Here is a 214,210-nt window from a genome sequence, read left to right on the forward strand (position 1 = left end):
ATTATAAAAAAAAATACTATGGAAGTCAATGGCTACCGTCAACTGTTTGATCACTAACATTCTTCAAAATATCTTCTTTTGTGTTAAACGGCTGAAAAAACTCATACAGGTTTGGAACAACTTGAGGGTGAGTAAATGACAATTTTCATTTTTTGAGTAAACTATTATTTTTAAATGAAATTTGACATTATATGACAAGTTAAAGAGATTATTCAATTACTGAAACAGAGCAAAACATATTCAGTTGCTACACTGCTGAAAGTACAAAATTGTTTTTAGAATGGGATTTTCTTTTTTTGTTGTTGTTGTTGTTGTTGTTGTTGTTGTTGTTTAGAACAAAAACATATATAGTAAAGTGCAATTTATGACATTAAATTAATAATACCAACCCCTATCATTCCTAAATTGTTTGGCAAAAAAAAAAAAGTGTTTGGCAAATTTTACATGGTGATTTTTAATAAAATGTGACACTGGACCACAAAACCAGTCATACGGGTCAATTTTTAGAAATTGAAATTTATACATAATCTGAAAGCTGAATAAATAAGCTTTCCATTGATGCATGATTTATTAGTACAATAATTGGCCAAGATACAACTATTTGAAAATCTGGAATCTGAGGGTGCAAAATATCTAAATAATTTTCAAAATGCCTCCATGGAACATGATCTTTACTTAATATCCTAATGATTTTTTGTGATAAAAGAAAAATCGATCATTTTAACCCATACAATGTTATATATATGAAAAGTATAAATATGCAAAATATATCTGACTTAAATCTGAATTAACAGATTAACAGTATTTGGCTTGCTGTATTTTACAAAAGCACAAATGTTCTGTTTTGCTACTGTGAGCGTGCAAAAATAAAATTAAACACTTTACGGTTTCAAATTATGTCCAACACTTATCTGTATGACCAAAAATATATTATGTATTATGAGAATTTGTTTCAGCTATTCAATTGCACTGGCGCCTCACATGCACACACCACATATTCTAGCAATTCAAACTTGACATCTGAGTCTTTACATTATCAAAATAAAATACAGTTAACCAAACGTGTAAAATGTAACTCTGGTCAATTGAAATAGTTCGTAGCCTAGTATAATCGGTCCACTCTGCTGTTATGACGAGCAAATTTTTGCTAAATTTTTTTTTTCTCCATTGATATACGACCGTGAAGTACAAAGGCTAGTCTACATGATTATAAATAATAGTTTATTATTCAAATACATTGCGAATATGGAAACGTTTGGATTTGTGCCAAATTACATGTGAGCTCAACACCTGGAACTTTCAGTTTTGCTTTGTTTGGGTTTATTAGGTTTCTATATGTATATGTTCTGTTCTGAGTAACGTTACATTTAAATTATTTGTTTTGGAGTCAGGGGAACTAGCATAGCTATGTTTATAGTGTTTATAATGTTTATACAATATTTTGCTTGATTTATTGTAAAAAGCACTGTATAAATAATCTAATCTTGACTTGGCGCACTAATATTTTGCGAGCAGTGCTCGTTTGGAGAGAGTGGGTTAAGCAGTAAGCACCAATTAATGAGAGCGATTTTGAACCTAAAAAAGCTGATTGGTCAAAATTATGTTGAGGACCAATACATATCCTCCAAATCCATCTACATAGACCTGCACCTGCTCTGTCTTGTATGCATGCATGCACGCACTTTCACAATCTAGTGCACTTGTTAATGGTGGATCTTTAAAAACAAATACCGGAAGGCAAACATTTCAAATCAGACCTCAGAAAAGGATCCGGCTCAAATTAAGCACTGCCCATGCTACTTATAACTGGTTTTGCCCTCCAGGGTCACAATTAATCAAGAAACTTAATTGTTTACTATCAATCATGTCCATTCTCACCCTACTAGAAAGATTGTAATATAACACATATCCCATATTTGATATGACAACAATTATTTACACCCAGAACGATTAGATTAGATTTCTTAGCTGTTATAAATAACAGGTTTATAGTGTCTATGTGCTCTGTGAGGTCTGATCCCAGGTCAGTTCCAATTCTAGCTCAATGAAAGGAACTGCTCTAGATGGCTCCTCCTGATCTATGTAACGATTGGGTCTCCGTATGCACAGTGGTGCTCGATGGCAATATTGTACCAGTTTCCTTTTCCTCCCTTATATGCACTGGTGACAATTCTGGCCCAGCCTGACTCCCCCTGTAAGAGATAAAACACAAGATAAACAGTGCAATCACAGCCATACTGACACACTTATTGCATGTTCAAAAAAAGTTTTGGTATAACATGAATGAAGCATTTATATAGCGCTTTTATTGTGTATTGCCATACACCAAAACCACTTTGCAATAATATGTAAAGCACATGAAAATTTAATTTCACATTACTTAGTGATGCATTTGCATTTATGTATTTAGAAGTTTTTATCCAAAGTATTTGCAATAGAGGAGCATTAGCAATTCTACCAGAGAGGAACAGAGAGTGTGAAGGCTTTGGAAAGTTGAAACGCATCAAATAAGGGTGAGAAAATGAGAGAATTTTAACTTTTGAGAGAAAATATTTCTACAATGCGTTTAATTAGATTTTTTTCTTAAAGAGGTCATCGGATGGCCATTTTCCAAAATTTTTTATAATTCTTTAGGGTCTTAATGAAAAGTCTATAATATACTTTGGTAAAAAATTCTCATTAGTTGTGTAAAAAAAACACCCTTTTACCTTGTCAAAATCAACTCTGCAAAATATCAACTCATTTTATTGCATGGTCCCTTTAAATGCAAATGAGCTCTGCTCGCCCCGCCCCTCTCTGATGTGGGATTATGAGCCGTAATGTTTACATTAGCAGCATTTAGCCGTGTTTAATAATGTGGCAACGAGCACATTATTAAGAAAGGCCATTTGCAAAGGAACGATTCGCATGAACTAGACGCATATGTAGATCGGAATCGGCGTTTTCCTTTTTAAAAATGAAAGTAACATTAATCATCTGCTTCTTCAGCGGCTCAGATGTCGGGAGTAAATAACGACTGCTATGTTCATTATTACATCCAACAACAGAACACTTCAGTCGCTTGTCTGCACCTGAGTCACACAATGGCTATCAGAGTCGGACTGTTTCAGCTATTGTGGGAGTGGCCTCTGTCTGTGTGCCGTCACAATGACAAGAAGCTGAGAATGACCTGATTTTAAAAAGGGGATATTACTTTTAAAGATTTAAAAAAAAAACTACTGGGTGGATTTTTATCATTGTAGGGTGGTTGTGTACACAAACTGCCAAGACATTAAAGGGAAACTTTCGCCAAAGTGCAATCTGGGGTGTTTTTAGGATTGTAAACGAGTCAAACTTTCATCTAATAGCATAATTACGACGAAAGAGCCACTTTTAAGATTGACCGTGATTGACCGTGATTTCTTTTTCTGCTCAATGGCCGGTGAATGGGAGTGCTAGGGGCATTACTTTGAGCGCATCAAAATCGATATCTTCACAACACTAAGAAGGCTCGACACAACATGAAACTTTGCTTGAAGTATCGCCTGGGTCTTTACACGTGAACTCGAGCATTGAGAACATTGTTTGTGTACACAGAGTTTACTAAAAAGAAAGGTTTTGAACAACTCACTTTCACTGTTTGGGTTTCCGCTCGCAGCCGTCTTGCCAGTCAAGAAGTGTCGATCTCCGAATGTGAATGAATGGACTCCATAGGACGAAATGTCATGAAGTTTTAAGTCCAATAAAAAAAAGCATGATCACTTTTATTATTATATATAGATATTGCTAAGTAATAATACAAAACAACGGGTTTCATTCAATACACCAGTCTAAATAGTAATCGTAGCTGTTTCTCAATCTATGACGTAACTCGCGTGAAACTTGTCGCCAGAAATCCCCCTTGGTTCGAATGCAGGAGCTTTGCTAAGGGATCATGCTTTTTTCATTGGAAATAAAACTTCATGACATTTCGTCCTATGGAGTCCATTCATTCGCATTCATAGATCGACACTTCTTGACTGGCAAGATGGCTGCGAGCGGAAACTCAAACAGTGTAAGTGAGTTGTTCAAAAACTTTCTTTTTAGTAAACTCTGTGTACAGTCGTGGCCAAAAGTTTTAATAATTACATAAATATTGGAAATTGGAAAAGTTGCTGCTTATGTTTTTATAATAGCAATTTGCATATACTCCAGAATGTTATGAAGAGTGATCAGATGAATTGCATAGTCCTCCTTTGCCATGGAAATTAACTTAATCCCGAAAAAAACTTTCCACTGCATTGTTAAGAAGGCTTCAGGGCGTCCAAGAAAGTCCAGCAAGTGCCAGGATGGTCTCCTAAAGAGGATTGAGCTGCGGGATCGGAGTGCCACCAGTGCAGAGCTTGCTCAGGAATGGCAGCAGGCAGGTGTGAGCGCATCTGACGCACAGTGAGGCCAAGACTTTTGGAAGATGGCCTGGTGTCAAGAAGGGCAGCAAAGAAGCCACTTCTCTCCAAAAAAAAAAAACATCAGGGACAGATTGATCTTCTGCAAAAAGTCTGGCGAATGGACTGCTGAGGACTGGGGCAAAGTCATATTCTCTGATGAAGCCTCTTTCCGATTGTTTGGGGCATCTGGACAAAGGCTTTTCCGGAGAAGAAAAGGTGAGCGCTACCATCAGTCCTGTGTCATGCCAACAGTAAAGCATCCTGAGACCATTCATGTGTGGGGTTGCTTCTCATCCAAGGGAGTGGGCTCACTCACAATTTTGCCCAAAAACACAGCCATGAATAAAGAATGGTACCAAAACACCCTCCAACAGCAACTTCTTCCAACAATCCAACAACAGTTTGGTGAAGAACAATGCATTTTCCAGCACGATGGAGCACCGTGCCATAAGGCAAAAGTGATAACTAAGTGGCTCGGGGACCAAAACGTTGATATTTTGGGTCCATGGCCTGGAAACTCCCCAGATCTTAATCCCAATGAGAACTTGTGGTCAATCCTCAAGAGGTGGGTGGGCAAACAAAAACCCACTAATTCTGACAAACTCCAAGAAGTGATTATGAAAGAATGGGTTGCTATCAGTCAGGATTTGGCCCAGAAGTTGATTGAGAGCATGCCCAGTCCAATTGCAGAGGTCCTGAAAAAGAAGGGCCAACACTGCAAATACTGACTCTTTGCATAAATGTCATGTAATTGTCGATAAAAGCCTTTGAAACGTATGAAGTGCTTGTAATTATATTTCAGTACATCACAGAAACAACTGAAACAAAGATCTAAAAGCAGTTTAGCAGCAAACTTTGTGAAAACTAATATTTGTGTCATTCTCAAAACTTTTGGCCACGACTGTACACAATGTTCTCAATGCTCGAGTTCACGTGTAGAGACCCAGGCGATACTTTGAGCAAAGTTTCATGGTGTGTCGAGTCTTCTTAGTGTTGTAAAAATATCCATTTTGATGCGCTCAAACTAGTGCCCCTAGCACTCATTCACCGGCCATTTGACCAGAAAACGAAATCACAGTCAATCTTAAAAGTGGCACTTAAGTCGTAATTATGCTTTTAGATGAAAGTTTGACTCGTTTACAATCCAAAAAACACCCCAGATTGCATTTTGCCGAAAGTTTCCCTTTAATGTTCAAACAACATGTAAAAGTGAGTTTTGCATCCAATGACCCCTTTAAATCCACAGATCTTCTGTGATTATTGTAAAGCTGAACAGGTAAAACCAGAGCTTTTTGAAGGCCACTGTAAATGTGCTAACCCAGAACTCGCCCCAGGAGTTTCTGACGATCCAGTATTCAGTCCCGTCCTCTGAGACGCCCCATCCTGCCACTGAGATGATGTGATTCGGCATAGACAGAATGTGAAATTCAGCAAAAACGCCTCCATCATACGCCTCCAGGCCTTTAGTGGCCATTATTGCACAGCTACAACACAGAGAAATAGAGAAACTGTTTTGATAATGGCAAAGTTCATCTGTATAGACAAAATCAAGCCAGAATTTGAAAATAAATATTTTCCCTCCAGGTCTAATAATAAAACTGATCTATGTTTATCCCTGTCCTGATGACATTAGTGGATCCTGTTCTCTGCTTGTGACCTTTCATTCTAGCTGATATCATGTTTGTTATTCCTTAAAGGCTTTAGACCTCTTTTGTTTGACCAGCTCTATGTTTTTCCTTTTCACAGGGAAGATGTCTTCTCCTGTTTCAGGTCAAATAAATGTGCTATTAGCTGAAAAGATGCATCACACAGAATTTAAAACAATATTGCTCAAAAGTTTGGGATCAGTAAGACTTCTAATGTTTTTTTAAAGAAGTCTCTTATGCTTATCAGGGCTGCTTTTATTTGATAAAAATACAGAAAAAAAAATGTAATAGTGCAAAATGTTATTACAATATAAAATATAATTTATACCTGTGATGCAAAGCTGAATTTTCATCAGCTGTTACTCCAGTCTTAAGTGTCACTTGATCCTTCAGAAATCATTCTGAAGGATATATAATAAACAAAATTCTAAATTCAGAAATTTCTAAATTATAGTTTTTATTAATATTTTGGATTAGTTTTTATTTTCAAATTTTCTGTTTTCATTTTAATTTTAATGTTCTAGTAATTTTGTTGTGTGTTTTTGTCATTTTTATTAAAATATGTCCATTTAGTTTATTACTTTTTTCAGTTTAAGGTATACTTTTTTTAATTATTAAAATTAAATTATTAAACTAAATAAGATTAACACTGCCTTAGCAACTTACTAAAAAAAATAAATGAGATTTTTATAGTTATTTAAAGCAATGTTTTTTATTATTTAAAATTTAGTTAACTATTATAGCCCTGTTGTAAACAGCCTACTGTTAATGAACTACAGCCGAATGCTTTTATCATTTGCATAATACAGGTTTTGCTGCCATTTAAGGCCCAACAGTATGAGAGTTGTAGCTTAGTAGTTTAATTTATGTCTAACTCAAAATATGTGGTGTAGAACCTGCCTGATTGGCCCATTTTTGTAGATCTCAGCCTTCATCCGATCTCGTCCTGAGACATCTCCATAGTCTCCAACTTTCCACACAGTGTAGTTTTTAATTATAGAGCAGGAACCGAAAAATGAGCATGTGCCACATTGATTAAATGAGTCACATTCTGCAAAAAAGAACACAAATAATTATATTTAATATTTAAATCCACCACAAATTGCAATGAACTTCACTGTAACAGTATAATTACTAATATACATGAGTAATTAGTTGATTAGTTCAAATTAGTGGCAAGTTGCATTAATATGACATTTGCATTTTTAAAAGATAAAAAATGCATATGCAACTCATAAAATCTCTCAATACCTTTTTTTTTTTTAGATAAAAACTCAAGTTTAAATTCTGTTTATCTTGTAATTCAGTTTAAATCTCCCTTTTTTGTATCTGTTTTACATATACTTTATATCTTGCAATTCTGATTTTATGTCTCCCAATTCAAACTTTGTATCTTGTATTTTGAATTTTTTTCCTCATAATTTTGAATTTATATCTCAGATTTCTGACTTTAAAAAAGTTTATATCTCACAATTCTAAAAATGTCTTGGATTTCTGATCTTTTTCTTAGAATTTCAAGTTAATATCTTGCAATTCTGATTTATATTTCACAATTCTTACTCCATATCTTGCATTTTTGACATTTTTCTTAGAAATGTAGGTTTATATCTCACATTTGTGTTTTTTGTCTCAGAACTGCAAATTTGTATCTCACAATAGAGGGTTGCATTGGGATTGGGACCCAACGCAAATCTCGCGGGAGCAGGCGTTTTGAACTTTGCTGCGGGCGGGAATGGGCGGCTAAAAAAAACACTGCGGGATCGGGAGGTAAGCTAGAGAATACCTGTGACATCTGGCTTTGGTTAATAAATGCAAAACTGCTGTTTTCATGTTTATCATATTTTTTTTTTTTTTTTTTTTGCAAAGCACTCTATTTTTATGTGCCGTTTGATGGTGCAATGTTTTTGATAAAAACTAAATCATATTCGAATGTAATGTGTGTTTTGTCTTTCTGTGTTCTCATAGGCTAGCTGTTTTCAGACATGCTTTCTGCACATTTACACCAGGACCAATCAAGCCCACGGATTACTTCAATAGCCAAAATCAAAGTACTTAAAGTCTAAAGAAATGTGCGGTAGCCTAAGCGTTTTAGATGTCCCCGATAGCCCAGGCTACTATTCATCTTCCCTACCAGTGCGTCAGAATACATGCAGGCCAGGGAAAGAAACAAACATGAATCTCCTTAATAATAGCAATACAAATACGTTTTTTTTTTTGTTTTTTTTTCCTGCGGGACGGGAGAAGACACAAAATCTTGCAATTCTGATTTTATGTCTGTCTAATTCTAACTTTGTATATTGCATTTTTTATTTTTTTCTCAGAATTTTGATTTATATCTCAGATTTCTGACTTTAAAAAAATGCAAGTTTATATCTCACAATTCTAACAATGTCTAGGATTTCTGACCTTTTTTTTTTAGAATTGCAAGTTTACATCTTGCAATTCTGATTTTATATCTCACAATTCTTACTTGATATCTTGCATTTCTGAATTTTTTTCTTAGAATTGTTAGTTTATATCTCGCATTTCTGTTTTTTGTCTTAAAATTGCAAAGTTTGTATCTCACAATTTTAACTTTGTCTCGCATTCTGATGTTTTTTCTTAGAATTGCAAGAAAAAGTCATTATCGAGAGATTACCTCATGGCGGGAACAGGCTTCCATACAGTTTCGTAGCTTCTCATGTCATTGCAGAGTTTACTTACTTTGATTTCTGGCCTGATAATTATTGCAGGTCTCATCAGGAATGCCGTGTTTATGTGCATACGCATATACGCCCATGTGATCTCCACCGTAGCATGAGCCCGCCCCGCCACAGTCAATCACATTCTGCACCGACAGGTAAGCAGAAGGCCACGCCCCTTTCCTCTTGATGTTGATTCGATCTGAATTTGAGACAGAAAAACATGTTTAACCTGAATCTTCTGTACTCTGTTATACTGTACTCTACTGTAGTGTCCTGAATCTGACCTGCGAGTGCGCTGGTGGAACCCATGGCCCAGCAGGAGCCGCAGTATTGTGGGATGTGTTGGTTGCGTGTGACGCTCACATAGTTTTTGCCATCAATGTTGCGCCAGTCCCAGGAGGCGGGGAGATCAGAGACGTTTAAATATTCATGAGGCCGGGGGTATGTCCTGAAACATGCATGAAATATTACGGTATTATTAAAGAACAAGTATCATTATCAGTTTAGTAAATGACAGCAGGAAAAGACATTGTAATCATCAGGTTTAAATACAATTTGATATAACACCTTATAACAAATCATTACCTTCCTAATTGCCCTGCTTCTTACCTTCATGTAAAAGGCGAAAGTACCAGGGTACTGGAAAAAAAAAAACTTTTAATAAATTGACTTGAGAATGAAAAATTTGCAAGTTTACAATTAAAACAACAAGCAAAACCTCAAAAAAAACTTTATTTTCTTACCCTGTTGTCCCCCGGTTTTCTTATGTTTTAAACACATAAACCCAACATTTTGATACAATTGTTAGGAAACAAAACTTAATCTTGTAATTTAGCGTTTTAAGTAAATGTATCTTGATTTAAAAATGTGTAAATATTAATATACTGCATTTTTATCTTGTTTTCCAGCACAAATATCTAAGCATTTATAAAGATACATTTACTTGAGTACATTTACTTAAGTTTGTGCAGAAAACATGAAAAAATAAATAAAAACAACTGCCAATGGGGTCAGAACAACTTTTCAAATTCAAAGGGAATACAAGATTTTTTTTCTTTCCCTACTGACAGATTTTATTTTGTGTTTGACAGAAATTCACTTAATTTTGTTATTTTTTTCATAAATCAAGACTCAAGTAAATGTATCTCAATTTAGAAATGTGTAGATATTTGTGTTGAATGAACTGCAGAAAGAAAGTCATTTTCTTTCTAAGCATTTTTAACTTGTTTTCCAGTACAAATGTCTAAGCAATCATAAATAAATATACATTTACTTGAGAAGTAAAATGACTTATTTTCCGAAAAGTACAAAAACTGAAGATTGTGCATAAAACATGAAAAATAAATAAAAACAACTGCCAATAGGGTCAGAACAACTTTTCAAATTCAAAGGGAAAACAAGATTTTTTTTTTCTTTCCCTACTGACAGATTTTATTTTGTGTTTTAGACAGAAATTCACTTTTTTTTTTCATAAATCAAGACTCAAGTAAATGTATCTCAATTTAGAAATGTGTAGATATTTGTGTTGAATGAACTGCAGAAAGAAAGTCATTTTCTTTCTAAGCATTTTTATCTTGTTTTCCAGTACAGATATCTAAGCATTCATAAAGATACATCTACTTGAGAAATAAAATGACTTATTTTCTGAAAAGTACAAAAACTGAAGTTTGTGCACAAAACATGAAAAAATAAATAAAAACAACTGCCAATGGGGTCAGAACAACTCTTCAAATTCAAAGGGAATACAAGATTATTTTTCTTTCCCTACTGACAGATTTTATTTTGTGTTTTAGATAGAAATTCACTTAAGTTTGATATTTTTTTCCAGAAATCAAGACTCAAGTAAATGTATCTCGATTTAGAAATGTGAAGATATTTGTGTTGAATGAACTGCAGAAAGAAAGTCATTTTCTTTCTAAGCATTTTTATCTTGTTTTCCAGTACAAATGTCTAAGCAATCATACGTAAGATACATTTACTTCAGAAGTAAAATGACTTATTTTTCGAAAAATGTACAAAAACTAAAAAATATAAATAAAAACAACTGCCAAAGGGGTAAGAAAAACTAATTGAATTTAAAGGGAATACAAGATTTTTTTTTCTTTCCCTACTGACAGATTTTATTTTGTGTTTCAGACAGAAATTCACTTAAGTTTGATATTTTTTTCAGAAATCAAGACTCAAGTAAATGTATCTTAATTAAAGAATGTTTAGATATTTGTACTTTGTAAGAAACTTGTTCTTATTTCTTTCATTGGGATTATTCATATATAACAGAGTACTGTATATGGCTCCAGTGTACTATTATACCACACGCAAATAAATAATAAAAAAGGCCAAATAACATGGCATTACGGTATATGTACTAAAATACTGGATATTGCTATCGTACTTGTCCAAAACTCCCATCCATAGTGTATGAAGATTTCGTTTACTTTGTTTACATACTTTATAAATGATGGTCTGTGGTCCTTCATTGGTTTGTAGCATGAATCTGAAAGTTGCTGAACTTCAGTAAATCCTCTTGTGTGCAAAAAGAGATTGAGGAAAAATAAAAAGCAAAACATAGCAGACGCCATGATGAAGTTTGTTTACATCTAAGTTTGACGCATTAGAAAGAGTTTTAGCGCCCTCTACAGCACTGGAGAGAAACCCCATATAACCCAATCTGTTGGACATACAGTAGCAAATCCATAGGTTCCATGTGACGTCACTGTAGTTTATCGCCGCCATTTTTGTGTCCGCGCTACCTGTTTCAGTCTATGGTCACAGCAGCCGCAACTACCAGAGGAAGATCAACAAAACTCCCAGACTGTTCACAACAAGTATACAATATGCCCGGGATATGTTGTTCAGTTAGCTGTAAAAACAGTCATCAGAAAAAAAAAAACTAACAACAGTTTTATTAGATCTCAGCAGTGCTCGAAGTGTCGGTATGCATATAGCGTACCGGTGTCATTCACGCAGGTGCTTTCCAAAGCAGGGGTTTTTTTTTCGGCACAATAAGAGTACTGGAATAATAATTAAATATTGACTAAGATTGTGAATCAGTACATTATAACGAAAATAATGCCTTAAAATGAAAAGAAACATTTTTTTGCGATTACATCATTTTGAACCGATCAACTCGTAAGTCCAAAGATTTAGTAAACAAGAAAGCATTCAAAGAGCAAGTTCAAAACAGTGCTAATGCAGAGAATAGTGACTTACAGTACATCCAGATGCCGTAAATTATTTGTTTTCATTTGGCTTAAGAGCAAGAGTGTTTTATAGTTGAAGGTGTTTTAGATTATGCGGTGTTTAGTGAATTATGAAAATTAAATAATAAACGCTAAACTATTGTACTACATAGCGTTCGTCATTGCAACGCCTGCAGTAAAGTATATACATGTAAAAGGGTTCTCAAAAATAATCATATTTGTTTTGCTAAAACTATTTATGTACAATTACTCTAAAAATGATTTGTCATACAAAAATGGCACACAAGTTACACACAAACCATCGTCCCAAGTAAATGGTACCATTGTGAATTGTGACTGGCTGCACAAGTGGTGTAATAAACTAAATTAAACTAAAATGTTATTGCAGCCATATAGCTTGAATGAATAAAAATGCATATTTTAAATAAAGAAATCTCATGCTTTTGGTGCTTGAATTTGTGCTTCAATAATGAGATCCAGTTTTAGGAATACACAAGACGTGAAAGACGTCTTCCCTCAGGTATATTTTATGTTTTCTTGGCTTGCTGGATGTTGCGCTTATGCTCAATAATCTCATTTTTTTGCATTCGCCAAAACTAATTTGCCGACATCTAAGCGCGGACTGTGGGAATTATGCTGCCTTCATGTGATATGGAAAAGATGATGCTTTCCACTTGTGAAGTGGAAATTACCAGTGTGTCGTATTCAGGTGCTTTTGTTGTCGTAGTGAAGAGAAACATGGCGAACTCGGAATTTGTCCTCACATGCTACTTAGGTAAAAGTTTTAAAACGGTTATAAACTCCCTAATGCATCTGCTACAGAATGCATCAAAATGCAAACGGTAAATTATAGGCTGTATCTTATTGATCATGAATAGTAGAGTTGTTTTAAAGACAATACTAACTAATGGTTATTTTAGCTAGCCTATATACGTTTTTATATAAGCCTGTATATAGTATATATATAGCCTATATACGTTTTTTTTTTTTTTTTTTTTTTTACATCATGCAATGTTTACCATTCATTATAGTTTCGTTGCTGTCCGCCATGTGGAAAGGTCAAAGTTTATCCCATCTCGGCAACTCGGGTATCATAAAAATTTTCGAGCTTTCCAGTGGAAATTACAACGTGAGTGGGTGTTCATGTGCAATTTTGATGTCGGATTTTGGTATTTACCATAATTACGATAGCACATGAAGGCAGCATTAGTGCCGTCAGCGCGAGTCCCGTTCGCTGTGAAGTAAGTTAGTGACCAGCCGGCAGAGGATTCTTCAAGGTCTTAAAGCCTTCATCGAGCGACTACGTTCACAACAATTTACACTTTTTGTCCTAAACATACAATCAAGTCAAATACACAGTGTGGGAAGTAGTAGTAAAAAGTAATTTCTTATTTCAATTTATTATTAAATCTCATTGAGATGCGCTGTGTCTGTTGTCATATCGGACACAAACATGGCGGCGAGCATAGCGGAAGTGACGTCTTTGGTACCCATGAATACATATTTGTCACTGCATTATTTTCATTAATTTAAAAAGTTAAAATAGTTAAAATGCAATAGTTATAAAAAACCGACAGTGAATGCATCTTTCTAAACCTACAGCTGTAAAAGTGCACCCATACTTCACAGTACAGTACTAAAAGTAAAACTGAAAGTTGCACATCAGTCTTACAGTGTTTCACAATCCATCTGCAATGCGGCTAATGAGTACATTTGTCGTTTAAGGTGTTAAAAAGTGTTTCAGATACATGCATTTTACATGCATTTTCATTCTGAGTTAATTAAAACCATTTGAGAATGAGCTGTTGTTTATTTAATGGTACTGAAATGCTGTAAAACACAACTTATTTATATCCAGAGTCACTGTTTGTTCCCCTGTTTGGTTTAGTTTGTGTTTTACAGTAGAACTGCACTTGTATTGATTCATTTTTACCAGCAGGTGGCACTAAAATTCTTTGAAATACGTTTTTAGTATATCAAGTTTTTTATATCCTTTGTATTGTAGTGTATGTGGCAGCCTAATATTTAAGATTAGGCTTAATTTTATTTTACATATGTGTATTTTTGGGGTGAGTTGTATAATCTAAAGTATACATTTTAAATTTATATTAACATATATTTTATTTAAATATGAAATATTCATTTCTAAATTTTTTTTTTTTTTTTTACCAAATGATTAAATGTATTTTAAATACATTTTCACAAGACATGTATGATAAGAATGCCCAAATAAGGTTTACAGAAGTTAAGTGTGAATACAGTTTTAAAAGAAAAATGTTTACAAAATATTAAAATCAAATTCTAAAAAGAAATAATAAGACTTTTCATGAAATCCTGTCAAAATTAGTTTTATAGAATCAGCATACATTTAAATTATATAAATTATAAAGAAAACGTTTATTAACAGTTATTTCAAATAATTAATGAAACCTTTAAAATTATTAAATAAGTTATACATTTAAAAATAAAAATTTAATTGAAAATTAAAAATATTTAATTCAATAAAAAATATAATATAATTAAAAATCATTGCATTATCTGCATTTTCAATTAAACAAGACAGTAAATATGCAGTAAGATAATGTCAAATAGGTTTCTATAATTTAATACTTTAAATAAAAATTGTGTAAAAATTTATTATAAAAAATAATGAAATTTAAAAATAAAACAGCTATATGAAAAATAAAATACTGAATTAAAAACTACATTAAAATACAATATAATTGTAACATTATTACATTATATGTATTTTCAATTAAAGAAGTCTGTAAATGTGCAGTAAGAATGTCAGTTAAAGAAAACTTTTATTTACAGTTAATAAAATTAATTCATAAAACATTTAAAATTATTAAATAATTCATACATTTAAAAATAAAATAATTAAATTGAAAATTAAAAATATTTAATTAAATAAAAAATATATAATTACAAATCATTACATTATTTGCATTTTCAATTAAACAAGACAGTAAATGTGCAGTAGGATAATGTCAAATAGGTTTATATAATTTAATACTATAAATATAAATTATGTAAGTTATAAGAAAAAAAAATTAAATTAAAAAATAATAATTATATAAAATATAAAATATTTAATTAAATAAAAAATAAATTAAAATACAATTTAATTTGAAAATTATTACATTATATGCATTTTCAATTAAACAAGACAGGAAATATGCAGTAAGATCATGTCAAATAGGTTTATATAATATAAAACTATTAATATAAATTATGTAAGTTATAAAAAAAATTAATTATAAAAAAGTAATTAAATTTAAGAAATAATGATTATAAAAAAAAAAAATATTTACTTAAATTAAAAATAAATTAAAATACAATTTAATTTTTAAACGACTTTATATGCATTTTTAACTAAAGAATAATGTCAAACAGGTTTATATAATTTAATACTATCAATATAAATTATGTAAGTTATAAAAAATTAATTATAAAAAATAATTAAATTTAAAAATAAAATAATTTTCTTGCACACAAGAAAATATTTAATTAAATAAAAAATTAATTAAAATACAATATTTTAAAATTATTACATTATATGCATTTTTAGTATGAATTTAAATCATATAAATTATAAAAAACCATTTGTTAACAGTTATTAAAAATAATTCCATTTAAAATTATTAAATAAGTTCTACATTTTGAATTCAGCATCAGATTTCAATTCAATTCAGGAGAGTACATGTATGTATAGATAATGTCAGCAAAATACAAAAATACAGCAAAACTATATTTTCTCTTTTTTTAAAAGACATACTTAAAATACTTAGTAAATGGTCCAAATAGTCCACCACAAACAAGGTTAGGCTGTAATAATTTGTAATTAAATCAAGCTCAAAATAATCTGTCTAAATGTTTTGACCAAATTCTTCCAAAACCATCTTCACAAAGTGATAAACGTTAAAAGGTTTGCATTTGACTTAATGGTTTAATTAAGAAGCAAGTCAGTGAGAGGTTGATCATGACACGTGTTTGGAGTTTCTTAACAGGAAGTTTGCATCTGTTGTTTGTTGATCTAACTTTTGGGTAACGAAGTTATGGTCAGTGATCATAAGTGTGGGAAGTTGTTTAATGATCAGAGTTTGTCCACTCAGCAGACGGTGTGGACTCAGATTGCCATGTGATTCAATTTGACGTTGTTCTCTCGCTTCCACCTGCACTTCATCATATCCTTTAGGTTCAGATCATGTGTATCTCCTGACTCTATCAACGAGATGAGAGCTTTTCCACTGTCTCGTGTACTTTTATGATGACCTGAATGTAAATTGACAAGATTAAGGACGTGATTGTGGACTTTCAGAAGGAAATACAGCCTCCATTAAGATCAGCGAGACCCCTGCGGTTAATGTTAAAGACTTTGTTTACAATGCTTTACTAACTTTGAGTTTTTTTGCATTATGCAGCATGTGTAGCATGCATAATATGTGCATTTTCTCAAGTCAGAATAACCATGTTTATTTCTGAGATGATATAAATGTGTAAAAGATATTCAAAAATCCAAAATAAATGATATAATTAAAATAAATTCAATGAATTTTTAATTTAAAATGGTGAGATAATGTCAAATTTAGTTTGACAAAAGTATAAATATACTTACATCTTTAAATGTTAAAATCTGCTAAATTAAAATTAAAAAGTAAAATAATGAAATTGAAAATTACATTAAACGTAAAAATATATATAATTTAAAAAATATTGAAAATTGGTTTATATAAGTTAATAGTATAAATATAATTTGTTATATTTTTATTAAAAATTTAAATAATAAAAAATTAATAAAAAAATAATCTCCTTAAAATAAATTCTCAATTTTCACTCCTGCAAAATTAGCTTTATAGAAGGTATTAGTATAAATATACATTATATAAATTATTTTTTATAAATATAAAAAAGTACAAATTAAAAGTAAAATATTATTAAAAAAAACATATCCATAAACCTTCTATAAACCTCAATTAGGTTTATAGAAGTTAATACTGTAAATGTAAATTATGTAAGTTATACAAAATTAAATGCTTAAAAGTAATTACTTGTAAAAATAAAATAATTATATAAAAATTTAAAATATTAAAATAAAAAATATATATAATTTGACAATTATATTATATGCATTTTCAATTAAAGAAGACAGTAAATGTGCAGTAAGAATGTCAGTTAGGTTGTAAAAGTTAATTGTATAAATATAAATTGTGTAAGTTATAAAATAATTAAATGATAAAAACTTATTACATTTAAAATATAATAATAATTAAATTGAAAATTACAAATATTTAGTTAAATTAAAAATAAAATATAATTTAAAAATTAAATGATAAAAAATAAAAAATTAAATAAATTTTAAAATATTTAATTAAATAAAAAATATAATATAATTAAAAATCATTACATTATATGCATTTTCAATTAAACAAGACAGTAAATGTGCAGTAAGATAATTTCAATTAGGTTTATAGAAGTTAATAATATAAATATAAATTATGTAAGTTATAAAAAATAAAAAAATGAAAATTACAAATATTTAATTAAATAAAAATATAATATAATTTAGAAATTATTGCGTTATATGCATTTTCAATTAAAAAAGACAGTAAATGTGCAGTAAGAATGTCAGTTAGGTTTATAGAAGTTAATAGTATACATATTAATTGTAAGTTATAAAAAATTTAAATGACAAAAAATACATTTAAAATAAAATAATTTTAAAAATATTAAATTAAATTAAAAATATAATAATTAAAAAATTACATTATATGCATTTTCAATTAAACATAAATAAAAAAGACTAATAAATTGACAGATAATGTCAATTAGGTTTATAGAAGTTAATATAAATATAAATTATGTAAGTTATAAAAAAATTTATAAATTACATTTAAAAATATATTAATAATTAAATTGAAAATTACAAATATTTAATTACATTAAAAATACAATATAATATAATTTAGAAATTATTGCATTATATGCATTTTCAATTAAAAAAGACAGTAAATGTGCAGTAAGAATGTCAGGTTTATATAAGTTAATAGTATAAATATAAATTAATTTAAATGATAAAAAATCAACTTAAAAATAAAATACAAAAATATTACATTATATGCATTTTCAATTAAACAAGACAATAATAAATTGACAGATAATGTCAGTTAGGTTTATATAAGTTAATAGTATAAATATAAATTATATACATCATAACAATATTTTTAAATGATAAAAAAATAATTAAGAAAATTGAGTAAATTATATTAATTTTCACTCCAACAAAACATGTCAAAATTAGCTGTATAGAAATTAAAAGTAAGAGTTACCTAAATGTATGCATGCACTTTTACATTTAAGTTAGTATTTAAGTTTGTTTAGTTAGTTATTTAATTTAGTGAGTGCAGTTATGAGTCCCAATACTTCCAGAACATATTTACTTATTTTCGTCAAGTCATGTGTTTTTCTATTTTTGTATTATGATGTTAAAGCAGATTTTAGTAGTTCAGGTATGCTGCTATATTAACATAACATTAATTACGTATACAGTTATGAATCCTAAAGGCACTAACCACTGAACCTGCCTGAAATCTTGTGACCATTCTTTTTAGCAGTGATTTTTCTGACAACCACGTCATATAATTTTGTGAATAATTTCTTTGTACTTTGGATATTTCTCAATGCATTATCTAAAATGTGTGTATAAATCTGTCTCTTATTCACAGTAATTTTACTGTATCTCATAGATATAAACATCTGTCTGTCTTTTCTATTGGGCACATGACGGACAAACTTTGGAAACTAAAAGCATCAGTCGGCTCTCAAACGCTAATTCTAATTGTATAGATGGCTAAAGAGTCGTTAATAATGCAGAGCTTTAAAGGTAGATGGTGGTTGGTGGTTAAGAGGTTATCATCAATGTTTTAGGGCTCTAATGAGGATGAGGATGAGGATGCTCTGAAGAAAGTGATACCTGGAACACCACGCCTAATGTAAAGCTGTGCGATTACATTAAGAGCACTGGTCACGTGACATCTCTGCTGCAGAGAACGTGCTGTGATTGGCCGATCACGCGCTCATTCCAGCACAGAGGAATCCATTAGTTAAATTCCCAGTTGTGCTTTTTTTTACCAGCTCATCATCTTTAACATGAAGTGTGTAAATCTTGCTGTCATGATGCTAGAATGTCATATGTTCCGGGTAAGTGTTGTTTAAGTGTTGTTGAGATGCTTCAATAATACACTACCAGGCAAAAGCTTTTGAACACTAGGATTTTTTATGTTTTTCTTTAAAGAATTCTCTTCTGCTTACCATTTATTTGATCCAAAGTACAGCAAAAACAGTAGATTTTTAAAATATTTTTACTATTTAAAATAACTGTTTTCTATTTGAATGTATTTTAAAATGTAATATATTTATGTGATCAAAGATACATTTATAGAAATCTGTTTTGACTTAGATTCTGATTTGCTGCTCAAGAAACATTTTTATTATTATCAATATTTAAAACAGTTGAGTGCATTTTTTTCAGGATTCTTTGATTAAGTAGAGTCAGTATTATTATTCTTATTATTATTAATACTTTTATTTAGCAAGAGTGCTTTAAATTGATAAAGTGCACAAAAGACAACATAATAATAATTAAAAATATTTATATATTAGAATGATTTGTGATGGATCATGCGACTAATAATGATGCTAAAAATTCAGATTAGAAATCAAAGAAAAAAATTGCATTTCAAAATGTATTAGAATAGAAAACATTTGTTTTAATGGTAAAATTCTTTCAAAATGTTACTGTTTTGCTTTACTTGTGTAAATGCAGGCTTGGTGAGTGGAAGAGACTTTAAAAAAAACATTAAAAAATGTTTGACTGGTAGTGTGTTTATTAATATTTTGAATGATTTATTTTTATATTTCTCATTTTTGTTTTAGTCATCTTGTTTTTTATATGTCTGTATAGTGATTAATTTTAAATTACTTCCCCTGAGCCTTATTTTTCAGAAATATAACATATCTTATAAGTGATTTTTGACTTTTCAATACGCAGATCAGTGTTGTTCTATCGCTTTATTTCTTCAAGTAAAAACTTTTTTTTTCAGTTGTGGTTAATTATAATAGCACTGTTCTTATGTGGTTATTATGTTTGTTTCTATGGCATGTAAAGGCCCAAATGAAAAAAAAAAAAACTCTTCCTTAGTGTCTCTGAGACTTTGCCTTAGCAAACATTACAGTCATGACTTGTTTGTTGATATCTAACTGTAATTTCATTTCAGATTCATCTAGTTCTAAATCAGCTGTGATTCAGGCAAACTTGTTAAGCTTCTATAAATGGCTCTTAATGGATGTCGTAAGTCAGATGCTGTGCATGTGGCTCTATGCCAGTCACAAATACTGCAGTTTTATTATATATTCCTGTGACTGTAGAAAATTAGTTTACGGTCGATGCTAAGCAAAAGAGCGCAACATCCCCTGGCGTCGCTTTACGATCAAAACATCAATCAGCATGCAGTTTGGTTTTCTGATGGACAATCAAACAAACGTTTGCTGGGCATTAAACAAGATCTTTGTAATCAATCACGTTTATGTTTATGCATAATTGAAATGTCGGTGGATATTGGAGATGATCTCCACCCATGTTCTGGGCTGGGCGAGCATCAGAACAGATATTTCTTTTGGATTAACTTGTTCTCGCTGATGAATTATGGATAGAAAGTGAATGTTTCCTGACATCTGTTCGTCATGGAGTCTTCCTCCTCAAAGAACAATCGTAAAAACTATAGATATTGATCAATCGCTTCCTTTCGCTCTGTATTGATTAGTTGTGTGCCACTTAGGCTGTGATTGTTGTTGCTTTGCTTTACTGAAAAGACTTTGAAGGAAGAGAGACGTTTGTCAAATTGGTTTGTTGAGTGAAATTGTCTGGAGATCAAAATGTCTATTTAGTGTTTAGTATGTCAATACATTATCATTACATAGATCGATAAAGCTTTGATTTGTGCACGCTACATTTTTTAAAAGAATGAATACTTTTATTTAGCAAGAATGCATTAAAGTGATCAAAAGTGACCGTTAAGACATTGTGTTACAATGTTCTTTTGAACTTTCTATTCATCAAAGAAATCATTAAAGCAGTTTCCACGGAAATATGAAAAAGCACAGCCATTTTCAATATTTATATTAATCAGAAATGTTTCTTGAGCAGCAAACCAGCATATTAGAATGATCTCTGAAGGATCATGTGACACTGAAGACTGGAGTAATGATGCTGAAAATTCAGCTTTGCATCACAGGAATAAATGACATTTTACAATACATTTAACAGAAAACAGGTATTTTAAATTAAGATAATATTTTACCATATTACTGTATTTTACTGTATTTTTATTTGTATTTAAAAAAAATCTTGACCCCAAACTTTCAAACAATAGAATATATTCACGTTTGAATATAAATGGATTTTGCACTATGACAAAAAAAGTAAAGAAAATGTTTCTTTTATGATTTTAGTATTGAAATATAATAACCGTTAGACATCTTAGATACATTTCAGTCTTGTTTCAAATATTTGCATAACACTGAATCTGTATTAACCTACTAATGATATTTTACTTTCCATGGATTCAGGTTCACATGTCGTCTTGTTATGAATTCTCAGTGCCATGTTCATCACAAGTGACCCTAATATTCTCCTCAGTCATTTAGAAAGCATGGTTGGCATCCAGAGGACTGCCTTCTAGTGGTTTTGCTCTATAAAAAGGATGTTTTCTATAAATTTAGGTAACTTTTTCTCTACTTCAGCTCAATTACGGTGCGGGGTCCCCCAAGGCTCAGTCTTAGGACCATTTTTATTTTATTTTATTTATATAAATGGACCCTTATGACTGCTTTTGTGGCCCAGGGTCGCATATTGTTACATAATATAGATTAACCTTTTTTGGAAGATTAATAAAGCTTTGATTTATGCACACTTTTTAAAGAAATTAATACTTTTATTTAGCAAGGTTGAATTAAATTGACCAAAAGTGATAGTAAAGTTGCCATTTTAAATAAATGCTGTTCTTTTAAACTTTCCACTCATCAAAGAATCCTGACAAATAATTTTCTACAAACATTTGAAGCATATTAGAATAATTTCCGAAGGATCGTGTGACACTGAAGACTAACGATGCTCAAAATTCAGCTTTGTGTGACAGAAATAAATTACATTTTACAATATATTTAAGTAGAAAACAGGTATTTTAAATTAGAATAATATTTTACGATATTACTGTATTTTACTGTATTTTTTATTAAATAAATGCAGCCTCTGTGAGCAAAAGAGACCTCCTCCAAAAACATTTAAAATATCTAATTGACCTCAAACTTTCAAACAATAAGAAATATTAATATTTTAATATAAATAAGTGTACCAAAGGATTTTTACCCCATTTAAAAAACAAAAAAACAAATATAACATGAAGAGCAACATACTGCAATACAAGAACAGCTAAAAGTTAATCAAAAGTTGTTGAATACCATTTAAGTACTGCGTATTAATAGTTAGTGGTTACTGTAAGTAGTTGGTCCTAAACGAAAATGTTTCTCTCTATTAAAGAACTTTTGATATTTTAATGAGTTCTGCAATGTTTGTCAGTGGATTTTGTATAAAAAGTGATTGTAGAGTTAAGCACGATGAGTTTCCTAAACACTGTCTGTGAGGATTTTCCACAGAAAACATGTTTAAACCTATAAGCAGCTCATTGATATTTGATTCATCGTCTTGTGCTTCAACCTGAAGGTACTTGTGTTTTAAATATTTATGCTTAATATTTCATCTCTAATTGTCTGCATCTGTGTGTATATGTGAGGGCTAATAAATGTGCATGCAGACCACTAAGTATATGGATTATAGACATTATTCTATTATTAGCTGCTTATGAGAGCCAAGGAATTAAACATCCAGGAAGTTTGATCCGGTGTAAGTGCTTTGTGTTAAAATTTTGATGCCATCCTGAGGTCCAGAGTTGATGTGCAGTTTCTAAAGAGCATAGGAGACCTGCTCTCAGATCTCCTATAATCAACACCATTAATGAACAAACACCATGTCAGACAAATGGATTATTGATGTCGCACCTGCAGCATTAGATCACGTATCCATTGCTAACCTGCATGTGCGGGGAACAGCAGGGCTTTAATAGTTGCTGAAGATCTCTGGCGGAATTAGACATCAGGAAACCAAACTAGATGGATACAAAAGCTTCTATGCTAGATCTTTGGTTAAAAAACTAAATGGATGGTTAGTACAGTGCTACAAAATAGTTTTAAGAGAGGAGCAACCAACAGAAATGATAGTTATTTTAAAACACCCTGCCTGATGTGATTATGATTGATGCAGTTCATTTATAATTTATAAATAGTTTTAGCAAATGTTTGTTGGTTTTAAACACTTTTATTAACATATAAATGTCCAAAAGAGAGATTTTTAGTTCTTTTAGTCCCATTTTGTGCTTTTTCTTATTTTCTACTGAACAGGTTTGCACCCTTACTGTCTTTATAATATCTGAAAGTCCATGTTAATAAGGTTAAATAAGCTCTTAATTTTACTTATTCACGTATTTGACCCTGGACCACAAAACCTGTCTGAAGTAGCACAGGTATATTTGTAGCAATAGCCAAAAATACAATGTATGGGTCAAAATGATTGATTTTTCTTTTATGCCAAAAATCATTTGGATATTAAGTAAAGATCATGTTCCATGAAGATATTTTGTAAATTTCCTACCTTAATTAAATCAACTTAATTTATTGTTAGTAATACACATTGCTAAGAACTTCATTTGGACAACGTTAAAGGCGATTTTCTCAATATTTAGATTTTTTTGCACCCTCAGATTCCAGATTTTCAAATAGTTGTATCTAGCCAAATATCATCCTATCCTAACAAACCATACATCGATGAAAAGCTTATTTTTTTTTTCAAATAAATCTATCTTTCTCTCTCTTTGTGATCAAAATTCAAATTCATTTAGTCAATGTGTTATTTCTAAAAAAAAATAAAAATAAATAAATACTTTTAATTTTCTGCTTCTTTCCAGATTAAAATGAGAACGTCTTGATTTTACTGTTTTTTAAGCTAAGTGGCACAAATCTATTTGTTTATTTGACATTCAATATATATTAGTTGAACAACTGTGTTCTGATTTATTGCAGTTTTTCAGTATGATATATTGAATATATGAATATATGATTGTTCGGTTTTTAAGGAACTCTAATCTTATGAATATTACTGATATTCAGGCATCACAAGCCCATCTGCTGAAACTACTTAACTTCTGTAAATTGACATCAACACAGAGAATGCATTTGAAAAATGTAAAATTATTTTCACCATAACAATACACTGTTTTCTTTTGTCTATGTGGAGAGATATTTGTGTGGTGTTTCAGATCAGTCAGTTATGAGGTTTTATAACAATTTGGACGCTGAATATGTAGACAACAAGGCAGTTCACTAGGCAGTAGATTTTGTAACACTCATGTCATAAAATCGAATATTGTGTGCAAACTCTTCTCATTTTCTCCACTTTTTAATACACTACATACGTCTGGTTAATTCAGTCACACCAAGCAAGATTTCTGACAATCGGTTTCTCTTACTTTTTTAACTGCATAAAGCATTGTATTATATATTTACCTATTTAATATGGTGTATTCTGATCAGTTTTAAAAAAGCTTTTTTTCATATGTACTCTACCATTAAATAATTTGGGGTTGGTAAGATTTTTCAAAACGTTTTTTTAAAAGAAGTCTCTTCTGCGCACCAAGGCTGCATTTATTTGATCAAAAATACAGTAAAAACAGTATTGTGAAATATTATTAAACATTTTAAAATAGCTGTTTTCTGTACTTTAAAATGTAATTTATTTCTGTGATGCAAATCTGAATTTTTAACATTGTTACTCCAGTCTTCAGTGTCACATGAATTTTCAGAAATCACTCTTAATATGCTGATTTGCTGCTCAAGAAATATTTATGATTATTATCAATGTTAAAAACAGTTGTGCTGCACAATATCTTTGTTTCATTTCTCATGATTCACAAATGAATATAATGTTAAAAAGAACAGAATTTATTTGAAATAGAAATCTTTTGTAACATAAATGTCTTTACAGTCACTTTTGATCACTTTAATGCATCTTTGCTGCTTAAAAGTTTTCATTTCTTTAAAGAAAAACAAAACATGCCGCATCATTTGGAAGAGTGTTGTACAGTGGGATCTGAGAAAAACTTTTGTTTCTAATTTCTTTGTTAACCTTTTGTTCCTCAAGTTCAGTAAAAAAATCCTGTTTCATTCTCTCTTTAACCTTTTACCCTTTTGGGGTGAATAATATGTGTCCAAATTAATATATATGTGACTATCAATCCATTTATTCGACTGGCTCATATTATTTCCCCAGTCAGCTGGGGAAAAAAAGTGCATGACTGTGATAAAATCTGTTCTAGAAGCCCCGTTGTAATGATGATGAGTTCCTAGTAAAACAGCAGTCAAATGGAGCGTCCCTCGGGGTTCGCAGGCCCCGCCCCCCGCGGCCTCTGATTGGACCCGCGCTCCATCACTCACGAACGGGCGTTTGTCATTGACCGGAATGCCTGTGGCTTTCAGAGCAGCTGTGTGGAGATGGAAGTGAGGAAGTCATCAAGCCAACCTTCTACATGAGTGACTTTAGGTGACTAAGGAATGGTTTATTTAGCCTAAAAGAACTTGAATTAGTTTAATTCACTCCGGTGCCACAGGATACGAAGTGATTTTGATATTTTTCCAGGATTCTCGCGTTTTTTCGGACGCGTCCCGCGCGCGCTCTGGCGCAGACGCGCCGCTGGAGAGCTTGATGCGCGCTAGGCGCCCCGAGCGCAGGAGAAAACCAGGACTTTGCGCAAACGAACACCACATCTCTGTATCATCATGAGTTAGATTAATCACTCTCACCAACTCGAGACAAACGTAAAGCACTTTTTAGACAAAAGGAGTTTTTAACTGGAAGTTTTCATGCAGGACGCATGGAGGATCCGGTGTGAAGGTGCTCGGAGGATGCCGTCCCGTTCCGGGTCCAGGACATCTGGCTGCTGGATGCTGCAGTTTGTCCTTTACATTTGAGAGCGATGGCTTCTGAAGTGGTGTGTGGTCTGATCTTCAGAGTGCTGTTGCCAGTGTGTCTGGCGGCAGGTAAGCGTTTCCATCAACTCTTGTTTTCACTGTTTGATTGCGTTCAGGGTTTCGGAGGGTTTTGCGTTAGTGCGCAATGTGGAGATGCGCAGTTTCTGCGTTACGCGGCAGGTGCGGGTGATCGTGCAGCTCTTGATCTGTCAAATACAGTTTGGTTTAAGTTAAATGTAAATAAAAAATGTTATACAAAGACACACGTTCACAGAAATGGACGTTTTAGTAGGAATATAGAAGTTAGCATGTGTAGAAGGGCGCACTACCAATCATCACTGAAGTTTGTCATTTCGTAATTTTCCCGTATCGCCCCATTAAAAAAAAAAAATTGATCTTTAAACTTTAAAAAAAATTTTTGTAGTACTGCTCTATTACAAATACATACTCATACTAACAAAGCGTTAAAAAGTATACTGTTATGTCCATGTACAAGAAAAGTGTAAGAAAAGCACATACAATTAAAAAAAAATAATTAAACCAGAAATTACTAATACATTTAAATAAATAAACAAGAAATAACATTGTTAATTAAAACAAGTTTTAAATGTACTCCAGTAGTCTTATTAAGAACTTCAAAATATATTTTTATTTTCTTTTGCAGTGTAAGGTAAACCGGGGCTAGTTGTCACACTTCAAATTCTGTTGTGTATCTCTATAGAAAAGTCCCTTAATTAAACAATAGATTTTAAAAGTACAGATGTGTTGTTAAAATATATTTTTGTCATTTCTAGTGTAGTTTTTCATTATATATATATATATATATATATATATATATATATATATATATGAAAAAAAATACACAAAAACATGTTATATTTTACAGAAAAGCCCTCAACATGTCTTGTTTTGATATAGAAATGAGTATTATATCAAAACAAGACATTATGAAGGTTTTTCTGTAGAATATAACCTGTAAACTGATTATGATAAACAAAATAATTCATAAAGCAAGGTTTGAAAGGTATTGAGGTATTGTTTTGGTTCAGAAATTGTAATCAATTTGATCAAATTGCCCTTTCAGAGGATAATATAAAAAAATCTCTTAATTTGTGAAACCAATATACTTTACAAAACCACTGCTACTATAAAAGCACTTGTATAATTGGACTTTTGACTCAAAAACTAAAATATACATCTTGTAAGAACTAACCTTGTACGGTGTGCATTTCATTTTCCGCTATATTATTTTATTTACCTTATTTCATTTATATGAAATTTTGGCTTTGAGTAAAGAGAAATGACAAAATACAACATTTTACATATGTCACAATAATAGCTGATGTTTTAATGTTTAATAGCATGCATCCAGCATGATTTAAGTCTGTAATGCCATTTTTATGAAACAGCTTTATGAATAGACTTTGTTTTAATATCAGCTTAAGTAAAATATGCAAGATAAATGATAATTAATCACCGTTTGTCTTAATCTATATTTTCCTGTGGTTTTACTCGGCAGGAGTGATTGTGGCTGGTTAATTGTTCTGCGGGGTGTATCTGATAACGAGTGTTTGATCGCGGGGGATGAGTTGATGTCATTGATTATTGACAGAGTAATCCATGAATCCCCTCTGAGTGTTTTAAATAGACATTTGACACCAGCAACTTCTGCATGAAACATATGGACTGATTTTATGTTTATTTATTCGTATTTATTTATTTAAAAAAATCTGAATTATTCCATTCAGACCCAACCATTTATAGTAATAATTATTTACACATTTTTTAAAATTTTCTCTTGCTGTTTTTCATTATTAGACACATCTGTATATTCTTGACAGCTGGGACTTATGCATAGATTGCGTTATTGTAAATTGCAATTTTAATAAACAGTTGACTCTTTAATAAGGAAAAATATCAGTAGTAATAAAAAACAATGCATGAAGTGTGTAGAGCAGGTTTAGTCATTTTAGTATGTCAAGTTAACTTAAAATGAAAATAAGAAATGTTGTGTAAAATAGCTGAAATAAACAATTTTCAGTCTATTTTATTAAAATATTAAAGTATTTTATTTTTTGTTTCAAGTAATTTTTTTATGGTTTTATTTAGTGTAACCTAGAGGCATTTGGTTATTTTTGCTATTTATTTAAATTTGTTTTATTATTATTATTATTATTTTAGTTTTAGATATTTTAAAACATCAAGTTACAAGTTGCCTTGTCTTTGTTACTGTTTTAGTTAACTATAATAATTAATATTAAAGTATTTTATTTTTTGTTTCAAGTAATATTTTTTATGGTTTTATTTAGTGTAACCTAGAGGCATTTGGTTATTTTTGCTATTCATTTTATTATTATTATTTTAGTTTTAGATATTTAAAAACATCAAGTTAAATGAAAATTAAAATAAGAAGTGTTGCCTTGTCTTTGTTATTGTTTTAGTTAACTATGTCTATAGTGTGTGCATTTTTATTTCAGTTTTAGTTATTTTGGTACATAAAGTTAAATTAAAGCTGAAATAAAATATTTCTTATTTTTATGTATTTATTTTTGATTGTAGTTAATTTTTAAAACGCAGTTATAATCTGTCTCTGGGACATTTTGTTGTGTGTAGAGCCATCTGTACAATAGAGTACCAGGTTTAGTTTTTTGACAGTTTTAGATGTTTACGGTCCTTTTACACTGAGCGACAATTTTTTAAAGCCTTTCTCCAATACTTTTTAAGTATTTACTGTTGCTTTTACCATGAAATGAGTCTAGAAGCTTTACAGACTGTGTTTAAGGCTCTTTATCGGATCTGTGGTTGCCCACAATTAATCCATATTCGCAATTCCTCTTATTTTCTATATAATTAACCCTCAGAAATTCACACACACACAGCCAGTCTAGGATTCCTCCTATAGGTAGATAAGATCCACTCTATAAGATGGTAATGTATCTCTTGACAGCCTAAGTCCTTTCGTTCTTTTTTCCTCCAAACGCAATTGCCAAGCCGTGGAGCATCTCCATTAATCGGTGGAAAGTCGTTTTAACCGCATGAATTAATAATGTGGCATCAGAGGAGAGAAGAATCGGCTGGCCATTATCGTAAACACACCTTTAATATTTGATGATTTTATTTTTTGGGTTGAAGTAGTACTGAGCAAAGGTCATCCGCTGAGGACGGACAGGAGCGCTGAATGTTCATGTTGGGACGTGAGCGGGTCTTGAGAGTCTGCGTTATAGTGCTATTGGACTCAGTCGGCGTCTGACGGATGTCTGTCCGTATCAAAGAGTAATCACAAAGGACGGCTCTTTAATGTCTCAGATGTTTCTCCTAGAGAGCAGCAAGATTAAATGGAGAGCAGATTGAGTCTCAGTTGCTTGTTTTTCTTGATTGGAAGTGTTTGAGAAATCAAATTCTACCAAGAGTGTTAAAACTTTCCAATTTATCTGTATGGGAATGTTATTTCAGTTGCAAATGAATGAATGGATGAACTAATTATTGTAGAAATGCTTTTAAAAACTGTGTATTTTAATGTTTATAATACCCAGCCCTTTAGACTTTTTTATTTTGATATTATTATAGTAAATACACGCAAACTGACGGATGAATTAGTGTAAATTTTGTATAATTGCAATACTATTATAGTTTTTTATTAATATTTTGTTAACTATGTTATTGTTTTTTATATTTTTTATTTTAAGTTTTAGTTATTTTAGTTCAGCAAGTTAAAAAAAAAAAAAAAATGCTGCCTTGGCTGAAAAAGGAAATAAATAAATTAATTTAATATATTATTTCAGTTGGTGTATTGTATTTTAAGTAATGAAAGTTAATAATAATAGTAATTAAAATATTAATAATTATTATTTTAGTTGAGTATAATAACCCTGGAACATCTTATTTATTTTTAATATGCCTATACAGTTTTATTAATTTTTATGTCAGGTTTGGGTATTTTGGTACAAGTTAAATTAAAATGAGAAATAATGTATTTATTTAACTATAATAACCCTGGGGCATTTAATATTTTTTGTATTTAATTTTGTGTTTTTGTAATTGTATTAGGGGTTTTTTATATGTCAAAATAATGTTTTATTAATTTGTATTTTGGTTTTAGTTATTTTAGTACATCGGGTTAAATTAAAACAATAACAAATGTTGAAAGTAAAAAATAAAATGTCCAATTTTAAATATTTTATTTTGGTTTATTTTATTTGAATGAATGAATTTTATTGTAGTGAAAGTTTTATTTTATATGATTTTAGTTAACAATAACAAATGTTGAAAATTAAATATGAAATATGTGTATTTTATAAAATATTTAAATTTAATTAAAGTTTATTAAATTTTAAGTACAAGTTAACTATAATAACCCTGGGGGCTTTATTAATATTATTGTGTGTTTTTGTAATTTCATTAGAGTTTTTTTTTATATGTTAATATAATTTTTTTATTCATTTTTATTTCAGTTTTAGTTATTTTAGTACAAATTAAAACAAATGTTGAAAAAAAAAATTAAATGTGTATTTTATAAAATATTTAAATGTAATTAAAGTTTATTAAATTTTAAGTACAAGTTAACTATAATAACCCTGGGGGCTTTATTAATATTATTGTGTGTTTTTGTAATTTCATTAGAGTTTTTTTTTTTTTATATGTTAATATATATAATTTTTTTTATTCATTTTTATTTCAGTTTTAGTTATTTTAGTACAAATTAAAACAAATGTTGAAAAAAAATTTAAATGTGTATTTTATAAAATATTTAAATTTAATTAAAGTTTATTAAATTTTAAGTACAAGTTAACTATAATAACCCTGGGGGCTTTATTAATATTATTGTGTGTTTTTGTAATTTCATTAGGTTTTTTTTTATATGTTAATATATATAATTTTTTTTTATTCACTTTTATTTCAGTTTTAGTTATTTTAGTACAAATTAAAACAAATGTTGAAAATTAAATATGAAATATGTGTATTTTTTAAAATATTTAAATTTAATTAAAGTTTATTAAATTTTAAGTACAAGTTAACTATAATAACCCTGGGGGCTTTATTAATATTATTGTGTGTTTTTGTAATTTCATTAGAGTTTTTTTTTAATATGTTAATATATATATAATTTTTTTTATTCATTTTTATTTCAGTTTTAGTTATTTTAGTACAAATTAAAACAAATGTTGAAAAAATATATGAAATATGTGTATTTTATAAAATATTTAAATTTAATTAAAGTTTATTCAATTTTAAGTACAAGTTAACTATAATAACCCTGGGGGCATTAATAATTTTATTGTGTGTTTTTGTAATTTTATTAGAGTATTTTTTATTTTTTATTTTTTTTTAATATGTCAATATATTTTGTTTTATTAATTTGTAATTCAGCTTTAGTTATTTTAGTACAAATTAAAACAAATGTTGAAAAATAAAATTTTAAATATGTGTCCTTTTAAGTAAGTAAAGTTTATTTTTTTTTTAAATAATAATTTTTCATGGTTTTAGTTAACTATAATAACCCTGGGGGCTTTTGTCATTTTAATTTTTTTTTTTTTTTATTAATTAGTATTTCAGTTTCAGTTATTTTAGTACATCAAGTTAAATTAAAACAATGACAAATGTTGAAAGTAAAATATAATTTTAAATATTTTATTTGAATGAATGAATTTTAATGAAAGTTTTATTTTAGATAATTTTAGTTAACTACACTTACCTTTTATTTGCCATATATAATAACCCTGGCCCGAGTTAAATTTATTTCTGTTGTTCCTCCAGAAGCGTCTGTGGTTTAAATGTGAAAATGTAAAGTGTTTTTCACCTGCTGTCAGTCTGAGCTCCTCTGAAAAGGCTTTCAGTTCCCCAGAAACATCAATTATTCGTGAGCTGATGATGGTTTGAGCGCGGTCAGTGTGGTTTCGTTTCTGTCTCTGAAGGAAAGACGTGTCTAAAGCTTTGTGAAGGAATTAAGCTGTGATTGAGATGCAGCCGCATTTTTATTATCATCTCAAGTTAACCATGCATGTCAGAAGCATCATGTTAAAAGGGAAATGCAATGCAGTGTTGTATGTGATGAATTAGTGCAGAAAATGACCCATAAATGTTTTTAAAAATACAAAAATGTATATAATATAGTTTTTTTTGGGGGGGTGTGTTTCAATTTCAACTTTTGGCCTGAGGCTGGCAGATTAAAGTGGTGTGTTTTGCTCTTCTCTGTGCTGCTGGTTTTATGAACAGGCTGAATGTCTGTGCTGTAATCTGTGAGACTGAGTTTAATGGCCTCCATCGCTGTGTTTAGTGCTCCTACACTTATCTCTCTCTCACACCGGTGTGCTGCTGTCCAACTCCACCAGTGCCACAGTTGTTTTTCTGTCAAAGGCTTCTGTTTAACACACTTAAAAATTATTTGAACCCTGTTGCACACAGTGGATTAATCTAATGCATGACTCTGCATGCCATCAATTTTTAGGATGCATTATATCCTATAAAATAATAAAAAGTGTAGAGATGTATTTCAAAAATAAAAATGGCAAAAATGCGTTTTATTGCAAAAAATATTACACTGCCATTCAAACGTTTGGGATCAGTAACACTGCATTTATTTAATCAAAAACACAGGAAAAAACTATAATACTGCAAAATGTTATTGCAATATAAAACAATGCTTATTTTATATATACATTAAAACATTTTTTTTTCTTGATGCAAAGCTGAATTTTCATCAGCCATTACTCCAGTCTTCAGTGTCACATGATCCTTCAGAAATCATTTTAATATGTTTATTTATTATTAGAATCATCTATGTTGGCAACAGTTGTGCTACAAAATATTTTTTTGAAACCTGTGATCAGTGTTGGGAAAAGTTACTTTTAAAAGTAATGCATTACAATATTGAGTTACTCCCTAAAAAAGTAACTAATTACGTTACTTAGTTACTTTTTATGGAAAGTAATGCGTTACATTTACTTTTGCCTTACTTTTCAAATCTGGGCAGGGCTTGCTTGTTTGTTTTTAATATAAAAAGTTCTATTTTTTGGCAAATGTAAAAGGCTTTTCACACCAAAAGCCTCGAGCTTAGAGAAAAGTCAATTGACGTCTGTACAGTAGACCGCAGAAGAAAAAATGTCAACTCTTCAGCAATAAAAAAAAAGGAAAACAAATGTTAGATTGGTTTGAGTAATTTTTGCTTATTAGTATGGATGAATTGGATCATAGAAGGTCGGCAGCAAAGACATCGGTTCATAAAATGGGATTAAATACATAAAGGATATTTGTATTATTTAACATTTAATTATTGCAGGTTTTCGTCATATTCTGACTTGAATTTCACTGTTTTTGTTCATTTTGAGGAATACTGTATCTGTTTTTTTAGTGAGTGAGATGAGTTAATGCATGTTCACATTTATTCTACAATTAAAGTAACATCTTAACATGGGGACAGGGGAGCTTTTAATCAATAAATGGGGGGAAAATTTGAAAAAGTAACTCAGATATTTTCTTGTCAATTCTTTGCTAGTTACTTGGAAAAAGTAATATTATTACGTAACTTGCGCTACCCCCAACACTGCCTGTGATACTTTTGTTAGGTTAAAAAGAACAGCATTTATTTAAAATATAAATCTTTTCTAACAATATAAGTCTTTGCTATCACTTTTTTTATCAGTTTAACACATCCTTGCTGAATAAAAGTATTAATTTCTTAAAAAAAAAAAGAAAGACTAAAAATTTACTGACCTCAGACTTTTGAACATGTGTATTGTTAGAAAAGATTTTTTATTTAAAATAAATGCTGTTTTTATTTTTTATTCATCAAATAATCCTGTAAAAAATATCACAGGTTCCAAAAAATATTAAGCAAGACTTAAGATTGAAGCATTGATAATAAATCATATTAGAATGATTTCTGAAGGATAATGTGACACTGAATACTGTGGTAATGATGCTTAAAAATTCAGCTTTGATCACAGAAATATATTTGATTTTTAATGTATATTAAAATAGAAGAATGCTATTTTACGTTGTAATAATATTTCACAACATTAAACTTTTTTCTGTATTTTTTGATCAAATAAACACAGCCTTGATGAGCATTAGAAACCTATTTAAAATATATTAAAATCGTACTGATCCTAAACTTTTGACCGGCAGTGTCTTTAACAAGAATTAAAATGAAAACAGAAAATATAGAAATTTAATTAAAAAATGTTAATAAAAAATATGTCAGTGATACTAAAATTACACTGACTCATCCCTCAGTTCATAAAATAATTTAATTATTATTTATTTAGTAATACAGTTGAGGTCAAAAGTTTACATCCCCCTTTCAGAATCTGCAAAATGTTAATTATTTGACCAAAATAAGAGCTATCATACAAAATGCATGTTATTGTTTATTTAGTACTGACCTGAATAAGATATTTCACATAAAAGATGTTTACATATAATCCACAAGAGAAAATAATAGTTGAATTTATAAAAATAACACTGTTTGAACATGAAGATCAGGGTAAATTTAAATTATTTTGTCTTCTGGAAACCATGTAACTATCTTCTGTAGCCTCTGAAGTGCAGTGCTAAATGAAAAAATATGACATTTAGGCAAAATAAGAAAAATGTACACACCTCCATTTTGTTTAAAAGTTTTCACCCCCGGCTTTTAATGCCTCTTTCTCATTCTGGAGCATCAGTGAGTGTTTGAAACTTCTGTAATAGTTGCATATGAGTCCCTCAGTTGTCCTCAGTGTGAAAAGATGGATCTCAAAATCATACAGTCATTGTTGGAAAGGGTTCAAATACACAAAAATGCTGGAAAATCAAAGAATTTATGGGACCTGAAGGATTTTTCTAAAGAACAGCAGGCAGTTTAACTGTTCAGGACAAACAAGGGACTCATGAACAACTACCACTGAAAAAAACACAGTTGTGGATCATTCAGGTAACAACACAGTATTAAGAATCAAGTGTATGTAAACTTTTGAACGGGGTCAATTTTTATAAATTCAACTATTATTTTCTCTTGTGGACTATATGTAAACATCTTTTATGTGAAATATCTTATTCAGGTCAGTACTAAATAAACAAAAACATGCATTTTGTATGATCCCTCTTATTTTGATAAAATAATTAACATTTAGCAGATTCTGTAAACTTTTGACATCAACTGTACATATGAAATATATGGAACAGATAAATCAGATTTTTTAAAAATTAATTCAATTGTTTGTTTTTACAACAGAGTTGCTATACTTTGGTCAACATTAAAAAAGTTTCCATAATACTTCCATAATTATTCAAATAAAAAAATGTTGTATTTATTTTTAATTATCTAATTTTGTGTCTATTTATTTATCCAAGCCAAGAATTGATTTTTTTTTTTTTTTTTTTTTGCTATTCAGGATTGTTTACTGCAGGCAAAAACAGTTTTTTTCATGCACCTGTCAAGTTTGAGATTTTGGGCTTTTTGGTTTTTTAATAAAGTGTTTTGTCAGACTAGTGGAAAGAAAACACCCAAAAGACACTGTTAAGTGTTTCTTTTATAGCACTTTATCTATTTTTGTCAATAGGTTTCAATTACAATACATATTTTTAAAGGGCCGTTTTCTCAAAATGAGTTTTTTCTCCTACACTGAGCCATAAATCTCCACTTCAGTAGTACTTGCGCACACCAAACTTTACATTTTTATTCTTATAGTCTATATCCTGAAGGTTTTTTACAGAGGGATTTTTTCATATACAGTCGTGGCCAAAAGTTTTGAGAATTACATAAATATTGGAAATTGGAAAAGTTGCTGCTTAAGTTTTTATAATAGCAATTTGCATATACTCCAGAATGTTATGAAGAGTGATCAGATGAATTGCATAGTCCTTCTTTGCCATGAAAATTAACTTAATCCCGAAAAAAACTTTCCACTGCATTGATAAGAAGGCTTCAGGGCGTCCAAGAAAGTCCAGCAAGTGCCAGGATCATCTCCTAAAGAGGATTGAGCTGCGGGATCGGAGTGCCACCAGTGCAGAGCTTGCTCAGGAATGGCAGCAGGCAGGTGTGAGCGCATCTGACGCACAGTGAGGCCACGACTTTTGGAAGATGGCCTGGTGTCAAGAAGGGCAGCAAAGAAGCCACTTCTCTCCAAAAAAACATCAGGGACAGATTGATCTTCTGCAAAAAGTCTGGCGAATGGACTGCTGAGGACTGGGGCAAAGTCATATTCTCCAATGAAGCCTCTTTCCGATTGTTTGGGGCATCTGGAGAAGAAAAGGTGAGCGCTACCATCAGTCCTGTGTCATGCCAACAGTAAAGCATCCTGAGACCATTCATGTGTGGGGTTGCTTCTCATCCAAGGGAGTGGGCTCACTCACAATTTTGCCCAAAATCACAGCCATGAATAAAGAATGGTACCAAAACACCCTCCAACAGCAACTTCTTCCAACAATCCAACAACAGTTTGGTGAAGAACAATGCATTTTCCAGCACGATGGAGCACTGTGCCATAAGGCAAAAGTGATAACTAAGTGGCTCGGGGACCAAAACGTTGACATTTTGGGTCCATGGCCTGGAAACTCCCCAGATCTTAAAACTTGTGGTCAATCCTCAAGAGGCGGGTGGACAAACAATAACCCACTAATTCTGACAAACTCCAAGAAGTGATTATGAAAGAATGGGTTGCTATCAGTCAGGATTTGGCCCAGAAGTTGATTGAGAGCATGCCCAGTCGAATTGCAGAGGTCCTGAAAAAGAAGGGCCAACACTGCAAATACTGACTCTTTGCATAAATGTCATGTAATTGTCGATAAAAGCCTTTGAAACGTATGAAGTGCTTGTAATTATATTTCAGTACATCACAGAAACAACTGAAACAAAGATCTAAAAGCAGTTGAGCAGCAAACTTTGTGAAAACTAATATTTGTGTCATTCTCAAAACTTTTGGCCACGACTGTACAATTAGCTTGATTTTATACAACGTTTTATCCCCCCAAAATGCTAAAAAAAAAACATGTGACAAAATAAGATGCCCAAAATTCCGTCTGTAAAATCATCTGACTCTAATATGTAAAAAAAAATTGAATAAGAATTTTGAAACTGACTTCATCCAGTGTTTAGATTTTTGTACTAGAAATGTATGCAAATTAGCGCATATTTCACTAAATAATGCCTCATTTGCATAATTAAACCTAACATTTTAGAAAACGTGTAATACAAAAAATGTTTGCAATTTTCAATGTAATCAATCAACTGGGTAAGTACGGTGATAACTATTAGTTATTTTTTTACCCTATTCACCTGCAGTGTCTCGCCTTAACATTTATGTATTTATATAATTTATATACATCTTTTTTCAGCTAATAGATACTTTTTATTACATTTATTACATTATTGGTTTTTCAAAATAGTCTCTAAATATGTACAAATTTGTTTTGATTTTTTGTTTTTTTTTGTTTTAATGTCTGCTCACTTTTCTATTTACATGTGCTTTTATCACAAATAACTTGCATTGCATTCTATTCATACAGTTCATCTACTAAATTGTATTTAATTCAGTGTAAATGTTATTTTACATACAGTATTTTGTTTGTGTTTCTGTTTGCAGTAAACGCAAACAATAGGTTCCCAGACGTATTGCATAAAATAGTTTGGATGAAGCATGTGGTGCTTCCTCAGAAGTACTAAAACACTCGTTAATGGAATCATTAAGGCTCTGGAATCGTTAACTGGATCAGAATCAGAGCCAGAATCATTAAATTCCTTACGATTCCCATTTATATTCAACACTAACTGGAGCACGTCTCCTCTGAGCCTTATTTTAATGTGAACATATTGAGATCACGATAAAATTATGCTTCATAATGTCCATCTGGGTTTGTTCTGGTTTTTAATATCACCTTTCCATATTGTGCTCACGTTTGCCAGCGTTATTCAATATTTAAGACTCTAGTTTTTGTTAATTGCAGTGGAAAGTCTCTTAAGAAAGCAAATACTGATCTACTACTTAAGCTTTTTATTATTATTCTTCTTGGACTAAATGTCTGAATGCTACTCCTTCTTTTAAAGCTAGAACCACCAAACTCAGCCCAGCTCTTCAGACTGATCTCACTTAGTGTGGTGTATATTTTCAGACTGATCCGACTTGTAGTTTTCGTAAAATTGAAGATTAAAAATCATCAAAATCCCATAGACTTACATTGACTGAATGTTCAAATGAGCCAACACTATTCAAACTCCAACTGTCAAAATACAAATTTAAACTCCCAGAATCCCTTGAGACTAAATGAAGCTTCCCTTCTATCAACTATCTCTAATCCATTCAAACTTCCATTCTATTGAATATTTCTAATCTATTTAACTATCTAGCCTAGCCTAGCAACTAAAATCATGCTAGTAACTTGCTAATCATGCTAGAAACATGCTAGTAGCTTGTCAGTCATGCTATAGCCTTGCTAGTAACGTGCTAATCATTGGAAACATGCTAGCAACTTGTTAATCATTGGAAACATGCTAGCAACTTACTAATCATGATAGAAACATGCTAGCAACTTGCTAATCATGTTAGGAACATAATAATGACATGCTAGTAACTTGCTAATCATGCTAGAAACATGCTAGTAGCTTGTCAGCCATGGTAATGACGTAAATAATGTGCTAATCATGCTAAAAACATGCTAGTAGCTTGTCAGTCATGCTATAGCCATGTTAGTAACGTGTTAATCATTGGAAACATGTTAGCAAACTTACTAATCATGATAGAAACATGTTAGCAACTTGCTAATCATGTTAGGAACATGCTAATGACATGCTAGTAACTTGCTAATAACGTGTTAATTATGCTAGTAACTTGTCAGTCATGCTAATTACATGTAAATAACGTGCTAATCATGTTAGCAACTTGTTAATCATGCTAGAAACATGTTAGAAATGTGTTAACTTGCTAGTCAGCCTAGAAACATGCTAGCAACTTGCTAATCATTGGAAACATGCTAGCAACTTACTAATCATAGAAACATGCTAGCAACTTGCTAATCATGTTAGGAACATACTAATGACATGCTAGTAACTTGCTAATCATGCTAGAAACATGCTAGTAGCTTGTCAGCCATGGTAATGACGTAAATAATGTGCTAATCATGCTAAAAACATGCTAGTAGCTTGTCAGTCATGCTATAAACATGCTAGCAACTTACTAATCATGATAGAAACATGCTAGCAACTTGCTAATCATGTTAGGAACATGCTAATGACATGCTAGTAACTTGCTAATAACGTGTTAATTATGCTAGTAACTTGTCAGTCATGCTAATTACATGTAAATAACGTGCTAATCATGTTAGCAACTTGTTAATCATGCTAGAAACATGTTAGAAATGTGTTAACTTGCTAGTCAGCCTAGAAACATGCTAGCAACTTGCTAATCATTGGAAACATGCTAGCAACTTACTAATCATGATAGAAACATGTTAGTAACTGGCTAAAAATTCTAGAAACATGCTAGCAACTTGCTAATCATGATAGAAACATGTTAGTAACTTGTTAAAAATTCTAGAAACATGTTAGTCACTTGCTATTCATGTTAGGAACATGCTAATGACATGCTAGTAACTTGCTAATCATGCTAAAAACATGTTGCTAATGACATTAATAATGCAAGTAACATGTTAATTATGCTAAAGACATGCTAGCAACATGCTAACAACTTGCTAATCATGCTAGAAACATGTTAGCAACTTGCTAATCATGTTAGGAACATGCTAATGACATGCTAGTAACTTGCTAATCATGCTAGAAACATGCTAGTAGCTTGTCAGTCATGGTAATGATGTAAATAATGTGCTAATCATGCTAAAAACATGCTAGTAGCTTGTCAGTCATGCTATAGCCATGCTAGTAACGTGCTAATTATTGGAAACATACTAGCAACTTGTTAATCATTGGAAACATGCTAGCAACTTACTAATCATGATAGAAACATGCTGGCAACTTTCTAATCATGTTAGGAACATGCTAATGACATGCTAGTAACTTGCTAATCAAGCTAGAAACGTGCTAATAATGTGCTAATTATGCTAGTAACTTGTCAGCCATGTTAATGACATGCAAATAACATGCTAATCATGCCAGGAACATGCTAGCAACTTGCTAATCATGCTAGAAACATGTTAGAAATGTGTTAACTTGCTAGTCAGCCTAGAAACATGCTAGCAACTTGCTAATCGTTGGAAACATGCTAGCAACTTGCTAATCATGATAGAAACGTGCTAGTAACTTGTTAAAAATTCTAGAAACATGCTAGCAACTTGCTAATCATTTTAGGAACATGCTAATGACATGCTAGTAACTTGCTAATCATGCTAAAAACATGTTAGCAACTTGCTAATGACGTTAATAATGCAAGTAGCATGTTAATTATGCTAAAAACATGCTAGCAACATGCTAACAACTTGTTAATCATGCTAGAAACATACTAAACATGCTAGAACTATGTTAGAATAATGTTAACTACATTCTAATCATGTTAGCAACATGCTATTCATCTAATCTATCTATATAAAGTTTAAACTTTAAGCTTTTTACAGCTGCTTTAAACCTAAAGTTTGTCTTGACCGACTTTTTTTTATCTAGTTGTCATTCTCGCTTTTTCTGTCAGAAGTTGTTTGTATAGCGGGGAAGAAAGATATATTGGCTGTTTAACAATCTCAAACAGTTTAATTGGTATTTTGTCAGTTTGGAGATGCTGATGGAATCATGTTTTTGTCACGTTTGGCGTTTTCTGGGGGTTTTCTTTTGACATTTTCAGAGTATAGGGTGTAATTGCTGTCTGGTTGAGATGAGGTCTTCTGCTGAGCTCCATGTTTGGTAGTGAAGTAAGTGTTTGAGATATTCACAGCATCAGCTCATAAAATGGCAAACGTGCGAGATTAACAACAAGATTTGCAGAAGCTGTTACTTTAGTCTAATTGTTAAACTCTGTGTCACGACAGTTTTACACGACACAGTGCTTTATTTAGTCTTCTCAGCGTCTTTCTGTCCAGTGAGGAATAAAGTTGATGGAAAGAGAATGAGGGCAGATAGACTGGAAACTCTGGGAAACTCTCCACACGTGTGTGTGGCACTAAATGGTTTGTCAGATGCGCAGACGGAGACTAAAGGTCTGTGAGGACATTCATTTGAAGACTGTAGACGAGATCCTGTGAATTTGACCTGATTCGACTTGAATGGGTTCTCACAGATTTGTTTGTTTATATTAAACCATGATGAAATGGTAATAATATATATAGTAATAGCAAATAGTGTTGTCACGATACTGGAATTTCTAACTTCGATACGATACCTTGAAAAATATCGATTTTCGATACCACAGAGGAAAAAAACTGCCACAATATTAAAGAAGTAAATTTCTTTTTTAATTTGTGACCCTGGACCACAAAACCAGTCATAAGGTTAAATTTGACCAAACTGAGATGTATACATCATATGAAAGCTCCATAAACAAGCTTTCTTTTGATGTATGGTTTGTTAGGATAGGACAATATTTGGCCGAGATACATCTATTTGAAAATCTGGAATCTGAGGGTGCAAAAAAATTAAAATACTGAGAAAATCACATTTAACGTTGTCCAAATTAAGTTCTTAACAATGCATTTTACTAATCAAAAATTACATTTTGATATATTTACAGTAGGAATTTTACAAAAGATCTTCATGCATCATGATCTTTACTTAATTTCCTAATGATTTTTGGCATAAAAGAAAAATCAATAATTTTGACCCATACAATATTTGGCTATTGCTACAAATATACCCCAGCGACTTAAGACTGGTTTTGTGGTCCAGGGTCACATATATTCACTGCTACAGCCCTGTTCAGCTTCTTAGCTTCATTTGAGTTTGTTTCATACTTTATTTGCTGTTCAAATACAAATACAGCTGGTAGTGTAGGTTGTGAGTGTGTTGTTTTTGTTGTTTAACAAACTTTTTTCTTTTCTTTTTAGACCACACTTTTAAAATGAACTGAACATAATCTTAGAACTTAAGTTAATGGTAATAGATATTTGTTAACATTAGTTAACATGAATAAACAATGAAAAATACTTCCAAAAAATGTATTAATCTTAGTCAACGCGCCTTTGGAGAGAAGTGAAAGTGACAGCTCGGCTAGTATCGATACTTTGGGAAAGTAGTATTGGTACCGTTCAGATATTTCAGTATCGATATTTATCGAAGTATCGATATTTTTGACAACACTAATAGCAAATCCAAAGTTCATGCAATCCTGAAGTTATTTTTGCAAAACCAACCTGAAAACAAGCCAGAAACCCCACTCACTTTTTGTCTGTATATCTGACTATCTGTTTGTTTATTCTGTAATTTAATATTTATTTATTTATTTACAAATAATATAACCAATATAATGTAAACATTTATTTTTGCATTCACTCATTTATTTATAATGTAATTTTGTTTTACATTTAATGCAAACATTCATTCATTCATTCATTCATTCATTTACAAATAATGTCCATTTTTATTCATTTATTCACTTATAAATATAATATAGTGTACATATTTTTTTCAAGTAATGTAATATAACAATGTAAAAAATGTTTATTTATTTATATTTGTTTGTTCATTCATTTATTTCCATGTAATATAATATAAATAATATTGTTCATTAATTTACATAGTATACATAGTGCAATTCTAAATATTTATTTCTATATTAATTAATTCAGTCATTCATAAATAATATTCATTTATTACATTTTTCATTCATTCATTCATTTATTCATTTATAAATAATATAATATAAATATTTATTCATTAATTTACATGATATACATATGTTGTAAATATTTATTTCTATATTTATAAATGAATAATTCATTACTTTATGTATAAACAATATAATGTAAATAATATTCATTTATAAATTTACAATATGTTGAAAATATTTATTCATTCATTTATTTTCAAATAATATAATATAAATATTTATTAATTAATTTGCATAGTATACTTAATATATTGTAAATATTTATTTCTATATTAATTTATTCATTCATACAGTCATTTAGCCATTTACTGTTTTTTATTTTATTTTTACAGGCTTATTTCTACATGAATTATTTATTAAAACAAAATGTTTATATTCATTTATTTATTTATTCTTTCATTCATTATTTCCAAATAATATAATTTAAATGTTTATTCATTAATTTACCTATTATACATAATATATTGTAAATATGTATTTGTTTATTTATTTATTTCTGTATTGATTAATTTATTTATTCATTCATTCAGTCATTTACTGTTTAATTTAATTTAATTTTTACAGGCTTCTATATTAATTAACTAATTATTTCATTCATTCATTCATTCATATATGAACAGCATAATGCAAAATGATTGTTTATTAATTATTTCATTCATTCATTCATTTCCAAATAATATAATATAAATTTGTATTAATTAATTTACATATTATACATAATTTATTGTATTTATTTATTTCTATATTATATTATTAATTAATTAATTCATGAGTTAGTCATTTATTAACTGTATTTTATTTTATTTTATTTTACAAAGTGTCATATTATGGTTTACCATATATAATTAATTTACCATATTTTCATCTGTGTGCGCAATATTTTAGACTTCTTTTCCCGTGTTTTTTAAAAATGTGATGCAGTACAACATCCTGTTGCTGGATGACTCTAACGTGTTGATGTATTCTCTCCGCAGCATGTCTGTTCAGGTACAATGGACTGTCCTTCATCTACCTCCTCTACCTCCTCCTCATCCCGCTGTTCCCCGAACCCTCCAGCATAACCATGCAAGGTGAGAATCATCACTGCAGCTGCACTAACTCTTCCCCAAGTGTCACAAATCCAATGCAGGAAGCGCATCTGTCTCCTCCTGAAACTGGCTTTAGTGCCTCATGCAGAAAATCCAATGAAACAGAAGTGTTAACAAAACATTAATTGAAGCAACTACAGTCAGGAGAGCCTATAGATCGTAGGAAAAAATTACTCATGCGATTAGAAGAAGATCAAGATTTAGGATGCAGTGAAGGTGTGCTGATCATGCTAAATAATTGATGAGAACATTAAGGTAAATCTGCGTTAATCCGCCGAGACGAGGGAGATTTAAGCGTTAGAGAATCTGATCAGTGTGATTTTAATTCCCATAATAGATTGAGCTGTTGAGCTTGTTGAGCCCAACATTTAAATATGATGTCAAAGCATTATTTAAATGTCACAGAATAATGTGCTTAATGTGAATTAATTATTGCATAAATTGTTAAAATTTGGGGTCGGTAAGATTTTTTAAATGATTTTGAAAGAGGCCTTTTGTGTTCATCAAGGATGCATTTATTTGATTAAAAATGCAGTAAAAACTGAAAAATTTAAAATAACTGTTTTCTATCAGAATATATTGTAAAATGTAATTTGTTCCTGTGATTTGAAGCTGATTTTTCAGCATCATTACTCACATGATCCTTCAGAAATCATTCTGATGTGCTGATTTGTTAAAATGTGTGATGCATTTTTTTTTTCAGGATTCTTTGATGAATAGAAAATTCAAAACAATTTTCTTGTAACATTATAAACGTCTTTACTGTCACTTTTGCTTAATTTAATGCATCCTTGCATTATATTTTTTGTACTTATCAGTTTTTGGGGATAAAATTAATAATTATAGCCATTCAGCATTATAGTTTTAATACTAAAAATGCACAAACAGTTACAGAACATTAAAAATATAACTTTAATTTAGGTCGGTAAGATTTTTGAAATTATTTTGAAAGAAGACTTTTGTGCTCACCGACGCTGCATTTATTTGATAAAAAATGCAGTAAAAACAGAACAATTCTGAAATATTTTTACAATTAAAAATAACTGTTTTCTATCAGAATATTTTTTTAAAATGTAATTTATTCCTGTGATTTAAAGATGAATTTTCAGTATCATTACTCCAGTCTTCAGTGTCACATGATCCTTCAGGAATCATTCTAATGTGCTGATTTGTTAAAATGCATGATGCATTTTTTTTTCAGGATTCTTTGATGAATAGAAAATTCAAAACAATTTTCTTGTAACATTATAAACGTCTTTACTATCACTTTTGCTTAATTTAATGCATCCTTGCATTATATTTTTTGTACTTATCAGTTTTTGGGGATAAAATTGATAATTATAGCCATTCAGCATTATAGTTTTAATACTAAAAATGCACAAACAGTTACAGAGCATTACAAATATAACTTTAATTTAGGTCGGTAAGATTTTTGGAATTATTTTGAAAGAAGTCTTTTGTGCTCACCGAGGCTGCATTTATTTGATAAAAAATGCAGTAAAAACAGAAAAATTCTGAAATATTTTTACAATTAAAAATAACTGTTTTCTATCAGAATATTTTTTTAAATGTAATTTATTCCTGTGATTTAAAGCTGAATTTTCAGCATCATTACTCCAGTCTTCAGTGTCACATGATCCTTCAGAAATCATTCTAATTTGCTGATTTGCTGTTCAAGAAACATTTCTGATTATTATCAATGTTGAAAACAGTCGTGCTGCCCAATATTTTTGTACAAACCTTGATGCATTTTATTTTTTCACGATTCTTTGATGAATAGACAGTTCAAAAGAAATCTTTTGCAACATTGTAAACATCTTTACTGTCACTTTTTATCAATTTAATGCATCCTCGCTGACTAAAAGTATTACATTCTTTAAAAAACAAAATAATACTTACTTAAAAAAAAAAAACAGTGGTTCAAGTTTAATATTACTTAACATGCATTAGAGTGAATAATGAAGTTGTTTGATGAACCTCTGGTCCATTTGTGCTCTGTTCATGGCAGCAGTTTTCTGGAGGTGTGTTCGGATGTTTGTTTTCTGATTGTTAATTATGTATAAGAGAAGGTTTTCATGGAATAAGATGAAAGAGGAAGAGGACAGGACATTTTTAAGTGGTCCACTTACACTCATCAATAGTTAAGCAGACCTATGCTCATAGTAAGAGCAATGCATTCTGGGCTTGACGCTGATTTATCAGACGCTCATTTGGATTCTAGTTATGTGAATATAATGCAGATGTAATTATGCAACATTGGAAACGTGCACTACAAAGAAACAATGTTATAGGACATTAGTGTTTGCATTATGCAACTGAAAAACCGAAATGCCTGTAGGTGTTTGTGCATCATGATCAGCTGCTGTGTTTCAGTCAACATACAAAAAGAGGAGCGTGCAAACATGCAGATTTACACATGCACTTTTGTGCTTGTGCTTGTGCTTTGTTTACAACAGACAGAACCAGACGAAACTGCTTAAAGGTTTGAAATGACTGTCTCATTCCTGTCCTGTGAAAAAATAATTTGATTTTCTTGTTAAATTGAGTTCACTTTTGCATCCTGGTCATATTACATTTCACATGCAGAGGAAGTTATATTTAGGTCTAAACTATGCCTAGAAAACAGTCAAATTATTTATTTAATATTCCTTTTATATAAAAGTTATATGTTATAGTTACATTTTATTTAATTGTATATTTTTTAATATTTATATATAAATAAAATCAAAGACGTTAAGATGTCCATGTCAAAAGAAATTTACAAAAGTGATTTTATGTCCATAGAAAGCAAATTACACGTAAGTAAAAAGAATAAAATGGTAAGTTTTGGTTGAAGTAATGTTATATTGTCATTCAGTGAAAAACAATATTTATGTAAAAAATCAAAGATGCTTATTCTGACTTTTACATATTAAAATATATAAAAGAAAAAGATGCATATTAAATTTTATCATGTTTTAAATGAGTAAAAAAAACTGACATATGGGCAATTTTTAAAAATGTAGAATTACAACTAATTAGTATTTGGGGTGAAAGTAATTCATCTTTTGATATATTATAAATTGATTTTTGTTTGTTTTTGTTTGTAAATATGCCTGACAAGAGTGTTACACTGAATGACATTTCAGTGGGTGTCTTCTGTAAATTAGGAAAAAATGTATGATATTTATTTTTTGTTCAGAAAAACAAAAACAAAAATGCAATTAAATTAAACCGAAAACAATTTAATATTTTTTTGGAAAAACAACAACAATTTAAAGTAGTATTACACTTATTGTTAAATTATTTTTATGCTTAAACCCTTTTTCGTCTTTGACCCATATATATATATATATATATGTATGTAGAAAAAAATATGATATATTTTAAATATTTATTTTTTTCATTAATAAAATAAAAACAAACATGCAATTAAATTAAACAGAAAACTTTTTCATATTTTTTTGAGAAAACAGCAACCATTTAAAGCAGTATTACACCTATTGTTTTTATGCTTAAACCTTTTTTCGTCGTATATATATATATATATATATATATATATATATATATATATATATATATATATATATATATATATATATTAATTTAGAAAAACATATGATATATTTAAAATATTTATTTTTTAGTTATTTGTAGTAAGTACCATGAATGAGGACAAGTATCACTAAAATCAATAAGATAAAACTTTTCTACTTTTTTTATCAGTTTTTGGGGATAAAAATGGTAATTACAGCTATTCAACATTATAGTAAAAAAAAATTAGAGTTACAGAACATTAAAAAAATCTAACTAAATCTAAATTTAGGTGAACTTATAACAATTTTCACATAAACCCATTATAATAAATGTCACATTTATCTGTGCATTTAATATGCCTTTCTACAGTCAAAACAAAATGTATTCAGACAGCTTTGACATTTCTGACATTAGCACAGTTTATCTGCAATAGTTAAAAAATGGTAATAAAATATGACAAGAGTTAAACTGTTTCCGAACAAATTCATCTTGTTAATGTCAGATAACTTTGATAGAAATTCAGACAACTATTTACACAACTATCAATACTTTGTTGAACAATTACCAAGCAATGCTTAATTTTGTGTCGAAAGGTCACATTATCAATTAAAGAAAAAACACTTAAGCAAAACATGGTCAGGTCAAAGTGTCTGAATAATTAAAAACATTTTTTTTTAATAAATTTTAGTGGTAGTCCACTATATGAAGAATTGTTTAATCACAGTTTATTTTGCTGTCCTCACTTACATAAATGAACTATAGTGTCCTTCACCCACTAGTAAAACAAAAAGTTAAATAATTTTTGCTTTGACTATATAGTAATATAGTAAACTTTCTGTCTCTGTCAATATCAGCTGTCTCGTAAGATCATTTTCCCCCAATTAAGTTTACTTTGCATTCATTTTTACAATAAATAAGAAACTTGAAACTTGTGAAAAACTGTTGTTGTGTAATATATAATATACCTTGAATAGGATGCCATTTATATGAATCTGAGAAAATGACCCCGTTATGTGATTTCTGTAATGTTTCTACTTGAGAGTCTCAGGTTTATTGAGCTTGAAAGTGTTTGTTTTCGTAAAAGGAGAAGGATTGGAAGTGTTGTTGGTTTTGGCGAGTGTTTTATCTGTGCTGTCAGAAGCTGTGTGATATTGGCTGTATTTTTCTGTAATGTTATCTAAACGCTGGGGTGAATCGATGTCTTCTGTCAGCTTCTGTTAAGCGTACACTGTTATACGCTTTGGGAATATAGATAAGGGAGATTTTTTTGTCATATTTATCTTGGCTTGCTTGATTCATTTTGTCTGATACTTGTGTCATAATGATAAAGCTCTGTATATTTAGGGTCCTAGACCCTGTGACAAAATAATAACCATAATTTCAAAATTCTTTTAAACCAGTATAAAGATATTAACCCTTGTGCGAGTTTTGTTTTTTGTTATAAGTGTGCCTGTGTTAATGCCAACTACATACATTTTGGCTCAGGTGTTTATTTTTATTGAAATTTTAATATTTCACCCTCATTTCCTTCAAAAAATCTATTTTACAAGAGATACTCACACTCAGGACCTAAGGACAAACATTGAATGTCCACATTGAAACCCATTAAAACTGCAATTTTTTAACCCAGGGCCATTTGACTATAAAATAATGCAATATTTGCTAATAGGCATTCATTCTATCGGCAAGGCTTCAGATTATACATTTTTACCATTTTATTACTAGATTGTGCCATTTTTTCCAAATTCGGCATTTAATTTTTTTTTTAAATCTAACACTACATAAAACATATAAATGCATCAAAATTAATGTTGTTGTTCTTCACTGACACACCCAAGAATTTAATAAGCAAAGAAAAAAAATCTGCTTAGCATTTAGTATATGGAAATGACTATTTTAATTTTTTTCTTAAAAAACACCTGTGACATTATACAAACAAACCAGCATTTAAAGGGTTACAGTTCTGAAAATTAAATTAATGTTTGGTATCTATGGATCGAACAGATGCTGGTTAAAAAATTCGACATCAGTGAAAGTGGAAAAAAATCTTAATAAATCATATTTTTATGACAGTTTTTGGACATGGACATTTTTGTGTAACTTTTTTTGACGCACAAGGGTTAAAGCTTTACCTCTGTATTCAATCAGTGGTGTAATTAGAGTTTTATACATGAGTTGTCTAAGACTACTTCAGGGGGTCCATAAACCTTGAAGGAAAATGAGTGTTTAGGGAAGAGTGGGGCACAACCTAACACTTTTTAGCTTTCTCCTATTTTTGTGTGTAATTTTGCTTGGCTTCAGAGTATTTATTTATTTATTTATGCACTACTTTCCCATTGTTTTTCTATGTAAACACATGCTAGACAGACATGTATGACCATTGTGCTTGCGCCTCACATCTTTTGCAGCATCTCGCACAAATGCCACTTTTTAAAAATGCAGAATTTCAACTTTAATATCCAGCGCCACTCATCAATGTCAGCTCCAAAATAGTGGACCAATCAGAAAACCCCGGAGGCGGGGCAAGCAGTGTGAGCTTTTGTTTACAGTAGGGGTGGGTGATATGGCAAAAATATCATATTTTGCAAGTTGTCTGAGCAGTACAGCCAAACTAATTTGCCTTTTTTAAAACAAAATATAAAATAAAAAACAATGGCAGATATTTAGGCGACACTGTAAAAAGTTTTCACCAGATTCAACTTAAAAACCTAAGTTCGGCAGCTGCCTTAAAATTTTAAGTTAAATCAGCTTTAAACAAGTAATTTTAACTTATTACGATAAAATGAGTTGATTTAACTTGTGAGTTGAAATGACTTAAGTTGATTGAACTTAAAATTTTAAGGCAGCTGCTAAACTCAAGTTTTTAAGTTGAAACTGGTGACTGGAAACTGGAAACCTTGTTTGTTTTGACAGTATTAGTGCAAATTAGACGCAATACATAGTCATGTATACATACATTTTTTTTGTATTACAAGTTTTCTAAAATGTTAGGTTTAAATATGCAAATGAGGCATTATTTATTGAAATATGCACTAATTTGCATACATTTCTAGTACAAGAATCTAAACACTGGATGAAGTCAGTTTCAAAATTCTTGTTTAATTGTTTTTGACATATTAGAGTCAAAAGTTTTTACAGAGGGAATTTTGGGTATCTCATTTCGTCACGCCATAATTCAGAAAAAAAAAAAAAACAGGAAACACTATATTTAAAAAATTTGGGTGGGAATAAAAAGTTGTATAAAATAAAGCAAATCATATATGAACAAATCTCTTTCTAAAAACCTTACAGATATAGACAGGAATAAAAATGTAAAGTTTTTTTGTGAGTAAGTGTTACTGAAGTGGCGATTTGTGTAGAAGAAAAACTCATTTTGAGAAAACAGCCTTTAAAAATATGTATTGTAATTGAAATCTATTGACACAAATAGATAAAGTGCTATAAAAGAGACACTTAACAGTGTTTTTTGGATGTTTTCTTTCTACTAGACTGAAAAAAACAATTCACGAAAAAACTAAAATCTCAAACTTGATGGGTTGCATGAAAGAACAGCGTTTTTGCCTGCAGTGTCTCCCCTTAACCGGCAGGACTTTAAAGCAAATAATGTACTTTTGTGATTGTGAATAAGTGCAGTGTCCTGTAAGTGTAACTCTACTGCTGAATTAACACTGATGTGAATATATGTCATGCTGTACTAAACTATTATTGAGACGCAGGCACCAGATCTCCAGATGATAGAATAGCACGATACTATATTTCTACAAAAGCAGATTGTCCACAATCAAACACTTCTAGTTTACAGTAGCAAGTTGGCATGGCAACTGTTTTATTTAATGGCAACATCCCAGAAAAGCATTCGGTGCTGTGCTTTTTTAAAAATCATTCCTGAGTGCTGCGTTTTGCAGTTTTAGGACCTGTGCTGATTAGAGATAGAAGTGATAATTCACGTAACCACGAGTTTAATGTGGCAAATGTGGTCTAGTTTTACTCAAGATGCTCTGACTGTACTAACACACAAGTGTACAGTATGTTAGGCTAACTTTTGACCGATCTCATCTCTCTTATCTGATTAACTGTATTGAAGCAAAATGTCTAATATTAATTTACACAGTTTGTACTTACCACTTATTTCAAATATGATGCACACTGGCTGAGAAGCACCACACCATCATGTTCTCATGTTCAAGTCAACCATCCAGCATCTAATCACTGAATTGAATCATTTTACAGGCCAAAAGTTCACCAAGTGAAAATAAGGGCGTCTGTGAGTTTTGCTGTAAAAACAGCCCAAATGGAAAGAGAAAACCATGTTATTACATCCTGAAGCGATTCTAAGGTTTCTGTAATAGGGGCGCTCAGCCCCCAATGAGTGGATGATAAAAAAAATATTTAAAGATCTACTGAAGTACTTTGAAACATGCAGCATTTTTCATATGTTGATGTAATTTCAACTGAAACAACAGCGTTTTGCTTATATCATGAGTTGGGCCAGAGGACAGATTTGACAGCATGGGACAGCCACAGTTTAATAGATTACCCTTTAGAGTCAATATGAAACTATTACTTAAGCAATATACCGTTGAGGTCAAAAGTTTAAAACAAGAGGGATCATACAAAATGCATGTTATTGTTTATTTAGTACTGACCTGAATAAGATATTTTACATAAAAGGCATTGTCCCTTTTCAAAAGTTTACATACACTTGGTTTTTAATACTGTGTTGTTACATGAATGATCCACAGCTTTCAGTGTTTTTTTTGTTGTGATGGTTGTTCATGAGTCCCTTGTTTGTGATTTTTTTTTTTTTTTTTTTGTCAGTAGTCTGCTATAGTGTCATAAAGATCTCATTGATTTACATTCCAAGCATCAGAGTTAGTTCTTGGCCATATAAATAGGCAGAGGTGGCAAAAACTGCACAGCCACTGCAAAGATTACGGCGGTCAGGAGAGATGCAGTTAGCATTTTTCACCTTGATGTCCTCCTCACGCAGTGCTTTTATTTGATAGGGATAAAATATGTGACATGAGGGAGTGTTTTGGCAGAGATCTGTACCCGCGGATTTATAAAACTACTAGCAGGGCAAAAGTTGTAGCTTTATTTTATTTTGTATTATTTTTAATTTGTTATATTTTAAATCTAAATTTATATTTAATATTTTTATTTCATCATTTATTTTGTACGTTTTTTTATTTTGGTTTACAATTTTTATACCTTTTATACTATTTTTGTAATATTTTACCAACATATTTTATAATTGATTTAATTTGTTATATTTAATCTATTTTTATATTTAATATATTTTAATTTAATCATTTTGTTTTAATTATTTATTATTATTATTATTATTATTATTATTATTATTATTATTGTTTTTAATCAAAGTATGTTTTTATTTTTATTTTATTTTTTCTGATTATATTTTTTTATTTTTATTTATTTGTATTTTTAGGCTAATTGTATATTGAATATTTCTATTTAATCATATGTTGTAGCTTTATTTAATTTTTTTTTTATTTTATTTTATTTTTAATTTGTTATATTTTAAATCTAATTTTATATTTAATAAATTTTTATTACATCATTTTTGTTTTGTGCATTTTTGTAATTTTATTTTTATTTTAAACTAGAAGTTGTAGCTTTATTTTGTGTTTTTATTTTTTATTTATTTTTATTTTGTAATTTTAATGTAATTTTATATTTAATATTTTTATTTCATTTATTTGTTTATAATTTTTATACTATTTTATACTTTTATACTATTTTTATAATATTTTACCAACTATTTTATAATTGATTTTATTTTTATTTTATTTTTAAATCTATTTTTATATTTAATATATTTTAATTTAATCATTTTGTTTTAATTATTTTTTATTATTATTATGTTTTTAAAATTATCAAATTAAAATCAAATCAAATCAAATTATGTTTTTCTTTTTCTTTTATATTTTTTCTTTTTATTTATCATGTTTTTAGTCTAATTGTATATTGAATATTTGTATTTAATTAATTTTTTAAATTGCGATCTTGTACTAATTTTTGCCTTGTTTAGTAAATGATATTAACGGCAGATATAGAGTGATGACTGATATTTATATCATTTTTTTTGTCAGTAGTCTGCTATAGTGTCATAAAGATCTCATTGATTTAGCATCAGAGTCAGGTCTTGGCCATATAAATAGGCAGAGGTGGCAAAAACTGCACAGCCACTTGAAAGTTTATGGCGGTCAAAAGAGATGCAGTTAGCATTTTTCTCCTTGTTGTCCTCCTTATGCACTGTTTTTATTTGATAGGGATGAAATATGTGACATGAGTAAGTGTTTTGGCAGAGATCGGCACCCCCAGATTTATGAAACTACTAGCAGGGCAAAAGTTGTAGCTTTACTTGATTGTGTTTTAATTTCATTTATTTTTTTTATTACTTTTTTTTGCCATATTTTTAATCTAATTTTATATTTATTATTTTATTATTATTTTTTTTAAGTATTTTTATGTTGGTTTATAATTTTTATACCATTTATTTTTATACTATTTCATAATTGATTTTATTTTCATTTTATTTTATTTTTAATTTGTTACATTTTAAATCTAATTTAATATTTTATAATTGTATTTCATAATTTTTGTTTTGTACATTTTTGTAATTTTATTTTTATTTTGAGCTAGAAGTTGTAGCTTTTTTATTTGTATTTTAATTGTATTTATTTTGTTTTATTTTTTTATTATTTTTATTTTGTCAGATTTTTAATCAAATTTTATATTTAATATTTTTATTTCAATTATTTTTTGCACTTTTTCTTTTTTGGTTTATAATTTTTATACTATTTTATAATATTTTTTATAAAATTTTACCAACTATTTCGTAATTGATATTTTTTTTATTTGTTATATTTTAAATCTAATTTTATATTTAATATTTGTATTTCATAATTTTTGTTTTGTACATTTTATTTTTATATTAAACTAGAAGTTGTAGCTTTATTTGATTGTATTTTAATTTAATTTATTTTGTTTTTATTTTTAATTTTTTTTTATTTTGTCATATTTTTAATATAATTTTATATTTAATATTTTATTAATTTTATTTCATCATATTTTATATAAATATTTTTTTTCTTTTTTTGCTTTATAATTTTAATACTATTTATACTATTTTTAGAATATCTTATAATTGATTTTATTTTTTATCTATTTTTATATTTAATATATTTTAATTTAATCGTTTTAATTTTTTTGTATTATTATTATGTTTTTAATCAAATTATGTTTTTATTTTTTTATTTTATTTTTTTCTGATTATATTTTTATTTTATTTATTTTTTTAATTGCGCTCTTGTACTAATTTTTGCCCTGTTTAGTAAATGAGATTAAAGGCAGATATAGAGTAATGATCATTTTTTGTTGTCAGTAGTCTGCTATAGTGTCATAAAGATCTCATTGATTTACATTCCAAGCATCAGAGTTAGTTCTTGGCCATATAAATAGGCCGAGGTGGCAAAAACTGCACAGCCACTTGAAAGTTTACGGCGGTCAGGAGGGATGCAGTTAGCATTTTTCTCCTTGTCGTCCTCCTCACGCATTGCTTTTATTTGATAGGGATGAAATATGTGACGTGAGTGAGTGTTTTGGCAGAGACCTGCACCCGCGGTGCTCGCTAAACTACACATTAACAACCCCTTCCTCCTGTTAGGGGGAAATTAGCTCAAATTGTTTTGCACACCGTGTTTTATAGAGTAAATCAGGACAAGCCATATCCCCAGATCTAGCAGTTAGCATCTGGCAGCGCTTCTCACCGTCTGGTTTCTTACGCTTATGTCTCACTTGTGGCTAAAATGATCTCCATTAGGAAGCATTACATATGATGGGCTGCACAGCCGCGCTCGGGCCTGCGCCGCATCGGAAAATATCGATTGTTGGTAGAGAAAAACACTCTAAAAATACTTTAATACTTCATTTGACCTTGGTGTTATGCTATTTGAGAGTGCTAAAACAAAGAGGCTCTCACGATTAGCTGTTGTTCGTCTTGTAAGAACAACAACGGAGGGAAATTAGCAATCCAGACTCCATTAGCGGCATCTCAAATAGCACAAAAACACACGGCAAGCATTAAACACGCACATGCACAAGTACATATTGTGACTTTCATTAGTTATATCTTAAATAAAGAGCTTTTAATGATGTTTCTTTGGCCTGAAACTTGTTGCGTAATAATTTGGAAGCTCTGCTGTGATAAATTTTGAGTATTGCATCCCTGCGAGTCCTTAAATGTCTTTATTTGACATTTAAGGTCATAAAAAGTCTTATTGTATAACAAATGGTCTTAAGTTTAGGGATGGAAAAACAGGAAGTGCAATGTGGCCTAATGTGATTATTAAACTTTGGAAGGCAATGATTGAATTAAATTAATCCAGATATATTTCAAAGTCAAAACATAGTACTTTTTTGCTGGCTTGTGCTTTTAAAACCGGTTGCAATCAAGTGAATACTGTTATGATGTTTATGAATTATTGTTTACATTGTTTACATTATGGTCTTTATATTGTAATATGTTGTAGATAATTGTATTATTTTTTAATTTGAAATCAGCAGCTGGACGTTGCATTTTTATTTGTTATATCTAATTTTATATTTAATATTTTTATTTAATCATTTTTGTTTTGTACATTTTTTTTTTTTTAGTTTTGGTTTATATTTTTATACTATTTAATTTAATTTGTTTTATTTATTTATTTTATCATATTTTTAATCTAATTTTATATTTAATATTTTTATTTTATTAATTTTTTTATACATTTTATTTATTTTGTTTTATTTTTTATTATTTTTATTTTGTTGTATTTTTAATCTAACTTTATATTTAATTTTTTATTTCATTATTTTTGTTTTGTACTTTTTTTGGTGTATATTTCTATACTATTTTATACTATTTTATTTTTATTTTGTTTATTTAAAAAAATATATATATAATATTTTTTATTTAGTCATTTTTAAATCAGATTTATAATTTTTATACTATTATATACTATTTTTATACTGTTTTATTTAATTTTATTAATTTTGTTTTATTTTATTTTTTATTATTTTTTATTTTGTCTTATTTTTAATCTAACTTTAGATTTAATCATTTTATTTCATTTTTTTTGTAAATTTTTTTTATTTTTGGTTTATAATTTTTATACTATTTTTATACTATTTTATTTAGTTTTAATTTGATTTATTTTGTTTTATTTAATATTTCATATATATTTATAATTTATTTTTTGGTTATTGTTGGTATTTTGGTTACACAGTAAACTGTATCTGGCATTTAGTTCAATGTAAACTCGTCTAGCTTCTCTTTGGGTCAGAGGAAGGAAAGACTATGAACTTTATTTAACACCTTTTATATACAGATTTTATTAGTATTGGCACAATAGTCTGCTTATTGCCTTTCTTTGAACACATTATTATGGTATCAGCAAATTCCCTATGAGTTGTGATAATGTGGTTCATCAGCTTGCTTGTTTCTCTTCCAGGCTATACGGGACACTTGCTGAAGTCTTTATGCTTCTGCAGTATGACCTTCCTCTTCGTCCACATCGTCTATCAAATCACCATCCACAGTTTGCTGGCTGCAAACTCTATCGATTCTGCATTCAACTGTAAGTTATACTTCCATATTTCAAAAAGAAATGTACAGAGTATTCAGTTCATCAAGGTTGCCATAAGTTCCTGTGCCATAGCCAATTGTCATCGACTGATCATTTTATGAAACTACTAGCAGGGGCAAAAGTTATTTTATTTTATTTTATTTTTTATTATTTGTATTTTTTATTTGATTTTGAGTCTAATTTTACATTTCAGTTTTATTTAATATTTAATTGTATTAATATATACAATTAATATTAATTTTATTATTTTATTTTGTTATATTTTAATCTGACTTTATATTTATTATTTAATCATTTTTGTTTTGTACATTTTTATTTTATTCAAATTTTTCTTTTTAATTTTATTTTTAATCTAGTTTTATATTTCATCATTTTTATTTTGTATTTTTTTTCTTTTACATTTTTCTTTTACTTTTTTAAATCTAATTTTATATTTAATTTTTGTTTAATAATTTTGTTATAGCAAAGTGTCATGGACTGATCATTTTATGAAACTAGCAGGGGAAAATCTATATTTTGTTTTATTTTTTATTATTTTTATTTTGTTATATTTTCAATCTAATTTTTAATTTAATATTTTTATTTCATCATTTTTGTTTTGTAATTTTTTTTTTAAAATTTTTTAAAATTCAAAATAGATTTAGCTTTATTTTATTGTATTGAATTTAAATTTTATTTATTTAGTTTTTAATTTTTTGTCATATTTTTTATCTTATTTTATATGTATTTGTTATTTCATTATTTTTTATACTATTTTATACTCTTTTTATAGTATTTTACCAACTCTTTTATATTGATTTTATTTATTTATTTTTAATCAAATTTTATATTTAATATTTTAATGTAATCATTTTGTTTTAATATTTCTTTGTATTTTTATTTTCTATATTATTTTATTTTGTTTTTATTAACATTTATTATTATTATGTTTTTAAATTAGGTTTTTATTTTTTTATTTTATTAAAATTTTTTCTGATTATATTTTTTCTTTTTTACTTATTATATTTTTAGTCTAAATGTGTATTGAATATTTAAATAATTTTTGTTTTAAAATTGATTGAGTGAGTGAAATGTGACCTGGAAATGTTTTGTCAAATTCGCTCGTACAGCATATGACTAAAACTTTTCTGGCACATAAGGACCTCAGGCAATACGTGTTTAATGAAGCTTTATGTACGTTTGTGGGACTGTAAAACGGCCCTTCATGCTGCATGAACTTCCTGTTTGATAGCTAGCAAGTTAGGAACAGTTTTGCACGAGTCAGTCTCACATCAGCAGAAGAAACTCAATCCTTTTTAGTCTCTGTGTCGTTCTCACTGTGATTAAAGACTATGAAGAACTCTTGAGTGTTCAAAGGAGGACAGGGTCTCGCTCAGGGTCACTGACCTCGGAGATGTTAGTGATCTCTGCATCGCTCCACTGACCGCTTTCTGCTGACCATGCTTATTTTATCATTGTCCTGCCAGACATGAATTATGGACCAATGAAGAAGACAAATTGACAATATTTTTCTCTGACAGCGGACACAGTGGGACATTAGATTGAGATGTTGACATTTATAACTCCAAAACAAGCTAAAAGCTACTATTACCAAATTATAGTTTTTCAAAACATTTTTTATTTTATAATTTAGTTTATTTTTCTATTTTCTTTATGTATTCTATAATTAATTTAAATTAAATGTTTGTAAATTGACAACATTTTTCTCAAAGATGTAGACATTTATCACTGCAAAACCCGCTAAAAATGATCAATATCACAATAGAATAAGTCAAAAGTGATGGCTTAGCAATTTTTAAAAATGTATTTGCTTATTTTATTTAATATTTTATTCATTTTTTTAAATAAATATTTATGTTTTCATTTTTATTTCATTTTTATTTTCTTTTTTTCTCTCTTTTTTTTAATTGTACCTTATTTTAAGTGGAGACACTGTAGGCAAAAATGCCATTTTTCGGAGATTTTGGGCTTTGAGTTTTTTCATCCAAAGGACACTGTTAAATGTTTCTTTCATAGCGCTTTATCTATTTGTGTCAATAGATTTCAATTACAATGCATATCTTTAAAGGCTGTTTTCTCAAAATGAGTTTTTTTCTCCTACACTAGAATTAGTCAAAAGAGATGGCTTAAAAATTCAAGCAAACATTTTTTAAAGTATTTTATTTAATATTTTATTCCTTTTTTAAATAAATATTTCTATTTTCGGTTTTATTTAATTTTTCTTTTCTTTTTTTTCTCTCGCTGTTTTTTTTTTTTTTTTTTTTTTTTTTTTTTTTTTTTTTAATTGTACCTTATTTTAAGGGGAAACACTGCAGGCAAAATGCAGTTTTTTCATGCACGTATCAAGTTTGAGATTTTGGGCTTTCTAAGTTTTCATATAGAGTTTTTTCAGACTAGTGGAAAGAAAACATCCAAAAAAGACTGTTACATGTTTCTTTTATAGCACTTTATCTATTTGTGTAAAATAGATTTCAATCACAATGCATATTTATAAGGGCCGTTTTCTTAAAATGAGTTTTTCTTTTACACTGAGCCACAAATCTCCACTTCAGTAACACTTACAAACACCAAACTTTACATTTTTGTTCCTGTCTATATCCTGAAGGTTTTTACAGAGGGATTTGTTCATATATGATTTGCTTGATTTTATACAACAATTTATTCCCCCCAAAAATGGTTAAATAAAACATAGTGTTATAAATAGTGTTTTGAGATACCAAAAATTCCCTCTGTAAAAACTCTGATATGTCAAAAAGAAATTAAACAAGAATCTTGAAACTGACTTCATCCAGTGCTTAGATTTTTGTACTAGAAATGTATGCAAATTAGCGCATATTTCATTAAATAATGCCTAATTTGCATATTTAAACCTAACATTTTAGAAAACTTGTAATCCAAAAAAATGTTTGCAATTATCAAAGTAATCAATCAACTGGCTATTAGTTATTTTTTTTACCCTATTCACCTGCAGTGTTTTGCCTTAAGAAATAGCATAATGTGTATCTCACTTGAGCAGGGTTTCTCATTTTAAACAGGAGCAGCATTATATTTTGTCTGTCTACTTTAACTTTAAATAACCGTGCGGGAGGATTATGGGAAATGTGCCACTTAGATTTGTCTTTGCCCTCCAATGGTTCTCGTCTGAACAATGAAAACATTACTCACGTCCCACAGAGACCGGAGACTATTTACTGTTTCTAATGTTTCAATTCTGGGAATGACAAAAGTGTTCAACTTTCTTTTATAACCCTTTTCAGAGCTGATGATTAAACATTTAGTTTTACTTGGACACTTTTCTTTCAGTTCTGTCCTGATGTGACTTTTAAACCCAGTACATGTTCATCTGTCCATCACATAAATGGTAAAAATATTAAACTTAATCATATTAGATTTATTTTATCACAAAATCACATTAAGGTGTTCTTAAATGTGTCTAACTATCATCTCTACTCTAGCCGTTTTAACTTTTAATCCCTAAACCGTACTAGTTTTATGACACTAGTACTTGTTTTGTTAGCTACTAGTATCTATTCCATTTAGTACAAGTACTTATTTATTAACTGCTAGTGCTTATCCTTTAGCTGGTGTAATACGATATGCTACTAACAATGACAGATCGACAGAACAGACCCGCAAAAGTTTACAATACGTTACTAGTAACAACAGAATAGTTACTAGTCACTGTTGAAGTAAGTACTATTATTTATTTATTTGGTACTAGTATCTAATTAAGTACTAGTATCTAATAAAAAAGTACTGTATATTTATTAGGTACTAGTATCTAATGAATAAGTACTAGTTTTTCATTCCAGTGCATAAGTACTAATATCTAAAGAGTAGGTACTAGTGTCTGTTTAATAGGTACTAGAATCTAAAAATCTGAGTACCAGTATCTAACAAATGAGTACTAGTGTCTAATAAATGAGTACCAGTATCTAATGAATGAGTACTAGTATCTAATAAATGACTACTATAATCTAATGAATGAGTACCATTATGTATTAAATGTGTACAAGTGTCTAATAAATAAGTACTCAATGATCAAATGAATGAGTACCAGTGTCTAATAAATGAGTATACAAGTGTCTAATAAATAAGTATTAGACACGAATAAATGAGTACCAGTATCAATAAATGACTACTATAATCTAATGAATGAGTACTAGTATCTAATTAATGAGTGCCAATAATTAATGATTACTAGTATCTAATGAATGAGTACTAGTGTCTAATAAATGAGTACCACTATCTAGTAAATGAGTACAAGTGTCTAATAAATAAGTACTAGAATCTAATGAATGAGTACTAGTGTCTAATAAGTGCTAGTATCTAAAAGAATTAGTACCACTATCTAGTAAATGAGTACAATTGTCTAATAAATAAGTACTAGAATCTAATGAATGAGTACTAGTGTCTAATAAGTGCTAGTATCTAAAAGAATTAGTACCACTATCTAGTAAATGAGTACAAGTGTCTAATAAATGAGTGCTAGAATCTAATGAGTGCCAGTATTTAATAAATCAGTATACTAGTGTCCAATAAATAAGTACTAGTATCTAATAAATTCCAGTATCTAATAAATGAGTATACTAGTGTCTAATAAATAAGTACTAGTATCTAATAAATGTCTGCTATAATGGAATGAATGAGTACTAGAATCAAATAAATAAGTAATAGTATCTAATAAATGACTACTATAATCTAACGAGTAAGTACTTGTATCTAATAAATGAGTAACAATATCTAAAGATTAGTAGTATCTAATGAATGAGTACTAGTGTCAAATGAGTAAGTTCCAGTATCTAATAAATAAGTACTAGTATCTAATAAATGTCTGCTATAATGGAATGAATGAGTACTAGAATCAAATAAATGAGTACCATTATCTAATGAATAAGTACTAGTATCTAATAAATGACTACTATAATCTAATGAATGAGTACTTGTATCTAATAAATGACTACTATAATCTAATGAATAAGTACTAGTATCTAATAAATGACTACTATAATCTAATGAATGAGTACTTGTATCTAATAAATGAGTGTCAATATCTAATGAGTACCTGTATCTAATAAATAAGTACTAGTGTCTAATAAATGTCTGCTATAATTGAATGAATGAGTACCAGTATTCTAATGAATGAGTACCAGTATCTAATAAATGTCACGACCACACACAAAGGGAGAAGGTGAGTATCTTTCAAGGTATTTATTAACAAACGTGCACAGTACAACACACGTGCAATCGGGTGAAATAAGGTCTCTGTGGTCAAATCTTCAAACAAACACAACAGGTGAGTTCAAGTTCATAAGGATCATAGCGTTAGCAATAGTCACTTCCCTTTAACACGATTAACGTGTATCACAGGAGAACATCAGAGCAATCCACGAGGAGCACAGGAGAACATCGGAAGAATCCACGAGGAGCACAGGAGAGACAACAGGAGGGAGAGAAGATCCACAGAGAAGCATCCATGCAACTTCGATACCAGCCGCTGAGTGAATGTTTGGGGAGAGTATTTGAAGGGAGTGGTGATTACAGGTGCAGGTGACGGTGATAGAGCTCTGGTGATGGGCGTGGTGCAGTGATTGGGACTGAGGGAACGTGCTGAGGGTGTGACATAGCCCCCCCCCCAAGGGGCGGCTTCCAGACGCTCCAAAAAACAGGAAGAAACAGTCCAGGGGAGCGGTGGGGGGGCCAGGAGACTGAGGCAGAACAGGTTGGGCAAAGTCCCTCCAGAGCAGAGCAGGAGATTCAGGAACCCTCCAGGGCAGAGCCGAAGGCGGAGCAAGGGGTTTAGGAGCCCTCCAGGGCGGAGCAGGAGGCGGAGCGGCCCTCCAGGGCGGAGCAGGAGGCACAGGAGCCCTCCAGGGTGGTTTGGGAGGCGCAGGAGCCCTCCAGGGCGGAACAGGGGGCCGCATCATGGACAGGGACCTGGGGAGAGCAGAGATAGAGGAGGCAGACAGAGCAGGGAGGAGCCAGATGGTAGTCCAGAGTCCAGCCCGGACGAGGCCCCAGAGCGGAGTCGAAGGAGGGAGGAGCCATGGTGGAGAGATGGCAGATGACACCCTGGGGACGAGCGATGGAGACGGAGCTACTGGCAGAGGTGACCCAGGTGGAGCCGAGCAGACGGAGGGCCAGGGTGACACAGAGGTTCCAGAGGGCCAAGGCGGAGCTGATGGCTCAGGCGACTGAGGCGGAGATGTGGATCCGGAAGACCGCAGCAGAGCCGGAGCGACAGAGGACAAAGGCGGAGCTGATGGCTCAGGCGACTGAGGCGGAGATGTGGATCCGGAAGACCGCAGCAGAGCCGGAGCGACAGAGGACAAAGGCGGAGCTGGAGGGAAGGAGGAGCCTGACAGAGCCGGAGGGACAGAGTGACAAGGCGAAGCCGGAGGAATGGAGTCCCGAGGCGGCGGATGGTCGACGACTGACCAAGGCGGAGCCGGAGGGACGAGGGAGCCCGGTGGAGCTGGTGGGATGACGGGCCACGGTGGAGATGAGGGAGCCAGGAGCCAAGGCGGAGCCGGGGGGACGAGGGAGCCCGGTGGAGCTGGTGGGATGACGGGCCACGGTGGAGATGAGGGAGCCAGGAGCCAAGGCGGAGCCGAAGGGTCGGAGGACCGAGGCGGAGTCCAGGACTCGGAGGCTGGAGGTAGAGACTGGGGATCGACCTGCCTAGGCGGAGCTGGAGCCTGGGAGTCCCGAGATGGGTCCACAATCCTGGATGGCGCAGCCTGAGGGAGAGCTGAGGGACAGACAGGCACTAGCAGAGACAGGGCTGAGGAACTGGCTGCTTTGAGTGGAGGCGGGAGAGGGAGGCTGGGTGGGAACTTCAGAGACTCTGGACGGCTGGACGGGACCAGCGCGGATTCAGGAGAACTGGACAAGACCAGTGGAGATTCTGGACGGCTGGGCGGAACCAGCGGGGACTCAGGACGGCTGGGCGGAACCAGCGGGGACTCAGGACGGCTGGGCGGAACCAGCGGGGACTCAGGACGGCTGGGCGGAACCAGCGAAGGCTCTGGAAGGCTGGATTGCACCAACGGGGGCTCTGGGCGGCGTTCTTGAGGTGCGGGCTCTGGACGGTGCTCTTGAGGAGCGGGCTCTGGACGGCGCTCTTGAGGAGCGGGCTCTGGACGGCGCTCTTGAGGAGCGGGCTCTGGACGGCGCTCTTGAGGAGCGGGCTCTGGACGGCGCTCTTGCGGCGCAGTCACTGGAGGGCGCTCTGGCGGCGCAGTCACTGGAGGGCGCTCTGGCGGCGCAGTCACTGGAGGGCGCTCTGGCGGCGCAGTCACTGGAGGGACATCGGCCATTTTGGCAGGGGAAACCGGAACGTCGGCCATTTTGCGAGCTAGCATGGCCGCCCGCACTGACCTCAATGGTGGGTCGCGCACGCTGGCCATCAGGATTGGCCACGACGTAGGAGGGTTGGTCGCGGGCTCCAGGCTGGCAAGGTGGGAGAAGCTATTGGTTTGGTATGTGAGGGGTTCAGGCGGGGGGTAAGCCGGCAAGACGGGCTGGGTTTCGTAGTGGGTTGGATGAGGAAACTTACCATCACTCTTTATTTCTTTAACCTCGATACTAGAGCCATTTATATAAAGAGTGAGGTTGATTAGTTCAATCAAGGAAAAATCAAATATGGGGGAGTTGCATCGGATTGTTTCCGCATCCAAACCCATACGAAACACCACAGCAAGAGCGAAGTCAGGCCAGCTTACCTGATGGGAGAGCTCAAGGAATTCCTCCACATACCACTCCAATGTTCGCCCACCTTGCCGTAGGTTCCGTAGCCTGTCCTCAGCGTCCGACAGTTTTAATGCTTCGGGAGAGACACCGCTGAATGCTGCGTTCGCCTCCATGAGTGAGCTGAAGAAATTATTTTTTTTGATGGGCTGGTATCCTGTCACGACCACACACAAAGGGAGAAGGTGAGTATCTTTCAAGGTATTTATTAACAAACGTGCACAGTACAACACACGTGCAATCGGGTGAAATAAGGTCTCTGTGGTCAAATCTTCAAACAAACACAACAGGTGAGTTCAAGTTCATAAGGATCATAGCGTTAGCAATAGTCACTTCCCTTTAACACGATTAACGTGTATCACAGGAGAACATCAGAGCAATCCACGAGGAGCACAGGAGAACATCGGAAGAATCCACGAGGAGCACAGGAGAGACAACAGGAGGGAGAGAAGATCCACAGAGAAGCATCCATGCAACTTCGATACCAGCCGCTGAGTGAATGTTTGGGGAGAGTATTTGAAGGGAGTGGTGATTACAGGTGCAGGTGACGGTGATAGAGCTCTGGTGATGGGCGTGGTGCAGTGATTGGGACTGAGGGAACGTGCTGAGGGTGTGACAATAAATAAGTAATAGTATCTAATAAATGACTACTATAATCTAATGAGTAAGTACTTGTATCTAATAAATGAGTAACAATATCTAAAGATTAGTAGTATCTAATGAATGAGTACTAGTGTCAAATAAGTACTAGTATCTAATAAGTTCCAGTATCTAATAAATAAGTACTAGTATCTAATAAATGACTACTATAATCTAATGAATGAGTACTTGTATCTAATAAATGAGTGTCAATATCTAATGAGTACCTGTATCTAATAAATAAGTACTAGTGTCTAATAAATGTCTGCTATAATTGAATGAATGAGTACCAGTATTCTAATGAATGAGTACCAGTATCTAATAAATAAGTAATAGTATCTAATAAATGACTACTATAATCTAATGAGTAAGTACTTGTATCTAATAAATGAGTAACAATATCTAAAGATTAGTAGTATCTAATGAATGAGTACTAGTGTCAAATAAGTACTAGTATCTAATAAGTTCCAGTATCTAATGAATAAGTACTAGTATCTAATAAATGTCTGCTATAATGGAATGAATGAGTACTAGAATCAAATAAATGAGTACCATTATCTAATGAATAAGTACTAGTATCTAATAAATGACTACTATAATCTAATGAATGAGTACTTGTATCTAATAAATGAGTGTCAATATCTAATGATTACTAGTATCTAATGAATGAGTACTAGTGTCAAATAAGTACTAGTATCTAATCAGTTCCAGTATCTAATAAATTAGTATATTAGTGTCTAATAAATAAGTACTATTATCTAATAAATGACTGCTATAATGTAATGAATGAGTACAAGTGTCTAATAAATGAGTACTAGAATTGAATAAATGATTACCAGTATCTAATGAATGAGTACCGCTATCTAATGATTTCTAGTATCTAATGAATGTGTATACTAGTGTCTAATAAATAAGTACTAGTATTTGATAAATGACTGCTTTAATGTAATGAATGACTATATTCTAATGAATGAGTACCAGTATCTAATAAATGAGTACTAGCAGTATCGAATGGTATTGTAGTATCTAATGAATAAGTGATAGTATCTAATAAGTACTAGTATCTGTAATGAATAAGTTCTAGTGTTTGGATGAATGAGTACTAAATGCCATAACTAAATGCCATAACCCTGATAAAACATAATCATGGAGTATTGCTCATAATGATGGTAATAATGGTGTGTAGAATGAGTTGCTGAATTTGACGTTTGACGGGTTTCGATCCACCTTAATGGAATGAAATGTAATCCATTTGTCTTGGTGAACTGACTAATGTGTGGTGTTCTCCTTTCTGTCTAAAAATAGCCATTCATAATATTTGCATCCGTACATTCATCGTCAGGTTTGTTGTCGACATTAGATTGGTGTCATTAGAACAAACATCCAGTCAGTGTACTGTAATATTGTCCGTCAGTGAAATGTTGGGCTGAATCCAGGCAGTGAGTCTGTAAGTGACTTCAGTCTCAAAGGCTGTTCAATACCTAATTACTCTCCTAATTTACTAAGAACACAGTCTGATGTATTGATTTGAGATTACTGTAAATAATACAGACACGTCTGAAGTTGAGCTCATTTTCCTTTGGCAGCACCATGCAACGGATGTCAGACATTAAAGCAATAGGCAGTGCTTTACAGTGATTTTACCACGGTTAAGGGGTATTGTTAGATAAGACATGAGGTGGAGTGCCCCAAAAAACCCTTTACTATATTAAATACTACAGTGCACAGCTTAAACGTGTTTTTTTGAAGAACAAAAGGTGACAACAGCAACTTGATTAAAACACACCAATGTTAATGTTTAATGCATATGTATTTATTTTTAATTATGTTTATGCTATTATTATTATTATTATTATTATTTATTCTATTATATCATGGAACAATTTTGATGTATTAACTAAGAAAAAGGACTGTCCACTGGTCATTATTGCAAAATAAACCAACAAAGTGGAGAAATCTTTGTTGAAGATTAAAAAAAAAAAGTGTAATATAATTTCTATTTAATATACATCTTAGAAATTAGCTAAATAGGTGTTAGTATATTTATGTATGTATTTGTTTAGTATTATTATATTTAATTATATTGTTTATAATATTACATTTTAAATTTTCAATAAACTCATATTTAATAAAATATTTTCAAGTTTTTTATCCAACCTAGAAATCAGCTGAATTAAATAAAAAGAAAAGAATAAAGGGTAAATAAAGGTAGAAGAGCAGTTCTCTTTAAATTGAGATAAAATACAGATAAAAATATAAAAATGTTAAATATGTAAATATGCCAGTTCTTGAATTATTTTGTATGTATTTATGTCTTCATTTTTTTGTAATATTATTTTAACATTTTTCTTAATTATTATTTATATTTTTAATTAGGTTGGATTAATTATTTACATTTTTGTCTTAATTATGTTAATATTATTTTAATATTATTTATATATATTTTAGTATTATTGTTATATATATTATTTTAACATTTGTTTCTTAATTATTTTTTATTATTTATATTTTTAATTATTTTAAATATATATATATATATATATATATATATATATATATATATATATATATATAATTATTATTATTATTTTAATGCAGCTTGTAAATCAGTGAAATAAAATGACAGAGCAAAGATCAAAGGGTAAGTGAAAATAGAAGCTATCTCCTTAAATAGAATGACCTGCTCTTTTTAAAGATTACTTGTCATCTCATCACATTAATCACATGGACGCATTAATTCAGTCTTCCTCAAAGTAGCTCGGAAATGACCCACAGTGACCCTGCAGTTTGACAAAGCAAATCACCTTGGCTTTTATCATTGTTTTACGAAAGGCCACGGCGCGAGTAGTTATCGGCGAATCACCCTGCGCTTTCAAAGTCAGTGTTGTGGAAAATTCTATACAATGGGTAGTAAAGCTTTATCTTTTCTATTTACCAGGTTCGGTGTGGGAGAAGTCAATACGACAGATTGGTTTCGAGAGGTGAGTCCAATCGCTTTTTTTAATCGCAAGCCTATAAACTGCTTGAGAAAGGTTTCATTTCATGCCTGTTTATCAAACTCTTGCATATTGCTACTGTGAATCTGAAAGGTTTTTAATTGGAATTTTTTTACTGCGGGAAATCTTTTGGCCTGTATTTTATTTATTTATTTTTTACAACTCCTTTATAGGAAGACACTAAACCTGCAACAAGCACTGCAAAAACATCCCAGATAATTGATTGAGTTTTTATGGAAAGCTTTGAAGCTTCCTGTTGCTACCAGAACTTGTGAGAGCGGTTTGTGTTGGGAATAGCATACTAAATTCTCTGCAGTGTATACTGTAAACTATATGCTATTAAAAAGTCATTAGTGGTTCATATATTTTAATGTAGACTTCTGTTCAAAAGTGTGGACAAACAAGTCTCTTCTGCTCACCAAGGCTGTATTTATTTGAGCAAAAATACAGTAAAAATAGTAAAAACTGTGAAATATTATTACAATTTCAAATAACTGTTTATTATTTAAATATATAATAAAATGTAATTTATTCCTGTGATCAAAGCTGCATTTTTTTCAGTGTCACATGATCCTTCAGAAATTATTCTAATTAGCTGATTTGCTGCTTGAGAAACAGGAACAGTAGAATTTTTTTTACCTTTCTAAAAGCAAAAATAATATTTTGTACGTACTGTACATACTACATACTGCAAATTAATAAATAATAAGCTTAAACTCATCTCACTTTGAAAGAAAAAAAGATAATTTCCCAAGGGTCATTCTTTTCCACCTTTCAGTCAGATATTGCAAAAAAGGATTATATAATGGTAAAATTAAACCATGTTCTTGACAGACTTTTGGGAGCCTTTGGTTTGGGTTCATAAAGGACAGACTGCGAACATCGAAAGTTTGAGATATTTAGTTACAGGACTGGTCATGTGTGCTGAATGGAATTGAAAACAAATGTTTTGATAACGCTTAATGGACCAGTGATACTTTATTTTGTTTTTTTGTTGCATTGCTATAAGTAGCCACACCCACGATATAAAGCCCCACCCACTACCATAAGTAGCCCCGCCCACCCTGACATCTCATTATGACTTTTAACAGTACATTAAATATCAGATATTTTTCACATTTAATGTTGGCAAAGATGTTTTGGAAATAATAAGATGTTTTATGTCAATGGCAGTTTTATTTTAGTATCATTGAAATATTAATATTAATTTTAAATATAAAATTTTCTAACCAAAAATATGTTTATATACATTTTATTGTAGTATTATATACATATTATTGTAGTATTTATTAGTAATTGTTGTACATCACTTTAAACTAAATAAAAAATGAGCTAGCTAAAAAAGAAATAAAATAATAATAATAATAGTTTTAAAAAATATCTATATAATTTTATACACAAAATAATAATAAATAATAATGTTTACTATCAAGTTACACAAAGGAAAATGAGAAATGTTGGCCACTAACTAAAAATATTTATAAAAGAAATTATAAAACAGTTTAATTTTAGTCTGTTTTTAATTTTATTTATTTTAAATTTAATTTTATAGGAAGAAATACCACATTTTAAACTAACAAAACTCTTTCATTTCAGTCTGTTTTTAATTTTATTTGTTAATTTTTTATCATTTAATTTAATTTAATATTATAGGCAGAAATACTACATTTAAAGGTAACAAAACTGTTTAATTTGAGTCTGCTTTTATTTTTATTTCTTTTATTTTTATTATTTTATTTTCAGAAATACCACATTTTAAGGTAACAAAACTGTTTAATTTGAGTCTGTTTTCAATTTTTATTTTAGTTAATTTTTTTAACTTATTATTTTAATTTAATTTAATTAAACAACCGTTTGATATAAAATAATTAACAACTGTTTAATTTGTTTTTATGTATTTATTTTATTTGCTTTTATTTTATCAACAGAAATACCACATTTTAAGGTAACAATTGTTTAATTTGAGTCAGTTTTCAGTTTTATTATATTTATTTTTTTATAATTTAATATTAATTAAATATTAATATAATTAAATTTTAAATTTAATTGAATTTAATTGTAAATGATATTAAATGTATTAATAATAAACTGTTTAATCTGAGTCTGTTCAGTTTTATTTTAGTACATTTAATATAATATTTAATTAATTTAATGTCATTTTTTATAGGCAGAATTACTACATTTTAAGGTAACAGCTGTTTCAGTTGATTTTATTTTATAAGCAGAAATACCACATTTTAAGGTAACAACTGTTTAATTTGAGTCTGTTGTCAGTTTTATTTTATTTATGTTTTATAATTTAATATGAATTAAATATTAATTTTAAATTCTTTTTTATTATTTAATTTAATTAATAACAACTGTTTAATTTGACTCTGTTTTTACATTTTATTTCATTTTATTTTATAGGCAGATATCCAACTTCATATAATAGAAAAATAGCATATGACCCACTTGATGATTAGTTTTGAGCAGTACAGCCGAGTGCAACTGGTATTGTTTTCTAGCATAATACTATAAGGATGTTGTTGGCCTTGTATTTATTCCCAACACTCAAAATCAGTTAAAAGCGTGTAATATCGTGCACTCATAAGAGGGATGTGTTTTGAGTTTGAAGTACTTGAGCAAACAGAGACAGATAACATTACGCTCCACTTACGCTGCGGCCAGCTGTCTGCCGTCCAGCATCGCGGCTCCAAACTTCAGCGTCCAAACCAGCCCTTTCCCCTGATGAACACTAAACCCAATTAAACCTGACCCACTCTTGACAGCCCAATTTTTTTATTCCTGTGATCAAAGCTGCATTTTTTTCAGTGTCACATGATCCTTCAGAAATTATTCTAATTAGCTGATTTGCTGCTTGAGAAACAGGAACAGTAGAATTTTTTTACCTTTCTAAAAGCAAAAATAATATTTTGTACGTACTGTGCCCAATGTACATACTACATACTGCAAATTAATAAATAATAAGCTTAAACTCATCTCACTTTGAAAGAAAAAAAGATAATTTCCCAAGGGTCATTCTTTTCCACCTTTCAGTCAGATATTGCAAAAAAGGATTATATAATGGTCAAATTAAACCATGTTCTTGACAGACTTTTGGGAGCCTTTGGTTTGGGTTCATAAAGGACAGACTGCGAACATCGAAAGTTTGAGATATTTAGTTACAGGACTGGTCATGTGTGCTGAATGGAATTGAAAACAAATGTTTTGATAACGCTTAATGGACCAGTGATACTTTATTTTGTTTTTTGTTGCATTGCTATAAGTAGCCACACCCACGATATAAAGCCCCACCCACTACCATAAGTAGCCCCGCCCACCCTGACATCTCATTATGACTTTTAACTGTACATTAAATATCAGATATTTTTCACATTTAATGTTGGCAAAGATGTTTAGGAAAATAATAAGATGTTTTATGTCAATGGCAGTTTTATTTTAGTATCATTGAAATATTAATATTAATTTTAAATATAAAATTTTCTAACCAAAAATATGTTTATATACATTTTATTGTAGTATTAGTAATTGTTGTACATCACTTTAAACTAAATAAAAAATAATGAGCTAGCTAAAAAAGAAATAAAATAATAATAGTTTAAAAAAATGTCTACATAATTTTATACACAAAAATAATAATAAATAATAATGTTTACTATCAAGTTACACAAAGGAAAATGAGAAATGTTGGCCACTAACTAAAAAATATTTATAAAAGAAATTATTTTATTTTATAAAACAGTTTAATTTTAGTCTGTTTTGAATTTTATTTATTTATTTTAATTTTATAGGAAGAAATACCACATTTTAAGCTAACAAAACTCTTTCATTTCAGTCTGTTTTCAATTTTATTTGTTAATTTTTTATCATTTAATTTAATTTAATATTATAGGCAGAAATACTACATTTAAAGGTAACAACTGTTTAATTTGAGCCTGCTTTTATTTTTATTTCTTTTATTTTTATTATTTTATTTTCAGAAATACCACATTTTAAGGTAACAAAACTGTTTAATTTGAGTCTGTTTTCAATTTTTATTTTAGTTAATTTTTTTAACTTATTATTTTAATTTAATTTAATTAAACAACCGTTTGATATAAAATAATTAACAACTGTTTAATTTGTTTTTATGTATTTATTTTATTTGCTTTTATTTTATCAACAGAAATACCACATTTTAAGGTAACAATTGTTTAATTTGAGTCAGTTTTCAGTTTTATTATATTTATTTTTTTATAATTTAATATTAATTAAATATTAATATAATTAAATTTTAAATTTAATTGAATTTAATTGTAAATAATATTAAATGTATTAATAATAAACTGTTTAATCTGAGTCTGTTCAGTTTTATTTTAGTACATTTAATATAATATTTAATTAATTTAATGTCATTTTTTATAGGCAGAATTACTACATTTTAAGGTAACAGCTGTTTCAGTTGATTTTATTTTATAAGCAGAAATACCACATTTTAAGGTAACAACTGTTTAATTTGAGTCTGTTGTCAGTTTTATAATTTAATATGAATTAAATATTAATTTTAAATTATTTTTATTATTTAATTTAATTAATTGTATAGGCAGAAAAACCACAAGGTAACACTGTTTAATTTGACTCTGTTTTTAAATTTTATTTCATTTTATTTTATAGGCAGATGTCCAACTTCATATAATAGAAAAATAGCATATGACCCACCTGATGATTAGTTTTGAGCAGTACAGCCGAGTGCAACTGGTATTGTTTTCTAGCATAATACTATAAGGATGTTGTTGGCCTTGTATTTATTCCCAACACTCAAAATCAGTTAAAAGCGTGTAATATCGTGCACTCATAAGAGGGATGTGTTTTGAGTTTGAAGTACTTGAGCAAACAGAGACAGATAACATTACGCTCCACTTACGCTGCGGCCAGCTGTCTGCCGTCCAGCATCGCGGCTCCAAACTTCAGCGTCCAAACCAGCCCTTTCCCCTGATGAACACTAAACCCAATTAAACCTGACCCACTCTTGACAGCCCAATTTTTCAAGGCCTACCTTGATGTTTGTATACTCTGGGCCCACTGTGATTCTATTAAGTGCGGTTTCCTGAGTACGGGAATCTCCACCTGCACCTTTTTCCAAGCAGCGCTGGTCGGACGGCTCGATTCACCATAAGTGGCAGGAAGTTCGGCTCTAAACTGTTTATTCTCCTAATTGACCTGTTAGTTGAGCGAAGGCATTTATCCGTGACATAACGGCCCGCTGATGTCTCTCTGCTCCACCGACGGCAGAAGTGAGTCACATGAGTTGATGCAGGAATACATTTTGTAATGTGAATGTTTGGGGTCTGAAATCATTGTTAAACACTGATACAGGAAACCTAACTTAGTGGAGGAGAGAGATCCGCCAAAGTTGTTTACAGTCTGCAAACAATTGCTCTGCATTTTTAAGACCAAAACATTTTTTAAGTAAAATTTATAGGCATAGACCTAACATTTTGAGATAATAAATCAGTTTAATTTGAGTCTTTTTTAATTTAATTTTATTTTATTTTATTTTATTTTGAATTTTATTTTTATAGATCCCTCATTTTTAAGCTAACAAAGCAGTTATTTTAAGTCTGTTTTTTATTTTATTGATTTTTTTTTATAGGTATGGAGCAGAGATTATTTTATTTTATTTTATCCCTCAATTAACAAAGCAGTTTAATTTGAGTCTGTTTTGAGTTTTATTTAATTTCATTTAGTTTAATTTATTTATTTTTATAGATCCCTCATTTTAAGCTAACAAAGCAGTTATTTTAAGTCTGTTTTTTATTTTATTGATTTTTTTTTATTGGTATGGAGCAGAGATTATTTTATTTTATTTTATCCCTCAATTAACAAAGCAGTTTAATTTGAGTCTGTTTTGAGTTTTATTTAATTTCATTTAGTTTAATTTTTTTTTTTATAGATCCCTCATTTTTAAGCTAACAAAGCAGTTATTTTAAGTTTCTTTTTATATTGTACTTTTTTATTTTATTTATTTATTGTATAGGTAACAGCAGCATAATTTAAGTCTATTTTGTATTTTATTTTGTAGATCCCTCATTTAACAAAGCAGTTTAATTTGAGTCTGTTTTGAATTTTATTTTATTTTATTTTGTTTTGTTTTGTTTTGTTTTTTGTTTTATTATATTATTTTAGTTTATGGAGACCTCATTTTAAGTTAACAAAGCAGTTATTTTAAGTCTGTTTTTTTATTTTATTTTATTTATTTTATTTTATAGGCAGAGATCCCCCATTTTTAGGGTAACAAAGCAGTTTAATTTGTCTGTTTTTTTTTATATTTATTTATTTTTTATAGGCATAGAATATACATTTTTAAGGTAGCAAAGCAGTTTAATTTAAGCCTGTTTTTAATTACATTTTTTATATATATATATATATATATAGGTAGATATCCCACATTTTTAACAAAGCAGTTAAGTTTGAGTCTGTTATTTTATTATTTTAATTTATTTTATATATATTTTTTGTTTTATAGGCAGATATCCCACCTTCTCAAGGTAACAAAGCAGTTTAAAGCCTGTTTTGAATTATTTTATTTTATTTTATTTTTTATTTTACTTTATTTTATTTAGTTTTATTTTACAGTTTAATGTGAGTCTGTTGTGAAATTTTATTATTTTACTTTAATTAAATCCTGATCCACCAATATGGATATTAAAATATTTGCAAGCATTTTTTTTTTTTTTAAGTTTAGGTTTGTTTAAAATCTGCAAACAATCACTCTGCATTTTTAGGACAGCAAAACAGTTTTTATTTTTAATTTTTTTTTATTTGGTTAATTCCTGATCCACCAATTTGGAAATGAAAGCTATGGGAAAAGAAGTAGAGATTCCTAGCAGTTTAGTTTTATTTTACAACCTGCAAACAGTCATGCTAACTTAATTTCCCTCATATAGTTTCAAACACATGCTGTGGTGTCTGGTGCTGTATGAATCATGCATTTGTCTTGTATTTCTACATGCATGCATAATACATGCTTTAGTACTCCTAGAGCAACATATAGTTTTTAACTTGGGGGCATATTATACACTGTATAAGCACATCAATCACCCATACATCTCAGATTATTGTATTCACCGTATGTTTCCCTTTATAATCGCACAAATAACTGCTTTTCATTGTCTGAATGATCAACAAAACACTGGCACCTTCATTCAAACCTGTTTTGACTAAACCCTCCCGACACAGACTAAGCACTTCAGGACTTAATTTCACTCTCGTGTGCGTTTCTGAAAAATCCAGTATGTGTTTTATGAGAAATATTTATACTCTTTTAATATGGTGCAAGACTGATTTTATTGAACTGGGTGGGGAAGCGTATAAAACGGCGCACAACAGATGTGTGAGAAGCTCGCACTGGAAAATGCTGCCGGAAAAATGGGCATTCTCACAAATGCTTTCCGCCCTCACAGATGGTGTGCGGTTTAATGGGAATTCTGGTGACGCTAGCTTGTTTGTTCTAGTCACGATCACCTGTAACAGGTTCATGTGAACACTGGACGTCTGCGCTTCTCTTTAAAACATATGTTAAAGATAGATGCATGAACTTTACATGTTAACAATGTGTGTCTGTGTCTGTATTTGTAGTGTTATTGGTGCAGATGCAGGCAATGGTATTTTAATTTAATTTAATTTTATAGGCAGATATGCCACCTTTTAAAGGTAACAAAGCATTTTAATTGAGCCTGTTTTGAATTTTATTTTGTTTTATTTTATTTTATTTATAGGCAGATATCCCAACTTTTTAAGGTAACAAAGCAGTTTAATTTGAGTCTGTTTTGAATTGTATTTATTTATTTATTTTTTAGGCAGATATCCCAACTTTTTAAGGTAACAAAGCATTTGAATTTTTTTTAAATTTAATTTTGTTTTATTTTTTATTTATTTTTTATTTTATTTTATAGGCAGATATTCCACATTTTAAGGTAACAAAGCAGTTTAATTTGAGCCTGTTTGAATTGTATTTATTTATTTATTTATTTTATAGGCAGGTATCCCACATTTTTAACAAAGTAAGTCTATTTTATTTTATTTTATTTTATTTTATTTTATAGGCATATATCCCACATTTTTAACAAAGTGATTATTTTATTTTATTTTATAGGCAGATATCCTACATTTTTAACAAAATGAGGCTATTTTATTTTATTTTATCCCAACTTTTTAAGGTAACAAAGCAGTTTAATTTGGGTCTGTTTTGAATTTTTATTTTATTTTTATTTTTATTTTACTTTATTTTATTTTATTTTAAATATCCTACATTTTTAACAAAATTAGTCTATTTTATTTTATTTTATTTTATTTTATTTTATTTTATTTTATTTCATAGGCTGATATCCCAACTTTTTATGGTAACAAAGCAGTTTAATTTGGGTCCGTGTTGAATTTTTGTTTTTTGTTTTGTTTTGTTTTATTTTATAGGCAAGTATCCTACATTTTTAACAAAATTAGTCTATTTTATTTTATTTTATTTCATAGGCTGATATCCCATCTTTTTAAGGTAACAAAGCAGTTTAATTTGGGTCCATTTTGAATTTTTGTTTTGTTTTGTTTTGTCTTGTTTTGTTTTGTTTTGTTTTGTTTTGTTTTAACACTGTGTTGTCTGTGTTTGCATTTGTAGTGTTATTGGTGCAGATGCAGGCAATGGTATCCGAGTTTTCCTGCCGGATATTGGGATGTTCATGGCCAGTCTGTCTGTGTGGCTGCTGTGCAGAAATCTGGTCCACAAGCGTCCCAGTGAAGAAATGGCCCAGGACAACCATGACTTTGAGCACGAGGAGAAGGTGGGTCAGAGTTCCTGCGTTCCTGATGAATTACTCAAACACACACCATATCTGCACAAACACTGAGCACATGTGCTGTCCAGCTGAGGGGTTAACTGGGTGCGGTGTATGACCGTGCCTCACAGCTGCCAGAGGAAGACACATTTCAGACATCATGATGAACTTTCATGGAATTTTGATAGAATGCATTCATGCACATGAATTCACATTTTTGCACAAGCCAATGTTTTATTGTGTTTTATAAAAATAAATAATTTAATAAAACTTTCTAAATATATTTTATTTTATTTTTAGTTTAGTTTTGTTTTTGATTTCTTTTTTAAAATATTAAAAAATATTTGTAAAATATTTATTTATTTATATTTAAATGAAACTTGTGACAGAAGAGGCGGAATTTACATTTATTAAATTTATTTTTAAGCAACCAGAACATTTTTTTTTATATAGTTTAATTTTATAGGCAGAGATGCTGGATTTTTTCAAACAACAAGACAGTTTAATTTGAGTCTGTTTTTATTTTATTTTTTAATTTTAATTTCATAGACAGAGATACTGCATTTAAGACAACAGATTATTTTATTTTATTTTATTTTATTTTAATAAACCCTAATCCACCAATATTGACATGAATATTGTGAGAGAGGCAGAGATTAACGATCTGCAAAACGTCACTCTTTGTTTTTTACAATTTTATTTATCGCTCTTTATTAATAATAATATTAATTATAATAGTAATAATAACAATGACTGTTCTGTAGAAACCCAACCCTACCAGTCGAACTACTAGAGCTTAAAAATAATTCTGATTATTTTAATAATGTTTTTTTTATGTGGTCACATATTTTTTAAGAATAACTCTAAAGTGGATAATTGATTTTTGTCCCAGACAATTGATTTCTTTCTGTGCTATTGTTACAAATCTCTCATATCAATGTATGCTTTCATTCTACTTGCATGATAAAATAATCAGTATTTAAAATCAGTATTTAATATTTCATAAGTAGCAAAGCAATTATCAGTTTAATGTACAGTCAGCCATTTATTATCACTAAATAAATCTGTACATTTGCAGTAATGACTATGCATTATGTTTGGATGAATTAAAGTTTGCATGCGTTGCCAACTCAGCAGAAGTGTTGTTAAAGAACTTTACTATGTGAAATGCCATAATCACATATTTCTGAACTCCACCCAAGTAACAGCGCTCCAACTTTTTGTTTTCCCAGAGAAAAAAACCCCTACAAAACTTGTATCTATGTTTTTTTATGAGAACAGGTTTATTATGTTTTAAGATGATTATGTTATAGACTTGCCTAGACTAAAACAGCTCATAAGTATATTTAAGATACCCTCATATAGCCAACTTGATTTCAGAGTTTCCATATCTAAATAATGGCTTGATGAGGTTATTTTATTTTATTTTATTTTATTTATTATTTTATTTTTGTATTTAATTTATTTATTTATATTTTTTATTTATTTATTTATTCATTTATTTATTTATTGTATTTATTTTTTATTTGTTTTTATTTTAGATAAATACATTTATTTATTTATCTAAATAATAGCTTTATGCTTGATGAGGTTATTTTATTTATTTTTTTATTTAATTTAAGAAATTATCAAATTTATTTTTTTCCATTTTTATTTTATTTAGTTAGTTATTTTTCCATTTTTAAACCGTGACATATAACACATGACAATAATAATAATAAAATTGTATTTTATTTTATTTTATTTTATCTTATTTTGTTTTATTTTATTTATTTATTTATTTATTTTTATTATTATTTTATAGTTCCCTTATTTTTAAGCTAACAAAACCGTTATTTCAAGTCTGTTTATTTAATTGTATTTATTTTATTTATTTATTTTATAGGTAACAAAGCAGCTTAGTTTATTTTATTTAATTTTATTATTTTATTTAATTTTAATTTAATACATTATTATATTTATTTATTTTAATAAATTATTATTACAGTTAATGTTAAAAAGAGACTTACTAAATATTTTATTTATTTATTCTATTTATTTAGATTTTTATTTCTTTTATTATTATTTTTTATTTGATTTTATTGTATTTTATTTTATAAGTCTGTTTATTTATTGTAATTTTTTATTGTATCTATTTATTTTATATGTAACAAAGCAGCTTCATTTATTTTATTTTATTTTAGTATTGTTTTATGATGTTTATTTTATTTTTATTTAATTTAATAAATTATAAAATATTTATTTATTTTTCCATTTTTAAACCATGATTTGGAACTGTAGTTTCCCAGAAGAGTGGACATTTTTTTTGTCGACTTTTATAGTACTCAAGCATGTAGATTAGACAAAAAAACGATCACAAAATACTGTAACACTAGAAGGCGTTAATAAAGTTAACGTTAATAAGAGACTTATTAAAGGTGTAAAGAATTGTCTCATGCTGTAGCTAAATGTTTACTGGTGTTTAGTGGTATGTGCTACCGTGAACAGGAAGTAGTTTCTTGTGCTGAAGGCCATACATGTGGAGCCATTAAAGCTAAATGATTGTTTGTGTTAATATAAACCAGATTAAACAACACTTAAACAGACAAAGGTTCCTCTTACTGCAGACTGTGTAGGATATACTATGTACTGCCTAATATTTAATCTAGTATGTCATGTTTTGTCAAATGTTTTAGGTCATATGGGTTTGTATGCATAAAGTAAGTGTGCATAATTGCATAATGTTCTGTTATCGAACACAGGAGGAAGATGACGAGAAGGTGGAAAATGATGACGATGATGACGACGACGAGATGCTCTATGATGAAGACTTTGATGCAGAAGATGAGGCAGAGGATGAGGAGGGGGATGGGGATGGAGTAGGTCTTGAGGAGGAAGAGGAGGAGGAGGAGGAAGAGCTGCAGGAGAGCACAAAGATGAAGATTCTGCGCAGAGTAGCAGGAGTTGCAAACAAACTCAAAGAGATCATTGGTAACCTCATCACAACCGCTGGACAAGTGGTGGTTACCATTCTGCTGGGATTAGCAGGTGAGGATATCTTACTTATTTTAATGTACGCTACCATTCAAAAGTTTGGGGTTAATCAAATTTTAAAAAGTTTTATTTTATTTAAATGTGTTTATTTTTTATAGATCCCTCAGTCTGTTTATTTAATTTTTTTTATTTTAAAGATCCCTCATTTAACAAAGCAGTTTTTTTTATTTTATTTTATAGATCCCTTATTTTTAAGATAATAAACCAGTTATTTTAAGTCTGTTTTTTTATTATATTTTATTTTATTTATTTTATAGGTAACAAAGCAGCTTAATTTGAGTCTTTTTTGTGTTTTATTTTATTTTATAGATCCCTCATTTAACGAAGCATTTTTATTTTATTATTTTATTTCATTTTATTTTCTAGATATCTAATTTTTAAGCTAACGAAGCAGTTGTTTTAAGTCTGTTTTTATTGTATTTTATTTATTTATTTTATAGGTAACAAAGCAGCTTAATTCGAGGCTGTTTTGTCTTTTATTTTATAGATCCCTCATTTAACAAAGCAGTTTTATTTTATTATTTTATTTCATTTTATTTTATAGATATCTAATTTTTAAGCTAACGAAGCAGTTGTTTTAATCTGTGTTTATTGTATTTTATTTATTTATTTTATAGGTAACAAAGCAGCTTAATTTGAGTCTTTTTTGAGTATTTGTGACCCTGGACCACAAAACATGTTAGCCAAAAATACATTGTATGGGTCAAAATTATTGATTTTTCTTTTATGCCAAAAATCATTACAATATTAAGTAATATTACGTTCCATGAAGATATTTTGTGAATTTTGTACCATAAATATATCAAAACTTCATTTTTGATTAGTAATATGCATTGCTAAGAACTTCATTTGGACAATGTTAAAGGCGATTTTCTCAATATTTAGATTGTTTTGCCAAAAATCATTAGGATATTAAGTAAAGATCATGTTCCATGAAGATATTTTGTGGATTTCGTACCATAAATATATCAAAACTTAATTTTTGATTAGTAATATGCATTGCTAAGAACTTCATTTGGACAACGTTAAAGGCGATTTTCTCAATATTTAGATTGTTTTGCAAATTAATGCATCCTTGCTGATTAAAAATATTAATTTTATGAAAAAAAAGACCCTAACTTTTAAATAGTAGTATAAAAGCAAATTAGATAATTTTTCATTTGATTTATTTTATATATTTCATGTACATCTACATATATTTCTATGAAGAAATGTCCAGTTCATATTTTAACCCAAAAATCAAAAGTAAATAGCCTAAATAGCCAAAAAAAGAGAAAAAGACAGTTTTTTTTGTAACTTTTTTATTTTTTTTAATTAGCACACCCTGTCTCTAAATATTTATTGTTTTTACACAGAAAACAATACATTTTATCCTGTCTGTTTTAAGGCAGTACGTACTTTATAAATTACATAATTTATATTAAAAAATTATGAAAATAAAGCCACAAGACAAGTAAAAATTCTAAATATTAAAAATGAATGGCATTATTAAAAATGATAGTAGAAAATAATATTTAATATATATATATATATATATATAGTATTTGTGACCCTGGACCACAAAAATACATTGTATGGGTCAAAATTGTTTATTTTTCTTTTATGCCAAAAATCATTAGGATATTAAGTAAAGATCATGTTCCATGAAGATATTTTGTGGATTTCGTACCATAAATATATCAAAACGTAATTTTTGATTAGTAATATGCATTGCTAAGAACTTCATTTGGACAACGTTAAAGGCGATTTTCTCAATATTTAGATTGTTTTGCAAATTAATGCATCCTTGCTGATTAAAAATATTAATTTTATGAAAAAAGACCCTAACTTTTAAATAGTAGTATAAAAGCAAATTAGATAATTTTTCATTTGATTTATTTTATATATTTCATGTACATCTACATATAGAAATGTCCAGTTCATTATTCAAAAGTAAATAGCCTAAATAGTAAAAAAAAAGACTGTTTTTTTGTAACTTTTTTATTTTTTTAATTAGCACACCCTGTCTCTAAATATTTATTGTTTTTACACAGAAAACAATAAATATTATCCTGTCTGTTTTAAGGCTGTACGTACTTTATAAATTACATCATTTATATTAAAAAATTATGAAAATAAAGCCACAATACAAGTAAAAATTCTAAATATTAAAAATTATAGTAGAAAATATTATTTAAAAAATATATATATAGTATTTGTGACCCTGGACCACAAAAATACATGTATGGGTGAAAATTGTTGATTTTTCTTTTATGCCAAAAATCATTAGGATATTAAGTAAAGATCATGTTCCATGAAGATATTTTGTGGATTTCGTACCATAAATATATCAAAACTTAATTTTTGATTAGTAATATGCATTGCTAAGAACTTCATTTGGTCAACTTTAAAGGCGATTTTCTCAATATTTAGATTGTTTTGCAGCCTCAGATTCTAGATTTTCAAATAGTTGTATCTCAGACAAATATTGTCCTATCCTAACGAATCCATACATCAATGGAAAGCTTATTTATCCTCTTTCATATTGTTGAAACGTCTAATCCATCTCTGTTCTTGTCTCTAGGTATCACGCTGCCCTCTCTGAGCTCAGCCGTTTACTTCTTCGTGTTTTTGGGTCTGTGCACCTGGTGGTCGCTCTGCAAGACCTTCGACAAGCTCCTCTTCAGCTGTCTGTGTGTCCTCATGGCCATCTTCAGTGCTGGTCATCTCATCTTACTTTATTCCAACCAGTTCCAGTTCCTGCAGGAGGCCATCAGCCTCAACGACAGCTACACCAGGTCAGACACACTCCTGTTCATCTCTATAACATTTTGAATACTTCTTTTTATCAAATAATCAGCTCTGTTTTAATTATTTATATATCAGTGGAATCTGAATGCAAGTGTATCAGACGGTGCCAGTAATACTCATATAATATGTCATGTTTAGAGTCATCGTATGCATATTAATCTGCACCTGGCGTGCTGTAAATAATGAATGAGAATGAGAATACCCATCATGCCCTGTGGCGAAACACGGCTTTATTTCCTGTGTCTGGACTCCAATAAACACACAGGGATAAAAGAACCTGTGTCCCATCTGTTCTTGTGTGTTCTGACAAAGGCCGGACCACAAAGACAAACTGCAAAGTCACACGTAGATCAAGTAAATATTGTGTAGCATAATATAACATCATTAATGCATTTCAGTCGAATGCTGTGTATGTACAGTATATGCCAGAGGAAAGACTTTCTCATTGTTTTTACACCTCTACTGAAATAGATCCAGCATTTTTATGATGTGATTAACAAGACATTTTTATGTTTTAATTATGCAATAATGCCATATTGTTGCGTTGCAGCTCAAACGTTAATAAACTTACGACACCATAACTAATATTGCTGAATAAAAGCATTTTTTTTCTTTGATACATATGGCTCGTATTTCATCACTAAAATAAAATAAAAATTTAAATTAAATGAATTAATTAATATAAATGATATTTATAATAATAATGATAACGAAATTAATAAAAATAAGGAAATTCACATTATTTTGCTTTTGCAAAATTATACTGATGAATAAATATATTAATTTCTTTCTTTCAAAAGAAAAAACAGTACAGTTCCATATGGTTAATTTAACCCATTGTTGTTAAATTCCCAAAATAAAAAATAAAACCAATAAATATTTAAATAGTAAAAGCAAATAAAAAGATTATATATTGCGTTTATTTAGTTATATTTCATACACATTTAAACATATTCTTGTAAAGAAATAACTGACTCAAAAATCAAAAGCAAAATATTTTTTACATTTTAAAAAATATTTTTGTAAGATTAAGATTTATTTGCATTATGACATTATTTTATGTTAACTGAGCACACCCCTAAATATAGTCATTATTGTATAAAAAAATACATATGAATAAAATTATATATATATATATATATATATATATATATATATATATATATATATATATATATATATATATATTATTTATAATGCAATAAAACATTTTTTAGTATTTTAATGCACTTTATCACTGTTGATCAAATTAATGCATCCTTGCTGATTAAAAGTATTAGTTTCTTGAAGGAAAAAATAGCCTATTTTTTTTAATGGTAGTGTAAAAACAAATTAATTACATGATATTTAATGCACATTTACACATATTTCTGTATAGAAATATCCAGCTCATATTTCATCCCAAAATCAAAAGCAAATAAATAGCAAAAAAGATAATAATAAATAAACATAAAAAATGTTAAAATTATTATTTTTTTATTAATTAAGCACACACTGTCCTTAAATATTCATTGTTTTTACTCTGAAAAGTATAAATATCATCCTGTATCCTTATAATTAAAAATAAAATAAAATAATATATAAATAAATAAAACTAAATATTAGATTTTATATTTTAATATATTGTAAAATGTCATTTATTCTAGTGATGCAAAGCTGAATTTTCAGCATCATTACTGCAGTCTTCAGTGTCACATGATCCTTCAGAAATCAATTTTTAAAGCAGTACAACTAATACTTCAGAATTGTAATAATATATCATTAAATAAAAGAAAATATAATGGAAATAATGCCACAATGTGAAAAAAGAGTAACAATTCTTTACAAATATTTTAAGACAGTTTGCAACAGTAGAAGAAACTGTCAATAAAATATTACTTTTTGTAACATTATTATAAATTAAGCACACCCTGTCCCTAAATATTCATTGCTTTTATTTTCTAAACTATAAATATCATCCTGTCTGTTTTTTTAAGTACAACAAATGTAATTTTTACATTAAATAACTAAGAATTGAAACAACTAATAATGTCACTAAACAAAATAATGTCACTAAACAAAAAATATTATTATATTTTATTTTTATATTTTAATATAATGTAAAATGTAATTTATTTCACTGATGCAAAGCTGAATTTTCAGCATCATTACTAGTATAATAGCCTTTAATGCAGTACAACTAATGTAATTGAATGTATAGAAATGTATTTATTTTTAATTTTTTTTTAAATATTTAAAGAAAATTTGCAAGATTGCTAGAAATTACAATACAAAATACATTTTTTGTAACATTAAGAATTGTATTATTAATTAAGCACAACCTGTCCCTAAAAATTAATTGTTTTTACTCTGAAAACTATAAATATCATCCTGTTTTTTAAGGAAATACAGCAAATGTAATTTATACATTAAATAATTAAGAATTTAAAAAACTTAATGTCACAAAACAAAAAATATTATTATATTTAATATTTATATTTTAATATTCATATATACAGTATATACAGTATAAAAAATATTATTATATTTAATATTTATATTTTAATATTCATATATACAGTGTGTGTGTATATATATATATATATATATATATATATATATATATATATATATATATATATATATATATAAAAAAAAGCCTCAATGCAAAGTAACAGTAGAATACAATACAATAAAATACAAAATATTTTTTGTAACATTAAGAATTGTATTATTAATAAAGCAAAAAAAAATCATTGTTTTGACTCTGAAAACATAAATATCAACCTGTCTGTTTTTTAAAGTACAACAAATGTAATTTATACATTAAATAATTAAGAATTTAAAAAAACTTGAAAATAAAGTCACAAAACAAAAAATATTATTATTATTATTAACATGTAATTTATTCTAGTGATGCAAAGCTGAATTTTCAGCATAATTACTTCAGTGTCACATGATCCTTCAGAAATCAATCAATTTTAATAATATATCATTAAATATAAGGAAATATATAATAAAAATAATGCCACAATGCAAAAAAAAGTGATGTAAAAATTTTATAAAAATGAAAGAAAATTTGCAACAGTAGAAGAAATTGTCAGTAAAACTTTTTTTTTTTTCTTAAAACTATAAATATCATCCTGTCTGTTTTTTAAATATTTTAAAAAATTTAAAACAGTGGAAAATGTTGTGATGATACAAGATAAAATATTCTATAATTTTGAACTCATCGCAATGCATTCTGGCATTGCCTTCACCATGTCAGATAGATGCTGTATGCTTCCTAGTTTGGCCATTTTATATAATTCTGCCGTCTTTCAGAGCAGTTTTTGCATTGGGATCAGCCTTAAAAGGCTGCAACAAACAGACCTGTGCTGTGTGTTTCAGCACTAGTTGTCCTTCACCTCATATTTCCATCAGTATTCTCAGATCTGGGCAGCGGTTATGATCTGAGGTGCTGACGGACCGATTCGGCACCTGTGCCTGCTCCGTCTCTCACGCCCTTGATGCTCTTCACGGGCATCGATTCCACCGACTGCGTTTGCTTCGGCTGGGAGGCCATTAGGTCTATGTTTAGTAGAGCAGCCTTGTTTGAACTTCATTTGGCCGGTTCTTTTAGCTGGAAATGTGTTTTGTCACGCTTCGTTCTTCAAGTACACAATTTTATTTACCACTGTGAAAAATCAGTGGCGATTACTGGAGTTTATTTTACAAGGAAAAACTATTTCATGCTTAATTAAATCTTACTTGCTGTTAATTAATAGTGAAATTTACAAGCTGAGTGAAAATTGATTCTACACCTTTTTTTTCTAATTATGTACAATCTAGATGGTTTTATAAATATGAGGAATGTTAGAGGAATAATCCACTCACAGATCAATCATTATTTACTGACTTTTACCGGAAGAAAGTAAGTTTGAAGAGTTTTGAAGTGTTCCTGATGTGTTGCTCGAAATGATTTCCAATGAATGAAGTGTTTAAAGCCGCTTTTAAGGTTTGCATTTGATTGTGTTTGCGGTTGTGTTCTCAAAGTTAATTAAAACGACTGAAACTCAAGTTAGAAGTGCATTGTGGTCAGATAAACTCATTAAACTCAAACACTCTCTTAACTCTGTTAACACTTGCTTACACTGCAAAAAGTCATGTTCTTACTCAGGATTAAGTCTTGTTACAAATACCTACTTTCTTAAATCAAAAGCAAACATTTTTCAAAAGAGATTTTTCGTTTTCTGAAAGGTTTATCAAAATCAAGTGAGTTCATGCTTAACCCCCTGGGGTCGACCGTCACTCTGGTGTGACCAGCTTACTTTTTTTTAAGATCAGTGCAAAAGACACTAAAAATGCTCTGTCGGTTTCAGTCATGCAAATTAGAGCTATACATCATTGGAAACTGTTAAGTGTGTACTTTTATTTGTGCACACTCACAAGAGCAACAGAACGTTGTGCTTTTTTTAGAATAAAAATATTTCTGTTTTCTGCTAAATAAGACCTGATAATAGTATTCCTTTAAATTAAGCTGATTTTAACCCTTTTGACAGATATTTTTGTCTTGTTTTAAGCAAAAACTCACTTCATTTTGATATGTTTTTTAGAAAAAAAAAAAGTCATTTTACTGTCCCATGTACATGTATGTAGGGGTGCTCCGATCAGGATTTTCAGGAAGCATTATCTACCGATCTGATCTTTTTAAAGCCATTGTTTTAGTATGTAAAATTATTTATTATGATACTCCAACCAGGATTTGTAGGCATTTATTCAGGGCCTGAATTTTTGATTTGAAAATGGGGGAATTTGCCTCTTAGTTGGCTCTTGTGAGAGGAGAGGGTGCATTTTTTTATTTTTTTTTTATACATTTTTCCAAAAAAATATGTATTTTTATTTGAGGGGTGCATTTTTGTTTTTTTACATTTTTTCAAAAAAAAAATTGAGTGGTGCATTTTTTTTATTTTTTCAAAAAAATATTTTTTTTTATTTGAGGGGTTCATTTTTTTTTACATATTTCAAAAAATATTTTTCTTTATTTAAAGGATGCATTTTTTTTTCAATTTGTTTTTTTTTTTTTTTTTTTACATTTTTCAAAAATATATACTCACCTAAATGTTTGATCATGCAGTGCATTTTTTTTAAATTGTGTATCATCCTCTCTGTTTTTTTAAGGCAGTACAACAATTGTAATTTATACATTAGTTTTTTAAATTCATAATTAATTAATGTCACAAAACAAAAAAATATTAATGTAAAATTTTATATTTAGATTATGTATATTTTTTTAATTGTGCAATTATTGCACAATAGCTTACACACAGCACAAGCCCGATTTCCACAAACATTTAAATCTTTATTACAAGCAATCATGCTGTTACTAAAGAATTGTTTTTCTACCTCCATGAGTGCCATCTATTATTGTCTTGTTTCTCTGAAAGTGCTCTTTTCCTTTAAACCTAGCCAAAAACCGTTGACTGTGAAACACGGTAAACTTTTGATATTTGAAATACTGATTGAAAAAAAGAATAAAATGATAAACATTTTTAGTTAAAGCAAAAATTAGAAATATGCAAATGTGTCATATTTTTTAAAGAGGTAATTGCAACTTTTTATCTCACAATTGTGACTTTTTTTGTGAGTCTACGTTTTGAAATTCTAATTATTTTTCTCAGAACTGTGAGATATAAACTGACAATTGCAAGGTATAAAGTCAGAGTTGCTAGATGTAAAGTCAGAACTGTAAGATATATAAAATTTTTCTTTCAATTGCAAGTTTGTATCTCACAGTTCTTTCTCACAGAGTTTTTCTCAGAAAAATACTGATTGAAAAAATAATAAAATGTTAATCATTTATAGTTAAAGCAAAAAAAAAACAACTAAAAAATGCAATATTTCTTAAGAAATATTAGTCAAATTTTGCTAATGTGAAGAAGTGTGGAAGCCCGTTTCCGCCACTGAATAAACAATAGAAAAATAAGGTAATTGCAACTTTTTCTCTCACAATTCTGCCTTTTTTTCTTGCAATTGTGAGTTTACATTTTGCAATTCTGACTTCTTTTCTCAGAACTGTGAGATATAAACTTACAATTGTGAGTTATAAAGTCAAAGTTGCTAGATATAAACTCTCAGTTTTGCAATTGCAAGTTTGTATATTAGTCTTTTTTTCTCCTCAGAGATTGATTTTATAACTTGCAATTGTGAGTTTATATCTCACAATTCAGAGAAAAAGTCAGAACTGTGAGATATAAACTCACAATTGCAAGTTATAACATCAATTCCTCAGGAGAAAAAAAGACTAATATGTTCTCAGAATTGCAAGTTTATATCACACAGTTCTGACTTTATAACTTGCAATTTTTTTCTCAATTGCGAGTTTATATCACACAGTTTAAAAATTGTAAGAAGTCGCAATAAATGGGCGTCCATAAAGAAGGTTTATTATTAATGAAATAAGTGATTTTGTTGACTGTAAATACAAATTAAATAAATACAAAAATACTGATTAAAATACTTTTTTTTTTTTTGCAATGTATCAACTTGTTCTCTTCCTTCCCTCGATTTCATAAATAGAAATAGAGCATAATCCAGCCCTTTTGTGTTGGTCTTTATCGTTTTCTTTGTGAAAACAGTAGAACAGTAGAAACAGCCATTGTTGTGTAGTTAATGGTGTTCTGGTTGGAAAAGACTGGCCTAATTGTAGTTGACGAAAGACTTGTCGCCTTGATCTGCTCGACTGTTGAGTGACAGTGTTGACAGCCAGTGCTTTCCACATCACTTCCTGTTTTTCCCTTCACATGGGCCGTCTGATTATTTCTGGCCCAGTCACAGCAAGAATAAGAAGCAGAATAAAACTGATGCAATTTAAGCAAAATAACCCGGTTTGCTGTCTTTCTCCACAGTTTGTTTGGCATCTCCTCCATCGTTCGAACCGACTGTTCCTCAACCTGGAAGCTTGCTGTCAACAGTGACCTATATTGGCACCATTATGTCAATCCCATCATGCTCTTGGTCTTGTACTACACACTGGCCACCTTGATCCGTCTGTGGCTGCAGGATCCCATGATCATGGTGAGCCTAATGCGTTTTGAAGTGAAAAAAGTAATTACATTTTAAGGTGTATTATTTGAATGTACACACTGGCAAAAAAACACTAGTTTAATGAGATTTTCCATTTAAAAATATCCAAATATCCATAAACTTTAAATTAATTCTGTTGTAAAAAAGTTTTCTTGTTTTTAAGCATAAACTTTACTAAATTTGATGTATGGAGACAAAAAAAATCCAGTGGAGAAAAATCGATTTAATCATAAATTAACTTCAAAAATAAGTATTTCATTGTATTTTACACAAAAACATATTTTTTATCATTGATGTCAAGGTTTAATTTAATGCATTTTTCATGCACTTTAATGCAATTAAATGGATTTTACAAAAGGCAAACAAAATACTGAGGACAGAGAGACAAACCTATATAATGATGCTGTGTATGTAAAGTATATGACTAAGTCTAAAACCTAAAACTTTTAAAAAGTGTTAAAAACAAATGAGATCATTTAGCATTTTTGCATTTAATTTATTTTACATTTAATACAGATTTACATGAAATATCCTGCCCATATTTTGTCCCCAAAATAAATAAAGGAAAAAACTGAAAAATTAGAAAATTAAAATTACTTAAAAAAGGAAAAGATACGTAAATCTTTTGCAGAATTGATGAATAAATGTATTTTTGCAGAATAAAAAAAAACAGTAGTTTCATGTGATTTAATTTAATCCATTGTTGTTCAATTCCAAATATAAATAAATAAATAAATAAATAAATAAATAAATAAATAAATAATAATTTATTCTAAAATTACTGACCCACATATTTAAATGGTAAAAGTAAAAAAAGAGATCATATTGCATTTAATTTATTGTTGTATTTCATGTATATTTAAATTTGTATGTGAAATTAATTCAGTGAAAAAAAACATTTTAAGGTGTATTTTAAGTATTATTTGAATGTACAATCTGGCAAAAAACACTAGTTTTAATGAGATTTCCCAGTTAAAAATATCCAAATATCCATTAAAAAATACTTTAAATTCATTCCCAAATATTTAAATGGTAAAAGCAAAAAAGAGATCATATTGCATTTAATTTATGTTGTATTTTATACATATTTAAATGTTTGTCTGGCTCAAAAAGGTAATGCATTTTTCATGCCCTTTAATTCAGTGATATTCATTTGAATAGATTTATGGATTTTACAAAAGGACAAACCTATATAATGATTTATTGACCAATTAACAATTAGTCTCAAGACAAAATGTTAAATGTTAAAGGTTAAAATAAAGAAATATGCGATATTTTTGCAACAAATTTTTGCAACAAAAATACATGTTTTGTTTCATGAATTTAATCCATTGTTGTTGAATTCCAAAAATAAATAAATAAATGTTAATATTCCTTAATAAATATTAGTCAACTGTGTCTATAATATGCTTTGCTTATATAAAGAAGGGTTATTATTATTAAACTAAAATTAATATTATTTTTGTTAACTAATAATAATGACAAACATCTCTTAAACTTATACTAAAATTAAAGTAAAAACAAAACGTAACGATAAAATGTCATTCTAAATATATAAAAAGTCAAACGTGAAGGATAGGTACATAGCAAAGCACAATGTTGGTTTGATCTCTGTCCCCTTTTTCCCATCTGTCCACACGCTCTCGTGACAAGATGCGGTTCACGGGTTTATAGAGCGTTCAATACACTCAGTCCTTCAAAACCTCACATGCATGAGCTTATTGATTCACATGCCTCTAGGTTTGATTAAAGCAGGATTTCACGATTTTCTTGTCGCCGTAAATCTAGACTTGACTTCACAGAGAGATCGATGATGAATCATAAACGCCGTTACGCCTTCATCCGACGAAATGATTAGTTCATTGCAGTTGTTTTCATCTCTTGAGTCCATTAAGCGTGTTTATGATCTTTGGGCATTTTCATTCGTGAGCTGCTTCATGATACAGTACATGTTTTAATTTCATTCATGCTACTCACTGAATATGTTTCTATGTTTTATTGATCTTTCTCCAGCAGGAGAGTGAGGATGAAGAGATAAACGAGGGAAATGAGAGCGCGGGAAATAGCTTCATTCACACGTCGATCGGGAAGCGGCTGCTCTGGTGGAAAGCGCATCAGAAAACTGAGGAACGAAATGTGAGGAGCATTTTTAAAGCTTAAATTAAGGAAATGTCTCACAGTGCTAAACTTTATTTTAGTCCAGTAAACTTAAGAGCCCACAATAGTAGTGGAATGAAAACGTACAAAATATACATTTAAGTTCTTATTTTCTTGTGCTTTATCTATTTGCATACGTAGACTTTAATTGAGGTGCATATGAAGTTTTCTTAAAATGTTTTAAAAAAGTCTTTATCTCCACTTCAACAGCATTTATATGCACTAAAATGTACAGTTTTATTTCTATATATATTCTGAAGGTTTTTTCTGAGGGGTTTGTTCACATATAATTCACACTAATTTCCATAGTATTTTATTCCTAAACAACATTGAAAAAGCTTATATTAAAAAAAATGTGAGTTGTTTTTCTCCACTTAATTCCCATCTATATTTTAAAGGTTTTTATTGATGGGTTTGTTCATATATAATTTGCACTGATTTCTACATTTTATTCTTAAAAACATGGTGGAAATGCATATCTTAAAATATTGGTTATAATGCCATAGAAATCAGAACAAATGATATATGAACAAACCCCTCAGTAACAATATTCAGAATATAGAAATAAATACAATTTATTTCTATATTACAAATACAAATACAATTGTTAAGTGTATGCAAATGCTGCTGAAGTAGAGATAAAAACTTGTAGCTTATTATGCATTTTCATCCTTTCATTATGCATTTTTAAGAATAAAATGGTATTAAAATCAGTGTAGTGAAATATGAAAAAACCCATCAGTAGTAAAGTGATAGGAATAAAACGAAAAAAAGTTTTGTGTATGCAAGTGCTGCTGAAGTGGAGAAAAAAACTCACAGACTTTAAATATATGCATTATCGCCATGTTTTTAAAAATAAAATGTTAGAAATCAGTGTGAATGATATATGAACAAACCCAACAGTAGAAATATTCAGAATATAGATATGAATTAAACTGTTAAATTTGGTGCATGCAAGTGCTGCTGAAGTGGAGAAAAAACTCAGACTTTAAATATATGCATTTTCACTGTGGTTTAGGGAATAAAAGTTATATAAATCAGTACAAATGATATATAAACAAACCCATCAGTAAAAATCTTCAGAATATAAGTAGGAATAACACTGTTAAGTTTGGTGCATGCAAGTGCTGCTGAAGTGGAGAAAGAACTCACAGACTTTAAATATATGCATTTTCACCATGTTTTTAAGAATAAAATGTTATAGAAATCAGTGTGAATGATATATGAACAAACCCAACTGTAAACATCTTTAGAATATAGACAGGAATAAATCTGTTAAGTTTGGTGTGTGCAAACGCTGCTGGAGTTGAGAAAAAACTTACAGACTTTAAATATATGCATTTTCTATGTGGTTTTAGGAATAAAAGTTATATAAATCAGTACAAATGATATATAAACAAACCCATCAGTTGAAATCTTCAGAATATAGACAGGAATAAAACTGTTAAATTTGGTGCATGCAAGTGCTGCTGAAGTGGAGAAAAAACTCACAGACTTTTAATATATGCGTTTTCACCATGTTTTTAAGAATAAAATGTTATAGAAATCAGTGTAAATGATATATGAACAAACCCATCAGTAAAAATCTTCAGAATATAAGTAGGAATAACACTGTTAAGTTTGGTGTATGCAAATGCTGCTGGAGTGGTGAAAAAACTCACAGACTTAAAATATATGCGTTTTCACAGTGTTTTTAGGAATAAAATGCTATAGAAATCAGTGCGAATGATATATGAACAAACCCATCAGTAAAAACCTTCAAAATATAGACAGGAATGAAACTGTTAAGTTTGGTGTGTGCAAATGCTGCTGAAGTGGAGAAAAAACTCACAGACTTAAAATATATGCGTTTTCACAGTGTTTTTAGGAATAAAATGCTATAGAAATCAGTGCGAATGATATATGAACAAACCCATCAGTAAAAATCTTCAAAATATAGACAGGAATGAAACTGTTAAGTTTGGTGTATGCAAATGCTGCTGAAGTGGAGAAAAAACTCACAGACTTTAAATATATGCATTTTCACCATGTTTTTAAGAATAAAATGTTATAGAAATCAGTGTGAATGATAAATGAACGTCTAGGTTACGAAGGTAACCCACGTTCCCCGAAGGAGGGAACGGAGACGTTACATTGGGATCTCGCCTGAGAGACCGATCATCTCTGAGCCTTATATAAAAAAGGCCAATTGCAAATTGGCGAGTGGACGTGCGCGTCGGCCACTCCCCCGCACATGCGGGTATATAAGAAGGCGGCGCGCATCACTCAAACAGGTTTTCGCTGAAGAGCCGTCAAGCCGGCGTCAGCGCGACGCCAGGGACGTGGCAGGGGAATGTAACGTCTCCGTTCCCTCCTTCGGGGAACGTGGGTTACCTTCGTAACCTAGACGTTACCCCTTCAGTCGAATCACTTCGACGTTACATTGGGAACAAGCCCATGGAAAAGGCCACGACCCTGACGCCGCGTTACGCAACAACTTCACGTGCTGACAAGTATACGTGCCGGCAGGCGAAGTGTAACGTAACCTTCCCAACGCCCTGGGGCCCAATAGGGGGGCCCACCAGGGATGCCAGTTGTACTGAAGCATGGGTTGGGGGGGGCGGAGCACATGAAATTCTACATGTGGAAATAAGAATAATTCAATATATCCATAAAGGTTTTTAGGGATACACGAGGGAAACAGCGGTCTCCTCCGCTGGAATAAATAAAAACTAAGCCACAACCTGCGGGGCGAAGGAGACCCAGGCAGGATCACAGTGCAGGACTACTCCGCGCCTAGCCCTGACTGCGGGGCAGGAGGACCCAGGGTTCGCCGGAGGGAACATTCTGGGAAATAGCGCACGGATCCACGTGGGAATGGCGCAGCAAGCCGACACCAGCCGGTCTTCCCGCTCACCTGTGAGTCCTTATGTTAGGACACGGGAGAACGGCCTCTACGCAAGGTTGGAGAACCAAGCGAAGGTAGGGTGTCGCCCAGCCCGCAGCTTTCGGTTTATACATCTGCTGGTGAGGTGCCATGAACCAAGGATCACGGCTGTCCCTGGGTATAACAGGGAGAGGCATCTACCACCATTTAGCCAACCTCAGTTCGGGGAGCATTCCCTTTCTGCTGAATCCCGAGGCAGATGAAGCTGCTGGTGCGGCTGAAGTGCCGAGTGATTCAGTCTCACATATTTAACGACACAACATAGCACGACTGGGTCTGCCTCCTCCAGGGCAGAGCTTGCAGGTCCACCACCTGATCGCGGAAAGGCGTGGTGGGGACCTTGGGCACCGGGCCGGGGTCTCGACGGTAACGTGGAAGACGCCGGGCCCGAATTCTCGACACACTTTGCTGGCAGAAAAGCTTGTAGGCCCTCTTAATGGGAGCCAGGGCAGTCAGGAGCGCTGTCTTAATGACAGGAATTTTAGCTCGACTGAGGCCAGTGGCTCCAATGGAGCGACCCGCGGCCCTGAAGGCGACGGGGAGGTCCAAGAGGTATGAGGTGCGTGCTAAGCACCTCTGAGGAACCTGAGCTTGTCGGTAACCTACCCTCTTAAAGGAAGCCAGGGCAGTCAGGAGTGCTGTCTTAATGACAGGAATTCTAACTCGACTGAGGCCCGAGGCTCCTAAGGAGCAACCCGCGGCCCTGAAGGGCGACGGGGGGGTCCCAGAGGGTATGAGGCGTTACTTGACAGAGAAAACTTGTAGGTCTCCTGCCCTCTTAACGGGAGCCAGGGCGGTCAGGAGCGCTGTCTTGATGACAGTAATGCTAGCTCGACTGAGGCCAATGGCTCAATTGGAGCGTCCCGTGGCTCTGAAGGCGACGGGAAGGCCCCAAGAGGGTGTGGGGTGCGTTCTGGGCACCTCTGGGAAACCTCACGGCCAGTGAATGCTTACCTACTTAGCTCCATCTACTGCATGTGATACGCGGCGAAGCAGCGGCATATACTTAAAGAGTGAGGGGACAGTCTGCGCTCAAACTCTCCTGCAGGAAGGGAAGCATACTGCAACCGTGTAACTCTGTGGAAAGCCAGCAAATAGACCTCATCTCAGTGCGAGCCTGCCTCTAGTCAAGGGAGCTCGGACTGAGTGATAATTGTATCACGGCCTGAGAAGACCGGAGAGGTCTGGGTGTCATACCGTGCCCTACAGGGAGGGACTGCCGCGAGGGAACGGTTACTAGACCTGAGTCCGGGTGGGCCATTCTTGTAGCGCAACCAACAGACTTACTCCTCGTCCTCCCTGGACTTGCACAGAGTCTGTGCAAGGAGGCTCACTGGGGAAGGGCGTACTTGGGCCCCGGAGGTCAGCTGAGTGCCAGCGCTACTCTGAAGGAGGCAGCTGGCAGTGAGAGCAATCGGGGGCGAGCGGATGTGGCTGGCCTACCGATATGCTCCAAACTAGCTGCGTCACGGGGTGGAGTCGCCATCCTGCAGGTGGTGGACTGCCGTGAGAGCCGATAGGCTGCACGGTTGAGTTTACCTGCTTCAAGTGAATGGCAAGTAGCAAAATGTGCCACGTACTCCCTGGGAGCAGATGGAGAGGCTGTAAGCCTCTGTCGTACATGGCAACCCAACCCGTGGTAAGCCACGGGCTGGCTTGTCGGCCAAACTGCGGGAAAACGCCAGTCCGGAGTGGGCCGAGATGCCATGCCCATCCTGGGACTCGATCGTGCTGAAGCGGTCTCACATGAACAAGCTTAGCGGCTCTTAGCGGCTAGAGCTGTCATGTGCCCCAGGAGCCTCAGTTGAGAGGACCGCTATGTTGTGCCTGATTGACTCAGGAACTACAGCACTGACTGCGCGCTCTAGGTAGTAAGGCGGGCTGTCTTAAGGACCGAGTCAGGCTCCCGACCGAGGAAACGAATTCCCTCGGTTGGCCTGAAGGACCAGATGGCGGGGGTGCCGAGGCACCAAGTCCCTATGTTCGCACAACGGAACTCACGAGTGGGCTGGTAAAGCACCAGTCGAAGAGACGGTTGAAGACGCGAATACCTGTCTGCCGAAAAAGGGGACAGGGGAGCTCCCATGGCCTAAAGAAGGCAGGAAGGAGAGGGACTAGCCAAATGGAAGCACCTAGCGCTGAGCGCTCGACCCCCGGGGCAGACCGCCGGAGGGGTGTGCGCCGGGGAAGATCGAGACGAGACAGCGGGTGCCCTTCAGGCAGATGGCTGCAACCCAGCCCTGGAGACGGAAACATAGCTGTATGTGCTTCGTCGTGAGCGAGTGTGCCGACAGCCTGAAAGGGATCGGGACAGAGCTCCATCCAGGGCGGGTATTAACCCACCACACTAACTGGACACGTGAAGTCGAGACTGAAAGGTCCCGACCTCGTCCCGGGGGAGGGACAGGCTGGATCGCGTCCTTCGCCAGTAGGAACGCGACCTCCGCAAGCAGAACAGAGGCACGCCTGCCCGAATAAGAAAGTAAGGGGTACCTCTGAGTCTGGGCGGACGCCTGGGGCCGGGCCGTACCGTCCGTATCAACCATCGTAGTGGTATCAAGGGAACGTTGACCGACGTGACCGTGGTGGGGCAGCCTAGGGGGAGACAGGGAAGGAGACAGAACCCAGAAGGATGAACGTCCTGTAGAAGTGTCTAACTGCACTAAGCAGTGCTTACCTTCTTCCCTGGATCCCGCGCTGGCGAAGGCCGGCCGCGAGTCTGGTTCCGAGGAGTGTAAGTGCTGCTCAGAAGGAAACTCGAGGCCGAAGCCAGAGGTGAGAAATTGCTCTTTTTGAGAAAAAGTGGGTACCGTCGACGAAAGCCGACGGCAGCATTGAAGTACACAGTGGCTCCCGGCCCTCCACCGGGAGCGGGGAGCGTAGATTGTTAGCATCCCCTAAGGAGCAGTCTCAATCACCTCTGGAGGCCCGCGTCAGGGACGTTTCGCAGTTTTCTTGCGGGTGTTTCGGGCCGATCCCTGTGCCGCGGGCGGCGCCACTCTCCTGCGGCTGGCTCTGCGCTTGCGGGCCCTTCTCGCCGACCTGGCGTCGTGGGCCTCCGCGGTGGGGCGAGCCGTAGATGTTGCGGCCGCAGGGGGGCGCCCTCGGCGACGTGCAGGCGGAGGCGGTGCCTCCGGCGGCGGGATGGAAGCATCGCGGCGGGGCAGGATGTGAAACGCCTCCGTCTGTCTCTGGGCTGCCGAGAACTGTTGGGCAAAGTCCTCGACAGAGTCGCCGAATAGGCCCCTCTGGGAGATGGGAGCGTCGAGAAAGCGTGCTTTGTCGGCATCTGCCATCTGGGCCAGAGAGAGCCACAGGTGTCGCTCCTGGACCACAGCCGTGGACATCACCTGACCAAGGGCCCGCGCCGCGACCTTCGTCGCACGAAGGGCGAAGTCGGTGGCAGCGCGGAGTTCCTGCATCGTACCTTGGTCGGGACCACCCTCGTGCAGCTGTTTCAACCCCTTGGCCTGGTAGACCTGCAGGGTTGCCATCGCATGCAGGGCCGAGGCGGCCTGGCCCGCAGCGTGAAAAGCGCGGCCCGCAAGGGCGGACGAGCGCTCACACGCCTTGGACGGGAGACGCGGCCGGCCCCGCCAGGTGGCAGCGCCACGCGGGCAAAGTTGCACCGCCATAGCGCGCTCGACCTGGGGAACCGACGCATACCCCCTGGCCGCCCCGCCATCAAGGGTGGCGAGGGGAGAGGAGCCGGGCAGCGGGCGAGATGAAAAGGGCGCCCGCCAGGTCTTAACCAGCTCCTCGTGCACCTCCGGGAAGAATGGCACCGGGGGAGGGCGAGGCGATGCCGCCGGAGCCGTCCCCAGGAACCAGTCGCCCAGCCGAGAAGGATCGGCCGAGGCCGATGGAGTAACCTCCAGGCCGATCCCCCTGGCGGCTCGGAGGAGCATAGCCGAGAGCTCGGAGTCTGCCTCCGACGGGGCAGCAACCGCGGAGGGGCGCCGCGCCGCCGGAAGAGCGTCCTCACCCCCTGACTCTCCCTCTGACGCAGCGTCAGACATCTCTTCCTCCTGAGGAGCGCCAAAGGAGACGCCCAGCCCGGCTGGCGGGGAGGCGTACTGCTTTGGCATCTCGACGGGGGTATGCTGGCGGGCGGAAGACCGCAGGGCTTTTGGAGCCGGCGGAACGTTCGGCACCGTGACTCGAAATTCCCCCTCGTGCCTCGCCACAGCGGCGGAAAAATTCCGCAGGCCGTGGGGCGCGAAGGGGGGCCTGCCCGCGAGCGAGCGGCGAGTCCTCAGCATTCCCATGGTCATGCTTTCGCAATGAATGCATGAACCATCCGTGAAAGCTGCCTCAGCATGTTCAATGCCCAGACATGTGAAGCAGCTTTCATGTCCGTCCAGTGAGGTGAGGAAACTGCCACACCCAGAAGCGCACGGCCGGAAAGCCATTCTGAAAAGAACGTCTTTACACAGCCGTGAGAAATTGCTCTTTTAGTCCCGGTCTGCCCAGGGAGGAAACCGCGGCACCACTGTGCATTCAATGGGGCTTGCTCGCTGGAACGCAGGAGGCTTTTATGGCCGTGAAAACGGCCGCCCGCGGGACCCCGCTGGCGGCGCCGAGAAATTCACTCTTTTAGTTTGTCTCTTTCAATCGGCGCACACCAGCAGAGAGAGCAGCAGGAACGTGAAGTTTTCCTTTTTCTTGAGGAGAGAAGGCTTGAGCATACCGGCTCTGAAAGCGAAAGTCTGTTTGAGTGATGCGCGCCGCCTTCTTATATACCCGCATGTGCGGGGGAGTGGCCGACGCGCACGTCCACTCGCCAATTTGCAATTGGCCTTTTTTATATAAGGCTCAGAGATGATCGGTCTCTCAGGCGAGATCCCAATGTAACGTCGAAGTGATTCGACTGAAGGGGTAACAAACCTATCAGTAAAAACCTTCAGAAAAGTGAAAGGAATAAAACAGTAAATTTTAGTGAATGTAAGTTCTGCTGAAGTAGAGATAAACCCTTGCAGCTTTTAAATATATGCATTTTCACCATGTTTTTAAGAATAAAATGTTATAGAAATCAGTGTGAATGATATATGAACAAACCCAACTGTAAACATCTGTAGAATATAGACAGTAATAAATCTGTTAAGTTTGGTGTGTGCAAATGCTGCTGGAGTTGAGAAAAAACTTACAGACTTTAAATATATGTATTTTCACTGTGGTTTTAGGAATAAAAGTTATATAAATCAGTACAAATGATATATAAACAAACCCATCAGTAAAAATCTTCAGAATATAGACAGGAATAAAACTGCTAAATTTGGTGCATGCAAGTGCTGCTGAAGTGGAGAAAAAACTCACAGACTTTAAATATATGCGTTTTCACCATGTTTTTAAGCATAAAATGTTATAGAAATCAGTGTAAATGATATATGAATAAACCCATAAGTAAAAATCTTCAGAATATAAGTAGGAATAACACTGTTAAGTTTGGTGTATGCAAATGCTGCTGGAGTGGTGAAAAAACTCACAGACTTAAAATATATGCGTTTTCACAGTGTTTTTAGGAATAAAATGCTATACAAATCAGTAGGAATGATATATGAACAAACCCAACAGTAAAAATCTTCAAAATATAGACAGTTTGGTGTATGCAAATGCTGCTGAAGTGGAGAAAAAACTCACAGACTTTAAATATATGCATTTCACCATGTTTTTAAGAATAAAATGTTATAGAAATCAGTGCGAATTATATATGAACAAACCCATCAGTAAAAATCTTCAAAATATAGACAGTTTGGTGTATGCAAATGCTGCTGAAGTGGAGAAAAAAACTCACAGACTTTAAATATATGCAATTTCACCATGTTTTTAAGAATAAAATGTTATAGAAATCAGTGCGAATTATATATGAACAAACCCATCAGTAAAAATCTTCAAAATATAGACAGTTTGGTGTATGCAAATGCTGCTGAAGTGGAGAAAAAACTCACAGACTTTAAATATATGCAATTTCACCATGTTTTTAAGAATAAAATGTTATAGAAATCAGTGTAAATGATATATGAACAAACCCAACAGTAAACATCTTTAGAATATAGACAGGAATAAATCTGTTAAGTTTGGTGTGTGCAAATGCTGCTGGAGTTGAGAAAAAACTTACAGACTTTAAATATATGTATTTTCACTGTGGTTTTAGGAATAAAAGTTATATAAATCAGTACAAATGATATATAAACAAACCCATCAGTAAAAATCTTCAGAATATAGACAGGAATAAAACTGCTAAATTTGGTGCATGCAAGTGCTGCTGAAGTGGAGAAAAAACTCACAGACTTTAAATATATGCGTTTTCACCATGTTTTTAAGAATAAAATGTTATAGAAATCAGTGTAAATGATATATGAACAAACCCATAAGTAAAAATCTTCAGAATATAAGTAGGAATAACACTGTTAAGTTTGGTGTATGCAAATGCTGCTGGAGTGGTGAAAAAACTCACAGACTTAAAATATATGCGTTTTCACAGTGTTTTTAGGAATAAAATGCTATACAAATCAGTAGGAATGATATATGAACAAACCCAACAGTAAAAATCTTCAAAATATAGACAGTTTGGTGTATGCAAATGCTGCTGAAGTGGAGAAAAAACTCACAGACTTTAAATATATGCATTTCACCATGTTTTTAAGAATAAAATGTTATAGAAATCAGTGCGAATTATATATGAACAAACCCATCAGTAAAAATCTTCAAAATATAGACAGTTTGGTGTATGCAAATGCTGCTGAAGTGGAGAAAAAACTCACAGACTTTAAATATATGCAATTTCACCATGTTTTTAAGAATAAAATGTTATAGAAATCAGTGTAAATGATATATGAACAAACCCAACAGTAAACATCTTTAGAATATAGACAGGAATAAATCTGTTAAGTTTGGTGTGTGCAAATGCTGCTGGAGTTGAGAAAAAACTTACAGACTTTAAATATATGTATTTTCACTGTGGTTTTAGGAATAAAAGTTATATAAATCAGTACAAATGATATATAAACAAACCCATCAGTAAAAATCTTCAGAATATAGACAGGAATAAAACTGCTAAATTTGGTGCATGCAAGTGCTGCTGAAGTGGAGAAAAAACTCACAGACTTTAAATATATGCGTTTTCACCATGTTTTTAAGAATAAAATGTTATAGAAATCAGTGTAAATGATATATGAACAAACCCATAAGTACAAATCTTCAGAATATAAGTAGGAATAACACTGTTAAGTTTGGTGTATGCAAATGCTGCTGGAGTGGTGAAAAAACTCACAGACTTAAAATATATGCGTTTTCACAGTGTTTTTAGGAATAAAATGCTATACAAATCAGTAGGAATGATATATGAACAAACCCAACAGTAAAAATCTTCAAAATATAGACAGTTTGGTGTATGCAAATGCTGCTGAAGTGGAGAAAAAACTCACAGACTTTAAATATATGCATTTCAACATGTTTTTAAGAATAAAATGTTATAGAAATCAGTGCGAATTATATATGAACAAACCCATCAGTAAAAATCTTCAAAATATAGACAGTTTGGTGTATGCAAATGCTGCTGAAGTGGAGAAAAAAACTCACAGACTTTAAATATATGCAATTTCACCATGTTTTTAAGAATAGAATGTTATAGAAATCTGTGTGAATGATATATGAACAAACCTATCAGTAAACATCTTTAGAATATAGACAGGAATAAATCTGTTAAGTTTGGTGTATGCAAATGCTGCTGGAGTTGAGAAAAAAACTTACAGACTTTAAATATATGCATTTTCACTGTGTTTTTAAGAATAGAATATTATAGAAATCTGTGTGAATGATATATGAACAAACCCAACAGTAAACATCTTTAGAATATAGACAGGAATAAATCTGTTAAGTTTGGTGTGTGCAAATGCTGCTGGAGTTGAGAAAAAACTTACAGACTTTAAATATATGCATTTTCACTGTGTTTTTAGGAATAAAATGTTCTAAAGAAAAAAATCACTGCGAATGATATATGAACAAACCCATCAGTAAAAACCTTCAGAAAAGTGAACTATAAATTTTATTGAATTTAAGTGCTGCTAGAGTAGAGATAAAAATAAAAATTGCATTTAAAGATATGTATTGTAATTAAAATCTACAAATGCACATAGTGTGTTTTCTTCCACTAGTCACAAATTTGACCAGTGCAGGTTTTGCCTGTAACGTCTTGCCTTTGCCTGTAACGTCTTGCTTACAGCTTCAAGAGCGCCAATGTTGTCTTAAACTTTAGCTGTCAGCATTAAAGGTTTTTCAGCTCATGTCGGTTTGAGTGCTGGTCTCTATCTGTGAATAGTGCCGCTGTACTTTGCTCTTGATCAGCGCTGATGTTAGAGAACAGCATAATGTTATCGACCCCCCTGTGCTCATCAATACATTCACCTTGCCCTGTCTGCTGCCTTTCTTTCTTTCTCTCTCTCTTTAGCTCATTTCCACTCAGGACGGGTACAGCACCTCAGAGGTTTGCGCTCATTGTGGTTTTGCCAAGTCTTATGTAACTCTGTGTCTGCAAATTTTAACTGTAGACAAATATAGTGTGATTGATTTGAGCTTTTAGTGGCTTGTGTTTGTGTGTACACTGCTCTTGATGTGGCATGATTCAATGGGGTTGGTGAATCTCACAAAAAGTGTTAAAACTCCTCTAAATTTTCATTACCATTTTTTTGTAAATCCCGTTAGATTTATTTATTTATTTTTTTACTTAAAAAAAGATTTTACTGCTATTAATATTAAAAATACTATAATATACTGTGCAATTTATATATATATTTATAATATGTAATAATTTTAATATAATTAGATATTTTTATTTATAGTTATATATATTTTTAATAATAGTATAATTAGGTTGATATTAATAGCATATGAATTCATTATTGTAACACAAATCAAATATACTAAAATATACTGTACAATTTATTTGTTTTATTTTATGTATTTATTTATTGCCATTCTGGTAGTGAGAATTTGTAGCCAAAATGTGTCATTGAAGAAATTACACAATGCACTGCATTCTTTATGTCGAATATAATTGCACATTTGTTTCTTTTTTGGATGTTTTCTTCTTGATTTTGTAAGATTTGCCATTTTGGACAAGCAAAGATTTTTGTACACTTCAGCTGTGTATTAAACACTACATGCATATGTTAAAACTAGATACATATTTCTAAAACTGGCTTCAAAAACAATTATAATTTACAAAATCATCTTGCATGCTGTATGTGCATGCTTGCTTTTGGAAAAATATTAGTCATTTTCTGTACACAATACATAATATGACCTATGTCTTGTGTATTTTTTTTCCCTGTTGTTATGAAGGTAGTGGTGGTTAACTCTAACGGGACATCATTTGACTATGTGTCCGCCGTGCCCATTGAGAACGGACCAGTCAGTCTGGACATTTACTCAACTCCTCAGTACAAAGTGGATCATCCTGTGGAATTTGAAGGTGAAATACTGTAAACACACATCCATAAGTTAGTTAGTTTAATTTAGTTATTTGGTAAGGCACTATTTGGTTGAACAAAATGCACTAAAATAAGTAAAAAATAATTACTGCTCTCTTAAAATTAAAGGTGCTTCACGATGCCATAAAAGAATCTTTTTGTTTAAATGGTTCCATAAAGAACCTTCATCATCTGAAGAACCTTTCTGTTTCACAAAAGGTTCTTTGTGGTGAAAGAAAGTTCCTCAGATTGTAAAAAGGTAAGAAAGAGATGGTTCTTTAAAGAACCTTTGACTGAATGGTTCTTTGTGGAACCAGAAATGGTTCTTCTATGACATTGCTGTTAAGAACCTTTATTTTAAAGAGTGTATATATCAAAAACTATACTCCAGTATCTAGTTAATTTGATACTAAGGCTTTTAAAAAAACAAAACGGCTAAAACTTGGGCAAATCCAGTGACTAGCTCTTCCTCAAAAGCGCTCGTTGCACTATAACCTGGTATTTTGTCTGGGAATAGTTTTCTAGTTAACTCATATCTGATCATTCCACTGACATTTTTCTTAAGTGAACAAATGGAAATGACTTTATTACTTTAATGCTCCACACAGAGAAGACGGATGAAAACACAAATGAGATCTTGGACTCCCAGCTGGAGGAGGAAGAGGAGAAGACAGATGCGGAAGAGGAAGAGGAGGAGGAGGAGGAGGAAGAAGAGGAGGGTGGGCCACCAGGCACTGTTGTAAAAGTGTTCAAGTTCGTCATGAAGCAGAGCTACATCTGTGCTCTTATTGCTATGATGGTGAGAACCCATCAGTTAAAAAGAGATCGAACATTTGCTGTTAATTTTCTCACCCTCAGGCCATCTGAAATGTACAGTGGTGGCCAAAATTAAAATGCCTATGGAAATCTTATGCTGTGTTGTGTCAGTATGAAAATATCAGTTTACATTACAAACATTCATTTTGCCTTTAAATGTAATAATCCAGTGAGATTTGCACAAGGAGGCTGGCAACAGCCAGTGCTCCACACAGAGATCTGATCTCATCGTCATCCAGTCTGTCTGGAATGACATGTAAGAAATAAAACAAACTGAGACAGACTAAAACCAATAGAACTGTGGCAACATCTCCAAGAGGCTTCAAGAAACCTGCCTGCAAAGCTACAGTACTGTTAAGTTTTATGCACTTGTATAAAAATGCTGTTAAATGAGGATGCTGTCAAAAATAATGTTGTAAATAGATTTTCTTTATCAATTAACTTCTATTAACTAAATTAAGTCAACCTTTGCGTTTAAAGGAGCTTTTGCCCTAGGTGCACTTGAGCATAGTTTTTTCAGGTAGCTTTGCAGGAACTGTACTGTAGGTTACTTGAAGTATCTTGGAGACATTTCCAGAGTTCTTCCAGCTTTAAGGTCATTGCACACTGAGTCCAAAATTTTCAGATGCGTTTTTTCGCATTCCGTTTTCTCATTCATCATCCTTTCCTATCAAAATGCTTGTTATGGATGCGAAAACGCAGAAAATCGAACCTGATCCGATTTTTTTTATGACAGACGATTGACAAAATCGACTGACATAACAAGAGGTTGCATTTATTTTTTATGTGTACAAATTTCGGATGAAAATTTTATACTCAGTGTGCAATGGCCTTTAGTGTGTCATTTTGTTCTGTTTCTTCATGTCATTCCAGACAGACTGCATCATGATGAGATCAGATCTCTGTGTGGAGCACTGGCTGTTCTCACACCTCTTGTGCAAACTTTTTGTGCAAAAAATCTCACTGTATTAATGTATTGCAATTAATGGCACAATGAATGTTTAAAAATGTAAACTGATTTAAAGTCAAATTGTTTTTTAGCTGAAACCGTGCTCCTTTGTGATCTATAACATGTAAGTTGGTAGTTATCGTAAGTCAGAAAAAACGTATCAAGAACCACAAATTAAAGGGATAGTTCACCCAAAAATGAAAATGTAATGTTTATCTGCTTACCCCCATGGCATCCAAGATGTAGGTGACTTTGTTTCTTCAGTAGAACACAACCGAAGATTTTTAATGAAAACCACTTCAGTCTGTCAGTACACATAAGGTGTATTTGATCGTTATTATGTATATTTTTTAGGGCCGGGACTTTAACGCGTTAATTTAGATTAATTAATTACACAAAAATAACGCGTTAAAATTTTTTAACGCATTTTAATCGCACTTCGTTTTGCACCGCGGAACGTTTCTCACTGGATGAGATTCGGCGGACCGATTATACTGGAGCACCAACTAGCGTTCAGACAAGCTGCGTCCGTCCTAAGTAGTATATGTCCCAAATCGTTGTATGTTTAAAAAAGTATTCCAAAGATTCCCGGATGGTCTACTACTTAACGATCAATGCACACTCTAACGGCTAATATTGCCCACAACACACTGCGCCGTGAACGAGGATTCGATTAGAACTACAAACACGCATAAAAAGTGTTAAAAAACTACAAACATGGAGGATATGCGCGACCAACGGACAGGTAGAGAAAGGGGTTTGAGTGATAAATAATCAGTGTGTAACCTGATAAAAAAATATTTTTTAAATGTTATCCGCGTTATATTCCATGTGCAGCAACATTTATAATGATAGGTTTGGTCATTAACGTTTAAATGCATAATTAAGCAAACACAAGAGCAGAGTTCTCGGCATGAAAGACTCGTTAAAGAACGTGCCTCTTCATTTCTCTCTAATACGGTAGGAAATTAAATTAAACGAAATGTAGATAATGTTAACTGTGATGATTGACAGGGCAGTTTAAACAGTGACAGGATTCAGGTAACTAAGCAACAGAGCATCAGTTAAAGAAGCAGTTATGACGAAGTATATGTCCCAAAGCTTGCCTACTATTCTGCTACATACTCAAAAGTATGTACTTTTCTTCACAAAAAGAGTACATACTTATAGGGCATAGTATAAGTAGGCGAATTGGGACGCAGCAAAACAAACCACAGTGAACATGGACAAAAAAGCTGATGGGACCGCTTTGGTTGGCCCTGTGGATGGGAAATTTTGTTACAAAAAACGAATGGATGGAAGCGTCGATAAGAGCATGGTTGTGTGCAAGCTATGCAACAAGGAATTCACATATCACCGTAGCACATCGAGCCTATTGCTACACTTAATGGCAATATTGCACTGGTCTGTTGGACTTGGTTGAACAAAAATAAACAATATTTTGTTGCTTAAGCTTATGTATTCAGTCATTATTCAATGGTATACTAAAAATCCATATAAAAAAACTTACTTCTCACTGTTCTCAGGTCAAATATTTATATGCGATTAAAATGCGATTAATTTCGATTAATTAATTACAAAGCCTCTAATTAATTGGATTAAATTTTTTAATCGAGTCCCGGCCCTAATATTTTTATGTTTTATGTAGATTTTGATACTGTTTCAGTGACTTTGATAAATTTAGTTTTTCACCACGCATAAACCACAGTGTTTTCTAAAAAAAAAAAAACAACCATGTACATTCATGTTGCTTACATGTTATTGTAGCCCAATTTGTGCTGATTACAATGTAATCAGACCTTAGCCATTGATTTGTTTTTAAGATACTGACAAAAAAAACACAAATGTCAGGGCATTTGTCAAAACACCCTCAGACCCTAGAGGGTTAATTTTGTTTTACTTGATATGTTTTTTATTTTATTTTAAAAACTAGTAGAATCACCAAGGATCATGGTTTCATTTTTGGGTAAACTATCCCTTTTACCTATTCCGTTTGAAGATATATATTAGATTTTGACAAGGAAATGATTCAACAAAATGCTTAAAAATATAAGCCATGGCATCTCATCTCATATTTCTTCATTTCTAAGGCGTGGAGTATAACGTACGTTAGCTGGCTGACGTTTGTCTTTCTGCTGTGGTCCTGTACTCTGTGGATGGTGCGAGACCGGAGGAAATATGCCATGATGACCTCTCCGTTCATGGTGGCCTATGGGAACCTCCTGCTGGTCCTTCAGTATATCTGGTGTTTTGAGCGCTTGGAACCAGTGCCGGGTTTCTTTCTGAAGATAAAGGTGCCCTTTCCTGAACTTAGCAGCAAGGTAACAATTATACAATGAACTGCCTGATTTTGCATAAGATTGAATATTTTCACGTACATAAGCATTTTACTAATGTGTTTTTGGCATTGTGTCTAGGTTCTGTGTCAGCTGAGTTTCTGGCTTCTGCTCAGGCAAACTTTGATGGAGCGACAACAGAAGATGGAAGAGGAAGCCGCACTTTGTGACATCAAAGTAGATGGGCAGAAAAAAGGTGGTTCCCTGTGTGTAGCGTACAGATTCAGGGGAGACATTGCAGGCAAAATCATGCACCTGTCAAGTTTGAGATTTTGGGCTTTTTGGTGTTTCATAAAGTGTTTTTTCAGACTAGTGGAGAGAAAATACCCAAAAGACACTTTTAAGTGTTTCTTTTATAGCACTTTATCTATTTGTGTCAATAGATTTCAATTACAATACATATTTTTAAAGGCCTTTTTCTCAAAATAATTTTTTTCTCCTCGCAAACTAAACTTTACATTTTTATTCCGGTCTGTATTCTGAAGGATTTTACAGAGGAATTTGTTTATATATAATCTGCTTGATTTTATACATTTTATTCCCCCCAAAAATGGTAAAAAATCATTTGTTTTTTGTCTGTTCTTTTTAAGAATTATGGAGTGACAAAAAAAAAAATTCGACTCTAATATGTCCAAAAAATTAAAGAATTTTGAAACTTCATCCGGTGTTTACATTTTTGTACTAGAAATGTATGCAAATTAGCGCATATTTCAATATCATGTTTAGAAAACTTGTAATACAACATTTTTTTTTTGCAATTGTCAATATAATCAATTAACTGGTTAAGTAAGGTGATAACTATTAGTTCTTTTTTTTTTTTACCCTATTAACCTGCAATGACTCGTTGTAAATCCTGTAATAGTCACTGCAGCAATTTTTTCTTAGTTGTTATTTATTCATACAGAAATAACTTTTCATGTGGGTTGCAGAGGAAGAAAAAGACAAAGAGGAAGAGGAGGGTGATGAGAACGACCTGATGCATGTGATTGGGAAGCTAGTGATGGCTATGCTGATGAAATACTGGATCTATGTCTGCGGAGGAATGTTCTTCTTCGTCAGCTTCGAAGGAAAGATGGTCATGTACAAGATCATCTACATGATGATGTTTCTGTCCTGCGTGGCTCTTTACCAGGTGCTGCACTGCTGTCTAACTCTATAAAACCAGAAAGATTGTTAGGATTTTGACTTGTGACTGCACACATATGGAAACAAGTAAAAGTCACATTACAAAAAAAAAAAAAAGAATGTTATTTTATGCAAAATAAAAAAAATGGTGAACTATGCTAAATATATATTATGTAATGTAATTGTGCATAAATTAAGCCTTTTTATTCAAAATTTTATATATACTCTACTAGTCAAAAGTTTTTGAACAGTAAGATTTTTTTTTTAAAGTCTCTTTTGATCACCAAGCCTGCATTTATTTGATCGAAAGTACAGCAAAAAACAGTACAATTTGTAAATATTTTTACTATTTAAAATAACTGATTTAAATTTGAATATATTTTAAAATGTAATTTATTCCTGTGATTTCAAAGCTGAATTTTCAGAATCATTACTCCAGTTTTCAGTGTCACATGATCCTTCAGAAATCATTTTAATATGCTGATTTGCTGTTCAAGAAACTTTTTTTATTATTATCAATATTTAAAACAGTTTATTTTTATTTATTTATCTGGATCCCCATTAGCCACTACCAAAGTAGTGGCTATTCTTCCTGGGGTCCATCATACACACAACAAAACTACATTAATCCACATCAACAAAAACCACTACAAAAACATAAAAACCCAAATTTCATACATAGCATCAAGACCAACAATCCACTCAGTACTGTGCAATTAAATATTTTTTCAACAATTTTTTAAACCTCATTTTACTTTTTAAAAAACATGTAATGTTCAATGGCAATTCGTTCCATGTTTTGTTGAGTTGAGTACATTCTATTCATTAGAAATTAATGCTTTTATTTAGCAAGGATGCTATAAATTGATCAAAAATGATGATAAAGCCATTTATAACATTGCAAAAGATTTCTATTTCAGGTAAATACTGTTCTTCTAAACTTTCTTTTCATCAAAGAAACATGAAAAAATTACACTCCGCTGTTTTAACATAATAATAATAATAATAATAATAATAATAATAATAAATATTAAAATGATTTCTGAAGGATCATGTGACTGGAGTAATGATGCTAAAAATTCAGCTTTGAAATCACAGGAATAAAGTCAAATTTAAAATATATTGAAATAGAAAATTTATTTTAAATATTAAAAAATCTTTCTAATTTTTACAGTTTTTGCTGTACTTTGGAACAAATAAATGCAGGGTTAAATTTAATTTGTTTTTAACCTAATCTGTATTTTTGCATGAAAAGATGCCCATTTTAGTGTACATTTTATATATAATGTATATAAATTAAAACATAGTAGTTAACATTTGAAGTGAACAGGTATTGTTTTGGTTTTAGGACAACTATGATGAAAGTTTTAGATCCACTTCAAATGTTGACTACTGCATATGTATATATGTGTGTATGATAAATTATATACATGAGATATATACCCCAAAACGGTATGATAAAATAGATAAATATTCATTTAGAAATATATATGATGACGGAACTTAAATTTTCAGGTGAACTTTTCCTTTAAAGGTCTTTGACAGAGCATGTTGTTCTCCTCAGGTCCATTATGAATGGTGGCGCAGGATCCTGAAGTACTTCTGGATGTCTGTGGTGGTTTACACCATGCTAGTGCTCATCCTAATCTACACCTGTCAGTTTGAGAACGCCATCGCTACCTGGACTAGTATGACGGGCATGTCAGAAGACGTGTGAGTTTTGAACATCCTAGATGTGTTTGATCAGTTGAATCACCACAAACCATACAACCTTGTGGTCTATTTAACGTTGTATGTAACTCATTTAAGTTTTACATCAGAATAATGCAGCAATGATTCTCTGTTTGTCTCTCAGACTGAGGGACATCGGTCTGGAGAGGTATGTCCTTTCAGATCTGTTCACCCGTATCTTCATCCCCACGTCCTTCCTGCTGGTCTGCATCCTGCACCTGCATTACTTCCACGACGGCTTCCTGCAGCTCACCGATCTCAAAGCCGTCATAAGCAAAGAGGAGAGCACCATTTACAGGTGAGGGATGAAAGCAGGATGCTTTCCCGCTAGTCACAGCTCATACTAACAGGAAGTGTGAATATGATGTCATCTTAGGTGAGGTCATGTGTCATAATATATGAAATCTGATTAAAGAGTCACATTTAACTTTGTAACACAAGTGCAAACCTGTAACCATATAGTTAATAAATAATAATTTACATTATTAATAATTTATATAAATGTGTATACATTTTTTAAAGGGGTCCTATTATGCTTTTTCACTTTTTGAATTTTAGCCAGTGTGTGGTGTGTATTTGGTCATAAATAACATCTACAAAGTTACAAATCTCGAAGATATCTCCAAAGGGAGATATTTAGTTTTTTTTAAAAATCCCTTTTCAAGAACTACATCTGGAGGGGTGGGATAAACGGTTGTCTTTCAAACTCCCTCTCCGCGCAATAGGATAGCTCTACAACCAATCAGAGACGTAGTAGGTCAGGTGACGTAGTCAGAGCGACAAAGATTTTTTACGAAAACCAGTGCAGTCTGTCAGCCAAATAATAGACATAGATGGGCACTAAACCTTTAAAAGTAAACAAAAACATGCACAGACAAATCCAAATTACACCCTGCGGCTCGTGACGATACACTGATGTCCTAAGACACGAAACGATCGGTTTTTGCAAGAAACGGAACAGTATTTATATCATTTTTTTTTTTACCTTTGATACACATCCACGTCCATCTGTCCTGAGCAGGAGTTTAGCATTCGACTCGTCACATGTGAACGTGCTCCAGCGTAGAATACGCAAACACCGTAAGGGGAAATCGGTGAAAAAGTCCAGGATGAGTTTGCGCAAGCAAACGTAATCTTTTAGCTTTAAATGGGTTTGAACAATCAGGATAAGCGCAATTACCATTTTGAATAGCCGCTATATCCACAATCTCTGTGCACTGTGTAAATAATGAGTGTCATATACACGCCACAGATTGCTTCCGGTGTTTGCGTATACTACGTCAGAGTGTGTTCACATGTAACGAGCCTGATGCTAAACTCTTGCTCAGGACAGATGGACGTGGCTGTGTATCAAAAGTAAAAAATGATATAAATACTGTTCAGTTTTCCACGCGTAATTCACGGAACCAGAGAATGTCTGACGGACCTTATGGTCTTATGGTCATGTTAAGCCCGCCCACCGACTCGTGATTGGCCCGGTACATCTTGGATTTTTCGGAATTTTAAGTGAATTGAGAGTAACTAGACTGACCTTGGAAGCAAATGTAATTTGCTGCCTCTAGGGGCGCGTCTAGATTCTAGGCTACAATTTAGCACTATTTTTAAATGTTTATTCAAGCAATAATATATAAATTATCTCATGTATATGCTGGTTTAAAACCAGGGATTAAAAACAAATTCCAAGTAAAAACTGTATTTTTTCTTTACATTTCCAGAGGGAAACGAACAAACTTAATAAATTCAAGGCACTATAATTTCCTTATTCATTTGATACAACTATTATAGCTATACAATTAATATATATACAAGAATATTTGTTTCCTGAATTTACAGTATATATGAAAACTTTGTTTTGAAGTGCATTCGTTATGTTTGTATAAGAAAATTTGTTAACCTAGCCTATTAAGTTGATTTAATATTCTTGATGATTTTTAGAAGTTAAAAGTTAAGAAAAAAGGAATTAGCTTGTAGTCCATATATATTTAGGGCTATAGGCTAATCTTTTGTTTGTTTTTTTAACTTTTATTACACTGTAGATCGAAATAAATAAAATAATTCTTGATCATATTTAACATCGGAGAATTACTGAAAACGAAACTATTTAAATCTGTATAAAGGAAAGACAAAATAAATCACAAGAGCAATCTGTATTTTTCTTGTAATCAAGAACATTTCTTTTGATAAAATTACCTAATTAATGCCGAATGATGTTTGACAGTGAACGCATCTCCACCGCAGCCGCATATAATCGCTGCTGTCAGTCGCAAATATTAAACATGCGGGTCAGGAAGCGGGTCGGGTACAAAATTTTCTCTCTTTTTTTTGTGGTCCGAGTCGCTGGCGGGTTAGTTGAAAACGTTGGTCGGGTTCGGGTTGTTTATACATTGACCCGCGCATCACTGGTTGGCATCGGTTAATAAAATGGGATTAAATACATAAATTATATTTGTATTATTTAACATTTAATTATTGCAGGTTTGCGTTGAATTTCACAGTTTTTGTTCATTTTGAGGAATACTGTATCTGTTTTTTTTAGTGAGTGAGGTTAATGCATATTCACATCATACTCACAATTTCTCTCAACATGGGCACAGGAGAGCGTTTAATCAATAAATGGGGGAAAAAAGGATCTGCCGTTACTTATTTGAAAAAGTAACTCAGATATTTTCTTGTCAATTAAAAAGTAATGCGTTACGTTTCTAGTCACTTGGGAAAAGTATTATTATGTAACTTTCATCACTTGTAATGTGTTACCACCAACACTGATCAGACCTATATTAAAAATAGTCCTAGCTTTAGAACGGCATAGACAAGTGTTTTCTCCATTAGTCGATCGATAATAAAAAGAGGTCAGTAAAAGCCTCCTTTAGTGATCCGATGTGTTTTTGTGAGAAAAATATCCATATTTAAAATGTAAGAATCACTTTAATCTAGTTTGTGTAGTTGTACATGGAACTTGCTGCTTTGAAGGGATGTGGCAGGACTGAAACGCAGTCTAAGATGTTCGTATATCGAAACGCAGTGGGATTGCTAAACAACCACAACACATTTCGTTTTTCGGAAGGCGGACCTCTATCAAACCTGGAACTAATCGATCCATTTGTGCCAGCCTGGGAAGAAAGCTATTGTAATAATGTAAATTATGTGAAAAATAAAGCATTTTTCAAACCACCAAGCATGAGAGCATGTTCTAGTGCACCACAAAACAAAATAAAGACTTTGTAAAAGAGCATAATAGGAACCCTTTAATAACAAATTTTTTTATTTGAATTAATTTTAGCCATGTTTTCCTAAAGTGTTTTGTTGATGTTGTTTCATCCTCATTTCTTCATTTCACACTAGCTTCTTTCATGACTGTTTTCTCTCTGTTGAATCTGCAGTAGTGTCATCCAATCATCTTTATTTATCCAAATCCATTTCCTATTTTAACCAATCATGTGCTCCGTCTTTCCCCTGCCGCCCCTCTCACATGACAGCTATACTAAAGTCAGTGGTCGTATCTATCTGATCGTGGATAGGTGGGTGACTGCTTGTCTTTTTCTGGCATCCATGGGAAAAAACAACCAATGTTCACCTTTCCCCTAATTTCCCACAATCCCTCTTTCTTCTCACTAATCCTGTTTGCCAGTTCACTCTTTTCTCACTTAACGTTCTTCTAGATTCTTGGATAGATCAAAAATATGTATGACATCAATCAAACGACTTGATTTCCCATCTAGAACGTTAACGTTTGCTTTAAATGTTTAAAAAAAATGTCAAAATCAACATGAAATAGCATTCAAAACCATTTTACTTCCATAATCTGATGTATGAATATTCAGTGACTGACCAATGTGGGTGTTGGTAATCATCTGATCCAGTCAGGTTCTGATAAATAAAATATGAGTTGAAAAAATTAATTTTTCCCTAAATTAAATATCTGTGTTCATTGGGAAATTAAAGGCTGAAGATAAAAAAAAAAATAAATAAATAACTTTATTACATTTAATAGACACTAAAAGACTGTGTTAACGATTGGTATGATTTTAGAAAGCCTTTAACAGCAGCCTAAAATAAAAAGTAGTTTGGATGTGTTATTTATATACTGTTATCAGCATTTATTGATATTCGGAATTAGCTTTTATTTATAATTGTTTCGGTTTTCATTTTATTTTTAGTTTAGGCTAAGCAAGTTTGTAGCACATTTCAAATGCAATGTTAATTCAAAGTTCTTTACATTAAAAAAAAAAAGATTAAAAAATCTCAACAGATGCTTAAGAAATAATAATAGCAATAAAAGCAAATAATACAAAATGACAAATTTAAATTAACATTTTTAAATTGTTACAAAATATTAAACATTTATTTTTTTTTAAAACTGTTTATAAACAAAGTAATTTTAGTCATTTTTAAACTTTTAGTATTTTAGTTGCCTTTTTATTTGTTTTTTGATATTTCTATTTAGCTTTAATGCATTTGAATAGTTTTATTTGTAGCAATTTTAGTAAAATTTTAAAAGCATTTTAATCTAATATTTATACATATATTTATCTTATTTCACAATTACCAAAAATATATATTTTTGTAAATATTTTATTTATTTATTTATTTTTAACACTAACAACACTGGCCACTTAGAAAAGTCATTTCAATGGTGGGCCAAGTTATCTTATTTTATATATATATATATATTTTTTTTTAAACATTATTTGTTGTTTCTGAATAACATTTATGGCCACAAATGTATATTAAAATACTAAATCGGTCTGTTTTGATTTCATTTTGACTTTAAACCTCTGCCTGCTCAAATGCATCCCAGAAAGTCCTACTTTGAGTTTATAGTTAAGTTTAAGCTTAAAGCACATTTTGTATGCAATGGCAATTCAAAGTGCTTTACTTTAAAAAAGATTGTAAATAATCTCTACAGATGCATAAGAAATAAAAATAAAAAATAAAAACAAGTAATAAAATCATTACTTTTTATAATTATTATTAAAAATGTAAAATTTAAAATGTATTCAAACAGTTAAGAAATAAACTAATTTTAGTCATTTTAAAACTTTTAGTAAGTTTTGCATGTGTATTAGTTTTTTTTTTTTTTTTGATATTTCTATTTAGATGTAATGTATTTTTATTGGTTTTATTTAGTAAATTTAGTAGTAGTAGTTTTTAAGGTGTTTTCTTCAAATATTTATATTTAATCTTATTTAACAATTAACGAATAATGTTGTTTTCTTTTCTTTTTTTAAGTAGTTTATTTTTTAACAATAACAACACTGGCCAATGAGGAAAGTCATTTTAATGGTGGGGCAAGTTATCAACTTATTTTACTTACATCTTGACTTTAAACCTCTGCCTGCTCAAATGCATCCCAGAAAGTCCTACTTTGAGTTTATAGTTAAGTTTAGGTTTATAGCACATTTCGTATGCAATTGCAATTTAAAGTGCTTTACATTAAAAAAAAATAAAGTTTGTAAAAAATCTCAACAGATGCATAAGAAATAAAAATATCAATAAAAACAAAAAATTAAATTATTAAAAATTACTTTTTTAAATAATTATTAAAAATGTAAATTAAAACAGTTATTAGTGTTTTTTTTTTTTTTCATTTTTATTAGTTTGTTTTTTTATATTTGTATTTAGTTTTAATGTACTTTTATTTGTAGTAAATTTAGTAGTAGTTTTTTTAAGGTGTTCTCTTCTAATATTTATATTTATGCTTATTTAACAATTAACAAATAATGTTGTTTTCTTTCTTTTTTTTAATAGTTTATTTTTTAACAATAACAACACTGGCCAACGAGGAAATTCATTTTAATGGTGGGGCAAGTCATTAGCTTATTTTGTATATTTTTAAACATTTTTTGTTGTTTCTGAATAACATTTAGGGCCACAAATGCGTATTAAAATACTAAATAGGGTTGGTTTTGATTTCATGTTGACTTTATACCTCTGCCTGCTCAAATGCATCCCAGAAAGTCCTACTTTAAGCCATTTGCCGTCAGCGTTACTGTATATCCTGACGATAGTCCTGCTCTTCTACTCTGACAGGGAATGAATCTCCTCAGCATGTCTCTAAAATGCACGGCCTCTCCTCCTCAAAGAATCTCTCTGTCCCTCCTTCTCTGACTCATCTTACAGTAATGTTCCATTGTGTAAGACTTTGCATTGTTTTGATTTCGTATATTTCCATTCTGTAAATTGCTTCAACAGCATCAAGCAAAAAATCTCTTCTCCTCAGAGCAAGTAAGTGTGGTATAAACGAGGTAAAGCTTTGACATGAAACCTCATCATGCAAGCGTTTAAACCCTTCATAACAGCAAGACCATCTGGAAGAGGCCATTGCCACTAAAAGTCTGACTGCTGAAATGTTTGTTTTGGTTTGGTTTTTTGGTCACATGATTCATGCATTGCTTCTTTACAAAAATAATAATGCAATGCGGCTTGTTCCTTACGGATCTAATGCACACGGCATCCATGTTTTCCACCCAAACCCTGCCTGTGGAATCCTGATTCAAAGTTTATGCCGTTTACTAGGCACTAACAGTTAAACAACAGCATTTATAACCCAAACTGAGCTAACTTGATCAGCATGTGATCCAAGTTCAGAGAAAGTATGGGTGATTCATCAATTAGAGGAACTTTTCTCTGATTTTTAAAGGATTTTAAAGACAAAATGCTTTAAAGAAAAATAATAAAAAAATAATTGTAGGTTTTAATTCTTGGTTAATTTAATTTAATTTAATTTAATTTAATTTAATTTAATTTAATTTAATTTAATTTAATTTAATTTAATTTAATTTAATTTAATTTAATTTAATTTAATTTAATTTAATTTAAAGCAGAATGATAGATTTTTTGTGGGTGTCAAAATGTTTAATTCCAGAATGTTTTTATTTGCTTATTATAACCAGCACAATTGTTAGCATATTTTTTCCTTAATATTAAATTATATTTAATGGTATTTTTCGTGGTCATTTTTTTAAATATTATATTTAATAAATATTCATGTTCATATTTAATATTTAATATTTAATAAATAATCATGCCAAGCATTTTATCAGATTTTTAGATTTTTATAAAGGTTTTTTCTGTATGGAAATTAGAAGCTGAATAGTAGTTTGTAAGGCAGAAATGTATGTAATATAATTTTAATAAAATAATACATTTAATAAAATAATCATTTTAATTTTTATGTTTATATATGTTTTTAATTCTTTATAAATCTTTATCTGGTTGATATTTGAGCATTTCAAATCAGTGTTGTTTTTGACAACCATCTTAGATTTAGTCTTAGTCTTAGTCTTTTGGACTAAAATGGTTATTAGTTTTAGTCCAATTTTAGTCGACGAAAAGTCAAGAAGGTTTTAGTCTAGTTTTAGTCGACGAAAAGTCAAAAAGGTTTTAGTCTAGTTTTAGTCAATAAACTGGGGGAAAAGTAGTCTTTTAACAAATTAATGTAGGTCAGTAAGTATTTTGCTGTTGGGTAGTGTCACTTATAAGTTCTGAAAATAGCAGATCTATAGGCTAATTCAACACAATGTGAGCTTCCGGATCGACTATTTTTTTTTTTTTACCAATAATTACAATAATGAAGGAATGTTTTAAAACATAAAAGACAAACAAGGATGGAATGCTAAAACGGCTTGCCATACTAGTATAGCAAAGAGTATTTAATGCTAAAACGGCTTGCCATAGGCGGCAGGTACTTTTTTCGGTTTTAATTGGCATGCACAATAAGCAGAAATGTCATGCATTTTAAACGTCTGACGGACCACCCCCTAACATTTTCATCTATTCTCGTCTCGTCAACGAAAACTCACGTCTCGTCATGTTTTAGTCATCAACGAGCCATTTTTATCTCGTCATCGTCTCATTTTCGTCATGGAAAAAAGTGGCGTCAACGAAATGATTTCGTCATCGTCATCGTTGACGAAAACAACAGTTTCAAATTAATTAACAATGCATTTATTCGTATAAATTCAAAACAAATGTACACCAGATGTGTTTTATTAGCAGCAAATGAAACTTCTTGGTCATAAAGTGAAAAGTGAAAATCCACTTCCTGAAAGGAGACTGATAAAGGTTGTGAATAGAAATTTATTCCAGGATGTGTGATGATAAATGTTTACACTTAGATCATGCATAGTTCAAAGAAGTCATTTTTCCAGCTTTCAGGAAGTCAGAAGTCCCTCTAATTGAAGAATCACTCATATTCCACATATATGCAGTAATTGGGTGAGACAGTGTGTGTCTTTTTGTCCTAACGCAATCTTCCTGATCTCCAGACTGGCTCATCCTGACGGGAGTCTGGCCGATCTGACAATGATGAGCACGTCTCCGGAGCCGCTGCTCAAGGAGGAGAAGGAGAAGGAGAAGGAGAAGGAGAAGGAGAAGGAGAAGGAGAAGGAGAAGGAGAAAGAGTCCATGAACGAGGTGGTGCTTGTCGTGGACTGTGTGGAAGAGGAGAAGAAGAAAGAGTCTCTGTCCATCCATTCAGCTCATCTGTCCAGTCAGGAGGACATACAGCAGTTCAGTGCTGCCACAGATACTGAACTGCCCTCAGAACAGAGCTCAGGTACTGCAATCCAGTCTAGTCTACTGTAGTGCAATCGCCAATCTCAAAAGTTAAAGTAAAACGATCACGCATTCAAAACGGCAGTTTCAATGACCTCCATATTAATAGCTGCTCGAACTACTGAAATGAGCCGCTCTGTGAAACAGCCAATCACTCATCAGAGCTTATTATTCAGGAACCTTCCAAATAAGGCAATAACAGAGCATTTCATTCTAGGGACAAATCCTAGGGTTGTAAATGGACCTGTAAAACCGTTTCTGGAGAATTTTTGCCCTTACCTAAGCCATTTACCTTCTATGTAGATATCAGAGAACAATGTAAAATATTGTATCAATGCATTCTATGGCACCTTAAAACGTTTTCAAGTCCATTCATTATTTGTAGCACACAAGTCTCAGCCTATAAATTCTGTTGATTGTAATAACAATAAATGTTTTTACATTCTTTAATTTGTAGTGAGATAACTATATTCGCCTCAAATCAAGCGGCATGTGAATCAATGATCTTTTCCTTTTTAATATTTGCAGCACGAAATAAACATGAAACAATATTTGAATGCATGTAAAAAAATTAATAAACACAATGTCTCATGGAAAAAAAACTGCAATAAAACATCTAAAACATTTTAGATGAAAAAGATGGGTTTTTTTGTGGTCTCCTCTAATGTAGCAAATGAGAGGTATCCCTGTAGTTTACAGAATTAGTTGGGAGAGATTTTCTTTTTCATAAGAAAACCAAACTATAAGTATTGGCAGATATCATTCTGAATAATTGGCTAAGGAAGTCTTTATAGGCTGAGACATTTTGTACCGGTGCATCTCTAATATATATTCTGTATAGTTCTTGATATTCCCCTACTGTAGTCTACACATTTATAATCTACACAGGATAGAAAATATTAAAAAAATGAAAACTAGAAATGTGTAGACTACACTAGACTACTGTTTGGAAAAATCAATATATATATGCACCTGTTGTTATACAAAACAAAAGAAAACCGTCATAAGGTAAAATTTTACAAAACTGAGATGTTTACAACATATGAAAGCTCAATAAATAAGCTTTCTATTGATGTATAGTTTGTTAGGATAGAACAATATTTGGCCGAGATACATCTATTTGAAAATCTGGAATCTGAGGGTGCAAAAAAATCAAAATACTGAGAAAATCACCTTTAAAGTTGTCCAAATTAAGTTCTTAACAATGCATATTACTAATCAAAAATTACATTTTGATATATTTATAGTAGAAATTTTACAAAAAATCTTAATGGAACACGATCTTTACTTAATTTCCTAATGATTTTTGGCATAAAAGAAAAATCAATAATTTTGACCCATACAATGTATTTTTGGCTATTGCTACAAATATACCCCAGCGACTTAAGACTGGTTTTGTGGTCCAGGGTCACATATCGTAAACTGAATTGCACATAAGATATTCAGGTTTTCTTAAAAACTTCTTCATGACAAAGCTGAGACTTTGTTTCCTATCAGAAGTAACAAAGCGCAATGCTCTTTGCAATTATTGGATGGGAGGCACATCGCAAATAATGTTTGGTGAAGGGAAAACCGCAGATCTGGCAACCCTAGCTTGAACTACAGTTAATTCAGGGGTCAAATAGAACCTGTTTTTATTGCTTCAACCGGGACAGCCCTAAACTCAACACAAGAAACATTTTCTTAATGTAAGTTGCTTTCTGGCACGTTTTCCCGCCGCATTTTAATTGACAGGAAATAATCGGTCCTGATCATCGGCTGTTTTTAAACAATGTTATAGGCTTGTTGGCTTTTCTGAGGTAGGCTAAATGTTTTGTTTTGTTTTGCTATTTTATTTTATTTTATTTTTTTATTTTATTTTGTGTTGTTTTTTGCACAACACCAGGAATATATTGTATATAGTTATACATTTTTCCATTTTCATTTTATTTTATCTTATTTTAATTTACTTTGTATAACACCAGGTATATATTTCCTAAGTATAGATCTATCTATATTTTATTTTGTTTTTAGTTTTTTGTACTTTTTTTGTATTTTTATTTTTTATTTTTATTTTATTTTATTTTATTTTATTTTATTTTATTTTATTTTATTTTATTTTATTTTATTTTATTTTATTTTACACTAAGCTATGTATAAAACGCTGTTAAACCAGTCAAGGTAGCGTTACATTAAATTGAACTAAAATCCTCTAAAGCGTGAAAGTGTTGGCTAGTTCTGCGGTTCACATTTTTTCTAAGTTTTTCCTTTTCCTTTTCCTTTTTCTTTTTTCTTTTTTTATTTTTTTATCAGAGTCAGTCTGCTAACCATTTTGGTCTTAGATTGTGTCTGTTTTGTTTCAGACCTCAAGAATAAATGGCATTTGGTGGTGGACCGACTCACAGTCCTGTTCCTCAAGTTCCTGGAGTACTTCCACAAGCTGAAGCTCTTCGTCTGGTGGCTGCTGGAGATGCACATCATCAAGATCGTGTCCACTTACATCATCCTGCTGTCTGTCAAAGAGGTAGAAGCTCAAACGTGAGGTTATCATACAGTAATCTAAAGGTGTTTCTGTTTCTCACATGTGCGTCTTGCAGGTTTCGCTGCTGAACTATGTGTTTTTGATCTCATGGGCGTTTGCGCTGCCGTATAAGCAGTTTCGAGTTCTTGCTTCCAGCGCTTGTACCATCTGGACGTGTGTTATCATCGTCTGCAAGTTGTTTTATCAGCTCGAGACCATCGAACCCAAAAATTACTCAAGTATTTGTATTTTGGTAAGTTTCTTTACTCATCAAATGAGTCAATCCCATCCATATGAAGGCTGTAGCAGAACAATAGATTTGCTGGTTCTTGCATATAATCATGTGATTGTGGTCTCCGTAGCCATTCAACTACACAGATGAGGAAAAGGAGGACATGAATCATTCCCTACTGTACCGGGAGCCTGTGGATCCTGCCAACTGGGTCGGCCTGGTGAAATTTAAAGATATACTGCCAAACCTGAGGGTGAGGAGACATGGTCAATGTTTTCTGGGAAATATTTATCCATGACATTTGGCACCAAACTAGCTTCTAATGAGTGCTAACTTCATGTTCAATGCTAAATATAAATGTATACCTAGATTACACCATACCTTACTTTTGTAGCAGTAGCCAAAATACATTGTATGGGTCAAAATTATAATTTTTTCTTTTATGCCAAAAATCATTAGAATAATAATTCATGATCATGTTCCATAAAGGTATTTTGTAAATTTCCTATTGTAAATATATCAAAGCTTAATTTCTGATTAGTAACATGCATTGCCATAAACTTAATTTGGACAACTTTAAAGGTGATTTTCTCAATATTTGGATATTTTTTTTTTTTTTTGCACTTTCAGATTGCAGATATTCAAATAGATGTATCTCAGCCAAATATCGTCCTATCCTAACTAACCAGACATCAATGGAAAGCGTTTTATATTCAGCATTCAAATTTCGTTACATCTTTTATTTTCGGTTCCCATTTCTATTTCATCTCATTTTAATTTAGTTTGTATAACACCAGGAGTATTTCTTCAGTATAGACCTATATTATTTATTTTTATTTTTTTGTTATTATTATTATTATTTTATTGCCAAAATAACACAGTATGACTCAGAATTTTCTTTTATGCCTAAACTCATTAGTATAATAATTAAAGATCATGTTAACAAACCATACATCAATGGAAAGCGTTTTTTTTGTTCAGCGTTTGTCAAATCTCAAAAAAAAAAAATTGAACCTTATGACTGGTTTTGTGGTGCAGGGTCATATATTATGATTTTTATTACAGTCTAGGATTTCATAAATCAAAGTCAACTTTATTGTCAATTCTGCCACATGTACAGGACATACAGAGAATTGAAATTGCGTTACTCTCAGTCCCATGGTGCATACAAGTAATATTAAATACAAACAGTAACATTAAATACAAAGGTAGAATTTAAAAAATATGAATAAATACAAATAAACAGCATATATAAAATGAAAAACACAATATACAAGGACACATGGTAGAGAGTGCAAACCACGTAAACAATGTAAACAATATAGTGCAACAGAGCTTGTAAATGTGTAAAAGTAATGTTTGTTAATAGAAAAACACAAATCATAGTTTTATCTGAAGTTAAACAACCTACATTTTCATATAAAGTTAGCACGATTGGCAAATACAGTAAATATAAAACAAAACCAAACATCATGTATTAATGAATGTAATCTCTTGAGGTGGAGAAGCTACAGTCAGCCAGTACAGAGCTTGTTTACATTCATCTTCTTGCTCTTCTCCTTCTTTCTCAGAATAACTTATTGATGTTGGCCATCTTGGCATTTGAAGTCACCATTTACAGACATCAGGAGTTCTTCCGTCTAAGAAACAAACTCTCTCCTCCTCCGTCTCGAACCATCTTTCACGACATCACCAGACACAACCTTGACAACGGCATCATCGACTGCGCCAAATACTTCATCAACTACTTCTTCTACAAGTTTGGTTTAGAGGTGCATTTCATATCTGTGTGCTTGTCTGTCTGTCTGTCGAGGTCAAAAGTTTACATCCCCCTTTCAGAATCTGCAAAATGTTAAGTATTTTACCAAAACAAGAGGGATCATACAAAATGCATGTTATTGTTTATTTAGTACTGAGCTGAATACGATATTTCACATAAAAGACATTTAAATCTAGTCTACTAGAGAAAATAATAGTTGAATTTATAAAAATGACCATGTTCAAAAGTTTACATACGCTCGATTCTTAATACTTTGTTGTTACCTGAATGATCCACAGCTGTGTTTTTTTGTTTAGTGATAGTTGTTCATGAGTCCCTTGTTTGTCCTGAACAGTTAAACTGCCTGCTGTTCTTTAGAAAAATCCTTCAGGTCCCAAAAATGCATTTTTGTGCATTTGAACCCATTATACAAATGACTGTATGATACTGACATTCATCTTTTCACACTGAGGACAACTGAGGGACTCATATGCAAATATTACAGAAGGTTCAAATGCTCACTGATGCTCCAGAAGGAAAAATATGCGTTAAGAGCCGTGGGTGACAACATTTGAACAGAATGTACATTTTTCTTATTTTGCCTAAATATCATATGTGACCCTGGACCACAAAACCAGTCTTAAGTCGCTGGGGTATATTTGTAGCAATAGCAAAAATACATTGTATGGGTCAAAATTATTGATTTTTCTTTTATGTCAAAAATCATTAGGAAATTAAGTAAAGATCATGTTCCATGAAGATTTTTTGTAAAATTCCTACTGTAAACCTATCAAAATGTAATTTTTGATTAGTAATATGCATTGCTAAGAACTTAATTTGGACAACTTTAAAGGTGATTTTCTCAGTATTTCGATTTTTTGCACCCTTAGATTTCAGATTTTCAAATAGATGTATCTCGGCCAAATATTGTCCTATCCTAACAAACCATACATCAATAGAAAGCTTATTTATTGAGCTTTCATATGATGTATATATCTCAGTTTTGTAAAAATTTAACCTTATGACTGGTTTTGTGGTCCAGGGTCACATATTTGTTCCCCTTCAGAGGCTACAGAAGATAGTTACATGTTTGCCAGAAGACAAAATAAGTTAAATTTACTGTGATCTTTAAATTCAAAATGTTTTCACCCCTGCCTCTTAATGCATTGTTTTTCCTTCTGAAGCATCAGTGAGCGTTTGAACCTTCTGTAATAGTTGCATATGAGTCTCTCAGTTGTCCTAAGTGTAAAAAAGTTGGATCTCAAAATCATACAGTCATTGTATAATGGGTTCAAATTCGCAAAAATGCTGAAAAACCAAAGAATTTGGCACCTGAAGGATTTTTCTGAAGAACAGCAGGCAGTTTAACTGTTCAGGACAAACAAGGGACTCATGAACAACTATCACTAAACAAAACAACAGCTGTGGATCATTCAGGTAACAACGCAGTGTTAAGAATCAAGTGTATGCAAACTTTTGAAAGGGGTCATTTTTATAAAGATATTTCATTTGAAATATCTTATTCAGGTCTGTACTAAATAAACAATATTGTGCATTTTGTACGATCCCTCTTATTTTGGTAAAATAATTTGCATTTTGCAAATTCGGAAAGGGGGTGTAAACTTTTGACCTCAGCTGTATCTATCTATTAACGGTCTAACAGTCTTTCGTTCTATCTCTCGGTTTGTTCCTGTGTGGTGTTAGGTGTGTTTCCTGTTGGCGATCAATGTGATGGGTCAGCGGATGGATTTCTACTCCATGCTGCACGGTTTGGCTCTGTCTGTGGTGATGTTCAGACGCCGGAGGAAAGCCATCGCTGAGATCTGGCCCAAATACTGCTGCTTCCTGGCCTGTATGATCACCTTCCAGTATTTCATCTGCATTGGAATCCCACCGGCTGCCTGTAAAGGTGTGTTGCTCTGGTTCTTTTCAAACGTCTTACTAATTGAACTGCTCCTTTTTGTTTTTAGACAGTTTCCATCTACTACATAATATAAGAGTGTTGTGCATTCTGGGATTAAGCACAGATTTCCATTCAGTTTGATACTGATGCAGAATCTCAGAGGTAGTTTTGAGGATTATGATGTATTAAGTGATATAGAATTGAATGCCACTTTATATAATATAATTAATCTGATTAAAATGTTTGAAAAGTCCTAATTTTTTCTCAGTATCAAATATATGTACTTTAAATTTAGTCATATTGACTTCCACAGAAACATCTTGTAATAAAAGGTTCATAAAAGTGTGGACCGACTGTATTTCTATTTTTTAAACGTGACATTTAGAGAGCAGGTAAATATGAAATAGATGATACTGCAATAACAAATCTTCATGAATCACAGTGTTCATCTCTGACAGACAACACCAAATAAATATATGCATTAAAATTACTTGCACTGCCACTGTCAATACATTATCTTATCTTTTATTTTATTTTAATTTGTTTTATTTTCTTTTATTTTGCCATAGTCAATCATTTATCTTTGGAGTTTATTATTTTATTTAATTTTATTTATCTAAAAGAATTAAATAATGTCTGCATTCTTGCTAGTTTATTATATTTCACAATATTTCGATATGTTTAACATAGCTTTATTTTAGTTTTATTTTATTTCAAAACTAATAAAGAAAATTACTTGCACTACCATATTTGCCGTAGTCAATCATTTATTTTAGGATTTTATTTTATTTTATTTTATTTTATTATTATTTTTTTATTTATGCCTATCTAAAAGAATTAAATAAAGTCTATTTTCTTGCTAGTTTATTATATTTCACAATATTTTGTTATGTTTAACATAGCTTGATTTTAGTTCTATTTTATTTCAAAACTAATAAAGAAAATTACTTGCACTGCCATATTTGCCATAGTCAAGAATTTATCTTAGAAGTTTTATTTTATTTTATTTTATTTTATTTTATTTTATTTTATTTTATTTTGCCATAGTCAATAATTTATCTTAGGAGTTTTTTATTTTATTTTATTTTATTTTATTTTTATTAACTTAAAGAATTAAAGTCCATTTTCTTGCTAGTTTATTATATTTCACAAAGTTTAAAAAAGCTTTATTTTAGTTCTTTTTTCAAAAATAATAAAAAAATTATTTGCACTACCATATTTGCCATAGTCAATAATTTATCTTAAAGGTTTTTATTTTATTTTAAGCCCTAATGTTTACTCAGTATCATATTTATTTACTTTAAAGTCAGTCTTATTGACTTTTACAGAAACATCTTGCAATAAAAGGTTTATAAAAGTGTGGTCTTGAAAGCTTTAGACATGCTTTTTTTAATGATAATTTATTTTTGTTTTTTTATCATATTGTTCCTCAGCTAGACTAAATAACCCTACTTTTCAAGTTGAAACCAAATTATAATAAGTAAAGTATACTAATTTGTTCAGAAATGTGATTGAATAATAGTACTAGTATTCAATTATAATTGCACACAAGTAAAAAGAAAAAAAAAAAACTTGGATATGCGTGACATTATTGTGATCTGAATATGATAAAATAGCAATAACATTCTCACTGAAACATCTCTGGTGACATTAAAATGCATAAAGTGTATTTGATTATTTCTCTAAATTTCTCTTTCTAGATTATCCATGGAGATTTCCTGGCCGCATGATGGATTCTGACGTCATTAAATGGCTTTATATTCCTGATTTCCACACTCAACCCAACTCCATGTTCCTCGTCTGTGAGTTCTACCTTAGAAATATTAAGCATTAATGCTGATATGTGACCCTGGACCACAAAACCAGTCATAAGGGTCCATATTTTTGAAATTAAGATTCAAACATCATCTGAAAGCTGAATAAAGCTTACCATTGATGTATGGTTTGTTAGGATAGAACAATGTTTGGCCTAAACACAGTTTAAAAATCTGTAATCTGAGGGTGCAAAAAATCTAAATAGTGAGAAAATTGCCTTTAAAGTTGTCCAAATGTCATTCCCAGCAATGCATATTACTAATCAAAAATTATGTTTTGATATACTTGCTGTAGGATTTTTGGCATAAAATAAAAATCGATAATTTTGACCCATACATTACGTTTTTGGCTATTGCTACAAATATACCTGAGCTACTTAGGACTGGTTTTGTGGTCTGGGGTCGCACATGTGTTGCCATTAAACATTAGAGGTTTTGCTGTTGTGTTTTGCTGCTCAGTAGGACGTAGTAACAGCGGTCAAAGTAAATAAATCCTCTTTGACTTGCAGGGTAAGACTTTTGACCTTTTCGGCTCAGGTTATTCTGGCTCACATACAAACTGACCGACCGCATTTCTGTTTTTTAACGCGGCATTTAGGGAGCGGGTAAATATCAGATCGATGATACCGCAAAAACAGACCACTATGAATCACAGTGTTCATCTCTGACAGACAACAGCAAGGAAATGAATGAATGAAAATGACTTGCACTGCCACAGAATTTTACACACAATTTTTTTCGCCATTGTTAATAACTTATCTTAGGAGTTTTTTTGTTTTATTTTATTCTGTCTAAAATAATTAAGTAAAGTCTGTTTTCGTGTTAGTTTATTATATTTCACAGTATTTTTTGTTATGCTTAACATTGCTTTATTTTAGTTCTATTATATTTTATTTTTTTAATAAAGTACTTGCACTACTATAGTTGGCATAGTCAATTTATCTTAGGAGTTTTTATTATTTTATTTTATTCCTATCTAAAATAATTAAAGTCAGTTTTATTATTTGATTTAATTTAATTTTATATTATTTTTATCTAAAATAATTAGCGTAGTATATTTCACAATGTTTTGTTATGTTTAACATAGCTTTATTTTAGTTTTTATTTATTTATTTATTAATTTTTTTTATAATATAATAAAGAAAATTACTTGCACTGCCACAGTTGACATAGTCAATAATTTGTCTTAGGAGTTTTTTTATTTAATTTACCTCAATGTAATTTTACTTACTTTTATTATTTATCTAAAATAATTAAATAAAGTTGGTTTTCTTGCTAGTTTATTATATTTCAAAATATTTTAGTTCTATTTTATTTTAAAAAAATAGGCTAATAAAGAAAATTACTAGTAACTTGCACTAGTTGCCATAATCAGTAATTTATCTTAGAAGTTTTTTTTTTAAACAATAAAGAAAATTACTTGCACTACCATAATTGCCATAGTCAATTTGTTTTATTTTATTTTTATTTAAAAAAAAATAATAAAGAAAATTGCTTGCACTACCATAATTGCATAGTCAATAATTTATCTTAGGAGATTTTATTTTATTTTATTTTAACTAAAAGAATGAAATAAAGTCTGTTATCTTGCTAGTTTATTATGTTGCACACTATTTTGTTAAGTTTAACATAGCTTTATTTTAGTTCCTTTTTTCCAACCCAAAATAAAGTAAATTACTTGCACTACCATAGTTGCCATGGACAATCATTTATTTTTATTTATTTTTATTTTAAAAAATGATAAAGTAAATTACCTGCACTACCATAATTGCAATAGTCAATAATTAATCTTAGGAGATTTTATTTTATTTTATTTTATTTATTTTATAGGCAGATATGCCACCTTTTAAAGGTAAGCATTTTAATTTAGCCTGTTTTGAATTTTATTTTATTTTATTTTATTTTATTTTATTTTATTTTATTTTATTTTATTTTATTTTATTTTATTTTATTTTATTTTATTTTATTTTATTTCATTTTATTTCATTTTATTTTATTTTTGCCATAGTCAATAACTTATCTTAGAAGTTTTTATTTAATTTAATTTTATTTTATTTATAACACTGAAGAACTCAGTCTATGTCTGTCTTAAAGTATTAAATAGTCTTTTAAAAAATTGTGTGAAGCATCCAATGTTTTTTTCCACTTTGTGTATATAAGTTCCTCTGTTTTTCTGCTGTAGATGATTTCATGCTGCTGCTGTGTGCGTCGCTGCAAAGGCAGGTGTTCGACGATGAAAATAAAGCGGCCGTTCGTCTGATGGCGGGAGATAACGTAGAGATCTGCCGAGACCTGGACGCAGCGTCCTTTAGCGTTCACAACCCCGTGCCGGACTTCATTCACTGCAGGTACACAACGCACATGCCATCAGAGAAATAAATATTTTTTCAGATATTGAACTCGAATAATCAAATGCAATAAATCAGCAAGTCTGTTTAAAATAGCCCCTCTTCTGGTTGCTTTGTCACTGGAAGTTGCCGTGTAAACTGAGGTTGAGAAGCAGTTTATTCAGGTCTTTGAATATCAGTCACTCTACTGTACGTGATCCTCTTTCGCCCTCACTTTCCAAGAATTTCCATGGATCATATTGCAGAAAGAAGGGAAAAAATCCATAATGCTCCATCACATTCTCGTTCTCTCTGTGTCTGAGCTCTAACCCAATAAGTAGCTTTTAAGTATGGACTGATCTTTTTTTTCTACAAGGTGATTGATTTTAGGAGAGGAAGCTGCTGCTTGTTGTGGTCCATCAATGCAGGTCCATATCACAACATCTCAGCTTTTCATCAAAGCTCTTAGTACAGACCTGTGGCTAAACACAACGTCCAGCGTCTACAAACAAGGCCGTGAAGCCGGGAGGATGTACTTTAACCTTTGGAGTGGCGGGTCTAAAGTGCATTTCAAAGCATGTGCGAGCTTTTAGTGTGCAGCGCATCTATATACATGTGAAGGAATTGCTCCGGAGTATCGATCCGCTCATTATAATTACGCCTGTCAGGATGTCTGATGCTATATAGGAAATGAAGCATAACCGGCTGTGACTTCATCTGATTTAAATAAATGATGGCTGCATTATGTTTGCATACTTCCACTGTGCACTTATAAATCATCAAGTGTTGTTATTTTTTCTTCTCTGCTAGTTTCTTAATTTATATATTTCTATTTTAAATTATTTAAATAATTTTATTTCCAACCATAATTTAGATAAATACACATTAAGCTATAATTTGAGTCATTGATTTATATTTATTTAAAGCCTTTATTTTATACGCTCTACATTGGTTGTATAATCATCATATAAAATAATGTTTTAGTAACAGTAAATGAACAGTCATTTTTTTAATTAACTAATAGTTATCACCTTACTTACCCAGTTGATTGATTACATTAATAATTATAAAGTTTTTGTACAAGTTTTCTAAATTGTTAGGTTAAAATATGCAAATGAGGCATTATTTAATTAAATATGTGCTAATTTGCATACATTTCTAGTACAAAAATGTAAATACTGGATGAAGTCAGTTTCAAAATTCTTGTTTAATTTTTTTTTTTTTTTTTTTTTTTGACATATTAGAGTCAAATGTTTTTACAGAAGGAATTTTAGGTATCTCATTTTGTCACTCCATAATTCAGACAATACTTAGAACAGGCAGAAAACAGTTTTTTAGCTGATAAAATGTATACATTGTATAAAATCAAGCAAATTATATATGAACAAATCCCTCTGTAAAATCCTTCAGGATATAAACAGGAATAGAAATGTTAAGTTTGGTGTGTGTAAGTGCTACTGAATTGGAGATTTATGGCTTATTCAAGGAGAAAAAGTCATTTTGAGAAAACGGCCCTTTAAAAATATGTATTGTAATTGAAATCTATTGACGCAAATATATAAAGTGCTATAAAAGAAAACCTTAACAGTGTCTTTTGGATGTTTTCTTTCCACTAGTCTGAAAAAAACACTATGAAAAACCCAAAAAAGCCCAAAATCTCAAACTTGACAGGTGCATGAAAAAAAACAGTTTTTGCCTGCATTGTTAATATTATGTACCAAATGAGAGGGCTTCCTGTACCTCTAGTTAACAGGAAGAGATTCCTAAACTATCGGTATTGGCAAATATCATTCTGAATAATCGGCTATCAATATCGGCTGAGACATGTATTATTGGCGCATCCCTAGTTTGGATAGATTATTAAACAAACGTTACTGTCATGATAATGTCATTTCCTTCTCTCAGGTCGTACCTGGACATGCTGAAGGTGATCATGTTTAGCTACCTGTTCTGGTTCGTCCTGACCATCATCTTCATCACGGGCACGACTCGAATCAGCATCTTCTGCATGGGTTACCTGGTGGCGTGTTTTTACTTCCTGCTCTTTGGAGGCAATCTCTTGCTCAAGCCAATCAAGAAGATCCTCCGTTACTGGGACTTCCTCATAGCTTACAATGTCTTCGTCATCACAATGAAAAACGTCTTTGCCGTGAGTGGATTTATTGTCTTTACTATCGAAAATCAAGAGATTAACTGTGATTGAGTGTTTGAATCTATTGAGGGGGGTAGATGTAGACGTATTTTTTATTTTATTTTTTCACAGATTTTGGCGTGTGGTTATATCAAGCAATTGGTGGATAATAGCTGCTGGTTGGTTCAGCTGCTCAGTCTTGCCTGCACCATAAAAGAATACAAAGCTCTTGGAGGTAAAGAAGGGTTGCATGTTCACAAACTGTTTATTACAAATGTTTTCAATATAAAAAGTGATAATAAAATGTTAATTGCAAATGGATTATTTTACCCAGTTTTTGTGTGTGCAGCATATTTATAAACAGTGTTGGGGAAAAGTAATGCATTACAATATTGAGTTACTCCCTAAAAAGTAGTTACTTACTTAGTTACTTTTTATTGAAAGTAATGCGTTACGTTACTTTTGCCTTACTTTTTAAATCTGGGCAAGGCTTGCTTGTTTGTTTTTAATATGAAAAGTTCTATTTTTGGCAAATGTAAAAGCCTTTTCACACCAAAAGTGAATTCACATCTGTACAGTAGACCGCAGAAGAAAAAATGTCAAGTCTTCAGCAATAAAAAAAGGAAAACAAATGTTAAATTATCTTAAGTCATTTTTGCTTATTAGTACGGATAAATTGGATCTTCGAAGATCGGCGGCAAAGACATCGGTTAATAAAATGGGATTAAATACATAAAGGATATTTGTATTATTTAACATATTAAATTATTGCAGGTTTGCATTTGAATTTTCACTGTTTTTATTCATTTTGAGGAATACTGTTTCTGTTTTTTTAGTGAGTGAGATTATTTTTTTACATGTTCACATTTATTCTAGAACTAAAATAACAGCTTACTCACAATTTCTCTCAACATGGGGACAGGAGAGCTTTTAATCAATAAATGGGGGGAAAAAATAACTGGCGTTACTTATTTGAAAAAGTAACTCTTGTTAATTAAAACGCAATGCGTTACTTCACTAGTTACTTGGAAAAAGTAAGATTATTACGTAATTTGCATTTCTTGTGATGCGTTACCCCCAACACTGTTTATAACTATAACTTATAACTTTTGGTTGAAAAGCAACATTACATTATTCAAATCTCTAATGGCTATATATGTGTTCCGTGCGTCTTCAGCCGACTATAAAGGTACATGTGAGGTGCCGAAAGACGAGGCCGGGATCATCTGGGACAGTATTTGCTTTACTTTCCTCCTGCTGCAGAGACGTGTCTTCATGAGCTACTACTTCCTCCATGTGGTTGCAGACATCCGCGCCGGACAGATTCTTGCATCTCGGTACGACATGTTTGAGGGATAATTTCGTATTTGCAGTTTCTGTGGAAGCTTTTCTCTGCCACGCAGAATTCTTATCTCGCGATTATTATGATTTTATTGCAATTCTGAGTTTTAAATCTCATAATTCAGAATTTTTTCTCGCAATTTTGAAAAGAGAAAAAGTCAATTGTGAGGTGTAAGGTCAGAATTATAAGATATAAACTTGCATTTGTGAGAAAAACATAACTGCGAGATATAAACTGAAGGTTTTGAAAAGAGAAGTCTGAATTGTGAGATATAAACACAGAAATCAGGGGAATAAGTCAGAATTGCAAGGCTTAAACCCAGAATTCAGAGAAAAAAGTCTGAATTGTGAGATGTAAACTCAGAATTTTGAGAAACATTTATGAATTGTGAGACAAAAACACAGAATTTAGAGAAAAAAGTCAGCATTGCTAGACTTAAACCCAGAATTCAGAGAAAAAAGTCAGAATTGCGAGACGTAAACCCAGAATTCAGAGAAAAAAGTCAGAATTGCGAGACGTAAACCCAGAATTCAGAGAAAAAAGTCAGAATTGCGAGACGTAAACTCAGAATTCAGAGAAAAAAGTCAGAATTGTTGAGATGAAAATGAAGAATTCAGAGAAAAAAAGTCAGAATTGCAAGGCGTAAACTCAGAATTCAGAGAAAAAAGTCAGAATTGTGAGACGTAAACCCAGAATTCAGAGAAAAAAGTCAGAATTGTGAGGCTTAAACCCAGAATTCAGAGAAAAAAGTCTGAATTATGAGATGTAAACTCAGAATTTTGAGAAACATTTATGAATTGTGAGACAAAAACAGAATTTAGAGAATAAAGTCAGCATTGCGAGACTTAAACCCAGAATTAAGAAAAAAAAAGTCAGAATTGCGAGATGAAAACTCAGAATTCAGAGAAATAAAAGTCAGAATTGTGAGGGAAAATACTCAGTTTTACAAGATGTAAACTGAGAATTCTAAGGAATAAAAGTTAGAATAAAATTTAAAAAAAAATGTAATTGTGAAGGGAAAAAAAGTCAGAATTGTGAGACATAAACCTAGAATTCAGAGAAAAAAATTCAGAATTGCGAGACGTAAACTCAGAAATCAGAGAAAAAAGTTAGAATTCCAAGATGAAAACTCAGAATACAGAGAAAAACGTGAGAATGGCTCAATGTACACCCAGAATTCTGAGAAATAAATCTGAATTGTGAGATGAAAAATCAAAAATGAGAGAAATATATCAGAATTCCATTATGAAAACTTTCAGAGAATTCAGAGAAAAAGTGAGAATTGTTAAACGTATACCCAGAATTCTGAGAAAAAAATCAGAATTGCGAGACGTAAACTCAGAAATCAGAAAAAAATTCAGAATTGTGAAATGTAAACTCAGAATTCTTAGATAAACTCAGAATTCAGAGAAAAAAGTCTGAATTCTGAGATGAAAAATCAAAAATCTAAGTAAAATATCAGAATTTCATGAATGAGAAGTGTTAAACGTAAACCTAGAATTCAGAGAAAAAAGACAGAATTGTGAGATGAAAAATCAAAAATCAGAGAAAAAAAATCAGAATTCCATGATGAAAACTCAGAATTCAGAGAAAAAGTCAGAAGTGTGAGACGTAAACATAGAATTCAGAGAAAAAAAGTTAGAATTGTTGAGATGAAAATGAAGAATTCAGAGAAAAAAAGTCAGAATTGCAAGACAAAGCCAGAACTCAGAAAAAAAAAAGTTTGAATTCTAAGATGAAAACTCAGAAATCAGAGAAAAAAAGTCAGAATTGCAAGGCGTAAACTCACAATTCAAAGAAAAATAGAATTGCCAGGCGTAAACTTAGAATTTAGGGAAAAAAGTCAGAATTGCAAGATGTGAACTCACAATTCAGATAAATGAGTCAAAATTGCGAGACATAACCTCAGAACTTAGAAAAAAAAAGTCAAAATTGCGAGGTAAAATACTAAAATTTTCAAGATGTAAACTGAGAATTTTGAGAAACAAAAGTCAGATTTGTAAAGGAAAAAAAGTCAACATTTTGAGATGTAAACTCAGAATTCCAAGAAAAAAGACCAAACCAGAAAGTAAAAAAAAATGGTAACAACTTCTTTTTTTTCATAGCTGAAACACGCTTCCATACATTTAAAATCTAAGAACAGTCACTTGATTTTGAAGTATGGACTAAGAACATAAATGTGACATTTATAATATCTAGTACAATAAGTGTAAATGTAATTACAGTGTAGTTAAGTGTTGTCTGTCTGTCTCTCTGTCAGAGGAGCAGAGTTGTTTCAGGCCAGCATTGTGAAGGCTGTGAGAGCTCGTCTGGAGGAGGAGAAGAAATCCATGGAGCAACTGAAGAGACAGTGAGAAACATGTTTTCATTCATGTGCCATGATCTTTGTGTGTTCATGAGTTGCATATAATAGTCTACAAAAGAGCTCTACAGTTGCACAAGTTTTCATAATATTCTTCATTAAGAGTTCTTGGACCAAACCAACCAATTTAAATGTATTTTTTAAATTGGAAAACACCACACATTTCACAATTTTGCTGTTCTTACTGTATTTATTGTCAATTAAATGAATCCTTGGTAAGTAGAAGAGACTTCTATTTCAATTACAAAATGTGAATGATTTCTCCCACTACTATGAATGCATTAATTCAGGATGGATCGTATTAAGACGCGACAGCAGAAGTTCAAGAGAGGAAAGGAGAAGATGCTCAGCATGACTCAGGAGTCTGGAGATGAGCAGAAACTCATCCAACCCGACGACAACGAAGATGATGATGATGGTACGATGTAGATCTTGACAGCAGGACAGTGTAATTGTGATAAAATTGTGTCCGCTTTTAGAAACTTCATCAACAAAATGGTAAAAAGCTAAGTTTAGCACTCTTATGCAAGCATTATCTATGTAATCAACTGCATATTATTCACATTTTCCATTAAGCAACCAGGAGGTTTCACCGACACTTCTGGCGTGCTTTCATTAACGCTCTGACATTTCATTTGCAGAGAAAAAGAAAAACAAGGTGCAAAAAAAGCAGTGGTGGAGGCCTTGGGTTGACCATGCGTCCAGTAGGTTCCTCATACCTTCCTCTGATCTCACTGATCCTTGTGTCCTTGACCAGAAGTCAGAGGATTCCCATACTGCACTTGTGCTCCGTCAGATCTCCGAGACAACAAACGCACCTTCTAGACCTGACTTTTCTACATCTATTTAAGGCTGATGGCATTTAAATTACATACTTAATGCAGTCGTTTCATAAGGAATACAATTTTCCTTGATCCTTTGAAGTGTAAAACTAAATTAAAAATGTCCTAACCCGAAAAAATGTACATCAATGTGATACCTTAAATAGATCAATACAGCTGCCGGAGGAAAAGTTGAATGTCTGGATGGTTAACCACCGTGTTAACAGGTGAACAGAGCCGTACAGTAGAGAATCACTCTGCTTTCTTAAATCCAGTAGAAACACTGTCGAAGAAAAGAGAGAGATTTTCCTCATCACTGTATAATAATGAACCGATTTGAGCTGTCTTGGTATTATAAGAGTAGTTCATCCAAAAATGAAAATGCAGGTTTTTTTCCTCAATGGAAAGTTTTAAGAAATGATTTAGCATAATGTTCATGGTGCTCTTTTTACTGCAATAAGTCAGTGTTTTATGTATTTTTTTAGGGGCCAAGCACCACAGGTGCGATGGTACCTAATTGTATCTGTTAGCATTCTTTTTTTCCGCTCTGGAAGTCTATGGCAGCCCATAGAAAGGCTTGTGGAAAAAGTGGTGAAATTTGGCACACTGATAGAGAACTAGAGACTGATAGAGAGCATTAACCATAGCAAGTTTAGAGTCTCTAACTCAAACTCTATAGTGCCACCACTTGTCCAAAATTTCAAATATTTTTTTGCTAATGACTTTTTAACCGTAAGGTTTAGATGGAAATTCTTTTTTCCTCTGACTCCTTGGAGTCAAATGAACACCAAACTTTAAAAATCATTTTGTTTTTTGGCTATTTTTAATAGTTCATAAAACCAGTTTTTTCGAACTCCTCCTAGACGGTTTGTCTGATTTTCACCAAAATTGGCTCAGATCATCTTCAGACCATGCTGGCACAAAGTTATAGAATTCAAGTTGATTAGTCCAAGTTCTCGAATCAAACGAATTCTACGAAAAGCATGCAAAAATGTATTTGAGGCTATATCGCTGCAACGGTTTGGCGTATTGAGACCAAACTTTGTGTGCATTATATCAAGCATGACCTGAGGCCACCTGTAGTGTTTTGGCGAAGTCCCAGTTAGTGGTCAGAAGATATGAAAAATGGGTATTTTGCTTATAACTTCTGAATGGTCTGGGCAAAAATCACAAACTGGTCTCTTTAGATTCGTTGCATCATGCCGAGTCGAATGATATCCAAAATTAAGAAATCGTAAGGTTTAGTTTTTTTTTTTTTGTTTTTTTACCATTTTTAATAGTTCATAAAACCAGTTTTTTTAAACTCCTCTTAGATGGTTTGTCTGATTTTCACCAAAATTGGCTCAGATCATCTTCAAACCATGCTGGCACAAATTTATAGAATTCAAATTGATTAGTCAAACCGTTCTTGAAAAACGCACAAACGAATTCTACTAAAAGCACACAAAAATGGATTGGCAATTTTCTCATGTCAGCCATTTTGGGCATTTGCCATTTTGAATTTTGTAGTAAAATGCTATATTTTACGAATGCATTGACGTATTCTAAACGATACTCGGTATGGGTCATCAACACGATGCCCCGAAGGAGCCTGAGAAGTTTAAAGCCAGGGCCACCTAGTCGTAATATTAAATATTCACATGCTTATAACTTTGGGTGTGGTCGACTTATTTTCAAAGGAGTCACCTTTTTAGACTTCTGAATTCTTGCCAGTCCAGTAATACCAAACATGCCAGGGTTTGCCTTATGGTTTGTGCAATCTTGCATTTTAGTGCTTAAAAAACATTTGCCATTATCTTAGAAACCGTTACTCCTATCGACGCGAAACCACCCTAGGAAATTTGGAAACACAGCATGCTGGCGATATTATAATGCTCAATTGCCTAAATTTTGTTACTAAGTGACAAAAAAAATGCAAACAAAGTCAGCCATCTGTCATTTTTCTCTTCTCATGTAGAAAAATGTCTATAACTCCAAAACAAAACGAGAAATTTTCACCAAATTTGACACACATGTATGGCACACTATAAGGACACACATAAAAATTAGTGGGATTGTGCCTCTTGGTGGCGCTATAATTGAACAAAACATGAAATTGCCATTGACTACAATAGAGTATTATGATATAAAATGCAACATTTTTACAAATGCATTGTTGTACCATTACGAAACTTTATATGTACCATCAAGACCATGACCTGAAAGCATTCAAAACGTTTTGAGACAGTGCCAACTTGTGGTCAAAAGTGATAACCGATTATATTGTATTACTAGTGGCTGGTTATGTTTTTTTTTATACCCATTTTGACTAAAATCACCTTAAAATGGCTTCAATTACTCATAGCTGCACTTGTTCTGTTGCTTCCCTTGCCTAGTGCTTGGCCCTGTAATTTTGCTTGCAGCTATATTTTTTTTACAAAATGAATTATTTTATTTAGAATGGATACATTAAATTGATCAAATGTAACAGTAAAGACATTCATAATGTTACAAAAGAAATGCTGTTCTTTTAAAGTTTCTATTGAACAAAAACAAAAATTGATTATTTTGCACAAAAATGTGAATCAGCAACTGTTTAAAACATTGGCAATAATCAGAAATATTTTCGCTGAAAATTTTGCTTTGAAATTACAGGAATAAAATTTCAATCTATATTCAAATAGAAAAGAGTTATTTTAAATTGTAATAATATTCCACAATGTTACTGTTTTTACTGTATTTTTGTTCTAATAAATGAAGCCTTAGTAATCACTTCTTAAAAACACTAAAAAAATCCTTTTTGACTCTTAACATTTTAACTGTTGAAAGTTAAAAATTCAGAATATGAAGTGAAATGTTTTTTTTTTTCAGTAAATTAGCAACAAAAAAAAAAAATACTTTCATAGTGTGTCAAAGAGACTGCATTTCTCCTTTTGAGTTCCATGTGGAAAAAAAATCTTTTAAATGACAGTAGGATTCATAAATGTTAATTTTTGGGTGAAATAACTTTATAAACCAGACGTTTAAGGTCCCTCTCTTTATCTCCTATTCAACAAGGAACATGCTCAACAGAAACCATCAAAAAGCAAAAGAAATACCTCAAACTCATGGTGCTGTACAGTGTGTGAATTGAGTGAGATGGTGTTTTCTTTGTCCTCTTTGATGAGCTGATCTGAGTTATCAGCGTGATACTGAAGCACATGAGATGTGATTTCACTGCAAACTTTCACTGAGCATCAATATTTGTCTATAGTGATTAGAATACTTACAGTTAAGCAAAAACTTGCCAAACAAACATACTATGGTGGTACCGTGGTACAGTGATGGTATCAGACGTTAATACCATGGTACATGATTGAATATGACTGCCATATTCATATACTATGGTATGTACATATGCTGCAAACAATACCATAGTATAACTATCATGATTCTCTGCAAAAAACATGGTATTATCATTTCTGAAAACCATGGTATCACCATTGTAGGTTTTTATTTTAATGAGAGTCTAATCACTATAGAAAATATTATCTTTTTTGGAGATTTTTAGGGCCAGAAAAGTGTTGAAATGTTTTCCCAGCATCTTCCCCTGTCCTCCCCCTCCATTGCGGCTCTTCTGTTCAAGGACACAAGGCAGTTTCTATATTCCAAATCCTGTTTTGCCATGCAATTGTGAAAATGCAGACACAGAGGTGTTTCTGAGGTGTAAGATGACTTACTAAACCAACTAGAGATACAAAACGGGTCTGGTTTTATGTTCATTTTGATTTGATTGTATGGTGTTTTATTAAAGCAGTATAAATATTAAACAGCTACTTTTTAAAAAAAGTCTATAATGATTCACAGTGTTGGGGAAAGTTACTTTTAAAAGTAATGCATTACAATATCACGTTAATCCCTAAAAAGAAGGCCAACAGCCAAGACACTGGTTAATAAAGTGGGATTAACCCTCTAGTTGTGTTCGAATTGCTGTCACACCTTTGATGTTCCCAGTCAAAAATGACTGGATAAATCCCTCATTATGCTATCTTATCACCAAATATTGGATTCAGTCTTTTTGTCAACTTGTTTTCTTTCATTTAGGACTGGTTTTGTGTTTTTATTTGCATCTGAGCCTCATTTATCTGAGAGTAGGTACCTCGTTAACCTCGTTTTGAGGTAAGAAATTATGAAAAGTTTCTCACACCAGTGGGCTTTAATATTTAATCAGGACGTTTAGTTTCTAAATGAAAGAAAACAAGTTGACAAAAAAGAATGAATCCAATATTTGGTGTTAATATAGAAAAATCTGAGATTTATAAGCAATTGTTTGGAGTCGGGTCATTTTTGACCGGGAACACCACAAGTGTGACTTTCTGCAATTTTGTACAAAATAAAAGCATTTAAAAGCAAACTTCCTGATTAAACAGTAAAGCGCACTAGTGTAATATACAGCAAAAATTGTATGATTTTTTTGTTTAATACTGTGAAAATTATTCATAAAAATAGATTTTTTCACTCAAAAAATGAGGTACCTACTCTCAGATAAATGAGGCCTACAATTACTCAGATGCAAATAGAAACACAAAACCAGCCCTAAATAAAAGAAAACAAGTTGACAAAAAGAATGAATCCAATATTTGGTGATAATATAGAAAAATTAGAGATTTATAAGCATTTGTTTTGTTCTGGTCATTTTTGACCGGGAGCACCACAAGTGTGACTTTCTGCAATTTTGTACAAAATAAAAGCATTTAAAAGCAAACTTCCTGATTAAACAGTAAAGCGCACTAGTGTAATATACAGCAAAAATTGTATGATTTTTTTGTTTAATACTGTGAAAATTATTCATAAAAATAGATTTTTTCACTCAAAAAATGAGGTACCTACTCTCAGATAAATGAGGCCTACAATTACTCAGATGCAAATAGAAACACAAAACCAGCCCTAAATAAAAGAAAACAAGTTGACAAAAAGAATGAATCCAATATTTGGTGATAATATAGAAAAATTAGAGATTTATAAGCATTTGTTTTGTTCTGGTCATTTTTGACCGGGAGCACCACAAGTGTGACTTTCTGCAATTTTGTACAAAATAAAAGCATTTAAAAGCAAACTTCCTGATTAAACAGTAAAGCGCACTAGTCTAATAAACAGTGCAAATTTTTATGATTTTTTTTTTGTTTAATATTGTGAAAATTATTATTATTTTTTTTTTTTTTTACTCAAAAAATGAGGTACCTACTCTAAATGAGATAAATGAGGCTTATGATTAATCAGATGCAAATAGAAACACAAAGCCAGTCCTAAATGAAAGAAAAAAAGTTGACAAAGAGATTAAATCCAATATTTGGTGATAATATTCAAAAATTAAATTAAAAAAAAAAAATTCTGAGAAGTACTTACACTTATGCCTTTCATGGTTTTTATTCATTTTAAGTAATACTGAATCAGTATTTTTGCGAGAGATTAATGCATGTTCACATTTATTCTAGAACTAAAGTAACATCTTACTCTTGATTTCTCTCAATATGGGGACAGGAGAGGATTCCATCAATAAATGGCAAAAAAAAAAGTAACTGGCATTACTTATTTAAAAAAGTAACTCAGATATTTTCTTGTAAATTAAAAAAGTAATGCCTTACTTGACTAGTTACCTGAAAAAGTAATCTGATTACGTAACTTGCATTACTTGTAATGCGTTACCCCCAGCACTGATGATTGAGGCTATGTTATTGTTTTTTCTTTTTATGATACTACTTTACAAACGTTAACGACTTGTGTTAATCTGTTGTGCGTTATAAACTAAGTTTGACTACAGTTTCATATTTAAAGATTCAGGTAAGTTTGGTTAAGAGATTTATTGGTATTTTCTCATGGATGTACAATGATTTGATCATCGAAATTTTCTCCTGTTTGCTAACTTTATATGATTTTTCTTGCTAAACGCACTCCTCCGTTCCTCTCTCAGTGGTAAGAAGTGGTGATTATTACCTCTTTGAAACTGACAGTGAAGAGGAGGAGGAAGAGGAGGAAAAAAAAGATGAAGAACTACCCAAGAGATCAGCCTTCCAGGTGAGTGAACCACTGCTGATCTGCTGAAAAAAAAAACAGATTGAATTTACATTTTTAACTTCTAGGTTTGCATAGGTTTTATGTTTTGTGTCATTTTTGATCATTTAAGTTTTTATGGCTTATACGCTCTTAAAAATAACGGTGCTAGAGCATAACCTTTTTGGTCTCATAAAGAACCTTTAACATCTGAAGAACCTTTCTGTTTCACAAAGGTTCTTTGTGGCAAAAAAAAGTTCTTCTGATTATAAAACGGTAAGAAAGAGATGGTTCTTTGTGAAACCAAAAATGGTTCTTCGATGGCATTGCTTTGAGGAACCTTTTAAAGCACCTTTATTCTTAAAAGTGTATAGTCTGGTAAATGAGAATATAGAGTAAAAAACATATTAGTTTAAATCAGATGTTCACAAATATGCAGTTTAGTAAAGATGCTGATATTTTTATGAAATAAAATGCAATGCTATGCAATAATGATTGGGAGATTTAACAAAAAACGTTCTTCAAAAGCGCCATTGTTGCTTCCCAGAAAATTCCCAGAGAGTTTAGCGCCAAGCCATGTATTATTGTTCATGTGTTGTGTTGTAACTGTTTGAAGGGCTTCAGGACACTGATGCTGTGACTTTTTCCTGGTTTTTCTTCTCTCAGCGAGCGATCAGAAAGTTTGCTTCGGCCCTCGTGGCTTTACCCAGATCAGTCATTAAACTGCCCAAAACTGTTCTGCAGTATTTAATAAGGGCGGCCAAGGTACCACCGCGGGGAACGTGTCGTCTGTGTTTCCATCTCTGTGTTTGTTGATGGTGTTTTATTGTAAGATTTCCATTCCATGTTGTTCCACTTATGATTTTTATACAAATATGAAACAGTGAAATATAACTCCTTCAAGGATGCATGGAATGGAAATGATTTTGAGGGTGTTGTTTCATGTGGTGTTTTTTTGGGAAGTCATTTCTTTGTCTATTTTCTGTTTATTTACTTCAAAGGTTTTTATTTGCTAGTAAATGATGTGATTTGCTCCACTGCTTTTGAGAAATCAAATAAAAAAACACTGTGTGTGAATTATTCTGATATTAGTGGAGCAAAAACCATTTACTGTCTTTCCATTTTCTTGTGTAACCTGGATTCAAACAACTCGTTCAGTCCAAAAACTGAATAAAAACATGTCTATATACACATATAGACATATAAGTCAGAAATGCAAACGGATTTCAATGATTTGGAAAAATTGGATTGGAAACAGTGTTGTTTTCGTCAACGATGACGATGACGAAATCATTTCGTTGACGCCACTTTTTTCCATGACGATAACGAGACGATGACGAGATAAAAATGGCTCGTTGATGACTAAAACATGACGAGACGTGTGTGAGTTTTCGTTGACGAGACGAGAATAGACGAAAATGTTAGTGGGTGGTCCGTCAGACGTTTAAAATGCATGACATTTCTGCTTATTGTGCATGCCAATTAAAACCGAAAAAAGTACCTGCCGCCTATGGCAAGCCGTTTTAGCATTAAATGCTCTTTGCCATACTAGTATGGCAAGCCGTTTTAGCATTCCATCCTTGTTTGTCTTTTATGTTCTAAAACATTCCTTCATTATTGTAATTATTGGTGAAAATAGTCGATCCGGAAGCTCACATTGTGTTGAACTATAGATCTGCTATTTTCACAACTTTAAGTGACACTACCCAACAGCAAAATACTTACTGACCTACATTAATTTGTTAAAAGACTTTTTCCCCTTTTTTTGACTAAAACTAGACTAAAACCTTCTTGACTTTTCGTCGACTAAAATTGGACTAAAACTATCACATATAGAAGTGACTAAAATTTGACTAAAACTAATAACCATTTTAGTCCAAAAGACTAAGACTAAGACTAAATCTGAGATGGTTGTCAAAAACAACACTGATTGGAAACAGTTGTTTGTGTTCACTGTGGTGGATGTGCTTGTTTATCCAGTTTCCGAGTCAAATTCAGCCTTTTCAGGGTTAAAATACCAATTCATGGTCTAAAATGCAGTGTATGTATGTCAAATGCAAATTTGAATCGTTGGTTAAATTTCAACTGGCTTCCTGAAATGGCTGAATGTGCAACGTGTGTGTGTGTCGATGTCCTTGTGCAAGACTAGATTTAAACACTACATTAATAGATGAATTCATATTGATGTTTCATAGTTTGTGTATCATACCTGGATCGCTGAATCTAAAGCTGCCCTGAAAGAAAGAGGCAAAGGGAGACGCCATTTCTGGAAGAGATACGGCCGCAGACGTAAAAAAGACAGAAAAGAAGGTATGGCTGTCTTTAACATCTGAAAATTATGGATGCTTGTTTCTGTCACCAATAAAAACAGTAATTGTGACAATTATTCAGAATTTTGAGATCAAAATGCAGAATTAAACAAAAAAGGTCTGAATTGTGTGATAAACTCAAAACTGCAAACTCAAAACGATAAACTCATTTTTGGTTCTACAAACAACCAAAAATCAAAGGTTTTTTAAAGAACCATCTCTTTCTTACCTTTTTGTAATTTGAAGAACCTTCTTTCACCACAAAGAAAGATTCTCCAGATGTTAAAGTTTCTTTATGGAACCATTTAGAAAAAAGGTTCTTCTGTGGCATGAGTGTAGAAAAAAAAAAAAAAGTAAGAAAGCTTTTTTTCTTAGAAATGTGAGTTTATATCTCTCAGTTCTGAGTGTATTTCTCATACTTGTGACTTCATCTAAATTTGTGAGAAACAAAGTCTGAATTGTGAGATATAAAGCCAGAATTATGGTGGAAACAAAAAAAAATGTCAACCTGGAACTGCAAACTTAATTGTAATTCTGACATTTTTCTCAGAATTCTTGGTTTATATCTGACAATTTTGACCTTTTCTCAGAATTGCGAGAAACAGTCAGAATTCTGAGATTTAAACTCAGAATTGTGAGGTAAAAAGTGGCAAGAACTTCAAAAGAGATGGACTGTAACTGACAATTTGTGGCCATAATTATGAACTGAACTCATGGACGAGCAACCTCCTGTGTGTAGGTCATGTGGCGATAGAGATCGGTGAAGAAGACCGTCAGAGTTCAGAGGAAGACAAAACGGACGGACCAGGTGTGTTCATGCAACACATTTATTTTACCCATTTACCTGTAAACTTCAGACAGACCTCAAAACTTCAACTAACCTTTGCACTTCCTGTAGACAACATCTTCAAGAGGGTCTTCAACATCATCAAGTTCACCTGGGTGCTGTTTCTGACCACTGTTGAGGGCATCACCAAGTGGCTGAACTCTGTCTGCAGAGAATACATCGACATCTCCACCGTTCTGCGCATTGAACGCTGCATGCTGACCAGAGAAGTCAAAAAGGTTCTGCATTATTTTATACATATAAATAAATACATTTTGAATGTTTTTTAAAAAATGTTCCTATTCTCATCAAGGCTGCATTTATTTGAACAAAAATACAGAAAAAAAAAAGTAAAATTGTGAAATATTATTTCAATTTAAAAAAACGGTTTTCTATGTGAATATATTTTAAAATGTCATTTATTCCTGAGATACAAAGCTGCATTTTCAGCATCATTACTACAGTCTTCCGTGTCACATGATCCTTCAGAAATAATTCTAATATGCAGATTTATTATCAATGTTGAGAACAGCTGTGCTTCTTAATATTTAGTTGGCACCTGTGATACTTTTTTCCATGATTCTTGGAAGTTGAATAGAACAGGATTTATTTAAAATATAAATTGTAACAGTATAACCTACCATCTAAAAGTTTGGGATCAGTAAATGTTTTTTTTTTTTTTTTTTTTTCAAGAATTATTCACCAAGGATGTGTTAAAGGTGCCATAGAATGGAAAACTGTATTTACCTTGGCATAGTTAAATTATAACAGTTCAGTACATGGACATAACATACCATGAGTCTCAAACACCACCATTTCCTTCTTCTTATTTAAATCTGGTGTTTGCAAAAGACCACTGAAAAATAGGTCAATTCCAACATAACACCGACCATTACACAATAGTCCCAATCGTTAGTAGTTACACCCCCAACATTTGCATAGCCCAATCATCGTCAGTACATCAGTAAAGAGCCACTGAAGGGACATGGTTAACTTAATGCTAGCGTTAACCTGTTACATTGCAGTACATAAGATTTCACTTACCACATAAAAGGAGAGACGACTGTGCTGATGATGGCGAATGATTTACAGATCCTGAGTATCACTGACAAGCATCTAAACTTGTGTAGTAAGTATTTGTGTCGCTGCATTATAACTTTACACAGAGCACATGCGATCCCAATAGTGAGAGTAAAATGTCGCCGATTCAAAACGGCAGATTCAACAAACCGCATATTAAAAGCGGCTAGAGCTCCATAATTAAATAAATATTTCCTCCATGTGCGAGCTATGAGCAGCCCTGTGAAGCAGCCAATCAGAGCAGAGCCCCTCATCAATATTCACGGTCCTTCCAAAAAAGGCAATAACAGAGCATTTCATTCTAGGGACATATCCTGGGGTTGTAAATGGACTTGTAAAACCATTTCTCAAGAATTTTTGCCTTTTCCTTTGCCATATATACCTTCTATGTAGATATCAGAAAACAATTGAAAATATAGTTTAAATGCATTCTATGGCACCTTTAAATTGATTTTTTTTTAAAGCAATAGCAAAGACTTATATTGTTAGAAAAGATTTATATTTTGAATAAATACTGTTCTTTTTAACTTTTTATTCATCAAGAATCCTGAAAAAAGAATTTCATTTTCCAGTTCAATTGTTTCCAACATTGATAATAACAGTAATTATTCAGCATATTAATATGATTTTTGAAGAATCATGTGACACTGAAAACTGAAGTAATGGCTGATACAAAATTCAGCTTTGCATCACAGAAATAAAGAATATAACAGTTCATGACGATAATTTTGGTCTAGCTGATGTTGATCTAGAACTGATCCACTGTATTGTTTGTCCTGCAGGGAAACGTGCCGTCCCGAGAGAGCATCCATGTGTATTACCAGAAGCAGATGAAGCTGAACGGATCCCGTGAATCTGGCCTGGACCGGATCAGTGAGGAGGACTCATGCTCAAACAGAGAGCGTCGCAGACGGGCCGGACACAGTCTGGATTCCTTCGCTTCCAGAGACAGCATCTCCAGGTCTTCATCTTTGACTTATATTATTCTCGCAAAAAGTCTCATTATATAAAAGACATTATATTTCTACATTTCAATTGAATCACTTTGCATTGCATTATGATATCATAGTTTAAGGTTTGTTTTACCAGGAGCAACATTTGAGAACCAGGTGTTTTGGCAACCTCATTCATTTTCTGTTTCTAATTTTCTTGTCATATTTTCATTGCATTATATTTGCGCTCATCTGTCCATCCGTCAGTGCATACACCGAAGCCACCATGCTGTTTTCCCGTCAGTCCACCTTGGACGACTTGGACGACATACCTCAGAATATTCCCAAAACCAGTGAACGTGCTCGTCCCAAACTGCGCAAAATGTACGGTTTGGACATGTCCAACTCCTCTGGGGACAGCGGAAGCAGCGTCATGTCCAGGTGCTGAACTCATAATCATTACATCTTCATCACATTCATCCTCACCCTTCACACTCCCATCAGGCCCTGTTTTTGTCTCTTTTTTTTCAATGTAAACAAGTTTATAGTGATGAAAAAGCTGAAAAAAGCTAGAAAATGTATTAATAATATATATTAAAGTTATGATTTTTTTTATTTAAAATGTATTTTTGGTAACACTTTATTTTACGGTTTGCTTATTAGCATGCATATTACTAGAATATTAGCCATTTATTAGTACTAATTAAGCACATATTAATGCAGTATTCTACATGACCTTATTCTACATCCCTAATCCTATCCAATACCTAAACTTGACAACTAGCTTACTAACTATTAATAAGCAGCAAATTAGGAATTTATTGAGGGAAAATTCGTAGTTAATAGTTAATAAGTGTTCCCTATTCTAAAGTGTTACCGTATTGTTTTAATATTATATTTGTAATAGTTAAAAATAATTACAATTGTTATTTAAAATAATAACAATAGTTTATTTATTTATTTATAGTGTCATCTAGTGAAACAAAGAAAAACATCTATTCATATAAATATTACATTGCAGTAATTTTTAAAAACTATAGTAGAATTTTATTTGTATTGTTATTATTATTATTGTGATTGTTGTTTATAATTAATTTGATAAATAATAATTATAGTTATTTTATTAGAAAAATAATGTATCATTAAAATCAATGCAATTTAATATTGATATTATTAGTATAATAATATATATATTATGCATATATTTGTATTATTATTATTTTTTGTTTATTATTAGTTGTAGTAGTTTTACATATTGACAGAGGTGGGACCAAGTCATTGTTTTGCAAGTCACAAGTAAGTCTCGAGTCTTCGAATTCAAGTCTCAAGTCAAGTCCCGAGTCAAGACGAGCAAGTCCAAGTCGAGTTGCAAGTCCTCAACTTTAAGCTTCAAGTCCTAAACAAGTCACTATAGTGCTGTTTGCCCAAATTAATGTCTCTGTATTAATTACTACAGTAAATTTTAAGTCAATAATAGACAGTAGATATAATTATAAAAGATAGGCTGTAATAATTAGTGGTGTTTCATTGAGGAATTAATCATTGTTTGTGATCAAATCTAGGCCAATTGAATTAATAATTTATTTTAAGTCCACTGTTTCATTGTTAACGATTCAGTGATTTTAATGAATCAGTTGAGTCAAATATTTAATAATACATAATATAGACATTAATTTATCGCAAATTCATCTATTTCTTTAAAGAAAGTGATTGGCTGGTGAACAGGAAGAATAGAGTGAACATTTAGGATACATAGGCTATTTCACATGAAAAAATACATACATTTTACGACAATTATTAGGCTACTGCTGTTTCACTATACATCGCGTTTCGTCTTATTATTATAAGTGGTTTATAGTGATTATGTGTAATGTAAATGTCAAAGGGGCCGTTCACATGTCGCGCTCAAGTTTGTCATTTCAAATGTAGACGCGCAAATTGTATTCTACAAACATAACGAATGCACTTCAAAACAAAGTTTTCATATATAAATTCAGGAATCACGAATATGATAATATTCGTACAAAATAATACAAAATAATATTATTTTATATATATATTAATTGTATAGCTATAATAGTTGTATCAAATGAATAAGGAAATTATAGTGCTTTGAATTTATTAAGTAATGTTTAATTTCGTTCGTTTCGCTCTCTCGAAATGTAAAGACAAAATACAGTTTTTACTTGAAATTCATTTTTAATCCCTGGTTTCAAACAGGCATATAAATTAGATAATTTATATGTTATTGCTTGAATAAACGTTTAAAAATAGTGCTAGAAATTTTATAATTAAGGAAATTAAACAGACCTAGGCATTTGAAAAGACATAGTAAAATGTGTCTAATAATTCCAAAAAGAAAGAGAAGCATAGGACATAATCAAAATATTCGATACATTTATTAGGAATACCATTTTCTTAACAATTAATATGCTGCATGTGTTTATCCAGTCTAATCGAAGTGTGCGTCTCTTCCCTGACTTTCCCAACAAAAATCCCATCCCCTCTCAGAAAATACATAAAGCTGACATTACTGAGCCATATGCGTTTAGAAGTAGCCTATTAACATGGTACAATGGCATTGCTCATTGTTGGGAAATCGGGCATTTTGTCCCGCGTCAGCATTTATTCAACAGTTAATAACGCTCAACATTCAAAAGGTAAATATCATTCAGCCAGCAAAGTGTAGGTCTATGTATTTCATAGAAAATTGTGTCTAGTACTATATAAATTACAAAGGTTTAATTGGCATCTTTATTTCAAACGACCCGACCGACCGCGACCGAATATCATTAAAAATATTTTTGGATGACTCGTAACCGCGGGTAACCGCAGGCACCCGCTCATACTGGATCAACCCGCGCATCACTGCTACAGAGCGGTATGGAAAGAAAGAGAAAGCGGCGAGCCTAGCGTTTTCACGCGTTTATAGGCTCGACATGTGAACGGCCCCTAAAACATTAAATATCTTGAACATTATGTGGATAAAAACATTACAAGCGCTCACTTAGCTTCAGTGCGCTTCAGCGTATATTGATCAGATCTCTCCGAAGTTTTTCTTTAGAAGACTTGCCGAGTCACAGGGTTCAAGTCCAAGTCAAGTCTCGAGTCATTGCTGTCAAAGTCTAAGTCGAGTCCCAAGTCTTCTTTGATTTTGTCAAGTCAAGTCACAAGTCATCAAATTTGTGACTCGAGTCCGAGTCGAGTCTCGAGTCATGGACTCGAGTCCACAACTCTGCATATTGAATATTTTGGATATATCAGACATTGATTAGCCTCTAAAAAATGTATAAAATCCTAGAAAAGGATGATATTTTAGTGGTTAATAATATACGTAAATATTTTAAGTTTTCTATTTGTACTGTTTGAAAATCTGAAATCTGAGGGTGCAAAAAATCTAAATATTAATAAAATCACCTTTAAAGTTGTCCAAAAGAAGTTCTTAGCAATGCATATCACTAATAAAATATTTTGCTTTGATATATTTATGGTAGGAAATTTAGAAAATATCTATTTACAAAATATCTAAATTTACAAAATAGGATAAATAATGAATAATGAAGGCAATATTTGGTCGAGATACAACTATCTGAAATCAAAATACTAAGAAAAAATCAAAATACTAAGAAAATCGCCTTTAAAGTTGTCCAAATGAAGTTCTAAGCAATGCATATTACTGATTAAAAAAAAAGTTTTGATATATTTATGGTAGGAATTTCACAATATATCTTAATGGAACATGATCTTTACTTAATATCCTTTTTTTTTGGCATAAAAGGAAAGATTATAATTTTGCCTCATACAATGTATTGTTGGCTATTGCGAGAAATATACCTGTGCTGCTTATGACTGGTTTTGTAATCCACATTTGTGTATAAATTGGTATAGAGAACTGTAGGTAATTGTGTTATTCAAAGCCAATATTCAATGTCAAAATGTCTTCTAAAATATTCTACTGTTCATAGTTATTATGTTTATAGTGATTGTAATAATGTACAGTACTGAACTCATTAACTCTTTCCTGTTTGTGTTGTTTTTGTGCTTTTGCCTCCAGTGAAGCTACTCAGTGCATCACACTTTTCTCTCGACAAGGAACCAACGACACTATCGACGAGGTTGAGGATGAGAAAGAACAGGTGGAGGTAAAACATGAAGAAACCACAGAGACTGTTAAGGACAAACATGAAGAAGCAGATCACGAGGAAGAGAAAGAGGAAATTAAGGTGAAAGAAGTAAAACAGGGAGCGACGAATGAGCTAGAGGAAGAAGTGACACTAGAAGTGACAGATGAGCTGGCAGAAGCAGCGACACAGGAAGTCACAGAAGAGCCAGCAGAAGAAGTGACACAGGAAGTCACAGATGAGCCGGCAGAAGAAGTGGAAGAGGAAATTCAATGGGATTTGGTGGATCCAGAGGAAGCAATGGAAGATCAAGTTCCTCAGCTGGATTTTGAGGAGCATCAAGAGGAAGCGCAGTCCGTTACTGAAGATGAGGAAGGTGAACAGTCGATCCGTCAGGACGAAGGTGAATCATCCGGACCGGAGAACATGCAAACAGATGTGGTCAGCGGGCAGCTTTTCACCCCAGACACAGATGCCCCCAACACCTCGGATGCTGACGTGCCGCCCAGCTACAGCAAAGCCGTGAGCTTCGACCGTCTCTCTGTGAGCTCGGATGAAAGTGACAGTGACAAACGGCTGATGCTGATGACGCCCGACAGCAAATCTGATATGGATGACCCTTTGCTGCCCTCCATGACCACCGATCTGACCGCCAGCGAACTGCTGCTCAACAAGTGAGTACATAGAGCTTGTCTTGATTGCATTACAGCTTATTTTGGAGAGGTATGTGGTGTCAATGAGGTGAAAATCCCAATACCAACATAATATCTTACTAAATACCAGTGTTATTTTACTATTATTTATTAGGGATGCATCGAATGTTTGGCAACCAAAATTATTCAGCCGCAAAATAACGGAAAAAAGCTCTTTCAGTGTGCGAAATAAGCGAAAAGGCTGAATAAATTATACTGAGCAATGACGAGACACAATCAAATAGAGGCACGCACTAATACAGCAAACATGTCGGCATGTTTTTTTTATATTATTTGTCTGTGTAGTGTTTTTAATATGCTTTTAGACAAACCATGTGTGAGTCCATTAACCAACACCATTGCAAAATTCAATAGCCAGTCATATCAATAGATAGATTCATATTATTAGCATGCAAAATATACCAATAGGATTACCAGCACAAAACCTAAAATTAAATAGAGCAAAACAACTAACCGCCAGCCGCTAACTGTTAACTTGAAAATTAACCCGTGGCAACAGTGTAAAAGTTGCCCAGAGCCTTCGAGGCATTTTGAGGATAAGTAAGTAACTTTAACGAAAGTTACAGTATCCACTAGTAAAAACATAGTTTTATCCGTCATTATTCATGTTATTGCCATTATATTGCATTTACTACGGTTAAATTCAGTTAGTGGACAGATCAGGAGGCTCTGGCTGGTGTGAGGGAGTGGAGGCATGGCTAATTTGCATATTCATTGATCCGTGTATAATAAATAAGGCAAGGGAGGTAGAGTTACATTCAAGCTGTTTTAAGGCTTGAGAAAATTATTTTCACAAGAAAAACATTTAAATATGTAATTTTAATGATCAAAGTTTAGTTTTAATGGATAATTTTTAATACAGCAAAAATCATCGAGACAAACAATCGAGAGACTGTTTAGAACCGCATTGCATGCTTTGATGAGAAGAGAAAGAAAGAGGTGGTTGTTGCTGGTTACTGTACGATGACTAAAATCCCAAAATGGCCGTAAACCATTGCTAAATAAACTACAGAATGTTGTTTAATGTCTAATATACACACAAATTATACAAGGTCCTTAGCCAGGGTTCAAAGTCCAAAGCATGAGACAGAATCATTCATAAATCTGCTGCTGTCAACAAAAAGTAGTACTTGTGGGTTTCATAATTGTTAGCATTGTAATTATACTGTTGTTCTGTAAAATAAAAAATAAAAAAAGACAAAAATAAAGCTAACATTACAAAAGCTCTGTTAATAAATTTATTATAGCATTCTCCTTTGGTCAGCAAGGCTGCATTTATTTATACATTAAAAACACATGCCTGATTCAAGTCTTAAAAATGGCCAAAGAATATTATTTTACTAACTTATTAATTTTAAGTTAAATTGTGCTTTGTTGGTAGGCTTTAATGTCTACTAGAATGTTAAAAATGTTAAGTGTTAAGTAAATCTTTTAAATATTTGTATTGGTGTTGTAGTTGATTTTTTTATTTTTTGTTGAAAGCAAAGACAAGCAAGACAAAACAGTGAAAAGCACATTTTGGCTCTTTAATTTATGCAATGGTAAAAAAAAAATGGCAAAACACATGAGGGAAAAAAACACGAAAAACCATGTTCGGTAACCGTCCTTCGGCCCAGTGTTTAATTTTGTTCGACTTTGTCATCCCTATTATTTATATACTGTTAGTCAGTCAGCAGTCAGAAAGAACTTTATTGCCATATATTGTTTTAGTGTCACAAGCAAGAAATCTAAGGGGTGTACTCACTTTGGTGAGATATTGAATATTCTCATACCAGCAAAACTAAAGCAAAATGTGTGAATTGAATTGTATGAGACTGTCTATATACGGTCATATAATGTGACCCATTTTCCCACTTTTTTCTAGAATGTTCTATGATGAGGAGCTGGAGAACTCTGAGAGTTTCTATAAATCACAGCCGCTTGGTCTCCAGCTGTGTTACGCTCTTTATAACCTGCTGGTGGCGCACTCTGAGATGGTCTGTTACCTGGTCATCATCCTCAACCACATGATCTCGGCTAACATGGCGACGCTTGTGCTGCCCATCCTCATCTTCCTGTGGGCAATGCTTTCCGTTCCTCGGCCCAGCAAGCGTTTCTGGATGACGGCCATCGTGTACACAGAGGTCAGGGTTTGTTTTTGGTGAATACTGTAGAAATTAATTGTTTAGGCACCGATTCCGTGCCTAAGTTGACCAAGTTAAACATTCAAGTTATATACCCTCAGGTCCAAGATGTACAGTCGTGGCCAAAAGTTTTGAGAATTACATAAATATTGGAAATTGGAAAAGTAGCTGCTTAAGTTTTTATAATAGCAATTTGCATCTACTCCAGAATGTTATGAAGAGTGATCAGATGAATTGCATAGTCCTTCTTTGCCATGAAAATTAACTTAATCCCGAAAAGAAACTTTCCACTGCATTGTTAAGAAGGCTTCAGGGCGTCCAAGAAAGTCCAGTAAGCGCCAGGATCATCTCCTAAAGAGGATTGAGCTGCGGGATCGGAGTGCCAGCAGTGCAGAGCTTGCTCAGGAATGGCAGCAGGCAGGTGTGAGCGCATCTGACGCACAGTGAGGCCAAGACTTTTGGAAGATGGCCTGGTGTCAAGAAGGGCAGCAAAGAAGCCACTTCTCTCCAAAAAAACATCAGGGACAGATTGATCTTCTGCAAAAAGTCTGGCGAATGGACTGCTGAGGACTGGGGCAAAGTCATATTCTCCGATGAAGCCTCTTTCCGATTGTTTGGGGCATCTGGAAAAAGGCTTGTCCGGAGAAGAAAAGGTGAGCGCTACCATCAGTCCTGTGTCATGCCAACAGTAAAGCATCCTGAGACCATTCATGTGTGGGGTTGCTTCTCATCCAAGGGAGTGGGCTCACTCACAATTTTGCCCAAAAACACAGCCATGAATAAAGAATGGTACCAAAACACCCTCCAACAGCAACTTCTTCCAACAATCCAACAACAGTTTGGTGAAGAACAATGCATTTTCCAGAACGATGGAGCACCGTGCCATAAGGCAAAAGTGATAACTAAGTGGCTCAGGGACCAAAACGTTGACATTTTGGGTCCATGGCCTGGAAACTCCCCAGATCTTAAAACTTGTGGTCAATCCTCAAGAAGCGGGTGGACAAACAAAAACCCGCTAATTCTGACAAACTCCAAGAAGTGATTATGAAAGAATGGGTTGCTATCAGTCAGGATTTGGCCCAGAAGTTGATTGAGAGCATGCCCAGTCGAATTGCAGAGGTCCTGAAAAAGAAGGGCCAACACTGCAAATACTGACTATTTGCATAAATGTCATGTAATTGTCGATAAAAGCCTTTGAAACGTATGAAGTGCTTAAAATTATATTTCATTACATCACAGAAACAACTGAAACAAAGATCTAAAAGCAGTTAAGCAGCAAACTTTGTGAAAACTAATATTTGTGTCATTCTCAAAACTTTTGGCCACGACTGTAGATAAGTTTGTTTCTTCATCAGCACAGATTTGGAGAAATGTTGCATTGCATCATTTGCTCACCAATGGATTCTCTGCAGTGAATTAATGCCGTCAGAATGAGAGTCCAAATAGCTGATAAAAACATCCCAATAATCCACAATTAACCCACACCACTGCAGTCCATCAGTCAATATCCTGTGTAGTGAAAAAAATGCTTGTTTGTATGAAACCGATCCATCTTTAAAACATTTATAACTTTAAACTGTTGAGTTGCAGATAACACTGCAAAAAAATGTATACTTTGATTTTTTTCTTGTTTCCAGCCAAAATATCTAAACATTCTTAAATCAAGAAGGATTTTCTAGACAAGCAAAAAGTATTATCTTGTTTTCAGAAAACAAGTCAAAATGAAGTGTTTTTTGTAGAACAAACAAAATAATCTGCCAATGGGGTAAGAAAAAAAAATCTGAAAAAAAAAAACAGAAAAGATTATTTTTCTTACCCCATTGGCAGATTATTTTGGTTGGTTCAAGCAAAAACACACTTAACTTTGACTTGTTTTTTTCTGAAAACAAGACAATCATTTTTACTTGTCTAGAAAACCCTTCTTGACTGGTGGTGTGTGGTGTGGATTTATTGTGTGAGTTATTGTGATGTTTTTATCAGCTGTTTGGACTCTCATTCTGATGGAACCCATTCACTACAGAGAATCCAGGTATGTACAAATAAATCATAAATGTGTTTTTATTTTCTTCAGGTCACTATCGTCGTCAAATACTTCTTCCAGTTCAGCTTTTTCCCATTCAACCAGAACGTGGATGTCAATAAGGGGAAGCCGTACCATCCGCCCAACATCATCGGCACAGAGAAGAAAGATGGATACGTCCACTATGACCTGGTTCAGCTGCTGGCACTGTTTTTCCACCGATCCATACTAAAGGTTCGCACACTCATTTGCTGCATAATAGTGATGCTAGATGAGGTGAATCTAGTAGCACTAATAAAGCTTGCCAGAAAAACAATTTTCAAGCATAATTGTGCTTTTTGTTTTAAAAAAGCAATTCCTGCATCAAGCCCATGCAGCTAACAAAAATACGTTCTAAGAACAGTTTTCTAATGTTCCCATGAAGTAATGAAAATGTTACTTTCAAAAGTTTTCAGAATGTTCAAAATGTCTAGTAGATTAAAGGAACATTCTATTTGATAACTTTGGGAATGTTACATTTGAATGTTCTCAGAACGTTCCGAAACCATAACATTTGAAATTCATTAGACAAACTTACAGCTAAAATGTTTTTTTAAAAATATTGTTTTTGTGCTTTTAAAAACATTTATAAAAACAGATAACTTTAATGAAACTTGATGAACATGAATAAAGCAGAATACATGATTAAATACCTAAATAAGTATATTATGGTAATATATTTTTATAGGGTATGTTTGCATATTTATTTGAGCTTTAAGATTTGCACACTAACAGATTTTTTTATGATAATTATCAGAATAAATAACGGCTGCTTTGCTTATTTTCCTTCAGATGTTTAGCAGCTTAGAGCCAATATTTGGCTGGAAACATAATTCACCAGACATTAAGAAATCTAAACGAAGCCACTAGACTGCTGAGAGCTTTAAAAACCATAAAATGGATTTTAAAATCAATTTCTAGCGTTTAAGGTTTCTCTCCTCTCCAGGTTTCACATTATTTTATAAAATCAAACACAAGTAAGAAGCTTCAGCATGACATAGCACTATTCACCAGGGAGCGTGATTAAAAAAAATAGTGCCTGTAAAAAAATACTGCAAAATCAAGACCAATTTGAAACCTGGAGAGGCGAGAATTGTACACTGTATATATAATTTTATTTGTTTATTTATACTATAATATGCCTGACACAACTTTCACAATAAAGGAAAAATTTAGTAACTACAGAAGTCAATCAAGGTAATGGTTTATCAGTGCACATTATTGTAAAAAACATAACAAATTATGCACTGTATATATATAATAAAATTATATATATTTATATATTATATATAAGTATTTCTAAATATAATAATACTATGAAAGACGATAATAATAGCAATAATAATTCTTATATTGTGTATTATATAATGTATGTATCATATTATAGTGCATATTGTGGTAAAAAAACATTTTTATATATATATATATATATATATATATATATATATATATATATATATATATATATATATATATACAATTATATTATATTATTTTTTTATAAATTATTTCTAAATATAATAATACAATGAAAGAAGATAATAATGGTAACAATAATAATTCTTATATTGTATATTATATCATTTATGTATCATATTATATTAGTAAAATCTGAACTTTTGTGATATTACTACCCTGGTTGAAGAAAAAAAAAATGTGTAATCTCATTCTGAAGTTTTTCATTGGCAAAAATGCTTTCCTTACTTAGATTTTTTTTTCTTGTTTCCAGGCAATATATCTAAAAATTCTTAAATTAAGAAGGATTTTCTAGACAAGTAAAAATTAAGTTTTTGCTTAAAACAAGCAAAATAATCTGCCAATGGGGTAAGAAAAATAAACTTGTTTTCTGTTTAAAAATAATTTTGCTATTATTTCTTGAAAACAAGAAAATAATTGTTTCCTTCTTTATTTAAGAATTTTTAGATATTCTGGCTGGAAACAAGACAAAAAAATCTAAGTAAGAAAAGCATTTTTGCAGTGTTGTGTGATTTTGTGAAATAATACAGGTTGCTTGTATAGATATGTGTAAAATGCAACCCAACAAGCCTTCAGAAAGTGTTAATTAAATATTAAATGAGCCTTTTAGGTTTATTTTATGAAGTTTGCAATTATTTTTGCAACCCTGCAGAATCCAGTTTATCCTGTTTTTGATTGCTTAAAGTAATGGTACATCAATTTTTATCCTGTTTGCAGAAAGTGCCTTTTATTTACTTTACAACTTTTATTGAACAGGCAATAAATGGGTCTTACATAAAGTTTTTCGTTTTCCAATGTAGCGATACCTTAAAGTTTGTTTTCCTTCATTAATGCACCTCTCTCCCTCCTTCTTTGGCTCAGTGTCATGGTCTCTGGGATGAAGACGACCCTAAAACGACCCGTAAGGATGAGTGTCTTCATCAGGAGGAGTCTATGGACGAGGGGGAGATGACGGTGGCGATTCCACCTGAGGAAGATAAGAAAAGTTCTCCAGCATACTCGCTGAAATCTGTGAACCTTGGCATGTCTGTGGACTCCTCCCAGGTGCATGTTCAAATGCGTTATCCTGAGCATCGGCCTTATCTGCAACGACAGAGCACTAGCGGATCTTACCTGTCCCACCGCTCATCTGTTCGCTCCAAACGTGGTGAGGATTTATAATGCAAACATCTCAGGTCTTTGTCTTTTTTTCTTAAATGTACAGTCAAGCCTGAAATAATTCTGACTTAAATTTACTTTTATTCAACCAGCAAGTTTTTTTTTTTTTTTGACCAGAAATGACACAGGCTTCTCCCAAAAGATAATAAGACGATGTACAAGAGGCATCATTGTGGGAAAAAAAAAACTCAGCTTTTATTTACATTTGAACAAAAAGTGGCATGTCCAAAATTTGCAAACTGTCACAGTCTATGGGAAAATCCAAAGTTCTATGCCATTCCAAATAGTCCAAGCTGTTCTAAAGCATCCTAATTACCCTGATTCATTGAGAACAGCTGTTTTAATCAACTCAACAGATGTTGAGTTTGTGGACAGTCATGGCTAAGACAAAGAAGCTCACTGAGGACCTGCGGCTGTGCATTGTGGCTGCTCACAAGTCAGGAAAGGGCTATAAGGCCGTATCGAAAAATTTTGAAGTTCCAGTGGCTACAGTGCAAAGTATTATTAAAAAATACAAGACATTCCGCACTGTGAAAAATCTCAGAGGACGTGGTCGGAGGCCAAAAGTGACACTTGTGCTGGCCAGGAGGATAGTGAGAGAGGTAAAAAAGAATCCAAGGATCACCACCAAAGCCATCCTGATGAATCTGGGCTCCGCTGGTGACAACATCTCAAGGCAGACAGTCCAACGGACACTGCACACCGCTGGGTTCCACAGACGCAGACCAAGGAGGACACCACTTCTCCAGATAAGGCAAAAAGCCCACATGGCCTTTGCAAATGCTCATCTGGACAAAGAAGAAGACTTCTGGTCTTCTGTTTTATGGTCAGATGAAACAAAAATTGAATTGTTTGGCCACAATGATATAGCCTTTATTTGGCGTAAAAAAAGGAGAAGCCTTCAACCCTAAGAACACCATCCCCACTGTCAAACATGGTGGTGGGAACCTAATGTTTTGGCGGTGTTTTTCAGCCGGTGGACCAGGGAACCTAATCACAGTAAACAGCACCATGAAAAAGGAGCAATACATCCAAATTCTCAACAACAACATCAGGCAGTCTGCAGAGAAACTTGGCCTTGGGCATCAGTGGACATTTCAGCACGACAACAACCCAAAACACACAGCAAAAGTGGTGAAGAAATGGTTAGCAGACAAAACATTAACGTTTTGCAGTGGCCCAGCCAGAGTCCTGACTTAAATCCAATTGAGAATCTGTGGAGGAGCTAAAGATCAGGGTGATGGCAAGGAGACCCTCCAACCTGAAAGAGTTGGAGCTCATCGCTAAAGATGAATGCGCAAAAATACCAGTGGAGACATGCAAATAGCTGCTCAGCAATTATAGGAATTGTTTGATTGCTGTAATAGCCAATAAAGGTTTTTCTATTGATTATTGAGAAGGCTGTAAATAATTTTGGACATGCCACTTTTTGTTCAAATATAAATAAAAGATGAGTAATATTGTTTTCCACAATGATGCCTCTTGTACATCGTCTTATTATCTTTTGGGAGACGCCTGTGTCATTTCCAGTCAAAAAAACTTGCTGGTTGAATAAAAGTAACTTTAAGTCAGAATTTGCCAGGGGTATGAATACTTTCAGGCTTGACTGTACATGCATAGACAAACTCATGCATTGGTTTTACTAGTACTGGCTTCATCTTGGCTGTTTTGTCTTGTTGGCCTGTGGTTAAGCATTGCTGTGGGTTTAATGGAGGTGAGGTTTGGTTGCTGGTTTGTTTCACAGGCAGCACAAGCACAAGGAACAGTGTTCGTAGGCAAAACAGCACAATAGAGCCAGAAAAACCACTGAAGAGCCGGAAGGAAATGATTATGGAGAAGATCCGAGAGCAGCTCATTAAAGCAAAGGTTTATGTGATCAAAAAGTAAGTGTCTTTGGGAAAACACCAAATGAAAATAAAAATTATTCAAATAAAAAAGAATATATATATCAGGGATCAGTAAGATTTATAATGGTTTTTAAAGATGTTTCTTACGCTCATCAAGGCTGCATTTATTTGATCAAAAATACAGAAAAAACTGTAGTATCGTGACATATTATTTCAATTTAAAAATAACTGTTTTCTATGGGAATATATTTTAAAATGTAATTTATTCCTGTGATACAAAGTTAAATTTCAGCTTCATTACTCATGTGTCATATGGTCCTTCAGAAATCATTCTAATATACTGATTTATGATCAATGTTGAAAACATTGATACCTGTGATACTTTTTTTAGGATTCTTTGATCAATAAAAGGCTAAAAAGAACAGCATTTATTTAAAATAGAAAGGTTTTCTAACAATATACGCTACTGTTCAAAAGTTTGGGGTCAGTACATTTTTATTATTTCTTTTTTTTTGAAAGAAATTAAAGCTTTTATTCACCAAGGATGTGTTAAATTAATAAAAAAGTGATAGCATTTACATTGTTAGAAAAGGTTTATATTTTGAATAAATGCTGTTTTTTACTTGTTATTCATCAAAGAATCCTAAAAAAAAAAATCACAGTTTTTAACATTTATTTGGCAGCACAATTTATTCTAATAATAAATCAGCGTATTAGGAGGATTTCTGAAGGATCATGTGACACCTAAGGCTGGCGTAACAGCTGATAAAAATTCAGCTTTGCGTCACAGGAATAAATTATATTTTAAAGTATATTACAATAAAAAAACCATTATTTTATAATGTAATAACATTTTGCAGTATTAGAGTTTTTTCAGTATACTTGATCAAATAAATGCAGCCTTGATGAGCATAAGAAACTTCTTTGTTAGAAAATATTTGTATTTTGAATAAATGCTGTTCTTTTTAACATTTTATTATTATTTTAAAACTATCACAGGTTCCAAAAAACTATTAAGCAGCACAACTGTTTCCAACATTGATAATAAATCAGCGTATTTTGTGGAGGATCACGTGACACTGAAGACTGGAGTAATGATGCTGAAAATTCAGTTTGGCATCACATAAATAAATTATATTTTAAAGTATTTTAAAATAGAAAACCTTTATTTTAAATGGTAATAATATGTCACAATATTACCGTTTTTTCTGTATTTTTGATGAAATAAATGCAGCCTTTATGATGAAAAGAAACGCTTTATTTATTCAATTTAAAAAAATTTCAAACAATTTTGTTTTGTGTTTGTAATAGAAATTATAATACATTTAATTTGCATTAAATCAAAACACAAATTTCTGAATAAATTTAAACTATTAAAACGGAATCAGGACAAAATTTTAATGGAAAATGGAATTTGAGAAAAATAAAACTGAATTTGGGGGAAAAACAAAACAGGATACTTTAAATGATCCAGTCAATAGGATGATGGATAAATAGGATGATCCTTCATTTGTCCCTCATTGAACAGATTATGGAGACACAATTTCAATTAGTTTTGGTTGATAGATGTGCACTCTTTCATTCTTTATTCTATTTTGAATATATTTTATTAGTCTGCCTGTTCAGTCTCTGTTTATCTTCTCTCTTCAGATTGGTTGAGTTCTATCAGCCCATCCGTCAATTCTTCTATAACCTGATCCATCCCGAGTACAACGCCGTGACGGACGTTTACGTCTTGATGTTTCTAGCAGACACTGTTGATTTCATCATTATTGTCTTTGGCTTCTGGGCATTTGGGGTAATTTTGAAATTTACTGATGGATTTATTGATGCATTCCAGTAGACGGCAAGGTTTCAGATCTAAATTGCGGTTGTGTGTTGATGTGTGTTTTGTCTGGCTCACAGAAACATCAGGGAGGTGCTGATATCACATCCTCGTTGTCAGAAGACCAGGTTCCCGGGCCGTTCCTCGTCATGGTGCTCATCCAGTTCGGCACCATGGTTGTGGATCGTGCTCTGTACCTCCGCAAGACAGTGATGGGAAAAGTGATTTTCCAGGTCATCCTGGTCTTTGGCATCCACTTCTGGATGTTTTTCATCTTACCAGGAATTACAGAGAGGTAAAAGAACGCTGGGAATTTCAGTCCTGAAAAGAGCTTTCCCAATTTGAGTTAAGAGAGCAATGAGGATACAGAACTAAAAACTTGAAGTTACATTGAACTTAATTGTATTATTTGCTCATTAATACTTGATTATTATGCAAGTTGATATTCTGGTCTTTTTTCCAAGCACATTTGACCAATTCCACATTGCATCAATCTAATAAATAATAACAAATTTTGTATTTAATCATTTATATGTGATATAATTGTCTATGGAAGCTGGAAGTGAAAAAGTCCTCATATTTAGGTGTGCATAATTATTAAACAGGTTTTCTTTTACAGATAAAATGAGCCAAAAAAAGAGATTAACTTGACTAAAAAGTCAAACAATTATTTAAAAATTAAAATTGATAATTAAATACAAATTTAAAAGTAGTTTCAACTTGCATAATAATTATGCACGCACTGTATGTGTTTGGTAGATTAAAATAGCTTTACTCTGTTAAAGTTTGACGCCATTTTGAATATTATTAACAATTTTTATTTTCATCCACATGCAGTTTTAGTGAGAGTAAAATGGACTAAAATTAATAAGGGCCTTATGATTTCTGTGATGCAGAAATTGTGAACAGAATCCATTCCAATTGCAAACTCCAGTCTTAAAAACAGAATTTACAGTATAATGAAATTTGACTCTATTGATCAGCACTTTGACAAAAAAGAAATAAATAAATACATACAATTTGTTATTGTCACTTGATTACATTAAAAAAATATTCAATTGTTAATTTGTGCTGCAGTGTAATTACCACTGTTTTTTTGTTTGTAGTAAATTAAAAGTAAGTTTGTGATAAATAATACATCCAGATAAAAAAGAATTTCAGAACACAGAATTTCAGAAAAACAAAACTTTTATTTTATTTTATACATTTATTTTTTTTTAAATGCCAGTAAATTATTAAATTGATATTTAATTGTGTATTTAATTATTAAATAAAGTTTTGTTAATTTAACTGACAGACATGCTATTTTAATATTGAAATATTATATTAAAATATTAAATAATCAAAAGAGAATCCATAAAAATTAAAACACAAACATGGAATTTTTATAACAGTTGTAATAAATTGTTGTAAAATTGTGTAAGTTACATTATTTTAACTAATTAGACATGGTTTTTAATTAATTAGACATGGTTTTTGGTTACTAAAATGTAATTATAAAAACTTAATTATAAATATAAATATATATATATATATATATATATATACATATCATGAAACATGAAACATCGGTTTGTTAAAATTTTTGTAAAAAAATATTTTATATATATATATATATATATATATATATATAAAATCTTTTTTTTACAAAAATTTTAACAAACCGATGTTTCATGACTGAAATTACTTAGACATGCTTTTTAGACATGAAATTTAATTTAACCAGAATGTGAATTGTATTTGGGAAAAAATAAAATGTTTTTTTATAGTGCACTATATTACACTGCAAAAAAAGTTTTTTTACTTAGATTTTTTTGTATTGTTTCCAACCAAAATATTAAAAAATTCTTAAATCAAGAAGGATTTTCTAGATGAGAAAAAATTTTTTCTTGTTTTCTGAAAAAAAAAAAAGCAAAATAATCTACCAATGGGGTAAGAAAAATAATCTTGTTTTCTGTTTGAAATAAGATTTTTTTTTGCTTACGCCATTGGCAGAATATTTTGCTTGTTCTAAGCAAAGACTCACTTAATTTTGCCTTGTCTAGAAAATCCTTTAGATATTTTGGCTGGAAAAAAGACAAAATCCAAGTAAAAATAAGCATTTTTTGCAGTGTACCTCAGCTGCCTGTTGAAAGGAAGAAATGCCCTCAATGTCCTGACATACGCTTTCGATCTCCTCTTTGCAGGCGCTTCAGTCAGAACACTATCGCTCAGCTGTGGTATTTTGTGAAATGTATTTACTTCGGCCTGTCAGCATATCAGATCCGCTGCGGATATCCGACTCGCATTCTGGGAAACTTCCTCACCAAGAGCTACAACTACGTCAACCTCTTCCTCTTCCAAGGGTGAGAAACACGTTAAACAGCAGGTGATAAGTAGATGTTGCATTGCTGCATGTAAACTATGTTTATGTTATGGTGGAACGATCAGTGTTGGGGAAAGTTACTTTTAAAAGTAATGCATTACAATATCGAGTTACTCCCTAAAAAAGTAACTAATTACGTTACTTAGTTACTTTTTATGGAAAGTAATGTGTTACGTTACTTTTGCGTTACTTTTTAAATCTGGGCAGGGCTTGCTTGTTTGTTTTTAAGATAAAAAGTTATATTTTTGGCAAATATAAAAGCCTTTTCACACCAAAAGCCTCGAGCTTAGAGAAAAGTCAATTCACGTCTGTACAGTAGACCGCAGAAGAAAAAATGTCAACTCTTCAGCAATAAAACAAAAGTAAAACATGTTAGATTATCTTGAGTCATTTTTGCTTATTAGTATGGATGAATTGGATCATCGAAGGTCGGCAGCAAAGACATCGGTTAATAAAATGGGATTAAATACATAAAGGATATATGTATTATTTAACATTTAATTATTGCAGGTTTGCGTTGAATTTCAGTGTTTTTATTCATTTTGAGGAATACTGTATCTGTTTTTTTAGTGAGTGAGATAAATGAATGCATGTTCATTTATTCTAGAAATAAAGATTTCTGTCAACATGGGGACAGGAGAGCTTTTAATCAATAAATGGGTGGGGGGAGAAACTGGCGTCACTTATTTGAAAAATATATTTTCTTATCAATTAAAAAGTAATGCTTTACTTTACTAGTTACTTGGAAAAAGTAATATGTGACCCTGGACCACAAAACCAGTCATAAGGTTAAATTTGACAAAACTGAGATTTATACATCATATGAAATAAGCTTTCTATTGATGTATGGTTTGTTAGGATAGGACAATATTTGGCTGAGATACATCTATTTGAAATCAGAAATCTGAGGATGCAAAAAAATCAAAAAGACTGAGAAAATCACCTTTAAAGTTGTCCAAATTAGGTTCTTAACAATGCATATTACAAATCAAAAATTACATTTTGATATGTTTACAGTAGGAATTTTACAAAAAATCTTCATGGAACATGATCTTTACTTAATTTCTTAATGATTTTTGGCATAAAAGAAAAATCAAAAATTTTGACCCATGCAATGTATTTTTGGCTATTGCTGCAAATATACCCCAGCGACTTAAGACTGGTTTTGTGGTCCAGGGTCACATATTATTACGTAACTTGCATTACCCCCAACACTGGGAATGACACAGAATCTATTAATCAATTAATTAATCTAATAATCTATTACACAGAAATGTAAACTAATGTAGACAAACAGTGGGAGCTCAGATGCTTTCAAAATAAAAATCTTGCTTACTGTAAAAATAAAAATCCCAATTATTGTCAAAATAATTGAGAATCAAAATAATCTGATATATCAGCCAAACATAAAAACTTATCAGCCAGTGCTGAAATTAAAAATGCTAAATATCATCTGATATATTGGTGAAAGTGAGTTTTTCTAGTAAGTGTTGTGTGTCCCAGGTTCCGTCTGATCCCGTTCCTGACGGAACTGCGAGCAGTGATGGACTGGGTTTGGACGGACACAACGCTCAGCTTGTCTAGCTGGATCTGTGTTGAGGACATCTATGCACACATCTTCATTCTTAAATGCTGGAGGGAGTCTGAAAAGGTAAGAGAGTGATAAATAGGGCTGAGAATCAATTCCAAAAAGAATCGTTTCCTCGATTCTGAGGCATTAGGCATCAAGAGTCAATTTCAACGTTTGGAATTGATCCCATCAAGGGGAAACGACTCATCATTCAGAGCTGTTTTCAGTTCGACAACATAAATGGCTGCATGTTTCGGCTGCTTAGTCATCAAACGTCGCTGATTGTGGATTGACGAAAATTAACTGAATGAAAATGAGTCATTACTAAACTAGTCTGAGTTTAAAGATGCAGCCTCCCATTTGAAAAGCACCCATTAATTTGCCTCTTGCTCGCTAATAGTTATTATAAGTCTGATTCGTTTCCACGAAAACATTAGTTCAGATAGATTGTTTAAATGAACCAGTTCAAAAAAGTTATTTTACAGGGGAGCTGGCTCATGTTGTCCACAATTTTGAGAGCTGCACAACAGAATAGATTATGATGCCTTGATCTTATTTACATCTTAAATAAATGCTCTTTTCAACCTTTCTATCAGCCGACGATAACTCTGAAAGAAAACACAGAGAGCACATATCAGTGGACGAGAGCGCATCTTTCTTACAAGCTGTTGTTAAAGTTCTGTTTATTTTGTTTCAGTGTATAGTTTGCTAATTTTGTCATTTTAGACACTTCATGTATTGTTTTATTCATGCAATAAATGCATGTCCACTGCTGAGCTGTGGGTTATGACTAGTTTCATGGGCAATGCAGACAAAATTACAATTTAAAATCAGTCAGAGCTGCAGAAAAATCTTTTTTACAAATGAAGCTTCAAATTATGAGAAGGCAACTTTCTACGACCTTTACATGAAAACTTTTGAACCGAATGGAGATGTACACATTTTTCTTATTTTGCCTAAATATCATATTGTTTTCATTTAGTACTGCCCTTCAGAAGATACTTGCACATTTCCCAGAGGACATAAGTTCAATTTACCCTGATCTTCAAATTCAAAAAGTTTTCACCCCCGGCTCTTAATGCATATTGTTTCATTCTGGAGCATCAGTGAGTGTTTGAACCACCTGTAATAGTTGCATATGAGTCCCTCAGTTGTCCTCAGTGTGAAAAGATGGATCTCAAAACCATACAGTCATTGTTGGAAAGGGTTCAAATACACACAAATGCATAAAACCAAATAATTTGTGGGACCTAAAGAATTTTTCCAAATGAAAAGCGAGCATTTTAAATGTTCAGGACAAACAAGAGACTCATGAAAAACTATCACTAAACAAACAAAAAAAAAAGTGTATAGTTTGCTAATTTTTTATTCATGCAATAAATGCATGTCCACTGCTGAGCTGTGGGTTATGACTAATTTCATGGACAATGCAGACAAAATTACAATTTAAAATCAGTCAGAGCTGCAGAAAAATCTTTTTTTACAAATGAAGCTTCAAATTATGAGAAGGCAACTTTCTATGACCTTTACATGAAAACTTTTGGGTGAAAGCTTTTGAACCGAATGGAGATGTGCACATTTTTCTTATTTTGCCTAAATATCATATTGTTTTCATTTAGTACTGCCCTTCAGAAGATACTTGCACATTTCCCAGAGGACATAAGTTCAATTTACCCTGATCTTCAAATTCAAAAAGTTTTCACCCCCGGCTCTTAATGCATATTGTTTAATTCTGGAGCATCAGTGAGTGTTTGAACCTTCTGTAATAGTTGAATATGAGTCCCTCAGTTGTCCTCAGTGTGAAAAGATGGATCTCAAAACCACACAGTCATTGTTGGAAAGGGTTCAAATACACAAAAATGCTGAAAACCAAAGAATTTGTGGGACCTAAATAATTTTTCCAAATGAACAGCGAGCAGTTTAAATGTTCAGGACAAACAAGAGACTCATGAACAACTATCACAAAAAAAAAAAAGTGTATAGTTTGCTTATTTTGTCATTTTAGACACTTCATGTCTTGTTTTATTCATGCAATAAATGCATGTCCACTGCTGAGCTGTGGGTTATGACTAATTTCATGGGCAATGCAGACAAAATTATCATTTTAAATCAGTCGGAGCTACACAAAAATCTTTTTTTACAAATGAAGCTTCAAATTAGGAGAAGGCAACTTTCTACAACCTTTACATCCTGCATTCATTGCGAAATTAGCTTCCTCCAATCTAAAAACAAGAACCAAAAAAGAATCGAAAACAACAGTGAGGAATCAATTCCTCAATCAAATCCAATCAATCCAGAACCAGGAATCGGAATCAGAATCAATTGCAAAAATTTCGGAATCAAACAGCCGTAGTGATAAATAGCATAGAAAGGGTCTTCTTAAGGCAGCATCCTAAGCATGTGTGTGTGTTTGGCAGCGTTACCCTCAGCCCCGCGGGCAGAAGAAGAAGAAGGTCGTGAAGTATGGAATGGGCGGCATGATCGTGATGCTCCTGATCTGCATCGTTTGGTTCCCGTTGCTCTTCATGTCTCTGGTCAAATCTGTGGCAGGAGTGGTCAATACACCGTTGGATGTGTCCGTCACGCTCACTCTGGGAGGACTTCAGGTGCACGTCACATTAAACAGTGTGATGCTCATTTGCATGGTCGTTTCAGATCTCTGCTAGTTTCTACTTTCAGTAAAAACCAACGAATATTTTAATGCTGTCTCAGGGGTTTCTCCTAAAAAAACATTTGAAGAAATCAAAACAGACACAAATGAGACATCCAGTTATATTATAAAGCTATAAAATGAATGTGGAAAGCATTTCAGATCACTTGATGAGAATTATTTGAGCTTATATTGAGATGTCATTTTAGTATTATTCATATGCTGTTAGTGCTTGTTAATATATTGAATAAGCTTTGGTTTTTATGTTTTCAATTTTGCAATTTACTTGTAGTTTGTATTAGTAATTTTGAGTTTTTATCTTTTTTATTACATCATTATAATTATATTTTTTATTATTATAATGAATTATTTATTATAATTTATTATTTTTCTTGGTTTTTCATTTAGATTGTTGTTTAAGTGCTTTTATATTATGTCAATTTTATTATTTATAGTTTTTTGCTGTGTTTTTCTGTTTGTTAATTTTATTTTATTCATTATTATAATTTATTATTGTATATATTTTTTTGAATAAAATTTTTTTTGCCATGTTATTTCAGTGGATTTAGCTTTTTTTCAGTTATTTTAGTACAGTAACCTAAACTTATTTCAGTTCCCTAGGCAATGTTTCTAATTTTGATATATATATTTTTTTTATCTTCCATTTATATTCTGTTTTATTTCAGCTATATCCCAATTACCAGCAATGTTTTTTAGTTAAAGTAACAAACACTGGACTTTTAATTTCAGACTTTAGTATTTTGGCAAATCAGAGCACAGATTGAGATGTTGTTGAGATCTCTTATGAAACTCTAGAAGAGACACACGTGAAATCATGTTGTTGTTTTTTCTTGGGGGAAACATCTGAGAAACAGGAGACTTGTATAAAAGTCTCCATTTGTTCTCCATTTTATCTCTAAGAGATCTAAGAGATCCTGTCTAAGAGATCTGATATTTGTGTCTTTCCTATCAGAAGCATGCCGATTTCAATTTGCTTACCATTTGATACCATTGTTCTTATGTTTGTTTTATTCTGTATTTCAGCCAATCTTCACGATGAGTGCCCAACAGAACCATCTAAAAAACGTCTCTTCCACAGAGTTTGCCAAATTTTTAAAAAACTACAGCAATGATGCAGTAAGGAACTAAGTGTCTTTTGTACTTTACGGCATGAATATGTTTTCCAGTAACGTAGCAATATATACAAATTATTTCAAAAAGCTGATTAATAATGACCAATTTTGTTGTTTTCACATTTCATAAAGTAAAAAACAAGGAAATTATATATTGCATAGATAAAATTAAATTTGTATTAAGACTATTTGAATATTGTGGCATTATTTGCCTGCTAATTGAACATTTCTACCTATAATTCTCATGCAGTAAAATAAATAGGATTCGTTTAAAAATTATCCCTACTTTTGAAACTTGTAATATTCTATTTTATATATACAGTTTGTGTTTTGTCAAACAAATGCTGATAAGACAACAAGCTAATATAGCCTGGTATTGGTAATTTGTGTATCCCTGATTGTGTGCTTGTATCTCCTGCAGAATGCCATGCAGTTCCTGGAGTCTTATATTCGTGAGGATTTAACAATAGCACAACTAGAAGGAAGTTCCAACTCACTTTGGACCATCAGCCCCCCGAGCAAGCAGAACCTCATTAAAATGCTTAGTGAGACAAATGACAAGTTTCCTCTCACCTTCACCTGGTCCATACAGAGGTACTGTTGAGTTCAACATCAAAGCAGCATACAGGCTTAGACTAAGTGTTTAGAAAAAAAAAACTGGTTTGCTGATGAGTAAATAAAAAAAAAAATCTGAAATCAAATATTGTATTATATTTATAATATGAGTATTATTTACAGTTAAAAAATGTACATGCACCTTGCAGAATCTGTATTTTACCAAAACAAGAGGGATCATACAAAATGCATGTTGTTTTTTATTTAGCACTGACCTCAATAAGATATTTCACACAAAAGGTGCTTACATATAGTCCACAAGAGAAAATAATAGTTGAATCTGTAAAAATGACCCTTAATTCTATGTTTTTTTTTTGTTTGTTTGTTTAGTGATAGTTGTTCATGAGTCCTGTGTTTGTCCTGAACACTTAAACTGCCCGCTGTTCTTCAGAAAAATACTTCAGGTCCCATAAATTCTTTGGTTTTTCAGCATTTGTGTGTATTTGAACCCTTTCCAACAATGACTGTATGGTTTTGAGATTCATCTTTTCACTCTGAGGATAACTGAGGGGCTCATATGCAACTGTTACAGAAAGTTCAAAAGCTCACTGATGCTTCAGAAATAAAGGTGTGTACACCTGAAGGATTTTTTTAAAGAACAGCGAGCAGGTTAACTGTTCAGGACAAACAAGGGACTCATGAACAACTATCACTAAACAAAAAAAAAAACACATCTGTGGATCGTTCAGGTGACAACACCGAATTCAAGTGTATGTAAACTTTTGAATGGGTTCATTTTTATAAATTCAACTATTATTTGCTCTTGTGAACTATTTGCAAACTTCTTTTATGTGAAATATTTTATTCAGGCCAGTACTAAGTAAACAATAAAAATGCATTTTGTATGATTTTGGTAAAATAATTAACATTTTGCAGATTCTCATCAAGTCATCGAGATTGACTTCAACTGTATATAAATATATTATTTAAATAAACCTTTTTTATAGAATACAAATGAATTAATATAATTATTATATCATACATTACAGTCATAATATAAATGACCTTTAATCTTACAAATGCAAAAAACTTTACAGTAATAATAATTTACTAAACGTGACCCAGACGTCTTTCAGAAGATTTTCACCCTGGTATTATTTCATGAGAATTTGTTCTGCATGTAATGCCATTGATATGATTATGTGCTGCTCTGATCAGGACAAAAATGTTAATGACAAAGACTGAGGATTTCCTACCAAGTTAATGAACTCCTTTCTGTTTGGTTTGTAATGCTGTTTTTGTCCATAAGGAACCTCAGTTTAGGTGCCAAAGCTGAAATGGCAATAGGGAAACACTATATTGACCTGAAAAATGAAACCAGACAAGAGCTAATGCAACTACTGAGGGGTGACAACAATGATGATAAGCAAGTGTGAGTTCAAGCTACTAAATGCATCAAACACATGCATATTTCTCTTAACGTTTTTACCGCTAAAAAGACATTTGGCTGAATGATAAATTGTAATGTTTTTTCTGAAGGGTCATCAAAAACATTTTTCCAAGATACATCAGAGCTCCAAGCGACTCCAATGCCAGGCCTATTGAGCAGCTCTACAAAAATGGTAATACACCAGCTCTCCACCAGGAATACAGTATCTATGCCTTTGCTACATTTCCCATACCATCAACACACCTGTTTCTCTTCACTCTTCCCTTAGAGAAAGAATACATGGACATCACACTGTCTTTACATAAATCCAGCCAAAATAGCACAGAGGGCGTCCAGGAGTGGTGGATCGTGAATCAGACTGAAGAAGGCCCGTTGTCTATGGTCAGGAATGTAAACGAATCTGGTCTGGACCTCTACATCATCAGTGACCAAGTCAGTCCACCCAGTCTGGGCTTTCTGGCTGGTTATGGGTGAGTGACTTGAAACATTATTGTCTAAAGTTATTTTTCTGTCCTTCCTAATGTAACAAAAATGTCCAGCCAATTAGAACATATGTGACCCTGGACCACAAAACCAGTCATAAGGTTACATTTTACAAAACTGAGATGTATATATAATATGAAAGGTCAGTAAATAAGCTTTTTATTGATGTATGGTTTGTTAGGATAGGACAATATTTGGCCGAGATACATCTATTTGAAAATCTGGAATCTGAGGGTGCAAAAAAATCAAAATACTGAGAAAATCACCTTTAAAGTTGTCCAAATTAGGTTCTTAACAATGCATATTACTAATCAAAAATTACATTTTGATACATTTACACTAGGAATTTTACAAAAAATCTTCATGGAACATGATCTTTACTTAATTTCCTAATGATTTTTGGCATAAAAGAAAAATCAATAATTTTGACCCATACAATGTATTTTTGGCTATTGCTACAAACATACCCCAGCGACTTAAGACTGGTTTTGTGGTCCAGGGTCACATATTTGATGTTTTATATGTGACCCTGGACCACAAAACCAGTCATAAGGGGTAGCTTCTTAAAATTGAGATTTATACAAATATTTGAAAATCTAAAATCTGAGGGTGCAAAAAAAAAATCTAAATATTAAGAAAATCACCTTTAAAGTTGTCCAAGTTTTTAGCAATTGATATTACTAATCAAAAATTGCATTTTGATATATTTACGGTAGAAATTTACAAAATATTTTCATGGAACATGATCTTTACATAATATCCTACTGATTTTTGGCATAAAAGAAAAATGTATCATTTTAACCCATACAATGCATTTTTGGCTGTTGCTACAAATATACCTGTGCTACTTAGGACTGGTTTTGTGGTCCAGAATCGTATATGTGACCCTGGACCACAAAACCAGTCTTAAGTCGCTGGGGTATGTTTGTAGCAATAGCCAAAAATGCATTGCATGGGTCAAAATTATTGATTTTTCTTTTATGCCAAAAATCATTAGGAAATTAAGTAAAGATCATGTTCCATGAAGATTTTTGTAAAATTCCTACTATAAATATATCAAAATGTAATTTTTGATTAGTTATATGCATTGTTAAGAACTTAATTTGGACAACTTTAAAGGTGATTTTCTCAGTATTTTGATTTTTTTGCACCCTTAGATTCCAGATTTTCAAATAGATGTATCTAGATGTATCAATAATCAAATATTGTCCTATCCTAACAAACCATACATCAATAGAAAGCTTATTTATTGAGCTTTCGTATGATGTATACATTTGGCCAAGAGACAACTATTTAAAAATCTGGAATCTATGGGTGCAACAAAAATCGAATTACTGAGAAATCGCCTTTAAAGTTGTCCAAATTGCATATTACTGAACAAAATTAAGTTTTGGTTTATTTATATGAGTTTATACAGTATCTTGCAAGTCTGATTTTTATTTGAAATTCTGAATTGTGAGAAAAAAAGTTGCAATTACATTTTTTATTCCATGGAGGAAACAAGCTTTCATAGAAATGGTCATAATGGTGCGTATCGTAAATTAAATCCATATGAACCAAATGAACTATGTTTATGTCATGTCCATTGTGCTAAGTTAAATGTGTGAACCTGCGTGTGCACAGGATCATGGGTCTGTACATGTCGGTGGTTCTGGTTATCGGAAAGTTTGTGCGCGAGTTCTTCAGCGGCATCTCGCACACCATCATGTTCGAAGAGCTGCCCAACGTAGACCGGATCCTCAAGCTCTGCACCGACATCTTCCTGGTCCGAGAGACGGGAGAACTGGACCTGGAGGAAGACCTGTATTCCAAGCTCATCTTCCTCTACCGCTCTCCAGAAACCATGATCAAGTGGACCAGAGAGAAGAGTGAGTGAGAATGAGGACGTTGACTTTCGGAGGAACTCCAAACTGACCACGAGAAGCACAAAAGTGGGAATTACGCCTCCTTCCCAAAGCACACGGTTGGATTGAACCGGAGAAGCATTGTTCTTCATGCTGACTGATGAAACGTTAGCACTCGTTGTAGTTTTCATCCGGTGGACGTGCACTTGCTAGTGTTTTTTTAAGGGCTTGAAAAGTGAACTTTAGGGCTTCCAGGCATGCGCCACTTTGATACGACTTTCACCTTGGGGAGTGCATGCGACGGGATGGACATAGACGAGAAATACTCAACCTGCTTTAGACTCGGGCTTGATTTGAATTCTGAAGACGCAGAAAGCGAAACCGAAGCCCTGTAGTTGGCGCTGTGAATTACGTGACAATCTCGATTTGCCTTATTTCCTTTGTACAATCAACTAGATGCATCATTATCCACTACCTTTCTCAGGAATACATTCGGATCATTTCACCACGACGGGATATCAACCTTTTTCCTCATGTACGACAAAGTGTGAAGAGGAACGTGCGCAACGGTAATAACTTTACTCCTTTGAGACTTTAAGGAGGTCATCCGTCATGTATGAACACAGATTTGGGATGTGAAAATGTGTTTTTATAAGGCTTGAAGTATAAGGACCTTTCATAACTAAGGGGAGAATTAATGATTTGTCCGTTTCATCAAATCCAGCTTGTTGTGAATTTAAAGAACCTCATTTGGTAAACAGAGAGAATTTGAGTGTGTTTCTGTGTACATTTCTGTGTAAATCAAGATGATTTCATGAATAATTTACACGGATTTGTTCAGATTGATATTTGGAAATGATTTACACAGAAATGTGCTCCAAAATGGAATTTTGAATGCTTCTGTCTACGTTTCTTTGTAAATGATTTTATGAATGATTAACATTTGTTTTGAACAAATTTTTGAATGAATTTCTGTATGTTTTCTCACAAATCCAAGCAGTTTTGTGAACAATATACATGGAAATTTGATCCGAATGAATTTTAAATGTGTGGGGGTTTTTTTCCAAATGATTTATTTCCATGTTTTACATAAAAATTTGTTCAGAAGCTTTCTTTGTAAATTCAAATGATTTTATGAAGAATTTTGTTCAGAATGAATCTTAAATTTGTGTGTACATTTCTTCATAAATCCGCATGATTTTATGGATGATTTACACAGGAATTTGTTAAAAATGAATGTGTTTTGAATTTGTTTTTCTTCATCAATCCAAATGATTTTATAGATGATTTATGCAGAAGTTTGTTCTGAATTAATTTTAAATGCATTTCTGTTTACATTTTTTTTTCAACAGATTTTATGAATTATTTATAGAGAAATGTATTCTGAATGAGTTTTAAATATGTTTCTGTGTACAATTCTTCATAGACCCACATGATTTTATGAATTATTTACACAAAATTTATTCTGAATGAGTTTTAAGTATGTTTCTGTGTAAATTTTGTCATAAATCCAAATGATTTCATGAATTATTTACACAAACATTTGTATTTACATTTCTTTATAGATCCAACAGATTTTTTTTGTGAAGTATTCACACAGAAAATTGTTCTGAATGAATTTTAAATCCATTTCTGTGTACATTTCTTCATAAATCCACATAATTTTATGGATGATTTAAGCAGAAAAACGTTCAGAACAAATTTTAAATGTGTTTCTGTGTACATTTCTTCATAAATCCACAATGTTATGAATGATTTGCATAGAAATGTGTTAAAAATGAATTTTTAAAAAGGTGTTTCTTTATAACTCTTAATGATTTCATGAATTATTTACACAGAAATTTGTTCTGAACGACTTTTAAATCTGTTTCTATATACATTTCTTTACAAATCCAAATAATTGTATTAATTATTTACATAGAAATTTATTTTGATTAAGTTGTAAATGTTTCTGTGTACATTTTCTTCATAAATCCACATAAATTTATGAATTATTTACACAGAAATTTGTTCTGAACGACTTTTAAATCTGTTTCTATATACATTTCTTTACAAATCCAAATAATTGTATTAATTATTTACATAGAAATTTATTTTGATTAAGTTGTAAATGTTTCTGTGTACATTTTCTTCATGAATCCACATAAATTCATGAATTATTTACACAGAAATTCATTCAGAATTAATTTTAAATGCATCTCTGTATATATTTAATCATAAATCCACATGATTTTGTGGAAGATTTAAGCAGAAATTTGTTCAGATCAAATTTAAATGTGTTTCTGTGCATTTCTTCGTAAATCCACGATTTTATGTATGATTTACATTGAAATGTGTTCAAATTATATTTGTAATGTGTTTCTTCATAAATCGTAATGATTTTATGAATTATTTACACAAAAATTTGTTCTGAATGAATTTTAAATCTGTTTATGTACATTTCTTCATAAATCCACATGAAGTCATGAACAATTTACACAGAAATTCATTCGGAATGAATTCTAAATGCATTTCCATGTATAATTCTTCATAAATCCACACGATTTTGTAAAAGATTTAAGCAGAAAACAAATTTTAAATGTGTTTCTGTGTACATTTCTTCACAAATCCAAATGATTTTATTCATAGAAATGCGTTTAGAATGAGTTTGAATGTTCCTCCACAAAAACAAGTGATTTTATGAAGTATTTACACAGAAATTCTGAACTAATTTAAACCATTTTTTTGCCAATTCAAATCATTTTATGAACCATTTAAAATGTAAAAATGTTTCTTCAAAAATCCGAGTGATTTTTTTTTTGTATGATTTACACAGAAATGTATTTAAAATCATGAAATATGAGCTAAAAATGAATTGCGTAAAATGGTTGGGCTTCATTCATGCAACACAAACCGAATGCACATTTTAGATTAGTTCTGCTCATGTTTCATGAATGATTATTCAGTTAAACGTCTGACTTGTGCTAAAAGTGAATAATGAATATTAGTTATCAACAGATTCATTCTTGAAGGCATGAGAGATTCGCAGATCGTTTCAATAGAGTTATTAAATATGCATCGCCAGGACAAGGACTTGTGCTCGAAAGTTGTTTGTACATGAGGAAGAATCGGACTCACATTTGTACTACGTACTTATATTTATTTGAGCAATACGACAGGCGGATGACCGTAAAGGACATGAAATCCATTTTTATCCACACCTTTGGCAGCCATACTCAGGAACGAGCTTTCTATGGATCAGGGTCTCACGGATGTGTACCGCTGGAGTCTCCGCTAGGCTGTAGATTCGCAATGGGATCATGTACTGGGATATATGACTGTGTGTGAGCTCCACGCCAATGGATCGTGTTGTGCCGATGCTTGAGGAGAACATTGAATATTGTTTTGAGTCCATCTCTGAACTATGCATTAAAGACAATGTAGCATGAATGAAAAATAATGTTTGACATGAAACGCTTTCATTACCTTATGTGTGCGGAATTTTTTCAGAACGGGGGGAAAAAGAAAACTGTACCTGGATGAAATAGGAAATGGAAGTTTATTGACTTCAAATAAAGCACACAATTAAAGGACAGAAGTGTTCACTTTTATTCACTTTTTTTGTTCCTGTACTGTTCATTTTTACATATGCACTACTACAGTTTAAAAGTCAGTCATTTTTAAGGACAGAAATTGATGCTTTTATTTAGCAAGGCACATTATTATCTATTCAGCAAAGAAATTGTAACTATTTTTAACATTTTGAGAATTATTTCTGAAAGACAATGTGACTAAATACTGGAGTAATGATGCTGAAAATGTATTTGCATCGCTGCAATAAAGTACATTTTAAAATGTATTACAATAGAAAGCAGTTATATAAAATTAGAATAATATTTCACAATATCCTACTGTTTTAACTGTATTTTTAATCAAATGCAATTTTGGGCAGCTTAAGAGACTTTAAAAAGAAAACTATTAAACTACAGCTCTACACTACATTTATATCATTTTTTAAATATATTTTTATATTTTCCATGTTCATTTATATTTGTCTTTTTAAATGTATTTATTTTAATAATAATAATAATTGTATTAATATTTATATAATTTAACACGTCTATATAGTTTTTTTTTAACCTCAGTTATATATATTAGTTATTTTAGTAGATCAACTCAAACTGGAAAATAGTTAAGTTTGTTTGTTTATTTTTACTTAACTTTTTAGTCATTCCATGAAACCAGTACGATCTGAGTGTGTTTTATCTATTGGCTCACTAAAATCAATTTTTAATAGCTTTTTGTATTAATTGAAATGTCTCCTTTAATAAGGTTTAAAATCATGACATACATTTTATCTTTATATTAGAAATTATCTAGTGTTTTTACATGGTTCATAAGAAAACACTACGCAGTACACCACCAATCATTTATATTTGTCTTTTTAAATGTATTTATTTTAATAATAATTGTATTAATATTTATATAATTTTTTTAACACGTCTATATAGTTTTTTTTTTTGTTTTTTGTTTTTTACCTCAGTTAAATATATTAGTTATTTTAGTAGATAAACTCAAACTGGAAAATAGTTAAGTTTGTTTGTTTATTTTTACTTAACTTTTTAGTCATTCCATGAAAAAGTACAATTTGAGTGTGTTTTATCTATTGGCTCACTAAAATCTATTTTTAATAGCTTTTTGTATTAATTGAAATGTCTCCTTTAATAAGGTTTAAAATCATGACATACATTTTATCTTTATATTAGAAATTATCTAGTGTTTTTACATGGTTCATAAGAAAACACTTAGCAGTACACCACCAATCATTTATATTTGTCTTTTTAAATGTATTTATTTTAATAATAATTGTATTAATATTTATATAATTTTTTTAACACGTCTATATAGTTTTTTTTTTTTTTTAAAGTTTAGGTATTTTAGTAGATCAACTCAAACTGGAAAATAGTTAAGTTTGTTTATTTTTACTTAACTTTTTAGTCATTCCATGAAACAGTACAATTTGAGTATGTTTTATCTATTGGCTCACTAAAATCTATTTTTAATAGCTTTTTGTATTAATTGAAATGTCTCCTTTAATAAGGTTTTTTTTTTTCACTTTTGGGCAGCTTAAGACTCTTAGAAAACTTTACAGCTCTGCATTTATATTAGATGTTTTATTTTTAGATTTTCCATGTTTATTTAATTTTTTTGTCTTTTCAAATGTATTTACCCTGTTACATCTTCAACTCTGTTACTCTAGTTTCAACCCCATCACACCTACATTTGAATTATTTTTTAAGTTTATGAAAAAGTAATTTAATGTTTGTTGAAATGTTCAGAGCAATCATAAGGATACTAAAGATGCCACTTCTTTGATCAAAAATGATGAGGTTGCTATCACAAAAAGTTCCTTTTTAGGCTTTAGTATAGCAAATGTGTAAGATTGTATGTAACTTTTATATTTACAAATACTGAATTAGTGTGAGGGACATCTGGTTAATAGGAAAATGTTGATTTCATTACAAAAATATTTTGTAATCATATATTTAGAGAGCTCCCACAGTGTTTATAATGGGGTTGAAGACTAATAGTGCCAATATCTTAAAATAATGACCAATAATAATAGGGATTTGATGCCTGAGGTGGGAAAATGTTTTTCTGGAAGTTAAATATGTCATTAATGTTATGGGGTGTTCAGAGAAGTAATACATTTTGGTAAAAAATCTAAAAATGAGTCCAAATCGCACCGGTTTCGTGGAATGACTCATTTATTTCAAGTGAAATGTTTTGAAATGACATTCTCTTTTCTGGCTTCTCTATAACTGAAGTTGTAAATGGTGCTGCTTTCTATTTGTAGAATAATTATAATTCATCTGCGCTGAGTTCATCAGGTAAATCTTTACACAGTTCATAGGAAAACACACTTAGCAGTAGACAACCAAACAGTGTATAGATTGAGATTTTATTAATTAATTTTTTCATCTTTATGACTGTCAGGTTGTATATTTGGAAACGCACAATGACGCCTCACTCCACTGCGACATTTACATTTCAACAACACTTACAATAAATTACTGTACATAATAATAATAATATAGTATTTTACAAATTTGATAACTGATTTAACATCACTTTGACATCACGGACTGTTCACAAATAAAAATAATGAACAGATTCTGTACACAACTACACTTTTTTTTATTAAATTAAAACATTTACAAACGTAATTTCTGCAACAATATGATCACACACACATCAAAAACTTCCAGTGCTTATAATATACAGGCTCGGCCAATGGTGTGAGGTTTGGGGCGGAACTATCTGTGTGTTTGACCAATGGAAGACGAGTGTTGAACTTGAATGAAAACACTGCAGTCAATAGAGTGCTGAAAGGATGGTGGATTTTTGTAGCGCAAAACCTGAAAATGAGAGTTTCTGTACATTTTTATTATTTAAATGCCTGAAATGAGGTTTGTGGGTTAACACAAGATATTTTCACATTTTATTCTACATCATTTAATTAATAGTAACCAGTGTTGGGGTAACGCATTGCATACAAGTAATGTAATCAGATTACTTTTTTCAAGTAACTAGAAAAGTAACACATTAGTTTTAAATTTACAAGACAATATCTGAGTAGCTTTTATTGACTGAACTATTAGTATTTAGTAACTGGCATAAATGATTAGTAATTTTGTTGTGTTTTTGTAATTTATTAATTACCAAAAATATAACTTTTGGGGGTTTTGTTGGTAAAATAATTAAGCAAGCTCAGCTCAGATGACAAAAATTAACACAAAAGTAAAGTAATTTATTACTTTCTATTAAAAGTAACAGTTACTTTTTATGGAGTAATACAATACTGTAACGCATTACTTTTAAAAGTAACTTTTCCCAAAACTCATATGAATTATTAGTAATTAGTAACTGGCATAAATTATTAGTAATTTTGCTGTGTTTTGTAGTTTATTAGTTACCAAAAATATAACTTTTGGGGTTTTTGTTACTAAAATAATTAATCAAGCCCAGCTTAGATGACAAAAGTAACAATGTATTACTTTCCATAAAAAGTAACAAAGTAACAGTTACTTTTTCATGGAGTAACACAATATTGTAATGCATTACTTTTAAAAGTAACTTTTCCAAAAACTGGTATAAATTATTAGTAATGTTGTTGTGATTTTGTAAATTATTAGTTACCAAAAATATAACTTTTGGGGGTTTTGTTACTAAAATAATTAATCAAGCCCAGCTCAGGAGACAAAAAGTAACAAAAAAGTAACAATGTATTACTTTCCATAAAAAGTAACAAAGTAACAGTTACTTTTTCATGGAGTAACACAATATTGTAATGCATTACTTTCAAAAGTAACTTTTCCAAAAACTGGTATAAATTATTAGTAATGTTGTTGTGATTTTGTAAATTATTAGTTACCAAAAATATAACTTTTGGGGGTTTTGCTACTAAAATAATTAATCAAGCCCAGCTTAGATGACAAAAGTAACAATGTATTACTTTCCATAAAAAGTAACAAAGTAACAGTTACTTTTTCATGGAGTAACACAATATTGTAATGCATTACTTTTAAAAGTAACTTTTCCAAAAACTGGTATAAATTATTAGTAATGTTGTTGTGATTTTGTAAATTATTAGTTACCAAAAATATAACTTTTGGGGGTTTTGCTACTAAAATAATTAATCAAGCCCAGCTCAGGAGACAAAAAGTAACAAAAAAAGTAACAATGTATTACTTTCCATAAAAAGTAACAAAGTAACAGTTACTTTTTTATGGAGTAACACAATATTGTAATGCATTACTTTCAAAAGTAACTTTTCCCAAAAACTGGTAAAAATTATTAGTAATGTTGTTGTGATTTTGTAAATTATTAATTACCAAAAATATAACTTTTAGGGTTTTTGTTACTAAAATAATTAATCAAGCCCAGCTCAGGAGACAAAATGTAACAAAAAAGTAACAATGTATTACTTTCCATAAAAAGTAACAAAGTAACAGTTACTTTATTATGGAGTAACACAATATTGTAATGCATTACTTTCAAAAGTAACTTTTCCAGTAACCTGGTATAATAGTTGTCATTTTTTGAAACATATTTTTCTTGAAAATTTTGTCTACGTGGGACTACACTCTTAAAAATAAAGGTTCCAAAAGGGTGTTTTTGCAGTGATGCCATAAAAAATAAAAAAAATTGGTTCACCAATAAAGCTTTTGGTGAACAGTTCCTAAAAGAACCATTTTGAAGAACATTTTAAAAAAAATCTAAAGAACCTTTTCTTCTATAAAGAACTTTTTCTGCATTTAAAAGGTTCCATGGATGTTCAGGGTTCTCCATAGAACTATTGATGCCAATAAAAACCTTTATTTTTAAGAGTGTATTACAGAGATATTACAGTTTTTGTAAATATTTCATATTTTACATGTTCTTATTTTTTATTAAATTTTCGTTATTAATAATTGTGTTGTTTTTTGTCCTTTTTATTAGTTTTTAAACGTCTATTATTTTCAATATTTTTTATTTCAGTTTTAGTTGTCTTTTTTTTAGTCCATCAAGTTAAACTAAATGAAAAATTTTGCTTTGACAACTAGCAGAAATAAAATGAATACTTTCTACTTTTTTTTACTTTAATTCTATTCTTTTATGATTTTAGTTTTAGTTAACTGTAACAACCCTGTCCCAAACACATTAACTTGTCTACTCACTAGTCGCTTTAACAGCCTAGTTGTGTTTATAATCGCAAACTCAAACTTTCAGCAAAAATGTTTTCAAAAAGTTGTTTTCAACTGAAAAAAGCATTCTTGCTGCCTTAAAATATTAAGTTTACTCAACTCAAATATACAAAAAAATTTTATGTAGTACAACTTAACATTTCATGTTGACTAAACTTTTAAGGCAGCATGAAAACATACTTTTTTAAGTTGAATCAACTTTTTTTTTACAGTGACTATAATGTAGTTTGTTTATAGCCAACGCTTAGATTTTTTTACTTCTGCTGGTTGTATTTAGGCTTATCAAGGCTTATCAGATTATCATGATGAATAAAATGTATAAGAATCATAAACATTTATTGCTCACAGAGCTTATTTTCCACAATAATCCCAAGCCAGTTGAAAAATCCTATAGTGTTTTTGCAAAAATACGTCATCACTGCAGCACTCTATTGCATTTGGTGCAGCTAATGGCAAAGATATGTACCTCTTCAGTATTAAATAAGTTAAAATGGTGTCCAGTTTTTTCTGTGTGTCTGATGTGTAAACGCACAGAAATCTAGACGCTCCTACAGGCGAGACAGACAGGAACAGAATTCCTCAGGAATGACTCCACTTTACACAAAGGGAGGAAACACTGATATGCTCATTCACGCACACACATGGATGAAGGAGTCGGCCGTTCCCTCAGTTAACACAAACCTCCCTCGTAATCGTCTTCTTCCTCGACCGGTGGTGGGCCTGCGCTGCCCCCTTGAGGAGCAACAGGAGCTTTCTTCTTCTTCCCGCCGCCTCCACCCGGCACCTTCAGAGAGATCGCCAGCTTGGCATACTGGATAAATACAGATAAAAAAAAAAACAGGTATTTATAATGTCACTGAATGATATTTCAGACAGGCTGATTATTGGATTTTTGGAAATATATTAAATGCCTAGTACATAGGTTATGTTTCCACCAAGGAAAACTTTAAGTAAAACTTAAACTTATTTCAGCTAGTTGCAAAGACAGTTTTGTTTTAAGTTAAAGTACTAAATTAACTATTAAAAAAACTAATAAAAAAGAAATAAAGGTTAAAACTACAATATAAGTTAAAAAAGATTAAAAAACAAAAATACACAACAGAATTACTAAAATTAAAATGAAAACAGAAAATATCAAAATTTAAATAAACATCTTAAACTTATTTTATTTCAGCTAGTTGCAAAAGCATTTTTATTTTAAGTTGAAAGTATTCAATTAAAGAAAAAACTAATAAAATAGAAATAAAGGTTAAAACTACCAAAAAAAATTACAAAAAATAAAAACTACACATTTTAAAAAAAATATTCAAATACACAACAAAATTACTAAAATTAAAATGAAAACAGAAAATATCAAAATTAAAATAAACATCTTAAACTTATTTTATTTCAGCTAGTTGCAAAGGCAGTTTTGTTTTAAGTTAAAGTACTAAATTAACTATTAAAAAAACTAATAAAAAAGAAATAAAGGTTAAAACTACAATATAAGTTAAAAAAGATTAAAAAACAAAAATACGCAACAGAATTACTAAAATTAAAATGAAAACAGAAAATATCAAAATTTAAATAAACATCTTAAACTTATTTTATTTCAGCTAGTTGCAAAAGCATTTTTATTTTAAGTTGAAAGTATTCAATTAAAGAAAAAAAACTAATAAAATAGAAATAAAGGTTAAAACTACCAAAAAAATTAAAAAGATAAAAACTACACATTTAAAAAAATAATACAAATACACAACAAAATTACTAAAATTAAAATGAAAACAGAAAATATCAAAATTAAAATAAACATCTTAAACTTATTTTATTTCAGCTAGTTGCAAAAGCATTTTTATTTTAAGTTGAAAGTATTCAATTAAAGAAAAAACTAATAAAATAGAAATAATACAAATACACAACAAAATTACTAAAATTAAAATGATATATTAATTAAAATAAACTTAAAAAGTATAAATATATATATTAGTGATACTGAAATAACAGTTAATAATAGCTCAAATATTTTTGTAAAAGTCAATTTTAATAATAAGTGGTCTTGGAAAATTTTACAGAACATTTCTACTAATGCACAATATTATTCAAAGGTTTGGGGTCAGTAAGACTTTTTGACATTTTAGAAATGAATTTTTTAAATATTATTAAAAAATTTATTAATATTTGTAATCAGCAATTATGCATTACATTGATCAAAATTAAAAGAAAAATATTTATAGTGTTTTGAATAAATGCTTCTTTTGAACTTTTGATTCAGATTTGCCATCACAGGAATAAATTTCATTTAATTCATTTAAAATAGAAAAGTGTTGTTTTAAATTGTAACTGTTTTTACACATTAGAGACTTCTTTCATAAAGAATATTAATTATACTAGAATTATTGTTATTTTTCATTTATAATTTTATTTTAAGTAGCAAATATTCAATATAATTAAATATATATTTATATACAGTTTAATCAAATTTTATTTTACAAATACTGAGCTACATGTCTCCTTTATTGAGGGTAACAATGCTTTTGTTTGATTTCTCCACAGTATTGACACTCACGTCGTTGTCCATGTACTTCAGTAAAGGTGAGTTGCACACGTGTGACACCTGATCCTCGTCCTGCTCATCATATCCCGCTAGTAACGTCTCCATTGAAACACAGTCCTCGCTCCCACTGAACCCTGGGAGACTGAACAATACAGTATTTCACACGGATCACAGATAACAACGTTGATCTGAGGGATGTTGCTCGTTTGTACCTGTAACTTTCTCTGACACACTTGTCTGCAGCAACAAAGTCGCCTCTGTGGAGATGAACCAGGACTTGAGCGATGGTTTTCTGCAATATCAAACATGTGTTAAAACTAATGCAACATTAGAATGCAAAATTGTATGTTATAGTTTATTTCAAAAACTACATGAGGTCAAATTCAGTTGATTATCAGTATTTGCACCTTAAAGCAGGTTGGGTAGTTCTCAATTTCCTTGTACATGTTCTTCTCTTTCTGAAGGGACACAGCGGCCTCGTCCAACCTGAGGACAAGAAAACACAACAAGAACGACACAAACTTATAAGTTCATCTCAATGTCACAAAAGGGACGTAATTATAATATACAGTAAGTCAGACATTGCAATGAGTTGCTGTTTTTGTCACTCTTCTGAGGAAGATTCATTCACTAGTTTTGTACCCACACAGACATTATGGTCAGATTTTTTTATTGTTAATCCAATTTCATTTTTGAGTGACTTTTCTTTACATTTTAAAGATGTTTATTCGGATTGTTTGACTACTCGAAAGAGAATATAGGAAAATATAACAATTAATTAATAAAAAAAATTTTATTCAGAGTTGATTTAGACATTTTAGTCCTTTTAAAGTGGAGAAAAAGCTATTTAATAAAAAAAAGGAATGAGTCAAAAGATTTGCGAAGATTTGGGACCGAAGGACGGATTGCGAATCATTCAATTTACAAATTATTCGCTAGCCCGCTCCGAGGTTGCGATCTGAATCAAAAGGTTTATGAACCCGCTCCGGAGTTTACGATCTGAATCAATTTATTTGCAAACGCGCTCAGAAGCTAATTTAATTGATTTGTGATATGCACTCCGAGTCCCAAACTGAATCAAAATGATTCGCAACTCGCTGCAAAGTTCCGATCTAAATCAAATGATTCACGATTCAAGGTCCCGGGCTGAATCAAATGATTCGCAACTCGCTGCAAAGTTCCGAGCTAAACCAAATGATTCGCTATATGCACTCCGAGTCCCAAACTGAATCAAATGACTCGAGACTCGCTCTGAAGTTCCGATCTAAATCAAATGATTCACGATCCAAGGTCCCGGACTGAATCAAATGATTCAAGACTCGCTGCAAAGTTCCGAGCTAAACCAAATGATTTCGCTATATGCACTCCGAGTCCCAAACTGAATCAAAATGATTCGAGACTCGCTCTGAAGTTCCGATCTAAATCAAATGATTCACGATCCAAGGTCCCGGACTGAATCAAATGATTCAAGACTCGCTGCGAAGCTCCGAGCTAAACCAAATGATTCGTGATATGCACTCCGAGTCCCAAACTGAATCAAAATGATTCGCAACTCGCTGCAAAGTTCCGAGCTAAACCAAATGATTCGCTATATGCACTCCGAGTCCCAAACTGAATCAAATGACTCGAGACTCGCTCTGAAGTTCCGATCTAAATCAAATGATTCACGATCCAAGGTCCCGGACTGAATCAAATGATTCAAGACTCGCTCTGAAGTTCCGATCTAAATCAAATGATTCACGATCCAAGGTCCCGGACTGAATCAAATGATTCAAGACTCGCTGCGAAGCTCCGAGCTAAACCAAATGATTCGTGATATGCACTCTGAGTCCCAAACTGAATCAAAATGATTCGCAACTCGCTGCAAAGTTCAGAGCTAAACCAAATGATTCACTATATGCACTCCGAGTCCCAAACTGATTCAAATGATTCACAGCTCGCTCCGAAGTTCTAATCTAAATTAAATGATTCACAAGACGTACCCCGAGTCCCAAACTGAATCAAATGATTCGAGACTCACTCCGAAGTTCCGATCTAAATCAAATGATTTGCAACTCGCTGCAAAGTTCCGAGCTAAACCAAATAATTTGTGATATGCACTCCGAGTCCCAAACTGAATCAAAATGATTCGCAACTCGCTGCAAAGTTCAGAGCTAAACCAAATGATTTTGCTATATGCACTCCGAGTCCCAAACAGAATCAAATGATTCGAGACTCGCTCTGAAGTTCCGATCTAAATCAAATGATTCACGATCCAAGGTCCCGGTCTGAATCAAATGATTCAAGACTCGCTGCGAAGCTCTGAGCTAAACCAAATGATTTGTGATATGCACTCCGAGTCCCAAACTGAATCAAAATGATTCGCAACTCGCTGCAAAGTTCAGAGCTAAACCAAATGATTCACTATATGCACTCCGAGTCCCAAACTGAATCAAAATGATTCACAACTCGCTGCAAAGTTCAGAGCTAAACCAAATGATTCGCTATATGCACTCCGAGTCCCAAACTGAATCAAATGATTCACAGCTCGCTCCGAAGTTCCGATCTAAATTAAATGATTCACTAGACGTACCCCGAGTCCCACACTGAATCAAATGATTTGAGACTCGCTCCGAAGTTCCGATCTAAATCAAATGATTCACGATTCAAGGTCCCGGTCTGAATCAAATGATTCGCAACTCGCTGCAAAGTTCCAAGCTAAACCAAATAATTTATGATATGCACTCCGAGTCCCAAACTGAATCAAAATGATTCGCAACGCGCTGCAAAGTTCCGAGCTAAAACAAATGATTGTGCTATATGCACTCCGAGTCCCAAACTGAATCAAATGATTCGAGACTCGCTCTGAAGTTCCGATCTAAATCAAATGATTCACGATCCAAGGTCCCGGTCTGAATCAAATGATTCAAGACTCGCTGCGAAGCTCTGAGCTAAACCAAATGATTCGTGATATGCACTCCGAGTCCCAAACTGAATCAAAATGATTCGCAACTCGCTGCAAAGTTCAGAGCTAAACCAAATGATTCGCTATATGCACTTCGAGTCCCAAACTGAATCAAAATAATTCGCAACTCGCTGCAAAGTTCAGAGCTAAACCAAATGATTCGCTATATGCACTCCGAGTCCCAAACTGAATCAAATGATTCGAGACTCGCTCTGAAGTTCCGATCTAAATCAAATGATTCACGATCCAAGGTCCCGGTCTGAATCAAATGATTCGCAACTCGCTGCGAAGTTCCGAGCTAAACCAAATGATTTGTGATATGATTTGTGGTTTGCTAGTGAATCACTTGAACTGAATGATCGAAGTCACGAGTTTGAATCAATGGGAGCACTTGACATTATCATCGAGTTTGTAGCTTAATTCATATATTTTTTAAATACTTTGACCACTGCAGTTCAGTTGGTGACAGTACAATGTAAAACCAGTTGAAACCATCCAGTCATCTCATAGGCTACCATTGAAGTGTGTTTAATTTATCAGTATATATTATATTGTAATAAATATTTGGGAAATTATTGATGTATCTGTTTGTATTAGTCTGTATAGAGTGATAGTCAGTGTAAAAAAGAGCAAATGGCAGAAACATGTTTTAAACACTTTGGCTGTCTTATATGTTCTTACTCAATCCATGTATTAAATTTGCATCTTTGAAAGCGCACAGTTTTATAGCATATTTACTATTTAAATTTTCAGATAATATCAATGGTATGACCTGTTTCAGATGCAGCTGGAATTATAACGATGGTTACATACACATAATGAATTATTTAATCAAAATAATTGCTAGGGACAATTTATTAGTCGCTGGACATGGGACATGTCTCTGGTGTCTTTTCGAAATTGTATGCCCTTTCATGCATCACATTGATTTTTGCAGAGTAAAGCTGTTATTTTACATGATATTGACTATTAATACTGAATTGTCTCCCAATATGCTTTTTTTAATTTTACATTTCTTGTAGTGAGTAATTCAGCTATTAGTTGTACAGTTTTAGAAACACAATTATAGTAAGGGACGTTACAATTCTGAAACATTCTAAGCAGCTGACCGATGACCTACAGACTGGGGTACTTACTTGGCTGACCAATCAGAGCAGACTTAGCTTTTCAGAAGATGGGCTTTAAAGCAACGGGAACTTAAGCAGAGCTTTTGAGGCAGAGGGTGAAAACAGCTGTGTTTTTAAACATTAAATTATGTTAAATATTCATAAATGTGACCCTGGACCACAAAACCAGTCATAAGTAGCATGGGTATATTTGTAGCAATAGTCAACAATACTTTGTATTGGTCAAAATGATTGGTTTTTCTTTTATGCCATTTGAAATCATTAGGATATTAAGTAAAGATCATGTACATTTCCTACCATAAATATATCAAAACCTCATTTTTATTAGTAATATGCACTGCAAAGAACTTCATTTGGTAAACTTCATAGGCACTTTTCTCAATATTTAGATTTTTTCTGCACGCTCAGATTGCAGATATCGGCCAAATATTGTCATATCTTAACAAACCATACATCGAAAACAATTTATTCTGCCATGGGATGTATATCTCAATTTTAAAAAATGACCCTTATGACTGGTTTTGTGGTCCAGGGTCACAAATGAGCATAATATGGGCTGTTTAATGCTTCAAGACGCACCTGCGCAGTCTCACCAGAAGTCTGGAGGCTTTTCCCAGAAGCTCTGCGGCCTGTCTGAGACGATCTTCATTCTGAACACAAAAATCAGATGATAAGACAAATGGATGATTTCTGATCATTCAAAGGATTATTTATTAATCATGTTTGCATTTTCTCACCTCAAACACAGATGCAGCCTTCTGGTACAAGTCCACTGCTTTCTCCAGATCAATCGGCTCGATGAGTCTGAAGAAGCAGATGTCACTAGTTAACACTAGTAATGGTAACACAACCTTTGCATGCATATTATAGTTAGTTTACGCATAAGAAATTACACAAACAACCTCTCAGGAGGTGTTTTGCTCGGTTTACTCACTTCCCAGCTCTGTCCAAGGCCATCCCAGCAGTGCCGGATGTCCCGTTCTCTACGTACATGATGCTGGCCTTCTCAATCAGCTGAATGGCTTCAGGCATTTTCTTCATGTCCTGCAGGTGTACAAGAGTCACTCAGAAACGTCTCAAAAATACAGGGCATCCATAACAATCAGTTCATGACCGACTCACCTTCAGCATCATGCCAGCCTGTTCATACGCTCTGAGAAGAAGAAAAAGCATGTTTTATGATGGATGGCAATGTATAGATGTATAATTCAAAAAATATAGATCGATTAACTACAGTATGTTGTTAACTATTAAGAGAAATTGGTAAACTATAGATTAGTTTAGTATATGGATCTTCAATGAGTAGCCTAATAGTTATTTAAAATATGAATTCTCACTTACTTTGCTGCATGGAAGAGTCTGTAAATTTTAGTTAAGTAAATATAAGTACCGAATGAGAGAATAAAACCAAAAGTTAATCAAATACTATACTGTTCAAAAGTTTGTTGTCAGTAGGATTTTTTTATGTTTGAAAAAGAAGTCTCTTTTTCTCACCAAGGATGCATTTAATTGATCAAAAATACAGTAAAAACTGTAATATCGTGAAATAATATTACAGATTAAAAGAACTGTTTTTCTATGGTAAAATGTTTTCAAATGTAATTTTTTTCTGCGATGCAAAGCTAAATTTTCAGCATCATTACTTCAGTCTTCAGTGTCACATGATCCATCAGAAATCATTCTAATATGCTGATTTGCTGCTGACGAAACATTTCTGGTTATTATCAATGTTGTGCTGCCAAATAATTTCATGGAAACCATGATACATTTATTTTTCAGGATTTTTGATGAATAGAAAGTTCAAAAACAGCATTTATTTGAAATCTATAAATGCCTTCATCACTTTTTGAATCAATTTAATGCATCCTTGCTGAATAAAAGTATTCATTCTTTAAAAAAAAACTTACTGACCCCAAACTTTTCTCCCAATAGATTTTACCCAATATTTACCAGAATTTTACAATAAATCATACAATGTAGCATCATTGTATGATTTTAAACTTGTCTTGTTTGTTGAATTAACTGTGTAATTATGATTTCTACTTCTCTCCTAGACTAGTAACCAGATTCTGATATGCAGGAGAAGGATACGCTTTGTTTTCTGTGTGGTACTCAGCCTCCTTCAGGTACGCATCCTTTGCTAGTTCAAACTGTTTTGCGTTTTTGAAAGCCACAGCTGATAAAACACCAACGGACATTGTTATTGTCATAATATTTCACAAGCCTATATATAATCACTATTTCCTGTCAATATCATCAGTGCAAGATGCCAGTTTACATCACCTGCTTTTGCCATCTCTGAAGCGGCTCCATCATAATCAGGTTTCCACTTGGTCATGCTGGTCTTCAAGCTGCATAAAGTAAAACACAATAATTTTATAGGCTACTCATATTTATTATTAATGTTGAAAACAGTTGTGCTGCTTAATATATTTTCTCACGATTATTTGATCAATAAAAGGTTCAAAAGAACAGCATGTGTTTAAAATAGAAATGTTTTCTAACAATATGCACTACTGTTCAAAAGTATGTGGTCAGTAAATTTGTATTCTTTCTATTTTTTAAAGAAATTAATATTTTTTATTTACCAAGGATGTGTAAAATTAATTAAAAGTGATAGCATAGATTTACATTGTTAGAAAAGGTTTATATTTTGAATAAATGCTGTTCTTTTTAACTTTTTATTCATCAAAGAACACTGAAATAAGAATCACAGGTTCCAAAAAATATATATTTAGTAGCACAGCTGAACATTGATAATTCTAATAATAAATCAGCATATAATGATTTCTGAAGGATCATGTGACACTTAGGACTGGAGTAACAGCTTAAAAAACAGAGAAATAAATTATATATTAAAGTATATTGAAAGAAAAACCATTATTTTATATTGTATTAACATTTTGCGATTTTTTTCTGTATTTTTGATCAAATAAATGCAGACTTAATGAGCATAAGTGACTTCTTTAAAAAACATTGCAAGTCTTACTGATCCCAATCTTTTGAATGGCAGTGTATATTACAAAAATATAGAATAATAATGCACAATTGCACATAATATTAGACTAGGTGTTTGAAAACAACATGCAAAGCCACTCTAGAAAAAAAAACACGTGTATAATTGAACTTTAGACTGAAAATCTGAATTTCACAGCATGTGACAACTTGCCCCGGTACTCTCCAACATGATGAACATGCATTGCATTTCAGAAATGGCCCACAACTCAATAGAGCCCGCATAACGACGACCACATCAGGACCACTGCAGCTGTCGCCAAGGTAACCTCTATTAGTGCACGCGCGATTACGCAATCGGTCTGGCTGTGTAATATTATAATGAACGCGTATTAGAATCACTCAGCATCTCACTATCATCTAGACATGATTGCACGGAGAAATGAGTTTAAAACAAACCGCATCCGGTTATCTAGCGGTATTAGTGACAGTCTGACTGACAGCGACAGCAGGCCGATCGTAACTCGGTGTTTGTGTGTGAAATGCATGAGATCTGTCCGCTCGTTCTGTGTGCATATGAGAATATTTTCCATATCTCACCATTTCTCGGCTTTGCCGATGTGCTCGTGCGCCTCGTTGATCTTCTGCGCGGCCATGGCTCTCGGTTTCGCAAATGGACACAGACCGACCCGCTGCACGGGAGGGAGGATGAGGATGATGATGGACCGTTACGTAGATTATCCCGATTTTCTTCAAGAGCTCATCCACGTCACAGTGTTTTTCTACGGGAGCCCGAGTGGGATGCTGCAATGCACCATTCATCTGCGATTCATTTATTTATTTGTGTATAAATAGAATATAATTATTATTAATAATATTATTGTTGTTTGTTGTTGTTGTTCTTAATTTATTTATGGACTGAACATTTGTAATTTTTATGGAATTTAATTTTTTTTTAAATAAAATATAGATAACATTTGAATTAGTTTGCTTTATTTTTTATTATTATTATATTGTATTATATTATATTATATTAAATTATGCAGTATGTGTGTAAGTAGACCATGGTGTCTATTATAGTATTTATTTATTTACTGAGATATTTCGTTTTTTTTTTATGGTGATATAGAATACAGATCTATTTTAATGTGTTTGCCTTACTTTTATATTATATCATATTATTGTGTGTGTGTGTGTGTGTGTGTGTGTGTGTGTTGTTTGTTATTTATGTACAGAAATAATTTGTTTTTATGGTAATACGCATTTGCATTATTTTTATTATATTATATTTTATTACATTACATTACATTACATTATATTATACAGTATGTGTGTAAGTAGACCATTGTATCTATCATAGTATTTATTTATTTACTGAAATAATTTGTTGTTTTTATGGTGATATAAAATACAGATACATCTTAATGTGTTTGCCTTACTTTTATATTATATTATATTATTATGTGTGTGTGTAAGTATCTTTTCTGGTTATTTATGCAAGGAAATAATTTGTTTTTATGGTAATACGCATTTGCATTATTATTATATTATATTATATTATATTATATTATTAATAATATTGTTGTTTGTTGTTGTTCTCAAATTATTTATGGACTGAACATTTGTAATTTTTATGGAATTTAATTATTTTTTTAATAAAATATAGATAACATTTGAATTATCTTTATTATATTACATTACATTACATTACATTACATTACATTACATTACATTATATTATACAGTATGTGTGTAAGTAGACCATTGTATCTATCATAGTATTTATTTATTTACTGAAATAATTTGTTGTTTTTATGGTGATATAAAATACAGATACATCTTAATGTGTTTGCCTTACTTTTATATTATATTATATTATTATGTGTGTGTGTAAGTATCTTTTCTGGTTATTTATGCAAGGAAATAATTTGTTTTTATGGTAATACGCATTTGCATTATTATTATATTATATTATATTATATTATATTATTAATAATATTGTTGTTTGTTGTTGTTCTCAAATTATTTATGGACTGAACATTTGTAATTTTTATGGAATTTAATTATTTTTTTAATAAAATATAGATAACATTTGAATTATCTTTATTATATTACATTACATTACATTACATTACATTATATTATACAGTATGTGTGTAAGTAGACCATTGTATCTATCATAGTATTTATTTATTTACTGAAATAATTTGTTGTTTTTATGGTGATATAAAATATAGATACATCTTAATGTGTTTGCCTTACTTTTATATTATATTATATTATTGTGTGTGTGTGTAAGTATCTTTTCTTGTTATTTATGCAAGGAAATAATTTGTTTTTATGGTAATATGCATTTGCATTATTATTATATTATATTATATTATATTATTAATAATATTGTTGTTTGTTGTTATTCTCAATTTATTTATGGACTGAACATTCGTAATTTTTTATGGCATTTAATTAAATTTTTTTTAATAAAATATAGATAACATTTGAATTTGCTTTATATTATATTATATTATATTATATTATATTATATATTTTACAGTATGTGTGTAAGTAGACCATGGTATCTATCGTAGTATTTATTTACTGAAATAATTAGTTATTTTAATGGGAGGGGGGGGGGGGGGGGTTGTGAATAAGTAGACTGGGTTTTTGGGTTAATTTTCAGCCGCACCCATAGCCAGTCTTTCTATTAGTGCCTGCCTTTAAACAATTATTTTCACTTGTAAATATTTCACTTGATACCACTACTCTTGTACTTTATGTAAATAAACACATTTTGCTGATAAAGTATTTAGTTTGTCATCACTTTGGTTGCAATCAGTGCTGGGAATTCAACTTGCCAATGTCTTACAAATTTAAGTGTTCCACCCCGTATACCCCTAGAACACCAAGTGTTGTAACAATGTACAGGAATAATTAGTTTTTATGGTAATATGCGTTTGCCCTATTTTTATTATATTATATTATATTATATTATATTATATTATATTATATTATATTATATTATATTATATTATATTATATTATATTATATTATATTATATTATACAGTATGTGTGTTAGTAGACCATAGTATCTATCATAGTATTTATTTATTTATTTAAGGAAATAATATTTTTATGGGGATATAGAATACAGATACATTTAAATTGGTTTGCCTCACTTTTATATTATATTATATTATATTATTGTGTGTGTGTGTGTGTGTGTGTGTGTGTGTGTGTGTGTGTGTGTGTGTGTGTGTGTGCGTGCGTGCGTGCGTGCGTGTGTGTGTGTGTGGACCATAGTATATTTCATATTTTATGTATTTATTTATTTATTTATGGAAATGATTTGTTATTTTTATGGTAATATAGAATGCAGATAACTTTGAATGTGTTTGTCATATTATATTATATTATATTATATTATATTATATTATATTATATTATATTATATTATAGAGTGTGTACACAGACCATAGTATCTATCAAAGTATTATAAAGAAACATTTTAATGTGTTTGCCTTCTTTTATTATAAGTACACCATAGTATCAATTCATTTATTTACAGATTTTTGATAGAAATATAGAACACAGATAACAATTTTAATGCGTTTATAAATATTTCCCTTATTGTTATTATTCATATATATTTATTTATGTATAAGTGGAACTTATACATAAATCATACATTAACTAATTTATTAGTTATTTATTAATTTACGGATAAAATATAGAGAGTATGTGTTTAATGTGTGTGTATGCAATTATGTTACTTTTTAACACCAATAAAATGTATGAATTAGAATATTAATAAAATGTATTAATAAAAACTATCTTTACTGTGAAAAAAATGGAGAAAGGTTTTAACTGGTGCAATAAAGGACTGGTGTAAAATATTTAGACGAGAAAAAGTGTGAAATATTAGTTCAATGTTATATAGAAAAGGCGACAAATATTTATTGCAGTTTATTTTCCAATTCTGACAATATTTGTAATGGGTAAATCTTCAAAGTGTGTTTATTCTAAAAGGGAATTTTGTTCCGCTCTTCCTTTGGAATGCGTCGGAACCGGAAGTGGTGGTGACATCACGGCCGCTCTCGTATTCCCAGCGCAGGACAACAACTGACTGGTTGACTGAGGAGATTGAAAACTTTGACAAACTCTTCCGAAAAGCCGCTTTAAAGTTTAGTAAAGTTTCCCTCCGTGATGCGCGGGCGTGTTTAAAGCGGACTAGCCGTGTGGCAGATGTGGACTGGCTGTTAGTGCTGGATGGAGTCGGGGTTCGGTGTCCAGCGGAGGGCCGGTGGTGGCTCGCCCGCTGTGGGAGCGTCGCAGCGCCGCAGGAAGATGCCGCCGAGAGCCGCTGATTTTAAACTGCAGGTGATCATCATCGGCTCCCGTGGAGTGGGAAAGACCAGTCTTATGGAGAGATTTACGGATGATACCTTCTGCGAGGCGTGCAAGTCCACTGTGGGTAAGACAAACTGACAGAATGAGAAAGTTGGTGAAGCTGGACAGTACAATCTGGATGGTCAACAACAAGGACTGTCAGTTTACTTATTTACTAGTATCTGTTATCTTTCTGCTTAATTATCATAACATACCACATCACTGTGTTTATCTGATTAAATCAATTCAGCTGTATCCAATGTGTGAATAGTTACCTATAGATAGATAATGAGAAAGCTATATAGCCAGTTAGTACACCATAGACAGTAAATAGTTAAATGATAAGTCAATTATAGATGGATCATTAATAAACACAATATTATAATATATTATAATAGTCAGTTTGGGACAGATATGTAACTAAATAATTTGTAAACTGTATCAGTGATGTTTATTAGATAGCTAACGGTACATACTAGTTTTCTATAGATGGATAATTATAACGTTACCCAGTTTGAAAAGCACAGATAGTCAACTAAGATTAATTTCTAAACCATTGATGGTTAACAGTTGGCTAGTGTTTAGAAATATTTGTAACACTTTACAGTTAGGTTGATTAGTTAACATTACTTAACTACTTCAGTTAACATGAACTACGAATGAACGATACTTCTACAGCATTTATTAATCTTAAAGGATAACTTTAATTTACTCACCCCTATGTCATCCAAGATGTTCATATCTTTCTTTCTTCAGTCGCAAAAAAAAAAATATATTTTTTTTTTAGGAAAACATTCCATGACTTTTTTCCATATAGTGGTGCTCAACAGATTGAAAGTAAAAAATGCAGTTTCATTGCTGCTTCAAAGGGCTCTACACGATTCCATTCGAGGAATAAGGGTCTTTTCAAGCTAAACGAATGGTTATTTTCCCCCAAAATTCTCAGTTGACATACTTTTAAACCTCAAATGCTTATCGTCTAGCTCTGCGATGCAAATGCGTACACATTAACAAAGATTCATAAATACTGTAATAAATGTAGTGTTCATTGTTTGTTCCATTAACTAATGCAAACGTATTGTAAAGTGTTACAAAAAAATTATATTGCACAGATAGTTACCTATGGAATCATAGATATAATTAGTAGACCATAGATGGCTATTAATTATTAGATAGTTATAGATTAATAATTATTTGCAGTTTGGTAAAAATCTATAGTTAATTGTGTATTAATTTGTAAACTGGTGGTATATAGTTAGTAATTGATAATTAAGTAGAAATTGACACTTAGTTGAGTATAGTTATTGTCAATTAAAGCAAAAATGGTTATTGAGTATATATATATACTTTTGGTAGAATAAATGTATTTATATATAAATATATACTTATGTATATATATATATATATATATATATATATATATATATATATAATGAAAAAATATATAAATAATGAAACAATATATAAATATATGAACAGTTGCAGTAATATAATGATCAGTGTAACGTGAGAACTCAAGAACTCTTCAGAGGTCAGAGGAGTCAGTCTTGTCAGTCAGTTTTGGTCCTGACAGTGTCAACAGAAACATTTCAGCCAGATGTTAGAAAACCACAATCTTAAAACAACATCCGGGCCTGTAACCACTTAAATCAGAGAACATTTTGCTAATGATCACACTGATGTAACACATTGGATGCAAACAGTTCAAATGATTTAAAAGATTTGATGCTGTTAACATGAATGCGAGTTTAGTTTGCATCTGTGTCTAAACTGTTTTCATCCCTCGTGCCCAGCTCTTTTATAATGTTATTACACGGGAGGTCTGCCAAATGCTGAATCAATCTGCATCTGTCATGTGATGAGCACCACGTTTAGAAAACACACATTTTGTACAAAATCAGTCATTTTTAGCTAATGCATAAATGATGGATCCATATTTGAACCTGTGCACATGTGAAAACTGATCTGGCAAAGTTGTCACCCACTCAGGACAGGTCTTCATATCAGATTAGTTGCATGCTTACTAACCCAATATCCCAGAATAGCCAGACCAACGTTCACACAGCTGCTACAACATGCCTGACCTCGAGTTTCTGCTCTGTCACACTTGTGAAAGTCATACAAACCCTAGAACAGGATCTGTGCTTTGACTTTGGCTGTTTGTTGTCATACGCATGCAATATTTATTTTACCACATAACATACTCTATTCATATGAGTTACAATAAATATAGTGAATTCAGTTATGTGTTTGATAACAATGAATTTTAAAGGCACTGTAAAGCTTGAAGATGCAATATGATTGATCTTACATTTTGTTTCTTCTCATTTGTGTGTGAAGGTGTGGATTTTAAAATCAAAACGGTGGAGCTGAGAGGAAAGAAGATCAGGTTACAGATCTGGTGAGTGGAGAGGAAGTGCTGTGTCTTTATCATTGACTCAGCCCACCATGTCACTTCCTGTGTCTCAAAAGCACATGCAGATGAAGTCGCTCCACACAAAGTCATAAATTCCAGTCCAGAGTCTCTGGGACTTACAGTCAGACATCTTTCATGTGTAGAAACTGAGATTTAATCTGCTGCTTTAACTAACACTGTGGCATTGAGAAAACTCACTGCAAGATTTGATTTTACTATCAGAAAGTATTATTAAAGGATTTGTTCACTTTCAGAACAAAAATTTGCAGGTAATGTACTTGCAGATAATGTTTTTTTTTCTTCAGTCATAAAGAAATTATGTTTTTTGAGGAAAACATTTTAGGATATATTGGAAATGTATTGTTCCCCACAAGTTTGAACTTCTAAAATGCAGTTTAAATGCAGCTTCAGAGGGCTCTTAATGATCCCAGCTGAGAAAGAAGGGACTTATCTAGTGAAATGATCAATTATTTTCCAAATAAATTGACAATTTACATACTTTTAACCTCAAATGCTCGTCTTGTCCAGTGTTGTTTTAGTCAACAATGACGATGACGAAATCATTTCGTTGACGCCACTTTTTTTCATGACGATAATGAGACGATGACGAGATAAAAATGGCTCGTTGATGACTAAAACATGACGAGACGTGTGTGAGTTTTCGTTGACGAGACGAGAATAGACGAAAATGTTAGTGGGTGGTCCGTCAGACGTTTAAAATGCATGACATTTCTGCTTATTGTGCATGCCAATTAAAACCGAAAAAGTATCTGCCGCTATGGCAAGCCGTTTTAGCATTAAATACTCTTTGCCATACTAGTATGGCAAGCCGTTTTAGCATTCCATCCTTGTTTGGTTACGCTCAACACGTCACATTGTTGTCACTCAGACAGACAGACGATTAACCATGATGGCGGCAGTTTGCACACAGGGTGGTCGCAAACGGTGAGAGGACCTATGGGTGTATTTCAAATATATGTCTTTTATGTCTAAAACCATTCCTTCATTATTGTAATTATTGGTGAAAATAGTCGATCCGGAAGCTCACATTGTGTTGAACTATAGATCTGCTATTTTCACAACTTATAAGTGACACTACCCAACAGCAAAATACTTACTGACCTACATTAATTTGTTAAAAGACTTTTTCCCCTTTTTTTGACTAAAACTAGACTAAAACCTTTTTGACTTTTCGTCAACTTAAATTTGACTAAAACTATCACATTTAGAAGTGACTAAAATTTGACTAAAACTATCACATTTAGAAGTGACTAAAACTAATAAGCATTTTAGTCCAAAAGTCTAAGACTAAATCTAAGATGGTTGTCAAAAACAACACTGGTCTTGTCTCATCTCTGCGAAGCGCATGCGTAGTCTGTGTGATCCGGGTCTAGACAGTTAGGGTATGTCGAAAAACTCCCATCTCGTTTTCTTCCCCAACTTCAAAATTGTCCTACATCGCTGCAGAGGTACCGACCCAGTGTTTACAAAGTGAACGTACCGTAAAGTTGAAAACAAAAACAAGACGGGAGTTTTTCAACATTCTCTAACTGTGTTGACCTGGATCACACAGACTACGCATGCGCATCACAGAGACGAGACAAGACAAGCATTTGAGGTTAAAAAGTATATACATTGTCAATTTGTTTTATTAATAACCAATCGTTTCGCTAGATAAGACCCTTCTTTCTCAGCTGGGATCGTTTAGAGCCCTTCAAAGCTGCGTTTAAACTGCATTTTGGAAGTTCAAACTTGGGGGAACCATACATATCTTTTATGTGGAGAGAAAACCTGAAATGTTTCCCTCAAAAAACAATTTCTTTACGACTGAAGAAAGAAAGACATGAACATCTTGGATGACAAGGGGGTGAGTACATTATCTGTACAATTTTGTTCTGGAAGTGAACTAATCCGGCTTTAAAGCATTGCAGTAAACTCGTCACTAATATTGTGACGTTTAATTTGTTTGCATGCTTGTGGCATCCCAAAATTCAACTGTGAATGTAAATATATGCATTTTAATTGTGATATCACTAATGTCGTAACACTAACTGATGTGTATGTCCATGTACGTCCTTTCTCACTTACTCCTATCAATTACTAACTCTATTCTATTTAGTTTTATTCTTTCCTATTCCTATTTTGTACAATCCTGTTGTGGTATGGGTTTATTGCGTACTCCTCTATTTCTGTCTGTTTCTTATGGAAGTTTTTTTTCTAACACGGGATGAAAACATAAAAAATGTAATATAACAAATGCAAGATATAAACTCAGAATTTTTATTTTCTATTCTTTTTCAAAAGTTTTTCTCTTTACGTCTCGCAATTCAGTTTTTTTCTGTTTCTGCCATGGAATAAAAAAAAATGTAATAAAGGTATTTGTGACTTTTTATCACACAATTTGGACCTTTCTTCTCAGAATTGCAAGTTAACATCTCAAATCAAATTTATTTATTTTTTCTCAGAGTTGCAAGGAAAAAAAAGCAGAATTGTGAGATAAAAAGTCACAATTACCTTTTGATTTTTTTTTTTAATGTGGCGGAAACCAGCTTCCATAGTTTGTTTTTTTTCTGTTCTGTTTTATTTGTTTTGGCTTTGATTATATCCTATTAGATTCTATTCATTTCTGTTTTGTTTTATTTTATTTAATGTGGGTCTGTTGTATTCTATTTTGTAAAGTTCTATTCGGATAGAGTTTAATTTAGTCTGTTTTGTGTTGGAATTTCAATTTTTTAAGGAATTCTTTTAAGGATTGTGATTTAAAATTAATACAGATAATGACATTTGAAAGAATTCAAATAATATAAAATAAATATATAAAAATATAGATGTAAGAAATGTGAGTATCTACATTTTTCTTTTAATACATTTAGGCTGTTTAGTATAAGTTTAATTTATTTAATTTACCATTTATTAAAACTAATAATTTGTGGAGCCTACTCTTTTAAGTAGGAGTCCACCTATTTGTACGGATAAATCTATAGATAGTAAACAGATAGATATTATACATTGTATAATATTATAGATTTATCCAATATTATAGATTTAAATATGATATAGATTATATTTATATATACAGTTGCAATCAAAATTATTCAACCCCCTTGACCTGCAAGACATTTTGCTGCAGAGAACAACATTTTGTGAAAACAATTCAACAAAGGCATGAGTAAACTATTAAAGAAAGTTTATTTATACACATTTGAGTAATTCTGAGAACATAAGTTGATGAATAATGACAAAAAATCGAATTGGCTCTAAACATTCATGTTCAAAATTATTCAACCCCTGAAAGTAAATTTGGTGTAGAATCTTTTATTCTTTAAAACCACCAATAAACACTGCCTGGAAGTGCTTAGATGCTTCTGTCACCTTTCTGCTGCAATCTTGGGCCATTCCTCCCCTGAAAAAGCTTTCAGATCAGTGATAATCTTTGGTTTTTACTTTGCCACTGCTTGCTTCAAACTCAACCATGTATTTTCAATGAGAATTAAATCTGGAAACTGAACAGGCCACTTAAAAACATTCTATGACAGATTCCTAAACCAAGCATAAGTAGATTTGAACGTATACTTTGGGATGATTGTCCTGCAGGAAAGTCCGTTGATTATTAGCTTCAGACTTTGCACAAAAAGCATCACATTGTTTGCCAAAATGGTCTTATACTTTCATAAATCAATGATATCCTTTGTATGGTCATGTTTTCCACTTCCTGCTACAGTAAAACAACCCCATAACAGGACTGGCCCACCTCCATGTTTGATGATGGAGATGGTGTTCTTCCGCTTCTAAGCTTTGTCATTTTTGCACCAGACATACTGCTGATCCATACGCCCAAAAAGTTCCAGTTTGGACACATCACTCCATAAAACAATCTTCCAGAACTCCACAGGTCTATCCAAATGAATTTTGGCATGTTCAAGGCAGCCTTTTTGTTCTTCTTGGTCAAGAGTGGTGTTCAGCAAGATTCCTCAACATGAAGACCACACTTGTCTAGTGTTCCTCTTGTACACAGCATTGAAATATTTTTCCTCCTTTCGTTGGGTCATCTTGCAAGTCTTTGGCTGTACATTGCAAGTTTTTCTCAGTTGATCTGATCAAGCATTTTATGATATTGTGCTTTTTTGTACAACAGCCTCAAAGGTTTTCTGGTTCAACACACATTAATCTAAGGAATACGGCTGCCAGCTGTGTCTCTAGGGACGTGTAATGTCTTAAACATCTTCATGTTGTTTTAGACTGTCTAATATAGCAAACTATTTCTTCTCTATTGATTTTGTGTGAGCTTTGTTGACTTTACCATATTTGCTACTCCCTATCAGCACATGCATGGGCTAAGAGTATACTACGTGTAACACCCCAAGCTAATTCCATTTTGAATAAGTTTGTAAAGGCTTAAGACAATTTTTTAAGACAATTTTGTTCCTGACCATAAAAATAACTCTTAAAACAGCAGTGTTGAATAGGGGTTGAATAATTTTGACATAGCTGTGTTATTAAAAAATCCTATAACTCAAAAACATTACATTATATATTGACATTATCACTTTTTAATATGCCAGAAAACTGTTGTAGATGCAATTTAGTCCTGGATCTTCAGAAAGAGCAAAAAACATTTGTAAAGTACTGCAGTCTCTGGGGGGTTGAATAATTTTGATTGCAACTGTATATAGATGTAAATATTATAGATATATATATATTTTTTTTTTTTTTAACTATAGATGGTTAGTAATTGAAATTTAGATGGATAGTTATTGTCAATTAAAAAAGCAATGGACAGTTGTTATTTAGTAAAAGTAAAACATTTAGTAAAACATAGATGTTTATTATGTTTCATAAGATTACATATGATTTTTTTATATATAAGAATTTTATATAAAATGTTATAAATTGATAATTACATGGTTATAAATAATACAAATATATTTTAATTTAGATAATATAAAAAAAGTCAAAAACTGTTTACTTAATCGTATAAACAGTAATATAATGACTCCACTGCAGATGAGTCAGTCTACTCAGTCAGTTTTGCAAAATCACCAAATTGATTGATAAACAATGGATTAAAAAGGGAATACTCTATTAAATTATTAACCTAATCATGAACATCCCTAGTTCTTTTCTCTTTAGTTTGGTGCAGTCTGTAAACTAGTCTTTCTGTTATTCCATACCTTCATTGTTCCAGTGAAGTCTGGCTTAGTCACTTTGTATCCAATCCAAACTAATACTAACCTCCCATCACCTCTCCACCCACTTTGTCATCATTATTCTTTCTTTTAACCCTAAAAATCGCCGGCTTCTCTCACACCTCACTTCTGCAGATGTCTGCTTTTGAACGTCCTGTCTGTAACACATGTCCACTCACATCCAGCTACCCAGCATCCATGGCTGTCCTTCACTGTCCGTCTTAACTGCTCATTGACATGTGACGCCTCACCGGTCCTCTTTGTGACATCATATCCTGTTTTGGAAAAATGCAGCCAGACTAGGGTGAAAAAAGGTACAGTAAAAACTAGGAACTGAACGTCCGTCATGTGCTGTAATGTTCAAAATCAATCTGAATTTTCTTTTTCCTTTGAATCAAGATGTGAAAAATCTGTTCTTGAAAGACTGCTGAAATATATAAATGTTTATTGAAATTTCTGGTCCATAATGCACCTTGCATTGTTCTTTTTGAGAATGATTCATTAGTGTATGTTATGTTTGTCTTTGTAATCTTTTATTGCATTGAAAATAAACTGACTTTCCTTTTCAGCTAATGTCACAAACCCCTCTTACTTTTTCCATCCCTCGCTTCCAGCTTTCTGTGATTACAGAGACACTTTTCACTGATAAATTGATTGTCTTTGTCTTATAATCTAACATGTGATTTATTTCTCACTCTGAATCTCATGCGAGTTTAATAATGTTGAATGATTGCAGGGACACGGCAGGTCAGGAGAGGTTTAACAGCATCACTTCAGCGTATTATCGAGGTGCGAAAGGCATCGTGCTGGTCTACGACATCACAAAACAGGAAACCTTTGAGGACCTGCCTAAATGGATGAAGATGATAGACAAGGTGCTCAAACATCTTAAACACTGATTAGTTATCTGTTATGTAACAAATATCTACTTACACTGAAATTATCTGAATTGTTTTTTTTTTTACTAATGTGTGGTTTTGCTTCTGTGTAGTACGCATCAGAGGATGCTGAGCTCCTATTGGTTGGGAACAAACTGGACTGTGAGTCTGATCGCGCCATCTCACGACAACAAGCTGAGAGGGTGAGAGCAGTGCTTACTTTTCTGAAGTATATTTTCAGTTTTCATTTTAATTTTGGTTTTAGCAATTTTGCCTTTTTTCATTTCTAATTTCAGTTTAATATTTAATTAAACTTCATTTATTTTATTTTTGTGTTTTTAGTTCTTCAACTTAAACCCATTTATTTCAGCTAGTTGGCAAGACAACATTTTTTAAAAAAAAACTTATCTCAACCTTTTTTAATTACTTTTATTAGATTTAGTTGACAATAACAATGCTTGCTGAGACTATTTGGGCAAAAAAAAGGAAACAAAAATTCTCATATTAGCTAATTATTTTTAATATTACCTGTTTTGATGATGCTGAGTTGAAAATATCAATAAAAACTTTAGTTTCACCAATTTTTTTTTTTTTTTTTACAATTTTATTAATATTAAAATAGTATTAATAAATATTTTGAATTATTATTGCAGTTCTCATTTTAATATCACTTTAAAAGTTTAGTCATTTTGCTCTGCACTTTTTTTTTTTATTATTATTTATTTTGTTATTTTCAAATATTTGTATATTAGCTTCTATATTTCAGTTTTAATATTAGTTTTTTAGTTTTTGGTAGTACTTACTTATTTCGGTTAATTGCCCAGGCAATGTTTCTAATATTTCTAATATTCAGCTTTATTCAAATAAAATTCATTTCAAAGTTTGAAACAAGATTACATTTACATATATGTGACCCTGGACCACAAAACCAGTCTTAAGTCGCTGGGGTATATTAGTAGGAATAGCCAAAAATACATTGCATGTGTCAAAATTTTAGATTTTTCTTTTATGCCAAAAATCATTAAGAAATTAAGTAAAGATCATGTTCCATGAAGATTTTTTTGTAAAATTCCTACTGTAAACATATCAAAATGTAATTTTTGATTAGTAATATGCTTTGTTAAGAACCTAATTTGGACAACTTTAAAGGTGATTTTCTCAGTCTTTTTGATTTTTTTGCATCCTCAGATTTCTGATTTCAAATAGATGTATCTCAGTCAAATATTGTCCTATCCTAACAAACCATACATCAATAGAAAGCTTATTTATTGAGCTTCCATATGATGTATAAATCTCAGTTTTGTCAAATTTAACCTTATGACTGGTTTTGTGGTCCAGGGTCACATATTGCTTTTACACAGTCAAGGAGTGAACAGCTTCTTAGATTTACAAAAATAGCTGACTTCTTGAAAGTCTTTTTGAAGGCATCAACAGTAGTCATGTTTGCATTCCACCTTCCAAATGCTAAGACATTTGTATTGCATTTTGTGAGAAAGTGTGACATGCTTGAGAAAACATGCACTATTTTTTGGAATCAGCACCCTAAAATCAGTAAGAAAGTACTGGATTACATTCAGCAAATATGATGCAGAGTGCTATTATACCTTTTTATTATTCACTGTTAGAACTTTATTATAGCCTGAATTTAATTTAGATTCTCAGGTTTACCTTGACATTTAGGACAGTGGAGGGCGATGCTGCGTTACGAGTCTTTCAGTCCGTCCAAAGCCCTGGACACAGGGACATTATTCTGCCTGAGACCTCCACAAAGAGATTCCTTGAATGCTCTGAATTATGCCTCCTCCAACCTTCCCAAACCCACTGAGACTAAAGCTAGCAGGACTAGTGTGTCAAAGCACACTTTACAGGAATAGTTCACTCAAACATTGGCATTTACTCTATCCAAGTATCATAAAAGCAGTCCATAAATCTTATTAAGCCATACAATAGTTAAGTGTGTTACTATTATGGAGAAGAATGTCAGCTGATTGTATTAGAAAAGTATTACATATTTAATTATTTTAATATTTAAACATTTTAGGAGCACCTTTTTTAAATAAAGTACTTTATTACTTTATTTTGTCTCTTCTCTGAATGTCAGTTTGCTTCACGGATATCAGGGATGCGTTTCTGTGAGGCCAGTGCCAAGGATAACTTTAATGTGGATGAGATTTTTCTTAAACTAGTTGATGACATTTTGGGTAAGGTAAGTGGAGCTGTTTTGTTTAATTCTTTGTTAAAAATATTGAAATGTTTGATAAAAAATAGTTTGACTGAGAATGTGGCATTAACTATCATGGCTGTTTCTGGCTCAAATCATGTAATCAAGAGATAAAAGGAGTTTTTAGGATTTCAATAGACAAGCAGAAACATAATTTGATTATTGAAATAAAGTCAACCCTCTTTGCAGTGTACAATAGTAAATATTGCCCACTTAGACAGGATGAAACCATTTGACCAACATGTAAAGTGACCTATAATTTGTTTTGTATATGACATTTTAGAGACCAAAGCAGATAAGATTATGTTTGCATAATAAGTGCATTAAGAAAAAAGTTTTAAGATATGATGCCATAAACTCTGGCAAATGCAGTAATTTTTTTATAATTTCCTTAGAACTTGGGTAATGGGTAAATAAATTATAAAAATTGACAAAAATATGATTTAAAAAAAGTTAATTTTGTGATTTTATATAAAAATATGAATGCAAAATAATAATAAATATTATTTTATTAAGTAATATATGAAAAAATAAGTATTGTAAGAAAAATAATAAAATTTGATGCCATAAACTTTGGCAAATGCAGTAATTATTTATAATTAAAATATAAATAAAGTAAATTTTGTGATTTATATAATAATATGAATACAAAATAATAATATTATTGTAATTAAGTAATATATATAAAAAGAAATATTTATTGCCATAAACTTTGGCAAATGCAGTAATTATTTATATTTTTTTTCTCTTAGAATTCTCAATTTATCATGATTCCTATTGGTGCATGATTTGGGTTAATAAATAAATACAATATATATATATATATATATATATATATATGTAATAATATGACGCCAAAAAAAATAGTAAATAATATTAAACAAAATAAGAAATATTGTAAGAAAAATAATACAGTAATAATACATTTATTTTAAAGCAAAAAATTGTATACATATAATATAGTCATACATTATACATATAGTATAGCTTTTGTATATTTTTTAAATATAAAAGTCTCTGCTTTATTCATATCATATTTCTTTTTACTTATAAAATTGAAACCTGGCTGTCCTTATTTATTCATTTCCAAACGATGAGCTTTAATTTTCACAGAAAACCACAGGGAGCCCTTAAAGCTTCTCTTTTGTTGACAACAGATGGTTTATGAGCACTTCTGATTGCAACTTTAGGAGCATGGTTGACGCATATTGTGTTCCCAAATGCAATCCAAAATCAGAGTGCATGCACTTTGGTTTAATTTCGAGTAATCGCGCAGCCCTCTTTTGTATGCAATGCACATCAGATTAAAAAGTCTATAACATCTTACAAACTGCCTAAATGTTGTCTTTCCACAGATGCCTCTTGAAGTCCCCAGTAGGGAGCTGTCCAACAGCGTCCTGTCCCTTCAGCCCGAACCCGAAATCCCACCAGAGCTGCCTCCGCCTCGCATGCGCTGCTGTTGAGACTCGGTTCACGATTTATTTAGAAACCCAACACCACCTTCCCTCTTACAACCCAACACATGCTGTTACAGACTCCTGCCACCAGGGGTGAAATGCCCATATGGATGATGAGATGACGGCCTGTCATTGCCAGAGAAGATGAAAGACAAAACGCCCAATATCGCGTGTAATCATCCCTCACAAACCATTGACTGTGCAATTTAACATACTCCATATTTTGGTACCTCTAGATGCCAATAAAAGAACATCCGTATCATCACTCAAACACGCTTTAGATGCATTTATTTTTAACGGCCCATACATACACTACCTCATTTCTGGGAAGCAAAGGATTGCGTTTATCCGACACGTGCCTTCTTGATTGGAAAAAAAAAACGCTACATGCATCACATGCATGAAATGAGTACAAACGTATGTCATAACCCATAAACTCCTATTTATATGTAGTTTACATCGTCATATATTCTCAGTAGAAACTAGAAACTACAATTTCTCTCAGATTTCTCTCTAAACCTATTTCAAACAAACATTTGGCTGTTTTCTTTTGGGAAACTTTTCCGTAGCATTTTACAAATTGGCATTAAAAGTGAAGTGGATGCACATTTCATGCCAAGCGTAATTCATTTCTAAATTTCTGTCGGCTGTGTGTGTACGAGGTGGTTCGTTCGGCTCATTTGTAATGGCCAGCGTGTTTGGGTTGTCTTTACGCCTTACGTTCTATCAGTGTTACTGTTTTCGAGGTGGATTTTGTGTTATCCGTTGTGTTTTTGCACTACAATCCATTCGTAGCTAGTTTACGAACAGCTGAAGGTTAGTGAAGGACCTGTGTACAGAAGATTAACCTTATGATTTAGCAGCTGAGTTTCTCCTCTTTCGGTGTCATTAACTCGAGTAGAATGAAGAAAGGTCAATAATTGGGTGTTGCACGGATTGAGTTCATTGTTTTATTCGCTGGATCTGGATTGCAGAACTGAAATGCTCTTGTCGAAAGGGCTATTTCTCTGTGGAGAGCAGATTGAGAGTAAAGCAGGACATTGGTTTTGATACTCCTAACAACACTCTTCAGTTAACATCACTGACTCCACTGGATTTACAGTGAATTTAATCATTTGCCTGCGTTAAATGAAGGACTGTAGGAATGGAATAGTAGTTTAATAGCAAAGCTTTTACAAAAGGTGTTTGATGGGAACGGCTATATCGGCTGAACCAGAGATGCAGTAGCAACAGGTTTTTGTGTGAGTTTATGGGAATGTGATGCATTTTTCATAGAAACTGTCCTTGAATATAGAGGACTGACAGTGTTACTGTGCGTCTAGAATGTCATCTATAAAAAACAGAACAAAAAAACATTTTTTTTATTGGGTGAATTTCATTAAAACATGTTAAGGTCATTTTTGACCCCAAAATCATAAGAAAAAATATTTTGATTAAAAAATTAATAATAAATTGGGTTTAATTTCCACTGTTTTATGTCAATTAAGCACTCCTTTTCTATGAAAGCCCGTTTCCACCACTAAATAAAAAATAGAGACGTTAATAGCGACTTTTTATCTCACAATTCTGTCTTTTTTCTCGCTATTGCGAGTTAAGTTTACATTACGCAGTTCTGAATTGCTATAAACTCGCAATTCTGACTTTGTTTTCAGAACTGAGATATAAACGCACAATTGCGTTTAAAGAAATTAAAGTCAGAATTGCATCATATAAACTCGCAATTCTGACTTTTCTCGCAATTGTGACTTTGTTTCTTTCTTGTAATTCTGACTTTTTCTCGCAATTGCAGATTTACATCTGGCAATTCTGACTTTGTTTCTCAGAACTAAGATATTAATGCACAATTGTAAGATATAAAGTCAGAATTGTGAGATACAAACTCGCAATTGCGAGTGATAAAGTCCAGTTCTGATGAGAAAAAAAGACTATGCTCACAGAATAGTTTATAACTCACATTTCTGACTTATTAATTTGGAATTGCAAGTTTACATCTCACAATTCTGACTTTTTTTTTTTAATAATTGTCATATAAACTCGCAATTCTGACTTTTTTTTTATAATAATTGTGTCATATAAACTCGCAATTCTGACTTTGTTTCTCAGAACTAAGATATTAATGCACAATTGTAAGATATAAAGTCAGAATTGTGAGATATAAACTCGCAATTCTGACCTTTTCTCGCAATTGCAACTTTTTTTCCGCAATTCTGACTTTTTTTTTCTTTTTTGATTGTTTTTCTCATAATTGTGAGATATAAACTCGCAATTGCGAGTGATAAAGTCCAGTTCTGATGAGAAAAAAAGACTATGCTCACAGAATAGTTTATAACTCACATTTCTGACTTAATAACTTGGAATTGCAAGTTTACATCTCACAATTATGACTTTTTTTTTAAAATAATTGTGTCATATAAACTCGCAATTCTGACTTTGTTTCTCAGAACTGAGATATAAATGCACAATTGTAAAGTCAGAATTTTTAGATATAAACTCACAATTTCGAGAAATAAAGTGTCAATTCTGACTTTCTCGCAATTGCGTCTGTTTTTCGCAATTCTGACTTTTTTATTGTTTTTCTCAGAATTGTGAGATATAAACTTGCAATTGCAGTTCTGATGAGGGAAAAAACTACGTTCACAGAAGAGCATGTATCTCACAATTTTGACTTGACTCGCAGTTGCGAGTTTATATCACACAATTCTGACTTAATTTCTCAGAATTGCAAGTTTATATCTCGGAATTCTGACTTTATAACTTGCAATTGTGACTATATCATGCAATTCTGTCTTTATAACTCAAAATTGAGAGTTTATATTACTCAATTGCACTTTATTTCTCAGAATTGTGGAATTCTGACTTTATAACTTGCGATCGTGAGTTTATATCATGCAATTCTGTCTTTATAATTTGCAATTGAGAGTTTATATCACGCAATTGCACCTTTATTTCTCAGAATTGAAAGTTCATATCTTGCATTTCTGACATTATGACTCACAATTGTGAGTTTATATTTCACATTTCTGAGAAAAAAGTCTGAATTGTGAGATAAGTCGCAATAACCTTTTTTTTTTTTTTTTAAATGACCATAAATGTTTTAGAAATGGTTTAATGAAATTCACCATATGTTAAATAATAGAAAGATGATTTACGTGTCTAGTTGCGGTGTTTTTATGTTGTTTGTAATGCATTAATATTCTCGTCTGAAACCAGTGTAGTATTAAATAACCCCAATCTTGTGTTTGTTTCTGAGGGACTAATGTTTTGACTGTTGCTGAGGTGAAAAACAGCTTTTTTTGCTGTAGCTTTTTTTTGTTCTATATTATTCTAATAACTCCATATAACTTTTTTTTTTTTTCAGATTTAACTTCTTTGAACTGTGTGTCCTTTGAAAGTTTATAAACCTGCCGTTAATGTGTTAACAGTGTTAGGGAAACTGTACTAACCTCAAATGTTGATGTTTGCAGGCTTGTGCCA

At 32.1% G+C, this 214,210-nt stretch overlaps 4 protein-coding genes across 4 annotated transcripts; 2 read left to right on the top strand and 2 right to left on the bottom strand.

The window, feature by feature from the left end:
• Window positions 1-6: 6 nt before the first annotated feature.
• Window positions 7-11,315, bottom strand: LOC141344021 (cathepsin Z). Its single transcript, XM_073848738.1, has 6 exons — window positions 11,185-11,315; window positions 9,021-9,184; window positions 8,756-8,935; window positions 6,953-7,103; window positions 5,725-5,890; window positions 7-2,192 (listed from the first exon to the last, which is right to left on the bottom strand). The coding sequence occupies exons 1-6, from the start codon at window positions 11,313-11,315 to the stop codon at window positions 2,079-2,081; spliced, it is 906 nt and encodes a 301-aa protein (XP_073704839.1). The 3' UTR covers window positions 7-2,078.
• A 14,762-nt stretch (window positions 11,316-26,077) lies between these two features.
• piezo2b (piezo-type mechanosensitive ion channel component 2b) lies at window positions 26,078-177,788 on the top strand. The gene is made up of 57 exons (XM_073848538.1): window positions 26,078-26,141; window positions 43,783-43,878; window positions 56,928-57,053; window positions 68,389-68,431; window positions 77,100-77,262; window positions 79,998-80,283; window positions 82,853-83,066; window positions 89,946-90,114; window positions 92,137-92,259; window positions 103,656-103,691; window positions 104,549-104,678; window positions 105,285-105,475; window positions 108,532-108,762; window positions 108,859-108,973; window positions 109,713-109,909; window positions 111,467-111,615; window positions 111,758-111,931; window positions 115,110-115,151; window positions 117,826-117,858; window positions 119,901-120,190; window positions 122,532-122,692; window positions 122,766-122,942; window positions 123,052-123,174; window positions 124,493-124,693; window positions 126,385-126,589; window positions 128,284-128,385; window positions 130,580-130,745; window positions 132,630-132,873; window positions 132,988-133,090; window positions 134,033-134,192; window positions 136,458-136,547; window positions 136,850-136,977; window positions 137,201-137,263; window positions 143,310-143,413; window positions 144,056-144,154; window positions 145,585-145,699; window positions 146,438-146,506; window positions 146,597-146,763; window positions 148,387-148,565; window positions 148,804-148,977; window positions 152,591-152,759; window positions 153,111-153,331; window positions 155,235-155,493; window positions 157,565-157,747; window positions 159,890-160,175; window positions 161,931-162,069; window positions 163,684-163,831; window positions 163,939-164,153; window positions 166,045-166,203; window positions 167,727-167,874; window positions 170,211-170,399; window positions 171,488-171,580; window positions 171,998-172,170; window positions 173,441-173,563; window positions 173,671-173,753; window positions 173,856-174,051; window positions 175,688-177,788. Exons 1-57 carry the CDS (start codon window positions 26,078-26,080, stop codon window positions 175,938-175,940), a joined length of 8,739 nt encoding a protein of 2,912 aa, XP_073704639.1. The 3' UTR covers window positions 175,941-177,788.
• A 4,042-nt stretch (window positions 177,789-181,830) lies between these two features.
• napgb (N-ethylmaleimide-sensitive factor attachment protein, gamma b) lies at window positions 181,831-194,932 on the bottom strand. The gene is made up of 12 exons (XM_073849820.1): window positions 194,794-194,932; window positions 193,522-193,589; window positions 193,330-193,414; window positions 192,580-192,597; window positions 192,361-192,391; window positions 192,173-192,282; window positions 191,976-192,042; window positions 191,818-191,888; window positions 187,575-187,653; window positions 187,380-187,459; window positions 187,180-187,309; window positions 181,831-185,445 (listed from the first exon to the last, which is right to left on the bottom strand). The coding sequence occupies exons 1-12, from the start codon at window positions 194,847-194,849 to the stop codon at window positions 185,305-185,307; spliced, it is 936 nt and encodes a 311-aa protein (XP_073705921.1). The 5' UTR covers window positions 194,850-194,932; the 3' UTR covers window positions 181,831-185,304.
• A 3,357-nt stretch (window positions 194,933-198,289) lies between these two features.
• On the top strand, window positions 198,290-211,344 carry rab12 (RAB12, member RAS oncogene family). Its single transcript, XM_073848826.1, has 6 exons — window positions 198,290-198,663; window positions 200,919-200,979; window positions 206,917-207,055; window positions 207,172-207,261; window positions 209,160-209,264; window positions 210,635-211,344. The coding sequence occupies exons 1-6, from the start codon at window positions 198,459-198,461 to the stop codon at window positions 210,740-210,742; spliced, it is 708 nt and encodes a 235-aa protein (XP_073704927.1). The 5' UTR covers window positions 198,290-198,458; the 3' UTR covers window positions 210,743-211,344.
• Window positions 211,345-214,210: the final 2,866 nt, after the last annotated feature.

The sequence above is a fragment of the Garra rufa genome, chromosome 10, assembly GCF_049309525.1.
Source record: "Garra rufa chromosome 10, GarRuf1.0, whole genome shotgun sequence".
In the NCBI taxonomy this organism is placed as follows: domain Eukaryota; kingdom Metazoa; phylum Chordata; class Actinopteri; order Cypriniformes; family Cyprinidae; genus Garra; species Garra rufa.

What these genes read in the sequence shown, in the direction of transcription:
- LOC141344021 (XM_073848738.1), bottom strand. Translation starts at nt 11,315, where the DNA reads ATGGCGTCTGCTATGTTTTGCTTTTTATTTTTCCTCAATCTCTTTTTG. An exon ending in CACAGACCATCATTTATAAA is followed by an intron (nt 9,185 to 11,184) that starts GTATGTAAACAA and finishes TGCATGTTTCAG; the next exon opens with GACATACCCCCGGCCTCATG. An exon ending in ACTCCTGGGGCGAGTTCTGG is followed by an intron (nt 2,193 to 5,724) that starts GTTAGCACATTT and finishes TATCTCTTACAG; the next exon opens with GGGGAGTCAGGCTGGGCCAG.
- piezo2b (XM_073848538.1), top strand. Translation starts at nt 26,078, where the DNA reads ATGGCTTCTGAAGTGGTGTGTGGTCTGATCTTCAGAGTGCTGTTGCCA. An exon ending in TATCGATTCTGCATTCAACT is followed by an intron (nt 57,054 to 68,388) that starts GTAAGTTATACT and finishes TCTATTTACCAG; the next exon opens with GTTCGGTGTGGGAGAAGTCA. An exon ending in AGCGAACTGCTGCTCAACAA is followed by an intron (nt 153,332 to 155,234) that starts GTGAGTACATAG and finishes ACTTTTTTCTAG; the next exon opens with AATGTTCTATGATGAGGAGC.
- napgb (XM_073849820.1), bottom strand. Translation starts at nt 194,849, where the DNA reads ATGGCCGCGCAGAAGATCAACGAGGCGCACGAGCACATCGGCAAAGCC. An exon ending in GCCTTGGACAGAGCTGGGAA is followed by an intron (nt 192,043 to 192,172) that starts GTGAGTAAACCG and finishes CTGCTTCTTCAG; the next exon opens with ACTCATCGAGCCGATTGATC. An exon ending in CTTCTGGTGAGACTGCGCAG is followed by an intron (nt 187,654 to 191,817) that starts GTGCGTCTTGAA and finishes TCTTGTCCTCAG; the next exon opens with GTTGGACGAGGCCGCTGTGT.
- rab12 (XM_073848826.1), top strand. Translation starts at nt 198,459, where the DNA reads ATGGAGTCGGGGTTCGGTGTCCAGCGGAGGGCCGGTGGTGGCTCGCCC. An exon ending in GGATGAAGATGATAGACAAG is followed by an intron (nt 207,056 to 207,171) that starts GTGCTCAAACAT and finishes GCTTCTGTGTAG; the next exon opens with TACGCATCAGAGGATGCTGA. An exon ending in TTGATGACATTTTGGGTAAG is followed by an intron (nt 209,265 to 210,634) that starts GTAAGTGGAGCT and finishes GTCTTTCCACAG; the next exon opens with ATGCCTCTTGAAGTCCCCAG.